At 37.7% G+C, this 243,793-nt stretch overlaps 2 protein-coding genes across 6 annotated transcripts; both read left to right on the top strand.

Annotated features, from left to right (window-relative positions):
- Positions 1–7,455: 7,455 nt before the first annotated feature.
- DGKH (diacylglycerol kinase eta) lies at positions 7,456–165,553 on the top strand (the record flags this gene model as incomplete). 5 transcript variants are annotated; one of them, XM_084235586.1, is made up of 31 exons in its annotated part: positions 7,456–7,515; positions 14,209–14,412; positions 68,061–68,171; positions 70,127–70,207; positions 92,922–93,026; positions 93,293–93,425; positions 97,082–97,188; positions 97,716–97,841; positions 102,751–102,853; positions 103,917–104,076; positions 105,740–105,848; positions 105,971–106,110; positions 109,708–109,792; positions 112,606–112,691; positions 114,884–114,983; positions 116,429–116,705; positions 117,471–117,593; positions 121,013–121,138; positions 124,604–124,721; positions 131,080–131,190; positions 131,324–131,420; positions 134,009–134,116; positions 135,903–136,016; positions 136,268–136,402; positions 137,284–137,447; positions 141,963–142,068; positions 143,055–143,147; positions 149,741–149,860; positions 150,445–150,553; positions 152,019–152,149; positions 165,464–165,553. In XM_084235586.1, the coding sequence occupies 31 exons, from the start codon at positions 7,456–7,458 to the stop codon at positions 165,551–165,553; spliced, it is 3,732 nt and encodes a 1,243-aa protein (XP_084091712.1). The 5 variants fall into 5 exon arrangements, with proteins under 5 accessions (XP_084091712.1, XP_084091714.1, XP_084091713.1 ...); XM_084235589.1 differs by lacking the exon at positions 7,456–7,515 and adding an exon at positions 13,129–13,269; XM_084235588.1 differs by lacking the exon at positions 152,019–152,149 and having other exon boundaries at positions 165,464–165,516.
- A 44,476-nt stretch (positions 165,554–210,029) lies between these two features.
- On the top strand, positions 210,030–239,318 carry AKAP11 (A-kinase anchoring protein 11; the record flags this gene model as incomplete). The annotated part of the gene is made up of 11 exons (XM_084235693.1): positions 210,030–210,089; positions 212,688–212,804; positions 215,540–215,587; positions 218,161–218,292; positions 219,658–219,919; positions 220,463–224,963; positions 228,974–229,129; positions 233,089–233,172; positions 233,953–233,999; positions 237,079–237,239; positions 239,178–239,318. The coding sequence occupies 11 exons, from the start codon at positions 210,030–210,032 to the stop codon at positions 239,316–239,318; spliced, it is 5,709 nt and encodes a 1,902-aa protein (XP_084091819.1).
- Between the last annotated feature and the right edge of the window lie 4,475 nt (positions 239,319–243,793).

The following is a 243,793-nucleotide window of genomic DNA, read 5'->3' as shown; positions in this document are numbered from 1 at the left end:
CTTACTGCATGGGTGACGTCAGAGACAAATGCCGGCCCATTATCACTCTGGATAGAGTCCGGCAACCCAAAGCGAGGAATTATCTCTTTCAGTAGCTGTTTGGCAACCTCGGAAGCTTTTTCCGTCTTTGTGGGAAATGCTTCCACCCATCCCGAGAACGTGTCGACAAAAACCAAGAGATATTTGAAATTGCCTGTTGTTCTAGGCATTTGTGTGAAGTCCACCTGCCAGTCCTCAAAAGGACACTTGCCCCGATATTGAACCCCAATGGCTTTAGGGTGGGAGTTAGTCTTGGGGTTATTCCTGGCACATAATTCACAACCTCTGCTGATCCGTTGTGCTATTTTGTGTAAATATGGGCCCTTCAAATATGGGCGCACTGTTTCTAATAAGGCATCTCTCCCATAGTGAGATCCCTCGTGAAGATGTTTTAGCACCGGATATACCAGGGCCTCCGGGAGGAGTATCATCCCATGAGAGTTTACTCTCCAAGTAGAGCTGGGATCAAACTCAGTAAATCCCCATGCACGAGCTCTCTCCTCATCCCGCTCGGTGTATTCAGGAGCATACCGAGTCAGGTCCACAAGAGGGATGAGTGCACCCTGGAGGGCAGAATGGGCAGAACGGGCAGCGGCCTTAGCCACCCGATCGGCTGCCCTGTTGCCCTTTGCCATGTCAGACCCACCCTTTTGGTGGCCAGGACAATGCATCACGGCAACAGCTGATGGTAAAGCTACTGCCTTTAACAGGGCCAGGATTTCTAATGGATGTTTGACATCCTTGTTACTGGCAGTAAGAAGTCCCCGCTCCTTCCAAATGGCCCCATGCATGTGGAGAATCATAAAAGAGTACTTGGAGTCGGTAAATATATTGACTCTTTTACCTTTCGAGAGTTCCAATGCACGGGTCAGGGCTATTAATTCAGCTTTTTGCGCTGATGTACCTGCCGGAAGAGCCTTGGCCTCCACGGTGTTCTGGAGCGTCACCACTGCATATCCAGCACATCGACGGCCTTGGTCCATGAAGCTGCTGCCATCTGTAAATAGCTCCCACTCTGGGTCTGGCAGAGGCTGGTCAGTTAGATCTGGTCGGCTGGCATACACTGTGTCTATGGTTTCTAAACAATTGTGGATTAAAGTGTCATCCTCAGGTCCATCTGCATTGCTTGGAAGCAGTGTGGCGGGATTCAGGGAGTTAGAAACCTGCAGCTTCACATTAGGATTGTCTAACAGAGCTGCTTGATATTTTCCCATTCGCCCGGCAGTCAACCAAAGTCCACCCTTCTGCTCCAGCAATGTCAAGACCTGATGTGGCACACACACAGTGATGGGCTGACCCAATGTAAACTTCTCTGCCTCATGTAGGAGGTCACAAGTGGCAGCCACAGCACGCAAACATGGAGGCCATCCCTTAGTGGTGTGGTCCAATTGTTTGGACAGATATGCAACGGGCTGCATTTCTGGTCCCAACAATTGGATTAGTACTCCAAGGCCAACACCCTGTCTCTCATGTACATAAAGTTTGAATGGCTTCCTAAGATCTGGAAGCCCTAATGCTGGTGCTGAAATCAACTTTACTTTTATTTCTTCAAAGGCCTTTTGACATTCTGAGGTCCAAGACAAAGGTTCAGAGTCCAGGCCTTTGAGAGCATCGTACAAGGGTTTTGCTATTAATCCAAAGTTAGGAATCCAAATCCTGCAAAACCCAGCCATACCCAAAAATCCACGCAACTGTCGCCGGTTGCTGGGGACTTTAAGGGCTGAAATTACTTGTTTCCTTTCTGTCATCAAGCTCCGTCTGCCTTTCCTAATTTCAAACCCCAAATACGTCACCGTTTGTTTACAGATCTGTGCCTTTTGGGGTGACACCTTATAGCCACATTCTGCCAGGTGGTTCAGTACCACTATGGTATTTTCCAGACAAGATTTGTAGTCTGGACTTGCAATCAATAAATCATCTACGTATTGCAACAAGACGCCCTGGTTTAATTGAACCTTCCTGAGATCCCTGGCCAGTATTTCCCCAAAAATAGTTGGGGAGTTCTTAAACCCCTGTGGAAGCACAGTCCAGCAATACTGGAGAGTGCTCTTGGACTTAGGGTCTTGCCACTCGAAGGCAAAAAGCGGTTGATCCTGGACATCTATTGGGATACAGAAAAAGGCATCCTTCAGGTCTAATACCGAAAACCACCCAAAATCACCAGGTATGGCAGTTAATAAGGTGTAGGGATTAGGCACAGTGGGATGTAAATCCCGAACAATGTCATTAATGGCCCTTAAGTCTTGGACAAAACGGTACTCGCCTGTATGGGGTTTCTTCACTGGCAGAATCGGAGTGTTATACGGTGAGCGACAGGGCCGAATGAGTCCAGATTGAAGGAACCTTTTCAATACTGGCTCAATTCCCCTCAAGGCTTCCTCCTTTAAGGGGTATTGCTTCCTCCTCGGGGTTCTACTCCCCTCTATCACTTCTATCTTTACAGGCTCAGCATTTTTCGCACGTCCTGGGGTTCCATCAGCCCATACCCATTTACTTACTCTTTCAACAATTTCTGGAGGTAAAATTTCACCTTTCGGTGGAACATCTTGAGTAAGCAACATCTGGAACCGCAGAGCATGCTCTGGAGGCACCTGTAGGTGAAGCCTCTGATGTTTTGGTGAGAATATAATTCGTGCGTTGAGCTTACTTAAAAGGTCACGACCAAGGAGAGGGATTGGACACTCTTCCATGTATAGGAAGCTGTGCTGGAGCTGTGTGGTGCCTAGCCGGCACTCCAAAGGTTGCAGGAAGGGTGTCTGTTGTGACTTCCCTGTAACCCCAATGACTGCTGCAGTCTTTTTGCTCATTTTAGTTAATTTCGAATTCAAAACTGAGTATGTTGCTCCAGTGTCCACCAAGAAATCAATCAGACGATCCCCCACAGCGAGGGTTACCCGGGGCTCTGAGGGGGTTATTCTAATGGGCTTCTCTAGATCTAGTGGAGCCCCCGGGCACCCCTATTCTGCATCTGAACTTTCTCCATGAACTATCATTTGTCTCCTTTCCTCTGCACTCGACTCTAGATTCCTTCTACTCTGTCTGTATTCCCTCCTATCTTCACCTGAGGCTCTACCCTGTGCTGTCATTTGTCTCCTGTCCTCTGTACTGGGCTCTCGATTCCTTCTCTGTCTGTATTCCCTGTCATCATCTGAGCCTCCACTCTGTGCTAACATTTGTCTTCTTTCCTCTCTCCTTGGTTCCTGGTTCTGTGTGCTCCTTCTATATTCCCTCCTGTAACCCCTACGTGAATCATCATGTCTTGGGGTTCTCTGTCTTCTATCCTGCCTTCTATAATTATTGCGTCTGCCGCTTCCCTGTAACCTGGGACAACTGTACTTCCAATGTCCCTCTTCCCTACAGAAAGCACACTGATTTCTTCCTAGGGGTTCACGTCTCTGTCCATTATTGTTTCCCTGAAACCCTGTTCTGTGTTCTCTTTGTAAAAAAACAGTCGCAGGTTTCGGTCTCCTGTGCTCTCTATTATTATAAACCCTGAATGCCAGGTCCACTACCTGGGACGGACTCATCTCAGTGACGCCGTCCACCTTAGCTAACTTTTTCTTTATGTCTGGGGCACTATGGGTAATGAAAGCCGTAGTGATCAGACGAGCATTTTCTGGGGCATCTGGGTTTATGTCCGTGTGGTTAGTGTAAGTTTGAATAATCCTCTCAAGGAACTCTGACGGATCCTCATTAGCTCCTTGCTCGAGTTCCAATATTTTGTTAAAGTTTTTTTGTTTGGGGATCCCCTGCTGCAGTCCTACCAATAAGCATTTTTTATAGAGATCCAACATCGCCGTTCCTCCATTGTTAGGGTCCCATCCAGGATCTCTCTCTGGGACAACAACCTCCGGCTCTGGGGACTGCCTATCCTGTTGGTGGAGACGGTCAGCCTCCTCCCTGGCTTTCCTGAATACCATCCTCTGCTCATCCAGCGTTAATAAAGTATGCAGCATGGACTGTATATCTGCCCAGTTAGGGCGGTGGGAGACAAAGATAGAGGCAAACAAGTTCGCCATCCTCTGAGGAGCCTGCCGGTACGAGGGAACAGAGCTCCTCCAATTTAGGAGGTCCGCAGTACTGAACGGATGGTGCGACCAAAAGTACCCAGCAGGTCTCCCATGTTCATTTAAGCCACCCATTGGCATCTGGCGAAGGGGAAACTGCCCTGCCTCAGGTTGATCCTTCCTGCCAAAATGGGTGCCGAGTCTAGTGTGGGGAGGGGACGCCATTTTAGTGTCCTCCCCAGAGGGCAGTGGAGGCTGTGCAGCCTCAGGGGTCTGTACGGGAGGGGCTTTGTCACGTGGAAGAGGATTTTGTCCTCGTGTATTTAAAGTATTTAAAATATGATGCTCCTCCTCTTCTAACTCTGCTCGCTGGCTGTCCTCATGGAAAGGGGAAGGTCTATCCTTTCTCTGCACCATTAGCCTAGCCTTCGCCTCCGCCATATCTAATTTATGGAGGGTGGCCTGCATCTGGTCCTGCATACCTTTAAAAGCTGACTCAAAAGTCCGATTTTGTTGTTGCACTTGAGACAGCATGCTTTGATAAGCTGACTCAAAAACGTTACGATTTTCATCCCTTATACTCTTAATAGTTAAATCAAAAACCTGATTTAGTTGTTGTATGGCCACGTTAAAAGCCTGAATTTGTTGTTGCACATTCTCAGTATGTGAAGTAGAACTTCTACCTCTCACAGAAACAAGAATGTAGCAAACTGCGCTTACACATATTACCAAAAAACCACCCAGAAGCACAGTCTGTAAAGGGATGGCTTGTAAACCACCCATGTATGTATACAATAGTAAAATCACGTGCCATACACCAGGCTTCATCAAATTATTTATATTAATGAAACTGGTGGTGATATTTAATGGAAGAAGGCTGCTCAAATTCAAGGCCGGAAGGAAACTGAAAGAACTCAGGCTAGGGATGAAACTGTATAGGCTCATGGTTGAGGCCATATTTGAGTCAAAACACACCCACAAGGGCTGTACGCACAGGGAAAAAAAAAAAACAGACTTTTCAGGACTAGAGACAAATATTATACTGCTAGTCCTGCAGAACTAGTGCGCTTATGGTGACCAACGCAAGGAATGTTACTTTGGGCTGGTCAACCGCGGGTGTAACTTGGAAACCACGCTGGGCGCCAAACTGTTGTAGAGCAACCCCGATACAAAACGGGGTGCCTGACTGTGGGTCCTCACCCGCGCGCTTAAAAGGACTTATCAATGCTCTACTGCAGGCACACGTGAAAGGTTAATAAAAGGTTTATTTACAAGGGAAGGGGAAATGAGGAAATATACAGCTCTGGGAGAAAAGCGGGAGACAAAGTTTTAAATGAGTCCTACCCGATCCGCCGATCTGGAACCCCAAAATGGCGCTCTGAGAGCTGGCCGCCAGCCAGGAGCGGTGAAGCCGGGAGGCGAGTGATCGCGAGCCAGAGAGAGCCCTAGGCCCACGTGTTTGGTTTTTTATATCCAACCTGGCTGCCCAACTCCACCCTCCGGTCCCAGCCACCCTCCCCTTGGTGGTGATGGGATTTGTCTTCCCCAATGTCCTGATGGTTTTAGTCTGGAGTGGGGGTGGAGTCCACAAAGCCTGTATGGGATTAACTCAGGACATCACTTCCCCCTAACAATAAGACCACAGAGAATAACCAGTTTGCCAGAAAGTTAGTTTCTCTTTAGTCGAGTTGCATTTAAAGGCAGTCTGGGTAGAAATTTCTGGTAATAAATTAGCTTTACAGGATTGGAATTCCAGGCTGGAGATGGAAATTTATAAGCACATTTATCAACACATGGTTGGTAGCTGAAGGCAGGGGTGGATCTGGATAATCAAGCAGCATTAGAAGCAGACCCAGAGAGGGCTGTTCAGGAACTGCAGCATGTGGCTAAAGGGCAGGACAAGAAAGATATGGCGAGGGAACGTGGAGAGGGATGTCTGACAAAACCAATGGAAAGGACTGCTTCAAGAAAAAGTCTGGTCAGTAGTGACAGATGCTGCAGATAGGTTAAGGAAATACATTTTTTTTTTAAACCCTCATTGTTTAGTGAATGTTCAAAGCCACAGGTAACCTTTGTCGGGGTCACCTAGGTGGAACAGCAGGCACAGAAGTCAGTCTGCAGGAAAGAATGAATGGTCGGTTACGGACTGCATGTGAGAATGAGAACAAGCCCAAGAGCTTTGCAGCGAGGATGTGGGAACAGGAGGTAGACCGATCACGTGTGAGTTAAATCTTGCAGGTTTTAAAAATGGGTCAGTGTGTCTGACTTAGTGAAGGGCTGTGGTGAAGCTGCTGACAGGAGGAGCCTACAAGTCCAGCCGCGGCACGACCCTATGAAACACCATTCCTGGATTGAAACTGCATGGAAATCACCTTCCACGCCCAGAAGACGATGGGAAACGCTACTTGCAACGCTGTTTTCAGAGGGCGGGAAGAGGCTCCTTGTCATTTATTGAAACTCACTGCCCGCCAGTCCTTTCCCCTCATCTGCTCGTAGGGCTCGAATGGGAAGGCAGAGCGACTCCTCAGCCGGGTTTCTCTCCACAAAACCGCTCGTCACGAAAAATGAATTAAAGAAAAGCAGCTCAAGCCCTCTTCTCGCAGAAGCTAACTCACTTCAGCCGTTTTCACAAGCCGAAGAACAAACCCTGCCCGCGGCAGGCAGCGCGCGGCGGCTCCGGAGCGCCGTCCTCTCCCTTCCCTCAGGACGTCGGTGCCTGCCCGGCGTCGGGTTCGCGCCTCAGCGCCGGGGAGAGCAGGCGCCCGGGGCGCAGCGCCGGCGTCGGAGCGCGGCGGGCGCGGGCGGCGGCGCCGGGCAGGGCGCGGGAGCGGGGCTCGGGGAGGCGTCTCCGGGACGCGCGCCGCCAGCGCGTCCGCGGGCTCAGCCCGGGCTCTCCCCGGCGCTCCCGGCGGCGCTCCGCGCCCGGCCCCGGGGGAGGCCGCCCGAGCGCGCCCGGCCGCCGGGTGCCCGTGACCACCCCGCGGCCGCTTTCGGTTCCGCGCCTTATAAGGCCTGACAGGGGGGTCACGTGCGCCCCGGGCCGCCCGCCGGGAGGAGGGGGCGGCGGGGGGAGGGGCGGGAAGCGGGGAGGAAAAGGGGAGGGAGCCGGGGGCGGAGGCAGGAGCGAGGGGCGGATTCTCCAGCCGCGGGAGGCGGCGGGGCGGCGGCGGGGCGCGGAGCGCTCGGAGCTGGACCGAGGCGGCGGCGGAGGAAGGGACCGGCGCGGGGGCGGGAGAGCGCAGCGCGGCGGAAGCCGGAGCCCGCGGGAGGGCCGGTGGCCGGCCCCGGGCGGGCGCTGGGGCGGCGGCGGCCGCGGCCGAGAGGACCGCGGCGAGGGAAGCGCATCCAGCGGTCGCGGCGGGGGCCCGGGTCCGCGCGCCCGGGCGGCTGGCGGGCGCGGGCCGGCGCGATGGACCCGCAACACGTGCGCCCCGCGCCCGGCGCCCGCGGCCCGGCCTGGGAGGAACCGGTGGGTACCGCGCCCGCGCCCGCGCCCACTCCTCCCACTTCTCCCCTCCCGCCCCCCCTCCCGGGCCGGGTTCCGCTCAGGAAATGGCCCGGGATGAGGTCCCCAGCTGCTTCCCAGCCGGGGCAGCGCTTCCTCCGCCGCCCGGGCTCCTCCTCGCGCGCCTCCCGGAGCGCCTTTGTCCGGCCGGCCGTGGCGCGCCCCGAGGGGCCGCGGGCGCACCGCTGGCGACGGCCCCCGCGGAGGGTCGCGTCCGCCTCCTCGACTTCTCAACTTTTTACCTGATATTGGAGCGTGGGGGGTGAGCAGGGAAGAGGAGCAGCCCGGGCTGTGGGACCCGCGGGTGGAGCGCGGAGGCGACCGGCGAGCCCGACTCGGACCGCGTCCCGGCCGTCACCTGGGCGCGCAGGTCCCCGAGGCCCGCGGCTGGGGGCGGCTGCCGCGGCGGGGACCCCGCAACCACGCCTCCGCCTCCCGCGCGCCGCTCAGCCCCGGGCTTCTGCGGGGTTCAAGGGTTTTGCCTGGGATGAAGCGGGAGCTCATTTAGTTTTTGCCTGGATTTCGCTGCACGGGCGGCGCCCAGATTGGGTGATTCTAGGGACGGAGGTAGCGTGTGTCTGTGTGTTGTGTGCAAAGATGAGGAGACGGGGAGGGGGGAGGCTTTGGATTTATTCCCTCAAACTCCTTCAACTTCCTTCTTTTAACTCAAACTGTCAGAACCATCCCGCATTCCCTCCAGGGATTCTACGCTGGAATCCCCGACTCGTGCAGAGCTCTGTAATCCTCTGTGGGCTGCCTCTTCCCTGGCGTCAGATTTTGGCCCTCCACGACTTGCCTCGAAGCCTGCTATTCCGTCTTGGTTGAAATTCGTGAACCTGTCTGAAAAGCCTCATCCGAAATTTCTGGCCTTACCCGGGTTCTGTTCAACGTGTTCGGATGCTGCTTTTCCAGGGACTGCGCGCGGCTGCTCAGGTTGGCCCCCTGCCTGTTGAGAGCTTCTAGGTGAGGTACCAGGCCAGATTCTCTTTTTCTTTTCTAATATGTACCCTCCCGGCTCCTTTGCCCAAAGTACCATTTGTCTGCCTCGTGTTTCCTGGCCTTTTAGAAGTGTCCTTCGACGCTGATCCATCTGTATCTGCAGCTGTTTTTGCTTTTGTAAATTTGTACATGTTAGGTTGCCCATCTGCTCGTATTTCTCCTATTGTAGTTATCACTGGGGATTCAGTTATTCTTACAGTGGAAAATACAGTTCAGTTTTGAAGTATAAGTCAGAGATCACCGAGAACTAAATTCATTGACCTGGGTTTTTGTTTGTTTGTTTGTTTGTTTTGTTTTGTTTTTTACTTTTAAACTTTCTTATATGAAGTCCCTTTTGGATCTAGATACTTGAACATTAGTTGCAATGAAAAATGTCCACTTATGTTAGGGCACTGATACCAGCACTATTCTGTGCCTCAGAAATAGGGGACAAACATTTTATTTTGCTTAAAGTGACAAAATATATATTTTTTTAACTTTTGAAAGTCCAGCCTTAACAGGAGTGTGTGAATGAACTGTGACATACTATCCAAACTGAGGTGCTCTCTTAAAAAGAACTAGCTTATTTTTCTTTAAGCACTGAAGATCTTTTTGTTTACACAACTATCTGGCATCTACAGTGGTCCAGAGCTGTTGGAGATAGCAGTAAGCAACACCAACAGTAATCCTTTAATCCTCATGGGAGTATTAACAAAATGCCTTATTTCAAATGTTAATGGTCTACATTGAAATAGCTCAAAAAACATCTTCAGAGATCTCAGGTTCCTGTCATAAAAGGGTACTTTTGACAAACTGATTTCATTCAGAACCCCATGGTTATACATGTATGGCCATATAGTCTTAAGAGCTAATATAGGGTATTCACATTACAGTTCTTTAAAAAGAAAATTACTGAAATTACCGAAAAGTGTCATGTCAAAGAAAAGTGGCAGAATAAGTTAGGGGAAAAATGAATATTTAAATGCTAACTATTTCATGCATCCAGAGTTAAGGGAGGGAATATCAGTTTAAATATGTTTGGAAGGGACAAAAAATTCATCAAAATCAGGGATGCTTGAAATTTTCTTGGGTCAATGATCCACTTAAGATTCTGTCAGAACTATGGACTCCTCCCAAAAATATACCTATGCAAGATACATATATATAATAATCTTAATAAAATGTCAAAGGAATCATGGATTTCCTGAAGTCTGATCTGTGGACCTTCAAAGACCTTGAGTTATGAGCATCAACTTTGACTTGGATACCATCTTGCAGTTATTTAAAACTTGCTTTCTGAATTCAATTATAGATAAATTTAATACTTTACCATCGAAGTACACTCATTTACATTTTGAAAAGGAATATTTGATACTGAACAGGCACTGCTAACATTCACAGATTTGTTGCTTTATCCCTCTACATATAATGCCATACTTGTAAGGATTATCTCATTCTTTGGATGGACTCTAAAACATGTTGCTATACCTGTATGGATCTATTAAGACAGGACCGTAAACATAATCTGAGGAGTGGATGCTGAGTAATAGTAAAAAGAACAGTTTTTGCTTGATATGCACCCCTGTCTAGAGCTAAGAAGTTGCTGCTGGACTTTATGACAGTCTTTGTATTTGGAGATAAAATCAAGTTAAATTATAAGTAAGGGCATTTAACAGACTATTATTCTTACTAATCTGGTAGGATATTGGACCTAAAGAAAATAAACATTAGCATTCAGCTTTCTTTAATGGTACCTTTGGAATGTAATCAAATCAGTGAAAATAGAGTCATTACCTAAATTTCCAGTCATTTTTTTAAAGTAGGTGGTGGGAATAGGTAAGTAAGAGAAAATTTAGTCAAATACCCCTTACTCTTCGATAACATGGGGAGGATATGGGCAGTTTGAATTACAACCTAGATTTATCAAGTCTGGGAGTATTTACAAAGTTGTTCTTAGTGGAGAAATGCAATAGTATATTGTACTTACTAAAATTTGTTATAATTTCCAAATGTTTTTTTAATCTAGTTGGTTCTAAGAAACTTTTTACAACTAATGGAAAATTAGGAAGAGAAGAATTTCAAAGGAAAAAGGACCAAAACGTAAATGGGAGGGTGTAAGTATGATAATGCATTAGGTCTAAGTGATAAAAGATTTTTCCTTAGGTACAGAGATAACCATGTGTAGTGCAGCTATTATCAAGATTAGTTTCAAAATCTTTCTCATTGAGGTAGAAACTGAAGAAATTTTTATAAAATTTAAAGGTTAAAGTCTAAAAATATAACAGTGTATTATGGAAGTAATTTGAAATAAAAAAGTTGAAAATAGGCCTGTATTTGTTACACCTGGAGTAGTCTTTGTTTGCAGTGATTAGGAATGTAAGTACTAGAACATTACTGTATTTACAGTGCCTACTTGAATTCTTCATGATATAAATGTAGAAGTCTACATGTTTATGATATATTTACTATAAAACCATAGAACATATGAGACTTCAAAGTTGCAAATAATGACTAAAACTTGTTAGGAGTAGTGGTTGGTACTATTGTAATTCAAAATATCAATAATATAAGAATATCCATAAAATTGGTATCAGAATGAGGTTTGACTCTGAACTGACTCTGACATCTTTAGCAAAAATCGTACTTTTTGAAAATGGGGCAGGAAGCCCTTTAAAGTAAAAACCTAGTTTAGTGGTAGCTTCACCTACTTCCATTTCATCCTGAATGCAGTGTCTACATGGCGTATGTCCAAGTTTTTAATAGTGTGTTTGTGATATGTTATGTTCCAAACAAAAATTTCAAAGTAAGAATAATAAAAGAAATATGTAAGACACATCTAAGGAGTTATTTGAAGATCTGAAAATACCAAGTAAGGAAAAAGTCAAGGAATCTTATAAATCAAATAAATAATGTAATATACCACATATTTGAAATTTGTTTCAGTTGCCATTTTGAGCTACATTAAAATGGTTGAAAATATGGAGCTCTTGACATTGTCGTTATACTTTTAAGGGAAGTGAAGTGCATTGGAGGTATGCAATATACAGATTGGTTATTCATTCTGGAAACATCTGATTTATAGATAAAACTTGAGAAGAAGCTAGTGGGTCAAGTACCTTAAACTAGGAATTTTTTAAACAGTCTCTTCAGAAGAGGTGATTTAAAAAAAGGGGGGGGGTGCTTTATGAGCTGCCATTGTGGGAATGGACAAGACAGTCCTCATTTTTCTACACACTGTTTTCACTCAGCATTCCATGTGCTAGGGAAATTGTGGCGCAGGGTCGTTTATTTAACAGGAGTAGGCTAAGACTGGCTGTATTTTCAAAGCCACACCAAGTTTTAAAACTTGTTACAGGAATCTTTGAAGAGCTGAAATGACTGAAATGAATTTTTTATGAAGCTATGATACCTTTACTTTGAGGTATTAATTGCTCAATGTACATGAAACTGGTATACGTTATCTTTTAGCAGTCAGTGTTCGAATCAAGGAGTCAAATGTATTCACCCATCTTCAGATCACAAAATAGGCGTGGGCATTAAACAATGCCTTTCGAGTTAATCACTTTGCCTGGATTCCGCAAAATGTTACTATATAAAACTTGAAAGTCCAAAGTGTGAATAGAAATATGAGAGTTGACAGACTGACTTTTGTTGTACAATATGGTAATGTGAATGGAACATTAGGCTATTACTCACATGATTTTAACTTTGCTTCCAGCTTGTGATTTTCGGCCTCAGTTTCTTTATATTAAAAGAAAGATCTGAACTTGTTTTTTTTCTTTTAAAAGTCTCTTTACGGCTTGCCTACATTGCCAAACCAATGGACTTGTCAGTGACCAAATAGCAAGATCTGGATAAAGGGCAATATTTTTTCTCTTAAAAATTATACTTTTTCTTCTCTTAAAAAATTCCCTTCAAAGTAATATGTTCTTTGTAGATATTAACCAAGTCATAAGGGCTCTTACAGCTTTTTTTGCCCAACTCCTTCCTCCCCTAAAGAAGGGTTCTGGAGCTGGAAAAGCAGCTTCTACTAGTGTTCTGTGATAGTCATTGCCTATCTTTAAAGATTTACATTTTAACCACTTTAATAACTACAATGTAGATATAAAGTATTAAAATTTTATATTGTTTCTTAGAACCGCTTAGAACTGTTGGCTCTGACACTGCAATCAAGTTATTGTTGAGAATGAGATTGCAACTAAAAAAAATCCCAAGAGAATGTGTTTGGAGAACACTTAAAGGTCATGTCAACCCAAAAAAAAATCTGAAGGTCAAGTCAACCGAAAAAATACCAATGGATACTGAAAGGCATGAACACACAACAAGACAGTGTTTTACTGAAGTGTGAAGAGGCTACACAATTTGGCAGGGGCTTTTTGTACTACTTAAAAATACAGCTAACACCAGTTTGAAGTTTTCTTTGGATGACAAGAGGAATGTCATTTTATTGTCTCCCCCCCAACCCACCCCCCGCCCCGCCCTGCCCCCAAGGCCTCCCACACCTGTAAGGGTTCTTTGACCCTGAGTGTGCACAACTGGCCTGTAGGTTGCTATTCCTAAAAAGCCCTCTTAACTGGCTGGCAGGGGTCGAGTGTGAGCGGTGGCTGCACCCTGTTGATCCCGTTTCTTCCGGCTCCCATCCGGGTTAGGGAGTGGCTGTCCTAGGACTTCCAAAGTTTTGGTGCTGAGGCACTGGTGCTCACAAAGCTCCGGTGCATTGTTTCCTTCTAGGCAGTCTCGGTTAGCGCTTCGGCTTAGACATTTATTTTGCATTCTGTCGTCTTGGGCTGCGTGTGCTCTCTTGTTTCTGCGCTCTCTCCACGCCCGTCCCAGTTTCCTGTTAGCCAAGGGATCGCTCTTTCTGAACGAAAAGTTCTCAGAGCCGAGTGGAACCTCCCGGAAAAATGCTCTTCTCTTCCGTGTGCGCCGGCTGGGGGCGGGGGTGGGCCTGGGCCAGGGCCAGAAACTAAACCCCACGTTCCGCAGATTTGAAAGGAACCGAACCCCAAAGCGGAGGCGGGAGAGATACGGTTCACCCAGAAAGGACTGAGGGGTAATGACAGACCGGGGCAGCGCCCATCCATCTCCTGGATGGACTGAGGAGACTTGGTAGTCAGTGGGAACTGTGCAGCGAGGCCCAAGTCTCTCTGGAGAGTTTCTGGGTCCAGGTGGTGGCGGGGTGCACTCAAAGGAGTCAGGAGGAAGCCCTCTGGTTCCCTCTCTACCCCAGGAGCCGTTCCCTGCTGCCCAGATTCCAGGGAGGGCACGTCTCCGCTACCCGGCTTGCCGGGGTTGGTTAAGGTTTCCTGTCTCCTCCGCCCTCCCTTCCATTCTAGGGAACCCAGACCCTTGGGACAGTGGGAGGTGGATCCCATATCTCTATCACCCCATTTCTCTGTCAGCCTTCATCCTAGTCTATGTGAGGAACTCTTTAATATCCCGACACTGGGTTTGCAGGACTCCCAGGTGGGGGGCCTCCGCGTACCGGGTGGCCCCTGGAGGCGCCCGGCAGACGCTCCTGGAAGGGCGCACGGTCCCCCGCGACCCTTGGCCAGCGGGACTGCAGGGGAGGCGGAAGATGGCGACTGCAGCTGGGTGCGGGGCTCCGGGCCCGCTCGGACAGAGCCCCCCCACTGACCGCCCCCGCCGCCCGCGCCGGGCGGTGCTGTGTCCCCGCAGGAATCGGACAGGATGGCCGGGGCCGGTGGCCAGCACCACCCTCCAGGCGCCGCGGGCGGAGCGGCCGCCGGGGCTGGCGCCGCGGTCACCCCAGCCGCTGCCCCGGCGGGCCCGGGAGAGGATTCATCCGACAGCGAAGCGGAGCAAGAGGGACCCCAGAAACTGATCCGCAAAGTGTCCACCTCCGGGCAGATTCGGACCAAGGTAAGACGGACGGCGGGGAAGTGCAGAGAGGGCGCCTGGGGCTCGGGGTGATCCCGGGGTGATCCCGGGAAGATCCCGGGAGTCTGGGGCGGGGTTTGAGCCGGGGGCGGGGCCCGGAGGCTGGACCATGGCGCTGCAGGAAGGGGTGCCCGGCCCGCGCGGGGGGCGGCGGGGGTCCGCTGCCCGGAGCGCGGCGGGCGGGACCGAGGAGCTAGGAACCAGCGGCTCCGCGGGAGCGTGGGAAAAAGCTGAGGCGCTGCGGAGAGTTCCCACTTAGGGACTTGAAAGGATTGCTTTTTGGTGTTTTGGGGTATTTGTTTGTTTTGCACTCGCAGCCGTGCAATGGTTTGTTAGAGCTTGTGCGTTGCGCAGGGAGCGGAGTGCAGGACGACCTTCCCCAGCAGCAGTGATTTCCACCACCTCGCCCCGCAGCAACCTGCCCCGCCCCTGGCCCACTCCCCGAGGATGGTGGGGGGAGACTCGGGACAGACGCTTTGCCGCCGCCGGCCTTTTGGGAGGCCTGTGATAAACACTGCTCTCCTCTGACTGCTCCCTGGGCAGCCCAAAGAGCAGGCCAGGCTTGAGGGTTCTGGATTCCCACTAAGTGCAGAGGTCAGAGCTCATCAACACACCCATGGTTTTTTTGTTGTTGCTGTTTTGTTTTGTTTTAAATGGTACGAAGTAACATCTTTGTGATGCATGGAGTTTAGAATAGAATGCTGTCTGACTTTTGTGTAGCAGGTACTGATGGCCAGTGAAAGTTCAAAGTTGAGAGTTTTAATTTCACCGTGAATATATACATAGCAAATGCACGCAATTCAAGCTTATTTACATATTCTAATTTTCATGAAACTTTTCAAATCACCTCGCAATCAGTTATCACTGGGGGACTTCAAGGAGGAATTTGAGAAGGGAGCCAATAAAATCATTGGAATTGTGTGCTCTCTTTAAAAATAAATTTGCAAAAGCTAGTTCATTCTATGTCTATTTTTATGAGAATTTGTTTTCTAAGGTTAATGGATTCCTATATGAAAATAGGACTTTTATTATATGCTTGTGGATTCATGTTTGTATTAGCCTGTCTCATTTTCTGAAATAAATGTGTACTCATAAACACAACTGTTAATAAGATGCACTTAAGAAGGAGTGAAGGATTGCTTCAGTCATTTTTAAAGTGCACATCTTGTAATGCTTTTAATACTGATGTTTCTGAATTTAGTGGGCTTTGTAATAAATTAAGTATATGAGGTTTAGTATTTTTGGAAGTTAAGACTAAACAAGATAGGAACTTTCCTCAGTCCCTTTAACACTTAAAATATTAATATTTTTAAAGATCATAAAATTATGTTTTAATGGACAGCATGGCAGGTTTTTTTAAAATGATATATTCTGTGTATTCACACAGAATATGAATCCATTAAAATTCCTTATGTCGAAATTAACCAGTAAATTTATGCTGTTTGAAAGAAAATTTAGAGATAGCTCTAATTTGAATTGAGTAAAATCAAACAACAAGTTTGTTGGAATATCTCAAAAATGTGTAGGTGTAATGTACTCATGGCAATAGCTAAAATTATTCTCTTTAAGTTGATATTATCTATGGTTTGGGGTAAAACATCCTTATTGAGACTAAGTGAATTCAAAAGAATCATGTATTGTTTTTTATTGACCCTAATAAAACTATTTAGTTCATACATTTTGCCAAGATTAGAGGTAATTAGTAATCAACTAATGAAATGTTCCTTAAATCTCAATACAAAGTTTTACTGAGTTTCAAAAATTCTGTATTTTATACCAGGTCATACAAGTGCATATAAGTTCATCAACATTTTCATTAGGAACACCTGAAATCAGGGCCTGAGACTGCTGAGACCAACTGGCCTCTAACCTCCCTGCTTGCCACCACCCTCCCCACCAGTCCAGACTGTTTATATACACTACCAATGTGAGCAGTTAACCTACATATTGTTTCTCAGGAAGGAAAATGAAGCAGTGTAGAAACTCATTGAATGAGAACTTCTAAGCTAAAGATTTCCAGTCTTCATTTATGATCCAAATAAGAGGGGGGGGGGAAAGACCTTCTCTTGATTACCTCCAAAGGTGTATAAGATGGGAACCCCTAAAGGAGAAGGAAGCCCTAGGACTAGTTCAAGGCTTAGTCATTTTTAAAACAACTGTAGGGGTTTTTGCTCATACATCCTGAAGATTAGAGGACACTAGATCTGACCGCTTATAATTGAAGTGGCAACACCAGCCTGGTTGAGTGGCAGCCTGGGATGGTGTGTGTGGGCACACATACACACCTACCTGCAGTATATGCACATCTTACATTGCAGGTGTATAGAAATTCTCTGATAAAGCATGTTTGCTTAAACACACAAAAGTCCTACAGCAGAATGAGTTGCACTTATACATCAAAATATATCTTAAATGAGCAACTGTGAGAAATGAGAGAGGGTGTCTTTTTCTAAAAGTCTTTTCCCGTCCCTCTTATTTGGATCATAATTGAAGACTGGAAACTGAAAGGTAAGTTTAGCAGTTCTCATTCTGTGTTACATATATATATATATATATATATATTTATGTATATATGTATGTATAATGCTCTGTATGTAAAGATTATCATTAAAACATAGTACTTTTTAAATTTTCTTTTAAGGTGCTTAGGATCATACTGCTGCTTAGTATCCAGTTTAGATTTGAAGTGATAAAAAGCCACTAATTTTAGTAATTACCTCATTTGAAGTGTTCTTTGTAAATGCTGATCAATGTCTTAAATAATTAAAGAATGTTAGTAAAGAACTTTAAATTAATTGTGACTTTTAAAGAGTATCCAGACTTTTCTTTCTTAGCAGTAAGAATACACGCAACATTTATTGTTTGTCATCTTATATTGGTGTATTTATGGCGCTCCCAAACAATTGCAATAGTCACATTAAAAATCACTGATAACAGATCTCCATAACAAATAAAGTAACAATGAAAAAGTGCATTAGTGCAAGAAATATCAAAACGTGACAAAGAAACACAAAATGGGCACATGTTGTTGGGAAAATGGAACTATCAGACTTGCTCAATAGGGTTGCCACAAACCTTCAATTTGTGAAAAATGCAATGTCTCAAGTGCAACCAAGCAAAGTACAGCAAATGAGGTATGTCTGTATTTTCAAGGGCCTTACATTTTGGTTGTCCAGACATTTCCTACTTGAGAAAGCAATGCAAGCACTAAATAAGGCACTCAGATAGTGTGAGAGGGTGTTCAGTAATGGAGGGTGTCCAGGGAAAGGTAATCTCCCTCTTACCACAGATCTCTTGTCTCCATCTCAGAGCAATTGTTGATATTTTCTTGGCATGCTTCCAGAAAATTTCTGTACAAATGCAAATATATATATATTTCTTTAAAAAAATTCCAATGGGAACATTCTATAAACATTCTTTCTGTGTTTTGTTTTGTTTGTTTTTGTGGAAATCATTTCTCCAATGACATGCATACATCTACTTCATTCTTTTTAGTGATGGCAAAGAATTCCAGTATATTAGATTGAGCTAAGTGAAGTTGCTATGTCAATAAATCAAAAATGGTCGCGAGTAGAAAGGTGGTTGGCAGGAGGTGGGGAGTGAGGGGAATTGGGTAAATGTTGACCAAGTGGTGCAAACTTTCAATTATAAAATAAACAAGTTCTGGAGATTTAACCAGCATAATGCACATATAGTCTTTATTATATACTGGAAAATTGCTTAAGAGAGCAGATCTTATTTTTTTAAAAAAATATTTATTTATTTATGCGCACAAGAGCTGGGGTGCAGGCCAGAGATGCAGGGGGTGAGAGGATTCACCAGAAACAGAGTGTCTAGCAGAATAGGCTGATCTACTGAAATACGCTGCTGAGGAGAGCAGCAGGCGAGACAGGAGAGATCTGCTTGCCATGTGGGTCACCTCCCTGGCCGGGGATCCAACTTGTGCTGCAGCAGCTGAGGATAATTTCATAGTGCTATATCTTAACCCCCTGCACCACCAGGGAGGCCCCAAGAGAACAGATCTTAAGTGTTCCCACCACACACACGAAGTAACTGAGGTGATGGATATGTTACCTCACTTAATTGTGTGATCATTTCTCATTTCGCATTGTATATGTCTATTGAATCACATCATATACTTTATTTTTTTTTAATAGAGGCATGCTTTTTATTTATTTGTTTGCTGTTTTTTTTTTTTGTTTATACAAGCACTGGGTACAGTCAGAAGCGCGGGAGGGTGAGAGAATTCACCAGAGCCAGAGCGGGGAGCAGAGCAGGCAGAAGGACCGAAGTACACTGCTGAGGGGAGCAGCGGGCGGCAGGAGAGGTCTGCGCGCCATGTGGGACCCTCCTCCGGTGGCCGGGGAGCAGTCAGGGATCGAACCGGCACCGCAGAGGCCGCGGAGCAGCTTCGCAACCCAGCGCTCAACCGCTGCGCCACCGGGGAGGCCCGACATCATATACTTTAAACATATACAATTTTATTTGTCAATTAGATTACAATAAAACTGGAAATAATGGTAGAATATGGAAAATTCATATGATTCTGCCTAACATGGAATGTCATCAATTAATTAAAGAGTATTCTGTGGAAGGAAATATGGTTTGTTTCAGGACAACTCTAATCTCAGAGTTTTTTTTATTGGACACGATGACTTTTTAAGTAAAGAATAAGACTGGCATGCTTTCAAAACTAGCATAGTTTAACAACATCCTCGTGTATACTTTAGTCCCTTCCTCACATCCCCGCATTGTACACTTCTTTCCTTTTTCATTTTTCCTTTTTTCCTGTCTTTGTCCTTGCCATTCTCACTACTATTTTTCTCTTTAATTCATCTTTTTCCTTTCTTTCCATCAGCTAAATGGAATTGCAGGTAGTCTCATCTAGCTACCCAGGTACTAATGACTAGGTAATTTTATGGTGCCTGCAGTCCCCCAAGGGGAAAAAAGAAATCACTTGTACACAGAAGTGGAAATAGTGCTCATGTGGGAAATCCAAAAGGAGCCATAACTACTTATCTCTCTTCCTCTCTCTTTACCCTTTGCTATTATTTCTAAGTTCTTAGTCTAGTCTCAGGGAGAAGGTGGATTTTACATTCGGATTTAATGTTATAGGGAATTTCCTAGGTATTTACTGAGTGGGAGACTCTGTGAGACATCACTAATGCAAACTCTGACTTTGTTGTGAATATGAATGTGAAGGAGACTTTATTTGCTTTTTGTTGATCCATGAATAGCGTGGTATCACTTTGCAGGGAATGACTAGTCAGGTTTATAGACTAGGATTCTTCAACTGTCAAAACTAAATGGTATAAACAAGTGGAAACCCTCTCAGTGACTTTTTTCTGATTTTGACTCATCTCTGCCAAGGTCTCGAAACTTCATGTGTCAAAAATATTTCCTAATTGGGTTTATTTTGCTCTCATTTGACATTTATATGTTAATATTGAATGGCCATAGATGAATCTCTAAATTTAGGAAGGACATACCTAATACCAGAAAAATACTCAGAATTTTGTAACATTATACCTGGATTGGGAGTTCTCTCAGGCCCATTTATTTATTCTATTATTTTTTTAAAGATTTATTTATTTATGCACACAAGAACTGGGGTATAGGCCAGAGGTGCGGGGGGTGAGAGGATTCACCAGAGACAGAGCGGGAAGAGAGCAGGCAGACTGACTGAAATACTCTGCTGAGGGGAGCAGTGGGCGAGCCAGGAGAGGTCTGCTGTGCCATGTGGGTAGCTCCCTGGTTGGGGATTGAACTTGTGCTGCAGAGGCTGCACACAGCTTCACAGTGTTGTGCTGAACCCCTTGTGGCACCAGGGAGGCCCTCAAGCCCAGTACCTGAAGTCTTCAAAAGTTTTACTTTCCAAAAATTAACAACAATGTAAGAAAATAAGTACTACATAAAAAAAAAAAATATTTTTTTGAAAAAGAAGATTCTCCATTTCCATGAGGGATGTATAAGCAAACTCAAATCTTTATAGTAAGGAAGTATATGGAAATGTTGACTTGTACTTTTCACTGCTTTGTGAGATGCAGTTTGTAAAATTAAGACATTATCTTTAACCATAAACTTTAGGTAGAGTGGGGTAGGGAAGACTGGTGAAGCCAATTTAGTGGGTCATGATGATTCACACCTAGCAATTAAAATAGAAACAATAGATTAGAAAATACTATTTAAAACTTTTAGCCCCAGTTCTGGGTGGAAACATTGGATTGGGTGATGATTCCAATAGGAAGGGAAACAGAAACATGGCCAGAAGATTGTTAGAAAATGAGAAAAAAGTTGATAATGAGATTGTTAGGAAATGAGAAAAAATATTGACAGGTTAATTGTCCAGAAACAATATGATAGGAGAAGCAACTAGGAACTTGTACATTTTTGACAGGTATCTTGAATAATATGAATAATTAATATTCATCTAGTACAAAATGGGCTTCCTTTTTCTGTAGAGGGCCACATGGTAAATATTTTAAGCTTCAAGGGCCATAAAGTATGTATTAAAATCACTCAGATCTACTACTGTACTGTAAAAACAGCCATAGGCAGTACTTAAATAGACTGTTTCAATGAAACAGTTCTTATGGACACTGAAATATGGATTTTTATATAATTTTCATGTGTTAAGAGATATTCTTCCTTTAAAAAAATTTAAATATGTAAAATACTTCTTAGCCATGGGCTGTACTAAATCAGATGCCTGAAGGATAAGACCTGTGGATTTAGCCTGTAGGCTACAGTTTGCTGACCTCTATTCTAAATGATGGAAAATAGTATAGTTTGGTTTGCAAAGCCTTGCAAAGTTAAGGTGCTGCTAACTGCAATCAGCATTTAAAGGACCACTAAAGCTAGATTTCAATCCATTAAAAATCACATCTTTGTAGAACGATTTATTTTTAGCTTGGTTTGCGTTTTTGCTTCCATTTTAATGTGAACTAAATATAGACTGGAAACTCTGAGTCTTGGTACAGTAATATATGGTATAACAGCTTTCTATTTTGATTGTGAGTTAAACATGGTATCTTATTATTAAAGATAAAAGACATAACGACTAATTTACTAAGCCTTTACCTATTACTTAAGATGCATTATTTGAAAGTATCTAAATTTAGAAAGCTTTCCCTTGGGTTAAGGTGGCATGTTTGCTGTTGGTGGGAGGGATGAAAGGTTATAGGAAATTACTATTCTAAAGATGCGGGCTCCTTTCTGTCTCCAGGGTACAGTGTTCTACTCATATTGGATTTGTTAGGCTTTCCTTGCTCAGGAAATGTGTTTATAAGCAACGGTTTTAATTAAAGAGAGTTTGTTTTATGTCTAAGAATAGACCAAATTGAAAAAGACCATAACATGTTAGTATATTACATTTTCCTTTGGCAAATTTGTTTGGTTTGGTTGGTTATCGAGCATTTTTCTCTGTGGAAATTTAGTTACTTGAAACACATTCATATGGTTATTTGGTTAAGTGACTCAAAATGGTTCGTAACCATTCTTGATAATAGCCTTAATAATAATTCCACCCCCTTGCTTTTCCTGCGAAGATGTTGGAAGGCTTGTTAGCCTCTTTTTTTTTATCAAGGAAATTTGATTAACTTTATCATGTGTGAAGCTCGAATCTCCAGCTTTCTCACTGTGCGGGTTGAGTATTGTTCAAACTACCAGAATATTACTTTTTATATTAGTGTGGGGCGTACATGTGAGAAATTTAGTAATGCCTTGTTCCTTAGCATTTTGTTTACAGAGCAGTTTTATATATATGCACTTATTTAACAGTTGTGTACAGCTATGCATATTAAGAAGTGATGAATCTGACACCGAGTTTGAGTATCAGTCTGCTAAGTGTCAGGACAGGGCCTCAGAAGCAGCACTTGTAAGTATTGTCCCTTTATTCCTGGCCACAGTGGAGACAGTGGGTGGGTCCCACTTGCCTTTTTACAGTGGCTTTGTGGGTTTTGAAACTTTACATCTACAGTGAATAAGTGTGAGTATAGGGTGCCTGTTCTTACTTCTTTTCCCTTCCTCTTCACCCTTCCTGCTTGCCTCTTCTCTTCCCTTCTCAGCCCTGCCCTGCCCTGTCCTGCCCTTATTTACTTGTTTACTTCTCTTTACCAATGCTTTAGGCTTCTTAATGCTTTTTTGCATTTGAATACTGTGTTTTTAGTGACAGGTTGAAGAGTGTGTGTTTGAAAACTGAGTTATAAAATAAAAAATTTCAGCTGAAATTTATTTGAATTTTAATTAATGATTAGCAAAATCATGGGGTCCCTTTGAAAATATTTTTAGAAGGAACAAATTTGGGAGAAAGGCTTATAGGTATCCAACTCCTCAAATAGATTTCTAAAGAAAACTTACTTTCACTTCCAGAAGGTAAGATGCTGTTTTTAAAAGGTCATCTTATAGCATTAACCAGAATAATGTAATTTTCCATTTGATTTATGATGACATGTTAGAGGGAAAAATGTGGGTAAAATTTATTTTTAACTAGCTAAGGAGTGAAAATGACAGCTTTCTGGGCCCAATTTTCTCCATATGACTATTTTATTTAGATAAGAAATGGTGACTGTTGGTTTGATTTGGATTATTTGTACAGACTCCTGTGGGACTTTAATCTTGTGATATTCTAATATTTGACATAGTTAGTATTGCTATAGTTTATGAAGCGTGATGGTAAAATGAGCCCAGAATCCTGCTTCAGAACTGGAACATTTTCAGTACCATGCATCTAATTTTTTATTCCGTTGGTGCCCCTTAGTTCAATCATAGGAAAAAAATACCTGTGAGGTTTGAGGTACCATGGTAGCTGCCAGGGATAGAGCAATAAACAAAATAGACAAGAACCTCTGCCTTCTAGGAGCTCACATTTTAACGCAGGAAGAATTTATAGTACATAGTTTTCTTTTTCTTTCTTACATCATGATTCATTTTTGTACAATATTTGATTTCTCCCCTCAGGTGCAGTCCCTGTACTTTTCCCACCATGTCACCTGTGACACATCCCCATAGTCCTTTGCGCCCTCCCCTCCCTGACTTGACCCCTCTCCCTCCTCTGCCCTAGCCTCAGACCTGTGGTCAGGTTGCTAGTTTTTGTCTTTTCTTCTGACCCTTTGTTTAGTTTCCCTATATTCCACTATCAGTGAAATATTGTATGCAGTTTTCATGTCTGCTCATAAATATGTATAATGTATAGTATTACAGAAGGTGAGAAGTGCTACAGAGAAAAATAAAAGCATGAGTGGGAGTGGTATGGGAAGGGGAATGTCTTCCTAAGAAGGTTACATCTGAGCAATAATTTTGAAGGAATGAGCCATGCGGATTCTGGGAGAAAAGAAATCTAGGCAGAAGGAATAGCAGCTGCAAAGATCAGAGACTGAGCTGCAACAAGGAGTGGGGCAGTCAGTGGTGCTGAAGTGGGGTGGGGGGGGGAAGCAAGTAGAATCTTGGAAATAAAAGTGTCAAATGTAACGTACTATAGAGAAGAACTCTTAGTCTGGTCTTCATGTGTTCCTCCACATGGGCAAGCTTCAAAGGGCTCCTCCGATTTTATGTCTATGTGTATGCCATTCAGAAGATTAAAGGGAATTGTGGAACTGTTATAGGGCAGCGCCGATACAAAATGGGTGCCTGACTGTGGGTCCTCACCTGCGCACTTAAAAGGACTTATCAATGCTCTACTGCAGGCACACGCGAAAGGTTAATAAAAGGTTTATTTACCAGGGAAGGGGAAATGAGGAAATGTACAACTCAGGGAGAAAAGTGGGAGACAAAGTTTTAAATGTGTCCTAACCGATGCGCCGATCTGGAATCCCAAATGGCACTCAGAGATGGCTGCGAGCCAGGAGCCGTGAAGCCAGGAGGCGAGCGACAGAGCGAGAGAGCCCAAGGCCCACGTGTTTGGTTTTTATACCCAACCTGGCTGCTTAACTCCCCCTCAGGTCCCAGCCACCTTCCCTTTGGCGGTGACGGGATTTGTCTTTCCCAATGCCTTGATGACTTTGGTCTGGAGTGGGAGTGGGGTCCACAAAGCCTGTATGGGATTAGCTCAGAACATCCTTTCCCCCTAACAGGACTGAAGATAAAAGATAGATAAACACAGTATACCCAATATAGTTCTACAATAACATAGAAACCTTGCAACATAGATGAGCCATTGTCATTGTTATATAATGGAGCAATGCTAAATTGGGGTGACTTTAATAAAATGACAGAAGCAACAGCATAGAATAGCAAGTTTCTTTGGAGCAGTTAAGTATTGTTGGGGTTTGTTTCTCAGCTCTTTCATGTGCTATTTAGGTGACCTTAGACATGTTACTTAATGTGGCAGAGGGTTCTGTGCCCACCAATATCTGTGTTTCTTTTGTTATTCCTGGCCTATGAATGATTTCCTTTCCCCCTTGCAGGTTGGGGCTATGTCTGTGAGTTCTAATCTGTGGAATAGGGTGGAGGTGATGTTTGTCACTTGGCCTCCAAAGCATTTAATGGGACTCATGTTCTGCCTCTTCCCTTGCCTGCCAGCTAGATATGATTATCTGCTGGAAGGAGCTTGGATCCTTGAATGACTTCATGGAACATATCCCTCTGCATTGCCACCCCGGTCCCCCCAGTAGCTACATTGGATTGTGACATGATAGGGAATTAGACCTTTGTTCTGTTAAGCCCTGAATCTGGCCAGCAGCTGTAGTAGCTGGCATACCGTGACTGTTACACTCCATCTGTCTTCACTTTGGATTTCTCATTTGCAGAATGACTCCTACCTGTTGAGCTTTAATGAGTATTAAAAAAAATAGGGCCTCCCCTGGTGGCGCAGCAGTTGAGCGCTGGGCTGTGAGGCTGCCCCAGCCTCTGCAGTGCCAGTTTGTTCCCCGGCCGCCTGGGAGGGTCCCCACACACACACACACACACACACACACAAATACAGTTTGGCTTTGTATCCATGATGATCATAATTATTTTTAAAAATTGGTATAAAACCCTGATAACTCAGTTATTCCTGATCTGTGTGCTCTAAATAATTTAATCAGGGTGTATATAGGCTGCTATACTTCTTACTTATTTAAAAGACCTAATGAAATGGCTCTGTTTTTACAAACCAATATTTTGTGATTAAAAATGCCCCCCCCTTTTTTTTTTTACCATGAAGTCCCCTTTGGACATACGAAAAACCATTCTGCAGTGAAGATAGACTTATTCTATTCATGATGTTAGTGAGGACCAGGCTTGATTCTAGAGTAATATAAGTTATGAGTGTCTTATGAAAAAGATGCCCTATTAAGAATGAATGACCTTTGAGAGGTGGCAGTAGAAATGATTGGTCAGGTAGACTTTTAGGTGCTTTCATGGTCAAATCTACTTTATCTTGAAATGATCTTCCTTAGATCTTCCCTGCTTCCTCTTTCACAACTCCACTTTATTCCTCAAACAACACAATCTTGCTTTTGCCCCAATAACTTCATGAAAATTTCTTTTTCTAAGGTCACTAGTGATCTAAATGTTGAAATCCAGTGGTCTCCTTTTAGTTTTTGCCTGTGTTTCTTGTTCGTTTTGATACTGTTGACTATTTTGTCCTCATGTTCTCCTCTGCTTTCAAGGATTAAATTTCTCGTATTTCTATATCACCATCTGAAGATCTTTGGTCCACTCCTCTCATCCTTCTACCCCTTGCCACCTACCAGTTCATTCCCTTGTCTCCATGGTGTTCTTGAAATGTACTCCCCTTGTAAGGACTAGCCATAATCAAATCTGTAGCTTTGTGATAGCAGTTCCATAAGGGGTTTAAGCAAGGTAGTTTTACTTAAAGCTAAATTCAGGCATAAATCCCAAAATATTTTTGAAGACGAAATACATGACATGACTTCAAATAATCCTCCCATTAAGGATGTCTGCTGAAGTAGTTACACAGTATTGTAGAACCTCAGGTCATCTGCTGTTTTTCACTTATTAATATACAGTTGATAAATTTGAAGTTTCTTCAGGACTCTCAACTTCATATCTATGATAAATGGTATATAACCAATTTAAAATTGTTTGCAGTTCTTTAGAAGTACATTGCAGAATGTTAAAAAAGATGTATACATTTTAGTATTATTGTGACAATAGCCTTGGCCTCTTGGCTTCTGCGGAAGATCTTAGGAACACTTTGAGAATGACTATGTTAGCACATTGTACACTGTCCTATTATTTTTGGAGAGAGAGCTATGAGGCTACTTGGAGAAGCAGAGCAAACAGAGGAAATGTAAATGCAAAGGTCCTGAGATGGAAACACACCTGACAGAAGCCATGAATGCTAGGGTGCTAAGGGTGGCTGGAGCAAAGTGAGGGAGGGGGAAGTGAGTAAGCAGGAAAAATGTCAGTGAGATCAGAGGCGAGCAGACAGGTTGTTGTGATGATTTCTGTGAGGTAATGTACATAGTTAACACTGTGACTGGCACATAATTAGCATCTAGTAGGTGCCAGTATTATGTAATATTATAGCAATGTGGTTGCTATTCCATAGCAAGTTTGATTTTTAAAATAAAATCAGCATAAAAAAAATCTTTAGAAAAATAGGAGAGAATTAAAGCACTAGCTGGAGAAGGACCTGGGGACCAAGGGAAGACTTTTTGAAAATGTGAAATGATTTCTCCTAGGAGGAAGAAGGGGATGCTGTATTCTGAGGAGAGTAATCCAGTTGAGAGTAAAGATTAATCTGTGAGAGAGGGTGGGGTCTAGTGAGGCGCTCTCTTTAGTGGCAGCAGAACGTTTGTCTAGCATGAGGTAGATGCAAGCCTAGGCCTTTGGGAAGTTCATTTCCCATTGTTTCAGTTTTCTTAGCTAACTCACCAGCTGAGAATCAAAATGGAGATATCAGAGTGCTCGCTTCGGCAGCACATATACAAAATGGAGATATCAGAGATCTGAGGAGAAAGGAAAAGGCATGAAATACTTGAATGGGAGAATGGGACGTAAATGGAATAGAGAAATATAGTGTGAATATCAAGTGACATTCAAGTGGCTGAGAAAGAAAAAGAAAGAAAAGAGAAACTACTGAAAGAACCTATGTAGTTTTATTATTTCAAATATATTTCACATATACATTAACAAAATATTTTGCTGGGGAAATCCTTAGACCACATGTGCTTGCTGGGGCCCCTCCAAGAGTAAAATAAATAAAAAGAATATTTTACTTAAAACATGAAAAGAAAAGTCCTTCAAAGAATGAAATAGATCTAGTTTGGAATAAAGAAATTGTGGTTGATATGTGCAGTGTATCTTTCCCTCCTTAAAAAGGAAGGAAATTCTGACACATGCTACTAATGTGGGTGAGCCTGACAGACGTGCTAATGAAAGAAGCTGGTCACAAAAGGGTGAATACTGTGTGATTCCGCTGAGCTAAGGCACCCAGAGTAACCAAATTTATAGCTACAGAAAGTAAAATGGTGATTTCTAGGTGTTAGAGGAGGTAAGTGAGGGAGGAGCTGTTATTTGATGGGTATAGGGCTTCAGTGTTACAGAAAGGAAAGAGTTATGTGCTGGATGATGTGATGGTTGCACAATATGAATGCACTTAATGTCATTGACCTCGGCAATTAGACATGATGAAGAAGGTAAATTTTATGTTATATGTATTTTATCACAATTAAATCATCTTATAAAGCAAACATATAGGAATGGCTCGTATAACCTCAAATAACATTATAAGAATTTTTTTAGTGAAAGAAAAGTGAAAAACAACCAGAAATATGCAAAACAGCAGGAAGGTGAAGAAAACTATAAAACTTTGTGAGGACCAAAAAGAATTTGAATGGATGCTATAAATTTTGCCCAATTTATAAGTTTTACACAATTACAAATACCTTTGTTGTTGGAATTTTGAGTAGCTTACTAAAATCACAAGTAAGGTAAAGTGCAGTTACCTGTTGAAAAGTGTGAATAAGTTAAACTTAGCACAAAACTGCAAAAAATAGTTACTTTAGTATGGTAATAATCAGAGATCAAAAAATACGATAAAAAGTTAAAAAAATGAGCCCTTAAATATATAAAAATATATTTTACAATCAAGATGTCTTCAGTCAGTGGGGGTAAAAGATGAATTATTCAATAATTCTTGAAGCACTGACTTACTATTTAGTTTAAAAAGTTGAAACCAATCCAGATCTCACATTATGGGCTACATAACTTACATAAGGGTTAAGATAAAATTTAAATATGTAAATCATAAAAGTACTAGAATAAATATAGGTAAATAATTTTATGGTTTGCAATTGGAGGGAATTTTAAAATGTGACACTAAGGAAGAAAACAAAAAAAAATTCATGTTAAATCCTTATGTGCTAAACTCATCACTAACCAATTTACAAGGAAAATAATTTCCCAATTACTACGATGCTTAGTAAAAAAGATATTTCTTATTCTATGTTCAATAATCAAGTATTAATTAAATAAATTGTGTTCTATCCATACAAAAAGTCACCATTTCATCAGGCTCAGTGCCTGTCCAGTGGTTAATAAATGAATGGATAAGTGAACAAATAAAGTAAGTAATTCATTTGTGCCATGATGACATGGAAGATAATCATAGAGAAGGCAGAAAAAGGAGATTATAAAACCAAGAGTAGATTTAGCCTCCTGAGCCCTTTTCTGTTACACATCCTACATACATATGTAGGCATTGAAATAGGTATGGAAGGAGATAACAGAGATATAGTGGTTTCTTTCTATATTACATAATTATGGTTGTTTACTCTTTTCATTTCTATCTAAATTTTTTGTCAGTTTATATGCTTGAGTATGTAATAAGAAAAAACTTTAGTTTTTGAATTCAGATAAATTATGCATCAAAGGAATTCAAATACCACCAAGTTTAAGATAATAAAATGTATTTGATAAATAGGTGGCATATGCTTCATATTTCTAGATACATTTCTGTTGGAATACTCAAAGACAGTCATTCCTTCAAGTGCCTTGCCATCAGTAGCAACATGCCAACATTATTGGACATAGCACATTTATATAGTTTTTCCTATAGTAAACATAAATACATGGATGTGCTTAACATTTTATGTGATACATCCTTTTTTAAAGATTACATATTTGCTAATTTGCTAGTCACTAACATTTATTTGTAACTACAAAATCAGTACTCAGTGGCTTTTGGTCATTGTCAGACATGTAGAATGGCGGGAAATTGATTTCCTGCCTGCATGTCCCCAGTGATGTTGAACCAGGCCACAACCTGCCTTCCCATACAGTAAACAAGTGTCCTTTTTATGAGTAAAATGTGAGACATTTTTCATGTATTTGTGCTGTTTGTTGGTGATCCACTGTTTAAAATAGTCTGCAAGGTTAGTGATGAAATGCTGTCTAGTGCTCCTACAAACAAGAAGACTGTGATGTGCCTTGGGGAAAAAAAAATGTGTGTTACATCAGTTTCTTTCAGGTGTGAGTTATAGCACTACTGGCCATAAATGCAATGTTAATGGACCAACGTATATATTAAATAGACACCACACACATAAAATGAGGTTTGTATTGATTAGTTGATGGAAATATCACAGGAACTTTACCCTGCACTTTGCCTGGGAACAATGATTCAGTGTTTCCTAATTCAGCATTCACTGCGACTTTATTGAGCATAACTACTGTATAAAAGGGAGACTCAACTCTGTGTTAAGCTGTTTTAAAGGAAAAATGTCATTAACTTTTATGCCTTTCAAGGAAAACAAAAATGATCTATGGAATCCAGTTTAGGAAATGTTTCTACAAGAAAAGATCTATTTAAAAAAACTTAATTTTGTTGAATACCTCTTTTGCTTTTTTGGTTCCCCAGGAGAAAAATATTATCAGACTTTCAATTATTTTTTATTATTCATGAAAGCAGAGCCAATATTTGTGTTGAAATCCATCACTTCAGAATCCATCCAATAGTATACCAGAATAGTATACCAGAATATCTGTTCTGTCAAAATAGAAACTTGTTTGTTTTAATTTTTAACACACTTAAAAAAAAGAATTTTGAAGATGGAACACAGGATTATTCATTTCATTAAGATGACCAGTTTTTCTCTACAACAAACTCATATTTGACTGGGAGATAGTCTATTCATGTCATAGAAAAATGACTTTTATCTCAGAGGGGTTATAAAAGCTCGCAATGACAGACACACATCATTGTGTGTGCAAATACAGACTCTTTATATAAATTCTTAACCTATGGGGTTAATTATTAATTATCACTATAATTGATCTAGCAATCAATAATACAGTTCTGGCTTCAATGTTGGTTTAAGAACATTGAAGGAACGACTCTGAAACTGGAGACATTCTTAGAGATGGAAGAATGTGGTTTACTTTTGTTTTTATCGGTTACGTTTGATTTCCTTTTCCCTATCATAATGACCCTTCTGGGATCACTCCTCACTGTATTTATGTAATAGAGTCCCAAGGTGGTCTTTAAAAATAGGGACTGCATTTTGCTTCTGGGAGTTTGTATTGTTTAATGTTTGAATTACAAGGAAAACTTTTGTTAGGAGGCCTCTTTGCATAGTAAGATGAATCAATAAATTGCTGTGTTGAGATGCTGTACATCATAACCGCTCTTACTTCTCAGGCAGGAGGATGTTGGGGTTCAGCACACAGATATGGTTTCTGAGACAGGCCTGGACTTAAATCTCAGTTGTCCTACTTATTGTCTAAGTAACTTTGGGTAAGTTAGTCAATCCCTTTAAATCAATCTCATCTGTAAAATTGGGATGATAATAGTATCTCCCCAGTAGAATTGTGGTGAGGATTTAAATGAAATAGTGGGTAGTTAGAACAGTGAGTGGAATGTAGTCGGTACTTAATAGATGTCAGTTATTACATTAATATGAAAGGAATGTAAATAATGTACCATAGCAATTTGGATGTTTAAAATAAAGTCAGTGTTTGAAACAAACTTAACTTGGTGGTGATTAAAAAAATGTTTACCTTGCAAAGAAACATCTGTCCATTTTCACCAGACAATAGCATCCTTTCTACTTTCTTTCTACTTTTAATTTGTAAGTGACACATAATAGTTACTGAGATGATACTTGAGGTTTCATTGTGGAATGGAAAAAAGAAAAAGGCATCCCTGCCCTACCTTGGCATATGGGCTGTGAGGTACCTGTATTCCTGATACAGACATTCCAAAGCAGACTACTCTCCAGTATCCATCCATTCACCTATATCCTCTGACTTCTTGAACACAGAATATTATCTATGTGCTGGGATTACAAAGATTAATAAACATGTCTCTTAACTTCTAGCTGTTCACTGTTATGGTTATCTAATGCTGACTAAAACCCCAAAACTTACTTCTAACAAATGCAAAATTTGATTTAACATAACAATAGAATTGATTATTGCAAAGTGTATCTACTCTGGAAAGGAGTAGTGGCTGGTACTTGGTTTCATGTTGTGCACTGGAGAGTTAGTGTGAGCTAGTGGGTGTTGCTTGACTTTCTAAGGCATATAAGCTTTCCTGTCTTTAAAATTAGATATGATAGTAGGTGACTTAATTCACAGCTTCAAGTCTCAGTTTCCCAACTGTAAAAGTTGAGATAACTGGGTTCCCTGTGTTAGTGTTATGAGGAGTCAGTGAGATATGTAAGGGGAATTTCAATCTCACTTTCTGTCTCATTTGTGCTATTTCCTGCATTAGATCATATTTCTGCCATTTGTTAATAAGTTCACATTAAATTTAGTAGCGGTGCTTAAAAGTATAATAAACCCTCCAATTTGGCAATACACTGAGAATATTAATTTCAAGACTGGCAGATTTGTGGTGGTTATACTGCTGGATTGTTTCTCACTGTTTTCAAGTGAAAGAACTTTTTAACTAAAATATTTACTTGATCATGAAAGCGTGTCTCCTGAGACTAAGGACATCAATGAATAAGAGACCTAAGTGTGAAAGTGAAATAAGTGCTAGGCTCAGCTTCCACTATCATTATTTTTGTACCACTGTTAAATCTACAAATAAAATACTGGCATTCTCTTCCTAAATTTGCAAATCTTTCAGAGCCCCTTTAAAATTTTTCCCTTAGTACATTTGTAACTAATGCCTAGTACATTTGTGAACTAATGCCTAGTCCTTTTGCCTTCTTGTTTAGATTACTTAAGTGTTACTTCCTAATGTCTAGGTTGCTGAAACCACTGACTGAAACTTAAGGAAGGTGAAGCTTCTCTTAGACTCCTGCAAGGATGGTTGTTCATCCAGTTCTCATTGTAGGCACAGAAAGAAGCACTTGCTGCTACCTGTTTCAGCAGCTTCCTCCTACTCTTTCCTATTTTCAGACTACTGTCTACATTTTACAAACTCATTGTCACCTCGGTTCTACTGGTGTTAGCTATTTCCATCCTTGATTTCTATGCTCTTAATTGAACCTTCCTATTTTTATTTTCAAAGCAACTGAATCTCCTGAATAATTTTAAACAATGTATTTATACAGTAAGCTTTGAATCTCACCCAGGCAATAGCCTTTTCCTTCTAATATGAGCCTACTTTCAATGTGATTTCACTTCCCATTTTGGATCATTGCTTATAATCCCCTTATAACCTTTTTCTGGAAATTACAGATGGTGTTTGTAAATATTGTGCAAATTATTTTTATATGTAAATTTCTCAAGGTTCAGTCTGTGATTTAAAGAAAACAAATCTCTATCCTTCAAGAAACTTAAAACAAGTTTTCAAAAATTACTTGACTAGTAAAAATTGTTATTCATTTTTCATAGCCTGTGTAACAGACTGCTATGTTGGACAGAAAATTGCTCAGTTCTTTAGCCTAAAGAATAAAATAGTTATTGCTATAAACTGAATGTCTTTGTCTTCCTGCAACCCCTACTCCCAATTCATCTGAGACCTAATCTCCAACGTGATGGTATTTGGAGGTGTGGCCTTTAGTAGATAAATTAGGTCATGAGAATAGAGCCTCATGAATGGGATTGGTGTCCTTATAAAAGGGAAGCCCCATGCCCCCTTTGCCATGTGAGGACACAGTGGAAAGACAGCTCTTTATGAACCAGGAAACCAGTCTTTACCAGAAATTTGATCCGTTGGTATCTAGCTTTTGAACGCCTCAGTCCCTGGATCTATGAGAAATTTCTCTCATTTATAAGCCACCCAGTCTAGGATATAGCAGCCCAAATGGACTAAGACAGTTATTTTGAATCAAAAAGATTTTGTGTGTGGCATATTTGGATGTATAGTATGTGCTACATAATAGTTTGCTTTGTATCACGTTATATTCTTGTTATAGAAACTTTCTGTTCTGACTTTGGGACAATGAGCCATTGAAGAAAGAAAGGAAAACCAACCTCAACCTAAAGCTGGAAGGGGAAAGTCATGATATTTATAATAGTAAAATGTTTTATAAGAAAACGTAACCCTCTTCCTGCCCATTTTCTAGAAATCTCACTGCCCTTCATGTTGAGGTCGACCTTTCTTCTCTATATTTGACTCTTTGGGGCTTTGTTTCCAGTTCCCTTGACTATAGCTTTGTAACATGTGATATTGAGAATCTGATTTTATCATGTCATTTATGGTTCTTTTCCAAGGTCACAGGACGTTGATGTAAAGAAGTGCTATTCAGGTATGACAGTACAAACCACCCAAAGAAAGCAGCTAAGACCTACTTATTAAAATAAACTCTAGGGCCTCCCCTGGTGGCCCAGGCAGTTGAGCGTATGCTGTGAAGCTGTCCGCAGCCTCTGCAGCACCAGTTAGATCCTGGCCAGCCTGCGAGGGTCCCACATGGTGCTGCAGACCTCTCCTGTCGTGCCCGCTGCTCCCCTCAGCAGTGTATTTCATCAGTCTGCCTGTTCTGTTTCCCTGCTCTGTCTCTGGTGAATCCTCTAACCCTCCCGCACCTCTGGCCTGTACCCCGGTTCTTGTATAAAAATAAATAAATAAATAAATAAAAATAAATAAAAAATAAGCTCTAGTTTCTATAGCATTGAGAAAGGTTATTAGGATGATTTCAGTGTTTAAAAATGTGTGTATGGATGTATTTTTCTTTTGGTGGTTTGTAACCTTGTCAAAGCAAAAGCCTTCAATGTTTTTTCCTCACTAACTTTTATAGACTGTTGAATTATGCACCACTTTCTCTTTCTTTACAAAGTTTATTCACACTCTTTTGGCAATTTAGTTTAGATATTCTTCTTCAGGCTTTGAAATCGCTTATATTTGTGATAAGCCCCCTGCTTGACTATTCAATACCTTCTATAACATAGCCCTTGAGAAACTGGATAGTGTATAGAAAAGACTAGAAGATGATTTTACATTTCTGTCCACATTATGAATTTAACACTTCTGAAAATAACAGTATTTTTTCCTGATATGGTTTAGACCACCATATTATCAATAATTTAAAAATGATGTTGCAAACTTCAAATTAAAATAATCAATACTTAAAGAAAGTCTGCTGTCGGGACCTTTGAAAGCTTGCATGAAACTTTGATTGACTATTACTGGTGGCACTTGGCTTAGGGTTGCAATACCAAGAAAGAATAATGTTATTTACCCAAGAAACAAAAAAGGATTAATAGTATGTTCCTACAAGGAATAGTAAGTATATATTGTTCATGTGAAACCAAAATAAAATTGGAAAGTAACTTTCACTGTCCTGGGCTCTGTCCTTGAACTTTTATCTGTTTAATGGAAATGTTAGGGTCATTTAGGTCAATCTATTTGGAAAGATCTTAGACTAGTTTGACTTTTGGTTCAAGGCACTTGTCTGCTGTTCTGGCTAAAGGAAATTAAAGGAACTTTTGACCATCCAGATTTAAATGTTATCTACTCCTATTTCAACCAAATAGAATTAGGATAAAATTTCTAGCTGTAATGTGGCTGTAAGGGTAGTTTGGTATTATTGCATCAGCTTTCTATGTGGTTTTCCTGATTCCGGTCTTGGTTCCCTTAGTCCTCTCTACAGCTAAAGCAATACATTTCTTCCAAAGAGAACTATTTTTTGAAAAAGATACAGAAAAAGTAAAAAGAAGATAATAGCTTTTATATTCTCATTCCAAATTAAACAGTATGAACATCTTGTCATATTTACAGCCACTTTTTTGTTGTTGAACTAAAATCAGTATATTGTTGATATGAAAGTAAATGCAGTGCATGCAATTGTAATCAGGAGGAATGCAGTAAAGTACTGTATACAGGAAGTTTTCATGAAGGAAACAAAAATCTAGGTAATTTAGGCAGAAACAGATATAATTTAGGCAATCCATCTTTACAAACTTCTGGAGAGATTGAAGTGAAAATCAGAGACCACCATTGTTTGGGTGCCAGTGGGGGTCAGGAGGCTGCTTCTGCTATGGAAGCATCTCTGCCACTGCCGTGGCTGCCTCCTACCTATGAGCACTTTCAAAAATGGCTTATGGGTATTGTTGAGTTCTTTTTGATTTGAGAATGTCCATTTTTAGAAATGTTTGTTTGGCTAAGTATAATATTCTGGAGCCCCATTTTCCTTTCCTCTGAATTTTTAAAAAAGATTTATTTATGCATACAAGAACTGGGGTACAGGCCAGAGGTATGGGGAGTGAGAGGATTCACCAGAGACAGAGCAGGGAACAGAACAGGAAGAATGACTGAAATACACTGCTGAGGGGAGCAGTGGGAGAGTCAGGAGAGGTCGGCTGCAACATGTGGGTAGCTTCCTAGTGGCTGGGAATCGAACTTGTACTGCAGAGGCTGCAGATAGCTTCACAGTGCTGTGTTTAAGCCCTTGTACCACCAGGGAGACCCTGATTTTTTTTTTTTAATTGAAGTAAAATTGGTTTATAGGAGTACCACTTCACACCTTGATAAATGTGTATACCACACCACACCTACTACTAAAGTCTAGTTACCTTTCCCTCTGATTTTTGGTTTGCTGTCTTATTACTGTTAATTGTGAAAAAATCTGAGGACAGCCTGGATTTTCCACACTGCTTTTTCTATCTGAAAGCCTGAATAAATCTTTCTTTATCCTTGAATTTAACAGGTTAGAAATATGAATCTAGTTTGTATCCCTTTATAGGTAATGAGACTGCAAATCAGAAAAGATACTAAGAATTAGGCCCAACCAGTAACACAGAGAGACAGACTCCAAATTTTTATGTGTCTTCATCCACATAGTGCTGGGAAATGATAGCCCAGATCATTCTTCACTCAATGTTTACCCCTACATATACATAAATTTTAAAATGCTAGAGATACTTTATTTTTGAATAATTACTATGGCATATGCTAAATAGATTTTCTAACTTTACCCTGTATTTATTGCCATTCTACTAAGGAAATTCTTTTCTCCTTTTATTTTAAAATTCATTTTTGCATAAATCAAAATAGGACATCCTATTTTATGCAGTGGGTTACAAGCCACTGCTGTTTATTTATTTGGATGCCTGAATGACCTTGGCTATTCCAGGAGGAGCCCTCTCAGACTGGTTTCATCTGATATGTTCCCTTCTTCATTTACTTGCTGGCATAACGAGATAGCCCAGATTTCATCTTACCTTGTTCTTCCTTTCTCTACAGTTGAAATAAGCCCTCTCTCTCTCAAGAGCTCTAGTTATTTTAAATGGGAGAGTAGTATTTAGAAACCAAGATCTGAGCATTAGGTGTGCTCATTGCTATTGACATGTCACTGTCCCAGCCTCCCTCAGAGGCCAGTTATATATACACTGACTGACATGTCTCTTTCTGTATCCATTAATATTGAAACACATCTTTTTACACTGGCACCTGTGACTTCATCCAACACCATAAGGTTTGTTCACTTGTCTCCTTTCTCAGATGAGAAAGCTGATTCTCCTTATCCTCAATGTTTATTTCTTAGATCAATACCCTTTGAAAGTAATCAATCTCTAGGTGTTCCTAGCCCTTCTTCCCACGGTTGCTGTCCTCCATCCAGTGCTGCGTGGGGATCTTTATAACCTGGTGATGGGCTTCTGGACTGAGTTATTAAAGAGAGAAAGGAAAAGTTAAAATATTTTTATTGGTAACAGTAGCACAAAAGAAAGCTACTTTTTGAAAATATTTTTCTAGGTCATTCAACTGTATTGTTATGACTTATATATTTTTCGGATTTTTATATTCCTAATTTTCTCACAACGTTTGCCTTATCTCAAATTATGTCCAGCCTCCATTTCTATTTTATCATTGTAGGGTTTTTTTTCAGTGTTAGTACATTTCAAAGCAGAGACCCATTAAAAAACAACAACAACAACAACAAAACTTCACTGTATGGTACAGTATTTCTTTTTGATATTATGCATCATTGGACCTCAGTGCTTGTTCTGCAATGGAATTAGTGAGTGTAAAGAAATACTAGCTTGTTCCAAGAAGTCACATGAATATTTCAAACCATCATTTTTATGTGATTCTAGAATGATGTCTGGATAATATGTCAAGAGAAGGGCGTGCCAGGCTAACGTCTGTCTGGAGAGGCTTAGTTCCCCTTCTGGGCATCGGGCATCCTCTGAATTTCACCTTTCTCTGCTGTTACAAGTTGTGTTACCATTCTGTATTTGTTTCTTCACTAGCACCTCTAAACTTCCCCTGTTTGGTTTAGATATCCATGAGGCCCAGCCTAGGGTTTGTGAAGCTCATTTGAAATGAATAAAAGAACACAAATGAGTGGTGAGGTCTATTCCTTTGGGACAATAGAGAGCCGGTAGGTTTATGCTGTGACTGCCTAGCTTCTTCCTATTTTTTGGTCTAGGAAAAAAGCCTAGAAATCTTGACTTTAGCTAGAGTAATTCTAGTAATTTACTTGACAGTATGTAATACTTCAGGACTCTGGTTTTGTACAAATAAAGCATATTTGTTAAGACCATGGGCATTAAAAAGAGTTAATGAATTTAAATAAAGCTGTTTGAAGATGGCACTCCTACTAAGCATGGTGACAGATGTCAGAATTTTAAAATATTTAAGATGCCAAGAAAAAAAAATCACAACTTAAATGGGGAGAGCTCTTGTTAAGGGTGTTGGAACTCTGAATAGTGATACGACATCCAGACATCCCTGGACCTTTTTCCATTTGTCAAATAGTGAAATGCCTTCTTTCTATTTTATTCAGCTGTGAGACTCAAATGGAGAAATGCTGAAAACCATGACAAATTATGCAAATGCTAGCTTGGGTTATTTTATTGCTCAGAATGCAGGAAGTCAGGTGCACTGCTTTCACCCTGCTGCCTCTCCTGTGCTGCCTTTCCTGCCCACCAGGGGGGCCTTGAGTGGAGAGGCACGGGCGTTGCCCCCCACTGGCTTGCCTGGAGCCCCAGGACTAGGGATAGTGCCCTCTGTCATACAGGCTATTCTGAGGTGACCGTGGATTCCCTGAGCAACTGGTTGCAGATCCACAGCACTCTACTAACCTACCCCTTCTCTTTGCTGACCTTACTCCTGTCTCTCCTTTGCTGCCTGGGGTTTGGTTTTCTACATTGTCTAAACTAGGAAAAATGACTTATAAAGCTTTAATAGAAATACTGAAAATGAAACAAACAAAAAAAGTTTTCAAAAGAAAGAAAGAAAAGGAAGGAAGGAAGGAAGAAGGAAGAAAAACATTCCAGACAGGAACTCATTATAGTTTCTCCCAAAATATACAAAGTAGGAAATAAAAGTACAATTGGTGTTAAGCCCTGTTTTAAGAAGCATCAGGGACAACAGAGAAGACTTTCCTATGGAAAACAGTGACCACATCTGAGGACCAAATATGAGAGCAAGGTAAGGTGAGGCTCTAACACAAACTGTGTCCAAATTTTGGTAACAAGCTTTACATAGTGATAGGAGACTCCTAGTCATCTATATTTATGTAATTACGTTAAATGTTTAATGTAAATAACAAGATAGATATTTATACATGTGCATACTTAATATCTTTATAAATATTTACATACTAAAGTGATTTAAGAAAAAAAATTTAGATTGTTTATTCACAGGTATCTCTTAGAAGTTCTTTGCTGTTCATCTTACTGTGTTCCAAACAGAGATCATACAATCTGTTCTTTTTTCTTTGCTACTGCAGGGTAGGAAATGATCCCATCTGCTATTCAGTGTTGTATATAAGAGTGCTTGTGTGTTTTTAGTTTAGGTGTAAATATTTAAAACTACGGGGATTTTTTTTTCAGGAAGTTATTCACAATAGCCTCATTCATCTTAAAGAGTTTTACTATTTTTAAAAAAAAGGATACTGAGGTTAATTTTATATAAACATAATAAGATGTAGTTACCTAAAAAGTGTGTTAATATATTTAAGCTTTGGCACAATACAGCATTGCCTATATTCTTTTCATTCTGAACAAATATGAAAATAATCTCTTGGTTATATTTGATCTAAGCAGTAATATATTCATATAATTTTATATATAGTTAGTAATATCCTAAGTAAGCTGTAGAAGGTAGGTAAGGATTAGTTTTTCTCCAGACTAGTAGCTTGAACTTGTTAGATTTCTATTTCCTGAAAAATACCTATAATAAATTGGGTTGGCAGTGTTCTGGCAAAATGACAAGGCTTATGGCTACTTAGGTTCTGAGTGTAGCACAGAAATACAGCAAATATGGAAAACAGATGTTAGTGGTAAATTAATCATGTTTTATTAACCAGTGAAAATTTTCATAATGCTTTGTTAGCATAAAATAACCTTCAATCCCATAAGTTTATATTGTACATGCACCCTGGATTCCTGTTTACTATTTTTGCTCCTGGTACTTTGTTTCTATTTTTATCCCTACTTTTAAACATCAAACAGTAATCCATTTTGAGTCACTGACCCATTTTATGAACTTGAGACATAATAAGAGAAAATGCATATAGGTTATTAATTAATATAAATTATGTAATTAATATAACTGATATAAAATGATAAAAATGTTAGCTGAGTCTTGCTGGATCACCAGCTGATAGATTTATAGGGCATATGGGGCCTTGGAGAATATAATAACTATTTCTAAATCATAATAGTTCATTTCATACTTGTAAAATATACATCAATAAAATAGTTTCAAGGATTCTTCCTTTCCATCCTCTCCACCAGCAGTCCCCAAGTAATGGTCATCGTGCCTGACAGCCCCTTCACTAACTGCACAGTTTGGCCCTTATTCTATGGACTATACTTTGAGATACTTTGTAATAAGAGGGAAGGTAGAGTGATTATGATTTGGAGTTTGTGGCAATAGTATTGATTTTGCTATGATGCAATAGACATACATCTTAAGATGTTATATTACACCCCCCAAAAATAAAACTAGGGTACTAAAAGATATTTCTTCATCCATTTTCATAACAGTATTATTCAGTATAGCCAAAAAGTGTTAACAATTCAAATGTCAATCATAATAAAAGACAAAATGTGATATATATGTTATGCGTAAATATAAAATGCAATATGCTAGGTGAAATAAACTATTCTCAAAATAATAAATACTCAATGATTCCACTTACGTGAGCTGTCTAGAATATTTTGATTTAAAGACACAAAGCAGAATGGTGGTTCCCAGGGGCTTCAGGTAGGACAGAATAGGGAGTTATTTAATGGATAGAGTTTCAATTCTGCAAGTTGACAAAGAGTTCTGGAAATTGGTGAGTGATCATGTAAATGCATTTAACACTCCTAAATGGAATATGTAAAATGGCTAAGATGGTAAATTTTGTATATTTTATTACAAGTTCAAAAACAGCTTGCAGATAGTGTGTGGAGATGGTCGTTAACACAGAGTTCAGCAACAATTAGAATTGGTTATACGTTGAGATTCTGGGCAGCTTTAAAAATCAAACTTTGACTCAAAATATGTGGCACAATTCTTATCTTTAAATAAAACATTTTCCAAATGTAAATTCAAAATTAGATGTGGTGAAAGTGGAATTTAGTGTGGATCTATAAAAAAGCACCACAAAGTGGTTCACAGGTATTTGTTATAATAACTATATAGATATGCTTTGTTCTAATTTTTATGCTACCTGAATGAGTTTGTATTTTTTCTTCTTAATTTGTCACAGACCTGTACCTGTGTAGTAAACTGAGTGAGCATTATTAGTTAGATACAATTAAGACACAAGTGTGCAATACTGTACCATATGTAAATTTTATTTTAAAAGGATATTTAAATTTTGATATAGTCTAATTCTGCCAAGATAGAGATTCAGAATTAATTTTTATGCAAATTGCCTATGTTGTTTTACACAGCATATGAAAGACATGTGAATTGACAAATCCTTACATCTGTTTCTCATATACTTAACATAGTTACGACTCATGTATTTCCTTCCAGGTTTTTTGTAATTGTATCCATAGAATAGTAACCAAAAACAAAGTGATGATATGAAGTGTGTCATCTGACTAGAAAAGTCCTTTAAAAAACTTGATAAAATGGGGAGACAGTGGGAGAACTGAAGACCCAGAAGTCACTGAGAGATAGGAAGGGGGTATGGAAGGACTGCTGGGCTCCCCTAAAACACTTTACCTGCTTCACAACTATTTTTCTATTTTGACTGTGGAAGGTTTTGCTGTCATTACCCTCTTGGGTTTGTTGAGTACTTGCTTAATAAGTGTGGACTACTTTTAGTGAGTCATTCCTTTAGGAAAAACAAATTAAATATTGCAGTAAGAAATTGTTTTTAGCAATGCCCATCAGCTTTTGAACTTGAATTATTAGGCAATCATTAATAATTTTTTATTTTCTCCAATTTTCTTTATTCTCTCACCTTCAGAGAAAAACTAAAAAGTCTACTCTATTTTTCTTAAAATGAAGTAAAAAATTTACTGCCTCTGAGTATCTATGTGACTTTACATTTGTTTATGCCCATACAGTCCACTTTCATAAAGCAGTCTTTGATTTGTTACTTATATATAACCATTTAGCTTCATTGTCATGATTAATACAATTTAATTAAAGATTATAGTTTGACTTATTTCACTATTTGACAGGTAGCTATGTATTTGCTGGTTTTCTGATTTAAAAACTTTATATTTAATTTACCCAAATCTCCATCTAAATTTAGAGACATTTGCAAATGTCTGTTTAAAAATTATATAATTTTTATGCCATTTGTTAGTTTTAAGAGTTTGAAATTTTTTATTTTATGAATAATTTTAGTTTGTATAAATTCAGGAGAAGTTATGGGGAAAACCTCAATATTCAGCATGTAAAATTTTGTGTCATTCTCTCCTGTTTTCAATATTATATACCTGCCTTCAGTTATGCCTGGGGCTCTCAGTCCAGACATCTTCTTTGTGAGCATCTCCAGACTGGACCCTCACTTTCAGTCCAGGGTTGAGGAGGGCATTTGCTAGGCCATACAAAATTGAAGAAATTGAGGATGGAGGTGAAGTGGGGAGGGGTGGTGTAGGGGAGCATAGTGGTTTAGAAATGTATTTCCTTTTTTTTTTTAAAAAAAGATTTTATTTATTTATGCATAAAAGAGCTGGGATCTAGTCCAGAGGTGTGTGTGTGCAGGGGGACTGGGATGGGGAGAGGAGGGCGTTAAGATGATTCACCAGAGACAGAGTGGGGAGCAGAGCAGGCAGACTGACTGAAATACACTGCTGAGGGGAGCAGTGGGTGAGACAGGAGAGGTCTGCACCATGTGGGTTAGCTCCCTGGCCGGGAATTGAACTCATGCTGCAGAAGCTGGTGATCACTTGATAGTGCTGAGACTTAACCCCTTGTGCCACCAGGAGGCCCCTGAAATAGATTTTCAATTACTTCCTTTTAGCTTCCCCCTTTATCCTGGCATCCAGAGGTATCTAATTCAGCCAGTGCTTAAGTAATCTAGAGATTGTTTTTTCAAGTGGGGTTGATTTTTAACTTTTTCCTATTGCTATTTTACAGTTACGCTAAGTCCATCCACACTCATCCATCTGCTTGACATCTTACAAAAATGTGCAGTTCCTGTCTGATGCCTTTTGATACCTTTTTAGAAATCTCTATACTAGAACTTTGAAGTATTGGGAATGAGTAGAGATAAAAGCATATGTTCAATCAGCCATTTTTAATTGGCTCATTAAAACTTAAAACTAAGTTAAAACTTGATGTAGGTGGTAAATGAATGAATGGAAATTATAATTTAAAAATTAATAATTAAAAGCTTGCTAGTGTGTACCAGCAGTGGGACCATATTTTACTTATTTATTATTATTATTTTTTAATAGAGGCATGTTTTATTTATTTATTTATTTGTTCGTTTTGTTTATACATGCACTGGGTACAGTCAGAAGCGCGGGAGGGTGAGAGAATTCACCAGAGCAAGAGCGGGGAGCAGAGCAGGCAGAAGGACTGAAGTACACTGCTGAGGGGAGCAGCGGGCGGCAGGAGAGGTCTGCATGCCATGTGGGACCCTCCTCTGGTGGCCGGGGAGCAGCCAGGGATCAAACCCGCACCGTAGAGGCAGCGGGCAGCTTCGCAACCCAGCGCTCAACTGCTGCTCCACTGGGGAGGCCCGGGACCATATTTTAAGAGCCACTCCTTTTGATGACAACACTCCCAAAATAAAACTCTTAAATACTTGATTCCTCAAGTCCCATTTTCTTTACATTTTCAGTGTGATGCTAATTTTTGTGGTCTAAATGATGTAGTGAATTGTACGGTAAAGAAAATGTCAGGCTTTTCTGCCCTCCTGCCATCAGGATAGATGATGGATCCTTGAGGTCATGAATGCATGCCTGATGGCGGGCACCTGGAATAGGGTGTGGGCATAGGTAGATGGGATTCACCTGGGCTAAGACTGGGCTTTTAAGGGCGGCATCACGGGGACGCCAGGAGAAGTCAAAGAGAAGCCGAGAAGCAGCAGAATGAACGGAAGAGCAGAGAAGCAGAGAGAACACTGGAGAGCCCAGATAGAGTGAGGATTTGCTGGGGGCTGGGAGGCCTGCCAGCCTCCTGACCCCCCACCACCCCTGCCTGCCATGTACCTGGTAATCCCAATAAAAATCTGCAAAAACCACTGAGGACTCATACTCCTCCTTTACCCGGTCTGCTGGATCATAGAAGACCTGCACTGTGTCCTGTCCTGCCTCTACAGAATACATCAAAAGTATAAATAATGTACTCTAAAAATATATTAGTAGTATGTATTTATAAAGTGAATCATAAGGATTCAATGATAAATATTTGAGTGCATATATATATATATACTAGTGATATATGAGATATTTGTAAGCAAAGGTTAGTGTTTCAGAGCTAATGTTAGTTGAGAAAAAAAATTTAATATGTGTAGTCACAATCCTAGCATCTCAACATGTTTATTTAAGCACCTTATATGTGTCAGGTAGTAAGAGGGGTATTGGGGCTGCACAAGGACCCTCAAAGGAGCCTCTAGACATGGACACTGAGAATTTCAGGAAAAAAGTGGGACACTTGAGGTATTTTCATAGGATCCTATAATTAGCAGAGGGTTGATGTTGAATCCACAGTAGCTGGGGGAGAAGGCCTGAAACAGCTGAGGGTAGTCTAGTTAGGTTAGTGTTGCTGAAGTAGAAGGGGGTAGACTGAGGCCAGTTTGGTTGCTCATAAAGTAACACTGTAAGAAAAGGTGAAGACTCAAAAGATATTTTATTCATTCATCAAATATTTTTGAGCACAAGCTATGTGCCTGGTAATTGTTTTGCACTTGGATGCAGTAGTGAATGAAACATACAGAAATCACATGTAAGTATTCATCATATAAATAGATTGTATGGAATGTTCCAAGGCATTAATTGTGATGGGAAGGAATAAAGCAGGACAATGGAGATGGGGGATCTTGGACCCTAACATTTGGGTGAATGGTTTTCACACTAGATCCATAGCACTCTGGGGTTGCAGAGGTGTTTCAGGAGTCAAAAACATTTGTTCTGAATTTTATTTTTTAATATGTTTTCAAATATTTCAGAAATGGCAATGAGAAACAACATTGCCAAATACATTATGAAGTTTTATGCATTAGATGCACCACTAAAGCATTAACTCATACCACCTCAGCAGCTCATATATGGAAAAAGGCCTGCTTTCAAAAGTTTTGTTTGTATTAATTGACTTTATAACATACAAATTTTATCCCCTTAAACATAAAGATGAATTTACTTTAATAAAACATCTTACATATTTGATATATTGGAATCCACAGCTAAAATGATTTAAAAACCCACTTGCGGAATCCAGTTTGCCTAACTTGCATTAACATAGTGTAGAGGCAGGAATGGACACTGTGCAGGTTTTCTGATCCCATGCAGACCGGGTAAAGGAGGAGTCAGAGTCCTCAGTGGTTTTTTGCAGGTCTTTTATTGGGATTACCAGGTACACGCAGGCAGGGGTGCTGGGGGGCCGGGAGACTGGCAGGCCTCCCAGCCCCCAGCAAGTCTTCACTCTATCTCGGCTCTCTGGTGTTCTCGGCTTCTCTCTTGGCTTCTGCTACTTCTTTCTCGGCTTCTTGGCTTCTACTGGCATCCCCATGATGCCGCCCTTAAAAAAATCACAGTCTTAGCCCAGTGGATCTCATCTACCTATACCCACACCCTACTCCAGGTGCCCGCCATCAGGCATGCATTCAGGACCGCAAGGATCCATCATCTATCCTGATGGCGGGAGGGCAGAAAAGCCTGACATTTTTCTTTACCCTATACATAGTTACCTTTGGCACTGTAGTGGCAGGAATGGACACAGTGCAGGTTTTCTAATCCAGCAGACCGGGTAAAGAGGGAGTCCCAGAGAGTCCTCAGTGGCTTTTGCAGGTCTTTTATTTAGATTTACCAGGCATATGGAAGGCAGGGGTCCTTGGGGGCCCGGAGGCTGGCAGTCCTCCCAGCCCCCAGCAGATCTTCACTCTATCTGGGCTCCTTCTGGCATTCTCCCTGTTTCTCTTCTTCTCTCGGCTTCTGCTGGCGTCCCCGTGACGCCGCCCTTAGAAACTCAGTCTCTCAGCCCAGGTGTACCCACTCCAGGTGCCCGCCATCAGGCATGCATTTGGGACCGCAGGGTTCCGTCCTCTATCCTAATGGCGGGAGGGCAGAAAAGCCTTATACTTTTTACCTTACCCTACAGGCACCTTCAGACTTTCTCCTTCTAATCTCTCTTGCATACCATTGTCAATGTGAAGTTTCTCGCTCTTTTTAAAAAGATTTATTTTTATTTATGCATACATTAAAGCTTTTTAATTAAACCTTAAAGCTCAAACCCTGTTGTGCAGGAACAGAAACCCAGGTGTTAGATCTCACTCTGCCACAAAATGCTTAGTGACCTTAAGTCCTTTATTTTCTAATCAGTAAGTGTTTTCTCTGGTTTAAATTGAACAAAATTTACTTCCATTACTTCCCCCTCCAAAATGAGTGGTCTTTGTGATCTATCTCTAACTTACCCACCAGTGTCCCCGCCCCCAATTCTAATAATCCCTGTCTTCTTCTACCCTAGTTTGTTCATTCCCTTCATACTGTCTATGCACCTTCCCCAACACACACACATTATTAGCTGATTACTTAGTCTCTGCATATATTCATGTTATTTCCTCAGCCCAGACTGGCCTGTCTTTAGCCCATTGATTTAAATCCTTCATATTCTTTAAAAATAGTCTCCTAGAACTAATGGTTAAAGAACATTTCCTGGAAAAACGTTGGTAGTACCAAATGATGTAGCACTAAGGTGGATTGATAATTGGGAAGAATTGTTTGATATCTTTATGCATTGGCCACTAGCTACATGTGACGATTTCAATTAAATCAATGAAAATGAAATATGGCTAAAATTCAGTGCTGCAATCTCACTGGCCATTTCAAATGCTCAAGAAACACTTGGGGCTGGCGACTCCTTCATTGAATGGTGTGAATACAGAACGTTTCCATTGTTTCTGAAAGTTTTATTGGACAGCGTGGGCCTAAAAGGTTACAGGTGACTTGACTTCTGTTTCAGGACTTTGAAGCAAAAATATATTGACAGACAGTCAGAGGAAATGTTTGACAAAGAAATTGAAAGTTAAGATAATTGGTCCTAGTGGCAAGAGGGAAAGATATAGAGGAAAAGGGAATGGCCAAATAAAAAAGAGGTGTGTGGGGGGAAAAGTTGTGAAAATAGAAGGACTGAACCTGTTCTAGACATCCCAGAAAGAGTAAGTAGGAAAACTATTGGATATTGGTAAAGCAAGTGGAACAGGATGTTGACATGAGTTTTGCTCTGTTTCAGTTTTGGCTGAGGCCCCAAAAGTTTGCAAACAAAACAATGGGTGGCGGTGATATTCACATTCCTAAGTGATGTTTGCATCCCTTAGCCTACCACCTTGAAGTTGTGGTTGAAGTTGAAGAGGTCAAGACAGGATCTGGTGGTGGGGGTGGGCAGGAAGAAAAGGAATCCTTCCATCTCCCCTCAAACTGAAGGAGGGGGCTGGAAGTAGACTGCTGGGCTTTCTTGACATAATCTGTGTCCCAGAGACTGTAAGGACACTGAACCTAGTCTAGAAAGGTTTAGAAGTCAAGTGCTGGAGCTATTATACCTGCCTGCCTAACTTCAGAACAAGGAGAGGTATCCACACTGGGAACAAGTTATGCTTTCACTAATAACAAGGAGTGGGGTCAGTTTTCCATGGACCAGGACAGGGCTTGGTGGTCTGTTAAAGAGTGGCCCCACCTAAGAGCCTTTTCGGCCATGGTCAGTGTGACCTTTGTAGTAGGTGTTGACGGTGTGCCCATCAGAGGCAGAGATTGGAGGGTGGGAGGGCACTCTCAGCCCCTGAAAGAGGGGCTTTTCTGGGGCTCAAGTGAGGGGTAACTGCAGAAGGATGTTTCCAGAAGGAAAAAAATCTCCACAAAACCCACACAGAGGCTCCATTTGAAGAGCCAGACACACTGGCTAGTGATTGAAGGAAGAGGTAACAACATCCTGCTGTACTTGAAACATCCCGGACCAGGGAAAAGAAGAAATTTTAATAACATTGACTGGTTTGGAGTTTGGGCTGGACATTTTACCTATTGAAATATAGTTGTTTTTATAGCTAGAGATGAACAGAAGACTTTCAACTTTTATGAATGATTGGAAAAGTTTTGGAACAGATTTCATCCATGAGAAGGAATGAATAGACCTCTGAACTAATTGGAAGCACAATAAAGAATACCATTTTGCTGCTTGCACTCCAAATTTGGATCCCTACTTATTTAGGGCAATCACTATGTTAAGTTGGAACTTGATGAGAGCACGTAATGTTTAGAATACCTTTTAGGATTGTGTTGACTCCTAGGTATTTACCCAAAGGACACAGAAACATTAATTCAAAAGGGCACCTGCACCCCTATGTTTATAGCAGCACTATTTACAATAGCTAAGCTATGGACACAACCCAAATGCCCAAAAATAGATGACTGGATCAAGAAGATGTGGTACATATACACCATGGAATATTACTCAGCAATCAAAAAAGATAAACTCATGCAATTTGCAGCAACATGGATGGAGCTGGAAGGGATCATGCTTAGTGAAATAAGTCAGGAAGAAAAAGAAAAATACCGGATGGTCTCACTCATAGCAGGAATCTAGAAAACCTAAATAAGTGACCAGGAAAAAGACTAATTATAATAAAGTAAAAATCAAAATCAACAAACAACTATAAACCAGAGACACACTATGGGGGTGGGGGGAGAAGGGAGTAGGATCAAAACAAGGGTGGTGGGAATTGTATGGGGACTATAACCAAGATGAAAATGCATACATTGTGCAAAAATGAAAAATGATGTAAAAATATATAAAATTAAAAAAATTTTAAAAAGAGATTGTGTTGAGAATTAAAAAGGTAAACAAAAGGGTAATAACCTGCAACACGCTTGTTGAAGAAAAACAACAAGAATTTATTGGGTCAGGCAAATGAGACTTTTGCTTCTCACTTTGGAGTACTCTGTATTCTGGGATAAGGAGGAGGTTGTTAAATATTTATTTGGGGTTAAGGTTTGGGTAATGTTAAGCCTAATAGTTCTGTGGATTGTCATCTATAAGGTAAAGTAAATGGAGAGTGATATTTAACAAGCTGAGTTTTCTGTTTATGGTGGTTCAAGTGCCCTTTGATGCTATTAGGGTGACAGCAATTAAACAGACTTCTTTCAGCTCATGGTTGGGTGGGGGTGGTTTATTATTTCTGTTGTATTTTTAGGATTGGTTTATTATAGACATTCTATGGGGACTCCTGCTATACTTCATAAGTTAGAATGCCATCAACTGCAGGTAACAAAAAACCCTAAATCATCTTGCCTTCAGCATTGGCAAAGGGGCGGGCTCTGACTCACTTTCTCTCTGTGATGCTTGAGGCTTTGTCCTCCTCCCTGTGTTGGCTGTATCCTTGGCAATGTGTCTGAATCAATTCCAGGCGTTACATCCAGACAGCAGACAGAAGATGGCTGTCTCTTCTGAAATAACAAAAACAGCCCCCCAGTAGTCCGCCACTCATAACTCATTGGTCAGAGCTGGCTCGCATTCTAAGTCTGAGCTAATTACTGAATGGCAAGGGGAAAGGAATTCTCATAGCAATGCATTAACTAACTAATATATTCATTCTACAGCCTGAAGAGTCAGCATCCCCTAAGCACATGAATTGCTGGGGGAAGAGGGAATGTCTAAACCAAATAAGGACTCTGTTGGAAGGAGAAAAAGAGAACTAGATGTTGGATAGAGTCTTACACATATTCCTAGAATTGCACAAAATGACTAATTACAGATTAGATGGTGGGAACATAGTATATGTTGATTAACCTGCTGTGACAAAACCCCAAAATATAATGGGATAAATGATAAAAAAGTTAATTTCTCTTTCATCAGTAACAGTTCAGAGCATGTGGTCCCGAGTGAGTAAAGAGGTTCTAACAGCTTAAATGTTAGATTTGCCAGGTTGTAATAAAGAAATTCCTAAATGCAGACATTTAGAGAACAAAGAAGTTTTTCTCTTAATATCACTGTCCAAGGAAAGCTTCTGTGATGCATAGGTATCTCTGCTGCTTGGAGCAACTCAGGCATCCTGCTCCTGTTCATGTTGTTTGTGCCTAGGGAATTATCCTTGCCTGATGTCATCTTTTCAGGTTTTGGCCAGAAAGTAGAGAAAGAGAAGATGAAGGAGGTAGGCCCATGTATAAAGGTGTTAGCCAAAATGAATGTGTTACGTCTAAATCATCCCATTGGCAAGAGCTTAGCTAAGGGGGTATAACCAACTGTAAAAAGCCTACTTATCTGTGTAGGCTGCTCTATTAAATACCATCAACCGTATGGCTTACCAATAACACATTTATTTGTCATAGTTCTGAAAACTGGGAAGTTCAAGATCCAGGCATTAGCAGAGTCAGTGTGTAGTGAGGACCTGCTTTCTGGTCCATAGACAGCCATCTTGTAGTCGTGTCCTTACATGGTAGACAGGGCAAGGAGGCTCTCTAAAGTCTCTTTTTATAGGGGCACGAATCCCAATCCTCGTGACCTAATCACCTCCCCAAGGCCTCACCTCCAAAAATCATCACACTGGAATTAGGATTCAACATAAGAATTTTGGGGAGAAACATTCAATCTCTAGCACCTGGGAAATCCAGTGTCCCTGGGCAGCTTCCAAGCTTGCTGATTTCATCACCATTGCCAGTCACTCCAAAGTGGGAAAGAGAGAGTTCAAATCCAGGCCAAGTCCTGGAAAGGGATCACTCTACTCACGTCCCATTGGCCTGAATTAAGTCACATGGCCATATGCAAGGGAGGTCAGGAAAGAGCTCTGTAACTGGAAGGCAGAGAAGGGAAGAAAGGATTCTGGTAGACCACTCGGTGTCCCATACAAAGGTTTCTCTCTGCCTGCATAGTATCTTCTTATTTAGAGGCTGTTTATTTATTTTGAAATGTTTTATATAATCCTTAAGGCCAACAGTCAAGGGCCATAAAACTTCTGAGATTAGTTTACTTGTCATCCTTCCACGAGAGGAAAACCTGGTAATAGTAGTACAGCGGTATTAATAGAATCGTTATGGATAAAAACATTTCCAAGGGTGCTTTATACAAAATATAAGGTTGAGCTTGGCCTTCTAAAACAATTCTTAGAGTGAGGTATAAGTGTGTGTGTATGTGTGTATACGTGTGTGTAGTTGTAAACTTTTGTCATTTAAGCTTATATGTTTGATAAATGAAAGCAACAAGCATCTTTTTGGAAGTAAGTAGCACCTTGTCTTCTTAAAGCTTTAATTCTGCTACTCTGAGGTGACTACTTGCTTTCTCCTATAGAACTCTATTCTGAGTCGTCTTTGAATATTGTCCTAAACTTTGTTTTTTTTTTTTTTTTTTTTAAGATTTATTTATTTATATAAGCACTGGGTACAATCAGAAGCATGGGAGGGTGAGAGAATTCACCAGAGCCAGAGGTGGGAGCAGAATAGGCAGACTGACGAAGTATACTGCTAAGGGAAGCAGTAGGCACAGCAGGAGAGGTCTGCGCACCATGTGGGACCCTTGCTTGGCGGCCGGGGATCGAACCGGCGCTGCAGAGGCTGCGGGCAGCTTCGCAGTCCAGCGCTTAACTGCTTCGCCACCGGGGAGGCCCTGTCCTAAACTTAGATATTTACACTTCCATATACTATTTTCAGATTGTTGGGGGTTATAATTAGTAACTAGTTTAATAGGGATTATAAGTACATAAGTAGATTAAACATACCTTTTATATATAGATAAGTTAAAATGAAATTAGGTGTCAAAAATCATTTCTAGAAACTTGCGTATGGTTTTCAATATATTTTAAGTTCCATGAAGGGAGTTGTTTTTATCTGTTTTGTTTATTACTCTATCTCCAGTGCTAGAATAATTCCTGTTATCAATAGATATCTGTTAAGTGAATGAATACCAATGTACCGTGAAGTGTATTTCAGGTATGAATCATCCAACCTGATTTTTACTTTTGCACTGAAGGAATTTGTGTGTCTTAAGCAGCTGAGTGAGCTGGTCTTTATTTTGTCTAACCTGAGGGGAAAATGCAGCAAACATTTGAGTTTTCCAGGCTCTGTATAACCTCAGCAGACAAATTCTATGTGTATGCAAAGGATCATATATAATAAGTTTAACACACATATGATACGGCCTAGCATATGCATCCAAGATGCAGGAATATATGAATTGGAGAAAGGGAAAGGAAATGTTCCATTCCAACCAGTACCAACAAAAAAATCCACTTATTTTTCGACACAACTTTTCTCAAGTGGATTGGACTTTGAGTAGAATGAGGAAGAAGAATTTGAATCCTAGAATGACTTTGGGGGGTTAGGGAGATAATGTTAAGCTGTCTTCTAGAGACTGAATTTGTAACTTAGGACCTATTTTTCTGATTTATTTTCTTCTTATAATGTAAAATATTTTCAGGATCCATGTATACCTCTGGCATTATTAAAAATGAGAGAAATAAGCTTTTTAGAGTAAACATAATCTTAGCACATTGCTCTCCTCTGCAAATCTATTACCTTTTCCAAATAGGGCTCTGTGAGGTCTGATCACATGAAATTGCAAATGAGTGAGCTCTACTTGGGTGACACATTGAAATGGAAGGTATTTAAATACAGCCCTATGGTGAATCCATGAAGGGGAAAGATCCTAGAGAAGAACATTCACTGCCTGTGGAAAGACGCTTAAAAAAGGGCCTCAAGATAAGAGGGTGTGTGTTTTGTTCAGGTGCCCTGAGAAAGGGGCCTACAAAAGCAGTAAAGATGAGGCAGTCAAAGGCCTTAAATACAGAGATTTCTTTTTTTCTGAGGCTTATAGACAACAAATTTTGAACAAGGAAGTGACAGAATGAGATCTGCATCTTAAGGAGGGAAACAGTAAGGAGAATTAATTAGGGGCGGGGCTCCTTTGGTGTAAGAATATATGTTTTGCATATTTATATCTTTATGATTTTGTTTTATGAACAGTAGGGAACTTTTGTTGGCTTGTGGTGTTTGGTTGAGGCCTGCCCCAGTCAGCTGCATCCCTGTGATGAGTGGAGGAACAGAAACTGTGAGGACAGGCCCTAGACAGGCTAACAAGGGGGTCTGGGTTCTTAGTTTGGGTTTGGAGACCATGAAAGGGGTGCTCCTGACAGGAGCGGAACACCTGGTGGGAAGCCAGATTACAAAGGTCCTGGTTTCCCTCTTTGGGCTTGTAGGTCTGGAGGACAAGTTATTTTACTTTGTCACTTTTGTTATTGCCAACCTTTAGTAAAGACTCTCAAGTGTTCTGTCTTGCCTCCATTTTATTACACATTATTAAGAGTAGATGTTTTCCATACTTGGGTCAAACAAAGGGGAACAGTAACTTCCAAATGAAGTATGAGTGCCTGTGTCATTCATGCCAGCTGATGCAGCTCCTCTCTGAAGCAGGAGGGTTTCCCTGCAGGCTAGACTTTTTCTTGTTAAGAGGTAGTTGCTATAAAGTCATGATGTTACTACAATCAGGGCATGGCAGTTGGAGCAGAAAGGAAGAACAGTTTTCAAAAAATGTTTTGAACATGGACAATTATAAATCAGAGACATCCTGCAGGGGAGGAGGAGGGAGAGGGATCAGAGGTAGGGAGGAGCACAGGAGACTGTGGTGATGGTGCACGGGTGCCTTGGGGAAGGAAATTCTATGGGGACTACACCTGAGGGGGTGGGGGAAAGCAAATATTGTTTAAAAAAATAAATGAAAAAAAAGAAATAAAAGGACAATACTTTTCTATGTTTAAAAATCTAAACAAAAATGTTTTGAACATCTGAAATATATTTGAGGCTTAAGTAATATAGGGGCAAGGGAGAAGAAAAAGTGGTTGGGAAGTGCGGGGATATGTTTAGAGAAGTGAGCTCCTGTTAGCAGATAGGATCACAGGAGCAGAGTTGTCCTGGGGAGTCTCCAGCATCCTTCATTCACCCTGTGTTGTGTACTGTTTACTGAAAGTTTCAGAATTAGAGTCCAGATTTCCTGAAACAGGCCAGTGTTTTTCCTATTACACTAAGACACGTATTACATGAAATAAAATGTACTGGTTGAGTTTCAGGTGATGATAACATCTCCATGAGGAGATAGCAAGCTGCCCATTGTGAATGGAACTGGTGTGAAAACTTGAGAGTACATGTTGAAATTTGTTTCCGTTCTGTAAATCGAAGTTTCCAGAACTTCTGAAATTGAAGTTCTGTATATATGAAGAGGACAGAATCAGAGCTATGTGAAAGTTAAGTTTGCCCAGAGAGATTTGACATGCAGCCTATAAGTGGAAATAGCTGAGGGGAAGTTTCTTGAAGAGGGAGTGAAAGCTTTGCAGTAAGACTGAAGAAATGGGGAGAGGCAGTGAGCACATTCTACATTGGTTTCTTTCTTTCTCTCTCTCTTTTTTTAAGTTTTACAGTAATGGTGTGGTAGGCATAGATCATTATCTGGAGTGTAATCAGGGGGTAAAACAAGTTTTTACTTTTCAAGATCAGACATGCCCAGGGGAAAGAGCGTGTGGACAGGGGATAATGAGAGATGGAAGAAGATGGAGGAACTAGAGTTCAATTTTGTTTAACAAACCAGTGATAAGTACCCTTGAGGTCATCGGCACAGTGCTGGGGTACTCACAACACAAATATGACTGTGTTGGGTCTTGCCTTTGGTAAATTTGCTACCTGATAAAGAGCAGGAAGAAGAATAACACAAGAACAAGTAATGTCCATCGAGTGTTGTGTGTCTGGAGCTGTGTAAGAACTTTTTGCGGATTGGCTCATATAGTCTTTACAACACTCCTACGAGTTAGTTGTCATCAGTGTCATTCACATTTTAAAGGGAGGAAACTTAAGCACAGAAAGATCAGGTAATCTGTTCAGTGGGGTTGTGACTTGCGTATCTCTGCACCCCAGGGCATAGCTCTGCACCCCAGATGTGGCAGATTATTACACTACAGCACAAAGAGAGAAAAATAAGAACAATGCATAGACGTAACATAAGAGAAAGAGTTAAAATGTTCTGCTAGGAGATAGACTAGGGCAGAGAAGATTTCTGGAGGAATAAATGAATGGCTGGAATGGCTCTAAATGACAGAACCCCCTATCATGACCCAGGCAGAGAACCTGTGTTGCTATTATATGTGTGTGCATATACCACTGTTTAGCCAAGTAGTTTGCACAGTCTTTTCTCGGCCCCGTGCTAATTACAGAGGAGAATCACATTTGATTTTATTCACTTCCGTGACTAATTATGATGCTTTGCAACAACTGGATTATCCTTCTAGGCATATTCGTCCTGCCCACTGAAACCATCATTAGAGTGGTGTTTATGATATTAAATATAATATATATGTATCTGTCTATATCAGTGTATCTGTATATCTATATATCTATCTGCATCTATCAATCTACCTACCTATGTATTTATGTCTATCTATCTATTTATCTATCTATCTATCTTCTACCCATCCATCTTTCTGTCTACCTGTTTACTTACCTACCTGTCTACCTACCTACCTATCTGAATTAAAAAAACTAGCAGAAATTTAACAGAGAATTCCCTACACATTTGAGACCTAGATAACCTCTGAAGAAGAGCCAGACACTTTAAGAAGCAACTCATTGAAGATAAAATTGAACTTCCAGAAAATAAGGACATATTTTGTGTATAATGGTTAATAATCCTTTCTGAGATAAGTATATGTGCTAAATAGAGGATTCATGGTTAGTCTTCCAGGTCCTGGGCTTCACCCCACTTCCCATTCCATCCTTGACCATACACTGACCCACCCACATACAATTCCTAACTGTGCCAGGAACTGCAGTCCAGGGTTGGGAACACCGGGAGCGCAGCATTATTATAAGACTCAGGCATGGCAAGAGGTTGTCTGTTTTGTACATTAGTGACTAGTTAAAAAAAATAAACACAATATTTAGTGGTTTATTTTAGGCCATATCAGAATACCCCTACGTCAAAATAGTTGTGTCATTGTGGCCATGTGGGAAAGTGGTTTCATCAGAATGCCATCTGTGGGCAAAGGGATTATTCTTGGAAGTGAGTATGGGCATTTGACAAAGGAATAAGTAAATTGAGAATTAGAGGATTTTTTTTTAACCCCTTCACAACAGAGTTGCTATACCACCCATTCCTATCTGCAGGGTTGCTATCTAAGGCCTGCCCATGTTCCTGGCTCTGGAATAACCCTGAGCCTTAGGCGTAACACCACTGCCACCCTGTGGCAATATGTTGAAGTTCATTGTAGTTTATGGAAACATATCTCATGTTTATACAGTAAATATACTTTTACACCTTATCCTTTAAATAAAAGTATATCATGAATTTTATCTTTTTAATAGTAATTAGAAAAATACATTTATGAATTGCCCCAAAGAAGATATATATTTTAAATAGTGACAGTAGGTGATTCTAGGAATTAACAAATAAAAGTTCACAAAATGACTGCAGTCTCAGAAGTGTAATTATATCTATAACTTTTCTCAAGAAAAATCACAAACTACTACAGAGAACAAAGTTAATACTAGATGGTTTATTGGTATAGAGGGTAATTAGAATATGTTGGACAATCTCTATTATTATCCTTTGAATGCATTCACTTATATATAAGTATAAATGTATAAATACTTATATATAAGTATAAATGTATAACTGTCTCATATATTTGAATTTACAGTATTTGGAACAAACAAAATAATGAAAATATTTTTAGTATATCTGGAGCTAAGTGTGGGGAACCATAGCTGCTTTTTCCCTGCTTCCCTGTATGTGTATTCACTCAGTTTTTGGAGAGCCAACTTAATCACTTCCCAAGGTCTGTTCGTGCTGCAGCATAATTGGCTTTTTTTTTTCTTTTTACGGATTATATTTCATCCTTTTTGGACAGGGAGGAGGTTGTCCTTGGAGTTGTAATGGAAAGCCTTTTTCATCACTGTGTTTAATGTGGCAGAATGAAAAACTGCAGAGACATAGACCCATTTGAGAGTTTCATGCTTCACTTGACTTAACAGCCACTTATGTACACAGCACTGGAGGATTGCCAGCGTGGGGGGCATTTCCTGTCAACATATACACTCTGTACAGCTTGAGTCAGAGAGAGACACGTAGGGATATGAAAGCAAACAATTACTCAGATGTCTTAAGAAACTACTCCCCTAAATCATTGACAGGGTTGTAAGCCAAAGTTACCTCAACAACAAAATCTATGCAAAAAATGAAATGAAAATCATTGGAAAAATACAAATTACATCTGGTAAAGTGAAAAGGAAACAAATAGTGATATATTTTTCAGAGGATAAACACAAAACTACTTCACAGACTTCTAGAATACTCTGTCAAGGTCTTATTCAGTGAATATTAAGTATTATTTTATTAAATGCATGAAATCATCTTTCCTCATAATTTTGAACTGTGTTTCATGGAGCTGTAGAATTCCTTAGAGATACCCTGGAATAGGGAGGTTGAAGGTCAGTCTCTTGATTACCTATTTAGAGTACCTGGTGATATATCCTTATTCTTCTGATATGCAAAACTGTTTGTGGGCAACTGTTCCAAGTGGCAGTTTATAAAATGAGAAATGTCTTGTGATGCTATAAATGACAAGAAGCCTGCCTCACCATTTTGCATTATCACTAAATACTGTTTCCAGAAACATAACTTATCTCCATTCTTATAAACCAGGATATCCCTTTCTTACTGTATTGTCTTTTTTAAAAAAGATGTATTTATATATGCATACAAGAGCTATGCTACAGGTCAGAGGTGCGGGGGCTGGGGTGTGTGTGTGTGAGAGGATTCCCCAGAGAGAGTGGGGAGCAGAACAGGCAGTCTGACTGAAACGCACTGCTGAGGGGAGCAGCAGGAGAGGCAGGAGAGGCAGGAGAGATCTGCTGCAACATGTGGGCAGCTCCCTGGCCAGCTGGGAATCCAACTTGTGCTGCAGTGGCTGGCGATAGCTGACAGCATTGTCTTTAACCCCTGCGCCACTATCCTTTTTGGACAGGAGGTCCTGTATTGCTTTTTTTTTTTTTTTTTTAGCCATGTTATCTTTTATTATTAAATCTATACTGGTTCTCAAATTTTATTTTATTTTATTTTTTTAAATAAATTTTATTTTTATATTCCCCATATAATTGCAACCCCCTTATTTTGACACCAATCCCTCCCCTCCCCGCCCCCACCCCCCATAGAGTATCTCTGGTTCATGGTTGTTTGTTGATTTTGATTTTCACTTTCTTATAGTTATTCATTTTCCTGGTCCCTTATTTAAGTTTTCTAGATTCCTGCTATGAGTGAGACCATCCGGTATTTTTCTTTTTCTTTCTGGCTTATTTTGTTGAGTATGATCCCTTCCAGCGCCATCCATGTTGCTGCAAATTGCATGTGTTTATCTTTTTTGAATGCTGAGTAATATTCCATGGTGTGTATGTACCACATCTTCTTGATCCAGTCATCTATTTTTGGGCATTTGGGTTGTTTCCAAAGCTTAGCTATTGTAAACAGTGCTGCTATAAACATAGGGGTGCAGGTGCTCTTTGGAATTGATGTTTCTGTGTCCTTTGGGTAAATACCTAGGAGTGGAATTCTGTATTGCCTTTTGACTCCTGTCCAAAGCAAATCCCCTCATTATTCCTCTACATTAATTTTCTTGGCTAAGACAGGTAGGTGCTAGCACAGGCTTCAGGTGGTGGTGCAGGCTGCAAACATATTAAGGGAGTTGGATGAGCAGCCAGGGGTACTCTTCACTACCCTTCCCCACTTCCTAGTACACGGTCATAACAGTCAGTATGGATCCCACCTCTTCATTTCCCCTTGTTCTAGTATCCATCAGCAAATGAAATCTCTCTTTTCTCTGAATGATAGCTGAGTACAGTTTCTATTGCGTTAGCTGGCTCTTAAGAGGAGAAGGGAAGAGATTGAGTGAACGTGCTCAGTTATTAAACCCAGATTGTGCCCTCCCCTCCTTGCTTTAGAGCAGAGCCAGTATGGGTGAAGAGAGGACACGAATGGCATATTGATGGGGCTCCACACACAGGAAAAGAAACATTTTGAGTGTAGAGATGCAATAACTCTACACTCAAATGTGTTTTAAGAGGCTTCTTATACTATGTTTTTTAAAGGCTTAAAACCTGGTAAGATTTAATGGTTAGACTGAATGGTCTCAATTAAAAGAATGAAAAATGACCAAGGGTGTTATATTACCTGTATAAAGAGCTTATACAAATTATTATACTTAAATATTGTTTATGACAACCCTAATGCCCAAAAATAGATGACTGGATCAAGAAGATGTGGTATAGATACACCATGGAATATTACTCAGCAATCAAAAAAGAGAAACTCTTGCCATTCATAGCAACATGGACAGAGCTGGAAGGGATTATGCACAGTGAAATAAGCCAGAAAGAAAAAGAGAAGCATTTGGATGGTTTTACTTACAGGAGGAATGTAGAAAAAACAAGGGGTTGGGGGGAAAAAGTAATTATAATAAATTAAAAGTCAAAATCAACAGGCAACTATAAACCAGAGACATTCAGCAGGGGAGAGAGGGATAAGATCAAAACAGGGGTGGGAAGAGCACAAGGGACTATGGTGATGGGACACGGGTGAATTGGTGGTGGGAATCTGAGGGGGACTACACCTGAGAGGAGAAAGCATGTATTATACAAAAAAAGATGTAAAATATATATAAAATAAAAATTTAAAAAATATTGTTTATGGAAGTGTATCTTAGATTCACTGATAATTACAATCCCTGTAAGAGACTTTGACATGCAGACTTTGATATGCCTTGCTCTAGACCTACTGAATCAAAATATATAAGATGAACTGAGGCTGTTAATATCTCTAAAGTTCTCCAGGTGATTCAGATGATAAGCTGGATTTTTGAAAAATGAGTGTATTTAATAAAACTTAATATAAAGCAGACATAGTTATTTATAAAGAGACTCAAAAATTTTGTTAGAAAGTAAGATATTCATGGTGGTACAAAATTCAGAATAAAAAAAGGAGACTACAAGGTACAAAGTCAGAAGAGTTGGGAATTAAGAGAACTAATGGAAATTTTGAAAACTGATAGAAAAACTAGGCTTGAAGCACTTGAACATGTGGCTGATGAAATTGCTTGACAGACTGAATCAGGATGAGATCAAATGGGCTGCTTCCCAATGCCATAACATGGGGGGCAATAATCATTTAATATAATATTTCTGGAAAAGATATTTCTTATGTTACAATCACACAAAAAATATTTAGGACGGCTAATGAAAGGGATAAAAGTGACATAATAGGAAACAAACCTGTGATGAAGATAGATTTTTGGTTTTAGAACTTTCTCCTTCCGACATTATTCATTTTACATAATCCTCTTCAGTTTTATACATGTCACAAATGGCAAGATTTCTTCTCTTTTCACACCACATTTGAAAGAATTATGTAATATTTCACAGTCATGGTCTCATATGTCATTATAGCATATAGTAATATGCAGGTATGATTTCTTCTTCTGAGATTCATGTCTGTAAACTAAAAAGGCTTCTCATTAAAGAAAGTTAAATAAACTCATGATGGTAAGATTTACCCAGGAAGGCAGAGACAGCTTTCCTAGTGCTTATATGACAAAATGAATAAGAAAATTCACATGGCAAAGAAAACTTGCCATATTTTGGGATGATGGAGTAGATAGTAGTTAAAAGAGACAGAAAAGAAGGGATTACCTACATAAATACAGTGGTCAAAACTCCCCTGATCCTCAGGGAAATGCAAATCAAAACTACCATGAGATACCATCTTACACCAGTGAGAATGGCACATATTAAAAAAACTAGCAACAACAAATGTTGGCGAGGGTGTGGAGAAAAAGGAACTCTTCTGCACTGTTGGTGGGAGTGCAGACTGGTCCAACCACTGTGGAAAGCTGTGTGGAGATTTCTGGACCTACTAAACATAGAGCTTCCATATGATCCAGCAATTCCACTCCTAGGTATTTACCCAAAGGACACAGAAACATCAATTCCAAAGAACACCTGCACCCCTATGTTTATAGCAGCACTGTTTACAATAGCTAAGCTTTGGAAACAACCCAAATGCCCAAAAATAGATGACTGGATCAAGAAGATGTGGTACATATATACCATGGAATATTACTCAGCATTCAAAAAAGATAAACACATGCAATTTGCAGCAACATGGATGGCGCTGGAAGGGATCATGCTCAGCGAAATAAGCCAAAAAGAAAAAGAAAAATACCGGATGGTCTCACTCATAGCAGGAATCTAGAAAACTTAAATAAGGGACCAGGAAAATGAATAACTATAAGAAAGTGAAAATCAAAATCAACAAAAAACTATGAACCAGAGACACTTTTAGGGGGGCGGGGGTGGGAGGGGAGGGATTGGGGTCAGAATGGGGGGGCTGCAATTGTATGGGGAATATAACAATAAAATTTATTTAAAAAAAAAAAAAAAACTCCCCTGATCCTGTTTTCATTGGTTTGGGCTGCTGTAACAAAAATACCAGACCACACGGGTGGCTTAAACACCAAAAATATATTTCTCCAAGTTCTGGAGACCTCAAGTCCAAGATCAAGGCTCAAGCTGCTTGGTGTATGCTGAGAGCTGATGTCCTGGTTCGTAGACTTGAACTTGAAGTTTGTGTTTCGTCCCATGGCAGAGTGTGAATGCATTCTCTGGGTCTCTTATAAAGACACTAATCCCACTCAGGGGGGCTCCACCCTTATGACCTAGCCTCCAAATATTATTGCATTAGAGGCTAGGATTTCAAAATATAAATTTGGGGGCAGGAGGGTAGAGTGCAGTGGGCACAAACCTTCAGCTCCTAGCAACCCTCTTCTCCCATCACAACAGTTTCCATCCCTGCTCCTTGAAAGGGAAGTGAAGGGCTCATGTTGAGATAAGAGGAGGAGAAACCAGAGCTTCTTTTGGAATATACGAAGGCATATGTAAAAATCATGAGTCATCACTGACATTTCTACTTCACCATATCAAGTTCTTTGCCCCACCCAATTGATGGCCCCAAAATGCCAACATATGAAAATGTACATTTATCAGATAAATCAGACAGTGGCTGTTTCACTTCTAAAATGGTTTGAATGGCTGCACATAGAGTTGCCTTCTGCTCAGGACATTAAAGTATATGCCAAGTAAGCAACACAGAGGTGTTTCTGAAATTTCAGGTGAATTCCTAGGGAACCCATGTGTGTATATAATTTAAAAGAGAAATGACTTTTGTTTGCTGAAAACAAAGGATGTGAAATAAACAATTCTGCAACTTTAAGATGCTGCACTAAAAAACATCCTAAGGTGTATGCTCAAAACCTATATAATGTTGTAAACTATTTGTTAAAAAACAAACAAGAAAACAGTCTCAGAAAGGCAAGTAGATAAGAAATCTTTCAATTTCAATGTTTATTTTATTGAATTATTTTTCTTTCAGTAAGTGTTGGTGAGTATGTGGAGAACACGGAACCCTAGTACACTGTTAGTGAGATTATAAACTGACACAGCCACTGTGGGAAACAGTATGAAGAGTTTTCAAAATATTTAGAATAGAAATGTCACATGATCTGGATATTCTTCTGAGTACCTTAACCAAAGAATATGGAAACACTAATTTAAGGAGAAATATGCACCCCTATGTTCATTGCAGTATTGTTCTGAATAACCTAAATAGGAAAATAACCTACTATTCCATCAACAGATGAATAGATAAAGAAGATATGCTGTATACACAAGGGGATAATACTTAACTATTAAAAAAAGATGTAACTGCTGTTTTTGAGAAAATGAATAAACCCAGAGGATGTTATACTAAGTGAAATAAATCAAATGAAGAAAGACAAATGCCATATGATTTCACTCATATGTGTAAAATAGATTCAAAACAAATAAAAACAAAACAGAACAGAAACAAACTCTTAAATTATAAGGAAAAAAATGGGCCAAGTGTCTCTATCAATTGGCTAGTGTTGGGTGGAAATTAGATTTTGGTGGTGGCCTTCATGTCACCTACCTAAATGCCAAATTATATTGCTGTCCACCTGCACACTATACTCTTTCTTAATGTTTTAAATCAATCTTCAGTAAAAATTAAAAAAAAAATTTCAAAACTATTTTCTTTTATTTATTTATTTTTTATTTTTGGAAACTGGATAGTTGGAGTATAGGTGAAGTCTGTATGTCTTTACTGATTTTTTTTTTGTGAGGACCAAATAATACTGAACTAATATTTGCCAAATTGTGTGCTAAGGGGCAGTTAAATGTAAATGCTTCTAGGCCCTTTTTTGAGTGAGGAAGAATATATCCTGTTGTTTAGAAATTGGGAACAAAACAAATTAAAATCTAATAATTGTGAGAGTCTTAATTATAAGACTCTCTGATCATAACTCTTTAACTGTTACTTCAATTTGTTATTCTAATTGCTTGAATAATAATATTGAATATAATAAATATTAGGGTTTTAAAGAATGATTCCTTTTCCTTCACAGTATACTGATTATTTTGAGAATATTGTGCAGGAATCTTCTGTGATACAGATAGAATTTTGGACTCTTCAGCAAGCAAAAGAGAATGAAAGGACTTTAAGCTGTGGCACAGTCTAGTCAGAATTTCATTTTAGAAAATTACCCTCATAACTGTGTGGAGAATGAAATAAGTTCTTAATGCTTTCTAGAACAGCGCTTATAGAACTTAAATAGACCAAACATTAACTTTTCTTCCTTATTGCCTTAAACAGAACTTTGTAAAAATCCCAATATGCTCACTTTTATAATCTGAATTTCCAAATTATTTGTTTTCAGATAGTTTCTATTTTTATAGCACTCCAATACTTTAGATTAAGAATTAAACACTCTCTACCGTGGGTGTTACCAGATGTGACAGTGGTGTGGCTGCAGAACACTCCCTGCACTTGCAACTCACAAGAAACTTCTCCAATTTCCTCTTCTCTCTCAATCTTCTGCTTCTAGTTACCCAAGCCAAATGCTTAGACTTTTCCTTGGTTCCTTTCTCTCTTTTTTCCCTTCATGTCTACCAGTAGGTTTGGTAGTCCTGCTTATTAAATCACACCCCAAATTTCTCCATTTCTGTCCATCTCAGTGATGCTAGCAGCTTTGTTGGAGCCCTGCAGGCTCTCCCATGGACGGATGCAGCAGCCTCTTAATTGGTCCTGTACTTCCTTTCTCACCCAATTCCCCCTTCTCACTCCCCTGCTTCAGATATTTCACTAGCTTTTTGCACTTACCCTCTCTTGACACTATGCTGCTACTCCTGCTCTTATTTGCCCCTGCAGTATCCTGCAAACACTTACTTACTTCTTCCAAGAACCTCTTATAATTTGGTGCCTGGCAAGTACTCCCTGAACTTAATAGCATAATGATATCATAATAATATGTTCTGCCATTTATTGAATGTTTTCTGTAACCCAGACAGTGTGCTGAGTGCTCTCCAGGCATTATCTTATAATTAAATTAGATGCAACAAGCTTGTGAAAATGGTATTATTACTCCCATATCTTATTCCCATATTTTAGGAGAGGAAAACTGGGCCACAGAGAGTTGAAGTACCTTGCCCCAGCTCGTGTTGTTAGTCTGTGGCAGAGCCTGGTTTGAAGTCTGTCTCGTTCTAAATCATGCTCTTTGCTACTGAAGTTTCAAAAGTAGTTGGTGAACATTAATTTTTAATGCTCTCACAACAATTTCTGTAGGACAATCCTAGAGCAAGCTCTAGGAAAAATCTGTTGATCACTTAATTACTTTATGCAGATTGTTACAGGGCAGCCCCGATACATACACCAGGTTTTATCAAATTATTCACATTTATAAAACTGGTGGTAATATTTAATGGAAAAAGGCTACTTAAACTCAAGGCTGGAAAAAAACTGAAAGAACTCAGGCTAGGGATAAAACTGTGTAAGCTCATGATTGAGGCCATGTTTGGGTCAAAAACACACCCACAAGAGCTGTATGCACGAGAAAAAAGCAGCCTTTTCAAGACTTGAGACAAAGATTACACTGTGAGTCTTGTAGACCTATTGTGCTTATGGTGACCAATGCAAGGAAAGTTACTTTGGGCTGGTCAACCACAGGTGTAACTTGGAAACCACGTTGGGCACCAAACTGTTACAGGGCAGCCCCGATATAAAATGGGTTGCCTGCCTGTGGGTCCTCACCTGCGCACTTAAAAGGGACTTAATACTCCACTGCAGGCACACACAAAAGGTTAATAAAAGGCTTATTTACAAGGGAAGGGGAAATGAGGAAATGTACAACTCAGGGAGAAAAGAGGGAAATAAAGTCTTAAATGTGTCCTACACTTTCCGCTTCCCTGGAATCCCAGTGGCACTCTGAGAGCTGGCTGCGAGCACAAACTGTGAAGCAAAGAGGAGAGAGAGACCCCAAGGCCCACATGTCTGATTTTTATACCAAACCTGGCTGCTTAACTCCACTCTCAGGTCCCAGCCAACTTCCCTTGGTGATGATGGGATTTGTCTTTCCCAATGTCTTGATGGCTTTGGTCTGGAGTAGGGGTGGAGTCTACAAAGCCTGTATGGAATTATCTCAGGACATCCTTTCCCCCTAACAAGATGACAAACTTTTCTCAATATTTAGTGTCTGTTGGTAATAAAAATAGTGTAAAAGTTGAGAATAAGCTCTGCAGTAGAACAGACCTGGGCTTAATCTCAGCACCTGCTAGTCATTCATATAGATCTCAATATTGTATGTGCCAGATAATATTCTAGGCACTGGAGATACATCAGTGTGCAATCCAATAGTGTAGATTTAACATTTTGGTTTTATAAATTGGTTTTGTTTTAGAAGTACACAATGGCATAGTTCTTCTATGCATTCAGTATAAATGTGATCCATCTTTAACCCCATCCCAAGGGGACCTTTTTGAGTCAGCCTTGTAACACCTCTCCCAAGGACACTCTCCTAACAAGACCGTAAGTTTAGTTTGCTGTAAATGTAATTTGCTTCTTCCTACCTCTCTACTTTCCTTCCAATTAAAATTGAACATTAAATTTAATTTTATTAGATATAATAAACTCAGGGAACTTACATTCGAATAAGGGTGGCCCAGTAAACATAACAAATAAGTGAATTATACTTATATTAAAGATAGATAGTACTTTGTGGTGTATGAAATAAGATTTTTTTTTAAAGATTTATTTATGCACACAAGAGCTGGGGTACAGGCCAGAGATGCGGGGGGTGAGAGGATTCACCACAGAGTGGGGAGCAGAACAGGCAGATTGACTGAAATACACTGCTGAGGGGAGCAGTGAGTGAGACAGGAAAGGTCTGCCTCGCCATGTGGGTTGCTCCCTGGCTGGCTGGGGATTGCACTAGTGCTGCAGAGGCTGCAGATTACTTCATAGTGTGGTGTTTAACCCCTTGCACCACCAGGGAGGCTCGGGAAATAAGATCTTGATGTTGAAAATATGGAGAGTATGTTGCAGATGGACGTCAGTGAGTTGAGTCTCACTGAGATGGACAGAGAATTGGAGGAGTGAAAGGAATTAGGGAGATAAATATAAGAGGGAGGAGGTACTAGTTAATACCCAGTGCATTCTCATTTAAAAGCAAAGTGCCATTGTGGACAGGGGAGGGGATCAAGCAAGGAAGAGATACACCTGAGGTCAGAGTTCCAAGTATTTTGTCAGTGATCAGGAAGTGAATTTGCATACATAGAGCATTTAGCTCAGGTTCTCAGAGCCCGTCATCTTCTCCAGCCACATCTCCTTCTGCTCCCCCTTGTACATCCTACCCTGCATTTATAGCGAAAGACTCTGAAGATGCTCCAAATATTTATGCTGTTTTAAGTCTTTCTCCTTTTTGTACAAATCTAAAATGCCCTTCTCCCCTCCCTTGTCATTCTGGGAAACCCAAGACCCACCTTGGGCTCTCCTTTGGAAGGACTTCTTGGATTCCCTCAGCTGCAGAGCTGGTGCTTCCCTCTCTGGACCACCAAGTACAGTGTTTTGAATATGTGTTGGTTACAGTAACACATGGCTAATTATAACTGATGCTAGTGTCAGCACATAATAGGTGTCTGGTGATAGGTAAGTCCTTACATGTTTATAGTTTATGCCTCACAGCAGCCCTGTAAGAAATGTTTTGTTATCCCCAGTGTATACGTGAACAAATAAACTTGCCTAATATCATCCAGCTATGAAGTACTGGCAGCAGGAATTTTTTTTTTCACTTCGCTTATTCATTTTATTCACATTGATTTCTTGGTGAAATTAAACTGTCTTACACTTTTAAGCTGCTTTCAGATTAACAGAGGAAGGTAAATTTCCCCCCATTATTTATCAGTATGGAAATTATATCATGTGTACTTCCAAAATAAGATAGTAAAAGCACAAAGTTTCTGACTCCAGAGCCCATGCCTTTTTAATCATTGCATTATACCATTTACTGAGTGCTTAGTGTAGATGTATGGTATAGTAAATATTAGTTTGGGTGCATGTGTCTCCCATGCCCTTTGTGACTACTTTGAGAAAGGGAACCTTGTCAAATTCACCTTTGTTCTTTGGAGCTTTGTGCCTGGCTTAACAGTAAAGAGAATGGTTGGATGGTGAGGACAAGAAAGTTCTCTCATGTAATTTGTAAAAGATGGAAAATAGTATTAAAAATATTAGTGAGAGGGTGTTACTAATGCTGAATTGAATTTCGTTTTGAATTTCTTTGTAATCATGTCATTGTGCTTCTGCTTCTCCCCAGACCAGCATTAAAGAGGGACAACTATTGAAGCAAACCAGTTCTTTCCAGAGGTGGAAAAAGCGATACTTCAAACTTCGAGGTCGTACACTTTATTATGCCAAGGACTCAAAGGTAATTCAATGGAATATCAGCTGCAAGCAACTGTATTTATAGATAGATTTAAATTTTTGGTTCTATAAGCTGTTTTTGTTTTGGGACTTAACTATAGAATTGCTGCTCTCAATGTGCATTTAAGTATAAATATCATTGATTTTGGTCCAAATCCCAAAGGAGGCTATTTGAGTCAATTTCCCTAAGGATAATCTTATAGGAAAGTTCTAGTGTAGTTTGCTTTCTTTCTTCTTTCCTTCCAATTAAAATGAAACATTAAACATAGCCTTGGTGGGTAGAATAAACTCAAAATGTTGGGTTTCCTCTTCTTTCCTGTTACTTTTGGCCTTGTAAGTCTTTCCCTGACCATGAGAGACAGAATTTCTGTAATTGCTAAGAATCCATGCTCTGGTTTCAAATATTCTCCACTTCTAATGGAGTGGCTGTGGCCACATTTGTTGTTAAGAAGCTACTTTAAAATGAGAAAATTGCATGTGATGTGCTAATATAAGTGTGACACAAAACAATCACTCAATTATGCTAGTGGTTAAGAATAAAAAAAATCATTGTGAAATGAAATCAAGGCTTACCATAATCTTTATATGACAACTGAATAAAGTAAGAATGCTGTACTTTAGGAAGAAGTAAAATTTTGACTGTGAACCACCATTTAAGACTGATATTTTAGTATCCTTCAAAAATAAACATTAAAATTTTTGGTACTATCCAGATGAAATTGATATTTTCCTTATTTAAAAAAAAATATGGCCCTGAAATAATTAGTAAAGTTATGCACATGAAGTAAATCTAATTCTTTGTTTATGTGGCTGTAGAAATAATAACCACATAAAATAATCTTATTTTGAAAGTCATAATGTTTAAAGCTGTCCCTGATCTGGCTCCATCCTGACTTTTCACAATTATTTCTAGGCGGCACTGACCCTATCAAGCCTTCGATCTTGACCTGTCTTCCCATCCCCAGGATGACTTCCTTCAGTTTCCAGCTGATCGAATTACATTGTTTTGTTTTGTATTTTATATTTTAAAGATTCCTCTCAAAATGATACTGATTCCAGCATTCACAAGAGAAACAGTGTTTTTTCTGCTGTAGAAATCTGTGATTTTCCAGAGCATTTCCTGATCTCTTCCACTTATAATTCTATCTTACATTAAAATTAATTGTGTCTATTTTATCACTGTGCTAGAATATAAATTCCTCCTCATCAGGCAACAAATTTTGCAGTCACAGTGATTAGATTGAAGCAGACTTCCTTCACCCTCTGGATATCTTAAAGGGGAGGTAGAAGCTATCATTGAAGGGGACCCTCTTTTACAGTTCTTGAGGTGCATTGTTATATCTGCCCGGCTGCAAGGATATTGCATGAGTATGAACAAGAACCAATTGACTAAAAAGTAGGAAGTATACTTTTATTTTCTAGATTTTCCTAATCTCTAAATTGCACACTTTTAAAGATTCTATTTCTATGGAGTTTTTATCACTGAAACTTTTTAATCATAACCACTTTTAAGAATATAAAAGAAATAGGATCTTATATCTGTAGAGCAAAGTTCAATAAATGTCAACAAATGTAGCCAGGACTAGTTTTCATTTCTTCATTTAGCAAATGTGGAAAAGATGTTGTTGCCTCTGTCTTAGTGACAAAGTTGTTACAGTTTCAGAGGTATGGGAGGATGTGTATAAGTGTGTATGTCCTATACTTAGTAGATTCCCCGTAAGTTATGCTTACAGAGCCCATCAGACATTTGCATTCAAACAACATACCAGGACATTGGGATTTATGTGTTAGTTGTACTTTGTGGTTTTACTCACAAAGTATCACTAATTTATATTTTCTTCATTTTTTATTCTTAATTCCTGACATAACTTCCTCAGTCATAACCTGCTCGTAAAATAATCTTGAGGAGCGTTGAATTAGGTTTTCATTTAATATCTTTGTGATCTTTTTTGTTAACAGTCTCTGATATTTGATGAAGTGGACCTCTCAGATGCCAGTGTAGCTGAAGCGAGCACAAAAAATGCTAATAACAGCTTCACGGTATGGTTATATTCTACTGTCTCTACTCAAAAGTCATAGAAAGACCTTCCCCAAGCATGCACAGAATGCCCTCATCAGTTACAGGCTACATGTCAACTCGTGTGTTGGAGTTCTTACCAACGTAATAAACTTAGTAAATTCATTGTATATGCTCACATCCAACACTATTCTTGATTGTTTCAGTCAACAAACCAGTATATTAAAATGTGTTATTTAAATATTTGTATTTTTTCCCTCTTATACTTTTAAATTTTAGAGCTTTAAATCTTTCACTTCCTCCTGAGTGTAGAAATCATATATTGTCCAAAAATTAACAAAGATGTAAGAAAGAAAAGTACTGCCTTTAAACATTTTTTAAATAATAAAAAGGGAAAAAATAAAATTTTTGCTTCCTCAAATTTAATACTTCCAACTAGTTCCATTGCTCTTGAATATTTAAAAGGTTTGTTTTTTACCTTCAATCTGCAAAATATGTTCTCCTTTTCTTCCATTTTGATTCTAATTAATATAGTCCAGGCCTTCATTTTTTCTTAGGTAATTCATTTGGTGACTATTAAAGAGGCACTTTCGTAAAGGTAATTCTTGTATCTCAGACCACACTGAAAGACCTGACAGGTGCATCAATAACTTGACAGGTTGTACCTCTGACTCCACCTGAAAGTGATGCACAACCATGTCTCCACATTCTACTGCTAATGACAGTTGTTTGTCCTGATATACCCACCCACTGTTGGAATTCAACCGTTTCTGCAAAGCTTATTTCAGATATCCCATTCTTCTATATCTTTCATTCAAAAAATATAAATTGGGAACCTACTGGATATCAGGCACTCATGCTAAGCACAGGAGATCCCAAGATAAATAAATATATACATATCACCCCCCTTGAAGACGTTTAGAATTTAGTGAGGTTCGTTTAGAGTTTTTGTTAAACTGCATATTCCTGAGGGCCTCTGAGATGCCCTATTCTTGCATGTTGTTGCCTCGTCCACACTTCCAGCCCCTGCTCTAGGAAGCCATGACTGCTGACAGTTGTATGGTCCATCAACTAGATATGGGGATGCCAGGGCAGGCAGTATGGACAAACAGATACAGAGAAGTACCTGAGAAAGGTTGGAAACAACTTTTGAAGGTTTGAAGGAAGCAAACAAGTACAGATTTCTTCTTACTGGTTTATGGTCATGTGAGATAATTCATGGTGTAGATATTCCTGCCCTCCCACCTCCCCAGGGAGAGTGTAGTTTGAGAAGAGGAAAGCCAAGAATAGAATCCTGGGAAAATGTTAAATTTTAAGGGTTGCCCAATAAAGACTGAGTGAGAGAGCATTCTGAAGTGTATAAGGAGCATCAGGAGGCAATGATATAAAAAACTAATGGAGGAGAGTTTCAGGATGGAAATTGTTAAACCTCAAATACTGTAGAGAGGTTAAGTCAGAGAAGAAATGAAAAGTGTTGAATTTGCTAAGTGGGCAGTCAGTTGGTTACACTGATGTGAATAGTCTCAGTGAAGGAGTGCTGTATATTAGTCTGCACTGTTGGTCAAAGTTGAAAAGCAGTAGGAACCAGGGTAAATCACTTTGTTGTTTTTTTCTTAATATTTATTTATTTATTTATTTATGCATACTAAATCTGGGGTGTAGGCCAGCGGTGCCGGGGGTGAGAGGATTCACCAGAGACAGAGTGGGAAATAGAACAGGCACACTGACTGAAATACACTGCTGAGGGGAGCAGCGGGCGAGACAGGAGAGGTCTGCTGTGCCATGTGGGTTGCTCCCGGGTCGGCAGGGGATCGAACTCCTGCTGCTGAGGCTGTGGATATCTTCACAGTGCTGTGCTTAACTCCGTGCGCCACCAGGGAAGGCCTGGTAAATCACTTTGTCTAAAAGCTTGGCTGTTAAAAAAGAAGAGGCATAGCTAGAAGAATGTTCTGTCTTTAAGGGGGAGTTTTGGTTTTGTTGTGATTCTTTTGCTTTGTTTTAAAAAAATGGGTTTGAGTGTTTCTATATCAGTAAAGAATTGTTGGAATTTGAAGTTGAAGCCTCAAGAGAGAGAATAATTGATGGAGCACAATTGCTAAATAAGATAAAGGGCAAAGGAACCAGATCAAGGGTTAAGAGTTAGTTCTGGGTGGAAGAGAGAAAGCTTCTGGAGGTAGGTGTGGGAAGGGAGTTTGTATGTAAATGCAAATACTACTATTTTCTCAATGAAATTAAAGCCAAGGTCATCTGTTTTGTGTAAGAGTTTATGAGGAATTGAAATAGCTACTATAGAAAATGAGAATTGAAACTGAACAGGGATCTGTAGAAAATACTAGGTAGTAAATAGTTGTCTACCCAAGATTGGAGATCAAATTTAGTGTGTTCTTAATTCCTATCTGTATGATATTTTCTTTGAGATAGGGATAGTGATTGATTCAGGATTGGTAGCTTATAGGACATTGGACAGAAAGATAAAGGGATTATTGGATATTCGAAGAATCAGTTACTCACCCCTCTTTTCCCTCTGAGTTCTCAGTTTTTGAGAATGAAACACAAAGGAATAAAGTAATCACAGAATAGGATCCGGAACTTGTGATAAGTTGGTGGAGGTATAAGGCTAAAATGCTGCTTATTTTTCTTTCTTAAGTGAAAGTGTTGCGGGGGGGTGGGGGTAGAACCTCCCTTATCTTGCCAATCAGATTAACCACGTGCCTCTCCTGGGCTGTGAACAACAGTTCTCTCCCTTCTGGAGATTCATACAGGGAGGGAATGAGGGCTTTCCACTAGTAAGGACCTAGAATTCGGTGGCAAAGAGAGTTCCAAAATTTAAAATTTGAAGTCTGGAATAACTTCAGGTGAAGACAAGGTTGAGTGTGTTGTTGTAGCAGGTTAAGATAAAGGGAATGGGAAAACTTTTTCAATTTGGGAGCCGTTAGTCAAACCCTTTGTACAGCTCTTTTCTTGGACTTTAAACTGTTGAATTTGTTAACTGGGAGGTCAGTTGATCACATTGAGATAAAATGTGACCAATCTCCTGTTGTACCTTACTTATAGAACTTGCTTATTCTGTCTCATATTTGGTTAAATACTTATGTTATTGTAATCTAGAGGATAGGGACTCTGTTTTATCTTTTTACCTCATAATAGCTTATCACTTAAGTATTTGTTGATTTCAATTAATAAGGTGAAAATTTATTTAAGGCATGAGAAGACTTTTTGTTGAAATGTTTTTAGGCTATTTATTTATATAATCAATAATTATTTTTGAACTTTGTTGAACTAGAAATGTGGGGACTTAGGCAGATGGCTTGGAATAAAGCAAATCAATTTGGTAGAACTTTCCAGAGGATAAAATGGAACAAGAGCTGTGTTTTCAACCAGTAATTGATAACACCCCATCTTTAAATATTTAAATGTTCTGCTCTCCTGAGTTACAGTGATTGTTACTGATGATGCTTTTATTTTGGCTAGTTCATGTCAGTGGTTCATGGTGTATTTTGATGGCGTGATACCTGGGGGACACAGAAATGGCCAAATTCTGCTTGGCTACAGCCACTCCTCCTCTCTTTGAAGTCCCTAAAGATGATATATTGATGATGGACAATAGTAAGGGAAAATCTGTAATTAGTAAATGGTAAAGCTGTGCTTTATCAGAAAACTCAGTGCTAAACTCTCTAGAGTATTTTCACATTCAGTCTAACAGGCATCAGTGTTATATTCAATACAGGTGAGGACATAGGGTTGGGATTTACATACAGGTGGAATTATAAGGTTGACTAATTTGTTCAAGGTCATGTAAATAGACATGGCTGAACCAGGACCCACATGTTCTAGAATAGGTGTTCTAGAGAGCATGGCAGAAACTGACTTAACCTGGAAGTCTCTTAAACTGACAGTCATTTCTGCTGCCTTCTAGGGTTAAGAACAAGTCACTGATACTGACTGAGCTCAGGAAGGATCGTAGGCATCACAAGAGCAGTGTCAGAGGATCTGTGAACACGGTTTAAACCTACCCATGCCATGGTGATGTTCCCTCTTGCTGAGTCCTGTGTTCCCATCCTCAGAATGTTAGTTTTCTTTCTTAAATTTTTTTTTTGGGGGGTGTTCTGTTATCTAGTATTATACTAGTTTTCTATTACTTTGCAACAAATTACAAAAAACGTAGTGGCATAAAACACCACCCTTTTATTACCCACAGTTCCTCTAGATCACACAATAGCTGGGTTCCTCTACTCCAGGTCTTACAATGTTGAAATAAATAGATATGATCAATGAAATATATATTTATATATCTCTATATCCATCCATAGTGTATACTTTTTAATTGGCTGGAATCAGGCTGATTTTACCAAGGTTATTATTTTATAAGTGTTTTCTCTAATAGGCAAAAATGACAGCACAAAACCTACTAACTTTGAAAGCATTTTCTGTACCATTTGGTGTCAATGATGTGATCAGGGAATGGGAAAAGCCTTATTGGCAATTTATATACGTCTTTAAGTTAAAGCTTGTCATCAATTTATTTTTAGCTTAAGACCTACTATGGCATTTTCTATGTTATGGAATCTGTACTATGTTCTTCATTTTTCAATTGCTTATTTTTTATTTTATTTATATGTCTTTTTGGAGTTTTATTTTCACTTGAACATTTTTAATCCTCTTCTGTGCCATGCATGAATGCTTTCATATTAGGCTGGAGAGAACCTCTTTCCCCTTAGTCACACTGGTGCATGCCCTGGGAAGGGGACCCCAGACTTCTTGGTGTTTAATCAGGGTTCTTTCATACGGTATTGCTTTTCCATCTGAGAGTCTGTCTCTGTCCCTCTGTTTTCTTGCTTCCTAGATCTTCTGCCTTCTCTGTCTCTTTCTCACTAATCATGATACACATAGAATGATCCCTTGGATTTACCCATCTGCAGGACTTAACTGTGAAGTCACATGGCCTGCATGTGGGTCCTGGTTCAGCCATGTCTATTTACATGATCTTGAACAAATTAGTCAACCTTGTAATTCCACCTGTATGTAAATTCCAACCCTATGTCCTCATCTGTATTGAATATGATACTGATGCCTGTTAGGCTGAATGTGAAAATATACTAAAATACTTAGCATGGTGATGAACACATACAGTTTCATAACTGTCATTTAATGAACTTTTCACATTTCTTGTGTAAGTAACAGTATGTCTCCAATTTGTAAAAGTTTGGAAATTTTGAAGAAAACGATGGATGAACTTTATCTTGAGAAAACAGTCCATCCTGCCTGTCTTTCAGAGGTGTCGTGAAGATTTGTTTTCAGTTTTATGTTGTATTACTAAGCAGTGTTGGGAAAATTAATCATTCTGAAATGAATGCAATTACAGTTGTATCATGTTAGGTGACTGTTATCTGTTAAAGAAGAACTTTTTAATGCTTTGAAAGTCATCATAATCACACAGTATACTTTAGGCTTCCAGATGTTTAAATGACTGTTCTCTTTAAATTTTAATGAAGATTATACTAAGCCTTAAACAAATGAGTCATCATTTTAAGGAAATTGTGTTGACATTGTTAATACTTATAGATGTTTGTAAAAAAAAAAAACACTTTTTGGGGGGCTTGTTTGTTTTTGAAGTTGGAAGAAATACAGTTATTCTGAATTATTTGGTTTATTTAACCACCTTACCATTTTGAGTGAGCAGTCTACAAGAAACCCCAGGGTGAGGGCACATCCCTGCTAGCTTACTTGGTGTTATGAAAACCAGATGCCATGTGCTAGTGCTTATTTTTAGAACTATATAAGCATTGGGACAAAGAGTCATTTTAGTTCACTGGTCACTTGACGTAGCAGACATGACTGAAAGTTGATTAACTTTAGATTATGACTCTTCTGATGAGGTTTGAAAAAGCATACATAGGAACAAGCCAATAAACCAAGAGAACGTATGCTCAATGCACATAAAATGCTAAAAATACAAGTTCATATACAAAGGAAATGAGCAAACTATGTTTTCATGGGAAAGAAAAAAATGTTCTTAGAACCTGCTTTAACATTTTCTTTCTGTTATTTCAGTTTTCCTTTTAGCATCCTCTTCATTAAAAGTTCACTTCATCTTCTCTCTTAAAAGATATAGCACATCCTTTGAACCTCATCAACGTACTTTTATCCAATAACATTTCAAACTTCAGTTACAAAGGACAAAACTGAAATATATTTTTTTCATATCCTTTGTGAACGCATATCACACCACAGTTTATTTAATCACCTAAATAATCACTAAAATAAATAAGTTATTTTATAATATTTATTGTTACTGCTATATACCTCTTCTAAATGCTTCATATGTGATGACTCACTCAATAATTTATAGCAATTCTATTAGGTAGGAATTATTATGCCTCCCATTTTATTTGTGAAAAACCTGAAACCAAGAGGTTAACATCTAATGCAGGTAAATAGCTAGAATCTGAAGCCATCGGGGTCACCTAGCCTTGATCTGAATTTGTGATTACTCTGCTATCCTTCCTTTTCATTGTGGAGTTTAAATGTGTGTGTGAGTCTGATAACAGTCCTCTCATTGCTTTTTACATGTTCGGCTTTCTTTGCTCTTCAAGTCAATTTGAGAGTCATGTGTTATCTTACTAGAGTCTTACATTACATGTGTTGGTTATAATACAAATCTCGATTATTACATTTGGGGTACTACTTTTGAAATAGAAATGTTTACTAAAGAGATCACAGAGGAAGGTAACTAATATTACTATAAAAAGTTCTCAGAAATCATGGAATTGATTGACCATGAAATTGATTGGCACTTTTTATTTAAAAAATTTGGGAAAATTTTTAAATACTTTTTAAAAATTTTTAAATACTAAAAAATTATTGATTTTTTTAATACTTGAAGGATTAGCATGTGTGAGAGATAGTAGATAAGTTTTGTGTTACTACATCAAGCAAGACAAAGACTCGAACTCATGGGGGCACCATTTCAGCTCTATGCAAAAGAACTTTCTAACTTGATGCAGTTAATAGAACAGGCCCCTTGTGAGGTAACAGAGGTGTGCATTGTTGGACATCTCCAGTCATCTCCTTCTTTGTGAGCTGAAAGGGGCCTTCAAGAAGAGAGGTCTCAGAGCAGACTCAGTTTCAGAGTGGTAAAATGAATGTCTCAAGGTTGGAAGGCTAATCGCTATACATAGTGTAGAGTTCCGGGCTCTCAGCTCGCAGGATTTGTTGGGGTTAGGCAAGGAGCAATGGATTTAGATATTGCTGGGCACTATACTGGACACTTTTCACAAATTTCTTATTATACCACACAGCAAGAGCTAAGTGGCCAACCTTCAGGAATACTGTTGGGAGAGCTGTGCCTGGTGTGTGTATGTGGGAGGGAGTAAAAGAGTCTGTGAAATTTCTTGGCAGGCGCAAAGATTGTCTTCTTCACACTGAGTCTGCAAGGCTAACACAATACATGACAGAAGGGAAAGACAATAAATATTTGCCAAATGAGTGGATGAATATTTGTGAACTTAAGTTTTTCTTTGGGAGAAGAGTCTTTTCAAGTTTAGCATTAGAAAACAGTTTTTTGATTTCCAACCCACCCCTTGCTATTGGACTGTAATATAAATATTTGTATCCTTGTTGAAGTCTTTCTATCAGACTTTTTTAATACTAATAATTACTCTTACAAACATGGTTCTTGCTCATCATTAATCGATGTGATAGTCCCACATAATTATTAGATGTTCAATAGAGGCAAACCATATTTTTTTTCTACATCTGTGTTGGTTAGAATATCTTATAGCACTCTAAAATGATCCATATTAATGCAATTTGAGTGGTGGTGTGGCCTTTTAAAGCAGTCTTATATACAATTTAGATTCTTTATACTATGAAAGTTGATAAATTATAAGATTGAAATCTGTATTCCTTTTTCTATAATACAGATAGCAGGCTTTTAGAAATGAAATATCTTTACACTGTGTCTCTGGGTGTATCATATCTGTCTTTTCATTTAGTGATATAGCCTGGCATCTTTTGTTAAGTGCTCATAATAGCTTTAAGAGGTATTTCTGGAAAACACTTCTTAAAGCCATTATGTGCTTCCTCAGACCAGAGTCTTTGGGGATAAGAATTTATCGGTCCTTTCGTAGCTAGAGTAAAATCTTGGGGTGGGGATAAGGTGCAGGCAGAAGAACTGTGTTTTGGCCTCCCATCTTGATTGGTAGCTGTCCATGAGCCTCTCAAATAAATTCTTGAAGTCTCTCCCTTCACTAGGAGCCTTCCACAAATCTTTCAAATGGACTTTCTAAAGTAAGTCAATAACCAGTGAGCATGTCCTTGAGAATTCTGGCAATCTGGTGTTCTCAGAGGTTGGGTTTGCTTGAGTAATCAGACCTGGGAATCCCAACCCATAGATCAGGTTCATCAGAGGGTCTGCAGTGGTGTGAGCAGACACTGTCTGTAGACTGGGAGAGAGAGTTTGTCATCTAAGGAACTGCATCTCTGGAGGTCCAGGAAGGGTACCATGTTAAATTTCTGTTCTTGGCATTACTACTTTCCCCCTACCTTGACTGTCCTTGCTGAAAGTAATTTTACTGCCCCCAACCTTAGGGTGTTGCACAACAGCTCAACCCCATCCTATTCTCTATTTCCAGAACAGCCCTTAGATGTTCCTTCATTCATTTAGCAAGTATTTGAAATATGTATCAGACATTGTGCTAGATCTGTATATAGAGTGGTGAATTAAAAGAATTGGCCACTGAATAAAGTTCTTTGAAAGTTTTGACCTCCAGGAATAGGTCCCTGTCTTTAATATATATGACTTTGGGAATAGGACTCTTGAGATACAACCAAAGAGTTATCTCCAAAATGAGATTAGAAACTGTACCATCACAGGTATAGGAAAGAGAGGGAGTTACATAACTTCTTGAGCATGAGTCTGAATTCAGGATTCCACAGACAAAATCCTCTGGGACTGCTTCATCTGTTCTCTACAAGCACGTCCCCTATGCCAGTATTTCTGGACCAAAATATGGCAATCAAGTAGACTGCTTATCCCATGCTGGTGTTTTGGTAAACTGGTTCCCTAGGAGTCTTTTAGCTGCATGCAGATTATGATTGGCCAATGATGACTGCCATCTACATGAAAAATATGGTCTAGCTTAAACTGTGTTGTGGAGAAATGACCATCAGCATGTCCTTTGTGTATAGCAGCTCCCAGAGAATGACAACATGCTGTGCCCAAGCTCCTGTTTAGGGGAGGGGAGAGGGTAGTTACAAAATCTGCATTTCATGCATATGTTGCACATACCAATCCTTTTATAGACTCCGACTAGATGGTCCTAAACAGTTGCTGTCACCATCACCATGAACTTTGGGACAGCTTTTATAGCTAAGTGTTCTAGATCCCATCATCTCTTCTGAGAGATTCTGCTTGAAAGCTGGCAAGCATTGCTTGAGTCTTGAACCAGCAGCCTCAGTTCCACCAACCATTCATTCATAGGAGGCTTTTAAAGTGTGCAGCCTGCAGCCTGACAGCTCCACTGATACACTTTTTCAAAACACATTTTGAAGGAATGTGGAATTTATTGGACTTCATTGTGGTCTTTATGTGGTTGATGTACTCATTTGAAGGCTCTCCTTAGTCCCCCATTTAGTTTAGATCTGACTTTTAATTAGTTATGATATAGAATGAAACCTCATACTCTATAAAAAGTGCTATCCTCCTATTTCATGGAGGCACCTGGAAGACGGACCTACTATGGGAAAGTAAACTATTGGCAGAAATGTTTAAAAAAAGAAAACCACCATAAATGTATGAATACCTTCTAAAGAGGGTCTGAGATTCTAGGGTCATCTTACTCAAGAGTGGAGCCCTGCTTTTAGGTTTTAGAATCTTGGAAGTTTTGGACTGGCTTGCATGGGGGACTTTTTAAAGACATATGATGCCCCATATCTCCCAGAAGGCAGAATCTTTGATGCTTTATTAAGAAATTGGGAGCATTGGATAGCACTGGAGTCCTAGGAGAATGCCAAGCCTGCTGGATCTTGTGATGTGCATGTGAAAATGGTACCTTGTCCATCACACCTGGTCATATTGATGACTATAAAATTAGACCTTGCATCCAGCATCAGATGCCGTAAAAATAAGAACACATTGTTAACACCTCTCAGGTTTTGACTCCATTTGCAATTTAAAATATCAAACTCTTGCTTTTTATAAAATATTAAAATAATGCTAAGTTTGAGTTGGATGTGAAGATGATACTAAAATAGTACTAAGGAAAGTTACAAGATTTAAAAAATGTAAGTTGTTTGTAATATAAATAAAAAAAAATCATTTGTTTCCAAAACATTTTTGGTCTATTCTATAACCCACAGTAAGAAGTAATAAGCAGACACTTTTTATTTTATGTTTTACTTCATTGTCTCAATAAGCCTATGAAGTGTTATTCTTTCTTCCCTTCAACAGATGAGGAAATGCGGGTCAGAATTTTGTAAATTTATATAGTTAACTAGTAACATAATTAAAGTCTATGCTTTTTCCATGAAAGAAAAGTAAAATAGTGATATTTTCAAGTCCCCTGAAATTATGAGTGCAATAGCAATAGCCATCATTTTTTTTGAATTTTTTTATTTTTTAATTTATTTTTTATTTTATTTTATTTTTCATTTAAATTTTATTTTTATATTCCCCATACAATTACAACCCCCTTATTTTAACCCTATCCCTCCTTTCCCCACCCACCACCCCCCATTGAGTGTCTCTGGTTCATAGTTGTTTGTTGATTTTGATATTTTCTTTCTTATAGTTATTCTTTTTCCTGGTCCCTTATTTAAGTTTTCTAGGTTCCTGCTATGAGTGAGACCATCCGGTATTTTTCTTTTTCTTTCTCAGTAGCCATCATTTTTAATAGTGAATCTTCATTACCTTAGGAGAGAGAAGAAAGTCGTGTAGCACAGTGCACAGCTAGCAGTGATTACTGTGCTTGCTCGTTGTCACACAATGTTAATTCCCGTGGTGGCCATTAGGATAATTATCTTGAGTGGAAGGAAGAGAGAGGATTAGCAATTTTGATCACTCTCTGCTTTGTGACAGGTCTCAGGTAAAAATTTAATTTCCAACAAAAGTGGTTCAAAAAAAGAGATTTTCAGTTGAGTAGTTTCTGCCTTAACCATTTCTGTACTCTCTGAACTCAGTTTCAACTAGGTCAGGACCAAATATCAGTGTGTAAATGCAAAGGTAGGTTTATACTTATGTGAGACAAAAATTGCAATTCTAAAAAAAAAATTGCAAATCTAGTCAGCAACAGATAAGTGAAATCAAAGGCAAGCTCTCCCATTGACAATGGATAAGTGGGGGCAGTTGGAGGGCTTTGTGTATTTTTTTATTTACTTGGGTTTTAGTTTTGTTGCTTGTCATGGGCTGAGACAGCTATGCTCTTAGCAGATCTGGAGGTTTTTGGACAGTCCTACACTCTGGTTGTGGTAGCTGGTTTATGAAAGGTCAGAGAGATGACTTAGGTTACTTTCAAAAGCTTCTCATAAGTTGCTTATGAGCATGGAGCTTGAGGCAGAAATTGGTCTTTATATTTTGGAGAAAAACAGATTAGTAGTAGTGAGAATCTATTAAACAGAACTGATAGTCTAGAGAAGAAGATGGATAACCTGACCCTTGACATCAGAACTTCATTAGGCCCCTTTCAGAAAGGCTGAGTGATGTCTGCCATTTATCCAGAGCACAGATGGATAGTCTGATCATGCGAAAGGATTTCTTGTCTCTGCACATGGGATGCTTTTACACACTTTAGTGATGCTTTGTAAAAAGCTGGCACAACACTATTTAATATGAATGTGAGTGGACAGCTACTGGGGTAGAAACCAGAAGTCACAGAGTCCTGTCACTAATACTTCAAGTGGAAGAGTCCCAGTGTCCTCTGTGTTGTCTATCTGTTCTGTATACCTCATATTTCTAGGAATAATAAGGTTGAGTGTTTGGCCTCTGTGGTCTGATTTCTGCACAGAGTTTGGCCATTTTCTTTTCAGAATTCCATTAATAAATGATGTTAACAATAATTAATTTTTAATAATTGCATAATAATATTATTAGAACTGGCCTATTTTTAGGTTCGTTATGTGCAAAAAGCTGTCAAGACAATGCTGCTAAATTTTATCTTTGGAGGACCTTTTTTATGAATTCAGGGTTTGTGTGTGTGTGTGTGTGTGTGTGTGTACAAGTAAATCATTGTTCATCTGGTTATATTTATATTGCACATGCCTTTTCAGGATGGATCAATGCATGCCCACTATCATGACTGACATGACTACCGTCAAAATGACTGTTAAAAAATTCTGAAAGACTTTGATCTGAAGTTTTACACTTTACAGGATAGATTGTAAAGAAATTTCTTTCACACCTTAGGTTTGTGGATGCCCTGACAGCCCCCTGTCATCCAGAATTAGCAGGGGAAGTGAAATATGCTATTTAAAAGTGTGCAAAGACATGTATACAAGGATATTTATTGCACATGTTAAGAGCAAATGATTGGAAACAATCCAAGTATAGAGGCTGGTTGAAGTGAATCATGAAATGTATCATATGGTGGAATATTATGCACCCATGAAAGAATGAGTAAGCCTCTCTCTATAACAACATAGACTAAACTCCAAATTTTATTTAGTGGAAATTGCCAAATATAGAATATTGTACACATATGGGAAGTTACTCTGTGTGTGTTTGTGTATGTGTGCATACATGTGTGTGTCTAAACCTCAAAAGACTACCTATTTGTTGTATATGAAGAGAGTATCTCTGAGAGATACACAGAAACTGACCAATATTGACCTTTAGAAAGGAAACTCAGTGGTTGGTGGCAGACTTGGAAGGGATATACATTTTTCATTCTAAACACATTTTGAAATTTTTTTTGGGGGGAGAGGCTCTCATAAATGCTAATAACTCATTAAAAATTTTTAATTTAATGTTCTATGGAAGCCCTTTCTAGCAGCTTCCTATCAGAAACATTTGACAAGAGTATTGGATTTGTTAGCAGGAAGAGCACCTTGGACATTGCTATAATGACCAAGGAAGAGCACCTTGGACATTGCTACAATGCTACTCTTACCAGGGTAAGAGTACATGACAGACCATTTGCTGTGGAGGGAAAGATGGTTGAGAGATCTCGTGGGAAAGACTGGAGAGCTGTGGCTAATGGGAAGGAGAGGAAGGGGGAAACTAATATAGAGTGGTTGAATTGGGGAATGTTAGTGTATAAATGATGCCTTTAATTAAGCATAGAAAATTGAGAATAAAAAGTTTGTGGGGAGTGAAAAAGAAGATTGTAGTTCTGGACATTGTGAGCGTGAAATGATGGGAAGATATGGTGAGCTCTAGCAGGCAGCTGAGAGGTATGCTTTAAAAAGTACTGAAATGACTTAAGTGCTTTTTTGGTATCATTGGTTTTCTTAGCATATTCAAATATCTGGTTTTTTTCTTAAATATGATTATGGCGTAATGGAAAATTTAGATTTTAGAAATGTTTTAGTTTTGTGGTGACCAGTACAAACAAGATAATTATTTTGTTTTTGAAATTTCCCATTACATACATGTCCTGTACAAAGCAATTTACGGTTATGGACCCAAAGCTCTTGTGCCAAGGGAATGAGGCTAATGCATTGTTCCAATCTCTGGTACAGTCTGAAATATTAAATGAATGGTAAAACTCTTAATGTGTCCATTAAGTAATATTCACTGCTAATTTATAGTGGAAGTGTATGTGACAGCCTACATAAATAATTTCTGATCACTCTTGTCTTTGTTATTACAATTAATACAAAACAAAAAAAACCAAAACATTGTACATTTGCCATGTGCAATGTGATACTTCTAATACAGTGTTGTATATGATTATAGATCTTCTCAATATTTTATTCTCTAAAGGTGCATATTTAAAAACCTTTCTATGCTAGTAAATTTTATTATCATTACTATTATCATTGCTGTTGATGTTTTATTAGCACCTTTGTATCACCTTTCTCATCTCTAAAGAATGTACAAGTATGTATAGGATTGAAATAGAACAGTGTGGTAGCCATGATTATTTTTAAGAGGACAAGTGTGCAATGCAGCATGTGCAGTCTTTTCTGTTTGTTTTCCTAGGATGATGTCAGTAAATTCTATGCTGTGCCTTCATTCTCTAGTAGGAAGGCAGACAGAAGTTACTTTCAAATTTACATGTGCTTTGTGATCTTGGACAACTTAGAAACCTTTCTAAGTTTTAGGTCACTTCAAATGTAAAATGGAATTTCTTACACTAATTCTGCCTCCAAAAAAACCCTTTCACCTCTGCTCTCTTCCCAAATCTTCATAAATTGTTCATTTTTTGTTTTTAAATTGAAGTACCATTGGTTTAAAACACTGTTTGGTATTTAGGAGAATAGATTCACATCTCTGGAGAGATATGTTACCACCCCCACCATCAAAGTGCCCATTGTCCTTCACCATAGTCCATTGGGCTCCCCTCCGTTTTGTTCCCACCTTCACCCACCCTCCCCCTCTAGCAGCCTCAGTTCTATTTCTAGGGATTGTTTTGGTTTAATTCCGTAAGTTCCTTTGTTTTGTTTCTGTATATTCCACACGTGAGTGAAATCATCAAATATGTGCCTTTCCCCTTCTGACTTACTACACTTAGCATCCTTGTCAAAAAAAAAGTGTTTATCTTTTTTATAACTAAGTAGTATTCTGTTTTGTATATATACCACACCTTCCTAATCCATACCTCTGTTGTTGGGCACTTACGTTGTTTCCATAACTTTTGTAAATAGTGCCACAATGAACACAGGAGTATATATATTCCTTCAAATTAGTGTTTTCACATTTTTTGATAGATACCATGATAAATGTTTCATATTTATGCTTCAGATTTTTAAATCAATTATTTATGTCAATGGATAAGTAATTACTTAAGTTGCAGTTTGATTTTTGAAATAAATATTACAATCAGATGATATGTAACTTTTCCTTGGATGGGAAAATAAATAACATTGGGGCAAATTCTCATGTTCAGAACTAATACTTGTCTCTTTTTTTGAGATTTTATGGAAATGTTTGATATTTCCTGTGCTGCAGTTTACAGGAATGCCCACCAGATCAGAAAGTTGCTTTTAGCTAAATGACTCATCAGAAGGAGAATCAGAACTCGAAACTGAAAGTTTAGAATGACCAATGATCCTCTTTGAATTTGAGTAAAGGGGGTGTGTATAGGATATGTGCTATGTATAAATCTAACCATGGTTATACTTTATTTTTTTAACTTAATTTTTAAAAAAAGTCAACATGGATTTAGAATCCAGAGAATGTTAATAATGCTGAAGTGGATTGGACTGAAATATCTTGATCGTCTTCTGATAGAAATGATATTCCATGCAAAAAAAGATTCTTAGACCCCCATTTTTCACATTATTCTTTGTGAGTTGCTTTCTTTGAGCAATAAAGGGGTATCTGAAAAAAATTTTAGATTATTCTGAAAGGGAATAGGGAAGACTTTACATTAACTATCAAGCATTATGATAGTATTCTATTTACATAAAACACTATCTCTGTAGCAGAATTTCTTTATAATTTTCAGCTATACATTAATAATGAGGTTGTTGCTTGTGTGTGAATCATCTGTCAACCTCACTCTAATTCTTAGTTCATTACACCTTTATAACTTACTGTGCATCATTTTAGATATCGTGACATTTGTGTTCCAAGGTTTCATGGAACACCTCTCCTTCTTGGTAAGCACTTAATGCAGGTTTAATAGTGTTCATAGCTAAAAAGTGAATGTTTGTCTATGTTATTGCATTGTATGATGAAGTGTCTACCTAATCTAAACTTATTTTATTGATTTAAATTATAAACTGTTGAAAATACCCATAGCGCTTTTTCTGATTGTGGTGCCAGGAATACGTTTGTTGTGACATTTGTATTTGTTTCTCACCCTTGTGAGAAAAATATGTATTTACCTCTTATCAGTAATTAATACCCGAGAGAAAAATTACTTTTTAGGTCAGTAGTTGTCATCGTAGAAAACAGTTGCAAGTTGAGGCAAATGGGTAATAAAACAGGGAAGTAACCACCTCAGAAAGCCCATATAAGACTCCAAATGCAGATGCTTCCAGGGGGGAAGACAAGTGTGTGAAGTGTCTGGCTGAAGAAAATAAATTGAAGCAGAATCCCTTTCTCAGGTGGTGGTTTAGCTTATTTCTTTAATGTTTTTACAACACAGCATTTCAGGGTTCAAACAGAATGGCCAAAGCAAAAATCAGAAATCTTCACTTTTGGCCACTGTTACATCTCATGCTAGCTGATGGGCTATTTCAGATTGATTCCACAAAAAGGAATACTATTAAGGACTGATGGAAACACGAGAAATTTGGGAGCCAGAAAGGTACTGAAAGTGAGATATGGAGGCATAAACATTTAAGAGTACTTCCTTCACATTAGTTAGACCGGATCCTGCCTTACCTCATGCTCCCACCACCCTTCATGGTTGACGAACAGGGCTGGGCATCAGAACCACCACATACAATAGCTTTGCCAGACTAGATTGTATCTGAAATTATCCAGGCTTAGCCCCAAAACAAGATGTGGTTCAGCAAATTTGGCTTGGACTGGGGATGTTTTGAAAAGCTCTCAACTTGTTTCGGGTAGATACATACAGTTAAGGACCTGTGGTCCCAGTTTGCTTTTTGAAAGATGGGAGTAAGTATCTCTGTTCTAGAAACAGTCACTTCAGAGGCATGACTACAAATGAGGCAGTTTGGCACATTTAAGTTGTCAAAGTGAATTATTTCATTCCATAATAGAAGACTGAAAAAAAACATACATAATTGAAGAGTTGGATATAGATTTTATGAGGGAAGATGGAAGAGGCATATCAAGACTGAGCAGTTGGCCACTTCAGGTATAGGAAGTGTAATGTGATAACAAGATAATTATACCCAATTCAGCTATAACAATAGTTGAGTTATAGCTCTTAAGTTATTATCAGTATAGATAATACAAAATGGTTATAGTACAACTAAACTTGTGGCTTGTCCTGCTTTCCAAGAAAGACTTCTCACTGCATATGAATTTTTTAATTTTAATTAGTTGAGGGTTAGTCACTAATGAAACAATAATAGGTGTGATCAGATTGTTATAAAGAAGCTTTGATCAAAAATAAGAGTTATTTCCGAATAGAAAAAGTTGTTGGACATTTACAATAACTGGAGAAGATTACAGAGTTTCCTTCATTGCAGAATGTGAAGTCTGAATTAAAACATGTAACTCTGAGTATTAAATAGTTGAGATGTGATGCCACTGGCGATGCCAGGCTGAGTTCTTCAGTGCTGGACAGGATCCTCTGCTGTGGGTTTTGGTAAGCTTTTGCCATCTTGTGTTGATACTTTGAGGAAGGCTAAACACAGCACAATTAAAGGGGAATATTTTTTTCCTAATTTGTTGATATTTTCCTAACATCTTCTAAGATGTGGGTCATTATCATTATTCCTATCTTTGGTGGCACGATAGTCAGTGACTACTTTGTTGACAAAATGTCTCCATTTCTGTGTTAATCTCATATTACTTTTGTCTGTGGATCATGCACAGGAAATATATACATTACAGAGGAAATCTGTACATAATTTATGTTGGTGCTAAGAAGGATTATGATGCTAACATTCTGAACTTTGATTTTTGTAACAGACACTGTGCTAAATGTTATTTTTTTAAATTGAAGCAACTTCAGTTTATAACATTATCTAGGTTTCAGCTGCACAACCTGGAAGGTCAGCCCTGCACGTACCCATTGTGTTCACTTTCAGAAGTCTGGCTTGCATCCATCACCAAACTGTTGTCTCTCACACCTGCCACACTCCAAGGACTATGAGTTCCTGCTCTGTCCACCCCCTTCACAGATGCAGAACTGAGACTCAGAGCCATGGGAACGTGTCCACAACCACACAAATAGGAAAGGATGCTACTGGGGGTCAGTCCAGGTGACTGTGGCTCAAGTTTCACACTGAGTCACGGTGCTGTGACATCAGTGATTTCCAACTGGGAATTTGCAGATTAGCAATCCCTTGTTGTTCACTTCTCTGTGGAAACTTTTCTCATTTTTTAAGTTCTAACATTATCATAGGGAACAATAAGATATCTTTAAGACACTGGTTCTCAAATTTAGCTGCACTTTGGAATCATGTGAGAGTTAAGAAAACAACAACTGGTGACTGGGTCCTAACCCTTATTGTGTTCTGGGTAAATTGGTGTGAACTGGCCTGGCCAGTGGAATATTTAAAGATTGCCTAGGTAATTCTAATGCACGTCAGAGGTTGAGAGCTCCTGCTGTGGAATGATGCAGTTTTAAGTTCTAAATTCCCATCCTTCTGTTAGTAAAAAATTAAAAATGTTTCAAGCACACAAGCAATACAGATTTACTTTAGATACTAAACAAACCAGGAAAATTAGTGAAAATTATTTGTGCCATATTTTTCCCTGTACATGTTTATGTATTTAAAATCTTACCTATAATATTACTCTTCCATAGGTTTTCATATATTTCACACTGGATTGTCTTGTATCTATTGTGTATATATATATATATGGTTTGCCAGATTGGCAAATCCTTGATTCTTATACACACATAGTGATGTTGATATATATATATATATTTTTTTTTTAAAGATTTTTTTATTTATGCATAAAAGAACTGGGGTACAGGCCAAAGATGCGGGGGGTGAGGGGATTCTCCAGAGACAGAGTGGGGAACAGAACAGGCAGATTGACTGAAATACTGAAGGGAGCAGCGGGGCAAAACAGGAGAGGTCTGCTGTGCCATGTGGGTAGTTCCTTGGCCAGCCCAGGATCGAACTTCTGTTGCAGAGGCTGTGGATTGCTTCATAGTGCAGTGCTTAACTCCTTACGCCACCAGGGAGGTCCTGATGTTGGTATATTAACCCTTATAGGACAGTAACTCTGTTACTCTAATAACTGTTTGTAGATACTTTGTATATTATTTGATGGAGTATTTACCAAACTCCTTTGTACTCTGGCCTGTACAATACTTTTTCAGACAAGCAAGGATTTGTTTTATTGTCTAATCTCCATTCTAGATGATTAAGTCAGAGCCCATGTGTTTTGTATGCCTAGGCTCTGGCATGCAGTGAACAATAAATGCTGGAGCAGTTAGTTGCTAAAGTTCTGGAAAATGTATTTGGAAATGTTGGGGTGGTAAGAAGAGAGGAAAAGTGAGGGATTGAGATAAGGACAGGGGGTAGGGGGCTGTAAGGGTAAGTGAGCTGCATATCTTTCAAGAAAGACCAAATATCCTCTTGTTTCCAGAAACTTCCAGACTTGGTCCCCAAATAGCTTAGGTAATCTTCCCTGGGGTATATTCCCGTCCCTACATTGCCTCTATCCTTCCCACTCTGCTATCCTACGCAACTGTCATAATAAAAAAGCTAAGTTCAATATACTTTCAGAGTAAAAACCAAATAATTTTGGAGCTTACTGCTCCCCACAATTTTCCTATTACCGATTTATATGAGAAACTCTGTGGTGTCGTGTACAGCCAGAGCTTGTCCCATTAACAACTGTGGCTATCATATCCTTTCCTACAAATGTCAGGATGAGGAGAATTTAAATAGAGATAGGGAGGGAACTGAGAGCATTAAAAATCCCATGAGGGATTATTCCAGAAGGGATGGGAGACACCCCAGGCTTCCCCTGTGCTTCAGCCTTGTTTCCAAGTGGGCCCAAACAATGCTGGAATGCATGCTGAGGTATTTTTGGCCCCCTGGCCACAAAGCCAGACATCTCTGCATCACTTAATTTGTGAGGGATCTTCTTTTTCATACCTACTTCCTACAATTATAATCAGATTTCTTAATCACAAAGTCTGTAAGTCAAAATAATTTGTAATTTCTTTTGATTCTTAAAAGTTACTTGCTTATTATTATCCCTTTTAAAATAAATTTTCATTCAAACTATCCACCCACAAAGATGAGCCCCTCCCTACTGAAAGAAGATGATAAAACCTAATGCTGCCTCCACAAAGGAGTAGCAGTCCTTCTGCCCACCTGTGACTATGCAGGTGCTTCCTTTCACCAACTCTCTCCTTCTGTAGGGCAGCAGCATCCTGCCTGCCCGTAAGTGTACCATGCCAGGGCTTCTCTTCACTGGCCTGTCTCAGAGGAGGCATCTCTTCTCAAGGCCACCCACCTGCAACCATGCAGGCCTCTCTTAGCAAACCTGTCCATTTCAGGGCAGCTCTTCCTGCCTGCTTGTGTCTGTGTAAGTGTCATTCGGTCGTCTGTCCTTTTTTCTAATAAATCTGCTCTTTAAATATAAAAATGAAATAAAATAAAATTTCATTAAAAGGAGAAATTGGAAATGTATACTCTTATTTTAGCATATAAGGTTATAAAATTATATTGCTGAAATTCTTTAGAACTGAGGCATTTATGTAGTTCTAAAAGCTAGAAGGAAAATTAGAAGCTGTTTTTTCATCCTCCTCCCCTTTTTATTGAATTCCTGATGACTTCTAAAAATAAAGTCATTAGGGCCTCCCTGGTGGTGCAAGGGGTTAAGCTCAGCACCGTGAAGCTGTCCACAGCCTCTATAGTATAAGTTCAGTCCCCAGCTGGGAGCTACCCTCATGGTGTAGCAGACCTCTCCTGTCTTGCCCACTGCTCCCCTTAGCAGTGTATTTTATTCAGTCTGCCTCTTCTGTTCCCCACTCTGTCTCTGGTGAATCCTTTCACCCCCCGCACCTCTGGCCTGTATCCTAGTTCTTGTATGCATACATAAATAAATATTTTAAAAAATAAAATAAAAACAAAATCATTAAGGATAGTTAAAAACATCAGATATGTTGCTTTACTTAGAATGAATCCAACAAAAAACAAAATTATAGAATAAAATTAGCAAGGCTGCCTTATTTATCTGAATAATACTTGTCTACTGTAAGATCATAATGACAGAGAGGAAATCTTTATAGTCACATCATATAACATATTAAATAAATAAATAAGAAATGATAGAGGCGATGTTTTTCAGATAAGTAGATTTATACCATCAGCTCAGTGAAACTTGGAGATTTCTGGAGCTCTATGGCGGTCATTGGAGCCAGGAGTCTATTATGATTTAATGGTATCTCTCTGCTACATTTGATGAGTTGTCCCAGAAAAACATTTTGAAGCAATAAAGCATCCATTTGGCTCCTAAGTAATGAGGGAGGCTTTGCTCTTTGCATTAACTATTTATTCAGGAAGAGAAGTGACCAACTGCTAATAAGCTTTATCCAAAGAGGTTAGTGTAAAACAGAAGAAAATGTGAAAGTGAGGTTCGCTTCAGTTTCATGCAATTAACAAAACACCCAGAGCTGAAGGATTGGTGTTCCTCTACCATGTGACTTCTGGCCAACTGTATTTAAGTGTGAGTGCCTGTCAGAGATAGTAAGACCTTTTGGTTTCAGGAAGGATTGTGTAGCCTAAATTCATGATAAATGAAAGGCGGCAATGACTGGTGAGTAGCTAAGATTGGGCTGATCTTAACAGTTTTGGGTAATGGGCTTGTTTTCTAAGATCGAGTAGCAGTGGTTGAAGCTTGCCAGTTTACTCTGTATGGGTTCCCTTTTTTTAAAGATGATTACTGCTTTTTCATGACTTCAGAAATCTCACTAATGCAATATGTAGATTATTGCTTCATCAAATGACTTTTAACTTGACAAAATTTCTTATTTGCTAGGTAAATACACAATTTATTGTTTGGAAATAGTTTCTAGGCAAGAATATAGCAGTCTGCTCTTTTTGCACAATAAATGGTTCCTTCTTTGCAGTAAATGCTTAGGATTTAGTGACTTTAAGATTACAACCAGAATACTGTATTCACACACAAATAGGGCTTCTTTCAAGTCTTTTTGAAGCACTTTGGGTGCTATAATAGCATGAAGTATTCATTCTACTTGCTTTAATGTTTTTAATGTAATTAATTTGCTTTCTTTCATGACATGGAAAAAATGAAAGTCACAAATAATGTTTTTAATGTAATTAATTTTCCTTCTTTAGTGACATGGAAAAAATGAAAGTCACATTTATTTTCTTCTCTTAAAGCCAATCAGAGAATGTTTATGCTAATTCTTCTTTTCTGCTCTCACTGAAAGGTAGTACAGTGAGGTTCTACACAAAGGGGGGATTCTTCATATAAATCATATTAAAGTAGGTGATGACATAAAATGGAAATCATATGTAAACTCAGTGTTGTTTAATAACAATATTCTTGATACCATTTTAAGTGAATTATGAAATCATTTAATATTATGTTCATTTGATTTTCAATTTTAAATATATTTTTTATTTTGAAAAGGATGAATTAATTCTAAACTTGCTATGAATTATGTTGAGGTATATCTAAAGCCAATTTTCCAGATATACTCCATGATAAGAATACTTTGTTTATTTGGGTTCACAGTCTTTGGTAAAGAACTAAAAAAGTGTGATCAGTGAGTAGCAATAAAATTAAATCCAAGAAAAGACTAGAATTTTTCCTTCCTCAATCACATTATACCGTTCTCAGAAGAAAAAACTCGTTTATGTGCTTGAGAATCTTCCTTTCTTAATCAACAAATAAGAACTCAGATTAGAAATGCAATTACCTTGCAAAAAGATGTTAGGCTTTCAAATCATCTCTCTTGTTAGTTAGTAACAATCAGTAGATTGAATTATCCCTTTCAGATAATCACTCCATTCAGAAGACTCATGCTATGTGCTGAGAACAGAAAGGAGATGGAGGATTGGATCAGCTCACTGAAGTCTGTACAGACCAGAGAACCTTACGAGGTAAAACAGCATCTCTTCTGTCTCTTGTGTTCTTAGAGAATAGATGTTTACTGAAGAGGGAAAGCTACTTTTGCCCAAAAAATTTTTAAAGTATGTGTACATTCATTCAGCAAATTGTTTAAACCTGATAAAGACTTCTCTTTAAACCAATTTAAAAAATATTACAGATTTGAAATTTTCAACACAGTCCTATACATTCCAAACAGTTAAATGTCTGTAATCTTGCCCTCTTGTTTGGCAAATCTGTGCTATCATCTCCTTCCTAGGTGGCCCAGTTTAATGTGGAACATTTCTCAGGGATGCATAACTGGTACGCCTGCTCCCACGCCCGACCCACTTTCTGTAACGTGTGCAGGGAGAGTCTTTCCGGAGTCACTTCCCACGGCCTGTCCTGCGAAGGTACTGTGTGCACCCAGCCTGGGCACTGCTTCTGCCCTGACCTCAGGGTAACACGCTGCCAGCTGGGCTTCTGGAAGTGAGCAGGGCAGCACCACCACTGGAAAACTGCTCCTGACTGTCAGCTGTACCTTGGGAGAGTCTCAGCAGGAACTTAGTGTCTGAGTTTGAGTGTAGCTGAAAGTGGAGCTCTGCACACATAGGACTACATTGGAAAATGTTTTTGTTCAGGAAAAGATCATATAAAATCACTTGAAGGGAAGTATAAGTTAGAATGTAGCATTTCATTCTTGAGGCACTACCAACTACCTTTGAAAAGAATACTTTGGACTGGATAGATCATTATCATTCTAGTGATCTAGTTGTCTTTTTCTGATCTGATTAGTTATGGAGAAAAAACAACCTTTATGTAAGCACACTATGTTCTTTTGGTAGAATTTCCAACAACTATTTGCATTGCATTATTTTATTTTAAAGATTTATTTTATTTATTTATACAAGCACTGGGTACAGTCAGAAATGCAGGAGGGTGAGAGAATTCACCAGAGCCAGAGCAGGGAACAGAACGGGCAGACTGATGAAATACACTGCTTAGGGGAGCAGTGGGCACAGCAGGAGAGGTCTGCGCGCCATGTGGGACGCTCGCCAGTGCCTGGGGATTGAACCGTTGCTGCAGAAGCTGTGGGCAGCTTCGCAGCCCAGCACTCAACCACTGCGCCACCAGGGGAGGCCCTGCATTGCACTATTTTAAAGGCTGTTTGCTTTTATTTCAGTTATGTTTAATTTAAATGATGCCATCCTTCTTATTTTATTAATTAGTTTTTATTGAGGTAATATTGGTTGACAGCATTGCATGTGATTCAGAGGCACAGGACACCCCTCCTCAGATGCATGACACCACACCCACCCATGGCACCCACAGTCCTCCACCCTAGTCCACTGTGCCCCCTCTCCCTGCCCATCTCCTGGCCTTAATTTCACAGTCAGTTTTCTAGGGTTGGTTATTGGTGTGGTTGTGTCTGACCCTTTCTTTTGTTTTTCTATCTTCCACATATCAGTGAAACCATCTGCTGTTTGTCTTTCTCCTTTTGACTTATTTTGCTTCGCCTAATCCCCTTCTGTTCTATCCATGCTGTCACAAATGATGCCACACTTTTTCATTTCCTTAAAGTTTTCTAAAGGTAAGGCCTATGCTGTTGTTTTCTTCATAGGATTTTGTGGGTTCATTTTTTAATTTAAGAGCAGTGACTACTTCAAGCAAATACTTTAGTAATTACTGAGAAAAGTCATAGCTTCTTTAGATTTATTTAATTTCATATTTTAGTAATCACACCATTAGTGCTTCTTTCTTAATACAAAATTATTAAATAATTTTGAATATGCTTTTTGTATCAAGTGACAAAGTAGTAATAAAGTCACAGTTTTAATTCACTTTTAAATTATGAAATCTGAGATTTATCATTACTTCAACTCTTCAATCTGCTATAGCATAGTCATTGAGACTAGAGCTCTGCAGTTAAATCCACTGCTTCTAGTTCCTCTTTGAACATTGCAAATTCTGACCAGGAGAAGTATAAACTCTTCTAGGTTTTTGTTTTCTCTCCTATACAATGGGAATGATAGTCATTTTACATCTGAGCATTATGAAACAGTATGAAATTTAAGAAATACAATTAAAAAAAAACTACTTTTTTAGTCAAAAAATTATGAAAGTTTATAACTGCTCTGTAGGAAATTTATCAAAGGAAGAATTACAGAATGCATCATGGCTTGATGCAGTAAATTTCATGAAAATGAAAATCTGAATAAAGCATTAATTTTTTTTTTTTTAGATTTAGAGAATGATTGTAAAGAAAGATGTAATTAACCAATATGACTTAACTCCTTCCAAGTCTGTAATATTATGTGATGTTATTTTGAAGGTCTTCCAGTATTTACAGTGAACACAATAGAGCAGGTAAATGAAACATTTCCAGTGTCTATATGCTAATATTTCTAAGGAAACCCCAGCTATGGACTGTTTTCATGACACCCAAAGCATTTTGAACATTTGGCTATAGAAATCTTAGTTGTTTTACATGTTACATCAAATTAGGAAAATTCAAAGAGAATAGTGTTTAAGCTGTTGTTTCAGATTTCAGTTTACTGGCAGAAATGTAAAAATCAGCTAAAAAGCAGTCACCTTAGTTTTGGAATGTAGTTACACTTCCCTTATATTTCCACTGTAATGATCTCTATTTTTAAATATCTGAAAAGTCAGAAACTGGCATAATATCAGTACCCAGTAATGCTTGGATGATTAGTTTTGTTAGGAGGGTAATTGTGTTTAGTAGTAGTGAGGGTCTGATATTCATAAGCAGTGGTTAATTTTTCCAACACTACAGTTTTTTCATTTTTTCATATATGTGCTGCTGCTTCTTTGCTGGTTTCCTCTTATCTGTTTCATCTGTTTCATAGGATCCCTTGTGATAGTGTGGCTAGAGAAAATTAGTGATGCTTATAATGGGAACATCCCATCTTCCTTTCTTTCACATTATAGTGTAGTCATCCCAACATATTCTCAAAAGACTGCCTCATCTCTGTACCCTCATCAAACTATTTCCCATGTCTATATATTTTCTTAATATAGTAATACTTTAAAACTCTTCTGATATTTTCCAAAATTTCAAGTATATTGCACATACAGAAAAAGGCAAATATCAGAGATGTAAAGCTTATTGGATTTTCACAGATTAATCACATTTAATTCATTTAATTAAGAAATTAAGAAATATGGGGCCTCTCTGGTGGCGCAGGGGGTTAAGCACCACACTGTGAAGCAATTCACAGCCTCTGCAGCACAAGTTCAATCCCCGGCTGGCCAGAGAGCAACCCACATGGTGAAGCAGACCTCTCCTGTCTCACCTGCTGCTCCCCTCAGCAGTTTATTCAGTCAGTCTGCCTGTTTTGTTCCCCAGTCTGTCTCTGGTGAATCCTGTCACCCCCCGCATCTCTGGCCTGTACACCAGCTCTTGTATGCATAAAATGAAATAAATCTTTTTTTTTTTTTTAAATGGGCCTTCCTGGTGGCACAAGGGGTTAAGACGCAACCTATGAAGCTATCCGCAGCCACTGCAATATGAGTTCTATCCCCGGCCAGGGATACATGGCGCAGCAGACCTCTCCTGACTCGCCTGCTGCTCCCCTCAGCAGTGTATTTTAGTTGATCTGCCTGTTCTGTTCCCCGCTCTGTCTCTGGTGAATCCTCTCACCCTCTGCACCTCTGTCCTGTACCCCAGTTCTTGTATGCATAAATAAATAAATCTTTTTAAAAAATCAAGAAATAGAATGTTAACAGCTCCTCTGCATTACTGAATTTTATTTTCCTTTGTCTTGCTTGTGTGCATTTTATCTCCTTTCTTAAGAACTAAGTCTTTTGTATTTTTCCTTTCTGTTCTTCTTTCATGAATACATGAAATCTTTTTAAGTACCTTGATAAAAGTGCTTCATAAATACTTGCTATGTTAGCTTTTTAGAATATCATTACTACTACTGAAGAGTAACTTAAACTTTTTAAAATATTGTTTTCCTTCTGCCCCCTCCCTTTAAAATTTCATGTGTGTTTTTTTTTAACCATTGAGTACATGTTCATTTGGAAATGGTTGACTTTTTTTTTCCAGTGTGTAAATTCAAGGCTCACAAAAGATGTGCAGTGAGGGCAACCAATAACTGCAAATGGACCACTCTGGCCTCTGTTGGGAAGGACATCATAGAGGATGAGGATGGAGTAAGCCCTCTTCTGTCTCTGCTCTCGTTTCAGCATCTCTTCTGTCCTACTTTCTGTTCTTGTGGCTAATCATAGTAGAGCTAAGTGGGAGTGTACATTATTAGGATTAATATTATGAAGAAGGTTTCAGTTAATTATGAATATTCATTTTTAGTCAATCCTTCATAACTTTCTTCAGCTCTTAAATTTTGCAGGACATGTGAGTTGGGATGAGGTGGTGTTGTGCTGCTGGGCTGGTGTTCTAACAAGAGCCCTTATCTGACAAATGAAGACATCCCTTTGCATGCTTTTCCCCTCAGCTAGACTACAAGTCCTGAAGGGCAGGGATTTAGTCTGACTTAATCTGTCCATCCCTGCACTGCTCATGGCATAACAGATGCTCAATAAATGTGGCATAAATGAGTGGATGCCGTGAATGATGCATGATATTGAATTCACAGAGAAAGAAATAATGATGTGTCTCCCCTGGGATGGGAATGATGTCCTCCGTATGTTTTATGTGACTGCCCTTTCTTCCTGCTGCACAGGTAGCCATGCCTCACCAGTGGCTTGAGGGCAACTTGCCCGTGAGCGCCAAATGTGCTGTCTGTGACAAAACATGTGGCAGTGTTCTCCGTCTGCAAGACTGGAAATGCCTTTGGTGTAAAACAATGGTAAGACTTAATAATTATTTTCCTTTCTTGCCTCTTTTTGTAACTCTTTCATCTATTTGATTTAGAGGCAACAAAAGAATGTATGGCGCCTGCGTGCACGCACACCCACTGTAATGTTCATCTTTTTTGAAGGTGTATTCCTTCCAGTCTAGTTCCTTTTTCAAATGCCCTTTGCTTGTATTATTTGCTCTTGTAGCTATTCTTTGTCTAAGAACCTCTTTCCCACAGTTTCATTGTTTCTCATTAAGCTTTTTCCACACTTAGTGGTTTGCTCTTTGTACACAGAAAACATGTGTGTGTTCTTTGCACACTTCTATGGTGCATCACCAAATTTTGGTTGACATGCAGAATGTAATTTTACTATCACCCTGAGTGTTTTCTCTGACAGACAGAACATAGGCCATGCCCTAATATAATTTAAGTTATATAAATAAATATTTTAAAACATCTTTTCATGTGAAAGCATGAAGATGCTTGAAGTATTTCATGACCCCTCTGGCAAGGAGTGGTCCCAACTGTGCTGGGCTGCATGACATTATTAGCACAGGAATCAAAGGGTGGACTCAGTCCTATCAGGGGGTGGTGTGGGGCTAAATAATAAGGTGAGGAGCAATAACTGTGAGTGGTCCTCTGTACATGGGCTGTCCAACATCCACAGTAATTGCCTTGCATTGGGGCTGATTTTTATGAATTTTTTTTTATGAGTCTTGAAAGTCAACTCCCCCTCTTCTCCACCAAAGTGGAAAATACATTGCTTTAATAATATGATATAGACCGGCAAATGTAAGAAATGAATGATATGTTGATTCCTTAATCAATGAAATTAATCTCATAGGGTATAGAATAAAATAGGGGTTACTGTGTTTTAGAAGCCAGGTAGGTAATCTATGTTTCTTATCTATCTATCTATCTATCTATCTATCTATCTATCTATCTATCTATCTATCTATCTATTTATTTTTGTGGGACCCTCACCGGTGGCCGGGGATCGAACTGGCACTGCAGAGGCCGTGAGCAGCCTCGCAACCCAGCACTCAACCACTGCGCCACCAGGGGAGGCCCTGTTTCTTTTCTTTATTTTATATATTTTTTACATCATTTTTCATTTTTGCACAATGTATGCATTTTCATCTTGGCTATAGTCCTCATACAATTCCCAACCCCCTTGTTTTGATCCTACTCTCATCTCCTCCCCTGTAGTGTATCTCTGGTTTATAGTTGCTTATTGATTTTGATTTTTTACTTTATTATAATTAGTCTTTTTCCTGGTCCCTTATTTAAGTTTTCTAAATTCCTGCTATGAGTGAAACCATCCAGTATTTTTCTTTTTCTTTCTGGCTTATTTCTCTGAGCATGATCCCTTCTAGCTCCATCCATGTTGCTGAAAATTGCATGAGTTTTTCTTTTTGATAGCTGAGTAATATTCCATTGTGTTTCTTAAAAAAAAAATCAAGCGTGATTCACTTTGTCCTGATGCTTTTGTTGTTCTTCATAAGTTCCCTTTTCTGCTAGCCATAGGTGATTTAATATATAGCCTATTCTAGGTTTCTCTTTTTGGAGTTTAATATAACTCCAATCCCTGGAATCCCCCACCTTTTGTCATTCCTTATTTTAAAAGTATGCACCTATAAACAAGATTTTAAGTCTTCATCCCACCTAAAATTTCTTTTGGGGGGAGATAATCACTGATGTATATATTTACTGTTATTTTTATTATTCTGTAAATTTATTGAAGTCTATTTCCCCAATTCTAGGACTTCATTTGTCTTTTCTTGTTTTTTAACAGTGGAATATCTAGTGTGTAAAAATAGTCATCTAGGGCCTCCCCGGTGGCACAGCAGTTGAGCGCTGGGCTGTGAAGCTGCCTGCAGCCTCTGCAGCGCCAGTTCGATCTCCGGCTGCTGGTGAGGGTCCCACATGGCGCACAGCCCTCTACTTCTGTGCCCGCTGCTCCCCTCAGCAGTGTGTTCCCTCAGTCTGCCTGTTCTATTCCCTGCTCTGGCTCTGGTGAATTCTCTTACCCTCCTGCGCTTCTGACTGTACCCAGTGCTTATATAAATAAATCTGAAAAAAAAAAAATCAGGTTTTCTCCACTTTTTTTCTTTTCTTTTCTTTCTTTTTTTTTCTTCAAAGATTTATTTATTTATTTATTTATAAAAGCACTGGGTACAGTCAGAACCACGGGAGCGTGAGAGAATTCACCAGAGCCAGAGCAGGGAGCAGAGCAGGCAGAAGGACCAAAGTACACTACTGAGGGGAGCAGCAGGCGGCAGGAGAGGTCTGCGCACTATGCGGGACCCCCCTCCAATGGCCGGGGAGCAGCCGGGGATCGAACTGGCGCTCAGAGGCTGTAGGCAGCTTCGCAACCCAGCGCTCAACCGCTGCGCCACCGGGGAGGCCCAGGTTTTCTCCATTTTTAGAAAATAATAGTCATCTAGTTGAAACCAAAACAAACCAAACAAAACCACAGTTCCACAACCCAAAGGAGTAAATGCCTGTTTTTTCTAGCTGTTATATAGTCTCTAGATGTAGCTCTATCTTTTCTGTGAAGATACAATTTTATCTTATGCTTTTTTAACTTAAAATTGTCTTAAATATTTTTCTGTTCTATGATTTTCATACTTTTAAAAAGCCTTTTTCAGTTGTGCATGCTCATTTTTCTAAAATCCATTTGAATTGTTATTCTAATTCCTAATAGGAAACTGTCCAAAATTAGATTATCAGCAGAACAAGAATCACTATTCAATTTTAGTTTTCTCAAAAGTTTTGATACGTATGCGTTTAATTAACATACCAATTTTCCTGGACAGCCACATGCTAAAGAATAAAACTAGATCATCATCTGACACCTTACACAAAAATTAACTCAAAATGTACTAGACATGTAGCTAAGACCCAAAAGTATAAAGTACATTGAAGAAAAAATAGGCCAAATTATTCCACGACATTGGCTTCAGGGATGTCTTTGGAGGCTCCACTACAAAGTCAAGTAAACAAAAGCAAAATAAATGACTACCAGCAAATATGTGGATACCATGCCTCTGACAAAGGACTGATATCCAAAATATGTAAAGAACTCATGCAGCTCAACAAAAAGAAAACAACAAACCAAATAAAAAATGTTGAGCAGTAGAGCTAAGTAGACAGTTCTCCAAAGAAAGCATGTAGATAGGTATATGAAAAAATGTTCATTATCACTTACCATCAGGAAAATGCAAATCAAAACCATGAGATACCATGTCATACCTATGAGAAAAGCCAATATCAAAAAGACAAGAAACAGGTTTTGGTGAGGATGCAGAGAAAAGTAACCTTTGGAGACTAGTCAGCTCCTATGGAAATCAGTATGCATGGAGGTTTCTCAAAATTTTAAAAATAGATCTGACATAGGACCCAACAATTCCACTCCCAAAGGATGCAAAAACCCTAGCTGGAAGGAATACAGGCACTTCTGTGTTCACTGTAGCCCTGTTTACAATCACCAAGTTATGGAGACAACTTCAGGGCCAAAGGACATAGGAAGGGATTAGAAAAATGTGATCTACACAATGGCATACTACTTAGCTGTAAAAAAATGATGAACTCTTACATTTGGACAACATGGATGAAACTGGAAAGAGTAATGCTAAAGGAAATGAGTCAGGAGGACAAAGATTAAGTACTGGATGGCTTCACTTACACATGGAATAAAAAGAAACAAAAAAGGGTCAGGCAAAACCAAATCAATAACAAATCCTTGACATCTGACTGTAAAACTGAGGCAACCAGAAGGGTAGAGTGGCAGGGTGTGGGAGAGGGAGGGAGAAGCCCAAGGGAACATAGTGGAGGGTTATTGGAACTTGGGTAGTGGGCTTGGTATGAAAACATACAGTTGAAATGATTTGACTCTATAACCTCTAAAACAAATATCATGTTGTAAACCAATATTACTAAATTAAATTTATCATATTAAAAGTAAATTCCAGTTTTCTAAAAGGTTAATGAAATAAGACCATGTTAAATAAGTGTTTAATAAAGTGGCTACTTTACTGATTAAAACATTTAAAGACTCTCTAGCTGAGAAAATAAGCTTGGATGTATTTTAACTATAATAACATGAAAATTATAACTACATATATTACTATACTTACACAAAAATGTTAAAAAAGATATACGAATACAAAGTATCACTATAGAGTGGACAAATTCAGATTTATTTTCATTAAGTTCTGTAAGAATTATAAAAGATGGATGTCACCAGTTTTTTTCCTGACAGTATTATTGATATATGCTAGTTAGCTTCCCGCCTCCTCTCTCTCGTCTTCCGATTGTCTCTTCCTCTTTCTTCCCTCCGTCTGTATTCCTTTCTCTTCTTTCCTCTCTCCTTGCCATTGCCAGGTATTTGTTGATTATATACTACTTGCCTGAGACAAACATGAAATAGGCTGCATAAACCAAGTCAAATTCCCATCTCTAAAATGATTAAACCATTCCTTGGACATGAACTATTGTGTCATTAAAGTAGTTTATGAATTACTGAACATCTTGTGATGCAGTTAATAGCCAGTGATGACTTCCTTCAGTATAATTTGTAATAAAACACAGGTTTATTTTTATTATTCTTTTTTTAAAGATTGATTTATGTATAAGAGAACTGGGGTACAGGCTAGAGGTGTGGGGTGGGGGGTAAGAGGATTCACAAGAGACAGTGGGGAACAGAACAGCCAGACTGACTGAAAACACTGCTGAGGGGAACAGTGGGTGAGACAGGAGAGGTCTGCTGCACCATATGGGAATCTCCCTGGCCGGTCGGAGAGGGAACTCACGCTGCAGAGGCCGCGGACAGCCTCACAGCGTTGCGCTTAACCCCTTGCGCCACCAGGGAGGCCATATTTTTATGATTCTTGATAATTCATTTGCTTACTTTTAGGTACATACTGCCTGCAAAGATTTGTACCATCCTGTATGTCCACTTGGCCAGTGTAAAGTGTCTATCATACCTCCAATTGCACTAAACAGCACCGATTCTGATGGTATGTAATGGTAGTGTAAGTATGTATATTTCTAGTGTATTTATTGTTAACTTGTATTTTTTTTTCCTAGAAGAAATAGAGCTGTAGTTGCTTTTCTGATCAGCCTTTATATGATAATTCCATTTAAATCACTGAATAAACCTTTACCTTTTACATAAATCTTTTAAAACTGGTTTAACATTGCTACTGACATATTGTATGAGACTTTTAGATCTGACAGTTAAGCATATACAATAAGATCATTATCTGTACTGAAATCCAAATTTAATTTTTGTGACTATTGTTTTCTTCTATAACTGATACTGCCCATTAACATAGCTCTTATTGAAATTTGTTTTTCTTAAGTTTCATCGCAAGAATTTACATACTTATAAATTCATTCACTTTTCTAGAATCCTCAACTTTGTTGTTAAGAGCTAAGGAATCTTTTATAACATGCCTTTTGGATTGCATAGTAATAACTTCCTTCTAAGCAACCATATTACTAAAGGATTTTTATCTAACACTGTTATTAATGTATGCTTTTCAAACTTTTTATATAAATTATGTTGGTAATATCATAGCTATCAGGATATAAGCCTCGAAAGAAGTGAATTTTTTTTAAACTTGCATTATTAACAACCCCCCAAATCCTGATATATCAAATTTCTGTTGTTTTTTAATAAATTTTAAAATACTTTCTCAAGCCTTACTAAGGAGAAGTTAAAATATTTTATAATACCGATTATGAACATGAATTCTTTAAGAAGTGAGAACAGATAGATTGTGATTGGTTTTTCTTATAGTTAAGTATTATTAAGGCACATGGCATGTATTAAATTGTCATTGACTAACATTTTTATCAATTTAAAAATCATTCTATGATTTATTGTAGGACATACATAAAAAGTTAAGTTCTATATAAACATTAATTTGAGATACTAAATGATAACATTGTTAAAGTAATGAACAAGTTTCTCTATTCTTATGAACTTGTCTTCTTTTTCTTCTTTTTTCTAATTTTTGTTAATAGTTTAAGAGAGAGAACTGTAAATATTGATCTTACCTTTTTTTTTTTTTTCAGGTTTCTGTAGAGCAACATTTTCATTCTGCGTTAGTCCTCTATTAGTTTTTGTCAATTCTAAGAGTGGAGATAATCAGGGAGTAAAATTCCTCCGGCGATTCAAACAGTTACTAAATCCAGCTCAGGTGTTTGACTTAATGAATGGAGGTCCTCATTTAGGGTAATTGATTTTTGATAAGTCTCATTTGAATAATGTGTAGTGCTGAGCATGAAATATGTCTGGCGCTTCATCTAGACATTTCTGTGTTATTTTCCCACTCCTCCCTTCTTTTATGTTTAATTATAAGTTTCAACACAACATCTTTGATTTCTAGCATTTTTGTGCTAGAAATTCCAAAATTTGTTTAGAAAATGTTCTATCTAGAATATATCCCACGCTGAACAATACTCACAGTATGCTTAGGTCTAACGAAGATAAGCTTTTGTATACAAAGTTACTTTAGAAAATGGTTTGCATGGAAGATTGGTTGTCACTTTAGGACATATGGCACAGGATGAGAAGATTGCTCAGAATCCAAGTGCGTTGGGACAATGAGAAGTCTTGAGGGCTATGCCAAAGAAACTCCCTTAATAAAGGTGAATCAAGGTACAGTCCAAGGACAGCCTCGTATTTATTTAGAATCAAGTGGAAGATAAGAAGTCAAAGAAGAAAGAAGACATGCAGGGAATGTGTTAATGTGTGGGGGATCAGAGAGAATCAGGGGAGGCCTCAGGATTATAGCTGATTGATCTAAGCCTAGTATCTGTTGGTGTTTTCAGCATGTGTATATATAGTTCCTCATACTAGGACTTTTGCCAGGAAAGGTTCCTTGTCTCAAACTTTCCCTGTTTGTACTCTGTTTGAAGGGCACAGAAAAGTGAAGGCAAAGACGCAGAATAATCCAAGCTCCTACAACTAGTATTGATTTATATATAATGCAGATAATCAACTATGAGCCAAAAACATAGTACCATCGTGGGTTTCAAGGCTAATTCCTCAAGGATGTCAGATTCAGTTCACATAAATGACAAAGAAATCCTTTTATTAGTTGTTTCAGCTTTCTGGAGGATGTCTTATAGCTAAAAATCTGGGAAGGGTGGGAATTAAACAGTATTTTCAATGAGGGAACTATACCTTGAGCCACTTTTAATACATATATAGTGTATATTTATTATTTTTCTTGAAGACATCCCATTGTGTCATTTGAAACAGGACCCTGAATGTACAAGGTATATTCAGGAGGTGGAATGTGTCAAAAGTTGAGGTGAAGGAAGATAGAAGTAGGAGGACTGAAGAGAAGGGAATTAGAAGTACTTGTTTGGTACTAACACTCATTCATGTTCCCAATTCTGTTTTTTCTTCCTCCTGTTGGCAAGATTTGGTGGGTGTCATTTAAGCACTGCCTGGAGTTCTACACAATAGCATCTGTGTCCTAGATTCCTGACCCTTGGTTTGTAATAAGTCATTCTTATGGAAATAGCGTATCATTGTAATAGGAAGAGAAAAATCACTATTATCATTATATTATATTACTTACTTTTTGATCTTATTTGGGTTCTGCTTTTTTTCTTTTCATTTCTCACTTTCTTTTCCTCCTAATTTTTTTCTTCCTAATTTTATCACCATCTCTGCTTAAAATAAATTGACTTCATTCTTAGTATTAAGGATTTTTCTTGAGTTGTAAATTTTACTCCAATTAACTTTGTAGTGTAATTAATAATCAGGTAAGTGTTTTTATGTTTAATCTGAAAAGAAGTACCAATAAATATAGAAAAACAAAGAATTGGGGAAAGTGATTTTTATTTATTTATGCTAAAATAAAATACTTCTTACTTTCTTTCAGTTTAAGATTATTCCAGAAGTTTGACAATTTCCGGATTCTTGTTTGTGGAGGAGATGGAAGTGTAGGTTGGGTTTTGTCAGAAATTGATAAACTCAACTTGAATAAACAGGCAAGTGCTAATTCCTTTAATTGCATATTAACATTCATGCATAGTAACCTGTTGACAGAGAAGTACAGAAATGTGAGTCCCTGCTTAACCTCCTGAGCTCTCCTTGCTCTGCTCTCTTTCAGTGTCAGCTGGGAGTCTTGCCCTTAGGGACAGGCAATGACCTTGCTCGGGTTCTTGGCTGGGGAGGTTCCTATGATGATGACACCCAACTTCCTCAGATACTAGAGAAGTTGGAACGAGCCAGCACCAAGATGTTGGACAGGTAAACAAATTCTCTTTTAAAACTAGATTGAAAAGTTATGCTGAAGTCATTTTTTGATCATTTAAAATTTGCTGACTATAATTATGCCCAAGAGGGCAGAAGTTTCCTGTTTTGTCCACAGTTTCACACCTGAGGTCTAGAACAGAGCCTAACTCAAAGTAGACACTCAGATATGTTTTGTTCATTTAAAGGTGAATTGTAAAAGAAAAAAATAGCCAGAAAAAACTAGTTCAGCAAACCCATTATTTTGAAGACAGAATTCTGTGTTGGATTTGAATTACTTTTAATTACTGTTCAGGTCAGAAAGGTTAAACAGTTAATTGTGATGGGGTGAGGGCGCTGATGAGTATTATATATATGTATTGTATATGAGTATAATATATATGTGTGTGTATATATATATATATGGCTCCATCTTCTTGTAATTTCATTAAAACTAAGAAAGACATATAAACTTTAGATTTGTTAAAATAGCTCTTATTAATTATGCACATTAGGAAATAATTGAATCAAAGAACTGAATACTAAACAATGATAATCCTTTCCCATGGAGAGGAAAGTATGTGGAAGACAAGTTCATATGAAGGAACTCACCGCTTTGTTAATGGTATCCTCCATCACATCTCTTAGCTGCTTTCTCTTTAAATACCACCTCCCCCATATAAAGAAATCACATTGTGTGCACCATGATTATCAGAGAAGAGGTGTTCAGAATTGGGGTAGAGGAAACAATGGGGAACAGAACAGGCAGTAAGCAGCAACACCCCTCCCCCCTACCTCTACCCCCACCTCTACTCCCCATGAGTAGAAAACAAATGTCAAAATATCATTATAAACTTGAGCTAGCATGAATCAAAACAACTTTGATAGAATTAGCCATCTGTGGAACTCTTCCCGAAAAAAAGAAAATCTCATCAGGGAGCCACCAATCTAAAATGTAATTACTCTAAGATGAGCTATAACCTAATTAATTGTAACCTTGCCTGTCATAAGGTAATGTTGTAATGGTTGAGTCTCTTGCTGACAGAATATTTTAAAAGAGAGCTTGCCTGTAGAGCATTTGTCTGTGTTTATCCAAAACTGTTTATGAGAGGGATAGCCCCAGTAATTTGGGTGCATAAAGTACATTCAGTCTCCAGTATATAAAAAATCCTGGAGCTGATTTCTGAGCCAATAGCCCAATTCTGTGCTTACCAGAAATTACTTTTTGTTGCAAATTTAAATACCACTGTGACTGCATCCAAGTAAATGCTGCTAGATATTTCCTCTCCCCTTGATGTGTGCTTTTCCCTTGTGTCTGAGAAAAATTAACTTTCCAGGTGTCTAACAGAGAAACAGTGCCCCGATGGTAAAATTCTTTGGTACAGACTTGCAAAACACACCAGAAAAAAAAATCAAAAGGGATTTAAAAACCCAGCACCAATATTAGAAACATAAGAATACTTTGCTCTTATATTTTCTTTACTAAATTAAGAATATTGTTTGTAAAGAAGAAAAGGCTAAACACTGCTGCTTAATAATACTCCATATTGTATAAGCTTTTCATAGAAATCTATTTCATCCTCAAAACACCATTGTGAGGTGGCTAAGAAAAGCATCTTTATGACTTTTACAAAGATGGAAATTGAGACTTGTAGAGATGAGGGGGCTAAGGATGATGAATATTTTTTGCCTGCCTGCCACTTCTAGTGCTTTTCCTGATAAAGTTTTAGCTCATTTAATCAGCATTCCATACCAGAGATAGCTAGTGTTAACCATCTCCATCTTATAGGTAAAATAAGGTTCATGACATTTTATGTTATCATTGCCACATAGCTAATAAGTAGTAGAAATGGCATTATAAGATGCACTCCAGGATCTATTCCCAGGACTTCCCCTCCCACACCCACCCCCTTTTTTTTTAAAAGATTTATTTATTTATACAGCACTGGGTACAGAACAGGGGACAGAACCAGAGCAGGGGACAGAACAGAGCCAGAGCAGGGGACAGAACAGGCAGAGGTACCGAAGTACACTGCTGAGGGGAGCAGCGGGCGGCAGGAGAGGTCTGCGCGCCATGTGGGACCCTCCTCCGGTGGCCGGGGAGCAGTTGGAGATTGAACCGGCCCTGCAGAGGCTGCGGGCAGCTTCACAACCCAGCGCTCAACCGCTGTGCCACCTGGGAGGCCCCATTCCCCTCCCCTTTAATGTATGCGTGCACCCCTGGTCTCTAAATCAGCCTAGCAGGTGCCACCTGCCTGGAGCGGTACTTTGTCTTCATTCTCCAGTTCCAGCCAAGAGAGGTAATACAGCAGGGGAGGTACAGGGAATTTAGGACACTTGGGTACATTTCTTTTCTGTTTCATTGTACTTTGACAGAGAAGATTTGCAGCTATGAGGAAGCTGACTTTCATGTTTCCAATTGTGATTTGTCCCATTTATACGTTTGTAGAGTTTATTTTATTTGTTGTTGTATCTATTTCCTACACTAGAATATAAGCTCAATTAGGGAAGTTTTATTCCACCATTGTATTTCCAGACCCTGGAATACTGTCTGTCATTTTGAGAAGTACAGTAAATATTTGTTGGATGAATGAATGGCTTTTTGTATTCAAATGTATATTTCTTTATATTGTTTTCAAGTCAAGATTTGAGTAGCAGCTCTAAATAATTATTCTGTTTATACATCCTTATATCTAACCTGTCTTTTGAAGGACTTTCTGAGATTTTGGATTTTTATGCAAAGACTTACTCATTAATCTGAATGATACTTTAGGTTTTGTTTAAATACTGATGATAATCTTGGGATTTTCCTCTAGGTTCTGGCTTCAGCTATGATAAGCTTTTCTTAAAATTCGTATGTTACAGTACAGCTTTTATAATGCTTTGTGTCTTTGCAAAATTTTTATTTCACAAGTCATTACTGATAACAGTAAGGCCCCCACCCAATTGTTCTTTCCAGATTTAAAAATTATTATTTTAGAGAGAAGACTGGACTTACTGGAGCTACTTTTTGCTAAAATCAAATCATTCAACATTTGCTTTAAAGTTAACTATTTACCACTCACTGAAATAAATTTTCTCCTATTACTATTTCTATTAATAGTTTCTCCTTAATCTCATGATTACTACTTTCTTTCTTAATTTAAGAAAAGATAGCTAGCTAATTTTCATTTTACGTATGTATAAGCAGACTCAGCAAGACATGGGGAATGATTTATTTCTCCTAGGTAGTATGCATTTATTTAATCTAGAACATTGTTTTCAAACTTTGGGTTGTGACCCATTAGTAATTTGTATAACCTAGTTGATAAATTGCAATGAGCATTATTTAAAAAGTGAAACATGAAAGTCAAAATGCCTTGCACCTCATGAAAAAGGGGAACTATTGTTACCTATGTGTGTTTCTTCCCATGGAACATGCCCCCAAAAGGTGTGGAAGTCACTAAATGGAGATGGTAAGATGTGCAAATCATAAATTAGGAATTTGTTGTTGTAGATTAACAAAATTTAATCTCTACATTTGCATTTGGTTATTTTAGATACAATTGGTCACAGTTCATAAATATATGTGCATACGTGTGTGTGAGATGAGAACCAAGATTTTTTTCCCTGCAGGTGGAGTATAATGACTTATGAACTCAAATTGCCACCAAAGGCTTCTCTACTTCCAGAACCTCCAGAAGCATCTGAAGAATTTTATGTAAGACTTTAACCCTTTACCTACTTATTATTTGAAAATGGGGTGCATGTTTTGAAAAACTGAGAAAATGTCCTCTTAAAATGGTAGATATGGAGGCTTACCTTTGTTATTATTTGGGTTATGGTCTCATTGACTACTTCCAGCACTCTCCCCCAGGAAAAAAGAGGCCTTATGATTGAGGATAAAGTCCTTCTGTGACTAGCCACAGTGGGATGTGAGTGCAGCTGTGTCATTCACCATTGTGGGCTTCTGATCCTTCATCTGTCAACTGAGGCTACACTGTTGTGAGGATTAAATGAGGTCTTGAAGGGGCGTAAAGCAACAAGCATTCCATTCCCTTCTCCACTCCTCATGGTTTTCCCTGAACCAACCAACCTGCCAGCTTCCTCTTGCTAATGGGACTCCAAGAAAGCCAGGGAGCAGTTTCCTGTTAACATTTATGCATCTGCTTTGGTCACAATCACCTGTCTGAATATTAGGTATTAGCCCTACCCCTTTAAACAGTCCCAAACACATTTATGCTCATGGCCAGAATATTCTACCATCGCTGTGTTCCTGTTGGCCTGCTCTGTTGTGGGTACATCCAAACAGGTCTCTAGGTTAAGCCAAGTTGATCAAGATAAAACAAAGGAAAAAAAGATTGTTTCATTCCATCCCTGCTACAGACCGTTAATAGCTAATTTTTAGATGTCTGTCTTTAAAGAGTCAGCATTCTGATTAGACCTGAAAGCACTGAAGATTTAAAACAGAGCCTAATTTTCAAAGGATTATTTTCTGACTCATTAATACCATTTGATCTATGATAGCTTATTTTTGCCTCTAGGAAAATTCATCTGTTTATTTTACAGTTGAAACCTTTGTTATGTCATTAAGAAAGTTAAGATCTTGTCAAAATTAAGAAAAGGAATGATAACTAAAAACAGGGGCTGTTCCTTAAAGAAGCTAATTGTGTTTTTAAAAATATTCTCTGATATAAAAGTGGCAAAAACTGCTTGTAAAAAATTGGAAAAACAAAATCATATGAAAAAGAAATAAAAATCTTATAATTCTGCCACCCAGAAATAATCGCTATTGAAAATTAGTTTATTTATTTTAAGCAACATCTTTTATTTATCATTTTATTCAACTATAAACATAATCAATGTCTTTGTAGGAGCCAATCTCTTTTCTAATAGTATTTTTGTAAGTGCTATTAATTTTTCTACTTATTTCAGAGATGTATATTTCCCAGTACATAAACAAAGATAATTCATTTTTACCACCTATAGAGTCACTAAATATGAGGTTCAATTGTAACTACATGAAAGAAACCCCCTTTTTTGATGCAGTGCTTTGAATAAAATGTTCTTCCTTGGGTTTCTTCTTAAAACATCTCATATTGAAAGGATAACATGGCCTTAGTCACAGGATAAACCGACAGACAAGGGATGATCTGCAATGTTACTGGTATTTACAGAGCATAGTTTACAAGAAGAGAGGGCTCTCAGCCTCTTGAGTGGTTTCTATAGAGGAGATTGTGCCTAAACTGGGTTTTTAGCTTAAAAAAAGAGAAGTAAGAATTAACCAGTTGTTGGAAATCAACAATGAGCAAACAGGAATATAGAAAAAAAGAAAAAGAGGTATAGGACTCCTTTAGCATTTTGATTGTTTTATTATTTGAAAGAAATATTTATTTACATGCTTAAATGATGATTCAGCATTTTTGGAAACCTTTTATAATATTCATAGAGAAAAGTGCATGTATCATATACACATCGCCTGGTAAGCTTCCACAAAATAAGCAAATCCTGAAATCAACACCCAGATGACAAGGTGGCATTACCAGCAGCCCAGGAGCCAGTCTCATGTCCTTTTTCATTCATTTCCCCCTCACCTCTACCCCAGTAACCACTGTGCTATCTTTGAACTACATAGATTAGTTTGTCTGTTTTTGCGCTTTATAGAATAGACTCACTCCTTATGTTCTCCTTTGTTTCTGAATTACTTATCATTGTTTCTGAGATTCATCTATGTGGAGGCATAGTTGTAAATCATGCATTCCTATTGCCATGTCATATTCCATTGCATGGATACAGTAAAATTTGTTATCCATTCAACTATTGAACAAATGCGGCTATGAACATTCTAATACATGCCTTTTGGTGAATGCACACTTAAATTTCTTTTGGGTATTTATGTAGAAGTTGAACTGTTGGTTCCTATAGTATTATGCATATGTTCAGCTTTAATGGATACACCCCCACTGGTTTTCTAGTGTGGTGGTAGGGGCGTGCTTTCCCAACCCCAGTGTATGGGGGTTCTGTTGCCCCATACCCCTGCCGATACTTTGCATTGTCCAGTTGTTTTTGCTTTCATTTTAGCTATTCTGGCAGCAGTGTGGCATAGCCTTGGCTTTACTTTGCATTTGCCTGATAGTTGATGAGGTTGAGTACCTTCTCTTCTGTTCATCAACCATTGGTGTATCTTCCTCTTTAAATTTCTAGTCGCCCCTTTTTTTATTAAGTTGGCTAGTTTCCTTTGTACTAGCTTGTAGGATTTCTTTATATATTCAGCTATTTGAAATTTTTAATATTTTTAAAATGGTTCTTACAGATTTTTCTCTAAGAATATAAACTACAGAATTCCAGAAGCTCTAGGCCTTTTATAAAGAGGAATATTAATCTATTTTTTCTAATGACTCTTTTATATATTTTATTATAACCATTTCCCTGTTTCACGTGTGTCATAAATGGTCCAATTTTTGAAGGCGTAATGAGCTGATTTGTGTAAATGCCAGCAACAATAATACAGCGTAGGTTTTTTTCTTTTTTCAGATGACAATTTATGAAGACTCAGTTGCAGCTCATCTTACCAAAATCCTCAATTCTGATGAACATGCAGTGGTCATATCATCTGCCAAGTGAGTTATGGAATTGAAGTCATAAAACAGTAATATGATGAAAATGCAAAAACAGTCCTATTTATGTCACTTCTTTGTGAATTTTTTTCAAAAACATCTGGGTGACTTACAAAAGTGGTCACTTAATTTGAGTTTGTCTATTAAAAATCAAATAAGCATCTTATTTTTAGTGGAGAATGCTAAGAGGTTATATTTTGGGGGCTTAATGTGAAACACTTGTCAAAAAGGTACAATAAGTATTTAGAGTTTAATTTATGTAAGGGCCATTTAAAGAAGTATTTATGATTAATTATAATATGGAAGACACATTTCACTGTATGCCATTTCTATAAAAACTACTATTTAGGAAATATTTACATCAGGAAAAGGAAAATAATAGGATTTTTCAAAATGGCAATTCTCGGCATGTTTAAATTGCATAGTTATATTATAATTCAGAGTTACCAGATTTTAGTTAAGGTGATTTCATAGATAGAACCAAAGTGACTTGATTGTATTATCTCAAATGTTACCTGACTGGAACACAGAATTTAGTTTTTACTGATGTCAGGGGAACTGAAAGCCAACTATAGGAAGCGGTGAAACCAACTGAAATTTTCAAGCAGAAAAATACTTTAGGATTCTAACTTAGCATGGAAATATTACTAGTATGAAGAATGGAGAAAAATAAGGGAAAAGAAGGAATGAAGGCAGGTGGGAAAGTAGTGGAGGAAAAATTATGCCAACATTAGTGTATGATTAATTTGCAAAGACGTCAAAGACAGACAAGATAAGCATTATAAACAAATTTTATTGTGACAAAAGTATATGTGTAGTAGTGATTGCTTTGGGCGCCATAAGCCCAGGAATGGGAAATAGGACTGAGTAATAGGGAAAGTGTTAACAGCTAGGGGGAAGAAAAGCCCACTGGTTACCAGACAGAAGTGGCTACGGATTCTTTGTCTGATGGGTGGTGCTGCTGGTGTCTTTTTTTTTTTTTTTCATTAATTGTATTGTTTATGAAGAATGTACATTCTCCAGTTACCAAAAAACAACAAACAAAAATTATAAGGATTTGCCTCCTAAATAAATGTGAAGGTTCAGAGAGTGTGGGCATGTTCTATATCTATTAGATGGCTCAGCTTCATAACATTTAAGTATCTAGAAACTTACCTACTATATCACTCACATATCAGACAAAATTGTGCATATAATGAAAAAAATAACTACTGGTTTCCCTTTCGTCAAACCCATCAATATCAATATGAAAAGACATATTCTGTTAAAATAGTCTGATTTTGTTTTCAAAATCACTATAAGCTCTTGCTACCAAAAAAACCCCACAAAGTGCTTTATTGGTGGTTGTTTTTAACTCAATACCAGTCCCAAAGACTTGTAAGACAAATTTTGTGTTTCTTTTTTTCTTTTGGTCTATTTGCATTGCAGAGAAACCCAATGTAATTAAAAAAAAAAAAAGCAAACCATGTATTGCCAACACTTACATGACCTAAACTAAATTAGTCTTGCATGTTATTGCATGGGTTATGTTTTTGATTTTTAAGTTTAGTAGTTGGCTTTACTAATTTTTTTAAAAAACACCTTTAAATTTTAACTCTTTATTGAAAATGTATTTGATTGATTCCCTAGTAACTTACTATAACTGGTATAGTCTATCAGTTACCTTAATGAAAAAAATGGATGGTTTTATTGATAATATAACTCAATTCAAGTAGCAGGTTGTTTTCCAACATAATAGCCTCTTTGCACTTCAAGACAATGTATTGTCAAGATATCCAAGTGATAAATAGTGGAGCCACAATGACAACATAAGTAACAAACTTACCCTTGTTTGTTCAATGCTACAACTTTCTGTTACGAAAATATGTAGGCACAGGAGATAATGCCCTTCTTAAAAAATGGCATCTAAACATTATCTTCTCAAGATATATTTCAAATATTTGGAAAGGATTTTTATAAAACAAAAATTTCTTTAACTTAATTTATGTAGCACAAGGATCATGTATCCATTTATCACAGAATGTCTTGAACTTTCTAGAACGTGTTAGTCAGCAAGTGGAAGTATGGGTTTATACAGAAATTATTCCAATATTTTGACAGTCTGCCTAATCATGCTTATTCTTTTAAAGATTGTATAAATCAAAACTAATCAATATACTGAGATTACTGAATTTCACAATTTCTTTTCCTCAAAGGATACTATGTGAAACTGTAAAAGACTTCGTTGCCAAAGTAGAGAAGGCACATGAAAAAACATTGGAAAATGCTGTTGTAGCTGATGCTGTGGCCAGTAAAGTAAGAGGGACCTGTTTTGACAATGTTAACACTGAATTATATTTTACATTTAAATTGCTTAAGTGCTTTTCCTAGCTAAAACATTTTAAATAAAGGGAAAATTACTTTTGCATCAGATATGAGGGTTTAAAAACATGCTCTATTTTATGATTACCTTTTAATATATAGAAATTTTGCACTGCTGAAGATCATCTGACAAGTCAAATTTTAGAACTCAGCTCCCTTTCCCCACTGACACCTTGGGGGAGAAATGCACAATAGTAGGTGACAGGGAATGATTCAGGGTGCTGGTATCCTAGTGGGGCGAGGGTTGGCTTTCCTTCCAGGCAAATTTTGGCAATCAAGTCCCTTCTCAGCGTGGTTCCTCAGATTCCCTAATCATCTGGTCATTATGTCCCTGTTAGATTTCTGTCACTTGCATTGCCTTTTCCCTTATACTTTTCCCCCCTTCATGAACTTTCTAAAATAAGAACTATTTACCAAGGCTTAAAAGCTATTATCTTTGCTATCATGTATTCATGACAGAACTTTCTTATAACAGACTTGGCTGTCCTGGTCTTGCAAAAGAATGATCTCCCCCAGATTCATGCTGTAGATGGTAGTTTGGTTGAGTGAAAAGAACAGAAAATAGAAGTAAATGTGGACATTTTCCCTTTCTAGTATTATTCTACTCTGTGGAGTGCTTCAGAAGATAGAAACCCTCCCTAACCGCACTTTTTTCCTGTTAACTATTTCTGCTGTGACTTTTTCTTAGCATGTCATCAAAGACAAATAAGTAGAAGAGAGAATTGGAAATTGTATGTAGATAAAAGGTGTATTAGATTGTAGCATCAGTAACTTCAATCCTAAATGTTTTGAACCCCAGTAGTTCAAGAAAAACAAAGAATGAAGGTTGAATCTCCCTTTTTTCAGCATCTCCCTTCTTTTTCTTCTTTATCCTTATGCACTTTCCTTTCTGTCCTTTCTTTGAGCCAGTAATCCCATAGGCACTATTCACACCCTTGCAAACCAAAACTTTGAAGGCACGCTTGCAAAGACAGCCAGACCTGCTATTGACATGCAGGTGCCATAGCTGATTTTTTTAAGTAGTTTTGTATAACAAAATTCTGTATAGCAAATTCTGCATAATGTATATATATTTTTGCGCAGGTGTCACTTTATAGTAAATTGTTATTTTCATCTAAGGAAAAATAGCTATACACAGTATAGGTTTTTGCCCATGAGATGTAGTCTGAATGGTTCTGGAAGTATAGTTCAGTAAATTCATATAAAATATACTATTTTTTAATTATAAATTCTTCAGCCCACAAATGTTTAAAGTATAATTTATAAGATTTCCAATTAATAGTGAACATCAAAACAAGCATCTTCCTTTTAAATAAGAAATCATTCACTTATTTTCCCTTCACCAAGTGGAGATTTGTGACTGAATTTTTGTTTCTTAGTGTTCAGTCCTTAACGAGAAACTGGAACAACTGCTCCAGGCCTTGCACACAGACTTTCAAAAAGCTCCTTCAGATTTCTCTGGGGTCAGCCCTGTCATCGTAGAAGAAGATCCTGTAGAATCTTCGAGTGAAGATTCCTTGTGTGAAAGCAAGGAACAACTTGTGGATGACACGACAAGACCCTCCTCTCAGAAGGCTGTCAAACCAAAGGAAATAATGCTGCGGGCAAACAGTTTAAAGAAAGCTGTGAGGCAAGTCATTGAAGAAGCCGCAAAAGGTACATATTAACAAAATTAGCTCCTGAGGAAGTTAGCAGCATTTCTATTGCAAGAGCAATGGTCTTGTGGGCGGATATTGGTCAGACTGGACACACTCAAGAATTATTTTAAGACAAGATAGAAAGAAAGGACGTCATTAAAGTGAAATTTGTATTCATCCAGCTTATGCTTAGCATATTGACACATAAAATAAACCCCAAAGTACACTGGAAACACTGAACTTAAACTGAATGTTAGTTTATATAATATTTTAACTTTTTGAATATTTTTACTTAATTGGAATCTTAAATTTTTAAAGAAATCAAACCTATAAACTACTTGAAAATATTTTCTTAACATATTTTCTTAAATTTTTACTTTGTTCTTGAAGAGGTTATGAAAGTTCTGCATGTATTTTAATTTTTTGTATTAACATAATGTTTATATACTCCTCAGTATTTTAGTAGCTTATTGAAAGTTAATTTTTATATAAATAATATTCAAAAGCCACTTTACAGATTGTAACTTGTAATTAGACTTGTAGTTTCTTCTTCTAAATATTCTTAAATAGTTTTTCTTCTGAAAAAATGTAATTTTGACAGTTCTATTTAGTTTTATAATCTCTAGTATTTATAGACATCATCCCCAAGTTCATTCCCAATAAGTATTTATTTGTGAATATGGAATTTCTTTTGGCATCTGTTTCCATTTTCCTTCCTATGTGTACATTAAAATTTTTGAATTTTATTTTTACTTGTCTAAACATATTTATCTTCTACTTAAAGCAATGGATGACCATACAGTTCACCCCTGTGAGCCAGTTAATCAGTCATTTGATTATGATAGTACAGAAACAGATGAATCTAAAGAAGATTCTAAAGATGATGATGCAAAAGAAACATTAGCTGGTAAGATAACTATTATAAAATTGTTTTAGAATTAAATAAAATGTTAATTAACTGTTAGTTTTCAGAAAACTTATTAGTTTGAAGTAAACTATTTGTATTTGTATTTTTTAACAAGGCCTTTCAGAAGCTAAAATAATAAAGATAACATTAGACTATTGTTAGATACTCTTATATGCCTCTTTTATTATATAATCTAGAGATTATAGCAATAAACTAGGGGTTAAGGGACTGAGTATGGCTAGATGCCCTTTTCTGAAAAGGAAACACCCGCTAAATCAGCCGATTTTATGCTATATTAGCCCACAGATTCCTTTGAGAATTGTATGAAAGCTGCAGACCCCACTTGCATAAAATTTGGCATTTAAATGATTCAGCAGTCCCTCAAGTTCAGCTGATTATCCTAGGCTGTTGCTAATCCTTATGGCTAAAGCTTTAAAATTGTAGGATTACAACCCTCTCTACTAAAATTATTTTTGCTGGAAATTAACAGTACAGTTGCTTGAATAATACTGTTTCTCCACTTTTAAGGTTTGATTAAGAATGAATTTATACTTTTAACATTTCATATTATAAAAGGAAAAAATTAATTTACTAGAAAAAGACAAAGAGAAATTAAGATATTAATAAAGATGAGAAAGATAACATGAATATGAGTTTCATAGTCCTAATAAAATAAATCAACATTATTATATCAGAACTGTTCACAATCATTAAATTTTTGCCCTCTTTCATTTCATATAAAAATGGGCAGATTACTTTACTTTTCTAGAATTGATTACCTCTTCTGTAAAATGGGGATGTAATGTACCTACTTCATAATGTGCCTACTTATTATGAAAATTAAATAATAATAATAATAATGTTTCTTAATAGGGTTTGGTACACAGTACTATATAAGATATTTGCTGTTGTTATTATTATTGCTATTGCTGCTGATGCTGCTAATTACATTAACTTTGAAAGAATATTCCTTGATTGTATTTAAACTCTAAGACACCTTAAATCAAATGTAACAGACTTCATGTGTCTGGCACTTAACCACAACGCTGAGATATTATATGTACCTATTCCAACACACAACTCAATTGCATAACCTTATATCTTTCTAACTTTCTGTGCTCCTGTTGAGCATAATACGGTCTAGTGCAGGCATATTTATATCCCTCTGAATAAATGGCTATTGAGCCTTTGGTCCCCTCACTTTCAATCCATCCCACTCTTATGGTGACTCTAATTGCTAGAAAATTTTTCTTTATTTATTGAACTTTACATTTTTCTCCCTTAAATTTCTACCTATGGTTACATTACTACTAATAAAGGTTTATGTTATGTTCTTACAACTACTTTCATTTGGGTAATGCATTATGATTCATCTAAAGCAACTTCACATACATACTTCACTATATTGAGGATGACTTTGTCATGTACCACATTCTCTTTCCATACCTTGTGTCTTCTTTTCCAAAATTATCTCTCCTAAATTCCTCTACCAAGTTTTAACTGGATGATTTCAAACTTTGGTTTTTTCTGCTTATACTTGTTTGATAAATATCTTAAAATATGATATCCCCTTTGGAACAAAATCAGCCAGGTTTTTCTGTAATGCAGTAATACATTAATACCTACGCACCACTCATTTTGGACATTTTTGATGTTATAAAGACTACCTAAGATTTCTTCTTTGGCTTGAAGTATTATATATTAATATTATATTAAACCTGACTTCCTCTACTGTTTTTGTGCAAGTGTTTTTTAAACCATATTATAGAGATTATATTTATTGGTGTGCATTTTTATCTTTTCAATTTGGGTTTATCATTTCACCTAGTGAAAATATTTTGAAGCTTGATTCTGTCATCTCAAGTTTACTTCATCTAGAATTTGATAAGCAGGCCTTGTATAATTTCAGCCATTAGAAATGTTAACACAAGCTGGACTGACAGTGGGGTCTTTATCGTATTCTGTAATTTCTTCTAAGATAGTGCCTCTTTTATAGAGGATTGCTCTTTCAGTACTTATTACAAATGATTTTCCAACCAGCTATCAATCCACCTTCTTATACTCTCACGAACTGGAAAATTCCATTGTAATCTGCAAAGGAAATTAAAAAATACAGATCTAGTGCTATAGATACTGATATCAAAGTAGACAGATTATACAATACTCTCTCTAATGCTGCAGTATTTGATCCTAATTTTTAGCTAGTAATTCAGCTTAGTGTGGGAATCAGTAATAACAGAAGTGTGTCTATATCAAAAAATCATAATTTTTGAAGCACACTAATTGTATTACACTAAGTTATATAGTAATGTCTGAGATGTGCAAGATACAGAATATTAATATGATCAATGAGATGTTATGTTTAAGAACCATGAAACATTAATTTTGTTACCTCCAACAGAACATCAGTCTTAGTCATAAAAAACATCTGTTTTTTATCAGATGAATATCAAAAGCTTGTTTTGATTGGAAATTAACCACAGTACTCCTATCTGTCAAAAAGAAGAAAGACTGTTTTACTTCTTTAGTGCAACTGGTCTGTTTCTGAATAGACAAAAGAGAGTGTAAGATTAATATACTTCATTTGTAATCAGTCTTAAGAAGAGGAAAAATAATTAAATTGTAGAGTAATTTTAAACTGAATTTGAGGATTAGTGTTTTTTAAACACCTGCCAAATAGCTCCTTAATTAGTTAAAAATATTATTTGCTCTCCATTAAATTGTCCCAGTTTAGGTAGAGTTAATTTTTTTTTTTTTTGTTATTTACTTTGAGAGTAATTTTGTTTTGGAATAATTTTTAAAATGTGTGTGTTTTTCCATGAGTGTGATTGAACTGTTCTGGGCAAATCATTGTTTGGAATGAATAGTTAAAAGTGCAGAAAAAATATATGGGTTTCATTTGAAAAAAATACTATTTTCCTTTCCATTTATAGAAGAAAATAGTAACTCATGTTTTACATATTAGCTCTTGGAATCACATTAATTGAATTTGATCTCATCATCTATGAAAAAAGGATTGCTGTGGTTGTATGCATTGTAACATATCAATCAAAATTATCAACATTCAAAATTTTTTTATCATAACTATGGGTTGATTACATTCAAATTATGATTATTATTGACCTTTAGTTATGGTAAGCATCTCTTTTTTACCCATCTCTATTTGAAATGAATGATCAAGTCAGGAAGCTATGGCAAATTCCTTCCATATACTAAGTCTCAAGAAAAATGAAAACAAAGTGGTAAAAAATTTCATGTAATATTCAATGTAATATTTTTACATAAATTCAGTGTAATACTTTCAGTTCCATGGATCAATTCAAACATGCATTGAATTATTTTGCCTTAAATTTCTAGGGGCTAGCTTATTTTTATACATTTTTCATTACCTTTTTTTAATTTTGACTCTTTGCCAACAGTTAAAATGGCACCTCGGTCTCCAGATGGTCGGGCAAGCCGTTCCCAAACTGACTCTGCCCCTGGTCCCACTGTGGCAGCTTGTAAAGAAAACCTCCCTGTGCTCAATACCAGAATAATCTGCCCAGGTAGTACAGATTCTGAAAAAAATGGTATATTTTTAAGTTTTTATGTATAAATGTGTAAGTACTCATTTCCATGAACTATAGAAATTTTGATAAATGTTCCTTTAGGAGAATGTTCTTGATATACTTATCAACCAGAATCCAGATGCTTAGACTTTTGTGTGTATAAGAACTGCCTGGGAAGGAATAAAATACATGTATTTGGGCCCTGCCTGAGAAATGTTGGTTGAGTAGGTCTAGAATAGAGCCCAGGAACCTGCATGTGGTAAGGACCTAAGGTGAATCTTATCCCTATATTCTACCACTTATTTTTAAGTATCTCCACAGTTTTCCTTTCAGTTTTAAGCCACAGGTCTCTCTGTGGTTATTTTTACACTACTAATATTGCTTCACTTTGGAATGTCTGAGCATTCATTCCTGCCATGATAAGATGAATTTACCAGGTTGGTACTGGTGGAAACCAAAGAACTTGTGCTGCAGGGAGGGAGGGAAATATAGATGTCTCAGTTGTTTGACTTAAATACCAGTTTTTTGACTCAGAGAAAATTTTTTCCATGCATTCAAGTGTAGATTAGAGCTTAAGTTACACCTTGAAAACCATTTTCTCCTACAAGTTCTTTTTAAAGATTTATTACAATTCAAACTTATATTGTACAGTTTAGTATCCCTCTTTCAATGTTGGGTAGAGGAAACAGAGATAACAAGGGAATAGAAGTGTTGAAAAAACACTTAAAACAAGTAGCAGAATAGCAGAATACTTAAAATAGCAGAATACACATTCTTTTCAAGTGCTCGTGGAACATTTTCAACCATACATCATATGTTGGGACACATAAGAAGCCTCAATAAATTTAGGAAGAATGAAATTCTATCAGACATCTTTTCAGACCATAATGTTACAAAACTAGAATCAACCAAAAGAAGGAAAGGGAAAATTATAAATTTGTAGAGAATAAACAATGTACAGTGGAACAGCTACTAGATCAATGAGAAACTCAAAGGTGGAAAAAAAAGGTGAAATCAAAAATACCTGGAGATGAGTGAAATGAAGACATGTGATAAAGACCTATGTGATGCATCAGGAACAATACTAAGAGGGTACTTTATAGCAGTACAGGCCTATCCAGGAAACAAGAAGGACCACAAATAAGAAATCTAAACTCATAGATAATGGAACTAGAAAAAGAAGAAAAACCAAAACCAAAATTCAGTTGATGAAGGAAATAATGTTAGAGTAGAAACTAATAAAATAGAGATGAAAAGAGCAGTTCACAAGATCAACAAACCAAAAGCTAGTTCTTTGAAAAGATTAACAAACTAGATAAACCTTTAGCTAGACACAAAGAACAAGAAAGAGAAAACACAAATAAAAGAAGAAATACAAGAAAACAAGTTGCAGCAGATACTGCAGAAATACAAGGGATCATAAGGAAGTATTACAAAAAATTATATGGTAACAAATTGTACCAGCTACAGCAAATGACCAGCCCTAAGAATGTTAATGACATTCCAGGACTGAATAAGAAAGAAAGAGCAAATCTGAACAGACCCATTAAAAGTAAGGAAATTGAAACAGGAATCCAAAGCCTCCCCCAAAACAAAAGACAAGGCCCACCCAAACTCTTCTATACAGTTCAAAATGAGAGAAAACTTACAAATATGTTCTATGAAGCCAACATTACCATGATTCTGAAACCAGACAAGGGCTTCACCAAAAAGGAAAACTACAACCCAGTATCTCTCATGAACATAGATGCAAAATCCTCAGCAAATCTTGGCAAATCAAATGCAACATACATAAAGAGTATCATGTGTCATAACCAAGTGGAATTTATTCCTGGGATGCAAGGGATGGTGCAACATATACAAGTTAATAAACCTGATACTCCACATCAACAAAAGAAAAGACAAAAACCATATGATCATCTCATTAAATACAGAAAAAGCTTTTGAGAAGATTCAACTTTTTTTATGATGCTGAATCCTCGACAAAATGGGTATAGAAGGGATATGCCTAAGCATAATAAAGGCCATATTTGATAAACCTACAAATGACATTACACTCAATGGCAAAAACCTGAAAACTTTTCCTGTAAGCTCAAGAACAAGACAAGGATATCTCCACTCTCACCACTACTCTTCAATATAGTATTGGAAGCCCTATTAAGAGCAATTGCACAAGAAAATATATAAAGAGGCCTCCTCAGGGGCACAGTGGGTTGAGCACCGTGCTGTAAATCTGTCTGCAGCTTTTGCAGTGCGGGTTCAATTCCTGGCCAGCCAGGGAGAAACCCACATGGTGTGCAGACCTCTCCTGCCGCCCGCTGCTCCCCTTAGCAGTGTCTTTGGTCTGTCTGCCTGTTCTGCTCCCCACTCTGTCTCTGGTGAATTCTTTCACCCTCCTGCACCTCTGATCTGTACCCCAGTTCTTATATAAATAAATAAATCTTTTATATATATAAAAAGGTATTTAAATTGTAAAAGAAGTAAAACTGTCACTATTTGAAGATGACATAATGATATATGTAGAAAATCCCAAAGATGCTAATAAAAAGCTATTAGCAATAATAAATATAACAATGATCATGTACAAAATTAGTTAAAAATATGTTGCATTTCTACACATGGATAATCAACTAAGAGAAAGAGAATTCAGGAAAACAATCTCATTTACAACCACATCAAAAATAATTAAATACCTTGGTGCATGTGATGTTACTTCAATAAAAAAAGAAAGAAAATTAATTGGAACAAATTTAAAAACATAGGTATTGATGAAGTGGCATTGGTAAAGATAAGAAATAGAGCAATTGTATTTTTCAGGGAAGAAGTGTGGGTTGGGTGGATTATAAAATCATTAACTTTGAATACTGTGGTTAGTGGAAAGATGAAATAAATTTGAAGAGTTGCATAGTGACAGGTAAGATAAATACTTCATTTTTACTGTTCAGTGCTATGTTCTTGAACATTTATAAATCCCTGCATTTAATAACTTACCATTTGTTCTTGACACATTCCTGAGTTTTTACTTTAGGATAGCTATTTACACTTTAAAAATTGAATATTATTATTTATGCTTTGAGAGTATGAAAGTGCTAACTCCATGAAATTTTGGGTAATTCGATATTTAATCCAAGATCCTTACAGATTTAATACTTACTTTGCTATAACAAAGGAAGTAACATTCATTTGTTGAAGTCATAGATTCTCTGGGATGGAAATGACAAATTCACTAAGGGACTCTTAACAGGTCCTGATTTTCTTAATTTTTTAATAATATATAGGTCTTAAGAAGCATCAAAAATCTTGTATTTGCAATGTCGGTTCTTAATTTTGATTAATGAGAAAAGAAAGGGTACTGAAAACCATGCTTTGGGAGTAAGATGTTTATTAGACTTGAAAACAGGCTGATTTTTTCTGTTTTTTTTATTTACATGTGATACTGTATGTATTTGTTTTTCTGGCCAGGTTTAAGAGCAGGACTAGCTGCCTCAATTGCTGGGAGTTCTATTATCAACAAAATGTTACTAGCAAATATTGATCCTTTTGGTGCAACACCATTTATTGACCCAGATCCAGATTCAGTGTAAGAAAATGCTTTTGCAAATGTTTTGACTTTTCTTGTTTCTGTTTGTATTGATGGTAACATTTTAATAAATATGGTTTCACATACAAAAGGGATAATCAGGGCCTCCCTGGTGGCGCAGCAGTTGAGCGCTGGGTTGCGAAGCTGCCCGCAGCCTCTGCGGTGCCAGTTCGATCCCCGGGGCTGCTCCCGGCCACCGGAGGAGGGTCCACATGGCGCGCAGTCCTCTCCTGCTGCCCGCTGCTCCCCTCAGCAGTGTACTTCGGGCCTTCTGCCTAATCTGCTCCCTGCTCTGGCTCTAGTGAATTCTCTCACCCTCCCAGGCTTCTGACTGTACCCAGTGCTTGCATAAACAAACAAACAAACAAACAAACAAACAAATAAATAAATAAATCTTTAAAAAAAACAAACAAACAAAAAAACAAAAGGGATAATCAGAAAATTTTTAAAAGTTGATCACAATGAGCATTTGGTCCAGTTGAAGTGCAGTAGTTTTCCTGATCTGTCCCTCGTCAGCCTGTTTTTTTCAATATCAACCTTATGGGGAGGGAAGTGAGGTACATTTCTGCTCTCTTTCCCTGGAAATGTTATTCATTGGCACCTTCATACCTGTCTTTATGCTTTCCCCAAACTTAAACTCATTTCATTTCTATTTTGCCAAATTTGTCATCTTGATACATCCAGCTTCTGGATTTACTTGTTCCAGAAAACTTTTGACCTACTTTGATCTCTTCCCTTATAAAAAACTACATTTTTTGGCAGTTTCCTTTTACCTCCACATTTATTTTATTTTTTTCCTTGCAGAATAGAGAAGTGACTTTTATTATTATTATTATTATTATTATTATTATTATTATTGTTATTATTATTAGCATCATTATCATCATCATCATCATCAGTGGAGAAAGGAAATGTGGTATACGTACACAACAATGGAATACTACTCATTGATCAAAAAGATAAACTCATGCCATTTGTGGGAGTATGGAAGGATCGAGAAGGGGTCATCTTAAGTAAATGAGCCAAATGGAGAAAGATAAACACTGCATGGTTTCACTTACATGTGGTACATGGAGAAACAAAAAAAATCAGAGAAGTACCTTTTCCCCAAAACTTCATTAATACTGGTGATTATTTTTGAGCATTTGCCAACTTAAAATTAAGTAATCCTATGCCTTTGCTTTAACTGACAATTTTTTAACTGTTGAATGTGATTTTTTTCATATTTCTATAGGTAACTTGTCTTCTTTTTTGAAGGAGCTGTTCATGCTTTTTGTCCATTTGCGTATTGGCTTGTTTTTTTTTTTTCACTTTTTAAAAATTTTTATATTCTCCATACAATTGCAACCCCGATTTTGACCCCAATCCCTCCCCACCCCCACAAAGTGTGTCTCTGGTTCATAGTTGTTTGTTGATTTTGATTTTTTTCTTTCTTATAGTTATTTTTTTGTCCTGGTCCATATTTAGGTTTTCTAGATTCCTGCTATGAGTGAGACCGTCCGGTATTTTTCTTTTTCTTTCTGGCATATTTCGCTGAGCATGATCCCTTCCAGCTCCATCCATGTGGCTGCAAATTGTATGTGTTTATCTTTTTTGAATGCTGAGTAATATTCCATGGTGTATATGTACCACATCTTCTTGATCCAGTCATCTATTTTTGGGCATTTGGGTTGTTTCCAAAGATTAGCTGTTGTAAACAGTGCTGCTATAAACATACAGGTACAGGTGCTCTTTGGAATTAATGTTTTGGTGTCCTTTGGGTAAATACCTAGGAGTGGAATTGCTGGATCATATGGAAGCTCTTATCCTTAGTAGGATGAGGAATCTCCACAAAGCTTTCCATAGTGGTTGGACCAATTTGCACTCCCACCAGCAGTGCAGGAGAGTTCCTTTCTCTCCACATCCTCACCAGCATTTGTTGTTGCTGGTTTTTTTAATATGTGCCATCTCACTGGTGTGAGATGGTATCTCATTGTAGTTTTGATTTGCATTTCCCTGATTGCAAGTGATGCTGAACATTTTTTCATATGCCTGGTGGCCATTTGTATTTCCTCTTCAGAGAAGTTTCTTTTTAGCTTTTCTGCCCATTTTTTGACTGGATTATTTTCTTTGTTTTTGTTGAGTCTCATCAGCTCTTTGTAGATTTTTGTGATCAGTCCTTTATCATTAGTGTTGGGTGCAAAAAATGTTTTCCCAGCAGTGGGGTTTCTATTTGTTTTGGCTATTGTCTCTGCTGTGCAGAAACTCTTTAATTTGATGTAGTCCCAGCTGTTGATCTTTGCCTTTACTATCACTGCTTTGGGTGATGTGTCTGTAAAGGTGTCTTTGAGGTGCATGTTATGTAGTGTTTCGCCTATATTTTCTTCTATATATTTTAAGGTTTCAGGTCTTATGTCTAGTTCTTTAATCCATTTTGAGTTGGATTTTGTGCATGGCTTCGTAGAATGTATTTGGTAGTATTACTTCTTTTTCAATTTTTTGAAATAGTTTGTGTAGGATCAGCACTAATTCACTGCTGAACATTTGGTAGAATTCATTTGTGAAGCCGCCTGGGCCTGGGCTTTTGTTTTTGGGGAGTGCTTTGATTACTGCTCCAATTTTGCTGCTTGTAATTGGTCTGTTTAGTTGTTCTATTTCTTCTTTGTCCAGCTTTGGATGATTATATTGTTCTAGGAATTTGTCAATCTCTTCTAGGTTGTTAAATTTGTTTGCGTATAAGTGTTCATAGTAATCTCTTATTATTCTTTTGATTTCTACTGAGTCTGTTGTGATTTCTCCTCTTTCATTTATAATCCTATTTATACGTTTTTTTCTCCTGTTTTTTCTTTGTGAGCCTTGCTAGAGGTTTGTCTATTTTGTTGATTTTTTTCAAAGAACCAACTTTTGGTTTCATTGATCTTTTGGATTGTTTTTTTAATTTCTAATTCATTTATTTCTGCTTTGATTTTTATTATTTCCTTCTACTGGCTTTAGGGTTTTTTTGTTGTTCTTTTTCTAGTTCTTTGAGATGTGAGGTTAGGTTGTTTCTTTGAGTTCTTTCTTGTTTGTTGATGTGAGTCTGTACTGCTATATATTTTCCTCTTATTACTGCTTTTGCTGCATCCCATACATTCTGGAAAGTGGTATCCTCCTTGTCATTCAACTAAAAGTATTTTTTAATTTCTTCTTTGATCTCCTCATTAGTCCAATGGTCTTCCAGTAGTGTGGATTTCAATCTCCATAAAGTGGGAAGGTTCCTTGTTTTCTTTTCATGATTTATTTCTAGCTTGATGCCTATTGGAGAAGATAGTTGGAATGATTTTGATTTTCATGTATATGTTGATGTTTGTCTTGTGCCCAGTATGTGATCGATTCTGGAGAATGATCCATGCGCACTTGAGAAAAATGTGTACTCAGATTTTTTTGGGAGCAGTGTTCTATAGATGTCTGTTAAGTCCACGAGTTTATGTCTTTATGTAGGGCTCTAGTTGTCTCTGTTTATTTTTTGTCTCGTTGACCTGTCCATTGGTGAGAGTGGGGTGTTGAAGTCTCCTACAATGTATGTATTTTCTTTAATATCTGTTTTCAAAGCTGATAATAATTGTATAATATATTTTGGTGCCCCTTCATTTGGTGAGTATATGTTGATGAGTGTTATATCTTCCTGTTGTATTGTCCCCTTGATCATAATGTAGTGTCCATCTGTGTCCCTTTTTACTTTTTTTAATTTGAAGTCTATTTCATCTGATGTAAGTATGGCTGTTCCCATCTTCTTTTTTGGTCCATTTGCTTGTAGGATTGTTTTCCACCCTTTTACTTTCAGTCTGTGTTTATCTTTTGTGGTTAAATGTGTTTCCTGGAGACAGCAGAAGTTTGAATTTTTTTTTTTAATCCAGTCTGCTACTCTGTGTCTTTTTACTGATGAGTTTAATCCATTTACATTTAGAGTTAATATTGATACGTTGGCATCTGTGTTTGCCATTTTGTTTGTCTTTTTTGTGATTTTATTCCTTACTTTATTCTGTTCTTCTTGTTCATTCCTCTGTGGTTTTGGCTTTAGGACATCTTGTAGAATTTTTTGGAGTTGGGATTTAGTTGTAATGAATTTTTGGAGTTTCTGTTTGTCTGAGAAGGTCCATATTTTTTCTTTGTAGAGGACAGAGAGCTTTGCAGGGTAAAGTATTCTTGGTTGGCATTTGCTGTCTTGAAGTTTACTGAATGTGTTACTCCAGTCTCTTCTTGCCCGTAATGTTTCTTTGGAGAAGTCAGAAGTTAACCTGATTGGTTTTTCCCATATAAGTTATCTGTTTCTTCCCCCTTGCCAGTTTCATTATTTTTTTCCTTGTCTTGGACTCTTGCAAGCTTTGCTATTAGGTGTCTTGCTGTAGCTTTCTTTTCATTATGGTAATTGGGAGTTCCTCTCACTTCCTGTATGTCTATATTCATCTCCTTTATCACGCTTGGGAAGTTTTCTTCAATTATCTCTTTGAATAATTTCTCAGTTCCTTTGTCTCTCTCCTCACCTTCTGGAATGCCTATAACTCTTACATTTCCTCTCTTCATGGAGTCTGATAATTGTCTAAGATTCTCCTCATACTGCTTCATTTGCACTTCTCTCTCCTTTTCTCTTTTGGCTCTTTTTATTTCTGTATCTTCTATAGTACTGACCCTTTCTTCCATTTCATTGGTCCTGTTTTCATTGCTTTTCCCAGAGTTCTTTATCTCTTCTAGTAATCTTTTTATCTCCTGTGTTTCATTTCTTTCCTTTCTTAAGGTCTCAATTTCATTCTTCTGTTCAGTGATTATTTGTCTCAGCTCATTTTTTTCCTTTTCGTTTTCTTTCTGCTTTTTAATCAGGATGATTATTAATTCTCTATCTGATAGGCTGAGAAGTTCTTCCATGTCATCATTGAGCTCTGGTGACTGTGTTTCTTTTTGTGATGTGTCCTCCTGCTTTACCTCCACATTTAATTTTGCTTTTATTGTATCTCATTTCTCTAATGACAGTCTTTAAGGACAGTACTGCATTTTAAACTTCTTTGTATTCCTACAGTACCTAGAACAGTGCATTGGATGTAGTAGATTTTCTAATGATGCCAACAAGGGGGTATTAGTGCCTGACTACATGGGCCCCCATTTGTCTATGTAGTGAAGGATTTATGTAGGAGGTAGAACTATGAATTTGTTACAATTTAAAGAAAAGCAAGCATAAATCAGGTTTTTTTTTTTAGTTTGTTCTTGTTGTTATTGTTTGTTAGTTTCACTGATAGGATCATTCATTTTTTCATCCAAAAAATAGACTATGTAAACAACACATATTCTCATAATCCTTGCAATATGTATATATATGTACATAATACTCATTGTAGCTATCTCACACTTAAAACATACAAAGTATGTTTATTTGTGTGTGTATTTAATTTTCCTGTTAGTTTAAAAATTCAGCCAGTATCTATAGCCTCCATACCTTCTTCCCTCCTCCCACGAAAAACATTTTAGCACATTTTTCTTTCCCTTCTCTCTCTTCAGGATTCTATTAAAAATCCAGATTTTGGGCCTCCCCTGGTGGCGTAGTGGTTGAGCACTGGGTGGTGAAGCTGCCCGCAGTCTCTGCAGTGCTGGTTCGATCCCCGGCCGCTGGCAAGGGTCCCACATGGCGCACAGACCTCTCCTGACATGCCTGCTGTTCCCCTCAGCAGTGTGTTTCATCAGTCTGCCTGTTCTGTTCCCCTCTCTGGCTCTGGTGAATTCTCTCACCCTCCCACACTTCTAACTATACCCAGTGCTTGTATAAATAAATAAATAAATCTTAAAAAAAATAAATAAAAATCCAGATTTAAATATACTTAATGTTATGATTATATTAAAATGAATTACTTATCAATAATAGTACAGATTTTTTACCTTTTACTCAATTCTCTGTTGCCACTGTTAAATCTTTTATCTTTTATCTCTTTTAATGTTTTTATTAAACTTTTTTATTTTCTTTCATCATTGCTCATTTTTGTACTGTATTTGATTTTTCCCCTCAGGTGTGGTCCCCATAAATCTGCCACCATCACATCACCCGAGTACCATTACCATAGTCCCTCATGCTCTTTCCTCCCCTGTTTTGATCCCTCTCTCTCTCCCTGCACTGCCTTGTCTACCTTCCCTTTACATCACATGTACCAAGAATTACACACACGATGGAGTTGGGGACATGGCATGTGACTAGGAAGTGATTCCTGCTAAATTTTACTCTTCTATCAGAAACTCTGCTAAGTTTTTCTTCTATCAGGAATGGAAGCTTAAATGGTTTAAATGATATTTTGTGTGTAAATTAATTATTGTTATGAATCTGAAATTGACTTTTATATGCTTTTCATTATTATCATAGAGATGGATATTCAGAAAAATGTGTCATGAACAATTACTTTGGGATTGGATTAGATGCAAAAATTTCACTAGAATTTAATAATAAGAGAGAGGAACACCCTGAAAAATGCAGGTAATTTCAGTATAGTAATTTTATTTCATGAAGGCTATTTTTCTTTAATTTCATTTATTATCTCTTTTGCTTGCACTGCCTTTAGAGAGTGAAGAAATAATTACTGAAATTGCATGCCAACATGTATTTTCAGGAGCCGAACTAAAAACTTGATGTGGTATGGAGTCCTTGGAACCCGGGAATTGTTACAGAGATCATACAAGAATTTAGAACAGAGGGTGCAACTTGAGGTAAGCATATCCTGAAATAAAGATGTTTCAGGTTATTTACATAGAGAAATAATTTCATTTGTTGAGTAAATTTGGCCTAAATTCCTCTTGATTAGAGACAAAACACTAAAAGGGAAAAAATGGAAGGGGTTATCAACTTTATACTAAGAGAGGCATAGAAGTTGAATCTAAGTGACTCACTTTATGAAGGTAGTTATTCCTTATGAAACAGGTTTTATTAGTCTGTTCAGAAGAATGAAGTTGTTTGCTCAAGATCAAATAGTCAATATCTGGAGGTGCCAAAATTTCAAAACCAGTGTTTTTTCATTAGAAAAACACTAACTTGTGGGCCTCCCCGGTGGTGCAGCGGTTGAGCCCTGGGTTGCGAAGCTGCCTGCAGCCTCTTCAGTGCCAGTTCGATCCCCGGCTACTCCCTGGCCACCGGAGGAGGGTCCCACATGGTGCGCAGACCTCTCGTGCCGCCCATTGCTCCCCTCAGCAGTGTTCTTCGTCACTCTGCCTGTTCTACTCTCCCCTCTGGCTCTGGTGAATTCTCTCACCCTCCCACGCCTCTGACTGTACCCAGTACTTGTATAAATAAATAAATAAATCTTTAAAAAAAAGAAAAGAAAAATGAAAACACTAACTTGTAATTCTGACTGAACAAAGAAATTTATAGACTTTCCTTTGGGTGCTTTCTGATACCTTAGCATATTGGCCACACTTAGACTTAGCATTATTAGCCCTTTTCATAGATGAGCAAAATGAAATTCTGAAAGTTCAAAGGTCTCTCAGAAATAAGTGACAGAATTCAAAACACCATCTTCCCAGCTTAACTGCAGTTTCATAGTATTTTGCAACATCATGAACCACAAATGGAAATGCGGGAAACTAAAGAAGATTATAAACGAATGTACCACTCCTGAAGCTTTTCCTAAAAACAAGAGAAATTATTGAGTCAGGTGATGTTAATTTATTGCATCTCATGAGCTGCTCATATTTTTCTTATGAGACTTGATAAAATGGCTACTAAGCACTAAATTCTGAGAGTTTTGATTGATACATAATATGCTAAATGCAGCAGTATATGTAGAACTTCCTTCTAAGTTTTCTTTTCCAGATGATTCTTGCAAGTAAAGTATATTTATAAAATCTTTGAGACTGCTTTGAATTGATTCAAAGATACTTTTATATTTACATTGATGGAATTGATGGAATTTTTTCCATTTCCTTTAAGTTAATCATATGATTTAGATAGCTTTTTTTTTTTTAAAGATTTATTTATTCATGCATACAAGAACTGGGGTACAGGCCAGATGTGTGGGAGGGTGAAAGGATTTACCAGAGACAGAGCGGGGAACAGAAAAGGCAGACTGACTGAAATACACTGCAGAGGGGAGCAGCAGGTTGGGGAGACAGGAGAGGTCTGCCGAGCCATGTGGGATTCTCACCAGCTGGCCGGATCGAACTGGTGTTACAGAGACTGTGGACAGCTTCTCAGTGCTGCGCTCAACTGCCTGTGTCACCAGGGGAGGCCCTAGATAGCTTTTTTTTTTAAGCACAAAAAATATCTATTCAAGTTTTTGGGTTCAGAAACATTTATCATTATACTAAATACTTCATTCATTTAACACATAGACATGGAGCACCACCATCTTTGTGCAAGGGATGGCCTGAGGTGCTAGGATACTTTGTGGACCACTGAATGTGTTCTCATGAAAAAGATAAGAAAGGAATTGTAAAAAATGCCTGTAGGGGTAAATCAAGTATAAAGTATTCTCAGTTATATATAATGGTTGAACATGGATTCATACCTAATTCTCACTTGTTCTAAAGGTTGGAGATAATTTTAATTGTGCATTAAAATGCAAATTTTATAAAACTAATTATTTTGATGTAAGAATTATTTTTGAAAATAAAGCATCTCTTTTAAGTATGACATCTTACAATCTGCACTCTTAAAACAAAGGTTTAAACCTTCTACTCAGTAAGAATTTATCCACATGTCATGTATAATTACTTCACCAGCCATATTTTTTTCCTTATTTAAGTGGTAATTTAATTTTCACTTAAGTGATTAGTTAGAAGGCATGGACTATAAGATGTTTTTGGGCATATTTGTCCTTTGAAGGGTATTTGACCTGACTTGAAAAATTCAGCTTCAAGTTTAGCCAGTTGTTAGTAAATTACATAAAACCAAAAGAGTAGCAGGAATTGAGGGAAGTGCTGGATGAGATGAGTAGGACCCAGAGCTCACCTTTATAGAGCCCACTTTCATATGTAAATGAGATGACCACAATCGCATAGGTAAAGAGATGAGCATAATACAAGAGAGAATATCACAAGTGCCCTGACAAAGGACTCAAGAAAAATATTGCCTGGTTTTGAAGGAAAGAAGAGGTAAAATTTGTTTTTCTGTAATAATTTCTGCTATGGTTATTTGTACTTTGAAAATATTAAATTAAAACAAGTAAGATAAAGTTATCATGCAGGAATGTATTTGAAGGTGATGAGATATTACCACTTTCCTCCATCATCCTTTGCCTTTGGTATTCAAGTGTCTTCCAAACTGGTAGTTTCACTCTAACCTCTAAGCTTTTTACCTACAGTGTGATGGACAGTATATTCCTCTGCCCAGTCTGCAAGGAATAGCAGTATTGAACATCCCCAGCTATGCTGGAGGCACTAACTTCTGGGGTGGAACTAAAGAGGATGATGTAAGTATTGCCTACTCTTGCCTGCTCCTATTGGCTGCCTACATATCTTGGCTTATGGCCTCTTCTTCCATCATCAAAGCCAACCAAGCAGTTTGAGTCCTAATGTTGCCTCACTCTGACCTCCTCTTCTTCCACCTTCCACCTTAAAGGACCTTTGTGATTACATTTTCTCCCTGCTCACTCTCCTCCCAGACCATCCAGGACCATCTCCCTACCTTGAAGTCCTTGACATAATCACATGTGCAAAGTCTCTTTTGCCATGTAAAATAACATATTCACAAGTTCCAGGGATTAAGACTTGAACATTTTTGGTGTAGGGAGGAGGATATTATTTTGTTTACCAAAATATCTTTCTGTACTTTTAATTTTTTAAGTTTTGTATGCATTATCTTTTTTATATTTAGAAATATCAAGAGGGCTCATTTGGCCAGGGGAGTTTAGGGCTATTTTTTAATACTTACTTATATTAAAAAAAGAAAAGAGACAATGTAATAAATGTAATAGTTCTAAAAATAATAAAATAAAAGGGCAAAAAAAAATAAAAAAAAGTAAAAGACAGGGCATAATCATTAAGTATATGTAACAATGAAAGTGAGAAATGTTATAATGATCTTGCTTTGAAGAGTCACACATATTGAATGTGACTTTGATTTGAGGCTTATGATATGATGGTTCCTCCTTACCCATTTTCTTAGTACTCTTCCATGAGTAGGCAGGACTAAAGTATAAAATAAATTGCAAAGTATTTGTAGTTTTCATAATATCAGTATATTCCAATCCTTTTGGAATATAAAAACTGACATTAGCAGTCAATAGTTTGTCATTACAATAGTTTTGTCTTAAACATTTTAAAGGGAGAAAATGAGTGAGACTAAGATAAATAAAACTTGAACATCTACTAAGTAGTCAGATAGTGTTCTGAGAGCTTCACTGTCTTTATTTAACTCCCACAATTTTTATCAAAATTTCACCAGTGAAGAAACTGATGCAAAGTTCATACTGTAAATAGCAGAAATAGGCCTCAAAACCATGAAATCAGATAACAAAAATGATAAGAAATCATCAGTGTTTACATATATACATCCTATATATTTTCAGTCAAAATTTTATAGAATGCTACCTTATAGCAAATGCTATTTTCAGAAACATAACTATTTATTATGTAATAAAAGAGAATAAAAGGGACAAAGTAATAGTTTAGATTGATTTTGTGAAATGCATGTAGGTAGTATCAAGGGAAAGTAAGATTTTGCTCTCTGAGCTTTCTGTTTCCATACTATAAAATGCTCTAAAGTTTTAGTATTAAGAGATAAACCTTATTGCATATACTGCTGTAATAAACACATATTACTTGTAACACCTTGAAAGATTTCCCTTAGAACGAATCAAATGAATGAATGGTGATTTGCACGTTCATGAAATCTGTATCACCTTTTGGGTCCTAAAATTATGTATATCATTTTATCAAGACATCTGAGTTATGGCTGAGTAGATATTCAATACATTGTGTACCAAGGTGAATTATTTAGAAATATAACAGCTCACTAGTTCAGAGAGTGCTTAATGCGAGACGTGAACAGTATATCCACATGAGCTTTTAAAACCATTTTTATTATATTTTTCTGCTTTAAACACCTTAAGTGATGGACTATAATTTCCTAATATTTATTTGCTTTTCTGCTTGCTATATTTATGTATTTGTAAAAATATGTATATTACAGAGTTTACAATGCTTACTTATTAGTTAACTTTATCAGTGAAAGTATAAAGTAGTTTTTCCTTTCAGATATTTGCTGCACCATCATTTGATGACAAAATCCTGGAAGTTGTTGCAATATTTGATAGTGTGCAAATGGCAGTTTCAAGGGTCATTAAACTTCAGCATCATCGAATAGCCCAGGTTTGTTTCTCTAATCAAACCTGATTTCACTACATGGGCCACTGGTAGTGGAGGGAAGCTAACCCAAATGAGCCCTGCATTGGATATCCATCCTTATATTATTGGCTTTCTCTTCATGTCAGTTGTTACTATATCATCATAAGTGGAAAAGCGTAATATTCCATTCCACCAAAGACTAAACACCAAGCTTGAGTGTAGATTGTCAATTTCTCAGGATAACTTGTGCTCTAAAATGTCTTGTTTTATTTCAGTGCCGTACAGTAAAAATCACCATATTTGGTGATGAGGGAGTCCCAGTGCAGGTGGATGGTGAAGCATGGGTTCAGCCTCCAGGGATCATCAAAATTGTACACAAAAATAGAGCTCAGATGCTAACAAGGGACAGGGTATGTAACACAAACCTTCTTCTAAATTTTTAATCAAGCCTTTAAATGTTTTTTAGTTGTTAATGAGAAATAGAAACCAAGGAAAATATTTCAGTTGTCTCTTAAACCTGATGTTTAAGTCGCTATAGCTTTAATTATGAAAAAATATTTAGTTTTTTTGAAGACTTTTTTTTTATTACTTGCTCAGGTTTACAGAAAAGAAGTTGAGCAGAAAGTACAGAGCATTCTAATACTATTCCCACACACCTCTTCACCTCTTACAAACACATAAATTCCACTGTTATTAACATCTTGTGTTAGTGTGGTACAAGTATCGTAGTTAATAAACCAATATTGATCATTTTATTTCTTAGTTTGCATTAGCCTTTGTGTTGTACTTTCTATAGGTTTGACAGATGTGTAATCACTTGTCACTACCATTGTAGCTTCATACAGACTGACTTCACAGTTCTAAAAATTCTTGTGCTCCACCTAACCACTACTCTCTCTTTTCTTACCCTGACAATACCAATCTTTCTACTGTGTCCATATTTTTGCCTTTTCCAGAATATATATTTTTAATTAGCCACACCCATAACAAATAAGACTGCCAATCATAATTCCATCTATTATACAATAGTAAAAATGAAGCATAAATTGAAACTTTTGTTTTTAAAATTTCATTCATATGTTTATTGTCCCCAATTACTTTTTATTTGTTGTATTACACTATCTAGCTTTAAAACATCTTTTTTTCTACTTGTAGTTTATTTAATGAGATGTTAAATTTTAGGAAAAAGCATTAGTAGTTTCAAAGCCATGCATATAATCTATAAATACACGTTTATTTGGGCCTCATTGCTGTAAACTAACAATTCACTTCAATACTGATTTTTAAATAGGCTTTTGAAAGCACTTTAAAATCTTGGGAAGATAAACAGAAGTGTGATTCTGGTAAACCAGTTCTTCGAACCCATTTGTACATCCAACATGCCGTTGACTTGGCAACAGAAGAGGTGTCACAGATGCAGCTGTGCTCCCAAGCTGCAGAGGAGCTCATTACCAGGTATGGCAGGCTGCTGGCTTTGGGCTATGAAAACTCTGCCCTTGGGGCCTGTCCGGTGGTGCAGCAGGTTGAGCACAGTGCTGTGAAGTTGCCCACAGCCTCTGCAGTGCCGATTCGATTCCCAGCTGGCCAGCGAGAGACCCACATGGCACTGCAGACCTCTCCTGTCACACCTGCTGCTCCCCTCAGCAGTGTTTTCGGTCCGTCTGCCTGTTCTGCTCCCCGCTCTGTCTCTGGTGAATCCTCTCACCCTCCTGCACCTCTGGCCTGACCCCAGCTCTTGTATAAATAAATAAAATCTTAAAAAAAAATTTTTTTTAAATTTTGAAAAATAAAATACTCTGGCCTTGGCCAATTTTTTTTTAGTATTAAACTAAAATATTTTAGTATTAAAACTAAATTTCAGTTGCTTGGAGTATCTAAAAGAGATGCATTTACCCTTTTTCATTTACTCCTTCTTTTATGTCTCCATAATTGCTGCACTCCACCAGATTCTCTCCAGCATACACATCCAGACACCTGTGTTCTCTACAGAACAGATTCTGGGCATTCCAGAATCCCGATGAACTTGACCTACCACAGTACTCTTTCTGTTATTGTTTATTCCCCCAGTCTATCCACAATTTTTATACTATATGATTCATTTAAATGTTGCCTTGTAATTATTCATTAAAAGTATACACAATGTAGAAAGAAATATAAACATTAACTGTGCTCTCAAGGTGGGTGGAAAGGATTCAAGAATCTGCTTCCAAAAGACATAATACAAAGATTGCAAGAGGTTAATTTTAGTCCACAGAAAGGCGAGAGATTAGAAAAAAAAATCTTTGAGTGTAAACATAAAAATCTCGATTACATGGGCAAGTTTCTTTATCTCCTCTTCACCTAGATAGTCCCTACAAATGGGAATAATACAAGTCACCTCCCCAGGTCTCCAGTTAGGTGAGATCCACCATGTAAAGTGGATTAGATCACGGCATATTTAATGGTCTGTGAATGGAAGCTATTAGACTCTTTTCCTACCTCATCTGGGCACTGACAGAACTGTTGAAAAAGGAAAAAAGGACTAAGGTCAAAATAAGGGGGGGGTGCAATTGTATGGGGAATATAACCAAAATGAAAATGCATACAGTGTGTAAAAATGAAAAATGATGTAAGAATTATATAAAATAAAATATTAATAAATAAATAAATAAATAAAGATAATATAAATTTTAAAAAAAAGGAAACCAAAGCTTAGTGCTACGAGGGGCTAACTTGCCTCCTTTCTCTTCCCTCTTACTCACCACCTGCTCCCCTTCTCTCTTCTCCTCCTCTTCAGATATTAAGAGACAAAAGAGAAAAGGAAGGCACTTTCTGCTGCTGGAAACCAGCATTCAGAATTAGAAAAAAGTAAAATGAACTGCAAGTTACTGAGTACGTGGGAAGAAAAGGAAAGGAAAGTGAAGGTTAAGTGAGCTAAATCCACATAACCTTGTTATTGCACATCTCAGTTTCCTGTCCACAGAGATAATTTACTTTTGGGTAAATATGTCTTTTTAGATATTACAAAAAAACTTTTACATACTCCAATTTAGACTGGGTTTATTTTACTTTTTGCCTTTTTTCCAGCTGTATTTACATTTCATAATAGGTGTCTGTAAGGGGTGACTGTGACACCCCTTGAGACATTGAGACATAATCAAGCTAATTAACACATGCAAAACAGTATCGAGATTTCTACAAATTTGAAACTATAACCACAGTATTTTATTGAAACTAAAATATAATCCCTTTAACTGGCAACTATAAATCAGAGATATTCTGTAGGGGAAGAGGAGGAAGGAGGATTAAAACAGGGATGGGAAGAGCACAAGGGACTATGGGGATGGGACACGCTTGAATTGATGATGGGAATTTCATGGGGACTACACCTGAGAGGAGAGAGCATACATTGTACAAAAATGAAGAATGATGTAAAATATTTATAAAATAAAATAAAATAAAATATAACCCCTTGAGACCAAAATGTACTTCCTATATCATCCTGTCAAATATCCTTATCAAAAAAAAGAAAGGGGAGTTTGGCCAGACTTGCTTTTGATCAGCCTACTTTGATTCCCCATTTATACATTTAATTTTGCAAAAGTTCACTTGTCAATTTGAGAATTAATTCATTCACTATTCCACAAATAATTTTGAATCTCTTCTGTGTGCCAGTGACCATGTTCGGCAATAGGCATGCCAAAGTGACTGCGTTGTAGTCCCTTTTCTTAATTTACTCTTAGAGCTGTAGAAGGGGAAAGTGTAGCCAAAGCACTGTTACAAGGCTCACATCAGTGTGTGTCTGATGTGGACACACAGAGAAGGCTAGAGGAACTAAGGGAGAGCTGCCTGGAGGAAGCTGCCTCTCAGTCGAGTCTTAAGGGAGTAAGTGAAAAAACTAAGTGTGGGAGCCAACCTGGGCACAGACACAGTGGCATGTGAGTATATAGTAGTTTCAGGAAAACTCAGGGAGTTTGGGGCTGAAATATTGACATAGGGTATGCACAAATATAGGAAATGTGGATGAAGTGGGGAGGAGGTGACAAATTTTTATTCCGATGTTTCTGGAAGCAACATAGATCATTGTCTGCAGGACAGCAAAGTTGGGACCAGGTGAACACTGTCAAAAATGTCTTAATAGGAAATGATGAATTGATGCAGTAGGCATGGAAAGGAAATAAGAGATTTAAAATAGGTTAGGATCTAAAATTTGTATATGGACATGAATTAGGGGACAGGATGACCCTCAGGTTTCTAGTGAAGAGCTGGATGGATTGTTGGAGCCACAAGGTTCATGAAAAGGAGTAGGTTTTGAGAGAGAAAATGATGGATTCCATATTGAACTTACAGAATTTTAATTACATTAGAAATATTCGGGGGAAATTTGATAGGCAGTTGAAAATGTTGCTCTGAAGTTGATCTACCTTTTTCCCATTCTTTGCAAATTAAGATGACGTTTACCCATTTCTGTTCTTATTAATAATCTATTCTTCATGATTCCTCAAAGTTATTGGTAAGAATGCTAAACATTTGCAGTTTCCTTTTGACTTGGATAACAATTTGTGATCCTTAAGAATTAAACTTTGCCTTTACTCTTGATTCAGCTCTGTATATATATAGGTCTCTGCTCTCGTTACCCTTTCCAGATTGAAGGTCATTTCCCTTGAAGATGCCAGAAGAAAAAAATATTTGAATAGTCTTGCTTTATTGTTCATTTGCAGCCCTTGTGTTATTTTCTAGCAATTGGTGGATATTTTTTCTTTTCTCTTCTTTGGCCTTAGTACCTTGCAAGATTATGTCTTTCTAGGACTATTTTTGAAAGTTGAAATTCCAGAGGACTGTGACACATCAGGCTTTTGAGTTGAAGACATAGATTCAAATCGTTATTCTATCATTTATTAGCTTTGTGTTCATACTAAATCTCTCTGAGCCTCAGTGTTTTCATCTGTAAAGGGGAGAAAATTAATTATAGTTACCTTTTAAGATTATGAAAATAGCTAATGTTTATAAAGCATTTATACATAGATGATTAAATATGGCCATGCTGCTCCCCTAACCTCTTGTATTTGTTCATAGTTAACAGTGTCAGTGAATAAAAGATAAGTTCTACTCTTTACACTTGGAAATGCTCTCACTTTCCAAAGCTGATGCAGAATCAAGTGTTACATTCTAAGTAGTGCTTCAATATGTTTTTTTTTTTCTGATTCTAAGCCAATAGTTTTTATTTTTTTAAGATTTATTTATTTATGCATACAAGAACTGGGGTGCAAGCCAGAGATGCTGGGGGGCATTAGAGGATTCACCAGAGAGAGTGGGGAGCAGAATAGGAGGATCTACTGAAATACACTACTGAGGGGAGCAGCAGGCGAGGCAGGAGAGGTCTGCTCTGTCATGTGGGTTGCTCCCTGGCCTGCAGCATGGGGGGATCAAACTCATGTTAAAGTGGCTGGCCATAGATTGATAGCGCTTTTAAAGATTTATTTATTTATACAAGAATGGGGGTACAGGCCAGAGGCATGGGAGGGTGAGATAATTCACCAGAGACAGAGAGGGAGCAGAACAGGCAGACTGACTGAAAACACTGCTGAGGGGAGCAGTGGGTGAGACGGGAGAGGTCTGCCATGACATGTGGGCATCTCCCTGGCTGGCCAGGACTCGAACTGGCAATGAGAGGCTGCGGGCAACTTCACAGCGCTGCACTCAACCCGCTGTACCACCGCCATTGGGGAGGCCCCTTGATTGCGCTGTCTTTAACCCCTGTGCCACCAGGAGGACCCAATAAGTTTTAATGTAAAGACTTGTGGTTTAGTATTCTTTGTTGCAGTTAGATTTGAATTTTGTAAATGTAACCTGTACCGTTCACAACTGAGGAGTAATTAAAAATTAATTTCCCTTAATGATCTTGTTTTACTTATGTTATTCTACCACTTCTACACTTTAGAAAGATCAGGAATGCTTGAAGTTTTTCATTCGTTTCATTTTTGCTTTTAGAATTTGTGACGCAGCTACCATTCATTGTCTTTTGGAGCAGGAGCTGGCCCACGCGGTGAACGCATGCTCCCACGCACTGAATAAAGCTAACCCACGGGCTCCAGAGGTGAGGGGTAATGGTAAATTCTCATTCCACAGATTTTTTTGAAATCGCATCTTTATTTTAATACTAGAAAATATGCCATGCCCTATGAAAGAACATTATATGAGTCTCTGCCATAAGCTTATAGTAAATTTGTGGCCAAATTTGTCCTTATTTTCCTTTTCCTACCATTTTTTTCCATTATGGCTCTTAAATTCTGTTCACTTTTCATTTTCTATTTCACTTTCAGTCACTGGTCACCTTGCTGTTTTTCTTCTTCCCTATATCTTTTATCTCCTACCATTTCTCCTTTAACGCCTTTGACTTTCTCCCCTGTACCTTGACATAGGGCAAGCCTTGATATGCTACATTTTATTAGAGATGTTGTTTGCTTTTGAATTTGTGCCCTGAAATTATCCTTACTTCATTTTGTTTAAAGTGGCAATTTAGTAATTTTTTTAACATAGACATTAGTAGTGGAACAGATAGACTATAATGCCTTGAAATGTGTCACATGTGTCATAAAGAAAACTGATAGCCTACTTTATTCTTTTAATGACTCAGTTTCAGTCATCTAAATTAATATACAATTAAATGCTATTCCCGAAAATGAAAATCTAAAAAAAAAAAAAAAAACCAATCTGGCTGGGACTACAAAGAGTGAAAGAGCAAATAGACCTAATTATGTTCAGGTCTTTTGAGAAATAATTTTCTTGACTTAACTTTTCATGGGAATATATTGTTGCTAGAAATACATATGTCCAGGTAGGAGATGTGATCCTGCATGTATTCATAACAGTCAGTGCATTCTTTGGATTCTGTGAGATGAGAATTAGAAGACATAATCATGCTAACAAATTTAAGTATAGAATTTTAGAGTTATTATAGAATTTTGGTAGATTTTTAAAAAATTACTTGGATAGAAATTTAAATTGTGAGAATAAAATTTATTTACTAATGACTGAATCCTGATTTAATACAGAACTACTTGTCCTTGGTCTTTTTTCTAGAGTCTTACAAGAGACACCGCCACTGAAATAGCCATCAATGTGAAGGCTCTGTACAATGAAACAGAATCTTTACTAGTCGGCAGAGTTCCTTTGGTAAGGAAGAGAAATGATTGATAACATTACAGTGATGAAATAAATATATCAGTCTTACCTTCACTAGGGAACACGCATTTGTAAGATTCGAATGCCAGCCGAAGCAGCCTGCTGGCTTCCTTCAGAAGAGCTCAGAGGAGCTTTCTCTTCACCTAGCTTTTGCCTCCAAGAAAACATATGGCCAAACCTAGAAGTTATGAATCAGGCTAACAGGAGGAAGAGAGATTTCCTCTCACACATACCATCATGTTTCTATGAAATTTCCACAGTCAACATTTAAGAGATTTGAGCTTTATAAATTACAGTAAACTTTCTTCAGATTCTCATTAACTCATTGTTGTGGTATAGTAGGGAAAATCATAGGTCTTGAAATATGATTGATAATGGTGCTCTAGATTTGCGTAGTAAATGACATTTTCTAGAATCAGTGTTTCAAGGACTAAATTTCAAGAACCAGCTGTATCGTTGGATTGACTCTGATGGGTGTTGGAAATCAAATCTGAATCTGAACACAATCCACAGGTCTGAGGTCTAAGTGCTAGAAGCCTATCGATGTCCTGATTTACCTAGAATCTTTGCCTTGTCAACCTTCCCTCACCATTTTCTATATAAGGTCTTTTCGCCACCTAGTGGTTCAATTGTGGGTTCTCCACACATGCTGTTGTGATTGTAGAAAGCCTAGTGCATTAACTATTGTTTTTTCTTTCTGGTAACAGTTCTGAGTAATTGATAAGTGATGCTCTTAAAACATTTCTCTTGACTATAATTTTATCTCTTGCTTGATAAAAATAAATACCTAATTAGAAGTGATAGTAAAAGTCATCACATCTGGCACAGTGGGAAAAGGAGATGTTTGTCACAATAGTCTCACTAATAAGTGACTCTGGTTGGAATTTCTGTTTGATTGGGGTCCAGAAAAGTGCTCTCCTTGGAGCATCTTTTGATCTGAGAAGAAAACTTAAATCAAAGTTTAAGTACATGAAATCCATTGCTCACCCACCTGCAGAAGAAACTGAATTGAAACTTCCTTGCATCAAGAGGCAACTGTCTCTGCTTTGACCATGAAAAAAACCAAAAACTTTTAGGAAGAAACATTCATTTTCTCTCTTGATAAAAACAATAGGAATATTTTCTTTGTAGTTGGTTATTAGAATCCTCTTGCGGTCCTTCTGTAAGTACTATAGAAAATCCAGTGAGCCGTGACATTGGTCACAGTAGAGGAACAGAGAAACGATACACTTTGTGTTATTTAAAATACTTTTTTTAAGGATTTATTTATTTATGCATACAGGAACTGGGGTATAGGCCAGAGATGCGGGGGGTAAGAGGATTCACCAGAGACAGCGGGGAACAGAACAGGCAGACTGACTAAAATACACTGCTGAGGGGAGCAGCAGGCGAGTCAGGAGAGGTGTGCTGTGCCATGTGGGTAGCTCCCTGGCCAGCTGGGGGTTCGAACTCGTGCTGCAGAGGCTGCAGATTGCTTCATAGTGCTGTGCTTAACCCCTTTTGCCACTATGGAGGCCCTATTTAAAATACTTTTAAGGTAATTTCTAATTGATGACAACTAGAAATCTAACTAATTCTGTTCTGGTTCTTTACACTGAAAGTACCCATAAGTGTTACTTGATTAATATCTACCTATTATGTTAATATTGATGGGTCTTCCATCATTGTCAAATATAGGTGTTTCAGTCAGAATGTGTCAAAATCATTAACAATAGTGATAGGACAATAGAGAATCAATATTTGAGAGCGCCTAAATTTGCTCTTCATTTTGCTGCCAGGATAAATATGTAATAACCATTATATCAGTTTTATAACACATATTCTTAGACTAAAAGGAAAGTGGTAAACTTTATATGACAGGGTGGAGAATCTCCATATTTTATTTTTATTATATAAATGGTAGCTACATTGAATAACAGGGGGCAAAATAATGTCCATAACAAAAAACAGTAACATTCTGAACTTTCAGTTTAAAATTCTGTGAAACTATATGTAAGTTCTCTACAATTTTAACGTAATTTATAAAAGTACTGAATAGTTGGATGACACCTTAGAAATAATCTAAACACAATCTATACTTAATGAGGAGGAAGCTATGACTCCTGAAATTAATTAACCCCTCTTTGTTTGCATGGATCATTAATAACAAGGCCTGGACGACAACCTGGCCACTTCCCTGCCAGTTCTATACCTAACAGTGTTTGTTTCACATTTTTATTCATTAATTAAATTTGTACTTGCTTTTCCATAACTATTTCAGGGGGGGTTAGTGTAGACAACAAATGACCAGTCAGATTCTCATTAATGTTTTCACCCCCCATCCGAGGGCGGTCCACCTGAATGTACCCCAGACCTTCCCTCCAGATAACAAAGTTTAGCTTTTAGCTTTGTCCTGAATTTCACCACAGTTTTTCATCACAGTTTTTTTTTTTTTTCTGAGATTCATGGTGGTGGTTTTTTTCTTCCCAAACCTACTATTTTAATTCTCTACGAGATTCTTATGACAAGCATTTCTTTTTATATGACATGTTTTTTTTTATTTTTATATTCCCCATACAATTGCAACCCCGATTTTGACCCCAATCCCTCCTTTCCTCCCCCAAAGAGTGTCTCTGCTTCATAGTTGTTTGTTGATTTTGATTTTTTTCTTTCTTATAGTTATTCATTTTCCTGGTCCCTTATTTAAGTTTTCTAGATTCCTGCTATGAGTGAGACCATCCGGTATTTTTCTTTTTCTTTTTGGCTTATTTTGCTGAGCATGATCCCTTCCAGCGCCATCCATGTTGCTGCATATTGCATGTGTTTATCTTTTTTGAATGCTGAGTAATATTCCATGGTGTATATGTACCACATCTTCTTGATCCAGTCATCTATTTTTGGGCATTTCGGCTGTTTCCAAAGCTTAGCTATTGTAAACAGTGCTGCTATAAACATAGGGGTGCAGGTGCTCTTTGGAATTGATGTTTCTGTGTCCTTTGGGTAAACACCTAGGAGTGGAATTGCTGGATCTATATGACATGTTTTTGACCCTTTTTTTATTTTTATTTTTTTTATAATAAATTTTATTGTTATATTCCCCATACAATTGCAGCCCCCCCATTCTGACCCCAATCCCTCCCCTCCCGCCCCCGCCCCCCTAAAAGTGTCTCTGGTTCATAGTTTTTTGTTGATTTTGATTTTCACTTTCTTATAGTTATTCATTTTCCTGGTCCCTTATTTAAGTTTTCTAGATTCCTGCTATGAGTGAGACCATCTGGTATTTTTCTTTTTCTTTTTGGCTTATTTCGCTGAGCATGATCCCTTCCAGCGCCATCCATGTTGCTGCAAATTGCATGTGTTTATCTTTTTTGAATGCTGAGTAATATTCCATGGTGTATATGTACCACATCTTCTTGATCCAGTCATCTATTTGTGGGCATTTGGGTTGTTTCCAAAGCTTAGCTATTGTAAACAGTGCTGCTATAAACATAGGGGTGCAGGTGTTCTTTGGAATTGATGTTTCTGTGTCCTTTGGGTAAATACCTAGGAGTGGAATTGCTGGATCATATGGAAGCTCTATGTTTAGTAGGTCCAGAAATCTCCACACAGCTTTCCACAGTGGTTGGACCAGTTTGCACTCCCACCAACAGTGCAGAAGAGTTCCTTTTTCTCCACACCCTCGCCAGCATTTGTTGTTGCTAGTTTTTTTAATATGTGCCATTCTCACTGGTGTAAGATGGTATCTCATGGTAGTTTTGATTTGCATTTCCCTGATGGCAAGTGATGTTGAACATTTTTTCATATGCCTGTTGGCCATTTGCATTTCCTCTTCAGAGAAGTTTCTTTTTAGCTCTTCTGCCCATTTTTTGACTGGATTGTTTTCTTTGTTGTTGTTGAGTCTCATCAGCTCTTTGCAGATTTTTGTGATCAGTCCTTTATCATTAGTGTTGGGTGCAAAAATGTTCTCCCAGTTGGTGGGGTTTCTCTTTGTTTTTGTTATTGTCTCTTTTGCTGTGCAGAAGCTCTTTAATTTGATGTAGTCCCAGCTGTTTATCTTTGCCTTCACTATCACTGCTTTGGGTGATGTGTCTGTAAAGATGTCTTTGATGTGCAAATCACGTAGTGTTTCGCCTATATTTCCTTCTATATATTTTATGGTTTCAGGTCTTATGTCTAGTTCTTTAATCCATTTTGAGTTGATTTTTGTGTATGGTGTGAGGTAGTGGTCAAGCTTCATTCTTTTGCATGTAGCTACCCAGTTTTCCCAGCACCATTTATTGAACAAACTTTCTTTGCTCCAATGCATAGTCTTTGCTCCTTTGTCAAAGATTAGTTGACCATAAATCTGTGGGTTTATTTCTGGATTTTCTATTCGATTCCATTGGTCTGTATGTCTGTTCTTGTTCCAATACCATGCAGTTTTGATGATTATGGCTTTGTAGTATAGTTTGAAGTCTGGGAGTGTGATGCCTCCATTCCCTTCTTTTTTTTTTCAGGAGAGCTTTGGCTATTCGGGGTTTTTGGTGATTCCATATGAATTTCATCAATAATTGTTCTATTTCTTTGAAGAATGACATTGAAATTTTGATTGGAATAGCATTGAATCTGTATATTGCTTTTGGAAGGATGGCCATTTTAATAATGTTTATTCTTCCAATCCACGAGCAGGGGATGTCTCTCCATTTCTTTGTGTCTTCTTCTATTTCTTTTAACAGTGTTTTATAGTTTTATTTGTATAGTTCCTTTACCTCTTTTGTTAGATTTATTCCCAAATATTTGATTTTTTTTGTTTCAATAAAAAAAGGGATGGTTTTTTTGATTTCTTCTTCTTCAGATTTATTGTTTGTGTATAGGAAGGCTACTGACTTTTGCGTGTTGATTTTGTATCCTGCCACTTTACTGAACTGATTGATGAGTTGAATTAGCTTTTCTGTGGAGTTTTTGGGGTTCTCTATGTATAATATCATATCGTCTGCAAATAGTGATAGTTTGACTTCTTCTTTTCCTATTTGGATTCCTTGGATGTCTTTCTCTTGTCTTATTGCCCTGGCTAGGACTTCCAGTATTATATTGAAAAGCAGTGGTGAGAGTGGACATCCTTGTCTTGTTCCAGATCTTAATGGAATTGCTTTCAGCTTTTCACCATTGAGAATGATACTGGCTGTTGGCTTGTCATAGATGGCCTTTATGATGTTGAGGTATGTTCCTTGTATCCCAAGAATTTCAAGGGCTTTTATCATGAATGGGTGTTGCACTTTGTCGAAAGCTTTCTCAGCATCTATTGATATTATCATATGGTTTTTATATTTCTTTTTGTTGATGTGTTGGATAACGTTGATTGATTTTCGGATGTTAAACCATCCTTGTGCCCCTGGAATGAATCCTACTTGGTCGTGGTGAATTATCTTATGGATACATTGTTGGATTCTGATGGCTAAAATTTTATTGAGGATTTTTGCATCAGTGTTCATTAGGGAGATTGGCCTGTAGTTTTCCTTTTTTGTGTTGTCCTTGTTCGGTTTTGGTATTAGTGTAATGTTGGCTTCATAGAACGTGTTTGGTATTGTCCCTTCCTTCTCAATTTTTTGGAAGAGTTTGTGAAGGATAGGCACTAATTCGTCTCTGAATGTTTGGTAGAATTCATTTGTAAATCCATCAGGTCCTGGGCTTTTGTTTTTGGGGAGGTTTTTGATTACCATTTCAATTTCGCTAATTGTAATTCTTTGACCCTTTTTTTAAATGCTATTACTTATTCACATAGTGACCTATGAAAATCAAAAGGATTTTTTGCTACAAATAAGTAGAACAATGAGATTACTCACTAATGTAAGCAGGCAGAATGGGTGAATGGATGCATGGAGTGAGAAGGAAGGAAGGATGAGCAAGAATGAAGGAGGCAGGGGAGAGAGTGGAAGAGCTTACATAGAAAAAATACCAAAAACAATAATTTTTCTGTGAAATGATCAAAGTTGCATTATATCATCTTTGAGAAATAAAGATAAAGCTATCCAGATTTTTTTTTAATTAGCTCAATTTAAAAGTGTTTTTTTTTTTTTTTTTAAGATTTATTTATTTATTTATACAAGCACTGGGTACAGTCAGAAGCGCGGGAGGGTGAGAGAATTCACCAGAGCCAGAGCAGGTAACAGAACAGGCAGAAGGACCGAAGTACACTGCTGAGGGGAGCAGCGGGCTGCAGGAGAGGTCTGCGCGCCATGTGGGACCCTCGCCGGTGGCCGGGGATCAAACCGGCGCTGCAGAGGCTGCGGGCAGCTTTGCAGCCCAGTGTTCAACTACTGTGCCACTAGGGGAGACCCTCCTGTTATTTCTTTATATAAAAAGAAAACAACCAAGCTAAGCGATGAGATATTCACAGTCAAAGCAATTTATTCTAGGGTCTCCCCTGGTGGCGCAGCGGTTGAGCACTGGGTTGCGAGGCTGCCCACAGCCTCTGCAGTGCCAGTTCGATTTCTCGCCACCAGCGAGGGTCCCACAAAAAAGAAAATAAAAAAACAACCAATTTATTCTAGTTGAGGTTTGTCACTGAACCTGCTTTATTTATTTTCTTTTTTGTTGTTGTTGTCGTTTAATCCGCTGGTAAATAGCAATTGGAATCACCACATGAAGAGCGTGTATCCAATGCCTTACATTCTGTGGAGGTGGAGTTACAGAAACTAACAGAGATCCCTTGGCTTTATTATATTTTGCACCCAAATGAGGATGAGGTATGTAAAATTCTGTCTGTTTCTTTCTAGAGGTTGACTTTATGATTCTTTATAGAATCTGAACATATCTTTTGAAAAATAGATTAAAGAATAAATTGTGACTACTGTTCTCAAATGTTCTGTTCTTGAATGAGTGAGGAAAGGCTTTTATGTGAACAAAGGCATCCTACAGGAATTAGTACATTTTCAGTGTCATGGAATATTATGAACTTTTTTTTTTAAAGATTTATTTATTTATTTATTTATTTATTTATTTATTTATACAAGCACTGGGTACAGTCAGAAGTGCGGGAAGGTGAGAGAATTCACCAGAGCTAGAGCAGGGAGCAGAACAGGCAGACAGACAAAGTATAGTGCTGAGGGGAGCAGCGGGCGGCAGGAGAGGTCTGTGCACCATGTGGGACCTTCCCCAGTGGCTGGGATTGAACTGCCGCTGCAGAGGCTGCGGGCAGCTTCGCAGCCCAGCACTCAACCACTGCGCCACCGGGGAGGCCCTATTATGAATTTTTTTTGAAGAAGTTAACACTGTTCAACTATATTGTGTGTATACCCTGAGAAAATGTTTTTCTTGCTCATCTTGACAGGAGCCTCCTATGGATTGCACCAAGAGAAACAACAGGAGCACAGTATTTCGCATAGTGCCAAAATTTAAAAAGGAAAAGGTTCAGAAGCAGAAGACAAGTTCCCAGTCTGGTAGGTGGTCCATACTAGGAGGAAGACTGTAACATTATGGGAAAAATATCTTATTAAAGTGCTATCAGTGAGGTGCTGCAAGGCTTTGAGATCACTAGCTAGAGAAGATCATTGCCAAAATTGTAATAGATGCCATGAATATTATACTATAAAATGGTCCAAAGGGTGAACTTTATTTTATATTCACTTTATAATAATTTTAAAAATCATCATCCCTAAAGTATGTCCAGGTAACAGCAGGGAGCTGCAATTACGAAGCACAGGAGGCAGCCAGGTAGTTTTGGTTGCTTTGACTTGGGTGAGTGTCAGTGCCTCTGTTTAGATGGTTCTTTATCTCACACAACAGCAGTTCAAGGCATCAGCATGTAACTTGTTTTTCTTCTTCAGTGTTCAAAATCAGGATTATGTTGATAAAAGGAACATAGAAACTTTCATTTATTCCTTTAACTCACTAAATATATTTTCCACCTAAAAATGTATTACTCTCTTTCTCCTGTTTAAGTATGTGCTACACCATTTCAACCCCTGAATGACAATCCACTTTGACACTTGTGTCAAAGATTAGTTCCTCTCTTTGCTGTTCTCTTTCTAGTCCCCATTCTGCTTTCCTCTAGAGATTAATTTATAATACTGTTCTAGTGCAAAAGCACCTTCAAGTTTTGTGTATATGATGGCAGTTGCCTTTCAGAATCAGATCATTTTATAAATCTTTAATTTAATCTATAAATCTCTCATTTAAAATCTCTCATTATTTCCTTATTTGTGACAATCATAAAACAGCTATGAAGGGCATGTTAAAGTCAAATATTGCAAATAAATAGGCTTTTATTAAATTGATGTGCAGTAAAATGTATAAAGGAATGATTTTACATACTGAAAATTAACAATCCACCTTATCTTAGCAGAATTAAGTCTTTAAATGACGTTAAATTGATTTATCAACATTTTACTATACTTGCCAATAATTATAATTATCAATAGTATTAGAATAAAAAAAAAAAGCAATGCATGAAATCAGCAAAACTTGAAACAGAAAAATCTGTGTAAATTTGCATACTTTGTCAGATTTTAACTATGAATTAGCATTTGTAGCTCTTTTGCAACTAGTTTCGTAGATGGTCTTAAGAAAATCATCAACACTTATATAGACCTTGCACTACTGATCCAAATCATGAGGAATACATTTTTATGCATATTATGTAGTTTGAGTAGTTTTACGGATGAAATTGATTAAAGGCTAAAGGCACGGGTACACAGCTGTGAATGTCTTTGTGTAGTCAGAATGCTATGTTGAATGATGTCCACAACCTGCATGGAAAAATGGAATTACAGTTTTGTTGTTAACCTTCTCCTTTGCAAGCACTGCTGCTGCTGTACTCTGGTTTGCATCTTCTTTGGCCAACCTTTGCTTTGTAATGCATTGAGCATGTAGAAATTAAGGGGGTTTTGCTCTTAACTTTGGTAGTTCAGAAATGGGGCACAGAGGAAGTTGCTGCTTGGCTGGATCTGCTCAATTTGGGAGAATACAAAGAAATCTTCATTCGTCATGACATCAGAGGGGCTGAACTTTTGCATCTGGAAAGGCGAGATCTTAAGGTATTTCTTTTGTGCTACTCTTCTGCTCTTGAAAATTTTCTTGCAAAATAGAATCCTTTCTCTTGCACCTCTGCTGTTATGTGCTTATAGCTTGGCTTATGTTATGCAAAACATGCAGTAATCTAACATGCATTGCCTGTGGTCTAATTTTCTTGTATGCTTTTTAAACAAGAATGTCAACAATATTTTCTTGTTAAAATCATTCTCCCACTATTAACAGCTAAAGCTCAGCATGGACTTAATTTCTTTCTGCATCCATTTATATGGCTGTCCCTGTGCTAATATTTCCAAATCATGTTTTCATAAACTCATTTTATTGGATCAGCATGAAAGGTAATAATTGTTGCTGACAATGAATAAAAAATCTTATGTAAGGTTAACAACTAAAAATTAATTCAGAATGCCTATAATAAAACCCCTCTACTATCTGGAACTATATGAGAGTCTTTGCATTGACTTAGAATCCCAGGATTTGTTATGTTTCTAAATTGATCTTTCATAGGTCACATGAACATTAGGCCAACAAATGCAAATTTCATTTCTATGACTGTTTAAGATTATATTGTTTTCAAAAGAAATGTATTGTTTTCGCTCATCAATGAAGTCAACATTACAACATGCTTTTTCTAGAAAGCAACTCATCAGTTATGATGGAAAAAGAAAGTCATTAATTCATGATATGCAACAATTCTGTTTTAATTTTTGGGTGGACACTGTATCAAAATGATCAAAGTAGCCATTCTGTCCCAGGGCTAGGAATAGAATTTTGTCATGTTACATTCTCTTATCACAAGGTGCCATTTTAGAATTCCAACGCTGACTGATATGCAAGTGACCAAGCCTTCAACATTTGTTGGCGTTATCCCTTGCCTATAGACCAAGTTCTAATATCCATAGAATTATGGTTCAGTTAATGCCTAACAAATTTATAAACTGTTGTGACTTTATCTACAAATATGTTAGTAGAGATGTTTGAATAGATAATGGGGATTATTAAGTACAGATCTTTATTAGGCAGAGTTATAGTTTCAGCACATCAAAAGTGAATGCCACTTATACCTAAACATTTATAATAAAAATAATAGATTAATTATTTTAGTTGAAAATCTTATATCTGAAACATAGTAAAATAAACAGCGCTAGAATTTGTAAAGCAAAAGTTGACTTCAAAATATGCAATGAGTGCACCAAAAAAATAAATGTAATAGACCATTATATCCAATTTTTTTTAGATTGATTGATTGATTGATTGATTGATTGATTTATACAAGCACTGGGTACAGTCAGAAGCGCGGGAGGATAAGAGGATTCACCAGAGCCAAAGTGGGGAACAGAACAGGCAGACTGATGAAGTACACTGCTGAGGGGAGCAGCCGGCGGCAGGAGAGATCTGCGCGCCATGTGGGACCCTCTCTGGTGGCCGGGGATCGAACCGGCACTGCAGAGGCTGCGGGCAACTTTGCAGCCCAGCGCTCAACCGCTGCTCCACCAGGGAGGCCCCTATATCCAATATATTTATGTAGCTCCTAATATCCTTAGCAGACAGCAATATTTATTAAATAGCTACTGATCAATGTATCAGACCATCTTCTCTTACATGGTATCTGCCCTCTGGAAGTTTGTATTTCATTTGCCATGACTAAGCACATGTTTAAGGAAAAGAATGTGGGTATGTGTGCATTTACGTGTATGTGTGTGTGTGTGTGTGCGTGTGCGCGTGCGCTCAGTCACACACAGTGAGTGAAACAGATACTTGCAGAATGAAAAAACAAAGCTCATGTATATACTAATTCAAAGTTAGAGTGATAGAGCCTGACTAGGAAGAAGAATAAGAATGAGAGGAGATGGCTAAGAATTGTTTTAGTAAACTTTCTATTTAGCTTTTCATGGGACTTTTTGTCCTATTCTAAAACATGGAAGAGTGGGAAAAGGAAGATAATTTTATAGACAGTGTCTTATGTAATAATACAAAACCACGAAACTAGAGAATGAACTTGTTCTGTGTAGTTATAACTGTCAGAAGGAGTAGGACCTCCAGAATAAAGTCTCTAAATGTGAAGGATTACCTATTCCTAGATAATCTTCTCCATTCCCATTGCTTCAAATGTTGTCTATGAATATACCAATGATTCACAAGTCTCTCTCTCCAACACTTACCCCATATGTCAACTGTGGTATTATATCAGCCATGCTACTTAATACTTGGCTATCACACAGAGATAATTTCAGAGATAAGATTGATAATATCAATCTTAATATGTCCAAAATCAAGCTTTTGATCTCCTACCCACCTCCATTCTGCCCCTTGTAAGTTCTACGCCTTAATAAATAATCCCTCTCTCTCCAGGTGCTTGAGCCAGAGAAACCAAGGTCATTACTAACATCTTCTTTTCCCTATCATTTTCCACCTAACTCATCAAGCCCATCACCAAATCTACATCTGCTTCTGTTTATCTCCTTTCCACAAGCCTCCATTACTGACCTATGCAAGGTCAGCAGCTTCCTAACTAGCCCTTCCCCTGCTACTCTTGTTTCTGCAGTCCCTTAACCACACTGTAACCAGTGATATTTTAATATTACTTTTCTGCTTAAAGCCATTCAGTGGCTTCTTATTGCTATTAGAACAAAAAATCACACTTTTATGAGGCTTATAAGGTTCTGCCTACTTATTCAAATTGCTTTGAGGTCACTGATATCTCACTGGCCTCTACCCCATCCGTCTAAACTTTTTCTCATCGTAGAGATCTATGCTTTTATGGTATACTTCCCCCCTGCCTGTCACCGGGATGTCTCCTGTTTAAATCTTGTCTCCTTTGTGACTTCCTTATGACCAAAACAATTAGAGATAGCAATTTCACACTCTAAAGATGGGAATAGGAAAAAATACATTTTTAATGTAGTTTAGCAGACAAATGCATTATTGCAATATTTCCCATTCTGGAAGAGAGTAGAAGAAAGTGAGGGACATCAAAGAAAATGGTAAAAACACAGTGATTTTTGTTTGTTCAGTTTTTATTTGTTTCCATTTGCAAAGTTGTATATGTGTGGCTGGACAGATAACTGAATATCTACAAAGCATACTTCTGAAAAATTAGGCCAGTTCATTCAAAGAAAAAACATGAATAATAAGGAATATAATAAAATTGAGAAAGATATAACAAATGTCCTGGTGTAACTTCAACATAGCTGAACTCCTAGAACACGTGGAGGTATTAAGCACAAACTGAAGGCAATACAGCTAAGAAGTTAGCATAACTCTAAGGAAAACATGCCACTCATTGTACCAAAATAGTGGTTCTGAGTAGAGTCTGCCTCTCCCAAAGAAGTTTTAACCAGGAGTTATTAATGCTGTGACCAGAAATTGATATTCTCCCTAAGATGTAACAGCCACTCAGGGCGCTGTATTTTCCTGAGGGGATCCAAGACTTGGCCCCCATCTCCATAATCTGTGATGTGGGAAAGTAAATAATTGTCTACCAAGTTTTAGTTGATTTCTTTTTAAAAAGTCTTACTCTTGAGGATACAATGTGAATATGGCCTTAAAAAGTATTTAGTATAGGGTCTCCCTGGTGGTGGTTAAAGTCTCAGCACTGTCAAGCTATCGCCAGCCACTGTGGCATGGGTTTGCTCCGCTGCCAGGGAACTAACCCACATGTCACAGCAGACCTCTCCTGTCTCGCCCGCTGCTCCCCTCAGCAGTATATTTCAGTGGATCCTCATGTTCTGCTCCTTTAACTCTTCTGAATCCTCTTACCCTCCCCATCTCTGGCCTTTAACCCAGTTCTTGTATGCATAAACAAATAAAATTAAATCTTTAAAAAAAGTGTTTAATATGAACTATATTTCTTAATCAGCCATGTTACCACAAAGTACAAAGTATATTTAAATGTTCTATTCAAGTCAAAGACTAAAATGCAATTGTTTTGATAAATGCATTTGCATTCCAAATTTAGGTAAAGGGCACTGGCATCTTCCTCTAGGATTTTGCCAGCCTTGTTTTATTTTTTTTTTTAAAGCTTTCTTTATTTATGATTACAAGAACCAGGGTACAGGCCAGAGGTGTGGGAGGTGAGAGGATTCACAGAGACAGAGAAGGGAACAGAACAGGTAGACTGACAGAAGTGTACTGCTGAGGGGAGCAGCAGGTGAGCCAGGAGAGGTCTGCTGTTCCATGTGGGTAGCTCCCGGGCCCAGGACCAAACTCGCACTACAGAGGCTGCAGACAGCTTGACAGCGCTGTGCTCAACCCCTTGTGCCACCAGGGAGGTCCTGGCCTTGTTTTAAAGCTTACTATTTTAACACAAACTGAAGAGATGTATAGTTGCTTTAAGATTAATTGTGGGGGGGCGGAGCAACATGGCGGCGAGGAGACGCTGCGAGTAAGATCTCCCATTAAAAAAAGTTAATAGGGAGGAAAAGCGGCAGGTCCCAGTGAGAACTGGGACACGGAAGATAAACGGACGACTCCAGCAAACTGCCCGAAGAAGAAAGTTGCCATAAAAGAGGACTAGAAGGGAGGGAAGCGCAGAACCCTGCTCCCCTCCCCCGCCCACAGAGGCGGCACTCTCCGACCGGCAGAGACGAGGGAAACAACAAACCAAAACGCCCAACAAGAAAAACGGATGCAGCAAGCGGGACTGTGAGTGGAAAGGAACTATTTCAGCCACCACACCCCGTGAACGGGAGCTGAGGCGAACCCTGCAGGATCCGCCGCGGAGGTGAGCTCCACGCGCCATTAAAGAGAGCCCCGCCCACCAGGAGGAGACCAGCACCAGCACACAGCCCCGGCCGCCCGGTAAGCTTGCGCGAAAGCGGCGCTCGGATTGCAGCTGCCCAGGCCCCTGCGCCTGCGACCTAGGCTTGCGGGGAGACGGCGGAGGCCCTCCCTGAGTGAGCAGGAACAAGGTGCCCAGGCAGGGGAGCGGGATTCAAAAGGCGCCATTCCCGCGCCACTGATCTGGGCTACAGCCCGCGTCCTGGAACTGAGGGCTTTGGAACTGAGACCCGGGCGGAGGCCCTCCCTGAGTGAGCAGGAACAAGGCGCCCAGGCAGGGGAGCGGGATTCAAAAGGCGCCATTCCCGCGCCACTGATCTGGGCTACAGCCCGCATCCTGGAACTGAGGGCTTTGGAACTGAGACCCGGGCTGAGGCCCTCCCTGAGTGAGCAGGAACAAGGCGCCCAGGCAGGGGAGCGGGATTCAAAAGGCGCCATTCCCGTGCCACTGATCTGGGCTACAGCCCGCGTCCTGGAACTGAGGGCTTTGGAACTGAGACCCGGGGCACGAAATTAGGGGCGTGGGTTCCCCACGACGGTGGGGCACAAGGCAGACACAGCACCCCAAAGCCGTTGAGGTGTACCCTACCATCCCCGCTCTGCTCCCTGTCCCACGGGGTGGAAAATCAGCTCCCCAAGGGCTCTAGGAGAGATCTCTGGTGCCACCTAGCGACTTGACCCCAGCACAGGCTACTGAAGGAGCTAGTGGCCAGCTGGGGAGTTAGCCCACACCGGGCCCCTTCTGAACAAGTAGTCTGAGCCCACAGGGAGAGCGAGCACCCACAGCCGGGGCAGACCAGGCGCGCAGAAGAGTGTGCCTGAGACCAGAAGCGCAGGGAGTGTGTCCCACATCACCATTTTAGAACAGGGACATTTCTTCAGTAAAGACTACCTGCAGAAGGCTTCCTCAGGAGCCAGAGGTGAGCGGGGGAAGTTCGCCCACGCCAGACCCCCTCTGGCCTGCAGTCCAAGCCCAGAGGGGAGCAGGAACCCACCGCCGGGGCAGACCAGGCGCACAGGGGAGTGTGTCCCCACATCGGCATTTTAGAACAGGGACCTTTCTCCAGTAAAGGCTGCTTGAAACTGACAGATGACTCCTGGAAGAACCAGAGGGGAACAGAGAAGCCCACCCAAGATGCCGGCAAGTCCCAACAACACAGTGTCCCAACGCATACGGCAAATTAGAAAACAGACAGTAGGGAGGAGAAGAACCACACGCAACCTAGCAACTCTCCAGAGAAAAAGCACACCACAAAAAGAAAGCCAGCCCCCAGATTGCAACGACAATAACTTGGAAGAATTTCTGAGCCTTCCAGAAAGAGAATTTAAAATTGCCGTGATTAAAAAACTGACAGAAGTCATAAAGGAAAACAATGATAAGGGAAAAATAATCAACGATCAGAAGAATGCAATTGAGTCCCTAGAGAGGGAAAACAATGGTCAGAAGAAAGAAATTGAGTCCCTAAAGAGGGAAGTAAAAGAAATGCAGGAGATCAAAGAATTAATGGAAGAACTAAAGAATTCTGGGAAAAGCAATGAAAGCAGAATAGATGAAATGGAAGAACGAATAAGTAATCTTGAAGACACAGAAATAAAAAGAACCAAAACAGAGAAGGAAAGAGAAGTACGAAGGAAAAAGAATGAAGAAAGACTTCGGGAACTATCTGACTCCATGAGGAAAGGAAATATAAGAGTTATAGGAATACCAGAAGGAGAGGAGAGAGATGTAGGAACAGAGAAAATATTCAAAGAGATAATTGAAGAGAACTTCCCAAATGTGAAGAAGGAGCTGAAAATTGATATACAAGAAGCAAGAAGAACACCAAACTTCCACGACGAAAGGAAAAATACAGCAAGACACATAATAGTAAAGCTCCCAAGAATCCAGGACAAGGAAAAAATAATGAAGCTGGCAAGAGGGAAGAAACAGATAACATTCAAAGGAAAACCAATCAGGCTGACATCAGACTTCTCCGAAGAAACACTACGGGCAAGGAGAGAGCGGAGGGACATAGTCAACAGACTCCAAGAAAACAGATGCCAACCAAGAATACTCTATCCCGCAAAGCTCTCCTTCCTCTTTGAAAAAAGAATATGGACCTTCCCAGACAAACAGAAACTCCGGAATTTCATTGCAACTAAACCCCCACTCCAAAAAATACTACAAGGAGTCCTAAAGCCAGAACCTCAGAGCGACGAATAACAATGAAAGAAGGCCAAAAAAAAAAAAGTTATTAAAAGAATAAATAAATAAAATCAAAGGAAAGACAAACACAATGGCAAATACAGATGTTAACATATCAATATTAACTCTAAATGTAAATGGACTAAACTCTTCAATAAAAAGACACAGAGTTGCAGCCTGGATTAAGAAACAAAACCCAACCTTTTGCTGTCTCCAGGAAACACATTTAGCTACAAAAGATAAAAATAGGCTCAAAGTTAAAGGATGGAAAACAATCCTACAAGCAAATGGACCAAAAAAGAAAGCAGGAACAGCTATACTTATATCAGATAAAACAGATTTCAAACTCAAAAAGATAAAAAGAGACCCCAATGGTCACTACATTATGATCAAGGGGACAATACTTCAAGAAGAAATAACACTCATTAACATATACTCACCAAATGAAGGAGCACCAAAATATATCAGACAACTGTTGTCCTCTCTGAAAACAGACATCAGAGAAAACACATACGTAGTGGGAGACTTCAACACACCACTATCAACAATGGATAGATCAACAAGACAAAAAATAAGTAAAGAAACCAAAGCTCTAAATAAAGACCTAGAGCAATTGGGCTTAACAGACATCTATAGAACACTAAACCCCAAAAAAATGGAGTACACATTTTTCTCAAGCGCACACGGATCATTCTCCAGGATCGATCACATACTGGGGCACAAGACAAACATCAACAGATACACCAAGATTGAAATCATATCAACCATCTTTTCTGACCATGAAGGCATCAAACTAGAAATAAACCATAAAAAGAAGGCAAGGAACTTTCCTACCTCATGGAGATTAAAAACCACACTACTGGAAGACCATTGGACTAATGAGGAGATCAAAGAAGAAATTAAAAAATTTTTGGAATTGAACGACAAGGAGGACACCAATATCCTAAATGTATGGGATGCAGCAAAAGCAGTAATAAGAGGAAAATATATAGCAATAGAAGCTCACATCAAGAAACAAGAAAGAACGCAAAGAAACAACCTAATCTCGAAGCTCAAAGATCTAGAAAAAGAACAACAAAAAAACCCCAAAACCAGTAGAAGAAAAGAAATAATAAAAACCAAAGCAGAAATAAATGAAATTGAAACTAAAAAAACAATCCAAAAGATCAATGAAACCAAGAGCTGGTTCTTTGAAAAAATCAATAAAATAGACAAACCCCTAGCCAGGCTCACAAAGGAAAAAAGGGAGAAAGCACAAATAAACAGGATCATCAATGAAAGAGGAGAAATCACAACGGACACAGCAGAAATCAAAAGAATAATCAGTAACTACTATGAACAGTTATATGGAAACAAGTTTAACAATCTAGAGGAGATGGACAAATTCCTACAACTCTACAATCACCCAAAGCTAGATAAAGAAGAAATAGAACACCTAAACAGACCAATTACAATTAGCGAAATTGAAATGGTAATCAAAAACCTCCCCAAAAACAAAAGCCCAGGACCTGATGGATTTACAAATGAATTCTACCAAACATTCAGAGACGAATTAGTGCCTATCCTTCACAAACTCTTCCAAAAAATTGAGAAGGAAGGGACAATACCAAACACGTTCTATGAAGCCAACATTACACTAATACCAAAACCGAACAACGACAACACAAAAAAGGAAAACTACAGGCCAATCTCCCTAATGAACACTGATGCAAAAATCCTGAATAAAATTTTAGCTATCAGAATCCAACAATGTATCCATAAGATAATTCACCACGACCAAGTTGGATTCATTCCAGGGGCACAAGGATGGTTTAACATCCGAAAATCAATCAACGTTATCCAACACATCAACAAAAAGAAATATAAAAACCATATGATAATATCAATAGATGCTGAGAAAGCTTTCGACAAAGTGCAACACCCATTCATGATAAAAGCCCTTGAAATTCTTGGGATACAAGGAACATACCTCAACATCATAAAGGCCATCTATGACAAGCCAACAGCCAGTATCATTCTCAATGGTGAAAAGCTGAAAGCAATTCCATTAAGATCTGGAACAAGACAAGGATGTCCACTCTCACCACTGCTTTTCAATATAATACTGGAAGTCCTAGCCAGGGCAATAAGACAAGAGAAAGACATCCAAGGAATCCAAATAGGAAAAGAAGAAGTCAAACTATCACTATTTGCAGACGATATGATATTATACATAGAGAACCCCAAAAACTCCACAGAAAAGCTAATTCAACTCATCAATCAGTTCAGTAAAGTGGCAGGATACAAAATCAACACGCAAAAGTCAGTAGCCTTCCTATACACAAACAATAAATCTGAAGAAGAAGAAATCCAAAAGACCATCCCTTTTGTTATTGAAACAAAAAAAAATCAAATATTTGGGAATAAATCTAACAAAAGAGGTAAAGGACCTATACAAAGAAAACTATAAAACACTGTTAAAAGAAATAGAAGAAGACACAAAGAAATGGAGAGACATCCCCTGCTCATGGATTGGAAGAATAAACATTATTAAAATGGCCATCCTTCCAAAAGCAATATACAGATTCAATGCTATTCCAATCAAAATTTCAATGTCATTCTTCAAAGAAATAGAACAATTATTGATGAAATTCATATGGAATCACAAAAAACCCCGAATAGCCAAAGCTCTCCTGAAAAAAAAAGAAGGGAATGGAGGCATCAGACTCCCAGACTTCAAACTATACTACAAAGCCATAATCATCAAAACCGCATGGTATTGGAACAAGAACAGACATACAGACCAATGGAATCGAATAGAAAATCCAGAAATAAACCCACAGGTTTATGGTCAACTAATCTTTGACAAAGGAGCAAAGACTATGCATTGGAGCAAAGAAAGTTTGTTCAATAAATGGTGCTGGGAAAACTGGGTCGCTACATGCAAAAGAATGAAGCTTGACCACCACCTCACACCATACACAAAAATCAACTCAAAATGGATTAAAGAACTAGACATAAGACCTGAAACCATAAAATATATAGAAGGAAATATAGGCGAAACACTACGTGATTTGCACATCAAAGACATCTTTACAGACACATCACCCAAAGCAGTGATAGTGAAGGCAAAGATAAACAGCTGGGACTATATCAAATTAAAGAGCTTTTGCACAGCAAAAGAGACAATAACAAAAACAAAGAGAAACCCCACCAACTGGGAGAACATTTTTGCACCCAACACTAATGATAAAGGACTGATCACAAAAATCTGCAAAGAGCTGATGAGTCTCAACAACAACAAAGAAAATAATCCAGTCAAAAAATGGGCAGAAGAGCTTAAAAGAAACTTCTCTGAAGAGGAAATGCAAATGGCCAACAGGCATATGAAAAAATGTTCAACATCACTTGTCATCAGGGAAATGCAAATCAAAACTACCATGAGATACCATCTTACACCAGTGAGAATGGCACATATTAAAAAAACTAGCAACAACAAATGTTGGCGAGGGTGTGGAGAAAAAGGAACTCTTCTGCACTGTTGGTGGGAGTGCAAACTGGTCCAACCACTGTGGAAAGCTGTGTGGAGATTTCTGGACCTACTAAACATAGAGCTTCCATATGACCCAGCAATTCCACTCCTAGGTATTTACCCAAAGGACACAGAAACATCAATTCCAAAGAACACCTGCACCCCTATGTTTATAGCAGCACTGTTTACAATAGCTAAACTTTGGAAACAACCCAAATGCCCAAAAATAGATGACTGGATCAAGAAGATGTGGTACATATATACCATGGAATATTACTCAGCATTCAAAAAAGATAAACACATGCAATTTGCAGCAACATGGATGGCGCTGGAAGGGATCATGCTCAGCGAAATAAGCCAAACAGAAAAAGAAAAATACCGGATGGTCTCACTCATAGCAGGAATCTAGAAAACTTAAATAAGGGACCAGGAAAATGAATAACTATAAGAAAGTGAAAATCAAAATCAACAAAAAACTATGAACCAGAGACACTTTTAGGGGGGCGGGGGCGGGAGGGGAGGGATTGGGGTCAGAATGGGGGGCTGCAATTGTATGGGGAATATAACAATAAAATTTATAAAAAAAAAAAAAAAAAGATTAATTGTGGACGACCTGTGTCATAGGAGAAGATATTTTTCTAGGTTAGTTAAATTTATAAAAATGTTACCCTGGGACCTCCCTGGTGGCACAGGGGGTTGAGATGCAGCCTATGAAGCTATCCACAGCCTCCGCAGCACGAGTTCAATCCCTGGCCAGGGAGCAACCCACATGGCACAGCAGACCTCTCCTGTCTCCCTGCTGCCCCCCTCAGCAGTGTGTTTCAGTCAGTCTGCCTGTTCTGCTCCTCACTCTGTCTCTGGTGAATCATCTCACCACCCCACCCCCGCCACCTCTGGCCAGTATCCCAGTTCTTGTGTGCATAAATAAATAAATCTTTAGAAAAAAAAAATGTTACCCTGAAATTATATCAAACCTGTAAAGAGTACTGATTATGAAAAAAGTATTTTCCAGAAGGATTTAGAAGGTATTTTCCAGAAGGATTTGGTAGCATTGCTGCTAAAAAATTCAAAGAGCCCCTAAAGAATATGGAGAGTAGGAGAGGAAAGAAGCAGGGAGAGAGGGAGGATGGGTGTGTGGACTTAAAACAATTTGGACTATTTCATTTAAAATTTTTAAAATAGAGAAACCAAACAAAGTATCAGGAAAATGACAAAACTTGGAAGCTGACCATAGATCTGACGCATACAGCAAGGGAAGGGGAGGGAGAAGGGTCAAAAAGGAACCAGGAAAAAGAATAACTATAAGAAAGTAAAAATCAAAATCAACAAACAACTAAGAACCAGAGACACTCTATGGGGGGTGGGGGGCGGGAGGGAAGGGATTGGGGTCAAAATAAGGGGGTCGCAATTGTATGGGGAATATAAAAATAAAATTTATAATTAAAAATAAATAAATAAATACTAAATAAATAAATAAAGACCTAAAAAAAAAAAAAAAAGAAAGGGAAGAGCACGAGGAGAACTACAGGGACTACATCTGGGGGGAGAAATCAAATACTCTCCAAAAATGAAGAATGATGTAAGAAAATAAACAAACTTTAAAAATAAATAAATTGGAGAAAAATAAGTTTTAAATAAACAGTGCTCTTAATTTACAAAAAAATTGACCATTTGAAATCTCTCTTTGTAATCGTGTGATATCTTACAATCCTGTTTTCTAGACTGCCTTGGAAGTCATCTTTTTGCTAATTTTCAACTATTTCAGACTGTTTTGAAAGGAAGTTATTTGATATCACATATAAGCAAACTGATTACATCCATTATACTTAAAGAAGTTACAGGGCTTGGAACTAGACTTTTTCATTACAAATTTAGGTAACAAGCACTGATACCTTTCTCTCATATTTGGTCTTGCCTTTAAACTATTTCAGCACACACTAAGGAAATGTATAATTGCCTTAATGATTGTGGATGACCTGGAATCTCTGGAACTTTTAACCCTTTCTTTTAATTTTTAAGATAAGAAATATTATAGCTATCTTGGATTTCATCCATTCCTGCAATAACTGTTTATTTGCCAACAGTCTGTTCTGTGCTTTATGTACATTCTGCCATCATCATTGGCTTCTGAAAATTAAATATTGAATTCTTGATACCCACTAGGAATACAGTTCTTTAAAGAACAAGGAGAGTTCTGAGGGAAAGAAGCCAAAAATGTTTGGAAGAAAAGCATCAACCCATAGATTCCTGTGTTTAAGTAATTTCTTATACATATCCATTACAAACTATAAAGAATATTTATATATTTCAAACTAAAACTATAAAAGCATCTACAGATGCAATTACATTCCAAATTTAGGGAGTGGTGCCTTCTGTTAGGATCAGCCCTACTTTTAAGTTTAATGTTTTATCAAGTAAATATATTGTTGCCTTAGGAATAAATGTGGATACCCTGTTGTCACATGTCAACATGTGTTTGACATGAGTTTCCTTTAGATGGAAAAGAAAAAGAATAAACTAATTTTGATTCTGGAAGAACTGTGATTGTATATAATTTATGAAGATGTTACATTTAAGAGTTTGCATAAGATGTGTTTTATTTTTAACTGGTTGGTAATTTTTCAATGTCAAGTTATTTTTGTTTTACGCACTTTTCTAACTTTCACCACATTAAACACTGATTATAAAATAAAATAAATGAACCAAACGCTAACTATGTTACTTGCTGGTTAAATATTTTGTCTCCAGTTTTCTCTTATCATTAAACCAACCTTCCTTCCTTCCTTCCTTCCCTCCCTCCCTCTCTCCCTTCCTCTCTGCCTTTCCTTTTTTTCCCTTTTTTAGGACCTGGGGATACCGAAGGTCGGTCATATGAAGCGAATTCTCCAGGGAATTAAGGAACTTGGAAGGAGTACTCCCCAGTCTGAGGTGTAATCACATTGGTGCTATTCCTTGGAAGAGAAAGAATTGCCACGCAATACAAAGTGCTTGGAAGCAATGGCTGTCCTTGTAGTTTTCTGCCTGGAGAAGTAAGCACCACTGAAACACCTCTATGGTTTGATATTTTCTATGGGTGAAAATTTTGATTTGAGTAATAGAAACTATTTTTGTGCCAAATAATTACATTCCATGAAGCCATTTTCTTATTGGGCCAACTTGACATGTTCAAATATATTAGTAAAATGGTAGGAGGAACCTGAGACAATTGCCTCATCTAAAAGGTGGAACTGCAAAATGCGTACTTTCTTTCAACCTGGTCAGATGAAATATTCTTACTGTGCAATGCATAAGAACATGTGGCTAAAATTTCTTAGGTTTCATTATTAGAGGCATTGACTTCTTCTTTAAGATCGTTGGTCAGTAGGTTAAGCTATAAGATGAGCTGTATTTTGAATGTTAGATTGGTATCACATCAGATTTCTAGGGATCAATATTCAAAGATTATGGTTTAGACCCCTCAAATACTATGAATGAATGCAAATCCTAATGCACGAAGCTCCTGCCTGAATTGTCTCTTTTTCTTGCATGTCACATCTAATATTGTAACACTTTAACAGCTTTAATGTCAGTTTTTAATTGAATTTAATTTATTACTACCTGAGTACTTTTTTGTTGGCTAAAGGCACTTTTCTCTTCTTTGATGTGGAATTTTCCACAAATATTCTGTATCTAAGAATTTGTGAACCTGTGTCTGTGCCATAATAAAAAAAAATCTTACACAAGCCAATTTTATTTCAACCTGTCATAAACATTGGTGTGCACATTAAGAAAATTCTCTAGATATTTTCATAAAATTATGTGTTCTGTTGCCTAACAAAAGCTGTTATAGTTTTTCCAAACCATTTGTCTTACTTGCCTTTCAATTTTAATAATTGTTTAATATTCTGTGTGCACTTATATTATGGTAGACTGTTCATATCCCAGGATTTTCCCATATCTCAGCTAAGATTTATACACTGATTGGTCATCAAGAACCATCTACTCGCTAAGTGACTCTTGACATGACCTTCCTAACAAAAAAGATTTAAATTTTTTCTTAAGGGCTTTAAATCATCATTATTATTTCATTTGATTCTTATATCCTATCAAATGGATATTATTTTTCTTTTACTAAACTACTATACTTCAATGTAGCTAATTAGGAGTTAACATTATAAGGATCAAATCTCTGAAAGCCAAAGGCATCCATATCAAAAAGATCACAAAAATGTCCTCAGTTAAACTTTCTTAAAACAGTATATACCGAAAGTGAATTATAATATTTGGAAATCTTCTGTCATAGAGAAGTAAACCAGAAGTTGACCCAGTGCTGACAATTTTCATAAAGTAGCCTTCTAGGTAGGTGCTCAGTAGATATACGTACACACACATTACACATACACATGTAAACACACACACATATATATACATGTATACATACACACATGTATATACACTTATATTTATATGTATGACCACACTAACATACATGTAGTCTTGAGATATACTCTTATATTTTGTAGACAATTATTTGCCAAATGTTTAAAGAGAAATATTAATAGAGGAACCTTTAAAGTGAACTATTGTAAGACATTTTATGCAAGGAGTTTAAGTATCTGACACTTTATCCTTATTTATAACTTGAGTATTTGACTATCAGTAAAATCCCCAAATGAGGCTATCTTAAAAATAAAGAAACTTAAGAAGTTTCTGACCAAATCTGACTATATGTTTTACCTAAGTTGTGAACAAATGGAAATTTTCCAAAGGAAATTATATCAAGTCACGTATCAGTATGAAAAGCTACTCACTTAATAGATTTAATTTTCCATACCTATGAAATCAAAAGTCTGCTTTTCTAGTTAGTCCATCTTACAGTCCCATCCTGCTTGGTGCCCTGCTCTCCCAAGCACTTTCCTGTGAGCTCAAAAGTGGTAATGCCAGGTTCTCAGCTCTACCAAAAAAGAAAAAATGGGGGGCACAGAGCAAGGAATTCTGGAAAGGAATTAGCATAACAATCTTTATTGAGTTTTCACTTTCCTAAATACCTCTTTGCCAATGGAAAAGATAGCACCTCAAGCCTTTTAAGAGTAAGGTGTAAATGACTGGGTATTTTTATTAGGTGTTGATCTTTTCATGCTTAGGTAAGATCTTTCATATATGCTGCAAAACCTCACTTAGTGGAATCCTTAGTTAACTAGAATTTTTCTGCAAATAAATTTTGGGTGAGGAAAATTCTTTAAAATGATAATTTTCATTATTTTTATATAGTTAAATTTTTCCTATACGTTTTGTGTGTAAGACTGTGTAGCACCAAATGACATCACAGGTACCCATTTGCTATGATGGTGTCCACAGAAGTTCCTCAGGCCCCTTGTCGGTGTCACAAAGGAACCGACTGCTTATAGTTGAGAGGACTACCAAAAAAAAGAGTAGGAAGAGCTTCTCCATGGAACCTGATCACAGGTCTGGGGAGTGCAGGGAGGGCCTCTGTACTTTGATCCATGTTTAAGCTAAGGTGGAAAGCACGTTCTGGCTCCTTCTGCAGCTGTCCTTCCCACTTTTCCTCCCCAATAAGCTCCAAGCAGTTGGATCATTTTGAAGGGGAGTTGGGGAAATCACAGCTAATATCCACTCTCTTTTCATCTTACTTTCCTGAGGGAGACTCAAGGAGGATGGGGGAAAGGTCAGGCTGAAGTAAAATTTCTTGGAGGACTCGATATTTTTTTTGTGTGTCTTCCCACCTCCTTGTCTGACATTCTTCCCCACTCCCTGACTTTCTGTTCTTTCACCTGCACAATACAGTGAGGGTTTCTGAAATTCATGGGGCAGCATGCTGCCCTCTCCTCATCGACTGTCCCACAAAATGACTCCATCTCCTCACCTTAAGCACTAGTTGTAAGTCATCTAGCTAAGTAATAGGGAGAAAATCATTTAAAGAAATTAGTTTTACATTTATAAAAAGATACTTGCTAATCTAAATGAACTGATTGATTAGATCATTTGGGGACCATGACATATATTGCTCTAAGAAGTGATCTGTGAATGTTTAGATCTGTGCCATCTAGTACCATAGCCACTAGCCACATGTGGCAATTTAAATCAAATTTAATTAAAAATTTGGTTTCTTAGCTGACTAGACACATTTCACACGATCAGTAACCATACTGGACAATAGATATGTTGCACATTCCCACCATGGCAAAAATTCTGCCGGAGAACACTAGTGGATCATTGCTGCTCAAAAATGTGGTGCACAGAGAAGCAGCACCCCTATCCCCTGGGAGCTTATAGAAATCAGAATTTCAGGTCCACTCCAGACCTACTGAATCAAAAATCTTCCTTTTAACTTCATCAGGTGATTACAACTGACCTGATATATTTGATTTCTCCTAGCTATTAGGGATGTGAGATCTTCAAAATAGCCTCAGAAAAGCTCACTACCCAGCCCACTGTTAGCTATCCATTTTCCAGCTATTCCAAGAAATTAGCTGAAACTCACCACCCTAGCTAAATTTTCTTCTCAATCTTTATTCCTAATTCTGGTTCTCCCTGAGCCCTACTTATCCCATATTTTCATAGCTAGAATGGGACACAGCTGGCCTCTCTCCAGCTCCTTGCCCCACATCTAAGTCACTACAATCTACATTTGCTCAATCTGATTCGTATGTGACATTCTCACTTGTACACAACTTAAGTCACAGGGGACATTGCAGAAGAATATGTACTGAGATAAGTAAGGACCTGTCAGACTTCTACAACTTGTACATTTTACTTTTCTTATCAGTAGATCATCCTGTTGACATAGTTCATGATGGAGGACATCCAGCAGCACACACCCATGAAATGAATCATTAGGCATGCAAAAGCAAAAAACAAAAACTAAACTGAGTACAAGTAAAATGAATGTATCATTAAAGTCCTCAAGGAAGGCATGTTTACTAAATTATGATCTGTTTTTTGCTAACTTATTTTGATTTTCAGAAAGAATTCTTTCAAATAGTAAGTAAGCCTGAAAAGTAAGTCGTATTCTTGACCCTCAAAATAGAAAATATTTCTATAAGATATTTCCAATGACTAATTATCAATAATTCATCACTTGACAACTTTTACATACCAATATAATGTACCAACACATTTCTGCTTAGAGAATGTTAGCTTAATTTAGTGAATAAAGAGAGCACTACTTTAACCTTCATGAAGTTATTTTAACAAGAATTGAGGAAGGAAATAGTCACCCAAAGCTATGACTTAGAAAATTATAGAGGAAACCCCTGTATGTCACTTCTCAACTAAATTATTTATTATCTCAAACTGGGCTGACCATATAATGGACTTTCATATTATACAGTTGTGAATTCTTTATGGATGTAGCTTTTCAATAAGCTATAAAAATATTGCATCTTTCAACCTTGACATCCAGAATCTGCCCTTCCCCTCTTCCCAAAATGAACTCATCCTACATTTTTCAGATGCATGTGGTGGTTTTATAATACCAAGTTCCTTAAATCAGTGGAAAAGAAGATTGAGAAGTGAAACTGATGTCACAACCTTGACACCTAGCCTCTGCCCCCTACCTTCCTTGGGGGCTTCCCACAGTGTCTGGCTGCGTCCTTCTCCCATTCCTCTGGCTGTCCCATGCCAAGTATGTTGGGGCTTGGGTTTTTTGTTTTGTTTTTTTTTTGTCTCTGCTATGGCATCTTCTCAGTGACTTCTATTTAGCAAGCTGTGTCAGATGGGTCATAGGATGCCTTTGCAATAGGATGCCTTTCTAAAGAAACATCCAAACAATCTAAAAGCCAATGATTATTGATTTTTATAATATGCAACACATTGATTTTTATCTTTATTATTGTGTCTCTGTATTTTTTTCTTCAAGTTTTGTTTAGAGACATGGCTGTTAGAAGAAAAAATTCTAAAGGTTTATCATTTCAGAGAACTGAGAGATTAAAAGACAGCTGGACTGTACCTTTGAATACTTTTTGTTATTTTCTGAAACAGAAGTGTAACTGAGATTGTATTAAACTCAGTAACAATAATAAAGATAAACCCATATTACTAATATAGGTGAACAGATTAGTTCCTTTTATGTAGTTAAGATATTCTATTTACATATATTTATACTCTTTGAATTTTTATGCACTTCCAAACCTTAGTTGGAAAAATAGAAACCAAGCCACTTCTTAAGTTATTAAATCCCTATATAAAGTATTTCATTGCAGCTACAAGTTATTCATTGTATAGGAATTTATAAATAGTCTTGGTATTTCATAGGAACTGCATTTCAAGAGTAAATTAACTAAATCTAAAGGAACATAAGGTTACTTTTAAAATGCATTAAAGTTTCATACTCAGTTGATAATGCCACTGACATAGGATCAATGCAGTTAGATATACAAGCTAAAGAGGAAAAAGAGTCTATTTTGTGGTCCTTACTGTTTGATTGCACTATTGTTTACCATAGCTTAGCCATATCTATTTCTGTATTCTCAGTATTAAGCTGAAATGTAGCTAAAGATTTCTTACAGTTCTGGTAACTGGTAACTAGTATTGTAAAAGGCTCTGGCATTGTAACATTCCCAGTTTTGTGAGTTATATATTGTATATTGAAGATGACTATAACTGATAAATCGGAGTAATATATTTATCTAGAGCTGGGAAAATACAATAATTATTTTCAAATCTTCAAGTAAGTTGTATTAAATTTTTTCTTCCTTTTAAGTAAGATAAAAAGTCTCGCTTTTATGTTAAAATGTCTATTTATACAACATGTTTCTCCTTTTACTGGTCTTATTAATTTTCATATTAAATTTTTTCTTATCTTTTTATACCAAAATAATTATGCTGGTGATTCAAACTGCCAAGATGTATTTTAATTTGCTGGAATCTTGGCAGACGAAATATTCAATAACAAACCAGCTTTGTATATTTTGTGGCTTTAAGGCAGGAATTTTACCTTCAAATCTCTAAATGAGGCAGTGCTGGTATCAGCAAAGTTAATAATAGTATTACTCAGTCATCAGTAGAAGGTTTTCAAAAGTTGTATAAATCAGTGCATTTATTTATTATGTTGTGAAACAATCTGTATACAAAATGCATAATCTAGCTCTTTGTTATGCTGTTGCTTAGAGTATAGTAACACAATTCTGTTAACTATTTACTTATGTACTTGAAGTACTCATTTCTGTCAAACAGATGCCCAACTTTTTTCCTTACAAAAAGAAAAAAATGGTATTCTTTACCATCATAGGTAACTGACTAGTAATAGGAACTTCGTTAAATGTTGAAAAATACATATGGAATAAAGATGTAAAGCCAAAATGAAATCACCAATATAAGAATTTAATGTAGCCTTAGGATTATTTTGTTATTTTTTGCCAATATATATTTTATCCTGAGGTCAGAACTTACTTTCTAGAGTAAATTTTCAGTTTTCGAGTGAATGAGTTCTCAGTGATTATACTGCCAATTTGATCTTTAAAAGAAAAAAATGTCACAAGCATGTAGCGGCCAGATTTTGATTCTCGGGAATCTATTTTTAACACATTTGCATTTGGACTGGTTCACAAATAATGATATGAAAGGTAGTAGTTTAGTTTTTTGTTTTCTCAGTTAAGTTAATGTGATTTCAATTGGATTTTTAAATTATTTCTGCTTAAGAGTATTCTTAATCAATTGTTGAAAAAACTAAAAATTTAAAACAGAATGTCACAACATACAAAACAGAATAAAATTGCATATTTTTGGGGAAGACAAAAAAGCTGTTCTGAGTTAAGCTGAGGCAGTATTATATACCAAAGAAATTGCTTTAACAAACCCTAAATGCAACTGTTTTATTGTTTTTACAGTATAAGCAGTACATGAATTGTGAATTATCTAAGAAGTACAGTAGGAGATTAAATAGGAATTAGTTTATTATGATTTTAAAGAGTTTTATATTCATTTTACCATAGTACATACAATTATTGAAGGTAGGGAAAAGAAAATACGTTAGAAACATGGAAATTAAAGGAAATAGGAGCTTGATCTGGCAATGCAGGAAAGATTTGGAAATGGATCCTTTGAGCATATCTTTATATAATAAATATAAATGTCTTTAACCTTATAGAAATACAAAATACTTGTGGGAAGTACAATAGGCACAGTACCACACAGACAAAAAAATGTTCCACTGGTGAAGTCTGACACACACTACTTCTGTATCTTATCAAAACAGCTAGTGAATTCAGGGAGCCCCTTGTTCTGTTGAACAAGGGGTAGTTTGTTGAACAAGGTAGTTTGGATCATCTGGTCATTTGTGTTTACTACATGAGGCAAATATCTGATCTTGCTCAACTTAGGTGATACAGGGAAAAATAATCAGAAGAGCTTAAGCTAGTTCCTAGAGAACACAGTTACACGTGGATTAGAACATACCCTGCAGACTAAAGAGATTTTTATGATCTTGCTTTAAGCCTTGAAATTTGTTAGCAATGATGGATTATCCTTCATTTGAAATGAGAAAATTATTAAAAAATACAATATTATAAGTAGCTGAATCCTGTGATTCTGGAGATGGGAATAGTGAGGGTTTATGGGATCTGATCAGTGACTGTGTCCTTTCTACAAAGCTGTATGTTTTGGTGACTCATTTTCCCCAACTAGAAATAGCACACAATGTTATCAACTATAAGTATTTGGTAATTTTTCTTTTACAAGAGGAACTATCTAAGTATGCATCATACCTAAATCTGCCCTTTCTTTCCTCTGTCAATTTATATGTAAACATTAAAATTTAAAGTCCAAATTAATATTCCTTGATGTTCAGTTTTAAAAAAGACAAGTGCAGTTCTAATAGTACTATCTGTACCAGAGTCAGTCATAGTATTTTCATCTGGATGCGTTAAGTTCATATTATTCATTTGAGAATATGCTAAGAACTCACTTCTAAAGTCTAAAGAAATTTAGAATAATTTTATTTTTTCAATACTCACCTCCAGACAGCGATTTGATAGCAGTGCTCTGTGTGTGTATGTGTGTGTGTATCAAGTCTTTTCTTAGACTAACTCTCCAAAGGGAAAATTGTCTTCTTAAGTCAGTGGTTGAAAAATTGGAATATGGGACTCCCTTACCTTGTTTTCCCCTGTGATGTAATGTACCATCTGTACTAAGTGACTTCTGCATAGTTTCTTTGCTGTTTCTTCCAAGCCTGAGTCTCTGTGCGATGATACTCCCTCGTGCAAAGTACCTTCAAAATTTTCTGTAAAGAAACTAGAGATTATCTTAATTACTACCATAATGGAAATCTGAGTGTCATTAAAAGAAATCATTTCAAATGATCTAGCTAAAATCATTAATTATATATGAGGGTAAAGGAATATTGACTATTTATACCTGACATTCAAAGTCAGCCACCCTATGATCCTTAATGTAAAGATTTCTTTGTTAAATCTGGTAATTTTGTAACATAATATGATAACTTGGAGCTCTTATTGCATCTCCCTCCCCTGAAAATGTTGAAATTATAAGAAGGTGTAAAGTGCAAACTGATGGTGTAAAGAAAAAACTGAATCAGAACTCATCAGCATGATATTCTGACCTGTCTTAATGACACAGCTTACTTTTCATGAAGACAGATCTCTAAATGATGATTTCAGAATGACTGATACAGTGACTACAAGAAATTATTTTTCTGAAAATTTTCTTCTCACAGGGACCTAATTAATAGACATGTGATTTTGCATAATGAAGATTAACTATGACATTAGTTAGATCCTGCTTACAGATACAAACTGAATTTGTGTCATTTCAAGTCATTTCTAGTGTATGATTATTCATTTTTTATTCAAATGTAAGAAGTCTTGTTTGCCACAGTTATTACCCCTTGTGGGATATAATAACTAAAAATTGTTACCAAGGGGTCTGCTTTCCTTTTGTGATTCTATAAAACCTTTATAAAATGTCTCAAAATTATGACAAATATTACACCAAAAACTCTTAGAAGTGAATAATTTCTAAAATTAAATAGTTGTCCAAAATGCATATAATTAAATTTAAATGCCCTCTTTTTCCCTCACTTAATGAACATTTTCCTATCTTCTCTGTACTCAGTACTTGATTAGATGCCGAGGCTACAAATGAAATAAGGCATAGCTCTTGTCTGGTAAAGTTCAAGTTTGTTTTCATAATTGTTTTTCGACAGTCTGTTAAATTTAGAGGACTTTTTTATTAAATTATTTTTTTACTGAGGTAACAGTTTGTAACACTTTATTTTAGAGGTGTAGGTTGACACCTTTGAGAGGTATGCTCCCATGCCACACCACACATCCCACCAAAGCCCCAAGAGCCTTTCACCATAGCTCATTAGGCTCCCCCTCCACCCACCCCCACCCCCGCACTTACCCTTTGCTTCCTATTCGCTACCATCTTCCTCTGATAGCCTTAGCTGTGCAGTCAGATTTTAGGGGGTTTTTTGGTTTGTCTGTTCCTTTGCTTTGTTTCTTTATATTCCACATGAGAATGAAACCATCTGATGCATATCTTTCTCCTTCTGATTTATTTCATTTAGCGTAGTCCTCTCCAATTCAATTCATGTTGTCACAAATTGCAACATTTCATTTCTTAAATAGTGAAGTAATATTCCTGTGCGTATATTTACCACATCTTCTTTATCACCTTATCTGTCCTTATGCATTTAAATTGTTTTCATTAGCACTATTATAAATAGTGCTGCAATGAACATAGGAGTGTATATATCCCTTCAAATTAGGGAGGGCATTTTTAAAAACAAGTATTTCTCAGGTTATTTCAGAGTAGTCTCCTTCCAATAAAAAACTGACCAAATTCTCTGTAATAAGGAAGTGATCCAATTTTTATGTGAAATTTTTTTTTTTTGTATTTTTAGGTCATCTGCAGTTAATGTTTGACCATCACTTGTCAATTACATCTTTCATCAATCCCGTAGAACCCTGTTTCCACAACCATAGGTGCTATATGTGACCCAAGTGACTAATAGTGTTATTGAATATGAGCAAAATTTCAGGTCCATTTTAAGAAGGGATAGATCCTGATTAGTAACTCACCAAAATACATAAGGTATGCATGTGAACCGCAGTAGAGGGGAAAGTTTTAAGGGAATGCTTTCTGGTATACTTGAAAGGCTCCACTCCAAGTTATGGGTTGATGGTTCCATCTTGATTATATTTAATGGAAGTAGAAAGAAATAATATTTAGCAGGTCAATGCACAGCTAGTATTTGTGTGCCTCAGAACACTGATATACAGATGAACCCAAACAAAAATATTTGAATTAAAAAAAATTAACTTCTCTAAATACTTGATGGTTAGGCAGTAGGGTTTCTTTGAGAAGGAAAAGAATATCTTTATATTTATTGTTAGCAAGTGTGGAAGGACATTACTTGTATGTATAGTTACATTGTGATAGGCATATTTTGAACTGTTTCCCATTAGCATAAAGTATCAACCATTTCTTTGTTCTCTAGCAAAAAAAAATTCTTAGTTTAATACAACTTTACTCTTTTTTCTACATTGTAAAGGGTCCACAAAAGGAGGCTCAGATGCTGGACATTTGTCCTTATGTTCAGCATGTTCTTGTTACCTTTCAATAAATATAATCAGTAGTTATTGGCTGTTTATCATCATATTAAAAACATAGCAGTTTACTTCCTTTTGTCCTTTACATTGCAAAAGATAGTTTTAATTTCACTTTTGTCATATTATTTATAGTTAAGAATTTACTACATTTTGGTAGTCTGTTGTAAAACTTGTACTTGTGTCTGAAAGATGCAGATTGTGTTTATTTATTACACAGTGGGCTCTGTTTGCTGCAGAAAAGAGTGAAACTTTTAACTGCTTAGCACACTTGCCAGTGAAATATACCTGACAGAGCAGAGGTTATAACTTTGGCTCTAATTACTTTTAATAATGGTAAGAAACGTGAGTTTTGTTTGTTTACATGCTGTTTACAATGGCATAATTTTTTAAATATATACAACAATTGAGATATTTATTGCATACTATTTTAAAGATGTTTTATGTGTTTTCACCTTTGGAATATATTGTTACAGTTCCTTATACAGATAATTTGGGTGGCTTTGTTAATGTAGCTAGTAATTTTTATGACTACTAAGTGACCGGTTTTCCGTGCCTTTTATTGTGGGATGCATGATTATGTATTTATTGTACGGAAGTCACTGATGTGTGTATTTTTGTACTTTGCTGAGATTAATGATTGATCTCGATGTACATGATGATGATGAGAGATGCCTTTCCCAAAGGGCACTGCCTTGAGATCGTCCTTCTCAAATAAAAAAAAAAAAAAAAAAAAAAGAGTTTGGAGTGTATGAAGTCTCTGTTCTTTCTGGTGGGAGATTTTTTTTCTGATTAAGCTTTTTATTTTGGAATAATTGTCGGTTCACATACAGTTGTAAGAAATAATACAGAGAGACACCAAGTATACCTTACCCATTTTCCCTCAGTGATAACACCTTGCAAGTGTAGAGCGCAGTTTCACAGCCAGATTACTGATACAGACAGCCAAGAGACTGATCAGTTCTCTCATCACACAGACCCACAACAAGGATTCCTCATGTTGCCCTTTTCTTTTTTAATTTTTTTAAAAATATTTATTTATTTATTTATTTATACGAGCACTGGGTACAGTCAGAAGTGCAGGAGGGTGAGAGAATTCACCAGAGCCAGAGTGGGGAACAGAACAGGCAGACTGATTAAACACTGCTGAGGGGAGCAGCGGGCAGCAGGAGAGGTCTGCGCACCATATGGGACCCTCGCCAGCGGCTGGTGATCAAACCGCGCTGCAGAGGCTGCGGGCAGCTTTGCAACCCAGCGCTCAAACGCTGTGCCACCAGGGAGGCCCATGTTGCCCTTTTATAGTCATAACTACTTCCCTTCCACGTCACCTTAAACCCAGCTACCTATCTCCACTTCTATAATTTTGTCATTTCAAATGTTATGTTAACAGCATCAGACAGTAGGTGACTTTTTTTCACTCAGCCTAATTTAGAGTCATGGAAATTGTTATATGTGTTGATAGTTCATTTCTTTTTTTTTTTTTTTTTAATATTTTTCAAACATCCAATTTATTTATTTATTTTTTTTATAGAGGCATGCTTTTTTGCTTATTTATTTATTTCTTTGTTTGTTTTTGTTTATACATGCACTGGGTACAGTCAGAAGCGCGGGAGGGTGAGAGAATTCACCAGAGCAGAGCGGGGAGCAGAGCAGGCAGAAGGACCGAAGTACACTGCTGAGGGGAGCAGCGGGCGGCAGGAGAGGTCTGCGCACCATGTGGGACCCTCCTCCGGTGGCCGGGGAGCAGCCGGGGGATCGAACCGGCGTCGCAGACGCTGCGGGCAGCTTCGCAACCCAGCGCTCAACCGCTGCGCCACCGGGGAGGCCCATAGTTCATTTCTTTTAATTGTTCAGTATAATTCGATCTAATGGAGAAACTTGATCTTTTTCTTTAATTGAGGTAGCATTGATTTACAACACTGTAAATGATTCAGAGATAGTGGAGAATTCTTAATGGCACAACAATTTGGTTTAGCATTTTAGTAATTAGTCCTTGAATTTTAGCAATAAACATTTATTTAAGAGCCCAGTGAGTCATCAAAGACATCTTTACAGACACATCACCCAAAGCAGTGATAGTGAAGGCAAAGATAAACAGCTGGGACTACATCAAATTAAAGAGCTTCTGCACAGCAAAAGAGACAATAACAAAAACAAAGAGAAACCCCACCAACTGGGAGAACATTTTTGCACACAACATTAATGATAAAGGACTGATCACAAAAATCTACAAAGAGCTGATGAGACTCCACAAAAACAAAGAAAATAATCCAGTCAAAAAATGGGCAGAAGAGCTAAAAAGAAACTTCTCTACAATAGCTTCTTTACAATAGCTAAGCTTTGGAAACAACCCAAATGCCCAAAAATAGATGACTGGATCAAGAAGATGTGGTACATATATACCATGAAATATTACTCAGCCTTCAAAAAAGATAAACACATGCAATTTGCAGCAACATGGATGGAGCTGGAAGGGATCATGATCAGTGAAATAAGCCAGAAAGAAAAAGAAAAATACCAGATGGCCTCGCTCATAGCAGGAACCTAGAAAGCTTAAATAAGGGACCAGGAAAAAGAATAACTATAAGAAAGAAAATATCAAAATCAACAAACAACTATGAACCAGAGACACTCTATGGGGGGTGGGGGGAGGGGAAAGGAGGGATTGGGGTCAAAATAAGGGGGCTGTAATTGTATGGGGAATATAAAAATAAAATTTAAATTAAAAAAAAAAAGAGCCCAGTGAGTGACTGGTGTTGTCTCCAGTGGTAATGAACTATGAATAGCCCTTTGAGATTACTGTCTAGTGAGAAAGAGAGATTATGGTAGCACAGAGTGTTGTGTGCAGTGATTAAAAATATGCCACTAAGTGTGGGTGGTGCCACAAAGGAAAGGCAGATATACAGGAGGTTGAGGGAACCTTCCTAACTGGATGACAGAATTGAGTCTTAAAACACTTTGCCAGATAAAGTATGTGTGGAGGAAAGGCAGAGGTGACAATGCAGTTGGAAGGAGGGAAACCATGTGGTGGGAATAGCTGAAGCATTAAGGATACACAGTAAAGCACAGAAGCTAGAACTTTAGTAGGTGAAGACAGGAACAAATTTGAACCCTAGACAGGTCAGTGACCTCTGTGAGTGAAACTGATTTACAGGAGCCTCCCTGGCTGGTCTCAGCACTATGATGCTATCCGCAGCTACTGCAGCATGAGTTCGATCCTTGGCCAGGAAGCTAACCTACATGGTGCAGCAGACCTCTCCTCTCTTGCCCGCTGGTCCCCTTAGCAGTGTGTTTCAGTCAATCTGCCTGTTCTGCTCTCTACACTGTCTCTGATGAATCCTCTTACCACCATCCCCTATCCGTGCACCTCTGGCCTACACCCCAGCTCTTGTATGCATAAATAAATCTTTAAAAAAAACCCTGACTTATGGGGCTTCCCCTGGTGGCGCAGGTGGTTGAGCGCAGCATTGTGAAGCTGCCCACAGCCTCTGCAGCACAGATATGATCCCCGCCATCTGGCCAGCCGGCGAGAATCCCACGTGGCACGGCAGACCTCTCCTGTCTTGCCTGCTGCTCCCCTCAGCAGTGTATTTCAGTCAATCTGCCTGTTCTGCTCCCCGATCTGTCTCTGGTGAATCCTCTTACCCTCCTGCGCATCTGGCCTGTACCTCGGTTCTTATATGCATTAATACATAAATCTTTAAAAAAAAACAAAAACTTGGGCCTCCCCGGTGGCGCAGCGGTTGAGCACTGGGTTGCGAAGCTGCCTGCAGCCTCTGCAGCGCCGGTTCGAGTCCCAGCTGCTCCCCGGCCACCGAAGGAGGGTCCCACATGGCGCGCAGACCTCTCCTGCCGCCCGCTGCTCCCCCCATCAGTGTACTTTGGTCCTTCTGCCTGCTCTGCTCCCCGCTCTGGCTTTGGTGAGTTCTCTCACCTTCCTGCGCTTCTACTGTACCCAGTGCTTGTATAAATAAATTAATTAATTAATTTAAAAAAAAAAACCACCTGACTTACAAAGGGTGGAAGACAGGGAGGTCAGCTAGAGGTTGTAAAGGGGTCTAGGCAAGAGATGGTGAGGGGACTTCTTTGGGCAATTTTAGTGGAAATGAAAAGGTGGGATTAGACTTGAGAAATACTGAGGCTTGTATTTGGAGCCTGACTTTGGATGAATGAGGAGGAGAGAATTCTAGGTTTCTATCAACAGAGAGTACCAAAGTCGAATTCAGATTCAAGCATCAGAGATTTAAGGTGACATGACAATGTTAGAAAGATATGGAAGGAGCAACAGATCTAGATGTCATGAGCTGAAACCATTAAAGATGAATTTATCCTGCTCTCAGGGTCTGGTCACTACCTCAAAAATAGATGCCCAGTATCTTTGGAACTCAGACCTCTGGAGAGGGGTACTAGCTTCTCTGGGAGTTGGATGCATTGAAGCTGATTCTGGATGTGCCACAGGAAGAAGCTGAAGAATAGGACCAATCCCTCTGCGGGTTGTTCAGACAACAATGGCAAGGTAGTAAACAGGAAATGAGTCCTTCTTCCTGCCTTCCAGTTTCCTTCTGATCCCCACATTGGCAGAAGGGGAAGTCAGCTGGCAAAGGATTTCCAACTCCAGCATCACAGAGCAGAGTATGAGTGGGTGCATTTGGATCTGAGACAACAATCCAGTGTCTGCTGAGTCAAATCACAGTCTTCTTTTAGAACAATATGCACAATCTTTATTGCATTCAGAGGAAAATAAGGCAAATTGTCTTAGGATGAATAGTTGGGGGAATGGAGTTTTCTTAGCTTGAAAAAGAGAAAAGTCAGGGCTGCTGAGAAGGGGTACAGGTGGGAGGAGATGAAGTTAGGTATAAGAACTGTGTTCAAACATTTGTGAGACTATTGTGGGGAATCTTGGACTTACCTAAGTTCTAAATGAGATAAGCAAGTGAAACTCACAGGAAAAACTAATGTCAAAAGGTGTACTGGATTATACCAAAGAATGAGGTTCTCTTGAGGTGAGGGTGTTCAAATAGCATCTGAGAAAATGTGAACTCCATGTGGAAAGGAAATGTTCTCACTGATGTATCTTAGGGTGTATGGAACCGTGCTGACACATGGTATGTGCCTGGTATCTGTTTGTTAACTAAATCAGAAATAATTCAGGCATCAGATCAGAGGTCTTTTTCAATCCTTCAATTGATCATATGTGACAGAAAAATATTCAGAATCCTACCAAACAAATGAACCAGAGTTTACACTTCAAAGCACATTATGCAGCATCCTTTTGAATGCAAATCACTATTATGTGTCTCTGTGGTGACCCTGAACACTGCCTAATTCTGTAGGGCTTTCTGAGTCAAGTTAAATTACTTTTACTTTAAGAGGCAAATTGCATTTTTATTTGCTAATTTTTTAAAAAGTGGTAATCTACAAAGCGATAAAGAGACTCAACAAAAACAAAGTAAATAATCCAATCAAAATGGCTAGAAGACCTTAAAAGGAACTTCTCCAAAGAGGAAATGCAAATGGCCAACAGGCATATGAAAAAATGTTCAACATCACTTGTAATCAGGGAAATGCAAATCAAAACTACCATGAGATGCCATCTTACACCACTGAGAATGGCACATATTAAAATATCTAGCAACAACAAATGTTGGCGAGGTTGTGGAGAAAAAGGAACTCTCCTGCACTGCTGGTGGGAGTGCAAACTGGTCCAACCACTATGGAGAGATATGTGGAAGTTCCTCAACCTGCTAAAGATGGAGCTTCCATAGGATCCAGCAATTCCACTCCTAGGTATTTACACAGAGGACACAGAAACATCAATTCCAAAGAGCACCTGCACCCCTATGTTTATAGCAGCATTATTTACAATAGGTAAGCTTTGGAAACAACTCAAATGCCCAAAAATAGACGACTGGATCAAGAAGATGTGGTACATATACACAATGGAATATTACTCAGCAATCAAAAAAGATAAACTCATGCAATTTGCAGCAACATGGATGGAGCTGGAAGGGATCATGCTCAGCAAAATAAGCCAGAAAGAAAAAGAAAAATACCAGATGGTCTCTCTCATAACAGGAATTTAGAAAACCTAAATAAGAGACCAGGAAAAAGACTAATTATAATAAAGTAAAAATCAACAAGCAACTATAAACCAGAGACACACTATGGGTTGGGGGAGGGTAGTGGAGGGAAGGAGAGATTAGGGTCAAAATAAGGGGGGTAGGAATTGTATGGGGAATATAACCAGGATGAAAATGCACACATTGTGCAAAAATGAAAAATGATTTAAAAAATATATAAAATAAAAAAAATAAAATATAAAAAATAAATAAAACTAGGATTTAAACTTAAGACTGCTTATTTCAATGTTATATTGCTTGCAAAACACCGTATATTGCAGTATTAAAACAATAAGGTACTATGCTTCAACAAATGAAAAAAAAAAGTGGCAATCTGTTTACATGGCCATAGATACCAGTCTGAAGTCCCATTCCCTAATCTTGACAGTTAATAGTTTTTAGTGTGTCTTGGTCCATTCTGGATGCTGTAACAGAATACCGGACTAGGGCTTATAAATAGAAACTTATTTCTCACAGTTCTAGAGGCTGCAAAATCGAAGATCAAAGCAACAGGAGATCCATTTTCTGGAGAGACCCACTTTCTCCCCACATCCTCACATGCCGAAAGAGGTCAGGGAGCTCTCTCTGGGGTTTCTTATTTTAGGGGCACTAGTTTCTCAGCCTTTATGGTCTAATTACCATAAAAAATCCCCACTCTCTAATGCCACCCATCACCTTGGGGGTTAAGATTTCAGCATAAAAAATTTGAAAACTTCAGACCATACAGTGCTAGCAAATTAGAATTTTTCATCAGGAAATCTAAATACAGTAGATTTCTCTCATTTGCAAATCAGAATGGTCCCACCATCCAAGCATCTGAATCCATTTTTCTTTCCCTAATTCTGAATCTGGTATTTGTCTCCTGCAGTCCTTGTGCCACCACTGGTGTATTCACAAAATACAATAGTCAGTACTGTGGTTGATAACACTCCAGAGCTTGTCCCAAGCAAGCTTGGTGGGTGGTGAGTACCAGCCACCTCAATGAGAAGCTACAAACAAAAAGCTGGTAGGGTGCCAGTACCTCTTTGTCTAGTCATTTAATCCTTACAAAAATCCCCAAGTTTAGTATTTTCCCCATTTGAAATGTCCGCATACCTGCCATACAACTGCAATTGGTTCCACTTGGGCAATGACATTCTGGGTAAATGTGGGCATTGAGCACTACCCTTCCTTAAAGGAGTGATTTTCCCAGTAGGAAGCAGCTCCAAGAACTGGAGTGAACCAGGCAAAGTATGTTCTGAACATATCCCTCCCAACTAGGCCTCCCTCCCAAGTTCATGATCCCATAGCAACCTGACTGGTCACAAATGAAAGACCTTATATCATCTCATCTAATTTTTTTTCCTGGCTGTTTTTGTTTTGTTTTTAAAGATTTATTTATTTATGCATACAAAAACTGGGGTACAGTAGGCTAGAGGTGCAGGAGGTGAGAGCATTCACCAGAGTGGGGAAGACAGAACAGGCAGATCTACTGAAATACACTGCTGAGGGGAGCTGTGGGCGAGTCAGGAGAGGTCTGCTGTGCCATGTCACCTCCCTGGCCGGGGAATCAAATTCATGCTGCGGAGGCTGCAGATAGCTTCATAGTGCTGTGTCTTAACCCCTTGCACCACCAGGGAGGCGCCCCTAGCTGTTTTTGACTGCTATCCACAGTGAAGTATTTTTCCCAAGTAAGCATACATTTATATGTATGTGTTTATATATTCACATGTATATACATTAATTTACATATTTGTAGAAATACGTATATAAACACATTTGAACATTAAATATATTTGTTTTTATACTGACAAGTTTAACAAAGCAGCACTTATTCACGTGCTAATACTTTAATATTTTCTCTTCTATTTTGTCTTGTTCAGCAGACTGCCTAAGAATCATCTGGAAATCATGTTAAAAAATGTCTTACCCAGGACCTATGCATCTAGATCTCTGGAGAAGGGGTCAGGAATGCATTTTGGTTACCCTCCATGGGTGAGCCCTGCTTGTGACCAGGCTAAGGAATCACTGATCTGATCCAACCTTCCCACACTTCTCAGTTTCTGTTTTACAGCAAATAAGCTGAAGATTGAAAGACTAAGTTCCAGGCTCCAAGTTATTATAACAGATTTAAAGAACCCAGGCCATACAAACTGGAGATACTTAACACAGTGCAATTAAGTTGGAAATTAATAACACGAAATATGAAACAGAATATAAAGCTCACCTTTTACAATTTTTTTCAATCCATATTCCTGCAGCAATTCAACAAGAGCAATAACCAATTAAAGTACAGAAGTCTGTGCCCATTAAACTGACAATAAGAATATTAAACGTCTCAAGGCTACCATAAAAGGTTGTTCAGTCCAAAGGCATAAATGTCTAAAAGCTCATTACTCCACGATGACAATTTTTTAACCAACAAGAAACACTACTATGTAATACTTTAATTAGCTTAATTATGATTTGAAGAGCTATGCAATTTCAGCTGGAAATCAAATTATTAAAGCATGTAAGCTGATTTGAGAGTAGCAAGCTGGCAATATATTATGCCTTTTTTTGGCCTAAAGTAATTTTTAAATTTAAAAGTAAAATCTAGTCTTTATTTTCATCAAGATAGAAATTATCTTGACACAGAATTAATTTATGGATTTCAATATAATAAAATGAGCACAAATAGGCACAAGCAAAAATTAAAAGTCAAATACCAATTCACATTTGTGCTGCAGTCTCTGGTAACTTTAATTAGAGTACTTTAGTATTAAAGTTATTTCTTTCTTCTCTATATCAAGTTTAAATGAAAGGAAAGCTTCTGATCCTTCTGTGAATTGCTGTTTTTTTCTTTTGTCTATTTTCATTCTCCCCTATCTCCACATGAAACACACACACACACACTCTCTCTCTTTCTCTCTCTCTCATTGCCTTAAATTATATCTTTATTATTCTCCCTACCTCCACAGCTCAAGGATTCTCCCAGTGAAAGTTTTTAAAATTCACTGACAAATTTAGACATCCTGGTATCTGTTCCTATTTCACTTGATCCTACTACACACCTTGACTAGGGCAACTATAGCGTATCAAGGTTATTAATGCAGCTCACTAAATTAACTATTTCTTACCAATCAAAATCATGTTTTATTCATTTTTGTCTCCATCATATTGCACAAACATTGTATTAAAAAATGGCTATGATGAGTGATAATATTATCATAATTTTTTGCTTAAAACTACTACTTTATGATCATTTGTGACATTTCACTCTCCTTCACCAGTCTGGGAATCAAGGTTGCATAAAATGAGTTGAGGAGCATTTCCTCCTTTTGTTCTGTGAAATAATTTGTGTCAGAATGGGGCAGTCTGTTTTTCCAATGTATAGTGGAATTATTTATACAACTGCCCAGTCACAGCTTTGTTATTTACTCCTATTTTCTTTGGGATTGTTGTCTTTCATTTTTCTAACTTCTTAGGCTGGGTGTTTAGTATATTACTTTTATTAATTAATAAGAATATGTAAAATTATCAATTTTTTTCTCAGTGATGCTGGGCAAAACTGAGAGGTGCCAGGGACCCCAAACCGCTTAGGGAAAAATCCATGTTGCTTGTTCAAAGGGTTTGGCCATCTGTACACATGAGGGCAAAGAAAGCAGATTCTTAATGTGCGCAAAGATTTTTAATCTGAGAGAAGTTCAAAGGGCAGGTAGGAGGAGGAGAAGACTGGATTTCAAATAACAGATCAAGTTCTGAAATCACCCATGCCCTTGTAGACAAACACGCAGCCAATCAGGGCGCAAAGCTGAGCTGTCGGAACAGACCCAAGGCATATACCAGCAAGAACCACAGGCTGTTGGTACTAGAAGTTAACTCTCAGCACTGTAAAGCTATTGGCAGCCACTGTGGCATGAGATATATACCTGCCCAGGGAGTTAACCCACATGGCACAGCAGACCTCTCCTCTCTCTCCACTGCTCCCCTCAGCAGGGTATTTCAGTCAATCTGTCCCCATTCTGTCTCTGCTAAGTCTTCTCACCCCCCTGCACCTACACCCCAGGTCTTGCACGTATAAATAAATAAATAAATAATCTTACCACAAGCGAGGGGTTAGACAGGTCCCAGAGAACTGAGACAGGAGGGTCAAAATGTACTGTACAAACTCCAGCTAACGTACCTGCCTGCCAGAGCTCTGAAACCACCAAAAGGACGGGAGCAGCCTCTGCTCATGTCTCTGCCAATATATATCTGCCTGCCTCCTTCTTCCTTCCCAAAAACAGCCCCCGATTTGGGAAGTCAGGTTCATGGTGTGCTGGGAATTGCAATGAAAGGTGTCTGAGATGTTAGCAGCATGGAAGTGTGGGCCAGGAAAATGACTCCCTCCTAATGCCTCCCCCAGTAAGTACAACTTAAGCTATGCCCTAGAAGTAATTTCCACGTTAGGAGCTATGTATGGTTAAAAATACTCCTCTGCTTGTCTAGGATTTCAGCAGACACATGTAATCACTAAAAGAGGTCCGTAAGAATACAGGCTTCTAACCCCAGTTAGGAACCCGGGCAGAATTCCCACTACACCACCAATCCAACATGATGGCAGTAGAGCTAGAGTTCATTGGAGAAATCCATTGGGTGTTCTCAGACATGAGAGCAAGATCCCTAGACGCTAGACCTACAATTACTAGTTCTCCGTTAGCTTCTATAGGACACATAAATAGTAAAAGCATAAAAACATTCATGGAAATGATATATATCAATTTCTGGGCAGTGCTTCTCGATGAAGAAAAATGAGAAAATGCCAGTGATAATAAATTTTTAGCTATATCTGCAACATTTTACTTCCTCAATAAAAGAGCTATTATTTTCAGTGTATATTAAATGTTTCATCATTTAAAACTATACCCAGTTCATACCTCTTACCACCATCTTCTCCCTACAGAACAACCCTGAACCAGGATCTGGGCTTTATCCTCACTTCAAAACTTATTTAGGGTACGTAAAATATTCTAGTGTTGACTCTGATCTTTTGCCCCCAATCCAACAACTTACTTTCCTGATTCCTATGACTTGATTCCTTTTTTTTTAACTGAAACTGCAGCCCTTCATAATGAAGGAGTTGATTGAGAATTGAATATTTCCCTTGCTTTGGCTGTGCCTCTTCCCAAAAATGGATAGGGGTAATTTTATCTGTTGATATTCTTTCTTAGTGCCTACCAGTTGTCAGCCTGGAATTCTAAGTTACTTCTAAGCCTTGACTCCCTGATGCTATGTTTTGTCTTCTTTTTGGGTCACCTTTTATACTTGGCATTTGGCCCTTTGACACCTGCTGCAACCATGAACTAACTTTGGGATATGGTACTTGGAGCACCAGGCTGGTTTTCCACCCAGCTCTCTTGCCTAAAAACCTGTCCCAATCTAGTAGATGAGTGTAATAGATAGCTACAACTAAGACTGATGAAAATTTACAGCTCTCAGCACTTGCTAAGCTTTCAGACTTCCTTCCTAACCTGTGTCATACCTATCATATTCAGTACTCTTGAGACCAGGCCCTCAAAATAGAAACTCATTTATTAGGACATAGCTGTCTCTCCTTACTTCCCAAAACTCCTCAGACCTAGAGACTAAGCTGTACTTCTTAAAAATATAAGTCTGTCTTACAGATGAGTAGGAAATCTTGAGTCTTTTAAGTGTACACCCAGGAAGGCATGACCCTAGGCTGCTTGCTTATGAAATGCAACATGCTGGCAACCCTTTTTGCTTTAAATCTCCTGTAATAGCTCTGCATTTGAACAGCTTAGCCCATCTGCTATCTGAAAATTTCCCTGGCTCGTGGCTAGATTGCTCTCTTGCTTCTCTCCAAGACCCATCTATTTATTGCCCTTTTAGAGGCTGATTTATGTCTGCTTTAACTTCTTTAGCAACTGGAACATAACCAACCTGAAGTCTCATTATCTTCAAGCCTACTAATGCTGTTCCCAGCCCTCTACTTCCCTTTTGTCCCCATAGCTCAGGCCAAGTTTTAAGACAAACATACGAAAAGATAATTAAGAGACTAATGGAGCTGTAGAGATGTGCCTGTGGCCAAATTGACACCTATTGCTCAATTTTGTGACAAACCTATGGCAAAAAAAATCAGTGATAAACAACATACAGTCCCTGCCTGCCTTGAAGTGACATAGCAGTCAAACTGGCTGTATATCAATAGAAACTAAGATAATGGGTAAAGCTGGAGTGACGCAGCATCAGCGTCTAAGGAAATTCATCCAATGAAACTTCTTGATTTCATTCTAGGAATTCTCAGGGAGAGTCAGATCCTTGGGGGTAGGAAGTGAGACTACCTCCTCCAAGTAGACTGAAGAGTTTTCTAGGAACCAGGTGGCAGTGAAAATCCCAGCATTATGAGTCTCCACATCATCTCTGCAGAGGAGTGGACGAAGACCACAGCTGGCAAGCAGAGATGAGGTGACAGGTCTTCAGCATTTGTCTTTTACTTGTATTGCATTTGATGAAGTATCGGGTTTTTATTTTTCCCAGTGGATCCAAGAATTTGATACTACGTATTCCTACATTTTTTACTAGTATGAAAGGCAGACATTGAATTTGGCAGTGAATTTGTGAACTGTAGAATTTGAGAGCATTTAGGAGCTGTAGTTGTAGGTCACAATGTGATGACCCTAAGGCTGAGCAGATAAGATTACCCTGCAGCTTTGAAAGACTCTAGGGAGAGAAGCTACCACATGTTACCAAGGCCAATAATAAGCTGGTAGGTTTGTCTCTGGCATCATGTAATTTGAAAGTCACTTTGACTTTTATAAGAAAGTCTGTCACTTGCCCTTAGTAGTTTAGAATTCCTTAACATAGTCTATGTCTATGAACACTGACCAAAGAATTAATCCCAGGAATTACTGTGGTTAGAAAATATATGGTATTCATATTTGGTATTCTGAGATAAGGGTAGAAAGCATTTAAGTTAGTCAGAAAGAGAAATGACCAATTAGTTTTCTTGGTAGTAGAAAAGGTGTTGCTGATGATATAACTTTAGGTTTTGGTAGGTTATTTTCTGCTGGCTAGCAGTCTGGGGTGGTAATCTGGACAGGTAAGGGAGAGGTTCAGTCTTAAGCATGATATAGGTGTGATGTCATTATCATTTGTTTTCCAAATTCAAGTATATCTGAGAAAGAAAAGAGACATGAACAGCCAAAACATGATCATGCCAGTATTGGCCATGAACAGGATATAAAGACACCCTGAATATAAATACTGGGTGGTCCTTGAACAAGAGCAATCTTGTTGATGCTTTGTGGAGGTAAAAGGTGACCGATATGAATATCCCAGTGGTTCCTGGCAGAGGAAGAAGTGAGCCACTTGTTGCTGGAACAGTCATGAAGTTGATGTTATGAGAGACAGGGAGCTTAGTGAGGAAATCCATGATGAAGGAGGTCCAGGGAAACTGAATGTTTGGCTGGGGGAACAGAAAGCTTCTGGCCATGGCCAATTTGTTCTTGCATGTATCTTGTACATCATTCCTTTCCATTACCTTCACCTTTTCATCTGAATTTATCAGAAGTCATGAGTCAAGGAAAGTAAACCCATAAGCTGGCCAAAGCGAACAAGTGAACAGAAGGCAGGATTCATGACAATCTCCTATGACATGCAGGTGAATGAGAGATTTTTTTTTTTCTCTGAGGGCAAGCAGAGGATTTGCTTGGTCTCTTTGTATATTATTGTCATTTCAGGATGAGGTACAAGAGGTTCTGTACAGGCTGGATGAGAGGATGGATGGAACATTGTGAAATCCTGTCGCTGATGGAGGTGGTGAATCAGATCATTGGAAACAAGGAGAGGAAACATGCCAGGTCCTAGCAGAAGAGACTGGCATAGAGATTCTGTGTAGTATTTAAGAATCAAAGGGTATTTCTGTGGAAAGGACTCTGTAAAATGGTATTGTGTAGTCATGTTTTAGTCAGGAGATGCTGTAGCAGAAAGTAGCATTGACCTTACAGCTAGAGAGAGGTAGAAGTTCAGGCACTCCAGTGGATGCTGGTGGGGAGACGTAATAATGATCCAGAATCCATCAGGATAGTGAACATTTCAGCAGACTTCAGTTCCTACGGGAACTTAGTTGAGAATAGCGTAATAGAATAAATTGAACAAGAAATGTTTGTGACTTTTTTTTAAGTTATAAACGTTCCCAAAAGCACAGACCAGTATCAAAGTTTAAAGGACACAGGTTTTGACACAAAAGTCCAAGCAGAAACCTTGAGTTCTCTATCCCACAGGAATGTCATTTCCTCAAGTCAGACACAAAAATTAGTGTGGTATTTTATCAGACTTAATTTTACTGCAGTTTATTTTCATCAGGAGTTTATGACAATTTCATAATAGCCACCGATGATCTGAAAAAGAGAGAGAAAATTACAGACCATTAAGGTGTTGAACAGGAACTGAGTGGGTATCTTTTCACTTCCATTATACCCTGCTCATAGGCATGGTGTTTCAAGATAATAGGATCTTAGTAAGAATCTTACTACAGCACCTGATAAGTATAGCAACTTGTACCATATAGTCAAATGTGAGATAAGAACAGTTTAAAAACAAAGAATTTTAAAATGAGTTTCTAGATAAAGCAGAAAAGTAAGAGGTTAGGATCTCATAAATTTGGGCTCTAAAAAGGTCATTTAAAAATAAATTATGATACCAAGAAAACTGACACCCATTGTTTACAAAGACAACCCATTCTATTTTTTTTTAAAACAGTGCTAATTCATCCCCCCTTACAAATGAATGTGAACCTAAATCAACTCCCTTCCCTTTGGAAGAACAGAAGTCTAACACATTTCTTGTATCATAGTTTTTAACTGGTTTATTATATCCCCGTGAGTCTTTACTTCTCCAGGTAAAATACTAAGATTAAATTTTACATATTATATATATATTCTCTAGTTCCCTCACCTCTGGTCACATCTCTCTTGATTAATGCGGGTGTGAACTGACTAGTTAGAGTGGGATCACCACTTTTTATTGTTAGCAGGCAGACTGGGGAGGCTCCCCAGGACACCCAAATTGTGCATGCGCTAAATACATTCTGCCATCCTCCACCTAATGACAAAACATACTTGTGTGTAAGACCTTCAATAGAAAGAATTTTAATAGGATTAGTGTGCAACAGAGAGAAGAGAAGAAAGGATAATCCTAGTTACCCAATGAATCACCCGAAGTTTCCCATCCCCCTGTGGGTAAATGCCAAGCCAAGGCCCAGACTGGAGCCACTGAGGCCTGAAAGTTTGCATGGTCTGAGGTACCTTCTGGTGGGGAATCATAGGAAAGGGGCAGAAGGGACCAGGCAAAGCTGGAAAGGGAAGGAGCAAAATCAAAATGCAAATCAAGGTAATAATTGCTATTGTTAGCCTCCCCACAGGTTTCTCACCTGTGTCTTTTTCAAGTGTTTCCTTCCATGTCCCCTAAGTCCCTGGCATAAGGTCAAGGCCAAGAAGCAAACATGACTTCTTCACATGTCACTGTTCCATGTGCATCCTTCAAGTCTTCTCCTCACGCCTCTCTTCGCCATCCTTTTTAGCTTCCTGCGCCATCAGCTCTACCCTGCCATACATTGGGCAGGGAACCTGGAGCTCCCCGCGCCCCCCACCCCTGCCCAACACACCTTTTTAGATTACACTGCTACATTATTTTTCTGAGGGTCACGTTATCATTCATGCAGCCACACTGGTATCTCCCATGTTTGGGTACCTACATCCTTCAGAGGAAGGAGATTGTGTTAACCATGAAGTAATGCAGACCTGCAGACCAACAAAGCAGAGGTGGAGTTTGTGAGGAGTGGCTATGAGTAATTCTAGTTTGTCTTTAGAAAGTTGCTTGATTTTATATGTTCCATTGTGGAGAAGGGGACAGATCTATTGAAGAATGATTCCAGAGCATCCAAAACAAGTTGGGATCAAAATTAGTATGGAGCTAGATGAGACATTTCTAGCAAAGTTTAATGATTTAAAACCCCAAATAGAACAGGTATTTCCCAGGAAACACTCAAAGTAACTTAAGATTTCTGCTACTTTTCTGCCTAGATTTTCACTATAATGTTTAGTGACTTTCTGTGCCAGAAGTAGGTGTGCAATACTCATTTTTAAAGATCTAGTCACATGAGAGTATTTTTGTTGAATTTCATGTGATTAATTAATGAATAAGGACACTGTTATCTACACATTAAGTCAATGTTTCATTTGAAAACTCAAGCAGTCAACCAACAAGGAATGAAAGACGCAGGAACTACTTGTTCTAGGATTTGTTTTATATGTCATGAGGTTGTGACAATATTCAAAACGACTTCCCTTGCCCTTTAGATACCTAATCCAGGAAGAGTTATCTAACACCTTTTTTGTAAAGTATTAAGTATGTATGTTGTTGGCTAACATGAAAAGGAAGTCTATTTTACCTTTTGCAAAAGAGGTTTTGAAAAGTTCTGTAATTTTCTTTTTTGTAAATTAAAGCATTTTTCCATTTACTTATATTAAATGCTTTTGAAATACTTGATTACATTTGTGGTTCTTTGAATTAGTAATGTCTATAACATAAGCTTTTATAAAATTTTATGTTTCTGTTTTATAATTAACTCTATACCAACCATTTAAAATCAACAATGCAATACTATTTCTAAAACTTTTATGACGTAATTACATTTTGCATGATTGTTTTTGAGTTTCAGACAATTATACATTACAGTTTCTTAAAAGATGATACATGTGTATTTTACGTATTGGAAATTAAGGAAGTCAATTTAGCTATGACTATGATGATTTAAATTAGAAGAGTAATTACATTTGTGTATGATAGCATTCAAATTTATTCACTAATTCAAGAGATCTTTAGATTGGAACAGCACTTCTGAATCATCTATATTATTTACTAGTAAGCATAGTGATAATTTTAAGATTCACTCACCATTTAATGAGCACCTACTAGATATTCAAACACTACTAGTATGAAAGCCTTAGGTAAGGGTGTAAGTTATACAACAAAATGTGTTATAATATATGGAGGTGAGAAACTTGCCACCCATATGTCTTTTTCCCAGGAGATTTATTTCATGGGAGGGTCTCTGAAGACTGAATGGAGGTTGCTTTGATATTTGTAAACTTCTCTCTGTAAGGGCTTCTCCTGGCATGACCTTAGAAGGCATACCTTTTCTTTGCTATAACTTCCCCAGTGAAGGCCCTAACTGAGTAAGATTTCTTCCCCCAATTTTCCTTGTTTTAGCTAAATTATTTAAGATGGCATCTAAAGCCAAAGCGGGGGAGTTAATAGTGCTGGGTCTCTCATGTATACAAGTGGTATTCACGTTATTAAACTTTTTATCTTTTTCTCTTGTCAATATATCTGATTCTTGTTTGATTATTTGCCAGCCCATAAGAATGCAGAAGGGTATGGGATGATTTATTTTGTGTCCCAACATATACATACTTTTAAAACAAAAGCGTAGATGAGTTAGTTCATCCCTTACATTTAAAAAGCTTTTTTACATGTTTAAATAGCTGATAAAATTATAATTTCTACATTTTCTCACTTTCAAAATGTTACACTGGTGTATTATTACCTTTTTTTTAAAAAAAATAAAGATTTATCTATTTATGCATATAGGAACTGGGGTGTAGGCCAGAGGTGTAGGGGGGTGAGAGGATTCACCAGAGACAGAGTGGGGAGCAGAACAGGCAGATCTACTGAAATATACTGCTGAGGGGAGCAGCCCATAAGACAGGAGAGGTCTGCTGTGCCACGTGGGTCAGCTCCCTGGCCGGGGATAGAACTCATGCCGCAGTGGCCAGTGATAGCTTGTTAGCGCTGTATCTTTAACCCATGCACCACCAGGAAGACCCTCTTGGGTATTATTATTAAATAAACAATTTATGTAAAACCAACACCAAGAAAGGTGGTCTACTCCCCTATCTTTTCAATTATTTTCCAATGTTCTATATCATGTGTATTAGTTTATAATCACAAAAAAATTTTCTGAAACAGTATTGGGGAAAAGGAGGACTTGACATCTCTCTGCTAGTAAACCGCCAGCTGGAGCCATCACTCAGCAGAAAACAGGAATTCAGCGAGTGGGCCAAAGGGAGACTCAAGTTTTCAAACAGGAAGCAACACAAATCTGCTTCTGGCTGTCAGAGATTCCTAGTGTAAAGCTCCAAAGCTCCTGGGGAAAGATGATGCTTGCCTTTGTAGTCAAAAGGTCCTTAGGAAGATTAAGTTGAGAAGCTAACTTTGTATAGTATGCTGTTTCATTGAAATGTAGAACCAGATTGAATCAATTCATTTCAGTCTGAACTACAATATTTAGTGCCTCTTGTGATCTAGAACAAGTCATTTAAAGCTTGTTGGGTTATAATTCTTTCATGTGCCTATAATCCAAATGTCTTGACTCCATTAGATTTTGCATGCAATTAATATTTCCATTAAATAGCAAAATTACATTGGAGGAGACACCACCAACTTGACAGCTAGAAATCAGCCCACTAAAAATGTCCACTAGGGACATGTGAGGCTTTCCTAGCCAGTCTTAGGTGCACACAGATAGAGCCTGTATGTTTTGACTTGTCACACTGCTTTCCTGTCTCCTTAGTACACTTCTGGCCTTCCTCTCGCCATACTGCCTTTCCAGAGGGAGCATGCGCAGGAACTCTTACCCCAAGCCTGGGGCAGGTCTTTCCATGGATTCCCCATACCACAATACAGATTTGGGCTTGTAAGTGTAGGGGGACAAAAATCTGTCACCCTAAAACATGTTTTTTTAGCAAAAGATTAATTTCATGGGAGTAGCTCTGAAGGCTAGCTAGGTGGAGATGCTTTTAAAAGATATTTACATGTAAACTATTTTTCCAAAATAACATTTAACAAGATTTACTTAACAGTCTAGTAAAGGAAGGGAGTAAAATGCAGAATAAACTTCAAAAATACCTTCTTTTCTCCTTTCTTTCTCCTTTTCTCCTTCTATCTTTCTCTCCTTCCTTTATTCTTTCCTTCTTTCTTTTTCCTTTCTTCTTTTCTTTCAATAGTTTTTGAGTACCTACTATGTGCCAAACATGGGTATGTAAAAACTGATGTTTTTACTTACAGTTTAATGAAGGAGATAAACTTTGACCAGATGATCATACAAATAAAGATCATCATAAATTGATAAATAGTTTGGGGAAAAAAGCAGAGAGGTCTATACACAGAGGAGCCTGGAGAGTTCTTGAGTAAATGTGAGTAGAGCTGAATGCTGAAAGATTCATGGGCATTCAGAGATAGAAAGAGGAAGAACATCCTACACTTAATGAATAGCTTGTGAGAAGGCTTTGTGGCAGGAAGGGTCTAGTTCTGTTTTGAAGAACTGGAAAGAGGACTGTATGAGAAGTGGAAAGACATGCAAACAGAGGAGACAGTAGGTATCTGCATAATAAGCCACAGAATGGGTTAAGCAGGAATGTGACAGTCAAACGTGAATTACCTGAGTAGAAATGTGAACACTCTGTGGACAGAGTGTAAATACCTCAAAAAAAAGGCAAGACAGAGCTAGAGAAAAGTAACTGTGCTAGGAAAAGCAATATAGACTTTGTCAACTAAAGAAATCATATTTTTAAAAAATATTAAAAAGAGTAAGCAACAGCCACACAAAACTTTTCCACAAATGTTGAAAGCAGCATTAATCATAACGGTCAAAAAGTTAAAACAAATGTCTATTAATTCAGAAGTTCATAAGTAAAATGTACCATATCCAAACAATGGAATTGCAACAGGGTGGTCCCCAGGAAAGGGGGAGGTTCCCTGCCCCACCCAAGGGAGGGTGGAGCTGAGCAGGAAGAGGAGAAGCTGAAGAAGAGACTGAGGAAGGAAGCAGGGTGGAGCCAGGAGACCTGGAAGAGGCGCATGGAGCCTAGAGACACGTGAAGAAACTGTGCTTGTCTTTTGGTCGTGGACTGGGTGACACAGATGTGGGTGAGACCCGTGGGGAGGTGACCATGGCAGCTTTTATCTTGATGTTGATTTTGCTCTTTTCCTTCCGGGCTTGTCTGGTTGTTTGTGACCCTTTTCTGTGGGTCCCCACTGGAAGATGCTTTAGACTTGTGGCAGGCTTTGGGGCCTTGTTCTGGGCCGATCCCATTTGGATGGAGTTTTACCCACGAGGGGACGGGTAACTTTGGGTGCTTCATTTAGAAACTAGACTCTTTGCCTTACCTGTATTGTTTCCTAGTTTTATTAAAGTTCCTTCCCATTAAAGTCTCCTATGTTTTGTGTTGATGCGGCGGATGGCAGAACCCATTTAGAATAGGCAGGTTTGCGGGGTTTGGGCTGCCCCTCTCCCTGTCCTATAACAGAATCATTATTCGGAAAAAAAGAAATGAAGCTCTGATACATACAAAAACATGCATGACCCTTGAAAAAAGTATGCTAGTGAGTGAAGACATATCACTTATTACCTGATTGCATTTATATGAAATGTCCAGAATAAGCAAATTAATAGATACATAGATTATGGGTTACTTGGTAGGGTATGGGGTGGGGTATTGACTGCTAATGAATATGGAGCTTCTTTCAGGGTGGACAAAAACTGTTCTAAATTAGGTTTTGGTGATGATTGCACAACTCTGTAAATATAACGAAAAAAGCACCAAATTGTACACTTTAAGTGGCATATTGTTTGGTATTTGAATTATATAAAAATAAATCTTAAAAATGAAAATTACTTTATTATTATTTTTAATGAAAAAAGAATCCAGGGACTAGGGACAGCTGTAGAAAAGGATCTCAATGCGGGGCCTCCCTGGTGGCGGATGGGGTTAAGACACAGCCTATGAAGCTATCTGCAGCCACGGTAGCACAAGTTCGAACCCGGATGGACAGGGAGCAACCCACATGGTGTAGCAGACCTCTCCTGTCTCGCCTGCTGCTCTTCTCAACAGTGTATTTCAGTCAGTCTACCTGTTCTGCTCCCCGCTCTGTCTCTGGTGAATCCTCTCACACCTCCCCACCTCTGTACCCCAGTTCTTGTGTGCATAAATAAATAAATCTTTAAAAAAAAAAAGGAAAGGATCTCAATCCTAATTTTTTCCTCACTTTACATTTGTTGTACCCTAAATACTTGTAGCAAGCAAAAGAGACCACCGTGATTATCTTACTATTGTGAGCTGGGAGGATTTATTGCTCTTTTGTGCATTCAAAATAACAGAGTTGAGCCCACTCTTGATCTAAATTAGCAGCTGTTTCAGTTAATCATTATAAGGACAGCAAAAAGCACTCAGTCTTAATTCTTTCAGCATTTTAAACGAATGAATCTTTCCTTTAAAAATTTTTTCCTTTTAAAAAATAACCGTATGAATCTTTATTTTCATTAAAATTAAGAAGTTAACTTCAAGATATTGCCTCAGGCTTTTTAAATGTTTATCTTGTATCTATTTCTTAAATTTTGATTAGGAACATGAATCATTATTTATTAAATATTCCATAGACTCAAAATAGCCACAGAGAAAGGGATGATGAGGTTGAGCAGGTGGCAATACTTCTGTCCTCACATACTGAGAAGGCCAAGGTTTCTTAGCATTCCTGGTATCTGTATTGTTTCATAGCTCCTCAGCTGGCGTGCGTGTGTGTGTGTGTGTGTGTTTGTGTGTGTGTGTGTGTGTGTGTGGTGATTTCATTTGGCTTGAGCTGCTGTTATAAAAGTTTTATGTAAGTTCATTTCCTTTTTTCAGCCTCACTGTTACTGGTGTGTGCATGCCAAGGTGAATCTCGGGTTTAATCACTTTGAGTGTAGGCTTAAGTTAAATTGCCTTGTTTTATGTATGAGGAAGCTGAGGCACAGGGTGTAAGTTACGTTGATTTGGCTGCTTCACCAGTTAAGGTGATATCTTCTACTTGGAACTTAAGTTTCTTGATTTTCTTTTAGTGAAACATACTTTTCATCTTTCAGTTTTCAACCTCTACATTTTTAAATCTTGTACTTAGGAATAATTATCTGCATTGAGTATCACTTTATGCTGCTTTTTAAAAAAGAACTGATTTTAAGAATAGACAGGAGAGGTGGTTATCTCAGTGGTGTAAATGGAAAGAAAAAGAAATCAAAGGCGACTTTTTGGGTCATTCGTTTTCCCAAGTAACAACCGCCCTCCCCCCCCTTTTATTTCTCCTATTGTAATTAAATAGCAGTAACTACAGATGTTTTAAAAAATTAAAAAAATTAGCAAAAATCACCAGGGCTGCTCTGGCCTAATGGATTTCTAGGGGAGGAACGTCAAGGTCACTGAAAACGAAGTCTCAGGGTTCTCTCACAGAAATCATCAGTCTCCTAATCTCCCTGCTTGCTCTGTGGCCTCCTTAAGATTCTGTATCTGCAGGAAAGAGCTTTAAAAAAAAAAAAAAAGCAAATCATAGCTGTTTCCTTTCTATCTAAAAATCTCCTATGCTTTTTGCTCTACACTTAGTATAATTACTTTCTTGATTTACAAAGCCCTAAGGCATCTGGCCCACGTTTGTTTACTTCTCTAAGCCTATTTCCTCTTACTTTCTTATTTTCCTCCTCAAACTCAATTTAGGGGTTTCTAAATAGCTGTCTCCTTTGCCAGGAATGCTCTTCCCTCCTATATTTGCATGACTGTTATGCAAACCGCTGCTTAAGTGTATCCTCCTCAAGTGATTGCCCCACCTCCAGTATTCCAGTAGCCAACCAATCACAATCACCGCCTCATCATTTTTTGCATTTTCTCTGCGTAGACCTTAACACCATGTATTTTTCTTTCTTCTGCTCACTTTCCGTCCCTCCAATCCTTCCTTCCTCCGCCTCCCATAAGCTTCCTACCACCTAGAATTGTTTTCAACGCTGCCCAATCGACACCCTGGAATAATGCCTAACATGTGTGGGAGCTCAACAAATTTCTTGAATGAGAGAAATGATTATATGAATGTGCCCCCTTTTCCGTGCTCTCCTTTCCCAAGCAGGACAAAATGTATAACGTAGAGACACTTAAAAAAATGTCTTTCTCATCCATCTGGTATTTCCATCCTTGAGGAAAAGATGTCCTTGAGGATACTGTGCAACTTGACCGAATTGGCGCTTGCGATTCTAGGTGGCAATAATAACATTTATTTTTCATCTAGGTTTTTCCTTCCCGATTTCGACATAGCGCACAGCTGCATGGTTGAGCACTAGGGCCCGGAGAGCCCTAGCTGCTAATTGTTGCGCTTCGGAAAGGGCCGTGGGCCTGGAGAGCCGTGAGTGGTCCTCCCTGGAGATGTTGGGGCGAAGGGGCGGAGCCACCCCGAAAGGATGGGCCTTACTTGGGCCGTCAGATCTGGTGGGGCTGCCGCCCTGGGAAGAGCCCCAGAATGAGGAGGCGGCGAAGCCAGGTAGTGGAGAAGCAGCAGCACAACTGACTCCAGGCCGTGAGCCCCAGGGGTCGAAGACCAGGAGGCCGCATCCAAAACCAGATCTGAAGAGCCAACCAAAGCTTGGGTACTCCGCCAGAGGAAAGGGTTAAACGGTTTCCCAGGTAACGGACCAGGAAGCGCGCAAGACGTCAGCCGCAGGTTCGTAGGTCAACTTCAGTTTAAAGCTCCCACGGCCGAGCGGGTTCTGGCCAATGGAGAAGGCGCTTGATCGTCACGTGACCCCAGGCCCGCTCCACTAGCGGCCCGGGAGCACGTGGGAAGGTTTTTCCTGTTTCTTCTTTTCCATCTTTCAAAGCCCACCCCCTTTTGCGCGGGCTTGGTCACGGAGCTCTTCTCGCGAGACGCGTGGCACCCTCTCGCGAGAGTGAGTGGGAGGCGTGGGGACGAGGTGGTGGTGCGGGCTGGAGCTGCGGCGGCGGAAGCCGGGGGTGGGCTGGGCAGGGCAGGGCGGGGGCGGGCCGTGGGGCGGGGAGGGGGGAGGGCTAGGGGGCCGGTGCGGGAGGGGGCGCCCGCCTGCTCGGCAGCTCGCGCGACTGGTCGTTGCGGGCCGGTGACATGCCCGTGAGCTGCGGAGGCTGCGGCCCCCAGGTGAGCCGAGCGGGGCGCGGAGCAGCCGGCGTAAGCAGCGCGTCGACTGGGTTGGCGGCGGGGCTGGGTCGGGAGGATGGAGCGCCTGGCCCGGGCGCCTCAGCCTCTCCGCCTGCCTGCGGTGCCTGCGGGACTTCGAGGCCCCAGGGCTAGGTGTTAGGGCGACGCGAGCAGCGTGGCAGAGGAGGAAGCCTTCGGCGCTGGGCCGGGGAAGGGGGTGTCCCGGGCTCTAGGTGTGGCGGTGGGGCTGCAGCGCTTGAATGACAAGCCCAGTTTCCATCAGCAGGGTGGGCCTCGGAGCCGGGTCCCCTGGGTGCGTGGGGGTGCGTGTGCTCGGTGTGTGTTCGTGGTCCGTGCACGGGAGCCTCTGCAGGAGGAGGACGTCGCACTTTGTCCCCAAACAGCATCTTTAACTGTCAGAACCTCTAAGACCTGGACCCAGGCGCAGCCCAAATCTTGTGACAGAAACGGAAGGCATCAACCCGCTTCTCGGAGTGTTGGTTTGGATTTGCTGTCAAATTTTTGTCCAGGCTGCTAGTAGCGTAAATGCTGGCCCAATAGTATTCCAAGTGGATTGGGATACTCCTAGTATTCCAGGAATCTAAGCTGCTTGATTTAAAAAAAAAAAAAAAATGTAGATTTGACCAAAGTGTTTTTTTTTAAAAAGTTGGCACAAATAACAGTGGCAGTAGAATCCACATCTCCAAGGTGGTATGGCTCGGTAACAATTCTTTTTCTTTGCTTGCTTTCTCCAAAGTCTTACTCAATTGACGGTGGTTAGCTTATAAAGTTAAGGATTTCAAAATCAGAAATAATTGTTGCGATACATAGTAAATGACCTAGGTGCAAACCAGAGTTTAAAATCTTGTTCTTTTCAGTGCTGTAGCTATTCAGTACCTTGCAAAACATGTGCGTTTTCCTTAGCTTCTTCCTGCCCCGTTAGGAATGCTATATTGATTGATGCTGATTTTGATATGTCTGAATATACAAAGAAAATGCAATGTTTAGAAAATAGAGTACTCAGTGCAAATATGGTTTTAATGTCTTGTTTATGATGTTAAAGCAAATGGCAGCACAGTTCCCAGCATGATTAGTGTCAGTTAAAATACTGCAATTGAATGATTTTTTTTTTTTTAAATATATAGTCGTGTTTTTCAAGTGGTACCCTGGTTACTCATACTCTTGTTTCTTATGGTGGACTTGACCCAAGGTTTACAGCAGCAGAACTATTTATGAGAGATCAAAGACTATAATGGAAGTCAGAGAAGAAATGGTTCCCAAGCTTTACTTGTAATTAGTTATGTACCCACATAACTGCACTTACCCGTCTTAAGGGTCTAGTGGCAAATTCCTAGGCATTGTTGAGGATAGGGAACTTGCGGAAGATCAAGAGCCACAGTCAAATTTTCTAGCTTCTGAGCTCTCAGGGTGTCTAGAAACTAAAGTTCCTCTTTGCCTTTAGAGATTGGAAGAAGGATAGTACTTTTATTTATTTATTTATTTTCATTCTAGAAACTTAGTATCTGGGAAAAGAAATCAAGCCAAACCATATTTGATTTTAAGGAAAATTTCCAATTACAGATAGGTTGTAGAGTTCTGCCCATACTTGGAGAATATGTCAGAAACTTAGGAAGTATCCTTTTGTGAATGGGCAAAAAGAGATCAGTCTCCATTAGAAAAGTTCCCTCCTGTTCCATCTTGGTAAACTTTCAGGAATTGACGATTAGAATATTTTGCTAATCTCTAAAATCTTTTGGCAAATGTTTCAAGCATTTGGGATGTAGATATATGTTGTTTGACTTGCCTTTCGAAAGTAATTGAACTAACTTTGGGTAGGTTAATTATTTAGGTAGACTATTAGTTCCTTTTTTTTTTTTTTGGTCATCAGTGGCCTGCATTTCAGTAACAAAATCAGTCATTTGGAAGTAACAAAGTGTGGGGATAGTCAGAAAAATCCCTAAGCTTAGCCTGGGTTTGAGTTAAGGGTCTATAAACTGGTGAAGAAAGATACTTTACTACTTTAAACACAGACCAAACATCCAAATACCTTTATTCTACCTTATCTTTGTATATAAAAGTTCATTCTATTTTTGAATATTTACTAGACTAAGGGCATTTGAAATGTATAGATTAGAGCCTAGATATGATAAAAAGGAAAAAACCTAACATTTTTGTCTTAATCTGAGAATATTCTGTGGGAAAAAAATTAAGATAAATGGTATAATGGACTGGAACAAAGAGGATGTTACTTAGGTGAAATTGAGCTATCGTGTTTGTAAAGAGTTTGGGTTTTGAAGACAGACCTGTTAATATCCCTGAACCTCATAGCCCTCATTTCTGAAAGGAGAACTAAAATAACTGAAAAAGTTATTGTGAAGTACATAGTAGCTTCTTACTAAGTATTTTTTCTTTGACCTCTTTTAGTGATTTGAGGATTATTTGGCTGCAAGGAACAAAAACCCGTTTGATTTAATTTACTGAAAAAAGATATCTGTTAAACAGTTGGAAAACTGTGTAAAGTCCATTGCATGAAGACCAACCTAGTATTCTGGGGCCAGAAAATCTTCAGGCAGTTATTCTTCCAGTTTTTCTCTGTGTAACATTTGTTTCACTTTTTCCAGATTGGCTCTTGGTTTTTGCTTCCCCATAACTTTGGTTTGTATGAAACTCTGGCTTACACAGGTGCCAACACCAGACTTGATTTTGCAGAATTGGTCTGAACAGTTATCTCCATATCTTAATTCTGAATTTTTGGAGAGAGAATTCAGTTGGTCAGTTGCTACTCCAGTTAGTTGAAGGTGGGGGAAGATGGCATTGGGAAAATGGATGGGGAGGTTATATAGGTGTATCTCACAGCTTATTTTTTCAGACTGGAGAATGCACTAAGAAAGGGTGTATGGACAGGAAAGAAATGATGAGTTCCTTTGGTACACTTCAACATCTTGTAGCTTGAGTTTTCCCCTAGCACTGCATGGAACTTAATCAGGGCGGTGTTCTTTTTTCAGGCAGAATCTGCTAGATGTGTGAGTTAGGGCAGATTGTGTAAATGCTTTGTGCTTTGTTTCCTTATATGTAAAATGGGTATAACAACAGCACCTTTTGTTGTGAGAAGTACGGATTCTCATTAACAGCAATTAAACATTGCCTCTCTGGCATCAGGTAAAGATGTGGTATTATTATTACTGAGTGCTTCTTGTGTGGCAGGTACTATGATAGGGGCTCAGCATTCAGAGATGAAGTAGTATCATTTATGTCCTAGAAGTTTAAAAATCTGATGTTGACCACTCCATACTTAAAAACTATTTCTTATCTTCAGTGACACCAAATTCTTCCAAATCTCTACTTTGCTTTTCAGATTGCCTCTTACATATGGTTCTTTGTTTACCTGCCTGAGGACCTTTTTTTTTTTTTGAAAGATTTACTTATTTATATAAGCACTGGGTACAGTCAGAAGCACGGGAGGGTGAGAGGATTCACCAGAGCCAGAGCATGGAACAGAACAGGCAGACTGACAAAATACACTGCTGAGGGGAGCAGCAGGCGCCGCAGGAGAGGTCTGCTACACCATGTGGTACCCTCACCTGAGGCCGGGGATTGAACAGGTGCTGCAGAGGCTGCGGGCAGCTGAGAACCTTTTATCATGGTTGCTACTTTAGATCTTTTTTTTTTAAAGAGTTATTTATTTATGCAAGAACTGGGGTACCGGCCAGATATGCAGGGGATGAGAGGATTCACCAGAGACAGAGTGGGGAACAGAACAGGCAGACTGACTGAAATACACTGCTGAGGGGGGCAGCGGACGAGTCAGGAGAGGTCTGCCACGCCATGTGGGTCACCTCCCTGGCCGGGGAATCAAACTCATTCTGCAGAGGCTGCAGATCGCTTCATAGGGGAGTCCCCTAGATCTTTCTTTATCCTCTATTGTTTCCTAGTGCCTAGGACCAGCATGCAAGTTCTGATATGCATAAGAGACCTAGAGCAACATTTCCAGCTCTGACTACCTGACTAATGGGTATTTTTTTGGGCATATAATATTGGCCTAAAACACTATCTTTTGTTACCTTATAATACCACTTTTCTTCTAGTTTGAAATCTTTAAATTATCATTTATACTCTTTTTTAATGTCTTCTATATTCTGTCATTTATTAGGTTCTGCAAGGGTTGTAGGATGCTTCCTACTGGCCTTGCACTGAATCCTCTACAAAGCAAATCCATTTACTCGTCTCTGCTACTGGTGGCTTAAGGCAGAGCCTTATTACTGTTTGCTAGAGCTGCTTAAATGCCTTCTCAGCATATGCTCCTAAAATTAGAGTCACAGATGTCATTGATAAACAGAAATGTGTTTCTAGGTTAAAATTCTGAACATAATCTTACAGATGGGGGTTATGTACAAGATTAGGCAATATACTCACATTGAAAGCACCTCAAGATTTTAGGATTTTTTTTTTTTAAGTTGTGTTTATTGTTGGTGCACAGGGAATTCTGAAGTCACTAGCAGTTCACCCTTTGTATTTTGTCAATTAGGCCCATATTGTTATTTTAAATATCAATGACTGCCAAGGTTCAAACATAGTTTAGAAGAATTAGATCCCAACTTGAAATGCAGTAGGAAGAACAGGAAATTTTCTCTGTGAATGCTTGAGTAAACAAAAGAGGCAGAACAAATATCCCTGGGTTGATTTTTCAGAAAGTCATTAGATAGGTAGCCTCAACTAGTTTCTCTTTAAAGATAATACTCTTTCCACCAAATGTCCCTTTGAAATTCATGTCCTTGCTGAAGTTTTCCTTCACAGTTGTTCAATTCAGTACTATCTCTTTCCATCATGACATAGTTTTCAATGTACAGGTCTTTCATCTCCTTTGTTAAGTTTATTCCTGTGTATTTTTGCAGAGATTGTAAATGGGATTGTTTTTCTTGATTTTTTTTCTCTTCCAGTTTGTTTACATATAGGAAAGAACATACTTTTGTGTATTTGTATATTGATTTTATTGTCTGTTCTTGTTTTTTTTTTTTCCTTTTTATTTTCTGTACTGGTTTCTAATATTTCATCCAGTGAAGTCTTTAGGGTTTTATGTGTGTGTGTGTATAAAATCATGTTATCTGCAAATAGTGCAGTTTTGCTTCTTATTTCCCAGTTTGGATTCCTTTTATGTTGTTCTAGCAAGAACTTCCAGTACCATGATGAGTAATAGAGGAGATAGTGGACATCTTTGTTGTGTACCTGATCTTAGAGCAAAGGCTATCAGTTTTTCAGTGTGTGTAATGTTAGTTGTTTGTCATATGTGGCCTTTATTGTATTGAGGAATTTCCCTTTTATCCCCATTTTATTGAGTTTTAAAAAAATTATAAATGGATGCTGAATCTTGTCAGATGCTTTCTCTACGTCTATTGATAGGATCATATGATTTTTGTCTTCCTTTTATAGATGTGGTGAATTACATTTATTGATTTGCATATGCTGAACCATCCATCCATGAATCCCTGGAATAAATCCCACTTTATTATGATGTATGATCCTTTTGATGTATTGTTGAACTCAGTTTGCTGAGATTTCATTGAGGATTTTTGTATCTATGTTCATCAGGGAAATTGGTCTGTAGTTTTCTTTTTCTGTCTGGCCCCTGTGTGCTTTTATCATCAGAGTAATGTTAGCTTCATATATATGTATTTGGAAGTATTCCCTTTTCACAATTTTCTGCAAGAATTTGAGAAGGAAGGTATTAGCTTATCTTTGAAAGTTTGGTAGAACCTTCTTCTGGTCCTGGGCCTTTGTTTTTTTGGGGGACTTTATTATTGTTCAGTTTCCATTGTGATTATTTTGTTCAGGTTTTTATTTCTTTCTAGTTCATTCTTGGAAGGTTATATGCTTTTAAAAATTTATTCTAAGTTATCCAATTGACATAACAATGTATTTCTGAATACGTGTTATAACTTCTCTTATTTTATTTATTGGAATTTTCTTCTTCCCGCCACCACCCTTTTTAAAATGAACCTGACATAAGATTTATCATATCTTTTTAAAAAAACTTACTTTTGATTTCATTGCTCTTTTGGCATGTCTTTTGTTTTCTATTTCATCCTAATTTTTATTTCCTTCTAGTGAATTTTGGTTTCATTTGTTCCTCTTTTTTAGTTCCTTAAGGTATAAGATTAGATTATTTTAGGTCTTTCTTGTTTCTTGAATGTAGGTCCTATATTAGTATATACTTCCCTCTGAGTATTGCTTTTACTGTATCGCATTGGTTCTGGTATCTCATGTCTTTATTTCTGTTTTTCTTTAGGCATTTTTTTAGTCTCTACATATTTGAGGTTTTCCCCACTTTCTTTTTGTCATTGATTTCTCATTTGGTACCATTGATTTCTGGTATGATTTCTGTCTTCATGAATTTATTCACAGTTGTTTTTTGACCCAAAATGTACTCTATACTTGAGAATGTTCCATTCCTGGAACATTACTTATTTTACTTAATAATCTTGTCTTCCCATACAATAGGTATATGATATTCTATAACATTAAAATCCCATGTTTCTTGAGTGACCACTGTCATGAGTTTAGTATATATCCATCATAATATGTTCAAAGTGTGTGCAAATACACACATGCACATATATGTAAGAGTTGTGTGTGCACATATAGACACAAGTAGAGAACACTATTTACACTGTTCTATAACTTGCTTTTTTCCCTTAATATCCTGTGGACTTGCTGTGATGTCAGTATGTTTTGATCTTTAGCAGCTGGGGAATGCTCATAGGAATATATTATAATTTATTTGAATTGATGGACTTATAATTTTTGGTTGTCATCTTTTGTTTTATTTATTTATTTTTAAAGATTTATTTATTTATTTTTACATACACGCACTGGGTGCAGTCAGAAGTGCGGGAGGGTGAGAGAATTCACCAGAGCGGGGAGCAGAGCAGGCAGAAGGACCGAAGCACACTGCTGAGGGGAGCAGCGGGCGGCAGGAGAGAGGTCTGCACACCGTGTGGGAGCCTCCTCCGGTGGCCAGGGAGCAGCTGGGGATCGAACCAGTGCTGCAGAGGCTGCGGGCAGCTTCGCAACCCAGCACTCAACTGCTGTGCCACCAGGGAGGCCCTGTCATCTTTTGTTTTAGTGGATATTCTTTCATGTATGTCTTCATGAATTTTGTGGATGTATACATGTAGAATAAATTTTAAGAAGTGAAAGTGCAGAATCAAAGGATAGGAATAATTTATTCAAAGTGTCTTCTTTTCTATAATGGTTTCTTTACTTTCAATTTGTTTTCTTTTGCATTCTGATATTTCTTAAACTTTACCTTGCATTAATATCTCTTTTGCTCTTTTGTTACCTCTATAGGAACTTCATTTATTTAAATATTTTGTGTCTTGAATTTCAGCTTACTTTTCAGTTACTTGCCTGGTTCATTTGTACTTTCTTGTTTCTGATGTGCTTTAAAAAAATGATCTAAGTTCATTTTAATTTGGATATAGAGAAAAACATAGTTATTCACTGCCTAGAGCTGGTATTTATTCACCCAGAATATGGCAGAGCAAAAATGCATTAAGTAAAATATTTATTATCATAAAACAAAGATATCTGTGTGTAACACAAAGGTATTCTGGGAAAAATACTGTATTTTTCTCCTTTTTTTGAGATCTATCTGAAACTACTTTATCTTTAGTTATATAAAATGGTGAAGAAACCTTTGCTCTATTTTTCTTTTTCTCCCATCTATCTTTACTTAATTGCTAAAGATGATTTTTCCCTTTTGCTTTACAAGAAATATGAGTTAGGTTCAATTTTGTGGACCATGGCATAGATAGTCTCTGATTGATTTTTGCATGTGAGATAATACTTAGTTTATTCGGGAATGATATAGATAAAGTGAATTGGGGTAGCTCGAGGTTCAAATCTATGATGTTATCTCAGAGCACCCTGACCTACTTCCCCACCTCAACTCCTTATAACTCTCTTCTGCCTCAGGGACATGGGATGTCACAGTTTAGGTGAGTAGCACATCCAGATAATTGGTCAGTACCTTTCCTGGCAAAGTCTCCTGTGAGTTAATGTTTAATCTTTTCTCTATTGACTTTAGTCACCAGCTGCAGAGGTAATTGCTGTTTCCCATCTCTTTTCAGGACTCCGCCTTTTCAAGCAAGGTTAAGAGTCAGAAAAAGCAAAGATGCTTTGTATGCTGTTCCTCTGTCCTTCAGCAGTTTTTAATGACTGCCATCCTGTTATCAGGGGAAAGCACTTTAGGTTATTTAACCACTTTCCTGTTTCTGGAATCTGGAGTTGCCTCCTTATTTCTATTATAAAGTTTAGAGGAGCAGTTAAGAGCCTGGATGTTAGAGTTTGAAGATTTGGATTTTTTAATCTCTCACATTGGAATTATTGATACCTTGACTTGTTCTGCAACCACTTTATATTACCTTGCATTGTAAATCCCCCAGAGGAGGATAGTAAATTTTATTTTCAACCTTTCTTGACCAAGGAAGAAGCCTCACTAATTTGTGGAATCTACTTAGAACTCTGAAGATTTGGATTTGAATTTTAGCTGTACTGGCTTACTATGTGGGCTTAGGCTAATTGCTTAACTTCTCTTGCCTCAGTTTTTCTCATTGTAAAACTGGAGTACTCTGCCAGTCCTGAGGATTAAATCTCTTAGCAAAACATTTATTTTGTGTTTTAAAAACTCTGGTTGGGACCCTAAGTGCTCTAGGATCATTGTTTTCCTGAATTCACAGAAACAGAATTGCTGTGTCATAGGAGAGGAGTATTTTTGCATTATAGACTTTTCCTCCAGAAAGATGGTGCTGGTTTACTGAGATTAGTTTGAGGGTTTTACTTCTCTGGAACCTTTGTCTTGGCCTCAATATTGTATGATTTTTGTAAAGTTTGAGGCAAGTCCATTTTGCTTCTGAGGGTTTCTGGCAATTGTCAGAGAGCTGTGGGGAAGAAAGGAGAGTCAGTTGGCCTGGGAGAATTAAAGGAATTATTTTCTTGTGTTAGCAATATATAAACCTTTATTCTTAAACCTTGTATTGAGAATTTTGGTCAGCTTGATCATTTTGTCCATAGATGAACATTAAAATTTTTCTTTTACATATATTTTATAGTTTCCAAAGTGCCTCTTATAAATTATTTTCTATTTGATTCTCAGATTAAAGTAGTCGGATAAGTGGGGTAATAATCATATTGAAGAAACAGTTCCTATATAAGGACATTGGTTTTGTTCATCTGACCTAATTTAATATGTACAGATTTCATATTCTCCTTTGTGTATTATCAAAACTTTCTGCCCAAGAAATAATGTCTAGATCATTCACAGTTCCTGTAGGTAGAGAGTGACTTTGGGAGGTGAGAAATGTAGGATTCTTTTTTTATATTCTAGAAGGTTTTCCAAATGTTTCTTATTGAGGCTTTCAAATATCTTATTTGTAATAAAGGGTAGTAAGATTAAATCAAGGTAAAGAACTTTATAACTTGAACTTTTTAAGACATTTGTGATAATTTGATATCTCATTAAAGTACCAGAATTTAGATATTTTTTGAAATATTCTTATTAGGTTGCTAAGTAAATTTTATGATGCAAATTTTTTTTTAGATAATTGTATTTAAAGAAATTTTAGGATAGAATGCTTGCCTGAGTCACTAAGCTCAATAAAATAGTTGTTTTCTTTTCATTTGTTTTCTTTAGATGTTTTATGGATTAACTCTTCATTGATTGCTTACAATATCAATATAGTTATGGCGACTTTCCAGACTTCCCGAAACAGTCACAAGAAGACTAGACCATCTGTCAGAAAAGTAAGTTCACTATATTAGGTTCCTTTTAGTGATAGTTGTAATAAAAATCTTGAACAATTTTTGGAAAGTATGATACCTGTTCCGTCTTCTTTCCAGTCTGAGAAAGAACCCCTTCTTTCCTTCTCCTAAGACAATTTGGTTACCTTTCCATATCTTGACATTTTTGTCTTTACTAAAACTTTATGGACATTACTTAGAAGGAGAGTATGAATGGATGTTGGCAGATGGTTAGCAGTCTTTGTTGGTCCTTTTTTTTCCTAGGTATTATCCTCTATATTATATGACACTTTTGGCAAGTGCTTACATCTTTAGAATGGTCTTTGACTTCTTTCATTACAGTATTTTTCTCCTCTCTGTCTTACCATAACTCCTGTCTTCTGTTGATCTTTCCAACTTCTCATTATTGGTGCTCTCATAAGCTGCCAGGGCTGCTTTTTCATTTAGGCATTCTTTTCTTCAGCGAGCTAAGAAATGTTTGGATTTTTACTGTTAACTGTAAAAATAGTTCTGAAAGCAGAAGGTAAATTAATTTTAAACTGTATAGTAATCACTTTGTTAAGTAATATGCTATACGTTTTCACGTGAATTGTTTAAACTTAGTAGTTTCACTTTTTAATTTGAAAAAGGTACAGTCAAACATGTTTTTTTCAGTTTCTAATTCAAGCATTTGGACCTGTAGTTCTAAATAATAATTAAATGTATTAAATGAAATTAAATTGATTTGAGTGAACAATTATAACTAAAAATATATACAAACTGTAATGATGAGCTGTGACCATGTTCTTCAAGTATAATACTACATACCTATTTGTATTGAATTTACTAATAATATAGTCCTGAGATTGTGGAACTTGGTCTGAATTCTGAAATTTTATACTGTTATCATTTAATGTCTTTTATTTTTCAGTACATTACCCATATTAGACTCACAGTAAAGATTTGATAGACATTCACTTACATACTTGGAAACCCACTGAGATAAAAGAATGTAAATCTAAATATCATACTCTATGTATATGTATGTGTTATGCAAGTATGCTCACACATAAACCTGCATACCTACCACCCGTATTCAAGAACTGTTATTATTTTAGTTTATTTACTTTCTTTCTATGTGTATGGTGATTTTTTTGGTAGAACTATTTGAAAATTAGTCTTGTTTCTTCACCTCTGAGTACTAGAGTATGCTTCTCCTGAGAATAACAACATCTTCCCATATAACAATAATACCTTTAAAACATCCAAGAAAAGGAAATATATTTCTCTTATATTTAATACCCAGGGAGGCCCACCTGGCATTCTTCTTAAAGAAAAACTTTTCCTAGGGCCTCCTTGGTGGCATAGGGGTTAAGTCTCAGCTCTATCACTGCTGTGGCCTGAGTTCAGTCCTGGCCAGGGAGCTAACCACATGGTGCAGCAGACGTCTCGTCTCACCAGCTGCTACCCTGAACAGAGTATTTCAGTAGATCCACCTGTTCTGCTCCCCGCTCTTTCATGAATCCTCCCACCCCCCGCACCTCTGGGCTATACTACAGTTCCTCTATGCATAAATATATCTTTTTAAAATTAAAACTTTTCCTCATCAACCATAGATGAACTACAGTATTTCCTATAAAGCAGGGTAAATGTGCTTTAATTTACCAGTTTTCAGATTAATGATTTGATAGGATAGTCACCTCCAGTGGTGGCAAGTGAGTTTTATTTCTCTCACTTATTTGTATTGCTTTGTACTCATAGATTTTTAAAATTCTATGTTTTACAGTCATTCATTCATTCATTCATTCATTCATTCATTCATGTATTTTAAGTTGCTCAAATTCTTCCAATGTTGGTTCTTGGGAGCCCCTCCAAGACAATGCATTTTGTCTTTTTGTCATAGGCTCGTAATTATTTTATTGTTTCGTTGCTTTCTCGTACAACAGATTAACCTAGTTTCACCTTCTACTTTTTCATCCTCAGAGCTAGAATCGGCTAATTGTCCAAAGAACCCTGAATTGTATTTAGAAACTAAGATCTCTGTACTAGGAGCGCCTCTTGCTCCTTTAGTGTCATCAGTTTGTATTGATATAGTTCAAGTTCAGATTTCACATTTCTTATTTTTTTTTCTGTTTTGAGTTTATGCTTATAGCTTAGCCTGAAAACCTCCACTCATAAATGAAAATAGACTCATTTAAAGTTTTGAGTTTTTTTCAAGCCCACAGTAAAATTGGGGGAGAAACTCAGTACAATTAAAATCGTATATAGTCTTCACTTAGATTCACCCTCTGCTAACATTGTGTGAATATTGCTTCTTATCTGAAGATGACTTTGAATTATGGTGTGCAGTCTGTTAGGCATTAGTGGAAGGTGAGAGTAAGTGAATTTGGTGTGAGAATCTTAGTAGTTTGGATGTCTGGGCTGTGGTGTGTGTTCTGAGCATGCAGAACTCTACTTAAATCTTTCCTTCTTTCTTTATCTCAGATGAAGTGAGTTCTGTATATATCAAAAGGTGCCAAATGAATAGTAACTGGTGTGATTCTTCACATGAAAGTAGGATATCACCAGGATCTCTTATCTTGTCTTAGAATTAAACAAATTAAGATTGTCTTTTATTTTCAGAGCTTCAGTGAAGATGTGTTCCAGTCTGTAAAGTCTTTATTACAGAGTGAGAAGGAACTATGCAGTGTATCAGCAGAGGACTGTATAAAGCAGGAAGATCATACCAATTTGACTGAGGTTTGACACATTACTTTCTATATGCCCTCTTAATAAAGCACAGTGTATTTTCTGTTTTTAAGATGGTTAAAATGTGTGAGAAGCACCTGTTTTAAATATCAGCTAACAAAAGTGTTTGAATGTATTATAATGAGCACATTTAATTCAGCACAAAGGCAATATTGACTGGCCATTGAACTTACAGCTCTGTATTAGGTGGTTCCTACTCTGTGAGTGATTGGTACTTTAATACTAAGGTTTTTACTCTGAAACATAAAATATATACTTATTTCTTATACTCACTTTTTAGATAATTATTAACTTCCTTGATTATGTAAATTCAGTGCTTTGAATCAAAATGAAAAAGTGATAATATTTTGAAATTAAGATATTTATTCCCTAAGGATAAGATTTTTTATTGGCTTATCTATTTCTCTGCTATATCAATGTTTCCAGTTTTGTTTGAATTTATTACTATAAAAAGGAATAGATTATTTTTCTGTATTAAAATCATTGTTCATCAACACATTCATATTACCAAATAAGAGAGATGGAGTATTAAATTGTTGATGTTTACAATTGATAAATATATTTAACAATTTTTGAAATGAGGGTTCTAATAAAAAAAAATCACTTGATGATTCTCATTTTGTGGGATGATTTTCTTTCATGTTCCTTGAGCAACTGTATTTGATGTAGTTCCATGGGATGGTGACATACCTTTTAGGCCTGTAGTGTTCTCTGACTTGAGCCTCCTCTTGTCTTTTGGTTTTTACATTTTAAAAGGACAGGTTTAGTAGGAAAAGGGAGAAGAAAAGAGAGGTGCCTGCAGAAAAATGTGGGCAAGAGAGCTGCCTTGAGCCTCTATTTTTTTGAGTCAGCTCAGTTTCTGTGGCTCTTGACTATTATCTTCTTTGTTATCCCTTTTTACTTTAATAAAGCTGAGCCTCTTGTAATCTGCTTAGTTGTTGCCACGTGTGGCAAGTCTCTTGTGTCTTTCTGCCCTCAATTTCCCAGCCCATATCTCTCCAGTTATTCCATTATGCCTTTTGGAGCCCATGTTCCTAGGGAGGCCTTCCTTCAGTTGAAATATAAAACTGTACTGGCATCTCCAAAACCCTTTCTCAGCTTACTTGCTCTTATGTATTCAGAAAAAGGAAATGAGAGACTAGATGGAATGTCTGTCTCACTTTAGGGTGTACACATCTCAAATGTTTTCTTGAAGAAAGAACAGAAATTTGTTTTTTGAGGGTTTATGATACACTCGGCACTTTACATTGTGCAGTTTCTTCTCACAGCTATCGAAGAGGAATTGCATTCCTTTAAGTTCTATAGATGAGGAGATAGGCTCCTAGAAGTTAGTGACTTACCTAAACACTGGAAATTAAGTGTAACACTTCTGTGAATTGATTGCTATAATTATCAAAATAAAGAACCTGGGGTAATTAAGATTCAGACTTGTTTCTGAATTGTTAGAAAGAGACCACTAATATATAGAGTGTTGCTTATGTAGTTTTCCTATAGTTCTTTGATTCTTGAGAATTGATTATCTATATTGATAATCTATGTTGATTATTTCACAATTTTTAGTCACAACATTTGCTTTGTAGACAGTTTATTCTATTTTCAGATGGAAAAAATGTCTTCCGTGATGTGGAAAGGCAAAGGGAATACACTTCTTTAAATATCATTTTTTTCAGCATATAAAAGTAGTACATATTCCTTGTAGAAAAATACTGAAAGCTTAAGAGAGAAAGTGACTTATTAATCCTATGAATTAGTATAAAAAACATTGGGGGGGGAGTAGAAAAGATCAAATCACTTGTAATTCCAACATCCAGAGTTAATCACTGCTTATAGTTTGGTTTATTGCCTTATTATTCTTCAGTATTATGTTCCATACGTATGTTTTTTTTTACGTGAAGTTGAAATTGTGTGTGTACACTAAGTTATTTTTCTGTGATTTGTCCTTTTTACTTAATAATGCAACATTTTCTTGTGCCAGTAGGTAGTTTTTAGAAATGTAATTTATAAAAATTATGTAGAGTAATCTCTATATAATGATATTGAAGGAAATAAGCAAGAGAGGAAATAAATGGATAAGCAAGGAGGTGACTTTGGGGGTTTATCAGGCAATACCTCGCCGGAGGAGGTGATAAATTTAAGTTGAAACTTAATAGAAGGAAGAGGAGCTAGGCAGGAAAATAAGCAAGGGATAGAGAGTAGATAATAGTGATCCACATTGAGAATTTTTGATATTACAAAGCCCTTCCCTTTGGGAAGACATGTTCTAGACCCAGAGAGAGGGACTATATGTGAATGTAAGTGAGGGAAGTTTGAAGGCACCATCTAACTTAGAACCTTGGACCTCAATTAGGACTTTAACTGGGAAGCTTGCAAAGGTTTTAACAGGGAAATGGAATGATAATTAACTGGGGCCAGATGGGAAAGGATTGTAGTAGTGCAGGTGAGAAGTGTTGGCAAGGGCAAAGGGGAGGAGTGACATATGCGAGATATGTGTTGGGAGTAGAGTTGATTGAACTTGCTGATGAAGGGGATAATGGGTGACGTGGAAGAGCTTATCGAGCCAATCTTTGGTGAAAAGCCTTATTAATCATCTTCGATGCAATTAATCATCCTCTTCAAGACAGCCAACACTTTAAGGCTTTATGTACTTTTTTCTGTTTTTCTGAAAACAGTTTTAATTGAGGCAAGATTTAAAAATGTAAATTAATGGAGCTTTCTTTTTTACTCAGGTCACTTTTCTAGGTTTTAATGAAGAAACAGATGCTGCTCATATACAGGTATGGTCAATGTATAGAACCGGAAAGGACTGTTAGAGATTGTTTAGAAGATATTTTGAGGCCTTGAAACATTTTCCTTATTAACCTGAATTTTATGTATTGAACTCTTCTGATTTTATTCCTGTTTGATTAAAATATGTCATTTTGAGATCAACTTTTGAGTGTGCTTTGGACATTTTCATTTTTACTGTTTTTCAGTGAGTTTTCTTGTTGCAGAAAGCAATTTTAGGTCAGGAAACCACAAAAGTCACTTATCTGAGACAGTTGCAAACTGCATGCTAACCTTTTCTCCATTCTGTGCAAAATGTAGAATACAAGAATTTTTTTTTTTTTTTTTGATAATCTGACTTTAGCAGCCAGATTCTAATAATTTTAATCAAGATGCAATTAATTAAAAAAGATAAAATTGTATAAAGCAATGATTGATCATTGTAAAATGCTTATCCTGTTTGATTTAGGCAGGTATTTACATAGTGTCTGATTTGAGATTAAGATCAGCAAAGGAAAGTTTCACAGTTACATAAAGAATAATTGAAGCTCATGTAGGTGTGATTGTCATACTTTTTTAACCTCATGTTGTGTCTTAAAAAATTGTCATTATTGTGTTTCCTTTTGAGGCACATCTTGTAATAGAAGAAGAAATAACACTATTCCATTTTTTATTGTTTTTCATTAATGATAATGAAAGAAAATTTCTGTTTGTCTTAACTGTGCCCTTGACTGAAGGAGGTAGTTTATTTTTTCTTTTTTTTCTTTTAACATTTATCATTTTTTACATTTTTAGACAATATTTGCTTCCCCCCACCGCCTCAGATTGAATCCTCATAGAATTTCCTTCCCTAAAGGCACCCGTGCACCATCACCACAGTCCCCTGTGCTCCTTCCTCCCTCCCTCTCACCCCTCTCCCTCCTCCTCCCCTGCAGGATGTCTCTGGTTTATAATTGTCTGGTTTTGCTTTGTTGTGTTTTGTACTGTTGTTATGATTTTTTTTACACTGATGTCTTATTTGGTTCCCCTATATTCCTGTGAAGGAAGTAGTTTAAACAGAGGTACAAGACATAAATCTAAGAGTATGTATATCCTTAAGACTGAGAAGTGTTCCCAAGTATTTCTCTCATACTGTTTCCTCTTCAAGTGTTTATAAACCATGTTTATAAAAGAAACTACTCTATGAAGGGGCAGAGACATTAATAGTTCTTTATGCAAAATATTTACATCAAAAGGGCAAATGAAAAAGGTTATTTTTCTTTTTCTTCACATCTTCATAAGGTTTTCAGTTAAAGTCTAATATAATATCTTGGAGAGGAAAGGCAGAGAAAGTAGACTTGTATTTTGTTTTTTTAAAGATTTATTTATTTATGCATACAAGAACTGGGGTGTAGGCCAGAGGTGTGGGGAATGAGAGGATTCACCAGAGACAGTGGGGAACAGAACAGGTAGATTGACTGAGATACACTGCTGAGGGGAGCAGTGGGCTAGTCAGGAGAGGTCTGCTGTGCCATGTAGATAGCTCCCTGACTGGGGATTGAACTCACGCTGCATTGGCTGCAGACAGCTTTATAGGTTGCGTCTTAATCCCTTGTGTCACCAGGGAGGCCCAAAATAGACTCGTATTATACAAATACAAACTTTAGCTTCAAAGAAGTACATGCTGTAGTCAACAATTCATATAAAAAACACCATAGTTAAACCAGTGGACTACATATTGACATTGGCACCTAAAAATTATGGACTACATATTGACATTGGCACCTAAAAATAATGCCTAATATAATGGGTACGTGAAGGAACCCATGTAAAATTTTTTTATAGGTTCATATCAGTATGCTTAAAATGCCTCAGAAATAACTGATTTTGGACTTTCCTGGTGGTGCAGCAGGTTGAGTGCAGTGCTATGAAGCTGTCCGCAGCCTTTGCAGGTGGATTCAGTTCTTGGCTGACCATGGAGCTACCCACATGGCATGGCAGACCTCTCCTGTCTTGCCTGCTGCTCCCCTCAGCAGTGTATTTCAGTCTGCCTGTTCTGTTTCCCCCTCTGTCTCTGGTGAATCCTCTCACCCTCCCACGCCTCTGGCCTGTACCCTAGTTCTTGTATTTAAAAAAAAAATGAATATATCTTTAAAAAAAAGAAATAATTGATTATTAAAATAGTATACTTTAATTTTGAATTTTTTAAAAAATTGGGGATGATAAGCCAAACACACACACACATGCACACACACACATACATTGCACAATATAATATGCACAATATAATATCGCACAATATAATATTGCACAATATAATATATAATATTGCACAATATAGCACAATATAATATAATATGGCTTGCCCCCAATTTATATATATAAACACCCAATTAATATGTATATACATTATATATATAAATTGTATACATAAATACAATTTATATATATAAATACACACAGACACACACAAACACAGTGTGTATAAACTATATTACCTGGAAAAATTTTTAACTATCAGACCCTAGGATTTTTTGATAGGACATACAGAAGAACCTTAGTGTTATTCAATAGTGTTATTTTTTGTGTTATTGTTTTAAATTAGGATTTATCTGCAGTTTCTTTGGAACTTCCAGCTCTTCTGAATTCACTTCACTTCTGCAGTCTAAATGAAAATGAAATTATTTGTATGAAGGATATAAATAAATCAGATATAAACAGTGACCCTCTAAACCAGGTAACTTTTATTTGTCATTTCTAATGAATTTTTCAGGATTAAAATTGTACAGTGACATTTGTTTGAGAGTATTAGACTTGCAAAGGGTTGGTTGAACATTTTTTTTTTAATGCTATTTCAAGGATATATGATTCATAAAATGTCTTAACTCATTGATGCTTTGACATCACCAGAGGATAGAATAATTTTGGTCAAAGCTTTAAGTTAGATTTTCCATGTGTGAAATTCCCTAAGCAGTATGTAAGTACATATTCATCTTTTTTTCTGAAAATTCATTATTTCTGGAACTTTCTATAAGCTATTGGATTTCTCTCCCTTTTTATGGCCAATTTCAAATTTGTATAAACATTATGCTATATATTTTAGAGTACATACTTTAACTAATTTTATGATTTAAAAAATTCCATGTAGACACCCTGAAGATATGTGTTCTTTTTTCATTAACAAAAATGTTACCATTTCTCACAGTTAATTTTATAACATTCGGCTTTTAGTTCTTTACTAAGCATTATTTTGTTGATAATGCATTAAAATTGCTTTTTACCTCCTAGAAATGAAATTAGTTGGTTTAAAATTTATTACTTTCTGTAAGTATAAAAGACTGTTCATTATGAGGACTACAATTAAAAGTACGACTGCTACACTCATTTCCTTAGCTATATTCTTCATTTATATTCACTTGGTTGTATTTGCTAGAATACAAGAGGTGATTTGCTGTTTAGTTTCTAGTTTTTGAATAAATTATTTCTCAGTATTTGCATTTTTAAAGGTATGTATGGGAAATATGTGGCATCTTGTTTTCTTAATCAAAACTATAAACATTATTGTAAGTTGTATATGTAACAATATATAATAAGGGAAAATTTAGGTAAAAGGAGGGGGTAATTCTTTTTTAATGGAAGAGAAGATGGTATTATGCTGAAAGCTACAAGAAAATAGAAAAAAAAAATGACTAGAACCTAGTTCATGTCCTCGGGCTGTTTATAGTGTATAGTTGGTGAGCTAGGCAAGTGATTAAATAAGAAAAATCACGGGGCTATGAAATAATACAAAAAACATTAATTGCAAGATAAATGGAGAGTAAGTTTTAAAACATTTAAAGAGATAGAATAGGTGGAATTTGAATACCTGATAAGAGAAAAATAGGAAAGAGATTGAGAAGTGAGAAATGTTGGAGAGAAAAAAAATGAATTAAAAAACCCCTTACCCATTATAAAAATCAGAAAGCTGCTTTCGGGATGTATGTATTTCTTTCTTTTTTCTTCTTGAGATTGTTTTATTTCTAAGCTTCATTTCTAGATCTGTATCTTATATGTGTAATGTTTTGAAAATAACATTATTTTTGTTACTTTCGTCTTTCCCAAGAATCATCATTCTGGAATGCTTTGTGTCATGAGAGTGTCACCTGTATTACCAAGACTCAGAGTTGATTTTATCTTTAGTCTCCTAAGTAAATATGCTACTGGTATCAGATACACCCTGGACTCATATTTGCATCAGAAGCACCATCTTGAGACCACTAATGAAGATGATGACGATACTAACCAGTCTGTGTCTTCCATAGAGGATGACTTTGTCACTGCTTTTGAGCAGTTAGAAGAAGAAGCTTCAAAGCCATATAACGAGGGTTTGTCTTTTACTGGCCTTTTCCTTAAAATATGAGATTAAAGCTTAGTTCGTTTTGACAGTTTTAGGTTGAATAGTTCAACTGAAATGTATTTTGAAATTTAATCTGATTTTCATATTTTCTGATTGCCTAAGGAATTGTCTTGTGATTTTTAAGTTCATGGTAAATTGGTTTTCAGTCTTGCTGTTTCTGTTCTAGCTTAGGCAGAACTGTTCAAGCGCTCTTTATCTCACTACCTAAAGTGTCTAGAACATGCTTTGGTTCCAGTTGCAGAACAGTAGCTGGCAGTCACATACTGGTGTTTCTAACACTTGTGGCAGCTTGCTGAGCAATCCATAGACCTAGCATTCCCAGATATGGAGTAAAATGAAATAATTTAAGTAAAAGTCATATGACTTGGGATAAATCTGTTAACATTGTTTAGAGACCCCTATGTTACAAGTAAACACTTCATCCAAAAAGTCAGCTTATTCCCATTGATTTAAATTACTCTTTAAAAATTCTATACAAGAGTAATGTAATTCTTTTATTCTTTTCCTGTAGGAATAGACATTACTGCACCAAGGAACCAGTGTGACGCTGCTTCACAGACTACTTCTGTTCACCCTTTAGAAACCCGTGATTTAAGGATTCTGGTTAGCTCTGGTCAGCAGAAGTCATTGCCTAAACCTTCGACATCCTTAATAAATATTCTGGGACACAAAGAGCTACCTTCTGTGAAAACTTCAGTCACAACGTCAATTTCTGAGCCTTGGGTACAAAGGAGTTTCTATAGGTCATCTAATGCTTCAGATAAAGGTAGTGATACACAGAAAACGTTCTTTTCCTCTTCACCTGCCTACTCATCTGAATCAGAATGTTCAAGTCCAAGTCCTGTTATTTTCTTGGATGAAGAGGGTTATCAAAAATGTTTAAAAGCAAAGCTTGAGCTACCTAAAATTCCTGTGATGAAAGATGATATAGAGAATTCAGACTCAGAAGTCAGTGAGTTTTTTGATAGTTTTGATCAGTTTGATGAATTAGAACAAACTGTAGCGGAATCTTGTCCATTTCCAAAAGATCCTGTCATAGGGAAACAATCGCAAAAGAAAGGACACAAACATGAAAACTCTCGTTCTGTAACCACTACTATGAATCCTCAGAAATTCAAGTTTGATCGTCCAGCTCTCCCAGCTAATGTTAGGAAGCCAACTCCTCGTAAACCAGAATCCCCTTACAGTAACCTGTGTGATGCTCCAGATTCTCCCCGCCCAGTGAAGGCATCAGGGGAAGACAGTGGTTTGTTCAGTCCTATCCGATCCTCTGCTTTTAGTCCTCTTGGAGGCTGCACTCCTGCTGAATGCTTTTGCCAAACAGATATCGTAGGAGATAGAATTCATGAAAATCACGATTCTCTTTATTACACCTATGAAGATTATGCAAATCTCCTTTCATGTGAAGTACTGGGCTCGGTTCTTCATACCCAGCATAGTAACATAATAGTGAATACTAACAGTATTAAAAAAGAAGAAAATAAAACTGTAGCTCTTAAATGTGGAAGCCTTGATCCAAAAAGTAAGTCTAAAAATAAATCCTTAATGATTAAAGATAGCATACAGAAATTTGCAGCAGATCTTGTGGAAAAAAGTTTTGGTAGTGCATTCAAAGACTTACAGAAAGGGGTCTCTTCTTGTACCAATGCATTGTGTCACTTAGCCATCAAATTGACATCATCCGTTCTTCAGATGGCATTTAATGAATTGAGACGACAGCGTGCATTTTCACTGAAAGAACGTGCCATTAGTGGTCTGGCTAATTTTTTGGTGACTGAAGCTCTGTCAAATGCTTTACAAGATCTACAGTATGTAAAGAAGCAGATATTTACCAATACAGTAGCTGCATTTGCTGCAGATCTTGCTGAAGAGCTTGTTTTCGAAGGTATCATGGAAGTGTGCCAGTTTTCATACCCTCCAACACCTGTGTCTCCAAAGGGTCAGTCATTTGACTATGAAGACAAGGTTGTGAAATCATATGCAAAAGATTTATCTGAATCTGTAATACAGGAAGCATTCATTGAACTGTCACAGGTTGATGTGTCCTTCACAACGGAGGCTGCAGTTAGTGTTTCTACAGATAACATAAATTATGTGAGTGCAGAAAATGTAGTGCCATCAACACAGACCTTCACATTTTCCCCTGCTTTCAACAATCAGACAATTATGTTGACAAAACCCACGCAGGAATATAAGAAAGAATACACAGTGCAACAAGCCTTGTTTTGTACTTCGGGAATTGTTACTTCTATACCCATGCCCTTGGCAGGAAGTGCCCTTCTTCCATCTCATATTTCCTCTCATATACATCAGGCAAAGTCTCATCTGTCATCTGATGATAGTAATTCAAATAGTGATTCTATCCAAGAATCACTTGTTACTACAAAAAACAAAGAAGAACTAGCTTGTCTCAGAAATATTTGTTTGCCTTCAGAACATAGCCCAGGTAACCAGAGTGATTTTAAACCAGCTAGTGGTGGTATTGACATAGAAAACTCTTCAAAATTAACAAGTGATCCGGTAATTATTAGCAATTTTTCTGCAGCAATGGTGCATGCAATTGTAAATGAAACTTTACAGCCACTGACGTCATTCAAAGTCACAGAACCAGTCGATGAACACACAGATTGTTCAGTTAACAGAGTAAATGGAAACACCCCCCATCTTCCCTTTGATCAAGGAACACTGCAGAGGCGTGAAGCTAGCAATAAGTACATGTTTGCTGATCAGTTATCGAAGTCTATTATTAAACATTCCATAGATAAAAGCAAAGCAGCGATCTCAAATGTAGATAAAAATGCAGTACACAAGGAAGGCTTACCTATTCCTGGAGAAGAGTCACAACTGACCTTGGAAAAATTCCCCAAATTTCTTAATGCTCAGGATCACTTAACTCACTGTTCACTTTCAGTAGGAAAGAACTGTGTTCCAGAATGTAAAGGTTCTGTGACTCATGGATTTTCTTTAGAGACAGGTGCAATTATGGTAGGTCAAAAACCTGATTTGAAGGAACTTGCAAAGAAAAAATCAGTGAAAAAGACTGATTTGAATAATACAGCACTTGAGCCCCTGTCATTGGGGCAGGAAAACCCCTTTCCTGCTTCACATACATTCTCATCTACAGTGCTTACGTGTGTGGATAGTTTACATGTAGAAGACAAGCAGAAGATCAGAGATGGAAATATAATACCTGATACTCCTCCATCGACTCCTCTCCTACCATCCCAGGCAAATTCTGAATGGGATATCAAGAAGTTAACTAAAAAGCTCAAGGGGGAATTAGCCAAAGAATTTGCACCTGCTACGCCACCTTCTACACCTCACAACTCGTCTGTTGGTAGTTTGTCTGAAAGTGAACAAAATACTATAGAGAAAGAAGAGTTTATGTTGAAACTGATGAGATCCCTTTCAGAAGAAGTTGAAAGTAGTGAAGGTGAAGAGCATCCAGAAGTGGATGTGAAGGCCCAGTACTCAGGGAAGAAAGTTCAGTTTGCAGATGCCTTAGCTACACACATCCTTTCTCTTGCAACTGAAATGGCAGCTTCCCATTTAGATAATAAAATAACCCAAGAACCCAAGGTTAAAAGCCCATCCTTAAATGTACAAAACTCAAGAAGTGTATTGCCTACTTTTCTAAATCACTCAAATGAAACTTTGCTACCGCTACAGAATTTTGCAGGTGATATGGCCGCAGAAGTCATTACAGAAGCCGAGAAAATAGCAAACATTAGAAGTTGTATGCTTTTCAGGCAGAAGAGGAACAGCTGTTATGGTGAGGGGGACGGAGCTGTATCAGAAGAGAAGTTGGATACAGAGGCTGTGGCATACTCACAAGAAGGGGATTCATTTATTCTTTCATTACCACCAAGTTCTTGTATGTCAGGCCTGACATACAAGTATCCTAGCTGTGAAAGTGTGACAGATGAATATGCAGGTCACATTATCCAAATACTAAAACAGGAAGGTGGTAATAATGAGTTAATAATGGATCAGTATGCTAATAGGCTTGCTTATCGATCTCTTAAATCAGGACTACAGGAAGCAGCTAAGTCAGCCAAAATGAAGTGCAACTCAAAAATGTCCCCTGTGCAAAACTCACGGGCAAAAACTAACAGTGAACTGTTAATGTTCCTAAATAAAGAACACCACCAAGAAATAGAGAAAAAAAGGCAAAGTAAAAGAAGTGGAGGTTGCCTTTATAAAAATCAGACTTATGAATGGACCCAGGATACATATAGAAAAGAGTGTTCTGAACTATACAATTTTTCCACCTCTCTGGCTCACAGCATTACAAAAGATGTTGAAAAAGAGCTGACAGTATCTGCAGTTGGCTTGCCAAAGTCCCTGACAGATTCTTGCCTTTATGAAAAAGCTGGAGGTGAAGAAGATACCAAGACTCATGTTGAGCCAGAATTTGCTCAGTCTCTTCAGCCTTCCTCACAAAATCACAGGTTTTATCACAGTACAGGCAACTTAAATGGGTATGGCTATGAAGAGAATGTTGTTCAAGCAATCGAGCAGTACGCTAAAAAAGTAGTGGATCACACTTTAGAATTAAGTTTAGGATCTGCATTTTTTCAAGTGTCTGGGTCCACAAAAGCAGCAGAAAGGATCACTTATGCAGAAAAATTATCACCTCTCACAAGTCAGACCTGCAGATATTGTGACCGTAAAGAACTCCATGATTGCACTGGAAATTCGTCTCCACAATTTTTCAGACAGGATTCACTTTCTAATAGTAGGCTAGTCTCTAATTCAAAATTTAGCAACGTCTACCAGAAATCTAGAATTTTTCATCTTGATGTCCCTCAAATTCATGTTGATCTTGATAAGAAGACTGTGCTTGCAGAGAAGATAGTTGCTGAAGCTATTGAAAAAGCAGAGCGAGAGCTGAGCAATACCAGTTTGGCAGCTGATAGTGGAATTGGACAGGATGGCCTTAGCTTTGCTGAAAGCCTTAGCGCAGAAATAGTGACCTCTGCAATGACAAATGTTGGACATGCTGCTAGCAGGTAAGTTTCAAGTTTCTTTTCAGTGTTATGATAAAATGAAAAGTTAAACTTGACCACGTAAGGCCTCCCTGGTGGCGCAGGGGTTGAGACGCAACCTATGAAGCAATCCGCAGCCACTGCATGAGTTGATTCCCGGCCGGCCAGGGAGAAACCCACATGGCAGAACAGACCTCTCCTGTCTCGCCCGCTGCTCCCCTCAGCAGTGTATTTCAGTCAGTCTGCCTGTTCTGTGGCCTGCTCTGTCTCTGGTGAATCCTCTCACCCCCACATCTTTGGCCTGGACCCCAGCTCTTGTATAAATAAATAAATCTTTAAAAAAAAAAATAAACTTGACCATGCATGTATTAAGTCCTGTTCAAAAAGGTACAGTTTTTTATCCTAAATTAGGTACAGTTATTGTCTAAAATAAGTCCCTATTTTAGATAATAGGGACATTTTCCTGTTATATGTAATTATTAAAAAAAATCCCTATTTGTCTATTGTTTGATATCCTGCCTATTACTTTCATATACATTGTTTCATTATCCCACAACAGCCCTTTGAGGGAAGGTATTAACCATTTACCAAGCTGGAAGATGAGGCTTAGAGAAGATAATCACCTTGCCCGAGTTCACAAAGCTATGACGTAGGTAAAGTTGAATGGAAGAAACAACTGGAGAAATTCATACAGCAAATATAGAGCATTACCATTTTAATATGCTACTCTGAGATTAAATTTTTATACAATGTTTTGTATCTGGTCACAAAGGTAAGTTTTCTTATAAAGAATATAATATAACCAAATTGCGATGAGGAAGAAAGCAAAAATTCTCCAAATACTTCCACTATTGCCACCACTTCACTATCTGAGGGGACAGTTCTTTCTGATAGTCCTACAGTGTCCTGTTCTTCAGTATCTGTCTTGTGTTTGGTGATTCTAACACCTTAGTTAAAATTTTCATTTTAACTTTCTCTCTGGGAGAACATCAGGACCAACTTGTGTTACTAGTTTGTATGGTTATATTTGTCATTTCCACCAAATAGAGAAATAATAGCTTTGAATTGAAGTGAAATTCAATTGAGGCACATGATACCTCAGATTTTCTGGTAGCTTTTATCAAAGCAGTGATGAGAACTGCCTCTTTACTTAGCCTCCATAAAATAAGAAGATGCAGTTTGGGCAGGACCTTTGAATCCAGTGATTCTGCAGCATCCTCTTGTGATGAGAGATGCTATCTAATCTCTGGTGAATGAGGGGAGGTTCTCAATTTGCTATAATCAGCAGCTTCATATGTCCCAGACCAGGGATTGGTAAACTCTACAACCCATAGGCCATATCTGACCCACTGCTTGTTTTTGTATGGTTCTGTGAGCTAAGAATGTTTTTTTTTTACATTTTTTAAGTGTCTTGAAGAAAAATGAAGAGTATTATTTTGTGGCATGTGAACATTATATGAAATTCTGTTTCATTGTTCATGAGTAAAGTTTTATTGGAACACAGCTGTGCTTCCTCATGTATGTATTGTGTATGGCTGTTTCATGCAGAGACCTTGTAGTTGGTGTTGCCTAAATGTTTAATTGTCTGGCTCTTCACAGAAAAAATTTGAGAACCTTTGCTGTAGACCCATAACTATACATTAATTCCTAATATAATGATAGGCATATGATGAGTAGTTAATAAATGTACATATGGGCTAGGCCTATCTATAATTGAAGCAACTTAAAACAAAACAAAAAACAGCCTCATACTCTTTGAACTGTCTCTTTCATCTCAGTCTCATGGAAAGAAAAGAGCCTCTCCTCATAACCCTCCAAAGCCTAGTGAGGTCTTTGCTCTCAGTTTCCTCAGTATTTTCACTTTTCCTTCTTAGTATTGGGTGAGTAGATAGATAGACCCCCAGAAGTTCTTTCTGTAAGGCATTGCTGTCTAATTTCAAGTTGTTATCCAGACCAACAGAATATTACTTGGTATTTCTTTTCCTCTTTTTATTTCTTAATAATTGTGCTAGGATTCTTTAAGTGCTGACTATTAAAAGTTGACTAATACATATAATGTTATTTTTTTTTCCATTTTCTATTTCTAAAGTTAAAATGGTTTGTGTCTCAATCTTTAAGGAGGGATTCACTCAAATAGATTATTTTTAAAGGTATTATTTGATTTACTTGCTAGTGTTCCCTTTTCTTATGTTTGATTCATGAAAATAACCATAAATATTTCACAAAGCTGTGATATACAGAAGAGAGGTACATGATTGTCAAATGGGGAATTATATGATGGGGCATTTTGGGGAAAGCAAAACATCTAAATTATATTCTGAGCTGCTATTTCTGAGCCAAAATAACCTAGCAGTTGTTAAAAACTTCCCTGAAACCCACTTAATGGTCATTTATAGCCCAAAAGCATTAGCTTGTGACACATTACAGGTTAAAAAAAAAGAACAACAACAACATTGTACTCTATTATGGTTCAAAATTATATAGTGTGCCTGTCGCTGGATAGCCAGTGTAATTCTGGTTGCTATACCTTAATTACAAACTGAAAAGAGTCCAAAAAAAAAAAAAAAAAAACGGGGGCGGGTCAGGTTCCTATTCTAGGCACTAGGATTATAGAAGTGAAGCAGACAATCGTGTTCTCTTGGTGCTTGTATTGTGGTATAGTCTGTCATGTGGTGATAAGTATTTTGGAGGGAAACTATAGTAAGGAAGGGGGCTGGAGAGTGGTGAGGGTGGTGCGAGCTGTCAGAGGGGGGATGGTTTGCAAATTTGAATGGATAATGAGAAGGATAACTCTGACAGAGTAACATTTGAGCAAAGAGCCATGGGTGCAGAGAGAATAGTCACTGGGCAATGGGAGGGTGGACCTGTCCCTACTGGTAAATCAGCAGAGAGGCTTGTGTGGGTGAAATGGAGTGAGCCAGGGAGGGTAGCAGGAGAAAGGGTGGAGGAGACAGATGATATACTATGAGCATTTGGATTCTTATTCTCATTGGTGAGAGGCCACTCTCATCACTTAGAAACTTGTGTTCCGTAATGGTATTTAGATGAGTGACACACAATGACAATTTACATTAAGCATAACAGGCTAAAGATAAGTTTGCGGTACTGGTGGTATCTCCATTAACTTTAAAATTAATATGCTTCTGCAAAGTCTCCCTTTTAGATGATACAAAACAGAAAACTAAAATTTTCTGTCTTCATGTTTAAAATGTCACTTTAAACTGCTATGCTGAAAATAAAAAGTAGAGGCAACATTACGATAATTGAAGAGTGAATGGACTTTCTTGCAAAGATGGAATTAAAATATGTGTCTTCACTGGAAAAAAAATGAGAAAGGTTATGATTCATGCTCAAAATCTTGAACAGATATGGTTTAGTTTGCCTATGTACTAGAATTCCTTTTTTTTTTAATTCTTAAAGCCAGAAAGGTTTCTTTTAATACAGATAAAAGTACTATCTTGGGCCTCTCCTGGTGGCGCAGCGGTTGAGCGCTGGGCTGTGAAGCTGCCCGCAGCCTCTGCAGCGCCGGTTCGATCCCCGGCCGCCGGCGACGGTCCCACATGGTGCGACAGACCTCTTCTGCTGTGCCCACTGCTCCCCTCAGCAGTGTATTTCGTCAGTCTGCCTGTTCTGTTCCCTACTCTGGTTCTGGTGAATTCTCTCACCCTCCCGTGCTTCTGACTGTACCCAGTGCTTGTATAAATAAATAAATAAATATTAAAAAAAAAAGTACTATCTTACAAAGCAGATGGTAAACTTAGGAACTTGTGCTCCATAGTGGTATTTAGATAAATGATGCTCTTGGGGTGGGTTGCATAACAGGCTAAAGATTAAGATAGGGTGCTGAGGGTGTTTCTGTTAACTTTAAAATTAATATGCTCCTCCATAAAGTCTACTTTTTAGATGACACAAACATTAGATGGGCCACTGGCTTAACTCTGTGTATCCTTTTTGTTCTTGTCATCTTTATTATCAGATAGTTACACCTCAGAGTCTGATGCTCTCCAGTTGAATTTTTTGCCTTTCTTTTTTAGTCCAAAAGGAACAGAAGACTTCCAGTCACCTGAGTCGCTTGGAAGTCAGCAGATGAACCTCAGTATTGGTGATGACAGCACTGGTAGCTGGTCTAATTTAAGTTTTGAAGATGAACACCAGGATGAAAGCAGCAGTTTTCATCATCTGAGTGAAAGGTAATAAAGATACTGCATGTAATTATATTGTTTAGTCCCCCTCATGCTTCAGAAGTGAGTTATAAACTTACATTAAGCATTGTTTTTAAATACCAAATTTGAGAAGCTGCCATTATTTTCAAAATGTATTTTTTTATTCACAATCTGTTTCTAGTGGTTTCTGACATTTGTTATATATGGTAATTTAGCTGAACTGATTTTCTTTGGATGTGCTAAAAGTCAAAAAGTATTGCATACATTTAAATACCTGGACTTTTCATGAAATTTGAGGAAAGAGTTTTTTTCTCACTTTAAAGAAGGTACTTTTTTTTAAAATTTAATTTATATTTAGAGGAAAAGGTATCAAAATAGCCCTGTAATTTTCCTGATATTAAAGTGATATTTCTTTTGAAGAGGGATTTCTTAATTGTCCTGCTATGCAGGAATAAATAACCTGGAACATTTATATTTGAGTGATGGAAACTGTATAAAATAGGGTTTTTTTTTTTTGCAGCAGAAGGCACATATTTCATGCATAACTTTTCTTGATTTTGTTCATAGTCTTCGGAATATTTTATTAATCATGATACATTTGATTCTTATATTCTTAACTCTCTAAAGACATTCCTGACTAACTTGTACAGTTCCATAAATCTTTATCCACATTAACTGATAATTGGAAATAATGAATACATGCATACCTGAATCTAAGAAGACAAAAAGTTTCTCAGCATACATACTTCCAGTTTTGGATGTATGTGGAAAGGACTCTTGAGGCTTCAACTGAGTAGAGCCCTTGGAATTGACTTATGAGGAAGGGAGGAGGGGGGAGGGAGTTAGAAGACTGTTGGAGGAGGAGATAAGGAAAGGAAACGACTTTTTACCTGTTAGAGCGCATCATTTCAGAGTATTTTGTTTGATGCTTGGCTTGACTAGTAGGCTTTAATATTTTTATAAAGCATCTATTTTGTCATAGCCTCTTAAAATGCTATGTAAACCACCAATCTTTCTTAAAATCTACATCCGAAAGGGGCAGTCTTTAAAACTGACAGCGGACAGTGAGGGTAATATTACAAATCATAATTTGACCCTTTCCCATAACTTCATCTAGAATAGAATAGTAGCACTTACATTCTCTCATCTTTGAGAAACACAGGCTTCTAAAATTTCAGTAATGGTTGACATTGTTGCTTAGGAAATGGTGTTACAATGGGAGAACTAGGGCTAGAGGCTAGTGGCAGGACTGTGGCCTGTTGAACAACTCTGTGCAGTGTTATTTAATTAAATTGAGAAATGGACACGTCGAACATTGGACACGTGACCAGGCTCTGTCCTTGGTTCTGTTCTCTTTAGCAAAAGAGAGAAGAAAAGACAATTTCATTAACAGAACCAAGGTTCAAAAAGACCAAATCAGATTCTGTTTTAACATTTAGCACCACAAAATGACTTACTTGAATTCAGGATAGGGTAACCCTGGCTTGATAACATTTTGTCAGAAAAATACCTGTGGCTTTAATTTACCCAGTCTGAATGAGAATTAATGATGATATATGGAATTCAGGTTCAGGCACAAAGTAAAAGTCAGTGGGGCTCATCCATGGTTGGTGGTGTGCTTGTTGGTTATACATTTTCCAGAGCCTCGCCTCCCAGAGGCTGATTTATTAGATCATTGGAGGATCCCCAAAATCTACATGGATGTCATGCTCCTCAGATGACATTAATGCAGGTGATTTGGAGACCACATTTAAGATACATGACTTTATATTTTGTTTTTTGATGATGTCTGATACAGGAACTGTAATTTTCTGGTACAGAGTTCAAGGTAGGTGATAAGAGACTTCAGTGGCTTGGACAGACCTTGTACTTTTCACTCTAGTAGGTTCAATAGTGGGGCACAGTTAAAAAGAACAAATAACATCACATTTTCACAAGTGTTTAAGAGGAATGTTTAAGTATTTGATCAGGCAGGAGAATTGCTCTGTGAATGTGAGTCTCAAGTATGACTTGGGAGTTTATGGATTTCTTAGAAGTTATGTATTAGATTAGGTAAGAGATGGGGCTGAACTTACAGAATTTTTGAAATAATTTTTATAAGACATGTTAGAGTTGACATTCTCTTCTTAGGGCCAAAAACCTTGAGACAGAATTTTAGTCCTTGACTAACACTAGTTTGTAGTCATAGAAATTGACCAGTTAGAACAGAAAGTGATAAAGGCAGGACAGTGTTCAAGAATGAAGTATGAACACTATTACACAAAGAAATTAAGTTTTGTTTTATGTTGGGTTAACATAGTCTCATCATTACCTCTCTCACTTTGTTCTGGACATCTGATTTACTTCTGCTGTTCTGATCTGGTTATTGTGATTTCTTTCATTTCCAAGTGTCCTGGTTAGATGGAAAATTACATGATCACCCTAGTAGAAGTAGCATTTCATAAATAACTGACTTCAAATCTGACCCAGTTTTGAGGGACACAGAAGAAGGTGAATGAAGTGAGATTAGACAGAGGGAGTTTGAATTTTAGTCTTTATATTTCTAGCTGTTATTTCTTTTCATGTTCACCTAATACTTAGGTAATGGATTCTTATAGTTAATTAAATGGAGGATTCACTCTTGTGACTAGGATATGGGTAAGAATTTTAATTTTCTCATTTCCCCCCCTTTATTAATTACTAGTATAAATAAATGTAATGTTTCAGGTCTCTTATTTTTGTCCTTGGCTTATGGTGTTTGACCATTCTCTAGTTCACATATTCTCATTTTGGTTTCACAGTAGATGAGATGGGCAAAATTGGTTGTTCTAATGGTTTTATAATAGGGCTATTTTTTTTAACATATATTGAGAAACTGCTCATTTGTAACTTACTAATAAATTATGGTTTGTGACAGCTTGTAAGTGTTCGAATAATTTAAATATGTAAATTATTTAGAAGTTATTTACAACTTTTAAATCATCCCTTTTTGGTAACCTTGTCAACATTTACCGATGCATGTAAAATGATTTTATGTTAATTCATTTTTTAGGACCAAAAATCAGTTTTTATAGTTATCTAGCCTAATACTGGAAAATATAGCCACTTATCACTGCAAACTAACATGCTTACTAATTATCAGAATTTTTAAAAATTGCATGTTTTAGGTTTTATTCTGAAAATTGAATTTTGTTTCTAACACAGTTGCTTTTTTTTTTTATTGTTTTGCCTCAGTTTTAGAATATAGTTACTTTTTCCTTTTGGTTAGGATAGTATCAGTAGTTACCTGTATGGCATTAGTGACTGGCCAACCAGACAAGTGTAATATTGAGTAAGCCTTGGCTATTCAATATTCTGGAGAAAATGTATGTAGCTTGTCTCATGCTAAATTATTCGTAATACATGAAATGATGGTCATTGACATAATAAGAATATTTTAAAGCCAGAAAATCTCTCTGCAAGTAGTTAGAAAGGCCTATTTGGACTTTTAGGGTCTATTTGGGACTGTGCTTTCAATCCTATTTTCCATTTCCCACTGCCCTCAACCCAGGTCATCACTGTTCTCACTATCTTGAAGACTGAGAGCCTGAGACCATGTTAACCTGTCTTTCTTTTTTTAAAACTTTATCCAGACGGAAGGTATTGGCTTTTCACAAATTATTTTGCAAGATTTGCCAGAGACTATTTCATTGTGAAAGTTTTTATTTCATGCATTCATTTGCTGTCACAAAAGTCATTCTGTTGCCTTAATCTGTAAAATAAATATAAATTTAGAATAATTTTCATGATGAAGTTAAAAAAACAAAACAAAATTCTCAGGTCTCCAAAGCTGTCAGATACCTTTCATAGTAGCTGTGATGGTCTCCAATGCTGTGGGTGCGCCACCCCGTGGTGGCAGCTTCAGAACATCCACACTTATCACTGAGAGAAGCTGTACCAAGGAAAACCAAGATCTTTTTTTATTATTCATTTTCTAGTTCAGCTCTGTTCTTTTCTTCCTCTGGCAGTAATGGTAACAGCAGTAGCTGGAGCAGTCTTGGTTTAGAAGGAGATTTGTATGAGGACAATTTATCCTTTCCAACATCAGACAGGTTGGTCCAGTCCAGAAACTTAAAAACTGATGAGTCTTTCACCACTAATGCATGATGTCATATTTGTAAAAGAATGTGGATTACAGTGCCAATATGTATCAACTTGCTTTTCTCCTACATTTTTGACATGATTCTGCTTGATCAGTTTACATCTAATGAAAAAATTCAATTATGCTAAGATATGACTGACATCTACTTGCAAAATGTGTTACTTTTATGCATGTGTTGCTCCGCTTGCTGTTTTTCATTCTACCAATGATTGTTTCATTTAAAAAGAGCTTGCTTCCTACAGGATTTCTGGTTTTGTTTTTGTTTTTGTTTTTTTGCTTTTTTGTTTTTGTATGTATTTCTAGTCCATATATTAGGAAAAAAAATTTTACTATGTTAAAACTGTATAAATGTCAATAGAAGCATTAATAAGTAATTCTTCATGGCATTCTGTGATATCGAATGCTGTATTATCAAAACCCAATTAGAATATTTTGACTTTAAATTATTTTAAATTAATTTTTATTGTGAAATTACTTGGCTGTCTATATGTCATGGTCAGATAGAGCATTTGGTTATTGATAAGAAACTTTTAGGCATCATTTGCAATTTTTTAACTTTAACATGAAATGGTGTGAGAAGCAAAGCTTCCTTTTTGATTGTCATTTCTCCTCTTTTTAAATGCCATGTCATATTGTAACATCATTCTTTACAACATTTTAAGAATCGGGTTTATTCTGTTATTAATTAAAGCTTTTTTTTTTAACTGCTTCTGCCATTTTATTGGAAAAGTGATGAGCCTGATGATAAAGATGAAGAGGATGAGGATGATGGAGAAGGTAAATTGACAATTTGTTTTTCATAGTGTTTGCATGTTTTTTGCTTAACCTTCTGTAGAAGAGTCCTTAATGTTTTGTATTTGCTCATTTTCATCAGCTAGATCAGGGTATTTACATTCCAAATCAGGGTATTCTTGAACTGATTTATCCAGTGTTGTGTCCTGTGTTGAGCAGTTTGTAATATTTGATTGGTAAACTAAAGATTGAACTGTCTTAAAAGAATTGGCGTAAAGATTGAACTGCCTTAAAGGAATTATTCAGTTATTTGAGAATTTATGATAATCTCTCTCTGTATTTTCAAAATGTAAAATCCTTGTATTATAGTTTCATATAATTATGGCACATATCAGTGCATTGTCCCACTAAACCAGTAACTTTTAGAATTAGTGTTCAATGTCAGTCTTAAATATTGGGTTGTCTGAAAAGTCATGACATATATTTTCTGTTTTTCAAGCATAAGTGCATGATGACTTTTCCAACAGACCAATCGATCGATTAAAACAAAAGATACTTTCAAATCAATTCTTCTGTCCCCTAACTCCAGTCCTACACTCACATGCTCACACATTTGAAGAAAGTTTTCATTTCTTCCTTTACTGAATATGGTTTCAAATATGTAAATATTAGAGATACTGGTCATTGAATTCTGGACTGCAACTAGCAATCCTTAATTCAAAATGTATTTGAATATACGAGTGAATTCAGAAACTTCACATTGAAGTTGAGTTTTTGTTGTATCTGAATGGTTGTAGAATTTTTTTCAAAATTCTGTTTTAATTATGAAAATACCAGTAATGTCTTCTGTAGAGTGGCACACAAAAACGTATTTATACTATTTGTAATATTGTTTCTGAGTCAGTGAGTTTTTGGTTATTATTTCTTTAGAAGTGGCCAAAATGAGAAAATTGCCAAAACAGTTTCTTGAAGTGTACTTTATGACACTTGAGTTTGCAGTCAGTTTTATCAATACCAGTTATGTTCTTCTTGCTTAGGAAAACCATGTGCCTATTTTCAGCCTGAAGTCCTCAGATCTAAGGTTATCATGTTTTTGCTTATAATCCTTCTGCTTTGTAGACGTTCTTCTTATTGGGTTCCTAGAAGTAAATTTTCCCTTATTGGATATAAAGGTAGAGGTAGGGCAATATTTTCAGTTATTTGCTGAGTTAATATTTGTCATATTTTTGCTGAGTATAAAACTGTTGACTTTGTCTAGAAAAGTAGTGTCCTTTCCCCTATTACTTGTGAACAAAGTTATTCTAAATGTTCTACATGGCACAAATATATGTAGTAAGTCTTTTCTCTAATGAACTAGTTATTACTCCACTTTGTTAAGAAATGACATTAACTGTCTTTAGAGTTCTGTGAGTACATAGAAATCATAGATTAAATATATGTAGCTATGTCATTACTCAGCTTTTGAGATTATAGTCATCTCATTATATAGAAAACTGTGCCAACTATTAAATTTGTTAAATAGAAACTGAAACTGATAAATTAGGAGGAAAATTGATGTGAATTGATAGAAGGAGAAAATTATGGAAACCCTAAAGTAACAGAGCTTATTTTGTTGCTGCTTGTAGTTGCAGGTTTTGCCTTTCTCTTTTTTACTAGTATTAGTGATATAAAAGGTCACTTAGACCAGGCAACCAGGAGTTCTGTCCTTAGAGTCCTGAACAAAAAAGCATGCGTGCTTTGTTTCTAACTCCATGGCCCTTGCAGGATTTACAAAATGGCCAAGGCATTCTGGTACCATGGTGTACCAGAACCATTTTTGAATGGGAATCAGTGGGAAGAGAGGAGGGAAAAGAAAATGCATTTGATTTAAGAGAATAACATGGACAGATTTTTTTTAAAGTCTTTTTGCCTGTTTTTATTTATTTATTTTTTAAAAAGATTTATTTATTCATTTACACAAGAACTGGGGTACAGGCCAGATGCGCGGGAGGGTGAGAGTATTCACCAGAGACAGTGAGGGAACAGAACAGGCAGACTGACGAAATACACTGCTGAGGGGAGCAGCGGGCGAGACAGGAGAGGTCTGAGACACCATGTGGGACCCTCGCCAGCCGGCTGGGATTGAACCTGGCACTGCAGAGGCTGCGGACAGCTTCACAGCGTGGCGCTCAACCGCCTGCGCCACCAGGGGAGGCCCCATGGACAGATTTTTTTACATTAACAATTAGGGCCAACACAAATCCTAAAAATGATTAGTAGTGGTCTGGAATGCTCTGCAAACTGTTAAAATTAATTAGGAACATCCATCAGGAAATTTCTTTCACTGGTACAAATTGGTGTGATGTCTGCCGCCATGTCCCACTGCTTCCCCCTGTGTGGGAGGACTCAAGTTTCAGCACCGCATACTGCTCAGCCATCATTAATCAGGAGTGTTCAACACATGACCTTGAGCCACAGGTCCTTAGTTTTGCAGTCAACATGGATTCTTTATGTTGAAAATGTAATTTTCATAAAAAGAAAATAAAGTTGAGTGCAACATCTTAATTATAATAGGGATGCACCAGAAAATTCCCTGGCCTGGCTTTTGGGTATATGTAGTTGATTTGACATTTTATTCTCCCTGTGTTCATATCCGGATTGAGCTACTTCCCTGCTGCAAGATGCTAGATCTCTCTCTGCTTCAGATCCCTTGCCTGTGAAATAGAGATGATGATAGTTGCTAGCGCACAGCGTGGTGGTGGGAATGAGAGGAGTTTATATATGTACAAAGAGCTTGGAGCATATGAAGTGTTTGTTGCTACTGTTATTTTTCTTAGTTAGGAAAGCTTCCTTATGCATCCTGAGATCCATAAATATGTGTCATTTTTTGACACAAATTAATGGCATATGTTCTGCATTTGTTTTCTTAGTAGGTGATCAAACTTAATCTTTTGTTCTAGCATTAGTTTGTCCTTTCAAAGAAATGTCTTAGTTGATATTGTAGTATGGTGAAGAAAAGTTGGATTTTTTTTCCCCCCAGCATGCATTGGATTCTAAAGAAATGGAAAATGTCTGTATGTCCTTAAGAGACCAGAGTGTTGAGAGCTCATGAATTTTACATCATATTGTTTAAATTTAAATATAGGTTTGGAGCAAGATGGGAAGACTCTACTAATTACAAATATTGACATGGAGCCGTGCACAGTGGACCCCCAACTAAGGATCATTCTTCAGTGGCTCATTGCCTCTGAGGCTGAAGTTGCAGAACTTTATTTTCATGACTCTGCAAAGAAAGAGTTTATACTAGTAAGTACCTGTCTTAGAGGATGGTTGTGAGGATACATTTGTGATATTCTGTACCATGCAGTTGACCTACTTAGATGCCCATTGATAACAGAGTAGTTAAATGGTTAGGTGAGGGTCCAATAGTTGGGCTAGGCTGTCAGCTCTGCCACTCTCCAGGAGTGCAACTTTGGGCAGGTTCGCCAGCCAGTTTCTTTATCTGCACTGTGAAAATGAGTATAGAATCTACTTTACAGAGGCTTGTGAGGATTAAATGTAATACTGTGGGGAAAAAATGTGATCTGGTGCTTGTCACATACTAAGTTTTCAAAATTAGGTGTCATGTATAAGTGTTTGTATGAAAATACTGAGTTATTTTTTGTATTAATTGATTCATAATTGTACCTAGTAATTAGTATGTCTCTGTTAATCCAGTTTCATTAGTATGAGAAGCTAGCATAATCAAACGCTAATGAAAGTTTAGACATCTAATAAGAGATAATAGGCCACTTTGAATATTTCATAGGCTCCTAATAATAAAACATTCAGATTTGATTCACTAATTGTTACTTTTATTGAAAGCTCACCTGATTAGTCAGAATTGTCAGTTTCCAATCTTAGGTCTTTGTCCCAGAATTTTCTTATTAAAACTTTGGCTTAATCTTATTAGAGGGTGAAAAACAATGTATAGCCAACAAAACGGCAGTCTAGTTAGTTTTGATTTCTGGTTCTGAATTTATGAAGATATTGTTGAAAGAAGTATGTAAAAGAGGCGTAGTGTGAAAGTAATTTTTAGTTTATTGTTTGTTTTTACTTAGACTTTCCAGATTTTCCCAGTTGAGGTTTCTGTTTGGGACAGAAGGAAAAATAATATAGGAAGGGATGTTCAGGGAAAAAATTGTCAAGGGGAAGGTAGAGATAAGAAGAGGAGGCAGAGAGTGAGAACTGACCTCAGGGAAGCACACATTTGTCATGTAGACTTGGATAAACTGAGGGTGAAGAACAGCCTCAGGCAGAGCTGAATCTGATGGTGCCTGTTATAGGAACCTCATCTTCCTGTCACACAGGAGAACGTCGTGGCACTTCTCAATGGGTCAGGAAAGTGGTATGTCCATGCAGTTGGCTATATTATCTGTCAAAAAGGGTATGAAGTACATTCATGCTATACATTGAACTTTGTAATCATTATGTTAAATGAAAGAAACACGTGACTGAAGACCATATATTTCATGATTCCTGAAATGGCCAGAAGAAACAAATGTAGAGACTGAAAACAGATTTGTAATTCCCTAGAGTTGAGGGCATTGAGGAGAGAGAAGTGCCACTGGTTACTAATGGGTAGGGTTTTTTCCTTTTGGTGTGATAAAAAAGTTCTGATATTGATTGTGGTTGTTGTACTTAATAGAAAAACATGAAGATATGTTCTGATTGGTAATTATATAGTAATTATTTAAACCCACAGTTACTTACTTTTTTGGTTACATTTTTGTTGAAACATTAGCATTTCTTAATTTAAGAAAGCCAAGTTTCCATTGAGGGTAGAGTATATATTCCAGAAAAAAAACCACACTGTATGTTGTGGAAGACAAACCACATCCTTTTATTAAGCTTGACATTGGCTTTATTGTTTTATGATTCTAACTGAGGGTGTGGCAGATGTATTTAGTTAAGAATTTCCTGTAGAAATTTAACCTCTATACTCCCACACAGATAGGTCTCTGGGTGAAGTTTGTGGAGTTCTGTCTTCAGCCATCCCCAAAGTGTCATTCTGTGGAGGAGATGTATTTACAAAGGGCAGAAAAGAAAATTGGTTGTGGTTTTGGGAAGAAGACCTTATTATAATTGGGCAACTTTAATTGCAAACAGTAGGTCTTAGTTTATCTGATATGAAAAATGAAAATGAAAACCTTATTGTTAAAAATTTTACTTTGTTAATGTTTGACTTGATGTTTTTCTTACTAGCTTTCAAAGCAGTTACAAGAAAAAGGATGGAAAGTGGGCGACCTCCTCCAGGCTGTGCTGAAATACTATGAAGTGATGGAGAAAACTTCCAGTGAGGAGAGGTGCAAGTCACTATTTGACTGGCTCTTGGAAAATGCATAGAACCAACTCCAGTCCAGTATCTTATTGTTTGGGGGGATGGGAAGAAAGAAAGATAAAGATGGATAGGGAACACTTTGAATAGTGAGTATTAACATTTAAAATGAATTGGGAGGAAAGTAAATACAGCTTTTGAAGTGCATTGTGTCATCACGCAGTGTATATAGTGCACACTTTTGTAATCTCTGTCAAAATAATTTTCTTTGTTTATCCTTCTGTACACTTGTGTCCTGTGTTAAGATCCTAAGAACATGTGTATGAAGGAGGGCGTGACCATGAGGTTTTCAGGGACATTGACTGATGGTGTTCTTTTCTGCATTTGAATAGTGCTGCTGGGAACTGCACTGAGGTGACTGAGGATAGGTTCCAGGGATAGTTAATAATTTTGCTTCTTTGCAAACAAATGATATCCTGTTAATCACTAATTTGACATTAAAAAACAGCATTGAAGTTAACTTTTTTTCTGATAGTTTTTTTGGTCTTACTTTTAAGGTCAGTTGTTTTTATTTTTAAATAGCTCAGCTATTGGTAGCCTTTTGACTTCCCAAACCATTTAATTTTTTAGAAGCAGATTTATATAAATACCACAAATGATACTTTCCCCAGTCTTTCCTAAAAAGACATTATTTGCCAGTGTTGCCAATGGTTCTGGCATGAAAATTTATGTGTGTGTAAAGAAGTTCTTTAACCTTGTTAGTGATTTGTGCCCTCTACTGTTTTCTTGCTTAGAAACCCACTGTTAACATTTAAAAAGGTGCTTTAAAATAAAATGTCTATAATGATTGTGCATTAAGAATTTTCTTTCTCATTTTGACTATCTTGGGCCCCCAACTTACCCTGTAAATGAAAATAAAGTTGTAAAACATGTTGAAATTAAAAAAAAAGTAATGTGAATATGGGAATTTATTTAGAGAAGCCCAATAATGGTTTTAATTGTTGGATTTTTTTTTTTTAAGTGGAAAGCTTATCCGCTTTAGCAAGGATAAGCTTTTTGTAGACTTAGAAAAGTAATTTCCCCACTCCCAATGAAATATATCTCACTATTTTGTAAAGTTCTCTGCCATGATCTTCCTGTGCTCTGCATTTCCTACTACTTTATCTTCAGAAACTGCAAGTTAACTTGAATAGAGGGACTAAGCTTGTGTCTTGATTTTTGGATGTGAGAGTATGTTTGAAGTTTTGATTCTTCTGCTAGTAGTGGATTTGTACTCTAGGTTAAATCACTTTTTTGTTGGGGTCTTTGGTTTTGCTCCATTACATTTTCTTTTCTCTTGAGCATTGACTACGCTGGAAGCGATACATATAGAAGACATTGGCTAAGGGGCAAGGAATAAGGGCATTTACATTATTTTAAGTTCATAATTATGGTAGAAAAATTATTTTATTGTGAAGGGTTCAAATTTGCATTTTAAGAAAAAACATCAAAAGCTATTTAAATATTTTGAGCCTTACATTTGTTTTTTTCCTCAAATTTAAGATAATGAAATAGAGCAAGCCTTAAAAATTAATTTTCCTCAAGTTTCTTCAAGTATTTTTTAAGATAGAGAAATATAGGAAATGTAGGACCAGAATTGTTTCTTTTTATTTTAACTTTTACAACCTGAGGTGCAGCAGCACTGAACAGGATTGTTAATTATAACGCGGATTAGAAGATTATTAAGTTTAGTTTCAGTTTTTGCAAGTATATAATTATCAAATTGTGTTTAGTAACTTGGATGTATGTACCTGTTTGATTAACAGCAAACTGAGTTCTGGATTTCTTTTAAAACTAAAGTGACTATATAGTCTTGTAAAGCTTTCTGTGTTTGAAAATATTTATGTTTATTTCTCTTATGGTAATAATCACTCTGAGTTAAGATTTTCCTTATATCTTTGTTTCCTTTGCATTTTTCTGGAGACATGCTGGGTTTAGAGTTCCATTATTTACCCATTACATAATGACAGATCAGTCAATAGGTATGAGCATGCATAGAAATAATTACAGTGGAACTCCACACTTGTATCCATTCAGTAAAAGGCCCAGAGAAAAATATCAAGTATTGGCAGAAATGAAAAAAAGCATGAGTTAAATTTCCTTATATAAAGAGAAATGTTGTTTTTAGAGCTAGCAGTATCTTTTAATCAAGTACAGTCTAAACTTAACTTTCTTTAAAGGCACTTTGTGATTTTCCAAAGATGTTGTAGATCTGCTTGATTGCTCAATCATCAGAACAACTCTGTTGAGAACAGCTCTCACTGTCTTTATTACAAATCTACTTGACATTTATATTATAACATTTAATATTGCCATTGTGCATTTTGTCCTTGGGAATATCATGTCTTATTCAGAATTGTGTATTGAGCTGAATTCTCTCTTTATCAGTTTCAGAACCATCAAATAATCTGTGGAAAGAAAGTAAATGAGGCCCCTGGAGGGCAGGGGGGGATGTGTAGAACATTATTTCAGATTGAAATACAGCAATTACTTCATACTCTTCTTTTCCCAAGCCAAATTTAAATGACATTTTATATTTTAGGTATCATTAATGTTGATCTTGATAATATATTCTGATTTATTAAAAAAAACTCATTTATAAATCTAGAAGAAAATGACAGTATCTGTTGGATGGTTTGATATAGTTTAATGGAATAATAAAACCTTTGAGAGTATTCACTCAGTGTATATGTGTGATAACATCTTTATACATTGAGGAATGTTCCAGTTACCCTTTCTGAAATAATTAATTCAATTTATAGTCCTTTCACTTTGCTTAAACAAGGGTTTTAAGCTGGTAGGAGAATTTACTTATTGAATGTACCATTGATAAAGTGAAAGATCATTTAACCACTTGATTTTGACACTGTGTATAGCCTTCAAATGCAAAGTTTAACCTTGACTCATCACAGTCCAGACTCAACTGTCAGCTTAGTTAATTATTTAACTTTCTTCCCCAAGTAATATTGTGTTTCCCATAAGTATATTGTTTTAAATTTTATGTTTTTCATAAGAAACAACCCATAGAATTTTTTTTTTTTAATTAAGGTATCCATACTCAGGGTGTAGGGAAAGTATTTTCCATTTGAAACCCTGTCCACCTGTCACCAGCACAAGAGAATTAGAGCTTCAGTGAGGATTATAAAATTGTGCTAACATGAAATGCTTTTTTCTCCTCATTTTTATCAAAAGACCCTGGCGCACATTTACTCATTTACTGTATTCCTGCTCTGAAAATGCAGATACAGTGTTAGTCACTCTTGTCACTTTATTTATTTATTGTTTTTTACCGTTCATGTACATTCCTTTCACATGAATAGAGTTGTAATTCTAGAAGTTCATTGTTTTGTTGTAATGTTTGAATAATATTTAATATCACATTTTAATATTGCTGGATTTGCTACCTTTGGTTACTTGTGCAGTATTAAAAGTATTCATATTCTTGTTTAATATACCAGATATATAGCAAAAGCACCTTTGAATAATTTTAACTGTTTATTTGACTGTGCTGAACTATTACATTAAAATCTTGTAGAATAGTAACTTTTTTTTTTTGCTTTTCGGTAATTTATTATGTTTAATTACCAAAATATGAACATCAGGATGCGCTAAAATTTTGTTTTAGTGGTGGCTCAAAATAAACATTTCAGAAATTGCTTTTGTAATAATTTGCTATTAATTGTTCTTTTATCTTTTATCAATTGTTTAATTCTGTGATCTTTCCTCTCCCAACAAAGAATTCTCCAATAAACTTAAGAGATGCCTGGCCTTGGTTTTCAGTCTGTGATATCTTGTACTGAACTATAGTGTATACTAATATATGACAACGTACTGAACTAAAACTAAGGCATGTAAGTGGAGCTGCTTTGGTAGAAGACCCCATCGAGGGATCTCAGTGCTTCTGTCTTGGTTTTAGAGGACACAGGAAGTCAGGAATATTGTTTACTTGAGGCCAGACTCTACTTACAGATGCCTCTGAATGCTGACATAAGCGACTTAAAAAACTGTTTGCCCAGTATGTTGAGGTTTTAGTGCAATATAGAATGTTAGGTTTGCCTTGAATGTCTGTTTGTTAGGAAATTCTCTCAGTTTGGATAAAGCAGTCCTTCCACTCACTGGACACGGAGCTCACAGCTCTATCACACCATGTAGCATGAGGTACTTAAAGGCGATGTGCTGTTGCTTTTGTAATATTAGTAGTATTTGACTTTGTCTTGAGTATTTTAAGCCCAGAAATTGGAGAATGATTTTCTAGCTTTTTATGAATGTTTCAAAATATTAGCAAGTAATGATAGCAAACAATGTCTTGAGTATGAATGAACTCAAGAAGGCAATTAAAAAATGCTGAGGGGCCTCCCCGGTGGCGCAGCGGTAGAGCCCTGGATTGTGAAGCTGCCTGCAGCCTGTGCAACGCCGGTTCGATCCCCTGCCGCTGGTGAGGGTCCCACATGGCACGCCGACCTCTCATGCCTCCTGCTGCTTCCCTCAGCAGTGTATTTCGTCA

This window comes from Talpa europaea (assembly GCF_964194135.1).
Source record: "Talpa europaea genome assembly, chromosome: 6".
In the NCBI taxonomy this organism is placed as follows: domain Eukaryota; kingdom Metazoa; phylum Chordata; class Mammalia; order Eulipotyphla; family Talpidae; genus Talpa; species Talpa europaea.
This window is presented reverse-complemented; position numbering and strand designations above follow the sequence as displayed.